The sequence below is a fragment of the Aquarana catesbeiana genome, linkage group LG13 (genome assembly GCF_042186555.1).
Source record: "Aquarana catesbeiana isolate 2022-GZ linkage group LG13, ASM4218655v1, whole genome shotgun sequence".
Taxonomy (NCBI): domain Eukaryota; kingdom Metazoa; phylum Chordata; class Amphibia; order Anura; family Ranidae; genus Aquarana; species Aquarana catesbeiana.
In genome coordinates, this window is record NC_133336.1 from 172,640,621 (window position 1) to 172,928,978 (window position 288,358).

General features: G+C 43.8%; 1 long non-coding RNA gene across 1 annotated transcript; it reads left to right on the plus strand.

Moving 5' to 3' along the window:
* The first annotated feature begins 46,936 nt into the window (after nt 1–46,936).
* Nucleotides 46,937–231,481, plus strand: LOC141117638 (uncharacterized). The gene is made up of 3 exons (XR_012237189.1): nt 46,937–47,196; nt 210,645–210,845; nt 231,103–231,481. It is a non-coding gene; the product is annotated as an uncharacterized lncRNA (long non-coding RNA).
* The last annotated feature ends 56,877 nt before the right edge of the window (nt 231,482–288,358 follow it).

Here is a 288,358-nt window from a genome sequence, read left to right on the forward strand (position 1 = left end):
GCGTTACATGCAGGTAGGCTGTGTTCTTGCTAGACAGTACCTTCGGTGTCCTTCCTGTCCTAACTCCTTGTGTACCTCACTGTATCCTGTGTACCTGCATTCCCTGGGACCCCTGTGCACTTCACCGTTCCTCATACAAATTGTTACAGCTGTGTTCCTTCCTGTAAGTTCACCATCCCACTGCTGGATACTCATGTTTCCTTGTGAGTCCTTCACCTAGGGTTGCCACCTTATCCCTTTAAAACAGAACACATATGAATTACACAGGTTTAAGGTGGTAATTAAACTCACTTGGTGCATTAAATTAGCCTCAGAACCTGTTTGATTCATATGTGTTCAGGTTTAAAGGGATGAGGTGGCAACTCTACCTTTACCCCAGTGCAGTAAACATTTTGCATTAGTATCCTGACTGCCTGTAAGACCAGCACCAAGTGCTGCATTATAGTCCTGCCATTCCTGTGAATCCTGTATTCTGTGTTTTCCAAGATCCTTGTCTCTGTGCTTTCGATGTACCAGATCAGCTGTAACCTGCATGAGTGCCGGTGCACCATCCAGCACGCAGACTACACGGAGCACCCATGATCCCAACCATACATGACAGTTTCCGGTCATGACACATGAAGTCAATATTTTAAGGGGAAAATGAGCATACAGAAATGGGAGAGGGGTTTTGGGTAATGTGGGCTTGTGGTTTAGAAGTGCTTTGTTGCACTTTTGGGGATTTTGTTAAATGCAGGGTGCTACTGCAATAAAGTATACCAACTATACTAGCAAACTTGTACTACTGGCCAGTTTGTACAATGTTGAGGGCTTAAGCTTTATTTTTATTTTTTTAAATAATAATTTCCTACAGCTTTTAGATCTGTTGTTGCTCCCTGCTAATCCCACTGGTCAGTTCATGTCTGATACAGAGTGGATAGAGAAATCAGGTGTCACATGCATGTGATGCCAACTCTGTGTCACTAACCAATTTAATGAGAACTGTACTGTTCCATAACAACACATACAGGTCAAAGGACTCTCCCGATATGTAACTGAAAGAATTGGTGTTCTCCCAATGTTCTTGAAGTCGCATAAAAAGGAGAGCCCTTCCCTGCTGAACTTGTTGCCTATTAGCTATGAAAATGGCCAAAATATTTTTGTGAGATTTGACTTCAATTGGGTTTTTTTTTTTTCACCAATGAGACTTCGATGGGGTTTTAGTTAAGTGTTGCAATCTTTGAAATTACGATGAGTTTGACACACAGCCCCCAAATCAAACCCAAGCACATTCACTCGAGATTCAGGCCCTCCCCCATTGACTTCAAGAGAGTTTGAGTTAAGATCTACATATTCCATAATTTATGATGAGTTTGACAAACATCCCTCAAATCAAACCCAAGCACATTTGCTCGAGATTGCCCCCCCATTTACTTCAATGGGGTTTGAGTTAAGGTTTGCACTTTCCGAAACTTAGGATGAGTTTGACAAACAGCCCCCAAATCAAACTCCATTGACGTAAATAGGGGAGGAGGCAGAATCGCGAGCGAATGTGCTTGGGTTTGATTTGGGGGCTGTTTGTTAAACTCATCATAAGTTTCAGAAAGTGCAAACCTTAACTCAAACCCCATTGAAGTAAATGAGGGGAAGGGGGGGGGCAATCTCAAGCAAATTTGCATGGATTTGATTTGAGGGCTGTTTGTCAAACTCATCATAAATGGAATATGCAAATTTTAACTCAAACTCCATTGACGTCAATAGGGGAGGAGGCCGAATTTTGATCGAATGTGCTTGGGTTTGAGTTAAGATTTGCATACTCCATAATTTATGGTGAGTTTGACAAACAGCCCTCAAATCAAACTCAAGCAAATTTGCTCGAGATTGCCCCCCTTCCCCAATGACTTCAATTGGGTTTGCGTTAAGGTTTCACACTTTCTGAAATTTACAATAAGTTTGACAAACAGCCCCTAGATCAAACCCAAGCACATTCGCTCATCATTAATGTTTTTCATCCTGCGGTTCCTAGTATATTCTACTGCTATACCTACAGAACCACCTGACCTTTTACTGCCCTGGCTTTGTCTCTCAGTGTGTAAAATCATCCCTTTGGTATTGACTGACAAGGTGGCTCTATTGAGCCCTGAAAACCTCAGAACCACTCACTTAAGAAAGGACGTTGCTATTAACAAGTCAGATCGTTTTACATCGCTTGACAGCATTTTGATATTTCACGACACTTTTTAGCAAGGAATGAAAATTGCTTATTTTTTTACCTGTTCACTTGTCTGACAGAGGAAATGGAGTCTTTATTTGATGGATTTTCATTATGGCTTAGCAGGCCTGGTCTGGGGGGGTTCCCTACCGAGACTAAACAAGCTATTTGTTTATATGGAATCTTTTCCTTGCTAGGTAAACTCCCTGTCTGCCACTAGATGGCAGTATTGCCTCCAATAATCCAGAGATTGACATTATCTGTATACAATGGAGAAATACAATGAATTTATTAAATATAATTTATTTGGGTGACACATTATCAATTACAGTAAAGGCTGGTCAACCAATCATTTGCAGATCTGATTATCCTCGCTTTAGAAAGGATACATTAAAACAGGTCAGTTTGATGTATTTGTATAGCAACATTTAAAGCAAACATACGCCTAGCTACTCCCTAACTAAAATAAGCCAAGAATGCTTTTCTTTTATTATCGAAACTGACAACCTACCTTTTTATTGTCTTATAATCTTCTTCCCAGAGCCATCTGGCAGAAATAATGGATGCTGCTGCCTTTGTTCATTTGGGCCAGTGGAGTGAGTGGGACAAGATGTCAATCACAGCCACAGCGCTCTTAGCTCACACGCCTGGGCTCCATCCTATCAGACTGAGCAGCAGTCATCCATACCAAAATTAATTATTTTTTTTTCAACTAGTAATTAATTAAAGAACCTAAGAAATTGTTCTGCTCAATATCAATACTTGTTTTCATAGATCCTCATTTGCAAGGGAAGATCAGTCAAGTGTCCATTAGTATGCTGTCAGTGGTTGTGGGTATTTCCAAGATGACAACAACACACACAGCGCGTTTAATTGGAGGAAATCGGGTGTCCAAAATTGACGGCCATCTTTGAAGGTCAAGAGTTGCATATCCTTAAAGTAGTGCTATGTGTGAACACATAACGCTGACATGATAACAGAATAGGTAATCGGCCGAATGATCAGATAGAGTAATTGTAATCTGCAGTTTACTATCCAAAGTTGCAAAGTTAGGATCAATAATGCAAAAGAGGCTGGGAATGGCAAAGAGCATGCATGTAGGCAGGTGCAGTTAGCCACTTTGCAACTAGGTGGCTCTGTACCAGAATAGTTATTGGTACAACAGGTGGTGACACCAGGTGTTAGGCTGCTTTTAGGAAGAGCCCTCCCTCGAGTGATGTCAGAGGAGAGTCAGCACCCACATAAAAGGGGGGGGGGGTACAGAGAGACTTGGGGCATGGGAGCTAAACACCCCCTACCTGTGAGCATGTAGCCAACACACGTAAGCCTTGGGCAGGGCAGGAGATCGGGTGCAGTGGACCTGTATGCAGGATTAACCGGCTGTAGTCATTCTGTCTTTTATGAAGGTGGGAACTAGGGTGGATTGCAAACGACCTTTTAGGCCAGCCTGGAAAACCCTGTGTAAAGGTAAAGGGTTGCTTCCCTGGAAGGTTCACGGAAAGAGATTTACCCAGCTGGGAGGTGTCCACAGAGCGGACAATCCTGTGAGTACTGATGACCCTGGGCAGAGAAGGGTAGGGAGATGCCCATTAAAATTCTCTGTGTGCTTTCACTTGTGACTACTGCGGACTGTCCATTTTATGTGATTGACCGTGTATGTCAAGTGATTCACGAATTGCCATTACCTGAACAACACCTGTAAAGTGCACTAAACCTATTTATAGTGTGGACCTTCTTTCTTTGGGATATAAAGGTCTATGGCTGGGAATGTCATGAGGAGGCCTATGGCAGAGAGCAGGGCACAAGATGGCAGAGGGTTTGGCCTCAGCAGGAGGGATCGTGTTCTAGCAGGGCTGGACTGGTGGTTGGGACAAAATTAGCCAACCACGAAGCCCCTCTTACATGCATACACTGCAGACAAATGCAAACTAGATTAAGAAAGCTGCACAGACATCCCTCACTATCCTCATAAACTGGATCCCTCTGAAGTCCAGGGTAGCTCTTATAACACAAGCAAGCAGCTGGAGGGATCTGTTAGTGCTGGGCTTAGCGCTTCCTTCTCAGACCTGGCCGCTCAGCTGTCGGCTAATTGCCAGCTCCTATCTCTCCACAGTTACTCAACTGTTGATGATATCCTGCTCGTCAGTCCTGCCTACATAAGCCGTTCAGCCCAGTGAATCTCTGCCTTCGCCTTGGTCAACATCACAAGAGACAATCTCCTGCGTTCCCATTTAAAGACTTGCTTTGCTGACATCCCTTCTGGCTCCAGATCATGCTTGCTGTTCCACTACATTGGAATAAACAAAATAAGTGTAGCGCTAAAACAACCCCAAATATCTAATATGAAAATGGTACATTCCAGGGACCAATAAATGTCTAGATATAAATTAGACAAAAGTCCTTCATATTTATATAGTTCATATAGAGTAATGGTCCATAAATATTGCGTGACTTTGTGTGTAGAATATATCAATAAATGCGTGACATCTGACGTGAGGAGAACACCACCACCAGCAATAAGGAGGCTTACCAGATCAATTGAACCCAAAAAGACGTACGCCTAGTTGGGTCAAATAGGCTTGGGTGGTGAACCACTTCAGGAGATCCGGAAGAGATAAAAGGGTGGGGGTCTTGAGATGAACCATGGACCGGTGTATCCCTCAAGACGATGTCAACAAGCGGGTGGTGATAACAATAGGTAGAAAGGGAAAAGGAAAGGCCACATAGTGTAAATCCATAAAATTATGTAACAAATTTATTAAAAACCAGGAAATACACTCACATGTAAATCTTTAAGAACAGCGCTGTAAAATGTACAAATGGCGGCAGTGGGGTCCTTCCTGACGCGTATCGTCCTCTTAGACGTCGTCTGGACGTTTCCCCCCCGACGACATCTAAGAGGACAAAACGCGTTGGGAAGGACCCCACTGCCGCCATTTGTACATTTTACAGTGCTGTTCTTAAAGATTTACACGTGAGTGTATTTCCTGGTTTTTAATAAATTTGTTACATAATTTTATGGATTTACACTTTCCTTTTCCCTTTCTACCTATTGGTGGTGGTGTTCTCCTCACATCAGATGTTGCGCATTTATTGATATATTCTACACACGAAGTCACGCAATATTTATGGACCATTACTCTATATGAACTATATGAATATGAAGGACCTTTGTTTAATTTATATCTAGAGATTTATTGGTTCCTGGACTGTACCATTTTCATATTAGATATTTGGGGTTGTTTTAGCGCTACACTTATTTTGTTTATTCCTTTATATGTACATATCCTACTGGCTGTGTTAGCTGCTTACTCCCCCCTTTTCAGGGCAGTGCAGAATTATTTGTTATATTTGTTCCACTACATTGATCCCTGACTTCTGGCTTGGCTGACTATCCGTTCCGGTTCCTAAACTTTGGCTATGTTTTGACTACGTTTGTTCTTTTTACTTTTATTATTAAACAAGTGTGATTTAATTGTACATCTGTCTCGGTCTGATTTCATGGTCTCTGACAGGATCCAATGCTCGAGAACACAGGACCACCTCGTTGTAAATGCAATACTCTGGTAGCACAGTAGCAGGGTCTTCCAAAGAATCTGCATGCTATTAGGCCTCTGCATGCATGCTGGTCCTGGCAGTGGAGGGCCTCTCACTTGGCTGTAGATAACTTGCTCAGCTACCTCTGCCCCATTACTGTAGGTGTGGCCTCTCTGAGCTGCTAAGGGAGGGAAGCCGAGGAATTTCTCTTCCCTGGCCATGTCCAGGAACCCAGGGAGTTGTGGGAAATTGAGCTAGAGGGGCTGGCCCCTGCATCTGAGAGTAACGAGTAAATGGGCACTCTGCCACAGTTTATGTTGGTTGACTAGGCCAAGGGTTTCCCTTTCGCTGCCATCAACATATACCATATGTCAGCTGCTGTAAATCTGATAAGCTAACCATTAGATGGAAGCAATCAGACAGCTGTACAGCCACCCAATTTCTTCCACTACTCCTGGTAACAGTCAGACCCCCCCCCCACTCCCTCCATGCTCGCCCCTGCCATGTTTCCCAGGCTCTGTGCTTCCATCGGCAGACTCTGAAATGGCATGGCTGGTACCACCAGGTAGAGGAGAAGATCATCAGCAAAAGTCTGTTTGCTGAACTCCCCTTGCTACTAAAAACCTGGGAGCAATGTGTAAAATGCCACTTCCAGCTGTCATTTCCCTGGCTGCTCTGGCTGGGGAAGAAGCTAATAGAGCACAGTCTACATTCCATTAGCTTCATTAGAGGGCAGGTGAGACATCAGGGGTCTAAAAGAAAAGAGAACCTGTCACCAAACCATCACATTGGGGAACGTTGTCCCCTTTGGGATGAAGAATAAAATTGAATGAAAAGTGTAAAAAATAAAGGTAAACCAAGGCACTTAAATCCTCACCCCCACATGTGCACACATATGAAAACATTATTTGTGCTACACCTTACATATCACTACACATGCCAGAGTGAGAGCAAAAAAATTCTAGGGCCATTTTTCACGGTTAACTCTAAACTCATGGCCTATGGGGGCTTTTAAAGTGTCGCCTATGGAAAATATAGGGTACCAAAGTAGGTCTCCATTTCACGCAATTTTAAGGCTTGACATGTTGGAAATCTATTTACTTTGTGCAACCTCATCTTTTATATTTGACCAAAAATTGGATAATATATTGTTTGTGTGCCCTAAAATTGTCTTTAGTGTATTTTTTTACTGAACTTTAGCGCTTAATAAACTGCTGTGTAACATAAAAAATTGGAACTACCTTTATTTTATTCTCCAGGGTGTGTGCTTTCAGAAAATACATTTTCAGGGTTTTAAGTAATCTTTGGGCCTAAAAAAAAGGGCTCTGGTGGCAAAAAGGTTAAAGCAAACCTTAGCTTCCAACTCCTCAGCAGCCTATAACCACCTTTCTCTTGGTGCTCTGTTCAGCTGTCAAAACCAAAGAACAGACCTGATACTATTGGGTATGGAGGAGAATGGGATTTGTTCCACCCAGTTCTCACCCTATATAAGCTCCAAATGGAGTGACTTGGAGCTTACAGTTAGCTGCTTTATTAGCTCCTGGTGTAAATGGTATAGTGGGGAAGTGAAGGAAGGTACGTATGTGTAGATTAGAAGCTGGGCATTATAGTGAAAACATTGCTTTGCCCTATATACTGAACATAAATACCCCACCATTAGGCATTTTTAGACCACTCTATAATTTGAAGATCTACACCAGGGGTAGGCAACCTGTGGCCGATCCAGCTGTTGTCGAACTACATTTCCCATGAGGCATTGCAAGGCTGGAAGTTACAATTACTCCCAGAGGCATCATGGGACTGCAGCAGCTGGAGGGCCACAGTAGGGATCGACTGATATCGTTTTTCGGTGCCGATACGATACCGATATTTCGGTAACCTCTCAGGCCAATAGCCGATATTGTCTGCCGATATTCTGTACATTTAAAAAAAAAAAAAATTTACACTTTTTTTTGTTATCACTGTTATTGCTGTCACAAGGAATGTAAACATCCCTTGTGACAGTAATAGGCAGGTACTCTTTATGGAGGGATCAGGGGTCTTTAAGACCCCAAACCCCTCTTCTGCACTTGAAAGTATTTAAACGTCAAGATCTGCGTTTTTGAATACTTTCTATTTTTTTAAAACTTGAGCCTTTAAAGTGGTTGTAAACCCTAGAAACCCCCCCTAAAAAAAAAAAAACCTGCAAGACAAAGGCATAATGAGCTAGTATGCATAGCATACTAGCGTAGGAGGGGATATCTCCTAAACCGTGCAGGTTTAGGAGATAGCCAGGGTAGCTACAGGTAAGCCTTATTATAGGCTTACCTGTAGCAAAAAGTGGTTGTAAAGGGTTTACAACCACTTTAAGATGCCAGTAATCCAGGAAGTGATGTCATGATGTCGCTTCTGGGTTACTAGATCCGAGACACGAACTAAAGATCGGCTTTGTTCGGGTCTTCTGCCAGCCGGTGGACGTACCGGCTGGTTGCTCGGGCCTCCCAATGGGATGGGAGATCCCGGGCAATCGGCGGGGGGGTGGGGGGGAAATGTCCCCTCCCGCTGTTAGTAATAACAGCTGAGTGACTGCTGAGCCGCATCGGTTGTTATTACAATAAAGGCGACTGTCCGCTCTAAGAAACGGTACCGGGGTGATTCCTGCAGCATCACCCTGGTAAAACCCCTTGAAGCAATATCAGTAATATCGGTCTAGTTTACGACCGATACTGATTTTTCCGAAAAATTCTGATATCGGCCTGCAATAATCGGCCTTACAGATAATCGGTCGATCCCTAGGCCACAGGTTGCCTAGCCCTGATCTACGCCATCTGGTAAGCAGATTGGATTTATCACTGTGGTGCCAAGTGTAACTTTTTTTGCACTGAAGCTGGTGTTGGGATCCCTCTCTGCAGCTCCATCATTCTAGATATACTTTTATGGTCGCTATCATTCCACTGCTGGTTACAATTGTATTTTTAAGCGCTGCATATTTTTTTTATATGTTTTTATTTTGCGATCGACAAATTTATGCTAGCTGCTTAGTTTAATGTAGAATCTGAGTGCAGATAGCACACCTATTCATTATGAGATTACCCCTGAAGGACTTCAGGACCCTGTGATAAATCCTTGAGGACCCTTTGAGGTCTTCAGTTGCAGCCAATGAACTGCGTACATGTTAACAGGTGCTGCAGGTAGGATTTTCCCAAGCTACAGTACAGAAGAAAGAAGAGTTGGAACCAGGCCTGTCACAATACTACAATTTAGGTACATAACTGGGGATGTAAGTAAGATTTTTTTTTTTTTAAATAAAAAGTAATGATTAACAAGGGCTGAGTGCAGAGGCTGGGGAAACTAGTCTGGAGAGAAGCTTTAAAAATATGTCTTACTTGCATATGCTTGCAATATTAGTGGAGTCGCATTACCATGACAAGGTACCGCTGTAAAGTCGGGTCTATGAGTGTATCCATCCATATAGGAAAAAATAAATAGCAATAGATACATTTAGAACAGCTTTCCTTCAGTAAGCCCCTGTGCTCCTGGTGCTTAGCTCTGCACACAAGGTCTGATCTGATTTGCTCAAGACCGTTGATGGCCTCCAGTGTATGGCATGCACCATATACCCCACAGGATGCACCCTACGCAGTCCCCAAGAATAGGAGTTTCATGTGAAGCAGGTTCATTCAGAAACTAAGAACAGAGGCTTAATGATATACCTTTTTATTAGACTCGTCACCACTCTAAACACTGTCCTTCAAAATCTCTTTAAAATTGCCTGTCCACCTCCATCTCAAATCCCATCAATCATTTCTAATTAAAATAACTCCCATCATCACCTAGCTTTCTATTTTTACCGAAACCGTGAAATGTAACTTCATCTTTGTATAGAGGAAACTGCAGGGCATATTGCTTTGTTGAGGAGTCATATAACACAACATATTTCAGGAAACCTTTAGATTGTTTGTGCCTTGATTTGACTTAGAGCAAGTCTCTCATTGCTTTCGTGGTGGTGATTTTAATCTCTTTGGCTTGACTCTTTGTAAAAGCTACATAGTCCCTGGAAAATCTGACGTGGTGTTCACAAATTGACATGATACTCCAAAAGTGACTGCAACCATAATCTTCTTCCACAGCCCCATGCATTGCCAATCAGAGCCAGGGGCATACCTACAGGGGTTGCAATTGCAACCTGACCCCATGCTCCAGGGGGCCCGTGCAGCTCCCCTGTACACCTGGAAAGGAGGGGCAGCGGCATATAGAGGAACTGATGCCCTGCAGGAGGAAAATTGAAGGGATTGGTTCTTCTATATCAGTGGTCTTATCCGTGGTCTCCTAGCTGTGGCCCGTGGGCTGAATGTGGCTCTTTGCTTGCCTTTATCTGGGCCCTTAGGGCACTGTTTGGCCCACTGATACAAGGACCATTCCTTTCACTGACAACAACAGTGGGGCACTATTCAGCCCACTGACACCACCATTGTGGGCACTATTCTGCCCACTGACACTAAAGATGGGGGCATAATTCTACCAATGGCTTCACTAGGGTTGGTGTCACCTGGTGCGATAAAACATGATGTCACCCCAACGCCCCCCCCCCCGGGCACGGGGGATGGATGGAGCTGGGATGGGATTGGGGTGGTGGATGGAGCTGGGATGGGATCGGGGGGATAGTTGGAGCCGGGATGGGATCAGGGGGATGGATGGAGCTGGGATGGGATCGGGTGGATGGATGGAGCCGGGATGGGATAGGGGTGGCAGATGGAGCTGGGATGGAATTGGGGGGATGGATGGAGCCGGGATGGGATAGGGGTGGTGGATGGAGTCGAGATGGGATCAGGGGGATGGATGGAGCTGGGATGGGATTGGGGTGGTGGATGGAGCTGGGATGGGATCGGGGGGATGGATGGAGCCGGGATGGGATAGGGGTGGTGGATGGAGCCGAGATGGGATCAGGGGGATGGATGGAGCTGGGATGGGATCAGGGGGATGGATGGAGCTGGGATGGGATCAGGGTGGTAGAGCTGGGATGGGATTAAGGGGATGGATGGAGCTGGAATGGGATCTTTGATTTGGGGGGGGTGGGGGTTAGAGGATATGCGCTAGGGAGTGCTTTGGAAGGGGAGAGAAATTGTGCTGGGGGTGTCAAACTTCAAATCTGCGCCCCTCCTTCTAGCACAAGTTCCTCTCTAACCCAAAACAAGCACCCTTCTACCACATATCCTCTAACCACCACCCCCTCCCTAAAATGTACTCCTGGCAGCATAAGGCCTCATGCACACAGGATGTAAAAATAACGTTATGAAAACGCCAGTATCATTGCAGTGATTTTTTTAAAACTTTTTTCAGCTTTTTTCAACGTTTTTGCAATAGTGTTTTTTAGCGTTTATTAGCTTTTTTTAGCCTTTTGCCACGTTAGCGTTTTTTACGTTTTTAACGTTTTTTTTTTTCAACATTTTTTTTTTTTTTTTCAATGGATCAAAAACGTTAAAAAATGTTGGTGAATGACATTTTTGAGCGTTTTTGAGCGTTTATCAGCGTTAGAGCCTTTTTACAGCTGAAAAACTTCTCTCTGAACCCACTGGTCCTGGGTTTTTTTTACAGCTTAAAAACGCCTATGCCATTTGCAGCTCAAAAATGCCTAGGTGGGCATGAAGCCATAGACTAACATAGACAGGCCTTTTTTAAGCTGCAAAAAATGCTCAAAAAAGCAGCTGTAAAAACGTCCCTGTGCATGAGGCCTAATTGTTACCTACCCAGTCCCAGGCACCCCCAAGAACCCCCCTCCCCTATCACAATGAGAAATGGAAATTTGATCTTCTTAGGGGACTTTAAAGGGGACACCTACTCATAAGTAATAGAGTATAATAAAGAGTGTAATAGATGTAGGTATGATTGCAAAAGTTTAGGTGTTTATTGGGGTAAGGATACGGGTAAATTGGGGGTACAATAGATGAGGCATAAGGTACAGGATACAAGTTATAAACATGGAAACATGGCAATACAACATGCAAAAGATCCACAATCATGGGACTCCAGGTGTGTATGGAGCACACACCCAGAGAGTACCCGACGCGTTTTGAGATAAACTCTTCCTCAGGGGTGCCTGATAGGGATCAGCAAGCGCAGAGGTATGTCATATTATGTTGCTTGGAGGGCATGTATTACTGCATTGTATCCAATGAAGCACTCAAGAGAAAGGGGGGGTTTGGTTGGTTGGGGGGATAAAAAGACACACCACTGGACTTCCACGGATCGCTCGCCCCCAGTCCACGTCAGGCCCGTGACACCCAAAACCCGGCGGGGCGGCCTGAGAGAGAGCTCCCCAGCAGAGGGCGCCACAGAGCCACCATAGAAAGGAGTACTTCTAAGTATGCTCCAATCTGGAGAGGGCCGAGAGAAGGCCCTTACAGGCAGGAGACTGCAGGTCTCCAGAGGGAGGGGTTTTGTATTTCTTGAGGTCCGGCCTGGTGAGCAGGTGCACTGGTCCTGTATGCTGTCCCAGACTGTGTGCATCCGATTCCCTATGAGGGTAGCGGTGCCCCAGGTGGGTGATGGCAGTGTGGGAGCAGTGGAGATGAGTGCTCCAACAGGGGGTCCAGGCCAGGAGGTCCAACCTGGTGGTTGTAGCAGCGGCGATGTATGGCAGAGAGCCGTAGAGGCCTATGCCATTTGCAGCTCAAAAATGCCTAGGTGGGCATGAAGCCATAGACTAACATAGACAGGCCTTTTTTAAGCTGCAAAAAATGCTCAAAAAAGCATCTGTAAAAACGTCCCTGTGCATGAGGCCTAATTGTTTCCTACCCAGTCCCAGGCCCCCCAAGAACCCCCCTCCCCTATCACAATGTTCCATAAGACTCCTGTTATTACAGACCTCAGCCCCGGCCCCCGAGCAGATGTTGTAGCACGCTGTCCCTCCTCCTCCTCGGCTCTTCCTACCGGTCTATGTACTTGTCATCTCAGAGCCTAGGAGGAGGAGGCTATAGTCCTGTGTGCAGTGAATGCAGCCAAAGGGGAGAGGACTGTGATTGTGGCGTGTGGGACCGTGACGATCAGACCTCAGGCACCTTGCCTGTCCGTCTGTCTCTGCCTCGGTCCCTCCTTGCACATCGGGTGTAGCTAAAGAAATCTTGGAAGGGAAGGAGGAAGAGGAGGGAGCCTCTGTGCTCCTTTCAATGCGGTGCCGGTGGCAGTCTGGGCTTGGTGTCACCCTCTGGTGGGTGTCACCCGGGTGTGGGCCGCACCCCCATAGCGACATCACTGAATTCTACCCCTGATATAAACTAGGCATTAATACTCTCACTAATACCAATTATGGGTATCTATGTGTACGCCCCATTAGATGGACTTGACTAACAAAGCTGAACTCCAGCTAACACTTTTTAAGCAGTTACAGCAATAGATTTTTTTCTTTTAGGATACATTTTCCATAAATGAGTAAAAGCTGATCATTGTAAGCACCCATGTCAGTAAAAAAATGGTTTGCTTTAATCCTCTAACTACCGCTTTTGCTGGACAGCTTGCTCTGGTAAAGGAAGACAAAAAACAACTGGCTTACTGCCCGGATCACCAGGTGAAAATTAGGGGGGGGGGGGGAGTGGCTAAGTGGTTAGCACTTCCCCTTAGTAGCACTAAGGTTGCCAGTTCGCATCCCAACCACAGCACTACCAGCCTGGAGTTTGCATGTTCTCCCTGTTCCTGTGTGGTTTGCTCCGGGTACTCTGATTTCCTCCCACATTCCAAGGACATGCTGGTACTTTAATTGGCTCCTGTCCAAATCGGCCCTACCATATTAATGTATGTTAGGGACCTTAGATTGTAAGCTTCTTGAGGGCAGGGACTGATGTGAATGTATAATATATATATATATATATATATATATATATATATATATAAAGCACTGTGTAAATGGATGGAGCTATATAAGTATTTGGAATAAATTAAAAAAACTCACCACGCACGTTACAATACCGTTTAAATCTACTAAAAACTGTAGTGCAAGGGCCTGCCCGATTGAATACAAATGGATTGATTAGGTAGGTCTTCATATTACATCAATTTGGTAAATCTAAAGTTGATTGTATGAAGATGGTATGGTCAGATTGTAATGTGTATAGTGTCCCTAAAGCCTTGTACACACAATCTGATTTTTTGAAAGACAAAGCATCAGACTTTTGTCCAAAGGGTGTGTGCCTGGATTTTGTCTTGCATACTAACGGCACACAATTGTTGGCCAACAAACACGAACGTAGTGACGTACTATGTGGAATTTCCGCTCTTGATCGCCACCTTTTGGGCACCTTCTGCTAATGTCGTGTTTAGTGAGCATTGATTCTGATAATGCGTGTTTGTACTTTGGACTTTTGTGTGACGGACTTGTGTACACACGATCGGAAAATCTGACAACAGACCGTTGTCAGCTGAAAATTTACTAGCCTGCCATCCAACATTTGTTGGCGGAAAGTTGGCCAACAATTGTCTAATGGAGCATACTAACGGTAGGATTTTAGGCAAACAGTCTGTCATCACACAATTCCCTGCCGAAAATCTGATCGTGTGTACGAGGCTTTAGAATTGGGTCTGTTACATAGTCAGTAAGGCTGAAAAAAGACATCAGTCCATCCAGTTGAACCTGTGTATGTGCTTATGTCAATAGTAAATATCCTTGTATGTTGTGATCATTAAGATACTCATCTAATAGTTTTTTGAAACCATATATTATATACAATATAGTGGTATATATCATTTTAGTTTTTGGGTTTAATATCTCTTTTGGACAAACATAGACATACCTCCCAAACTTTTTGAGAGGGACACCTATTACCAAAGGTATGGAGGCATAGGACACACCCCCTGCCACGCCCATTTAAAGGAGAATTCTACAAAAAAACGATTAGTTAAACCCCCAAGTGCTTTTTTTTACCAATACTATTTCTTTTCTACTGGCTTTTGAAATTTACACATGCAGCACTTTAATAATTGGATGAAAGGTTTAGCACTGGGAAACTTTTTGAAAGATAAAAAGTGCATTTTATATACAACTATATAGATCAGACCAAAATGAGGGACAAATGAGGAGGAAAGAGGGACTGGGGGACATTACTCCAAATCAGGGACAGTCCCTCGAAATCAGGGACAGTTGGGAGCTATGCATAGATCTGTAATCAGAAAAAAAAAAAAAATAAATAACCAAAATTAAACAAAAACAAAAAAAACAAAAAAACAAAAACTTATAATTTAAATAAAAAAGAAAAAAAAAAGGAAGGGCAGACTTGATGGAGCACTTAGCTCTTTTTTCTGCTTTCACTTTTCTGTTTCAACTTTAACATTTAAATCCAAATGCAAAAATGCAACTTGTAGTGAGAACAATAATCAACCCCTTATACTCGTCCCTGGGAACCAGTGTGGCTTCTGTATTGTGTGACCGATGTGATTGGCTCTCAGAGCAGTCACATGATCAGGAACCCATCCCGCTGGCTCCCAATCAGAAGCTTTGGTCACTGTGCTAGGAGTGCGCAGTGAGCGTGCTCTCAGTACATAAACGCGCCATCGTTGGACGCATATATGTGGTGGTGTATATGTGGTGGCTGGGTATTAAAGCACACCTTTCTTCTTGATGCTCATATACTCATATACATTACGTGGTCAGAAAGAGGACATCCTTGCAGCAGAGAACTAGGTATGCGCAAAATTGTGTATTTCCAGTTCTCAGTGCCAAACAGACAAACCTGTCACAGAGTTATTGTTGGGTGACACATACTGACGCTGCTAAATTTGGTCTGGAGATCTAAGAGAAAAAAAGAACTCAGCTCATGAAATTAATCTATCTATAGGCATTGAAAATGTTTTGTGCCTTTCCTGAGTTGAGCCAGCAGGGGGCAGTGTTGTGCTTTCTGTATACACCGGTATCCCCAGACATAGAAGCGCCAATATTAGCCGGAGAAATAGGGCACAGAGCTGCGATCTTTGTAAATAGGCCCCTTAATCATTATACATTTAAGAATCATTTTGGATCTCCTCTGTCGGTGAAAACAACAACTTTCCACCTGTGGGATCATATCAATGAGTCAGAAATCTGGATTCTTTCCCCTCTAGTGCTGGAGAACCATTGCAGAGGAAGACATTTAAAAATGCAATAGAGTTAAACAGTGAGGACATCAGACGACATCAGAACGGTCGTATTCACAGATATTTGATGCAATGATCATGCAGACGTGTCCTTTGGTCCAGTGTTCAGGTCTCACTGCTATTGGTTCATCAGCAATAGGAAATGTCTAATGTGGCCTGAACTTTGCAAGTCATGTTTAGATCAGCTATACCCAACCAATGGGAGTGCTGACGTCTGTGTACATCCCTTTGTTACCCGATATTTAGGGGGCTCCACAGAGATAAGACTGCAGACATACAATAGGAGATGGCCAAACATTGTGGATATACTACAGGAGATGGTCAGAGACTGGGGACATACTACAGGTGATGGTCAGGGACTGGGGACATGCTACAGGAGATGGTCAGAGACTGGGGACATGCTACAGGTAATGGTCAGAGACTGCGGAAATGCTACTTGTGATGGTCAGAGACTGGGGACATGCTACAGGTGATGGTCAGAGACTGGGGACATACTACTGGTGATGGTCAGAGACTCCGGACATGCTACAGGTGATGGTTAGAGACTACAGACATACTACAGGTGATGGTCAGAGACTTCAAACATGCTACAGGTGATAGTCAGAGACTGGGGACATGCTACAGGTGATGGTCAGAGACTGGGGACATGCTACAGGTGATGGTCAGAGACTGCGGACATACTACAGGTGATGGTCAGAGACTGGGGACATGCTACAGGAGATGGTCAGAGACTGGGGACATACTACAGGTGATGGTCAGAGACTCTGGACATGCTACAGGTGATGGTTAGAGACTGGGGACATACTACAGGTGATGGTCAGAGACTCCAGACATACTACAGGTAATGGTCAGAGACTGGGGACATGCTACAGGAGATGGTCAGAGACTGGGGACATACTACAGGTGGTGGTCAGAGACTCTGGACATACTACAGATGATGGTCAGAGACTCTGGACATGCTACAGGTGATGGTCAGAGACTCTGGACATACTACAGGTGATGGTCAGAGACTTCGGACATGCTACAGGTGATGGTTAGAGACTACAGACATACTACAGGTGATGGTCAGAGACTTCAAACATGCTACAGGTGATGGTCAGAGACTGGGGACATGCTACAGGTCATGGTCAGAGACTGCAGAGATACTACAGGAGATGGTCAGAGACTGCAGATATACTACAGGTGATGGTCAGAGACTGCAAACATGCTACAAAAGATGGTCAGAGACTGCAGAGATACTACAGGTTAAAGTCAGAAATTGCAGACATGCTACAGGAGATGGTCAGAGACTATATATATACTAAAGGTGATGGTCAGAGACTGCAGACATGCTACAGGTGATGGTCAGAGTCTGCGGACATGCTACAGGTGATGGTCAGACACTGTGGACATGCTACAAGAGATGGTCAGAGACTGCAGACATACTACAGGTGATGGTCAGAGACTGTAGACATGCTACAGGAGATGGTCAGAGATTGTAGACATTCTGCAGGTGATGGTCAGAGATTGCAGACATGGTACAGGTGATGGTCAGAGAGTGGAGATATAATACAGGAGATGGTCAGAGACTGCAGACATAGTACAGGAGATGATCAGAGACTGCAGACATAGTACATGAGATGATCAGAGACTGCAGACATAGTACAGGAGATGATCAGAGACTGCAGACATAGTACAGGAGATGATCAGAGACTGCAGACATAGTACAGGAGATGGTCAGAGACTGCAGACATGGTACAGGTGATGGTCAGAGACTGCAGACATGGTACAGGTGATGGTCAGAGACTGCAGACATGGTACAGGTGATGGTCAGAGACTGCAGACATGGTACAGGTGATGGTCAGAGACTGCAGACATGGTACAGGTGATGGTCAGAGACTGCAGACATAGTACAGGAGACAGCGGGACTGGAATTATGTTCCATCAGACTGCTGGAGACCACAATCATCTCAAGCCTTTCCTAAACAATGCTCCCATTCACCCTGCTGAGTGCTGGGCTCTGAGGGCCACAAAACAAGCACCACGGGGCCACAATTTGCTCTGTATAAGTTCTCTCTTCTATAAGCCAAAGCCCTGTGATTTCTGTACACATCAGTATGTAATAACCAGGACCGGCACGCTCCCAGGAACATTGACCTATTGCTGGCTCTTCAGAGACTGGGCTCGGGATCATCCAGGAATAAAAGGTCAGCGCCCCCATCTGGTTATAAAAAGGACAACGTTGTAGTGTCATTGTGAGCCATACGGATTGTAACGAGGCTTTTCGTTTTTCCTCCAGCCCCTGTGATTACATTTTTTTTTAGACTAAACCTTTTATATTGTTCTGTGCATTCGTTTGACTTCCTTCCTGAGACAGAAGAACCTATCCGCCCCCCAGACCGATTTCTGATCCTGACGATTTTCTCTGCCAAGGAGGCGAGAGGCTCGGGGTTACTTATAAAAAAGATACAATAGAGGAGCCACAATACTGGCTTAAAGCTGAACATCCCAGGAATGGGTAAATACACAGATACATTACCAAAGAATTTGTGTTTCTGTCCATCCAGTCCTGAGATTTACAAAGCTCAAATGGGCAAAACAGACCTGTCTGTCGGGGCGGGAGACATGGTTTTTCTCTACTCTAGTTAGAGGTCTTGTCCCTCCCCCTGTGACTGGACAAAAAAAAAAAGACTGATGAGGTCGTCTCTCTGTCACTCTGCTCTCTCCTCCTATCAGCATGCTACTTGGTAGCACAGGAGCATAAATGGCTGTTTTCTTTTTTTTGGTGCTACTTTTCCCTCTCCCAGTCTGAGATCTACTGCACAGATGATTGCAAGAGGCTGATACCAGGTGAAATTCAGGTGCTTCGACTACTTGCTTTAAAGCTGAATTGTATTTTATATTTGCCTTCCCTGGTATCCTCCTTATCAAAATGCTAATGACATTTTTAACCACTTAAGGACCGAGCCTCTTTCTGAGATTTGTTGTTTACAAGTGATCAGCCATGTCCAATCATGGCTGATCACGATGTAAACAGGAAAACCCGTTGATCGGCTTTTCCTCACTCGCGTCTGACAGACGCGAGTAGAGGAGAGCCGATTGGCGGCTCTCCTGATAAGAGGGTGTGCGCTGATCGTTTATCAGCACAGCCCTCCCTCGGATGCCTATACTGGACCACCAGGGAAGCCCCCAGCATGTGGATGGCCAGGTATGTACCCCATGGCCATCCACATATAAAAAAAAAATGCCCAATACATGCCAATCAGTGCCCACAAATGGGCACTGACTGGCACCATTACAGAAATAAAAAAAATAAATGATGCCCAGCAATGCCACCCACCAGTGTAATCAGTGCCACCTATCAGTGTCCCTCAGTGCCACCTATCAGTGCCCATCAGTGCCCACCTATCAGTGACCATTAGTGCCCATCCGTGCCACCTATCATTGCCACCATAAGTACCCATCAGTGCCACCCATAAGTGCCCATCAGTGCCGCATACCAGTGCCGCCTATCAGTGCCGCCTATCAGAGCCCATCATCAGTGCCACCTCATCAGTGCCACCTCATTGGTGCCACCTCATGTGTGCCCATCGGTGCCGCCTTATCAGTGCCTGTCATTGAAGAAGAAAACTTTTTTTTTTTTATTTGTTGCGCAAAAAGTAAAAATTGCAGAGGTGATCAAATACCACCAAAAGAAAGCTCTATTTGTGAGAACAAAATGATAAAAAAAATTTGTTTGAGTACAGTGTAGCATGACCGCGTAATTGTCATTCAAATTGCGACAGCGCTGAAAGCTGAAAATTGGCCTGGGCAGGAAGGTGTATAAGTGCCTGGTATTGAAGTGGTTAAAAAAAATGGCCCTTTAAGAGCTATGGGCGGAAGTGACATTTTGACATCGCTTCCGCCCTGCGTTTTTATGGAGACGGGTGGGGGCCATCTTCCCCTCACTCATCTCCATACCCAGCAATGACAAGGATCCAGTCGCCTCCACCGCTGCCGACAGCCCCGATAAGCGGCAGAGGGCACCGGAGCGTGGCGGGAGGGGGGCCCCTCTCCCTCTGCTGATAAAAGCGATCTTGCGGCAACCTGACCACTCTTATCGGAAACCGGACTGCCCGCTGAAGAAGAGGATACTGGGGTTATCACAGCTAGCTGCTGCCATAACAACGATATTCCTCTTCAAAGTAAGGACATATATCGGCGTGCGGCGGTCCGGAAGTGGTTAAAAAAAACGTTTCTATTTTTCATGACTTTCCTTATTTTATACACAGTGACATCATCACTGGGTCTCTGTGTTTTTCTATGCAATGGAGGCAGATCATGGCTAAAAAGAGGAGCTGTACATAGCTTCCTGAAAAACATCACAGCACCCTGCCTCTGTACTCCTCTTGAGGGCCCTCAGCACTGATGCAAGCAGTGGGCTGGCTCTTGGGAGGAGTTATGCAAATATCCAAATTCCTTGATGGATTTGTGTGAGTCTGGAGGGGTTGGCATTCGTAGGCAGGCTGGATTTTGCATGCAGACCACCCTAGATAACGCCTACATGTGATACTGAGTAGACATGTGCAATTCATTTTGATCCGAATAAAAATTCAGACAAATCTTTTGGTTACATTTAATCTCCGACTGAAATAGTAACGAATTTCGTTGAAATTTGTTAAAATTTGTTTTGTTTATTCGTTTTCTAGCAAATTCCAAATTTTAGGAACGATTTGAATTCGGATTGGTCGAAAAATGATCGACTGATTCGAATTCTGTGTGAAGAATAGCTGGTTGTTCAGAAGCCGGGCGGGAAGCTGGCCACCATGTCCTTAACAACTGATGACTCATCAGCTGTCAGTGGGCTTCCCCACTGACAGCTGAAATGTAAACAAAAGAATGCAAAGAATGCAGAAAGCAGTAGAAAATTGAAAAAAAAAATGGCGTGGGGCCCCCTCCCCAATCCATACCAGACCTTTCTGATCTGGTATGGATTTCAAGGAGAGCCCCATGCTAAAATGTAAAAAAAAAAAAAATGGCATGGGGTCCCCCCAATCCATACCAGACCTTTCTGATCTGGTATGGATTTCAAGGAGAGCCCCATGCTAAAATGTAAAAAAAAAATGGCATGGGGTCCCCCCAATCCATACCAGACCTTTCTGATCTGGTATGGATTTCAAGGAGAGCCTTATGCTAAAATGTAAAAAAATAAAAAATGGCGTGGGGTCCCCCCAATCCATACCAGACCTTTCTGATCTGGTATGGATTTCAAGGAGAGCCCCATGCTAAAATATATTTTAAAAAATGGCGTGAGGTCCCCCCCATAATCAATACCAGACCCTTATCCGAGCATACAGCCCAGCAGGCCAGGAAATGGGAGGTGGGGGGAACGAGTGAGCGCTTTCTCTCCTGAATCATACCAGGCCACATGCCCTGTATTCAAATTCAAATTTATTATATTTGAAATTAGAATTTTAGAAGATGGTTATATTCTTTCTATGTTATTCTATTCTATTTGTTTCTACTCTAGTCTATTCTGTTCTTTTATTTTCTATTCTATTTTGTTGTTTTACTCTATTATATTCTATTCTTTTATTTTCTGTTATATTCTTTTCTATTCTATTCTTTTTTTTTGTATCTATTCCTTTATTTTCAATTCTATTTTAATCTTTTTGGAAATTGGAAAATTATTCTAATTCAAAAATTATTCAAAAACGATTCAAATTCAATATTTTTTTTTGTTATTTTGGATTTGTTTGAATTCGGTACTATTGTAATTTGGAAATTCGGATACATGCGAATTTCCGAAAAACTAAAATAGCTGGTTGTTAAGGAGCGGGCCGGGAAGCTGGCTGCCACGTCCTTAACAACTGATGACTCATCAGCTGTCAGTGGCCTTCCCCACTGACAGCTGAAATGTAAACAAAAGAATGCAAAGAATGCAGAAAACAGTAGAAAATTGAATTAAAAAAAAAACGGCGTGGGTCCCCCCCCAGTCCATACCAGACCTTTCGGATCTGCTATGGATTTCAGGAAGAGCCCCGTGCTAACATGTAAAAAAAAAATGGCGTGGGGTTCCCCCCATAATCCACACCAGACCCTTATCCGAGCATACAGCCCAGCAGGGCAGGAAATGGGAGGTGGGGGGAACTGAACCATACCAGGCCACATGCCCTAAACTCATGTAGCGGCTTCCCAGCCCTCTGCTTAACATCCAGCTATTCTTCACACAGAATTCAAATTGGTCGATCATTTTTCAACCGATCCGAATTAATTCTGAAAATTTGGAATCCATTAGAAAATTAATAAACAAACTGAAACGGATTCCAAAACAAATCAACTAAACAAAATTAGTAACATAACAAATCTATCCGAAACAAAAGAAATATTTCCGTTCTACACATGTCTACTAGACATGTTACAAAGTTGATACGGCCTATATTACAATGAGAATTTTAATGGGTACAAGTACCATCATCCCAGAATGTCAGAATCAAAGAAAGTAAGAGGGTGGAGCGGTAGTTGCAGTTGCTACTACTGTCAACTCCCATCTCGACCCCCAAAAAGAGGAAGGAACACTTCAAAACACTTCGTACAGATAAGGTAAAAATTTTTGATATTTTGTGCTAACCGCGAAACCGGTCGAGAATTAAAGCTTTACATACACCTCTCATCTAAAATTGTGCGGAATCCACTGGCTTAGACTATGTGGTATCTCCTTTTTTATGTCTATATGTAGTGTTGTTGTTTGTAACTGCAATTGTAAGTGTAACTGCATTTTTATCAATATTTTTTCTATTAAAAGTGATTTTTTATAAATAAATTTTAATTTATTTTTCCATACCCATCATTGTACACTGATATTGAGTACCGCAATAGTCCCATTCCTTCCTCTTTTTGGGGGGTCGAGACGGGAGTTGACAGTAGCAGCAACTGCAACTACCGCTCCACCCTCTTACTTTCTTTGATTCTACTAGACATGTGCAGAACAAAAAAATTTGTTTCGTTTCGATTCGTTATTTACATATAATTGTTTAGTTAAATTAGTTTAATCTGTTTAATTCGTTTTTAGAATTCGTTTAGTTTTTCCGTATTCGAATCGATTTAAATTCCGATCGGTTCAAAAAGTTTTCCAATCATATTAGAATAGTTTTCGAATTCAAAACGTTTTCCAATAAGAGAATAAAATAGAATAGAAAATAACGAAATAGAATAGAAAAAAAATAAAATAGAAAGGGATATAACAGAAAATAAAAGAATATAATATAATAGAGTAAAACAGAACAAAATAGGATAGAAAATGAAAGAACAGAATAGGATAGAATAGAAAGGTATAGAATAGAATAAATAATAGAATTAAATAGATTATAACCATCTTCCGTGATTCGAAATAGAATAGAAAATAAAAAAAAAAAAATAGAATAGAATAGAAATAATATAACCATTTTCCAAAGTTCAAATAGAATCAATTCTAATTTGAATAGAATAGAAAAGAATAGAATAGAATAGAATAGAATAGAATAGAATAGAATAGAGAATAACACAATAGTGTAGAAAAAAACATTCTATTCAAATTCTAATTGATTCTATTTGAATTTTGGGAAATGGTTATATTCTTTCTATTCTATTGTTTTTTAATTATATTCTTCTTCTATTTGTTTATTCTATTCTATTCTATTATTTTCTATTCTATTCTATTCTTTTCTATTAAAATTCATTCTATTCGAATTCCGGAAGATGGTTCTATTCTATTCTATTCTATTGTTTTTTTCTATACTATTCTGTTATTTTCTATTCTATTCTAATCTTTTTTATTCTATGCAAATTCAAATTGATTCTATTTGAATTTTGGGAAATGGTTCTATTGTATTCTATTCTATTGTATTGTATTTTTAATTCTATTCTTTTCTTTTCTATTCTTCTTCTTTTTTCTATACTATTCTTTTCTTATGTCTTCAAATTCAAATCTATTCTATTTGAAATTAGAATTTAAGAAGACGGTTATTCTATCCTATTTGTTTCTATTCAGGCCTATTCTGTTCTTTTATTTTCTATTCTATTTTGTTCTTTTTTAATCTATTATATCCTATTCTTTTATTTTCTGTTATATTCTTTTCTATTCTATTATTTTTTTGTATTCTATTCCTTTATTTTCAACTCTATTTTATTCTCTTTGGAAATTGGAAAATGATTCTAATTCAAAAAGTATTCGAAAACGATTCAAATTCAAATTTAGTCCGAATTTTTTTTTCATTATGTCGGACTTGTTTGAATTCGGTACTATTGTAATTTGGAAATTCGGATACATCCGAATTTCTGAAAAACTAAAATTTGTCATTTCAATTTGTAACGAAATGAACCGCACATGTCTAATGTCTACTGCTGAGCCTCCATGACTGAAAAAACTGAAATCCAATGAATGAAAGGGACAGGCCAGGAGCAGTTCAGCTGGGAGGAAAGGGCTAGATCCTGCCAGTGAGGTCCACCGAAGGGAGCTTATTGTATGGGGTGGCAACGATGCTGCACTGCTCCTGAGTTCACAGCAGAGTTGCCACTCTCATGTAGGCTGTGCCTGTTTGCACTGCAGAGGGATGAGAAGATGTTGCAGGGGGTGTGGCCATCAGCATTGTCATTATTTATTCACAAGCCTGTAGCTTGTCAATCAGCACCTGGCCACACCTAGTCCTGCCCACTGCTTTCTGGACTGCCAGCACTGCTGAAAAAAAACCCTCCCACTTTGAGCTGCAGTGCCTGGGAGGGGGAGTCTGAGAAAACAAATAAAGGAGGATTTGGCTCAGTTGGGGACAGTAGCTGCATCACATTTATGAAAAAAGATTGCTGTGCGAATGCTTGAGCAACGAATAATATTCCTAATATATCTAATATGTTTATTTTCCTATGATTGTCAGCTCCATCTAGTGGCCACAGAGTGGTATTTTCATAAAATACCTCAACTAGGAAAAAACTGCATTATGGCCACTAGATGGAGCTGACAATTACCAGAAGATAAAACATATTAGACATATGCCATAATTTAAATTTATGTTACGTTATAAATTACGTTCTGTACGGCATCTGTATACAGAACTCCTCCAGGTTGCCATAATACATTGCATTTTACAGAAATTTACAGAGCTGCAGATTGAAAAGGAAAAGTCATTTTTAGGAACATTCAATAACAATATGACTTGGTTAGCAATTGTATACACTATATTATTATCTTTTTTTATTTGCTTTCTTTTTCTCACAACAGTGGAGTTTTGCTTTAACAACGCATTCAGCTGCATCTGGTGTAGATGAGCCCTTCAGGTAGTTTAATTGCTTCCAAAAGACAGCTACAGCTCGGTTGTCTAGATTTGGCAGGGCATCCATGGACATCCTTCCAGAAACACGCCTCTCACGCAATCCATGGGGCGTGCTCTGTGACCTGTGTGTCCTTTGGAAAGAGTCCATGGTAAAGAGCCAATCACAGCTGGTCACATGTAAACTGACTTGCTGGTTATCGGCAATCCTTTCCTCACTCTGCGTGTGAGGAAAAGAGAGCCGATTACTGGCAAGACTGACAGGGCACAGTGAGTACATTGTTTACACTGATAATCAGGGCCCTGATCATCATTACCTCCCCATCAGTGCTGCCTATCATTGCAGCTTATCAGTGTCCATCAGTGCAGCCTCATCAGTGCCTCCTCATCAGTGCCCTTCAGTGCAGCCTCATAAGTACCCATTAGTGCAGCCTCAGCAGTGCACATCAGTGCAGTCTCATCAGTACCCATCAATGCAGCCTCATCAGTGCAGCATCATCAGTACTCATTAGTGCACATCAGTGCAACCTCATCAATGCAGCCTCAGCAGTGCCCATCAGTGCAGCCTCATTAGTGCAGCCTCAGCATTGCACATCAGTGCAGCATCATCAGTACCCATCAGTGCCGCCTCAGCAGTGCACATCAGTGCAGCCTCATCATTGCAGCCTCAGCAGTGCTTTATCAGTGCCCATCAGTACAGCCTCATTAGTGCTCAACAGTGCACATTAGTGCAGCATCATCAGTACCTATCAGTGCAGCCTCAGCAGTGCTCATCAGAGCCCATCAGTGCAGCCTCATAAGTGCTCAGCAGTGCACATCAGTGCAGCATTATCAGTGCCCATCAGTGCAGCCTCATCAGTACCCGTCAGTGCACATCAGTGCAGCCTCAGCGGTGCATGTCAGTGCAGCCTCATCAGTGCACATTAGTGTGGCCTCATCAGTGACAATCAGTGCAACCTCAGCAGTGCACATCAGTGCAGCATCATCATTACCCATCAGTGTAGCTTCATTAGTGCCCATCAGTGTAGCCTCAGCACTGCACATCAGTGCAGCATCATCAGTACCCATCAGTGCAGCCTCAGCAGTGCACATCAGTGCAGCCTCACCAGTGCCGCCTCATCAGTGCACATCAGTGCAGCCTCATCAGTGCCCATCAGTGCAGCCCCATTAGTGCTCAGCAGTGCACATCAGTGCAGCATCATCAGTACCTATCAGTGCAGCCTCAGCAGTGCTCATCAGTGCCCATCAGTGCAGCCTCATTAGTGCTCAGCAGTGCACATCAGTGCAGCATTATCAGTGCCCATCAGTGCAGCCTCATCAGTACCCGTCAGTGCATGTCAGTGCAGCCTCAGCAGTGCACGTCAGTGCAGCCTCATCAGTGCACATCAGTGCAGCCTCATCAGTGACAATCAGTGCAGCCTCAGCAGTGCCCATCAGTGAAGAAGAAAAATTAGTTATTTGCTAAATTTTATAACAGAAACTAAGAAAAAAAATTTTTTTTTTTTTTAGTCTTATTTCATTTGTTTAGCAAAAAATAAAAATCCCAGGGGTGATTCTGTCTTAAACAACTGATAAAATGTCATATGAGTACAGTGTTACATGACCGCACAATTGTCATTCAAAGTACGACAGCGCTGAAAGCTGAAAATTGGCCGGTATTGAAGTGGTTAAAGAAAGATTTGTATTTGGCTAAACCTTCCCTACGATCTGCAGATTCTGTGCTCCTTATAGGTTATAATACAGCAGGTTGCCCCCCGCTGTATAGTGCTGCGCCCCATTGTACACCTAGAAAGTGACAGATCCAGGCAGTCTAAACACAGACGGGCTCCTATACATCACACCACAAGGACGGGCGGCAGAACCGGCGCTTTTCTATACACTCACTACAGATTCTCCTAATTAATTCTGCATCGACAGCACAGATGGCAGGTGGAAATGCGTCGCGGCGCACACGGTTAATAGCGAAGCGTCTAATCAGCAGCTAGCCTTCTAACCCACCCCTAAAAAACCGCAAGGCTTTTCTCCGAGAATCCCCCTCCTAGCCCCCTCCGGGCACACTTTCAAAATGATGTTAATCAGATAAACGCAGAAATACTCATTAGCTTAATTGACGTGATTTGAAATGCAAATGTGTGTAATGATGTAAAAATATTTGGCGACATGTATTTCAGATGCAGGAATGAGGGTAGGAACTGGGGAATAGCCCCATTAGTGGGTAATCACATGTTAACGAGGGGGTTCATTTTACTGAATCCATTTTACCTGGATGCTGGGAAGATATACCGGTATACCGGGAGAAGTATCTAGAGAAGTATCTAGGTGTTGCCGGGTAGGTCTTGCTGTAGGTGCTCATCATCAGAAGTGCTTTATGTATTCATATTATCTGTATATATCACTTACAGCCCCACATGCAATTATCATACCTCCCAACTTTTTGAGATGGGAATGAGGGACACCTATCAGCAAATGTATGCAGGCATAGGACACACCCCCTTGCCACGCCCACTTAAAGGAGAATTGTACAAAAAAACCAAGACTGCTTAAACCCACAAGTGCTTTTTTTACCACTAATATTCCTTTATATTTGCTTGTGGAATTTACAAATGCAGCAATTTAGAAATCAGATTAAAGGTTTAGCACTGGGAAACACTTTTTGATAGATAAAAAGTGCATTTTATATGCATTTATATATAGATCAGACCAAAATGAGGGACAAATGAGGAGGAATGAGGGACAGAGGAACATTGCTCCAAATCATGGACAGTTGGGAGCTATGGCATGGTTATACATAGGTCATTAACCTGCTGCTGCCCATGTAATACAAAGAGGGTGACCATTAATGCCCACCTCTGTGGCAGCTGATTACAGTGGTCACATGACCAGGCAGCCCTTCCTGCCTAGCAGACGTAAAGACCCTGTTAGAGCTGGGCGAGCAGGGGTTAAAACTGACTTATACTATTTCACCCTACGTTTACACCTATGCCCTTTTTTTGTGTGTTTTCCATTTTACAGAAACGCACTACAGTCCATTTAACATGGTTTCCTATGGTACACGTTCACATCTATGCATTTTTCAGCCGGTGCGTTTTTGGAAAGGGTTTGCTTGTCCCCCCCCCTTTCCTAACCTGCCAGCCTGCATGTCCAGATAAGGGTCTGATATGGATTTTAAGGGGAACCCCTGCTTTGGGGCACTGACCGGTGCATGCTGGGTCAGTGACGTCAGAAGGGGGCGGTGCCACAGCTGAATGTAAAAAAAAAAAAGCATTTCCGGCAAAAAAGGCATTGCCGTCGCGGCTCCCCCTCCCCCCCAAATCTATACCAGGCCCTTCGGGTCTGGATTTTGAGGGGAACCCCATGCCAAAATGTATTAAAAAAAATGGCGTGGGATTCCCCCCCAAAATCCATACCGGACGCTTATCGGAGCATGCAGCCCAGCAGGTAAGGAAAGGGAGGAGATGAGCAAGCGTCCCCTTCCCTCCTAAACCATACATGAGGGGGATGCTTTGGGCCCCCCCCACACCCCAAAGCACCTTGTCCCCATGTGGATGGGGACAAGGGCCTCTTCCCCACAACCCTGGGCTGTGGTTTTGGGTAGACATGCGCAATTCGTTTAGTTCCGAATTCGTTTAACGCATTTTGACAAATTCATTAATTTCCGAATTTTCAAATTTTCAAAAATTCGGAAATTCGGAATTCGGAAATTCGAATTCGGAAATTCCGAAATTCGAAATTCAGAAATTGGAAAATTCAGAAATTTGGAAATTCGGAATTCGAAATTTGTAAATTCAGAAATTCAAAATTCAGAAATTGGAAAATTTCGGTAATTTGAAAATTCGGAAATTCGGAATTCGAAAATGCGAAATTTGGAAATTCAGAAATTCGAAAATTCAAATTTTCAGGATTTCCGAACTCCGAATTTTCGAATGTCCGAAAAAAGCAAAAAACAAATGAAACGAAAACAAAAATGAACAAACTTTATGTCAGTGCACATGTCTCGTTGTGGGGTCTCCAAGATCCTGACCCCCAATATTTGAATGGGTATCAGGTACTTAGTACCCCTACCCATTTACTAAAAAAAGTCTACAAACTAAATAAAGACAGTACACAGTTTTTGACAGTTCCTTTATTAAAAAAAAAAAACAATGTCCCCTGATGTAGTTCTGTCGTCCGCTGCCACCGAAAAAAGAAAAAAAAAAAAGGTCCACTCCCAACAACCACTCCTGTGGTCTGCTTGGCCCACCGTGTGACATATCTTAAATAGCTATGGGGCAGGGCCACCCAGTGACGTCACTTGGTGGCCCCACCCCCCTGTGACGTCATAGACCAGTGCATGCTGGACGGCCGATGTCACAAGGGGGCCCGCCCCATAGCTATTTAAGAACAGCTGACAGCTGATGACTCACATGTTAAGGATGTGGTGGCCAACTTCCCGGCCCGCTCCTTAGCAACCAGCTATACACAGTGTATTGAAGTGAAAAAAAATGCACCAAAAACGCATCAAACAAGCATGTTCAAAAACGCAAAATGCACCGCAAAACAAGCCTGAAAAACGCATCAAGCACAGCCCGCATAGACGTGAACCTAGACTCAAAGTGATAGAAACCCTCCGGTTTTTAAGCGCTTTCAGCAGCTGATCAAATTACTTACTGAGCACGCAGCTTCTTTATCTTTTAACCCTTTAGCTGCCAGAGTCATTTTTGCTTTTTTTACACATGTTTAAAAAAAAATCATTTTAGGCCTGAAGATTACATAAACCCCCCAACATTATATATTTTCTGAAAGCAGACACCCTAGAGAATAAAATAGTGGAAGTTCGAGGTATGGACCTTGCCCATGTTCCAGCTTAAGCTGATGCCATGCTCGCTTCCCCAGGTTTCCTATTTCGGGGTGGCTCCTTTCTTTTGCAGCATCCTATGGAGCCACCCTTGCATCCAGGGAATAGAGTTGTGTCTCCCTACACTGTGTGCATCAATAGAAACACACAGTCCTGTAGCCGAGGATGGCAAGGCACTCCCCTGCTCCTTTCTCCTCCATGCTAACAAACTGGCTTGAGACTGCACTGTCCACTGTTAACTCTTTCCTATGAAGACCAGATGTTCAGGGAAGCCGCACTGAGACAGCAGGAGTCAGCGACAGTGAAAGCTGTCAACTGCAAGCGTTGGGGTAGCCAATAGTTTACTGGGGAATGTTTTATTTTTCTATTGTGCTCAATCTGTTAGGCTAATTCCGTGTACACACGGGCAGACTTTCCGACGGACCGAACCCGGAGGACAATCCGACCGTGTGTGGTCTGCATCGGACTTCCGACGGACCGTTTCGGTCAGAAATCCGACGGACTTTAGATTTGAAGCCTGCTTCAAATCTTTACATCGTAACTCCGCCGCTCTCATTTCCTAAGGGAAAGCCGTTCGTTTGTATGCTGGTCCGACGGACCAGATACGACACAAGGTCAGGGTACTACATCTCGCACTCGCTGCAATAGGAAAAACAAATTTTCCTATTGCGGCGAGGGGGAGGCGACGATGTCCCTTAGGTCTGGTCTGGATTTTAAGGGGAACCCCCTACGCCGTAAAAACGACATGGGGTCTCCCCAAAATCCATGCCAGACCCCTATCCGAGCACGCAGGGTGGCCGGTCAGGAAAGGGGGTGGGGACGAGCGAGCGCCCCCCCCCCCCCTGAACCGTACCAGGCTGCATGCCCTCAACATGGGGGGTGGGTGCTTTTTGGTTGATGAGGACAAAGGCCTCTTCCCAACAACCCCGGGCTGTTGTTTGTCGGGGTCTGCAGGCGGGGGGCTTATCGGAATCTGGGAGCCCCCTTTAATAAGGGGGCCCCCAGATCCTGGCCCCCACCCTATGTGAATGAGTATGGGGTACATCGTACCCCTACCCATTCACCTAGGGAAAAAGTGTCAATAAAAAAACACACTAGACAGGTTTTTAAAGTAATTTATTAGACAGCTCCGGGGGTCTTCTTCCGACTTCGGGGTACTCTCTGACCTCTTCTCCCGATGTCCGGTTCTTCTCCGCTCTCTGCGGCGTCTTCTCCCGATGTCCGGTTCTTCTCCGCTGTCTCCGGCATCTTCTCCCGGTGTTCGGCCTCTTCTCCCACTCTCTGGTTCTTCTGCCGGGCCCTCCGCTATCTTCTGCTCTTTTGCCGCTCTTTTGCTAGCGGTGGCCCGGACTTCTGCGTCGTCTTCTTCCCTCTTCTCTTTTTCCGATGTTGACACGACGCTCTCTCCCGCTGTAATGGTGTGTGAGTGGTGCGCGATGACTTATATAGGCGGTGGCCCCGCCCCCTTATAACGTCACAGTCCCTGGGCATGCTGGGACTGTGACGTTATAAGGGGGCGTGGTCACTGCCTATATAAGTAATTGCGGAGCGCTCCACACACCATTACAGCTGGAGAGAGCGTCGTGTCAACATTGGAAGAAGAGAAGAGGGGAGAAGACGACGCAGTAGTCTGGGCCACCGCTAGCAAAAGAGCGGCAAAAGAGCAGAAGATAGCGGAGGAGCCTGGCAGAAGAACCGGAGAGTGGAGAAGAGGCCGAACACGGGGAGAAGAACCGAACATTGGGAGAAGAGGCTGGAGAGAGCGGAGAAGAGCCGGACATGGGGAGAAGACGCCGGAGAGAGCGGAGAAGAACTGGACATCGGGAGAAGAGGCCAGAGAGACCCCCGAAGTCGGAAGAAGAACCCCGGAGCTGTCTAATAAATTACTTTAAAAACCTGTGTAGTGTGTTTTTTTATTGACACTTTTTCCCTAGGTGAATGGGTAGGGGTACGATGTACCCCATACTCATTCACATAGGGTGGGGGCCGGTTCAGGAGGGGGGGGGGGGGCGCTCGCTCGTCCCCTCCCCCTTTCCTGACCGGCCGTGCTGCGTACTCAGATAGGGGTCTGGTATGGATTTTGGGGGGACCCCGCGCCGTTTTTTCGGCGTAGGGGGTTCCCCTTAAAATCCAGATCAGACCTAAGGGCCTGGTATGCCCAGCGACGGGGCTCGCAAGGTGTCAATCTCGCCGATAAAAGTGGCGTGATTGACTTCCTTTTCTAGTCCCGTCGTACCCGAGACATGTTCAAAATGAACGGACTTGTTCGTGTGTGTGCAAGTCCATTCATTTGGAAAGTCCGCCGTAACTCCGTCGGGAAATAGGTCCGCCGGAAAGACCGGTCATGTGTAAGCAAGGCCATCCGTAGTCTGGTCGTGTGTAGGCAAGTCCATTCGTAAAAAAAGTCCGGCAGAAGTCTGTCAAAAGTCCGTCAGAAAGTCCGTCGGGCCAGTCCGGTCGAAAAGTCCGACCGTGTGTACGTTGCATAAAAAACACTGAGGTGTTTAATACTACTTTAACTACTTGATCTCTGGAAGATTCCCCCTCCTTTATGACCAGGCCATTTACCCCCCCCCTTTCATGACCGCACTGCACTGCGTTACTTCAACTGACAATTGCGCGGTCGCACAACACTGTACCTAAATAGAATTTATATCCTTTTTACCCCACAAATAGAGCTTTAGTTTGGTGGTATTTGATCATCTCTGCGGTTTTTATTTTTTGCGCTATAAACAAACAAAAACAACAATTTTGAAAAAACTTTCTGCTATAAAACATATTCAATAAAAAAAATGTAAAAAATATGATTTCTTTATCAATTTAGGCCAAAATGTATTCTTCTACATATTTGGTAAAACAAATCTCAATAAGCGTATATTGATTGGTTTGCGCAAAAGTTATAGCATCTACAAACTATGGGTTATACATACATATTTTTTTTTTCACTGGTAATGGTGGCAATGTTACTTATAGTTGACAGTTTTTGGAGACCAGTGACATTATTACAGTGATCAGTGCTAAAAAAAAAAGCACTGTCACTGTACTAATGACACTGGCAGGGAAATGGTTAACATCAGGGGCGATCAAAGGGTTAAATGTATGCCTAGGTAGTGCTTAGTCACTGTGGGGGAGGTGCTTTGACTAGGGGGAGGCAAACATCTGTGTTCCTGCTTAGCAAAAAACACAGGACAAATACCTTCCCTCCTGTCAGAACAGCAGTCCGCCTGTGTCCTGTGTAATCGGCAGGTGCCGGCGGACATCGACTCTGCGGTACCCGCCACTGGGCTCTAGCTGTGTGTGATCACAGCGGGAGCGGGTCGCCGGTGGCGCGCATGCGTACCCCAGACCTGGAAGTGTCAGATCACTTACTAGGTATGCGATCTGGTGCAGAGCGGCTGACCTGCCACAATATATCTATGGTGGGCAGTCCGCAAGTGGTTAAAAGAGAAGTTGAGAATTTTTTTTTTCAAATCATACTTACCTAGGTGGATGCAGTATCGGTCCGATGCTGAATCTGTCCCCTGCCAGCTCTAAGCCTGAGAACAGAGTGATCAAAGACTGACGATTGCTCAGTTCCCAGTGCTCCGTGAGTGGAGAGCTGGTGACTGTCAGTCACCAGCTCTCTGTCCACCCCCTCGCTGGAGCGCTGAGCTGTGGAGGGGGTGGGAGCGGCCGGCTCAGGCTCTCAGTGGCTCGCTGAGAGGCTGAGTCAGGTGCCGGTCCAAGCATGTGGATGGATCCTGACCAAATGGTCACAATCTTTCCCAGCCTGGACCACTGTCTGAACCTAAAACACTGTGACTTCAGCCCACTGTCTGCCCTTTAACAGCTTTTTAACCAGTTCAGATCCGCACAATCTACATTGCCGGGACTACGTCTATTGTCGTCCTGCCCTTTTCTCGCTCCCTACGCGCTCTCATGAGCGCACATCGGGGAAAATCTGCGTTGGCCGCGTCCTTTGGACACAGCCAATCACAGATCACTGTAAATGGCCAAACACAGAGGCCGTTTAAAGCGCGATCGGCGTGGCCAATGAGAGATGATCTCAAACACATAAGATTATCTCTCATTGCCGGCTCTCCCTCCTCACACAGAAACTGACAGTGAGGAGGGAGAGCTTCTGTGAAGAATCGTGAGTGCTAATTCAGTAAAAAAAACACACAGTGTGCCCAAACAGTGCCCAATCAGTACCACAGTGACAATTAGCATCTATAGCTAGTGTCATCTGTGCCCACCTGTTCCATCAGTGCCCACCTGTTCCATCAGTGCCCACCTGTGCCCATCTGTGCCCATCTGTGCCACCTCATCAGTGCCCATCTGTGCCACCTCATCAGTGCTCATCTGTGCCACCTAATCAGTGCCAATCAGTGCCCATCTGTACCAATCAGTGCCCATCTGTGCCGCCTCATCAGTGCACATCTGTGCAATCAATCAGTGCACATCTGTGCCGCTTCATCAGTGTCCATCTATGCCGCCTCATCAGTGCCCATTTGTGTCACCTCAACATTGGCCATTTGTGCCACCTCATCAGTGCTCATCTGTGCCACCTAATCAGTGCCAATCAGTGCCCATCTGTACCAATCAGTGCCCATCTGTGCCGCCTCATCAGTGCACATCTGTGCAATCAATCAGTGCACATCTGTGCCGCTTCATCAGGGTCCATCTATGTCGCCTCATCAGTGCCCATTTGTGTCACCTCAACATTTGCCATTTGTGCCACCTCAACAGTGCCCATCTGTGCCACCTCAACAATGCACATCTGTGCAATCAATCAGTGCACATCTGTGCCGACTCATCAGTGCACATCTGTGCCGACTCATCAGTGCCCATCTGTGCCAACTCATTAGTGACCATCTGTGCTACCTCATCAGTGCCCATCTGTGCTACCTCAGTGCCACCTCATCAGTGCATATCTGTGCCCATCTGTGCCGCCTAATTACTGCACATCTGTGCAATCAATCAGTGCACATCTGTGCTGCTTCATCAGTGCCCATCTGTGCTGCCTTATCAGTGCCCATCTGTGCCGCCTCATCGATGCACATCTATGCAATCAATCAGTGCACATCTGTGCTGCCTCATCAGTGCACATCTGTGCCGCCTCATCAGTGCACATCTGTGCAATCACTGCCCATCTGTGCCGCCTCATCAGTGCACATCTGTGCCATCAATCAGTGCACATCAGTGCTCATCAGTGCCACCTCATCAGTGCCCATCAGTGCATGCTTAGCACTCCTCTGTGCAATCTCATCACCACCAGCAACCATGTCCAAAAGATGCTTTTCCGCCGAGGAGCCATACCAAATACTTTCCACGGCCGACGAGAGCAAGGAGGAGCTCTCTTTTTCGGATTCCCTTTCAAATTCGGATTCTGAGTCTGACATAAATTATGAGCCAGTCCTTAGTAGTGAAACACTGACAGACTCCGAGGAGGAAGATATTCAGCCCGCCAAATGAAGGCGTTCTGGTGACGAGGCAGTGGCATCCACCAGCACCGCAGCGGCATCCACCAGCACCGCAGTGCCATCCACCAGCACCGCAGTACCTCAGCAAGAAAGGCCAAGTACCAGTGGGGTGTCACCTCAGCCCCAAAGGGTTAGGACCCATGCCAGCCTTCCCTATGCCCTTCAGAACCCCTTGTGGCTTCCTCCTAATTCAGGAGAAGCTAACGTTCTCCCTTTCACTGCCCAGCCAGGAGTCCAGGTGGACACGGAGAATTTTACCCCAATCAATGTTTTTAATTTAATTTTTACAGAGGACATGTTTGCGTCAATTGTGGCCCAGTGCAACCTGTATGCACAGTAATTTATTTTGAAAAATCCAACATCATATTATGCCTATCCCTACGAGTGGAGAGACCTAACAGTGGAGGAGTTGAAGGTTTTTTTGGGCCTCACATTTAATATGGGACTCACCAAAAAAAAAATCAATTGCGTTCCTATTGGTCAACCCACCCCATCCACCACACTGCTCTTCTCCGTGGTAATGCCCAGAACCAGGTATCTGATGATCATGAGGTTCCTACATTTCAGTGACAATACCCAGTGCCCTCCCCGAAATGACCCAAATTATGACAGGCTTTACAAAATTCGGCCAATACTAAATTATTTTTCAGAAATATTCTCCCAGTTGTTTACCCCGGACCAACACATATGTGTGGATGAGTCCCTTGTTAAATTTAGGGGCAGGCTTAAAATTAAGCAATTTATCCCCAGCAAAAGGGCCCACTATGGGGTGAAGGTGTACAAATGTGGCCGAGCCGCAGGGTACACATATTCCTTCATAGTGTACGAAGTGAAGGACACCCAGCTGCAGCCCCCTAATTGCCCAGACTACGTGGGATCCAGCGGGAAAGTTGTTTGGGACCTCATATACCCCCTACTGGAGAAAAGCTACCATCTATACGTAGACAACTTCTACACATCTCTGCCCCTGTTCCACAACCTTCACCGGAAGAAGACGCCAGCATGTGGCACCATAAAAAAGAACCGGAAGGGCTTTCCTCAAAGTCTTGTCAATAAGAAGTTGAGAAAAGGAGAAAGGGCAAGTCTGCGAAACAAGGAGATTCTGGCAGTGAAGTGGAGGGACAGAAGGGATGTCTACATGTTGTCTTCGATCCACAATAACACTTATGTGGAAATCCCCAGAAGGAATGGCCCCATCCAAAAACCAACATGCATCCATGAATACAATTTGTTTATGGGGGGGAGTCGATTTCAACGACCAAATGCTCAAACCATACCTTGCCACAAGACGGACATACCATTGGTATAAAAAAGTAGCAATTTATTTTTTTCAATTGGTCATATTCAATTCCTATATCATTTACCGCAACTCCACCCAAAACCCCCAACCATTCCTTGGCTACCAGGAGAAAATTTACACTGCCCTTATATTCCCGAACGGCCCACCAGAAAACATCTGATCAGATGTTTTTAGACTTTCCGAACGCCACTTTCCCAATAAAATCCCTCCCAAACCAACAGGCCAAAGATGTCAAAAAAGATGTTGGTTGTGTACCAGTGGAGGAGTCAGAAGAGACACATCTTATTATTGTCCCCATTGTCCTTCCCAACCAGGCCTCTGCATAGGTGAATGTTTTCGCCGTTACCATACTTCAATAAATTATTAGTGAAGTATGGTAAACGTAATCCTCAGTTCCTGCCTTCACACACCTTCACACCCCTTATGCCACTGCCTGCTATGTAACTGACCCTGGCTGTTATTCGATCACGCTTCTGCCTGCCGATTCTGTACATACCGTTGCCTGATCTGGAATTGACCCTGAACTGTTATTCTACCATGTTTTTGCCTACCGATTCTGTACATACCTCTGCCTGATCTGGAACTGACAATGGACTGTTGTTCGACCATGCTTCTGCCTAACGATTCTGTACATACCTCTACCTGATCTGGAACTAACCTTGGACTGTTTGACCATGTTATTTGCCTGCCTCTTGGACTGATCTTGTACCCTGCAACTGCACTAGCGGGATTCAACACAGGGGTCTCACATATGTGAGGGGCTCCAGAATAGTTTTTCTGGATGAAGAAAACAATTTTCTTTGTTTTCTCATTCCTAGATAAGGGTCTGGAGACTCGGAGGCTTCAAAGAGATTTGGGTGGGAAAAGCCTCTACCCCTGTCCCCATTCTGTCCTGAACGAGGCCCCACTTCTGCCTGCTGCCTGTAGGACTTACGGCCGTCATGCCTCTGTCTGTCGCTCTAACCACAGCACATGGACCATGTTCCTGCCTACTACCAGAACCAATATTTTTGGCACTGCTGACAATATCTCTGCCTGCACTGACCCTGGACTGTATATGGACAGTATCCCTGCCTGCTGCCTGAAAAATTGTGTTTGCTGTTGCTGACCAAGTCCCTGCCTGCTGCCTGGACCAGTGATATCCTCCTGTGGACAACTGCACTACTATAACCACAGGTAATCTTTTGTTTACCCGTTGCACAGCATAATGTATTTTGGGGTGTAATTCTTGGTATGTGCATGCTATGTGTCCCTGGAACACCTGACGGTGTTCCTTGCATGTTGGATCTCAGTATGTGGCCAGGCTGTGTAAAAGTCTCATACATGTGGTATCGCCATACTCAGGAGGAGTAGCAGAATGTATTTTGGGGTGTCATTTTTGCTATGTAAATGCTATGTGTTGGAAATATCTTATAAACAGACAACTTTGTGTAAAAAAAATGCGTTTTCATTTTTTCCCACATTTTCCAAAAACATCTGGGAAAAAAATGAACCGTTCAAAAGACTCATTATGCCACATAGATTATACATTGGGGTGTTAGCTTTCCAAAATGGGGTCATTTTCTTGGCGTTTCCATTATCCTGGTGCTCCAGGACCTTCAAAATTGTAATAGGCGGTTGAGAAATGAGATATGTAATTTATGCTCCTAGAACGCCTGAAGGTGCTACTTCAATGTTGGGCCTCTGTATGTGGTCAGGCTGTGTAAAAGTCTCACACATATGGTATCGTAATACTCAGGAGGAGTAGCAGAATGTATTTTGGGGTGTTATTTTTGCTATGTAAATGCTATGTGTTGGAAATATCTTATAAACGGACAACTTTGTGTAAAAAAAAAAAATGCGTTTTCATTTTTTTCCACATTTTCCAAAAACTTCTGGAAAAAAATGAACCTTTCAAAAGACTTATTATGCCACATAGATTATACGTTGGGGTGTTAGCTTTCCAAAATGGGGTCATTTTGTGGGCGTTTCCATTGTCCTGGTGCTCTAAGGCCTTCAAAAGTGTAATAGGTAGTCAACAAGTTAGATGGGTAATTTATGCTGCTTGAACACCTGATAGAGCTCCCTGCATGTTGGGCCTCTGTATGTGGCCAGGTAGTGAAAACGTCCCACACATGTGGTATCGTAATACTCAGTAGGAGTAGCAGAATGTATTTTGGGGTGTCATTTGTGGTGTGCATATTACATGTGGGAGAAATAAGCTATTACAATGACAATTTTGTGAAAAAAAAAAAAAATAAAATCTCAATTTTGCAAAGATATGTGGGAAAAAAATGACAACTTCAAATAACTCACCATGCCTCTTACTAAATACCCTGGAATATCTACTTTCCAAAAAGCGGTCATTTGGGGGGCAATTGTACTTTCCGGGCTTGTTAGGGTCTCAAGAAATGAGATAGGCCTCAGTACATCAGATGTGATGATTTTTTTATGATTTGCACCATAGCTTGTAGACTCTATAAATTTCACACAGACCTCATAATATTCACTAATTTGGGTTATTTTTACCAAAGATATGTAGCAGTATAAAATACTCAGAGGTGATCAAATACCACCAAATGAAAGCTCTATTTGTACGAAAAAAAGGACAAAAAATCATTTGGGTACAGTGTTGCATGACTGAGTATTTGTCATTCAAATTGTGAGAGCTCTGAAAGCTGAAAATTGGTCTGGGAAGGAGGGGGGTTAAGTGCCCAGTAAGCAAGTGGTTAACCATGTGATCGGCTGTGTCCAATCATGTAAATGCAGAAGTGCCGGTAATCAGCTCTCCTCGCCTCATACTGACAGAGTGTGTGGTGAGGAGAGCCGATCAGTGGCATCTCCTCACAGGGGACACCCGGACAGGTAATCAGTGCTCTGATAACAGTAAAGCCCCAGCAGAGCCCATCGGTGCCACCAATTAGTACCCATCAGGGAAACCAATCAGTGGCCATTAGTGATGCCAGTCAGTACTGCCTTTCAGTGCCCATCAGTGCCTTCCATCAGTGCCGCCTATCAGTGCCCGTCAGTGCCCCCCACCAGTGCCACCTATCAGTGCCCACCAGTGCCGCCTATCAGTGCCCACTAGTGCCGCCCATCAGTGCCACCTATCAGTGCCCTCCAGTGCCACCAATCAGTGCCCAACAGTGCCACCTATCAGTGCCCACCAGTGCTGCCTATCAGTGCCCAATGCCACCTATCAGTGCCCACCGGTGCCTCCTCAGTGCCACCTAATCAGTGCCCATCAATGTCGCCTCATCAGTGCACATCAGTAAAGGAGAAAAATTACTTATTTACAAAATTTACTGACAGAAACTAAGAAAAACTTTTCTTTTTTTTTCTCAAAATTTTCGGTCTTTTTTATTTATTTTTTTGTAAAAAAAAAAAAAAAAAACCCAGCAGTGTTTGTCTTCAGAAAATGATAAAAAAATTCATATTGGTACAGTGTTGCATGACTGCGCAATTGTCATTCAGCCCAGGTTCACACTAGTGTGATCTTAGACATTGCATGTGATTCACACTGCAGGTGCCAATTGCATGCGATGTCTGTGCCATGCAAATTCAGCAATACAGTTGTATGGCTGAACTCGCATTAAATTCGTAGGAACAAAAGTGCAGGGACATTTTTCCCCCGCACTGAAATCGGATCACATCTCCCCCATGTGATCCGATTCTTGTGCAAGTTCACAGTTCGCACTGCCATCTGTGAACCGATCTGGGGGTGTCATTCATATAGTATTGACACCCGCAGTGGTTCGCAGAAGGCAGCGTGAACTGCCTGCGGGAGAGGAGCGATGCGGGAACTGACGCTGGAATTGGACTGGAATCGCACTGCGGCGCATTGGACTAGTCTGAACCTAGGCTCAAAGTGCAACAGCGCTGAAAGCTGAAAAATGGCAGGAAGGGGTTGTAAGTGTCCGGTATTGAGAAGGTTAAGGTTTCCCATTTAACCTAAAAACTCCTTCCCAGTAAATAAATAAATAATAGAAGAGGCACAGAAATACTTACACCGATTTAGAAAAAAAAAGTATGTTTTTTTTTTTCCTGGTCATGTGACCATATGGCAAGGCATCCCAAGGTGATCTGACCAATAATACATCTGTATTAGAGGGCCTCCCCTCTGGATGAAGGAGAACAGGGGGGCTCCTTTGTACAGCAGCATTGTCATTGTGGGAGGAGGGGAGTGTTAGTAAATTAGTGTATGTAAATCTGCTAGTTCATCTAACAAATTGAAGCTACACGCAGTTAGAGTAACAGTTTTTTCCTTTTGGGATAAAAGATTTTATATAAATAAAAGCTGATCAGTGTAAACACCTTTGACAGTGGTAAAGGGTTTATCTTAACCGTCTAACTGATACATCTGCAGAAGAGCTTGTTCTGTTAAAAGACAACAAACTCACTAGCTGTATCACCAGGTAAAAATAAAGGAAAACTAATGCATCCATCACATCTAAGAATTGGTAAGCTGCTACATAATAAATATTTGACTCTGGGTTTAACCACTTCAATACAGGGCACTTATACACCTTCCTGCCCAGACCAATTTTCAGCTTTCAGCGCTGTCGCAGTTTGAATGACAATTGCGCGGTCATCCATCACTGTACCCAAACTAAATTTTTATAATTTTGTTCCCACAAATAGAGCTTTCTTTTGGTGGTATTTGATCACCTCTGCGGTTTTTATTTTTTGCTAAACAAATAAAAAAAGACCAAAAATTTTGAAAAAAATAAAAGTTTTGCTTTTGTTTCTGTTAAAAAATTTTATAAATAAGTACGTTTTTTCTTTCACTGATGGGCACTGATAAGGCGGCACTGACAGGCACTGATACGGCGGCACCGATGAGGTGGCACCAATGAGCGGGCACTGACAGGCACTGACGATGGGCACTGGTAGGCGGCACTGATGGGTGGCACTGATATGCAGCACTGATGGGCATTGATAAGCGGCACTGATGGGCACTCATGGGTGGCACTGGGTGGCACTGGTTCGCACTGATGGGCACTGATGGGCGACACTGATGGGCACTGAAAGGCGGCACTGCTGGGCACTGATGGGCACTGATAGGGTGGCACTGATAGGCGGCACTGCTGGGCACTGATAGGCGGCACTGCTGGGCACTGATACGTGGCATTGATGGGCACTGATACGCAGCACTGATATGAGGCACTGATAGGCATCCCTGGTGGCACTGGCAGTGGTAGGCATTGGAGTGGGCACTGATTGACAGCTGCCTGGGCACATATTGGTATTTCCCTGGGGTCTAGGGGGCATACATGGTGGTCCATTGTGGTGGCCATCCTGGTGGTCCTGGGCGGCTCCCTGGTGGTCCTGGGCGGGATCCGAGGGGGGGCTGTGCTGATAAACAACCAGCACAGACCCCCCTGTCAGGAGAGCAGGTGATCATCGGATCATCTTCTGTCAGACGCGAGTGAGGAATAGCCAATCACCGGTTCCTCCTATTTACATCGTGATCAGCCGTGATTGGACACAGCTGATCACGTGGTAAAGAGTCTCCGTCAGAGACTCTTTACTTAGATTGGAGTTGCGGTGTGTCAGACTGACACACCGCAACAATGATCGCGGCTCAATATCCTGATCACGTCATATGATGTCCGGTCAGGATATTGAAACCACTTTGCCGCCGTCATTTTGCTATATTGCGGGCGGCATGTGGTTAATACCACTTTAAATGGGTATAAGGGTAACATATATCTATCTATATATCTAGATATATAGATAGATACAGTATCTCACAAAAGTGAGTACACCCCTCACATTTTTGTAAATATTTTATTATATCTTTTCACATGACAACACTGAAGAAATTACACTTTGCTACAATGTAAAGTAGTGAGTGTACAGCTTGTATAACAGTGTAAATTTGCTGTCCCCTCAAAATAACTCAACACACAGCCATTAATGTCTAAACCACTGGCAACAAAAGTGAGTACATAAATGTGAGGGGTGTACTCACTTTTGTGAGATACTGTATATCTATATATAGATATATATATCTATATATCTATATATAGATATATAGATATATAGATATATATATCTATATATCTATATATCTATATATCTATATATATATCTATATATAGATATATCTATATATCCATATAGATATATCTATATAGATATATATATAATTGCCTAATATGTTTATATCCTATGATCTGTAGCTCCCTCCAGTGGCCATAATGTGGCATTTTCCTGATTGAGGTATTTTAGGAAAAGACTGCATTATGGCCACTAGACGGAGCTGATACTCTTAAGAAATAAGCATTTTACACACATTATGGCGATAGTTTGTGATGGCTCTGCAAATGCTTCAGACATTTTCACAGTAAATTATTTTTATAAACCCCAAAGTGTTAGTAAAAAAAAAATACACTAATGAAACAAATTAATTAATGCATATTAATATAAACTGTAAAAATTGCTAATCCAGTATACCAGGGTGTCATATAGAAAAGAGGAGTTATGTGACAAATATTTCAGGGCTTCTGGTGGATTAGTCACGGTGTTCCTATTTGTTGTTTGCCATGTACAGGCTAATGCACTTTTTCATAGAAATGACAAGATTTTCTAGGCTTTTGCTGAGTTTGCACAAAATATCCTGTAAGTGCTCTGTGCATGCTATTAGCATGATCTATTTTCACATCAGTACTAAAATAAATTGCACTGACTTGCATGCACTCTCTTATTATAGCACATAGCTTCCTACTTTATTTCTATAGCTGTACATGTACCATGATGTACATGTGGGATATAATAATGTTTTCTTCTTAGATTAATCACATCAAATAAGTGAAAAGGAAAGTGTAGACTTTACTTTTCAAAGTTTATTTACATAAACATTGATCAGCTTTCTGTAAATTAATATAGCAATGTGCCTCAATGTTTTAAAAGCGTTGTTTCATAGAATAACACAAAAAAAAAAAAAAAAAATTAAAAATATAAATTTGCACAATAATAATAATAGTAAAAAAAAAAATTACACACACACACACACACTCTGGCCACTTTATTAGGTACAGCTGATCAATTGCTTGGTAACACAAATTGCTAATCTAGACATGGTGAAGACAACTTGCTGATGTTTAAACTGAGCATCAGAAGGGGGAAGGAGATTTAACCACTTGCTTACTGGGCCCTCCCTCTCCTGCCCAGACCAATTTTCAGCTTTCAGCGCTGACGCATTTTAATGACAATTGCGCGGTCATACAACACTGTACGCAAATGAAATTACAGTTAGTTCCCAAAGCAGATGCTTAGGGATCCCTGTGTTAACTAATGGTCCTGGCTTCCTGATAATATTTTTTGTGACCTCGGAAATCTTTGTGATCCCCGGTGAGTTTCAGCCTGCCTTTCATTAAGGCCTCAGGTCTCATGCACACTGGACATTATAATAACGTTATAAAAACGCCAGTAGCTTTGCAGTGAGTTTTTGCAATAGTGTTTTTAACATTAGCGTTTTATAGTGTGTTTTTTTTTCCAATGGATGAAAAAACATTAAAACGCTGGTGAGCCACGTTTTTGAGCAATTATCTGCATTTATAGACTTTTTTTTTTTTTTTTACGTTTGAGCTTTTTACAGCTGAAAAACGCCTCTCAGAACCCACTAGTTTTGGGTTTTTTTTTACAGCCAAAAACAGTTCATAACAGCCTATGTGTGCATGGACACATAGGATAACATGCTAGAGAGTTTATTGACTGTAGAAAAAAAACTTCTGAAGCCAAAAACGGCAGCTGTAAAAACGTCCAGTGTGCATGAGGTCTAATGTTGACCTCCAGAGTCAGGGAGAGCTGACATCCTTCCTCGTAGTGTGGGTTATTAGGCATGGTGGGTGTATTGCAAGTTGAAACATGGGCGCCAGTCACTTTTTGGAATGCAAGAAAAGAGATTTATTGGGGGTTATTTATTAAAGGCACTTTTAAAAAACAGCATTTTAGCTTGCACATGATTGGATGATAAAATCAGCAGAGCTTCCCCTCATTTCAGACCTTCCCCTCAGATATACAGCGACTGCACTTTGAAGTGCACTTGTAGTGCAAAGATGATTTGCCTTTAGTAAATCAACCCCTTTGTCTCTTAAAAAGAACAGAGAGGCCAGGACACCCTAAGGCAGATGCAATAGGAATTAGTAGACTCTGAAACAAAAGAATAGGCAAATAGCTATACAGGTAGAGGGACTTTAAGCTAGATGCAGCAACTGTATTTATAGAACTGTTGTCTCCTGTGGCAACTGAACTTTGAACAATCAATAGAGATCCATACACGTAACTCACAGTAACCCGTTATAGATCTTCTCTCACATCTCACAGTATCCTACAGTAAATCTTCCCTCACTGAGCTCCCTCTCACTAGACTTCAAGATCCCAAACGTCACTGGATCCCTGAGCTCTTCCACAGCTAACCCACTGTAAACTCCTCAAGCTTCACCCACACTAACCGCTGGTTCCCTGGCTTGGCACTCTGCTGAAGCTTTCCCACTTCTTCACTGTCCCCGGCTGGTGAAAAGTCTGCTCTCGTACTTCTTCAGACTTCCATACACTGGCCTCTGATAATATGAATGGTTGTCCCTTGCTGGCGACTATTCCTCCCTTTACCTCTGGCCTTGACCATTACTTGCCCCTGGCTACAGGAGTGGCAACTGCTTCTCCCTCCTCCCCCCATTGGTGGCATCACAGCAGCCCCCCCTGCACTTACCCCAGCAGGCTTCTCACTCCGACAGGCAGGCTTCTATAGATGGTGAGCGGGCTCCTGTGTCTTCTGTGTGGCTCCTCTCATTTTCTCCTAGGCGTCCAATAGGATCGCCTGTCTTTTCAGCCAATCGGGTGACGGGCATCAGATCCACTTCCCGATTGACCAAGAGGATGATCAGTGTTGCAACAGTGAATATCCATTCGCTGTTGCAACACACCTGGGTGGGCTACGGACACAATGCTCTGCGCCCTGAGCCCATCCTATTTTGAAGCCTATTAGAGCCTCTGGCTCTAATCAGTGCTTCAAAAAACCTCCCCCCGCCCGCCACCACCATAGGAATTAATGGGCTCCACGTCCTGAAAGGATAGGAAGGGCGGCGGCTTGGATAGGGAGGCGGTGCCAATGCGCCCACAATGGATGGGCTGCCCCTGCTATATTAGCCATATCTGAGAGACTCTCGTGAAAGCTGGAAATCACTGTAATAAGCACTGTTACTTCAGTGATCTCCACTCACTTCTGGGTCCCGTGCTAAGCAGCTTCCCTGCTGCGTTGTGAACATAGTAGGCCTCTTGCTTAGCCCAGGCACCATTCAGGGAACACTTTACATTTTCTCATTGAATGCAAAGCATTCTCTGATTGGATAAGGTGGAGAGATGTTGTGATGGCTCCACAATTTCCACCTCGTCCAAATCAGATAACATTTTGGATTTGTTGAGAAAATGGAAAGTGTTCCCTGAATTGCTCCCATACTGAGCATCCAACCTCCTGTGTTCTATATATAGCATTGACGCCCTTTGGTGTGGGACGCAGGAGCCAGTGGTAATGACTATAAGGAGCGGTGTCTACTACAGTGGTTTCCAGCATCCAGGGGATCCTACAAGTTTGATACATGAATACTTACTCAAGCTGGACTAATGTAACTGTAAAAACTGGAATTCATCTTTAAGTGAATGCAGATATCAGAGATCTAACTAGACCCCAAGTCCGCTCTGTTTGCTGCAGATAGAGATCGGGGCAGAGTCCCTAACCTTTTTCACCATGTGCCAAAACATTTGTAATACTATCAGTGACTCTAACATAGCCAGGTGACCTAACCTTTCTCTGTAGCGCACCCCCAAAGGAGCCACAAAATCTATAAGCCCTCTGAGGTTTATTTCCCAGGTTATTTGATATACCGCCTCTACCGCTCTGACACACCCATATTAAATAAGATATACAAAAAAAAAAACAAGTGAGTAGGACACTGTATATATAATAGAACCAAAGTGATCAAACAAACTGTGAACAAAGATGCACTAACTAGGGTAACCACGTGTCCCGGATTGCCCGGGATTGTCCCTGAATTCATATTTGTGTCCCGTGTCCCGGGCACCTTCATTCCGGGACAATACAGTGTCCCATAATGAAATAAGGACACACAGCTACACTAATAAACGGCACGGACGGGGGCGAATCTGCTTGGCTCGGGCCGGGGCCAGGTCGGCTCAGCTTGGGCTGGTCCACTCTGCTCCGACAGGGAGCATGTCCGCTCCGCTCAGACAAGCTACACAAGCCACCTCCCCCACCTCAGTCATCTCTATGGAGGGCTCCGTGTGCCGCGCTGCATGCTGGGAAGTGTAGTTTACAGCACAGCACAGCCCCGCGCTGATTCACTTCTCAGTCACATGGCAGACAGGAGGCCTGGAGGGGACGCTCGCCTTGTCCCAGGACAGCGAGGAGGAAGAAGAGTCTGACAGGGAGAGCGCAGGCTTCAGGGAACAGCCTACTAGGAACAAGTGAGAACCAAGAGGTCCGGGAGACAGTCAGAGGCAAGTCCTTATGTGTAAGTGTCCCCCTGCCCATCCCTCTGTCCCCCTGTCCATCCCTCTGTCCCCCTGTCCATCCCTCTGTCCCCCTGTCCATCCCTCTGTCCATCCCACAGTCCCCCTGTCCATCCCTCTGTCCCCCTGTCCATCCCTTTGTCCCCCTGTCCATCCCTTTGTCCCCCTGTCCATCCCTCTGTCCCCCTGTCCATCCCTCTGTCCATCCCACAGTCCCCCTGTCCATCCCTCTGTCCCCCTGTCCATCCCTCTGTCCCCCTGTCCATCCCTCTGTCCCCCTGTTCATCCCACAGTCCCCCTGTCCATCCCTCTGTCCCCCTGTCCATTCCACTGTCCCCCTGTCCATCCCACAGTCCCCCTGTCCATCCCTCTGTCCCCCTGTCCATTCCACAGTCCCCCCGTCCATCCCACAGTCCCCCCGTCCATCCCACAGTCCCCCCGTCCATCCCACAGTCCCCCCGTCCATCCCACAGTCCCCCCGTCCATCCCTCTGTCCCCCTGTCCATCCCTCTGTCCCCCTGTCCATCCCTCTGTCCCCCTGTCCATCCCTCTGTCCCCCTGTCCATCCCACTGTCCATCCCTCTGTCCCCCTGTCCATCCCTCTGTCCCCCTGTCCATTCCACTGTCCCCCTGTCCATTCCACTGTCCCCCTGTCCATTCCACTGTCCCACTGTCCATCCCACTGTCCCCCTGTCCATTCCACAGTCCCCCTGTCCATCCCTCTGTCCCCCTGTCCATCCCTCTGTCCCCCTGTCCATCCCTCTGTCCCCCTGTCCATCCCACAGCCCCCCTCTCCATCCCACAGTCCCCCTGTCTATCCCTCTGTCCATCCCCCTGTCCCCCTGTCCATCCCACTGTCCCCCTGTCCATCCCTCTGTCCCCCTGTCCATCCCACAGTCCCCCTGTCCATCCCTCTGTCCCCCTGTCCATCCCTCTGTCCCCCTGTCCATCCCTCTGTCCCCCTGTCCATCCCTCTGTCCCCCTGTCCATTCCACAGTCCCCCCGTCCATCCCACAGTCCCCCCGTCCATCCCACAGTCCCCCCGTCCATCCCACAGTCCCCCCGTCCATCCCTCTGTCCCCCTGTCCATCCCTCTGTCCCCCTGTCCATCCCTCTGTCCCCCTGTCCATCCCTCTGTCCCCCTGTCCATCCCACTGTCCATCCCTCTGTCCCCCTGTCCATTCCACTGTCCCCCTGTCCATTCCACTGTCCCCCTGTCCATTCCACTGTCCCCCTGTCCATTCCACTGTCCCACTGTCCATCCCACTGTCCCCCTGTCCATTCCACAGTCCCCCTGTCCATCCCTCTGTCCCCCTGTCCATCCCTCTGTCCCCCTGTCCATCCCTCTGTCCCCCTGTCCATCCCTCTGTCCCCCTGTCCATCCCACAGCCCCCCTCTCCATCCCACAGTCCCCCTGTCTATCCCTCTGTCCATCCCCCTGTCCCCCTGTCCATCCCACTGTCCCCCTGTCCATCCCACAGTCCCCCTGTCCATCCCACAGTCCCCCTGTCCATCCCTCTGTCCCCCTGTCCATCCCTCTGTCCCCCTGTCCATCCCTCTGTCCCCCTGTCCATCCCTCTGTCCCCCTGTCCATCCCTCTGTCCCCCTGTCCATCCCTCTGTCCCCCTGTCCATCCCTCTGTCCCCCTGTCCATCCCTCTGTCCCCCTGTCCATCCCTCAGTCCCCCTGTCCATCCTCCTGTCCATCCCATTGTTCTCCTGTGTATCCCACTGTCCTTCTGACTACTCTGCGCCCCCCCTGACCACTCTGTAGCCCCCCCCCTCCACCCCACTGCCTCCCCCTGTGCATCCCGCTGGTGTGGGGTTCTTTGGGGTGCTGTGGTTAGGGTGGTCCACTTTGGGGTGCCTTAGATATGATGGACTGATTTGGAGTGTTGCGATAGAATGGGCCACTTTGGTGTGGTGTTGATAGTGTGGGTTGCTATAGGTAGGATGGGCTACACCCTCTGTTCGCTACACCCCCTTTAAGCCAATATTTAGCGCAATTTAAGACATGTCCACTGTTCACCACAATCTTTTTTCATACGCCCCTGCCCCAAAAATCTGCAAAAAAAATGTCAAAAATCATCTTTTTTTTGTGGGGGGGGGGGGGGGGGGGGGTGGGTTCCCTGAATGGCAGTTTAGAAATGTGGTCACCCCAGCACTAACCCCTGTTTCTATACAGCAGGGATATGCAATTAGCAGACCTCCAGCTGTTGCAAAACTACAAGTCCCATCATGCCTCTGCCTCTGGGTGTCATGCTTGTGGCTGTCAGAGTCTTGCTATGCCTCATGGGACTTGTAGTTCCGCAACAGCTGGAGGTCGACTAATTGCATATCCCTGCTATACAGAGACCTTCTATACTAAAGCTGCGTGCCAAGAAAAACAAATAAAAAGGGTACCTGGGTCCAGGTTTTACCATACACCCCGATCTGCTTAAACTGTAACAGGATCACAAGGAGTGCAGTAAGGGCAGCTTGACAAAGGATAGTATAAACCCCTGGAAGCTGCGCTGAAGTGACCCGGCTAGGTTCAAGTCTGCCTGCAGGACTTTACTGTGTAATAAATGAAGAAATCCTCAAGAGGAAGGGTATGGATTTGGATGTTAAGGTCTATGCAAACTTTTGTGAGACAGAATAGGGTAGTCCCAAAAGGATTATTTTTTTTGGGGCCCTTAAGGTGGTGCGCTATTGGTGAAACTTGGTGATTTCTGCCTGCTTTCAGTTAGGAGAACAACTAGAGAGGAGGTGTCTGGTGGAGTTAACTTGCAAAAGAACTCAAACAGTAGTAAAGATACAACAAGTTCAGGGGGAGGGTAAAGGCTAACTCCGGATTAATGGTGCAGTTCTGTATGAGTAATATAGTAGTGCTGGGGGTAGACTGAATAGGCTAGGTGATTCAGAAAGGAGCAGGAGTTTCAGTTTCTGCTGTACAGTGCTTGCAATAAATTGACAACCATATCACCAATCCTGCGCCTCAGCCATAGGTGTCTGTGATGGAGGGGCCCCTTGTGGAATAATGCCTTGAGCTTTGGCAAACCCACCCTGTATTACTGTAGATGCAGAATGGAGACCAGTGAATCCACTTTGTGCTGCTGGAACGCTGTTTATTAGGGAGCGTTGGTAGGCAAGTGCTCTGAGAGTCCAGCACTCTACCCTGTATATCTACGTCCTCCTCAGATCTGGTGCCAAGTGCCTCAAATCTCCCCAAGCAGTTTGCAAAGACTTCCTCTTTTCCTCTCAGGCTACCCAGACACCTAGGAACTGTAGTTTCATCCTAGCTGTGGAGTGGTTCCACCTATACATGATGAAAGTACACCTCCCATAATCCTCCCCTCAACAGCATCTCTTCCTCAGTTGAGGAAAGAGAAGATATGGCCGCACACTGCCACTGGACTTGATCCAATAAATCTTTTTTTCCAATGTCAGAGTATACAGCACACAGAAAAGATAAGCTGTTGACTCGTTTCAAACAATTATGTGCTTAATCATAAGAGGTTGTCGGGAGCTCCTGACTTTATATCCACTGCCACAAACGGCATCATCTGTGCCAATTAGTGCTTCTGACTACCTCTGGACAAACACCTTAGCAAGACTCATTTAAAAGCAATGAGTGACAAATACAAATATAGGTAAACCAAAAAAAGAATTGACAAAAGACAACATGGAAATACTCAAAAGGAAAAAAATATATATTAAAACCACCCTAGCAGAGAACTGAACTTGCTGGAAGCCCAGCCAGCAAAACCCAACCAAAAAATGTTTTTAAAAAGAGGGGAGAGGGATGAGGGAAGACGCAGGGTTAAAGGGGAATCCCTGTACCAGAGACACGCATATTAAAAAACAGGGAACTATAATATAACATTATATAAAATAAAAGGAACCGAAGCGCAAACTATGCAGGAGAGCAGCATCCACGAATGTCCCCACTGATCACTCATAAAAGTGTGTGATATTCCATTCATGGTTTGAACCATGTGGTATACAAGTTTTCAGGTGAAAAATCCAGAAAACTTCTCTCCTGCATAGATGGTGATATACATCACCACCCCTTTATCTCTTCCTCAGTTTCCAATGTTGACCAATCCAATAAGGACCTAGAAAGTCAATGCTGTTGTTGTTCAGTTATTTAATCGTGTCCACTGTTTGTGACCTCATGGACCATAACATGCCAGGCTTTTATGTCCTCCACTGCCTCCGGAGCTTTTCTGTCCTCCACTGCCTCCCTTTGTTTCGATGATGCTATCTATCCATCTTGTTTTCTGTCATCCTCTTCCCTTCTATGGTTCCCAGCATTAGGGTCTTTTCCAATGAGTCCTCTCTTCACATTAGGTGGCCAAAGTATTCGATTTTCAGTTTCAGGATCTGGCCTTCCAATGAATGTTCATGGTTGATCCCCTTTAAGATCGACTGGTTTAATCTTCTTGCCGTCCAAGGGACTTTCAAGAGTCTTCTCCAACACCATAGTTCAAAAGCATCAATTCTTCGGCGTTCAGCCTTCCTTATGGTCCAACTTTCGCAGCCATAGGTTACTACTGGAAATACCATAGCTTTGACTATACAGCACTTTGTCGGTAGGTTTATGTCTTTGCTTCTTATAATGTTATCTAGGTTTGCCATTGCTTTCCTCACAAGAAGCAAGCATCTGTTTCATGGCTACAGTCACTGTCTGCCGTGATCTTGGAGCCTAGGAATATAAAATCTTTCATTCTGTCCAGCAAGTCAATAGGGACATAGCAAATGAACATGCTGGGACTTGGTGTCCCACAATAACAGTCTTCTGAAGTTCATCTTGGCTCTTTTTTTTAAAGAAGCCTGTATGCCAGCGCCTGGCTGACCATATTAAACTTGCAGCCCTGAACAACACATTAGAGCCTGAGCCCTGCACTTCAGGAGCTTCCAGAAAGACAAGATAAAGACAGATTCAGATAATTATGCTAGCTGTGTTTAAAATGCATTTACTGTGTGTTTTTTTTGAGGAATACATAACTGGATTAAATTATGGTCTGTTCTATCTGCCTGAGGTTTGGTGATAGATGAGCATCAATGACAGCCGAACAGTTGACTTTATTTTGTACTGTCAGTAAATGTACTGACAGCTAGCAATTATGGTGTCTAGACAACCAAATCAGTAAATGCCGGTCTATAGCTAGTTCACCTTGTGTGCATCAGTAGTACACCAAGACTTCAACTGGTTTTGTCTTTGAAAAACTCATAGTGATCATTTAAAATCCTTAAAAATGATCCTCAAGGCCATAAAAGGATACTTGAAAATGCAGTATTAATTGTTGTCAGCTATTTCACTTTTAAGCCTTCAGTGTCCAGCAAGGTGACCTTACCCTATGGCCACTTTTCAGGTTTTAAATTTGTGACAGTTTAAATTGCTCTTTTTTTAATCTCTCCAACTGAACATAAAGATGATCTCTGGGCCACACTAAAGCTGGCCATACATTGATAGATTTTTGTACAAATGCTCATACAAAAAAACTCATCAGTGCATGGTCTACAGAGACATGACAAATGTTGGTTGAAAGTTCTTCAAAATTTTGCTTGCTTTTAGCATTCGATTTTGGAATTAATGTAATTCCCTTAACAAAAAAACACATACTAATTTATTCATTCAAGAAAATTTTTCCATCCTTCCTTCCAATTCTTACTAGTCGAAAACAAATGCCGATTTGACTTCACTAGAAAAACAATGAATGTTCCAAGAACAAAAAAACGATACTAGTGTTTGGCCAATTCAACACCTCCTACCACCTATAAAAAAACAAAAACAAAAAGCCTAAGTCAGTGGTCACATGGCCCATCAGACCTTTTTTTCTGGACTGCATTCAGTTGCCCACATCAATGCCTGGGTGACGTGAACACTTCTCTTTGGCTGTCTAATGGTGGGGTCTTCTCAGACACTTGAAGTTCCGTGGCATGATGATGTCACAGTCGAGGGGCAGCAACAAGGCAGGGCAGTCAGTGTTGGGGCACAACTCTAGAGCTGTATCATCAGTTTCCAATCCTACAAGAAGCAACGGTCACGGACGGCAGACTCGGGTTCAGTAAAAAAATCATGAAAAAAAAAGAATATGATAAGAGTGGGTGAATGGGCTTTGGAGGCCATATTTGCCCTGAGGTTTAGGTTGATGGGATACACTTGAGGGAAAATGTTTGGAGTACTTTGATCTGTTGATTATTAGACCATTTGGATTACATTGCCTCTTGGGCTAGGGATTTGGGTGTGCTGATGCATCCCCCTTATGGATGGTTGGATCAACTCTAGACCAGACTTAACCACTTCAATATCAGGCATTTTAACCCCCTTCCTGCCCAGGCCAACTTTCACCTTTCAGCGCTGTCACACTTTGACAATTGTGCGGCCACAAATTGTTCACACAAATAGAGCTTTCTTTTGGTTGTATTTAAATATAAACCCCCCCCTTTTTTTTTTGTTTTTTTTGTTTCTGTTATAACATTTTGCAAATAGATACGGTAATTGTTCTTCATAAATTTAGCCCAAAATGTATTCTGCTACATTTCTTTGGTGAAAATAACCCAAATCAGTGTATATCAGTGGCATAACTAGAACCTTCAGGGCCCCGATGCAAGAACCCATGAAGGGCCCCCCCTGACCCCCGGACAGGGCCCTTTCCCCCGAGCCCGGTGGCGGAACAGGGCCGGTCGTAAGTGGGTGGCTGCATATAAAAGAACCGATTTCTCCCTTTCCCCCGCCTCTCCTCCTCTCCCTCCCGCAGGCATTCAGCGGCTGCAGGAGGAAAATGGAGAGATCGGTTCCTCTATGCGAGTGTTTCTCAATCTTTTTGCAGTCAGGGCACCCTTAAGTATACCCCTAGGTGAATGGGGCTGCACTGCAACCACCCCGCAACTGTGTGCATTGCATGCAGTTGCAGCATAGTGATGATGCATTTAAGGGGGTTAAAACAGGCGGTCAGGAGGCAACATGTTGCCTCTTTACCGGCTGTCAAATGCCTCTGAAAAGCGATCTGAGCATGGATCGCTTTTCAGAGGAACAGCATTTTTTTTGCTGTTAATATGAACAAGCAAGAAAAAAAATCAGTTCTGATTGTACACATATAGGGGGTCAGGAATGTAAACACGAGCTTCCTGCACAGTGCCGATTACAGTTCGGCTGAGGATCGGGGAGCTCGGTCTCAGCTGCCCTTGCCACTCCTCCTATCGAGGTATACAGGGGGCCCTCAAGGGCCCCCTGCATCATGGGGCCCAGTCACCATGGCGACCTCAGCGACCCCTATCATACCTCCCAACTTTTTGAGATGGGAATGAGGGACACCTATTAGAAAAAGTATCTAGGTATAGGACACAGCCCTAGCCACGCCCCCTTAAAGTAGAATTATACAAAAAAAATGATTAATTAAACCCACAAGTGCTTATTTTTACCACTACTATTCCTTTATATTGGCTTATGGAATTTACAAATGCAGCAATTTAGAAATTGAATGAAAGATTTGGCACTGGGAAACACTTTTTGAAAGATAAAAAGTGCATTTTTTATACATCTATATAGATCAGACCAAAATGAGGGACAAATGAGGAGGGAGGAGGGACAGAGGGACATTGTTCCAAATCAGGTACAGTCCCTCGAAATCAAGGACAGTTGGGAGCTATGCCCTATACTTCCACCACTGGTGTATATTATTTAGTCTGTGTGAAAGGTATTGAGTCCGCAAACTATGGTATATATCTGAAAATTGATCAGTCCTGATATACTGGTGGCCTATCTCTTTTTCTTGAGGACCTAAAATGCCAGGACAGTAGAAATACCCCCCAAATTACCCCTTTTTGAAAGTAGACATTCCTTCCAAGGTATTTAGTAAGTTGGTTTAATAAGGCAGGGATTGGCAGTGTGTGTATAAACTCCTGGTCTGTCTAATCCAATACAAGACAAAAAAGGAAAACCTACTGCTGTAAAGCACAGTAATACCCCTCTGGATTTTATAGGCAGACCAGATAATGTAATAAAAAACAGTATTTTATTATAAACATACAATAAAGGTGCAAATAGCAAGAGAAAAATATATACAATTACATAAAAAAGTGTGTAACAAATTTACTCAGGTAAACATTAGTATGAAACTCAACTGTCCTGTAGACAAAGTTGGGCTAGCAAGAGCACATACTGCAAATGACGCCTGATATGTTTCGGACCTTGTAGTCCTTCTTCGGAGGCTTATGTCATTTTTATATAGAGAATCATGAGTATTCTAGAATATAGATACAATAATGCATTGGTAGTGCAATAAATTGATATAACAGTTGAATCTATGATAGTTGAACAGGAAAAGAGAGAGCTTTTTAGTCAAACAGACATGCACCTCCAATCATATTCAATATCAGCATAACAGCTAAAGAGACTATACTTACAGAGATGGACAAATCGCTGATAAAAGCAACCAGGGGGCCCAGGCTGGATTCCCACAGAACAAATGCAAAACCAAGGCCTCAAAAATATGCCGGAAGACAAAGGGAGGGTACTTATAGGATGCTCAAAGAAGGGAGGGTACTTATAAGATGTTCAAAGAATGAAAAATGGTAGGGATAAAGACAGTAGTGGGACAATTGTGGGTAAAGATAATAGTAAAAAATGTTATAGTTTCCAGATAAAAGGTTTTTTTTAATTTTTATATATGTGTACTACTCACATGCTTCTGCCTGATATCCCATACACTGTGTTGCCTTGTTACCTCCACGGCATCGCCGTAGAAGTCTGGGGTGTGTGTTACTATACCCCAGGTATAGCCAGCTGAAATCGATTACACTTAGTGCAAGCGAGATTAGCTGGTGGTCAGTGGACAGGTCGAGGCGCCTGACCAATAGCAGCCTCGATCCGTTAGGAAGTCCCTTGTGCGATGACGCGCAGCGCAAGCCTGCCCCAAGGGGCGGAATCGCATCCCGCATCATCGTGCCACCGACACAGTAACCCTACCTTCTGCGCTTCACAATGAAGCGCAAGCCAGAAGGAACCCGTCAGACAGGCTCCAATAGGCAGGGATGTCCCAAGCACGGACATAGGCAATGTCCGGACATGGGACCCCACACGCACCGGGCAGTGGGGCACGGCCCCCAATCTGCATGTCCAGCCCTAGAATTGAAATCTGTAGCCAACAAGTCCATCCCACAGACTCTTGTTAGGCAACTAGGAGAAAAAGGGATACATATAAAACACTAGACATAACAGTAAAAGACAGATTATATGTAATACTACATTTAGAAAACGGTTCCATTTTTCTATGTCAAAGAAACACAATACATCAGGTATAGCAAATGCCAATTAGGGTAGTTTACATACATAGATAGATAAGATGGAATATAGAATGGACATGTATCCCTGGGCACTACACATGCATCACGTGTGCATATCAATAAACATGCAGACACGTCTTTACAATGGACATAAAAACCACATCTATAGATGCAGTACGCAGACATCTGACTGGAATCCCTCTAAATATGGTTTAAAATTAAAGGCCTCATTGAGGCCAGGTGGTGAAGTGGCCTTGAGGTGGAAAATCCACCTCAATTCACTTTATAGAAGTAATTTATTTGAATCCCCACCCCTTGGGTTATCAGGGATGTGATCCAATGCAAGAAAAAGCACTTTAGGAGTGCAATCTTCATGTATCGCATGACTATGTCTTCCAAGGGGTAGACCCAGATCTTTTTTGTTTATACTAATAATATGTCTATATATTCTTCGCCATAATGCAAGCTTGGTTTTCCCCACATAGTAACAGCCCCATTCGCAAAGCAGTAGGTACACTACACCTGAAGTGCTGCAGTTTACAAAATGTCTAGATTTGAACTTTTCTCTGTTAGGTAAATCGACATTTTTCCTAGTATCCATATACTGACAGTAGTTGCAATTTCCACATATAAACTTCCCTGTTAGTTTTATGTGATCGGGTTTCTTTGTTTTATATTCAGTGTGAACAAGTTTGTCCCGCAAGGAGGGAGCTCTTCTGAATGTAATTTGTGGTTGGTTAGAAATTAAGGATGCTGGTGTGGTATTCATACTCAGTAAGTGCCAGTATTTATGTAAAATTTGGTTGATTTGTCTGTGTTGTTGACAGAACCCGATGATCACTCGTGTGGTCATGGGTTCTTTGTCTTGTTTCTGTGAGAAAAGTAAGTTTTTCCTTGTTTTAATCTTAGCTTTCTTATAGGCTTTCTTGAGGATACCATTCGAGTATCCCCTGGCCGGAGTCTGGTCCTTTAATATTGAAGCTTCTTTATCAAAAAGTGCATTGCTGAAACAATTACATATCGATCTAATATATTGTCCAAAGGGAATGGATGCCAGTAGTGGTTCAGGGTGGAAGCTAGACGCCTCCAAGTTGGTGTTACCCATTGTAGGCTTCCTAAAGAGCTTAGTCCGAAGAGAGCCATCAGCGTGTTTCTTAATTGTCAGATCCAAAAATGTAATTGCAGATATATTATAGGTCATGGTAAATTTAAGATTATATGTATTTCCCAAATTGATGTATTCCAAAAACTCCTGAAGGAGTGTAGTGGAACCATTCCATAATATCATGATATCATCAATGTAGTGATACCAGGCTGTCGCATGGCTGATATATCTACATGCTGTGCCATCAGAAAACATGAATCTTTCCCACTCCCCCAGGTACAGATTGGCGTAGGCTAGGGCACAACATGTGCCCATGGCCTCACCCTGTACCTGGAGGTAGTGGGAACCATTGAAAGAAAAATAGTTGTGCTTTAACCACTTGACGACCGCTTCACGCCGATGTACGTCGGCAAGGTGGCACGGACAGGCAAAATCACATACATATACGTGATTTGCCTTCCACGGGTGGGGGGTCCGATCGGACCCCCCCCCCCGGTGCCCGAGGCGGTCGTCTTTTGTCCCACGGCGATCGGAGGTGAGGGGGAGGCCATCCGTTCGTGGCCCCCCCCTCGCGATCGCCGCCGGCCAATCGAATCATTCCTTTGCTGCTGTATGCTAAACAGCAGCAAAGGAAATGATGTCATCTCTCCTCGGCTCGGTAATTTCCGTTCCGGCCCAAGGAGAGAAGACAGGTATGTGAGTGCACCAACACTACACACACACAGTAGAACATGCCAGGCACACAAAACACTCCGATCCCCCCCCCGATCGCCCCCCGATCCCCCCCCAATCACCCCCCCCCTGTCACAAACTGACACCAGCAGTTTTTTTTTTTTTTTCTGATTACTGCATTGGTGTCAGTTTGTGACAGTTACAGTGTTGGGACAGTGAGTATTATCCCCCTGTAGGTCTAGGATACCCCCCTAACCCCCCCTAATAAAGTTTTAACCCCTTGATCACCCCCTGTCACCAGTGTCGCTAAGCGATCATTTTTCTGATCGCTGTATTAGTGTCGCTGGTGACGCTAGTTAGGGACGTAAATATTTAGGTTCGCCGTCAGCGTTTTATAGCGACAGGGACCCTCATATACTACCTAATAAATGTTTTAACCCCTTGATGGCCCCCTAGTTAACCCTTTCACCACTAATCACCGTATAACTGTTACGGGTGACGCTGGTTAGTTTGTTTATTTTTTATAGTGTCAGGGCACCCGCCGTTTATTACCGAATAAAGGTTTAGCCCCCTGATCGCCCGGCGGTGATATGCGTCGCCCCAGGCAGCGTCAGATTAGCGCCAGTACCGCTAACACCCACGCATGCAGCATACGCCTCCCTTAGTGGTATAGTATCTGATCGGATCAATATCTGATCCGATCAGATCTATACTAGCGTCTCCAGCAGTTTAGGGTTCCTAAAAACGCAGTGTTAGCGGGATCAGCCCAGATACCTGCTAGCACCTGCGTTTTGCCCCTCCGCCCAGCCCACCCAAGTGCAGTATCGATCGATCACTGTCACTTACAAAACACTAAACGCATAACTGCAGCGTTCGCAGAGTCAGGCCTGATCCCTGCGATCGCGAACAGTTTTTTTGGTAGCATTTTGGTGAACTGGCAAGCACCAGCCCCAGGCAGCATCAGGTTAGCGCCAGTAGCGTTAACACCCACGCACGCACCGTACAGCTCCCTTAGTGGTATAGTATCTGAACGGATCAATATCTGGTCCGATCAGATCTATACTAGCGTCCCCAGCAGTTTAGGGTTCCCAAAAACGCAGTGTTAGCGGGATCAGCCCAGATACCTGCTAGCACCTGCATTTTGCCCCTCCGCCCGGCCCAGCCCACCCAAGTGCAGTATCGATCGATCACTGACACTTACAAAACACAAAATGCATAACTGCAGCGTTCGCAGAGTCAGGCCTGATCCCTGCGATCGCTAACAGTTTTTTTGGTAGTATTTTGGTGAACTGGCAAGCACCAGCCCCAAGCAGCGTCAGATTAGCACCAGTACCGCTAACACCCACGCACGCAGCATACGCCTCCCTTAGTGGTATAGTATCTGAACGGATCAATATCTGATCCGATCAGATCTATACTGGCGTCCCCAGCAGTTTAGGGTTCCCAAAAACGCAGTGTTAGCGGGATCAGCCCAGATACCTGCTAGCACCTGCATTTTGCCCCTCCGCCCGGCCCAGCCCACCCAAGTGCAGTATCGATCGATCACTGTCACTTACAAAACACTTAACGCATAACTGCAGCGTTGTGAGGTATCACCGCGAAGGTCAGATCGAGGGCAGTAATTTTAGCAGTAGACCTCCTCTGTAAATCTAAAGTGGTAACCTGTAAAGGCTTTTAAAGGCTTTTAAAAATGTATTTATTTTGTTGCCACTGCACGTTTGTGCGCAATTGTAAAGCATGTCATGTTTGGTATCCATGTACTCGGCCTAAGATCATCTTTTTTATTTCATCAAACATTTGGGCAATATAGTGTGTTTTAGTGCATTAAAGTGTAAAAAAGTGTGTTTTTTCCCCAAAAAATGCGTTTGAAAAATCGCTGCGCAAATACTGTGTGAAAAAAAATAATGAAACATCCACCATTTTAATCTGTAGGGCATTTGCTTTAAAAAAATATATAATGTTTGGGGGTTCAAAGTAATTTTCTTGCAAAAAAAAATAACTTTTTCATGTAATCAAAAAGTGTCAGAAAGGGCTTTGTCTTCAAGTGGTTAGAATAGTGGGTGATGTGTGACATAAGCTTCTAAATGTTGTGCATAAAATGCCAGGACAGTTCAAACCCCCCCAAATGACCCCATTTTGGAAAGTAGACACCCCAAGCTATTTGCTGAGAGGCATGTCGAGTCCATGGAATATTTTATATTGCGACACAAGTTGCGGGAAAGAGACAAATTATTTTTTTTTTTTTTGCACAAAGTTGTCACTAAATGATATATTGCTCAAACATGCCATGGGAATATGTGAAATTACACCACAAAATACATTTAGCTGCTTCTCCTGAGTATGGGGATACCACATGTGTGAGACTTTTTGGGAGCCTAGCCGCGCACGGGACCCCGAAAACCAATCACCGCCTTCAGGCTTTCTAAGGGCGTGAATTTTTGATTTCACTCTTCACTGCCTATCACAGTTTCGGAGGCCATGGAATGCCCAGGTGGCACAAAACCCCCCCAAATGACCCCATTTTGGAAAGTAGACACCCAAAGCTATTTGCTGAGAGGTATAGTGAGTATTTTGCAGACCTCACTTTTTGTCACAAAGTTTTGAAAATTGAAAAAAGAAAAAAAAAAATGTTTTTTCTTGTCTTTCTTCATTTTCAAAAACAAATGAGAGCTGCAAAATACTCACCATGCCTCTCAGCAAATAGCTTGGGGTGTCTACTTTCCAAAATGGGGTCATTTGGGGGGTTTTGTGCCACCTGGGCATTCCATGGCCTCCGAAACTGTGATAGGCAGTGAAGAGTGAAATCAAAAATTTTCACCCTTAGAAATCCTGAAGGCGGTGCTTGGTTTTCGGGGCCCCGTACGCGGCTAGGCTCCCAAAAAGTCCCACACATGTGGTATCCCCATACTCAGGAGAAGCAGCTAAATGTATTTTGGGGTGCAATTCCACATATGCCCATGGCCTGTGTGAGCAATATATCATTTAGTGACAACTTTGTGCAAAAAAAAAGTGTCACTTTCCCGCAACTTGTGTCAAAATATAAAATATTCCATGGACTCAATATGCCTCTCAGCAAATATCTTGGGGTGTCTACTTTCCAAAATGGGGTCATTTGGGGGGGGGGTTGTGCCACCTGGGCATTCCATGGCCTCCAAAACTGTGATAGGCAGTGAAGAGTGAAATCAAAAATTTACACCCTTAGAAATCCTGAAGGCGGTGCTTGGTTTTCGGGGCCCCGTACGCGGCTAAGCTCCCAAAAAGTCCCACACATGTGGTATCCCCATACTCAGGAGAAGCAGCTGAATGTATTTTGGGGTGTAATTCCACATAGGCCCATGGCCTGTGTGAGCAATATATCATTTAGTGACAACTTTTTGTAAATATTTTTTTTTTTTTTTTTGTCATTATTCAATCACTTGGGACAAAAAAAATAAATATTCAATGGGTTCAACATGCCTCTCAGCAATTTCCTTGGGGTGTCTACTTTCCAAAATGGGGTCATTTGGGGGGGGGTTTGTACTGCCCTGCCATTTTAGCACCTCAAGAAATGACATAGGCAGTCATAAACTAAAAGCTGTGTAAATTACAGAAAATGTACCCTAGTTTGTAGACGCTATAACTTTTGCGCAAACCAATAAATATACGCTTATTGACATTTTTTTTACCAAAGACATGTGGCCGAATACATTTTGGCCTAAATGTATGACTAAAATTTAGTTTATTGGATTTTTTTTATAACAAAAAGTAGAAAATATCATTTTTTTTCAAAATTTTCGGTCTTTTTCCGTTTATAGCGCAAAAAATAAAAACTGCAGAGGTGATCAAATACCATCAAAAAAAAGCTCTATTTGTGGGAAGAAAAGGACGCAAATTTCATTTGGGTATAGCATTGCATGACCACGCAATTAGCAGTTAAAGCGACGCAGTGCCAAATTGGAAAAAGACCTCTGGTCCTTAGGCAGCATAATGGTCCGGGGCTCAAGTGGTTAAAATAAATTCAAGGGATGCTGCAAGAAATTCCACCAAGGGAAGGGCATCACTGTTTTGTCGTAGTAATGCATGTCGTATGGCAGACAGTTCATTTGGAATAGAATTATACAGAGCCTCCATGTCGATTGCGACCAAGATTAGTGTCGCTGCCAACGTGGAGGCCATCCAAGATATGCAAAAGATGGATAGTATCCTTGGTATATGATGGAAGCACCTCCACTATAGGCTGAAGTTGTCTGTCAATAAATTTACTGAGACTGTCTGTCAGACTTCCCCTACCAGACATAATTGGTCTTACTGGTGGTTTTGTTATGTTCTTGTGTATTTTTGGGAGCGCATAGAAAGTGGCCTCATGGGGGAAGCCAGTTCTAACGTACTCCCAAGTATTTTTTATCAATGATGTTATGGTAATAGGCCTGATCGACAAGTATGTAGAATTCCTTCACATAGCCGTCAATCAGGGATCTCGGTATACGCCTATACCACTCAGGATTGTCCAAAATATCATTGCACATATCGACATAATCTGTATTCTGTATCACAATATTACCACCTTTGTCGGCTGGTTTAATTGTGATAGATTGGTTTTGTGATAGTAACTGTAGTGCCCTATATTCCCTGTTTGTAAGGTTCCACTGTCCAGAGGGGGAATATTTAAGATTTTGTATGTCTTTGGAAAGTAGTTTTAAAAATGCTGCGGCATTGGGATTAGAACTGGGTGCTGGATAAAGGCTGGATTTCTTTTTTAGAACACCCTTATTTGATTTAGGTAGTAAGAGTGCAGAAGTCATGCCGTCAAATTCGGCTAAAATGGCTTCAGGATCAAGAGAGTCAATCAAATCTTCTGGTTCGTTTTCTTTTAATAGTGTGGTAAGATTGTCAATGGCCTCTAACTCTGTTTGTGTATGGGTAGGGCCTGCAACATCTTCCTTTTTGATGTATAAACTTTTTAGTAGAAATTCCGCACTAATAAATGTACGTCTTTTATAACTTCAAACTTGTCAATTTGTGTGACTAGGCAAAAAGTGAGTCCCTTTTCAAGGATTCTGATCTCATCTTTTGATAAAGAGTGGCTCGACAAATTAATAATATTCAATGGTTCTTGGGTAAGTGACTTTTGTTGGGTTTTTGAGTATGATTGTTGATACTTTCCTGGTGCTTTTTGGTTTGTGCCCGCATGCGGTCTAAACAATTGTCCTGACGGGATTTGCCTGTTTGTGAACTAGGTGTAGGAGTGCTAGGTTGCTGTGATGCTCTAGTGTTGGCATGGGATGATTGGTGTTTCTGTGAGTTATTAGAATAATATCTAATGTGTGAAGATGTTGAGCCTTCTATATCAGAAACATCAAAAACGCTGTTTTGACATCTTCGTCCATTCAACTGTGTCGGCACGATTGAAGGACGGTAGACGACATTGAGGAGGATGTCGACCTGTTAGATTTAGTGTATACATGATAAGGTGCAGTGATATAAGTATTGTTTTTATTATATCATTTTTGACCATCGGTCCATCTATATGCACACTCTTCCTGAAATGTTTTTTTGTCCCTAAATAATTTTTTATCTTTCTTGATTAGTATTTCCTTGTTATAATTTTCAAAATGTTCTTTGAGTTGTTTCTCGAATTGATCATATAAAGTGTGTTTTAAATTTTATCAGCTGAGTATTCAGGGCATCAATTTTGACGTTGAGCTCTGAAATTCTCTTCTGATATTCTTGAATTAATATCATCAGGCCAAGAGAACTTTTTTTAAGAACTTTTTCCCAGGCAGTTTTGAAGTCCGGTTCAATCTTCTCAAAAGATGGGAAGATTTGGACACGGAGTCCAAAAGGGTTGATGTTTTCCCTTTTGTAATCTTCAAAAGATTTGATATGCCAAAATAGGGCTGCCTTTTTCTCAACTAAGTGGGTAAGGTTGAGAAAGGCAAATTTAATCTCAGATTCTAAAAGCTCATTGGTGTCAAATTCTTTGATGGTTTTAGACTTTAAAGTATCCCAGTCTTCACCCAAGTATTCTGCCATGATGCAAGTTTGATACAACTAGAATCCAAAGGGCAGGGTCACTGTATAGGGAAGATTTATATGTCCCAAAGATTACCCTAGGTCTGTGCATGATGCAAATCTCTAACGCTGAATACAATAAGATATACAAACATATAAAAACGAATTGTTTAATGGATACTGTAAACACACATCGCCAATAACTCATTTGAGGGGGTTTGTGGGCGGTAAACCCAATGGAAAATTAAATTAATAAGGCAGGGATTGGCAGTGTGTGTATTTAGTGTAAGGTATTTATTAAGAGGCATGGTGGTTTTTTGAAATTGTAATTTTTGTCATATTTTTTGGAAAATGAAGAAATAAAAAAAACAAAAATGTGTTACGTCCAGAGGGCCTAGATGAAGGAGTGCTGGTTTTCCTAGATATGGATAAAGCATTTGATTCAGTTGATTGAAAATATATGCAGGCAGTTTTACAATGCATGGGCTTTGGTAAGGTATTTTTAAAATTGCTGTGGCCCTGTGTCCCTCCTCCTTAGTGAAGGGTGCAAGAGTGGGTATCTTGGTAGAGAAGACGGCTCTATATGCCGATGATGTGGTGTTATTTTTGGATGACCCTGCCACGTCTTTGCCTCAGGCCTTGTCCATTTTAGACCATATTGCCACTTTTTCTGGGCTGCGTGTCAACTGGCATAATTCTTCCCCTGGGTAAGGATGTCTGCCAATTGGCTATTGTATCCACACCTCTCCAGTGGGTATCTAAGGTCACATATCTGGGGCTTACCATTACTAATTCGGTTTCAGATTTTATCCGGTTGAATGTAACACCTCTTATAATTTTTAAGAAAAAGATTGGTATACTCGCTATACTTCCTATATTGCACGCCCATCCACCGCGCAGCTCCACCCTACACGTTTCGTCAACAAAAGGATGTTGTCTGGGGATTGGCCAATCCCCAGACGACGTCATATTGCTGACAAAACACGTAGGGTGGAACCTCTGACGGTGACGTCATCAAGTTTGTTCGTTCCGAGATGGTGGATGGGCACGCAATATAGGAAGTATAGCGAGACTAATGGCGATACCGCAACTCTGGCAAATCGAATCTGTACAGTTTCTTTGCTGATAGATGACAGTAAGTGCAAACTTATTTTTCTATTAAACCTTATTTTACCAACATACTACACCATGGAAGTCTTTTTCGCTTTATGTTTTTGAGTACCATTAGCAACAGCGGGAGTTCTGGACATTCCTTAAAGGTTGAGGGAGACCTTACTTCCCTAGGCTGGGCGAGACTGCTGCGGCGGTCATTGCTTTCTGGGAAGCAGGTTATTCTTATTGGGTGGCGATCTGGATGCACTTTGTTTGCTTTGAAGACTCTGTCACGATTTTCTTATTGCAATTTATTTCTGTTTATATGCATGGACACTGTTATATAAGGATTTATGGATTTTTTCTGTGATGGAACTTTATTTTAGTTTTCTTTTTTTCTTTTTTTCACTTTTTTCTTTTTTTTTCTTGGTATTTTTTTCATGTATACTTATATTTACACATTTATTTAAATATGATTTATGAGTTTAGTTAGCGCTGCATCTTTTTTGATATTGCACTTTATTTGGAGCTTCTTTACTGGACTTTTTGATGCCAGCAGCTTATTTATTATTTTGTAATATAACAATTTTTCTCACTTATTAGTTATAGTGCAGCGTTAGCCTTAGGGCTTCATATTTTTACTATCGTCTATATGCCTAGAAAAAATCCATTACTGCATGGATTCTTTTGTTTCATATGCATTTTAGGATGTGGGCATATAGGACAGAGAACCCCTATCCCTTGTGGATTTGCTCTTAGGTGGTCTTTAAAGTCAGCATGTTGCTTTGCCCTCGTTCCCAGCTTCAAACCTGCACCTTTCTTTTGCTCCCCAGCACCGGAAACAAGAAAAGACAGCCCTTGTAAAAGCTTTGAGAGCCCATGGTGGTCCATGTCATCTTGATAAAGAGGATTTGACAAATATTGGTTGCTAACATATACATTTATTCTCCTTTTAGTTAAAGCGGAGTTCCACCCATTTTTTAAAAGTCCAATTATTGTCATGCCCATCCTGAATGCTATAATAGATGGCAACAATTTATTTTTTTTCTTTGTAAATACCTTTTTTTTTCACTTATTTGCTACAGCAATTCTAACCGATTTGCATGGACTCCTGGGATATCGCCGTCATCTATCCCAGGAGTCCATGGGAATCGCCTAGCAATGAAATCTTGCGTTATTTATTTCCGGGGTGTCCTCTTCTAGACAGGTTGATATAGCAAAAGGGGTGGAACTTCAGTGGAGTGGGTGGAGCTACAGATGCCCACAGCAAAGATTAGCCCTGTCTGTTTCCAAAATCTGGTCAGTTTTAAATGATTTAAACATAAACTAAAACAAGTACAATAATGACAGTATCTATAGTAAATGTTGCACTGGAACTGAGCACAATTAAAGCGGTGTATTTAAAAAAAATTATATATAATTGGGGGACTGGAACTATGCTTTAACTAAAAGGGTTGGATTGGATCTATGATGTATGGCCTTTATTTCTTTTCTTACCCCAACAGCAACTCTCACATTGATCACCACCACCACCACTACCATCCTGCATGTTCTTCTGCTGCACCATTAAGAGCCCTACTCGGCTCCTGAGTTCAATGGAGTCTCGACCCCCCCCCCCCCCCCCTTTATGGCCATACACACCTGTACGGAGAATACTGTTGGCCCTCTGGTATATTTATATTCTTTATATGTAGACATAAGTGTTTTTTTCTTAATGTGGCTTTACTCTGGGCAGTTATGGAGAAGCTAAAGATTTAGTGAAGCATCATACTGCAGTAGAGACATTCTTCATACTAATGTGATCGGTTCAATGCTCCCTGTAAAGTGCTGCAGAAAAGTGTCAGTACTAAATAAATGAGTCAAATAAAATACATCTATTCTCCAAAATTTCAGTAAGCAGAAAAAGAAGTGTAAAATACATTAAAAATCAGCACTGTTTTCAGGGAGATAATTCTAAAAAGTAATAGATTGAGGATCACCATATACTGCCCAAATGTCCCAATAATTGCAGTCCATCACTGATGGTGAAAAGAAGCCAGTGAAAATGTCCTATACACTTAACATTGAAAGCTCTGTCACTTTTCCCTGAATGAGTCTCTTGTTAGCCCCCCTCCAGACCCACTTTCCCCATGTCCTCTGTTGGGACCATTGCAAATACCAGGTGTGACCTAGAATTCCTCTATAATGTAGTGCGCTCGCATGAACAGCCAATTACAAGGCTAGAACTCCATCACATAAAGAGAAGGAAGCTTAAACCCAATTTAAGCTAAGACATTATCTGACATGGAACCTTTACAGGGCTCGACCCCCGCCTCTGGCAGAGGAACAGAGCGGTGGTTGTGATTTTAAAGAGCCAGATAAAGATGAGTATATTTGGGTTGGGGGAGACTATCAAGAGACTCTGTCACGTGACCTGAACGAGTGAACCCATTCAGAGACTCTGTCGCCAGTCCAATTATATTAACAAAAAACGTGCATTTAAAGTAAAACTATGGCCTCCCTTTAAAAAACTAAAACTTTGGCCCCCCATTAAGAAATGTACAGTTTGTGCTGGAGCAATTTATTATAGGTGCATCTATAGTTATGATTTTTCCTAGTAGTTGTAAACCCTTACATATACCCAGTGAAGTGACTGGCCTCAGGTAATACACAGAGATGAAACAAATCCTTGTACATAAGCTGTACCTGTTTATCTACAGAAGTATTTCCCCTACATCTATTTAAAGTGCAGAATTTACACAGGATCTCTCAGCTGTGAAAAGCAAGGGGTGGGGAGCTGAAGTTACATCACTGAGGAGAGCTCCAAGAGCTGATTGGAGAGAAAGGACACCCCCCTCTCACACAGCACACAGGAACAGAGCTGAGGCTGTCAATCACAGAGTATGCCCTCCCCTGTCACCGTTTTTCTCTTGGTGTCAGGAAAACTTGTCAGAAGTGACTCGTGGTGATAACAAAGGAATGAGGCAGCTGACAGAAATGACATTTAGTACTCTGGATTGAGACAAGCACACAGTATAGAAGGATATGCTGAGATTCCATGACTGAGGTTTACAACAACTTTAAATCTGCTCAAACCAATATTCTAATCCTATTCTAATTACCCTGTGAAAGTAAATATATCTATACTTGCCTATGCTGAGGGCACTCCAGTCCGGTCACATGATCAGCTTCCAGTGCCAGATCAATGTAGAGGGACAGCCAACAATGAATGCCCCACAGTAAGCCAATGGGTGATATCACTGCATAGGCTCTGTAGCCATTGTTGGTAGGGTTGCCACCTGTCCAGGATTCACCCGGACAGTCAGGGTTTGGAATCACTTGTCCAGGTTTCAGGCAGACTGAAACCCGACACATTATTCAAACCGGGCAATAGCTCCCCAAGTAACCAAGATAGTCATACAAATCTGTTGCCATCTGAGAGCTGCAGGCGGCTGTCTTGGGGCAAGTTTGGCATCACTGGGTGGCAGGGTGATGATGTCAGAAAGAGCAATTTGACCATACCCACTGTTCGCTGCTACACACTATGCACATCACATTACTACTCTCCTTGGGGCACCCAAAGGTGTCCCAGGCCGCTAAAGTGTTTGGGTTTGGCTTGAATAAAAGGTGGCAACCCTAATTGTTGGCGATCTCTCTTCCTCACTGAAGATGGCTGGGACTCTGAGTGCAGACAGGCCTCGGTTTAGTAGTATGTTATGTGTGAAAATTGTTTACTATATCCCCCAAATTTTGCTATAAAGCCTTTTCTATCTTCTTATAAGGGGTAGAATTGGGAGATAAAAGGGGACAGAGTGAACCATCCCGACCTTATGTTGTTGACCACACATTCTACATCTATACATTGGTTGTGCCAAAAAGAAAAAGCTACAGAAGGTCTTGGCTACATGTGGTTTATACAAGGACCATCCTTTGTTTGATATTAGAGATTTGCCTGTGTATGGCAGCCAAATCACTGCTTGTTATCTAAATTACCTTGAGCTGCCATACCGGCTCTGATCTTCTTACAGGACTTGAGGGAATCTTCTGCTGGATGCTCATCAGTTGGGAAGAGGGGAATAGTCCATAATGGGTGAAGATGTTCAAGCGTGTTCCTTGTGGCTGATGCCAAATTCTTTCATTGCTCACGTACACTTGTTTATTAATATCTACGCTATTGAACATCAGACCTTGAAGGACGAGTCTAGGGCTAGAGGGATTAAATAGAAATGTGTTTGTTCAGATTTAAAAAAAAAAAAATAATAAGGTAACCGAAATCAAAAGGCCTGACTGTGGCTCAGGAGACTATTGAAGGCAAACAATATTGTATTTTAAATAATTGAAGTTTGTTTTGTAATGCTTACTTTATTTTTGATGTGACGTCTATGGTTTTACATGCATGCTGAGCAATATTTCTAGCATTGTATTACATACCATAATTTATGGATAATACTTTTAATGGTTATCTGTATTCAGATTCTCCCAATTACCCTGCTGAACAACTGGCTAGTTAAAGTGTATCTAAACCCACAAACAAAAATGTAATATATTGCAGCTTACCACTGGCTGTGCTAGCTGTATTCGTTTTTTTGCAGATTAAATACATTTTCCTGCAAGCACAGTAAATATCTGTTGATCCTAATAGAAATTTAGTGTGCTTGCAATTTCTGTGTACATCACTGATATCTCCTACAATGCTATCATTTTTTTAAGCTATCTTTGCTGAACTTCACAAACCAACCTCCCTATGTAGTAGAGAGGAGCAGTCCAGATCAGGAGAGCCATCTATGAGGACAGCGCTGCTCCTCCATAGATACAGTACGGTGAGTGTTGTTGGCATAGCACAGGATATATGTTGCTGGCAGGATCAACAGGTGAAAATTAAGGAAAAAGCCTAAACTGAATGCAGACAACACATCGAGGGATTATTGTAATATACAAATATTTTGTTTTTAACCGCTTCAGCCCTGGAAGATTTTACCCCCTTCCTGACCAGAGCACTTTTTGCCATTCGGCACTGCGTCAATTTAACTAACAATTGAGCGGTCGTTCAACGTTACACCCAAACAAAATTGGCATCCTTTTTTCCCCACAAATAGAGCTTTCTTTTGGTGGTATTGGATCACCTCTGCGGTTTTTATTTTTGGCACTATAAACAAAAAAAGAGCGACACTTTTGAAAAAAGCAATGCTTTGCTATAATAAATATCCCCCAAAAATATATAAAAAACATTTTTTTTCCTCAGTTTAGGCCAATATGTATTCTTCTACATATTTTTGGTAAAAAAAAAAAAATCGCAATAAGCGTATATTGATTGGTTTGCACATAAGTTATAGCGTCTACAAAATAGGGGATAGTTTTATGGCGTTTTTATTATTAAATTTTTTTTTTCTAGTAATGGCAGCGATCTGTGATTTTTATTGGGATTGCGACATTATGGTGGACACGTCGGACAATTTTGATACATTTTTAGGACCATTGTCATTTATACAGCGATCAGTGCTATAAAAATGCATTGATTACTGTAAAAATGTCACTGGCAGGGAAGGGGTTAACACTAGGGGTTAATTGTGTTCCCTGACTGTGTGTTCTAACTGAAGAGGGGAGGGGACTGTGTAGGGGAGGTGACAGATCGCTGTTCATACTCTGTATGAACAGACGATTTGTCTGTTCTCCCCTCAGAGAACCAGAAACTGTGTGTTTACACACACACAGATCCCGGTTCTCCGTGTGTCAGCAGCGATCGCGGGAGCCCGGCAGTGATCGTGACCGCCGGGCACTCGCATCGGCTCCGGGGGCGAGCAGCGGGCGTGCGCCCCTAGTGGACATAGAACAAAATATTACAGCGCACTCATGCAAAAAAGACATTTACCTCCAGCAAGGCTTATTTAAAACACCTAGGCATTTACAAAAAACATTATCAAAAATATGGAGATTTGGTCACACCATATTGCTATATGGTGCTTAAGCCCACTTACTGCGACAAAGTACCACATGATTAGTGGGTCCTACACTATCCATAGATTGGGAGATCCTGCTTCTCTGAACCATGAGAGCAATACACTCCTCTATATGGGAGAACCCATGACACAGGTGGACACTAATGAGAGGTACTTAATGAAGGAGTGGGGTGCTCCTCACCCAAAAGGATTTGGTCAGAATCCATACAATAGACAAACAAGATATTTGGGGGGCACACCCTAAAAGATGCATTAAAGCTGGTGCAGCCATAAGACCATACAACAGAACAAAATATTACAGCGCACACATGCAAAAAAGACATTTACCTCCAGCAAGGCTTATTTAAAACCACTTAAGGACTAGCATCGTTTTGAGATTTTGGTGTTTACATGTTTAAAACAGTTTTTTTTTGCTAGAAAATTACTTAGGACCCCCAAACATTATATATTGTTTTTTTTTCTAACACCCTAGAGAATAAAATGGCGGTCATTGCAATACTTTTTTTCACACCGTATTTGCACAGCGGTCTTACAAGAGCACTTTGTTTGAAAAAAATTCACTTTTTTGAATAAAAAAATAAGACAACAGTAAACTTAGTCCATTTTTTTTTTATATTGTGAAAGATAATGTTACGCCGAGTAAATTGGTACCCAACATGTCACGCTTCAAAATTGCGCCCGCTTGTGGAATGGCGTCAAACTTTTACCCTTAAAAATCTCCATAGGCGATGTTTAAAAAATTCTACAGGTTCCATGTTTTTGCATTACAGAGGAGGTCTAGGGCTAGAATTCTTGCTCTCACTCTACCGATCGTGGCGATACCTTACATGTGTAGTTTGACCACCGTTTTCATATGCGGGCGCTACTCACGTATGCGTTCGCTTCTGCACGCGAGGTCGTCGGGATGGGGCGCTTTAAAAAATAGTTTTTTTTCTTATTTATTTTACTTGATTTTCTTTATTTTTTCACTGTGTAAAAAGAAAAAAAAAAAAAAGGGTCACTTTTATTCCCTTGTAATAGAAAAAAAGCATGACAGGGCCTCTTAAATATGAGATCTGGGGTCAAAAAGTCCTCAGATCTCATATTTGGACTAGAATGCAGAAAAAAAAAAAAGTGTCATTTGAAAAAAAAAAAAAAAAAGTGCCTTTAAGAGGTATGGGCGGAAGTGACGTTTTGACGTTGCTTCCACCCTCCTATGGTATGGAGAGGGGTGGGGGCCATCTTCCCCCTCACTTATCTCCATATCACAGATGTGAAAGGACCCGATCGCCTCCGCCACTACAAACGGCTCCGGTAAGCGGCGGAGGGCGCGGGAGAGCGGAGGGAGGGGGCAGCACCTCTCTCACCGCCGATAACGGTGATCTCACGGTGAATGCGCAGCAGAGACCACCATTATCGTAAACAGAACCGCCGGCTCTAAAGATAGATACCTTGGTTGTGGCAGCAGCTGCTGCCGTTACCGAGATATCCATCTTTAAACTGCCGACATATATGTATGTAGCACTGACTCTCGGTGGAGCTGCTGGTTTAAAGCGGGCTGTTACCTTCAGTCTCGATACCTCTGTTTCACCGACACCGGGTCTGGGGTCCCGTTGAGTTTACCTCTGGACGATGTAGACACCAAACACTTGAGTATATTTTCCAATGCTTTAATGAACAAGTAATAATGGAAGTAGCAGGAAAGAGGCGGAAGGAAAGTTGCAGGGAAGCTCAAATACCCTTCTTTAGTATTCTTTAGAACAATCTTTGGAATTGAACACTTGTAGTTGAATGCACTCCCCTTGTGGGATTCAATCTTTGCCCGCCTGGATAGGCCCCTCTCACTTGCCTAGCAGCCAGTACGTAACACGAACAAAAGTCTCTGCCACAGACTTGTTTGAAATAAAACCCGTACGATTCTCTGCCACAGGATGTATTGGTTTGCGATGGATGTCAGACACAGTACTTGAACCTTTAAGCCAACCCGGCAGTACCATGCAGTAAGATTACTTTAGGATACGTCCTCCAACCGAGTCACCAGGCCCCTCTCCAGACCCACACTCTGCATGATCCTTCCATGACGGGTCCTCCCCTGGGATCTTCTCAGTTGTACAGCTTCTTCACTCAGGATAGACAGCTCAGGACCGTTCCTTTGCTGCTGTGGTAGGCCCCAGACAGGCTTCTGGGCCCACCCACATGCGCAGCGACGTGGGCCTCCGGAACGGAGGACCACGAGGTGGTACTCTTAACAAATACCTGTCTGCCAGGAGGGCCAGCAGGTGGCTGAAAACGAACCCCTGAACATGGCGTCCCATAAATACCCTCTCCCAGAATGCAACTCAGAGGACCACCTCCACTGAGTTGTCTCCGGGACAGAGGAGCACTCATAAGCTTCAACACGTTGCCTTTCCAACACCAGCCAATGGTGACAACGACACCCCCCGGCACAGTGTGGAACTACACGCAACTCAGCCAAGCTGGAACAGAGGCAAATCTAACTTCACCTAACAAGTAACCCACAAGATGTACCTATCAGCGGTAGATTAAAAATCTACCAGTGCTACATATACATGAGCCGGTCGGTAAGTGATTAAAACACCTAGACATTTTCAAAAAACATTATCAATATGGTGTGACCAAATCCCCATATTTTTGATAATGTTTTTTGAAAATGTCTAGGTGTTTTAAATAAGCCTTGCTGGAGGTAAATGTCTTTTTTGCATGTGTGCGCTGTAATATTTTGTTGTATGATCTTATGGCTGCGCCATCTTTAATGCATCTTTTAGGGTGTGCCCCCCAAATATCTTGTTTGTCTATTGAATGGATTCTGACCAAATCCTTTTGGGTGAGGAGCACCCCACTCCCTCATTAAGTACCTCTCATTAGTGTCCACTTGTGTCATGGGTGGAGACCTCAAGATTCTCTCATATAGAGGAGTGTATGGTCCCCATGGTTCAGAGAAGCAGGATCTCCCAATCTATTTATAGTGTAGGACCGACTAATAATGTTGTACTTAGTCGCAGTAAGTGGGCTTAAGCACCATATAGCAATATGGTGTGACCAAATCCCCATCATTTTTGATAATGTTTTTCGAAAATATCAAGGTGTTTGAAATAAGCCTTGCTGGAGGTAAATGTGTTTTTTTGCATGTGTGCGCTGTAATATTTTGTTCTGTTGTATGGTCTTATGGCTGCACCATCTTTAATGAATCTTTTAGGGTGTGCCTCCAAAATATCTTGTTTGCCTAGTGGACATAAGGTGAAGCGACGTAACATAACGTTGTTTCGCCCAGCCGTGGCATTCTGGCGCAGTACAACTGCGGCAGCTGGTCGGCAATCGGTTAAAGGGTTAGTTCAGGGATGAATCGGCACCAGCACAGAGAATCATTCCGTCCTGGAAGCCCTGAAGAAAGAAAGGGGAGAAGAGCAGGGATTTTAACCTCCCAGATTGCTGCACAAGCTGTATGTGCACTGACAGCTCATCACTCATGGAGGTAGGCACAACAGAGACCAGGGGGAAGCTGTGGTGGTGAGGGAGTACAGTGTTCACCTTTTTATTTTTACTGAAAAGGTAAACTTACACTTTAACCACTTCCTCCAAAAGGTCCTCTAGTTAAAGTTGTTATACCGGGGCCATGACTGCAGATGCATCATTTTTTCTCCTGGCTACGCTCTTTCATGTAAAAAGTAATCCTAAAGGCTAAAAGCCAATGGATTGCTTTTACATGCAGTGAAAAGGGGTCCACTCCCTTTTGCCGCCTTCCTGGGCTCTCCAGTCCCACCAGGGAGCCTGGGACTGAAGCCGGCGGTTCTGCTGGCTTACCGTAGAGATGACCGAGGACTGGAGCATCCTCGATCATCTCTATGGTCTAAGAAACCGTAGGCAATGGGTATTTACTCAGTTCTAGTTTTTGTCTAATGTAAACAGGCCGTTACCAGCCTGTGAAAGCATCTGATCAAACCAATCTCAGTTTGACCAGATGCTTTTAAGGGCAAATGAGAGATCTGGGGTCTAATAGATCCCAGATGTCTTCATAAAGTATCCTTTCAATGCCCATGTTATCACAAGAGATGTTGTTCATCCCTTGTGATAGAAATAAAGTTGATCAAAAAAAAAGAATTTAAAGAGACAGTGTAAAAAAAAAAAAAAAAAAATTATATACATACTGTAGGTCACGCACACCAGGGACGTGCAGTGAGGTCAGTGACTGGTGAGGCACTGGCTAGTATCAGAGGCAGTTACACACAGGTTACATACGCCACAAATGTTAGAGTGAGAACAATAATTCTAGCACTAGACCTCCTCTGTAACTCTAAACATGTAACTTGTAAGAAATGTTAAAGCGTCGCCTATGGAGATTTTTAAGTACTGAAGCTTGGCACCATTCCACAAGTGTGCGCAATTTTAAAGCGCGACATGTTGAGTATCTATTTACTCGGTGTATTATCATCTTTCATAGTATACAAAAAAAGCGGGTTAACTTTAGTGTTTTTTTTTTCATTTTTTTAATTCATGAAACAGTTATTTTCCCAAAAAAATACGTTTGAAAAATTGCTGCGCAAATACCGTGTAACACAAAAAGTTGCAATGACCATCATTTTATTCCCTAGGGTGTCTGCTAAAACAATATATATCATGTTTGTGGGTTCTGAGCCATTTTCTAGCAAAAAATGATTTTTACATGTAGGAGAGAAGTGTCAGAATTGGCCTGGGTGGCAAGGGGTTAATTACCATAAGTAATAGCCAAATAATTATTATATATTATTTTTAAGGTAATTTACTATATTTTCAAAAACTGTACTCAAGCAGGTGGCTTAATGGACAAATTACTGAAGTTTGAAGTTATAACTTCCAACCAGTAATTTTACAGTAAATGGATAAATAATAAATTATCTTGTAACATATAGCATAATAATATATGATTTAGCTTGATTATAACAGTACTTTTTCAGCAGCAGCAGATTCTCATTCTCCCTCTTAACTGTGTGAGAAAAACATGGGATTATGGGTAAATCTTATACCCAAAAACCCATGCTTTTTTATTGTAGTTAGGAGTGCTGGGCTGGAAGGGAGCATGTGTCTTTTAGACATGATGCCCCCTTCTGTGACACTGCAGCATTTTTATTGGACAGCTTGGGCCAATGGTGCTTTACTATTGGCCCAAGACTCCAAGCTGTCTATCGAGCTCAGTGCCTCTGACAAGAAGTGAGAGGCACTGTGAGCTCATCCTCTCAGTCTGCTGCAAACAGAGTGTGCCAGCTTGTATTTAAACTGGCAGCTCTGTATTTAGCTTCTGACAGGCTGCACAAGGAGCCCCGTATCTCTGTAACCATAAATGATAGGAGCCCCAAATTTTGACCAGTGCTATACCTAACCCCCAAATTTGGGGTCTTTGTGACTCCAGGTCACCGAGCTACGACCCTAGAAGTCGATCCTTTTTTTTTATGTTCATGGCTCTGCCTCACCTGCCTCCCTTGACTGCACATCCCTAGCGCACACATATATAAAAGGTGTTCGCACCACACATGTAGGGTACTGCCGGGAATATTGTAGTGAGAGCAATAATTGTAGCACCCGAACTCCTGTGCAACTCTTAACTGGTAACCTGAGAGAAAAGGGGTTTATTTATAGGGAGGGTGGGACTTTATGTGAAGCATGTGGCAGCAAAAAGATAATTGGATGAATGTAAAGGAATTTTATTTGAAAACTAATTTGTAAACATACAATTGTCAGTAACATTGGTACAAGGTAACATACATATAATAATTAGGCCATTAAACACAGTCCATGTAAACATGTAATGATATCAATGGTATGCAATGAACAAAATAATAACAATAAAATTGATGGTAATCTCTTGTGGTATGAACACTTAAAATTCCCTCATTCACCTCAAGGAAAATGATATATAGTCTATTTAGGAGCGTTCCCCGGGTGGTCCTGGCAAGGCTTTCCTTACCCTGACTGTCACATTGGCTGTGCCTGACTCTTCTGGTTCCCTCCCATTGGGTTCCTCACCTTCACAAGGTAAATTTGCTACACTCATTACCACTACTTTGGCTTTATCACCTTCACAACTCATGGCCTCCTTCCTTCCGATCACTCCCTTCCAACTCACACCTCAGCCACCTCCACCTTCATTCCCAACACCACCCCTTCAATTAACCCCCCCTTCTTTCTTTCCCTATTTTCTCTTCCCCCCTTTTTTTCCATTTTTTCTTCCTCCCCCTCCCCCCTTCCCCTCCCTTCCCTCTTTCCCCTCCCTCTTCCCTCCCCTTTCCCCTCTCTTTCTCCCCCCCCTTTTCATTCCCCTTGCTCACAATTCGTTCCTCCCTCCCCAGAATGTCCTTGCATTCCGTGCCTATCCTGGGTGTCACCCCTTCCAGACCCGCGGGGCTGTCCACCTCAGCTCCCGGTTGGAGCCATTTCCCGGACCGCTTGCAGGGTCCCGCCACCATGCCATCAATACAATCAACCAATACAATCAACCTAAGTAAGTAAGCCCTGGTTATGGTGGTTTTTACTCTACTCCTAACCTTGTCTTTCCATTCATATATTTTATTTCTCCTCTTAATTTACAATATGTTTTTATAGATCTCACATGCGCTTGCACCTGACGAGTGGCATTAAAGCCACGAAACACGCAGAGCCGTGTCTTTACCAATCCCCTCAAGACTTTTCGAGTTATTGTGTAATTTTTACCCCCCTCCCCAGGTCCAGTGAAAGCCATAGGTCCTGCAAGCATTACTCTCCGAATTATTGCTATATATCATTTTCCTTGAGGTGAATGAGGGAATTTTAAGTGTTCATACCACAAGAGATTACCATCAATTTTATTGTTATTATTTTGTTCATTGCGTACCATTGATATCAGCACATGTTTATACGGACTGTGTTTAATGGTCTAATTATTATATGTATGTTACCCTGTACCAATGTTACTGACAATTATAGGTTTACAAATTAGTTTTCAAATAAAATTCCTTTACATTCATCCAATTATCTTTTTACTGCCACGTGCTTCACATAAAGTCCCACCCTCCCTACAAATAAACCCCTTTTCTCTCTTTATGCAAATGAAATGGATACTCACGACCTTACCAGGTCTTGATATCATACAAAGTCCCTAGGGATGGAAATATATGACCTTACCAGGCCATGGCTTCCTGAAAGTCCTTATTCCCCCAGAAAACTTCCTCCAATGTATTGATTAACTGGTAACCTGCAAAGACTTATATAGTGTAGCCTATGAAGATTTTTTAAGTAATGTAGTTTGACGCCATTCCCTTGGCATGTGCAATTTTAAAGCATAACATCCTCATTGGGATTATATTGTGTTTTTGTGCATTCAAATTCATTAAAGTCTATTTTTTCCAAAAAATTGTGTTTAAAAAAACCACTGCGCAAATGCTGTGTGACATAAAAAATGTCAACACCCATCATTTTATTTTCTACGGCCTTTGCTTAAAAAAAATATAATGTAAAGTAATATTCTACTAAAAAAAAAAAAGCAGATTTTTACACTTATGTAAGAACTGTCCAAATAGGTTTGGGAAGCATGTGGTTAAGTTTAGATTGTTGTTTTCAGCCAGTCCTAACTGGAAGGTTTACACTTAGCCTAACCATTCGATCTATCTGTGTCCTTTCCAGCTTATCATAAGTTGATCTAATGATCTGTCGAACTAGAATGTTGGAAAAATTTCATTTGATCAGCAGCTGCTACATAGTTACATAGTAGGTGAGGTTGAAAAAAGACACAAGTCCATCAAATCCAACCTATGTGTGTGACAGTGGCGGCTGGTGAAGTTTTAGGATAGGGGTGCCAGACCCCATCCTTCTTCCTTTTTTTGACCCCTCTCACTTGGTTAAAATGGGAGTGGTTTCAGCAAAATAGTGGCGTGGCTCTAAGGTGGTATGGTTAGCGTCTGAGATGAACGAGGGATGGAGGGAGAGAGAGAGAGAGAGAGGGATGGAGGGACAGCAGGCCCAGATTCTACACAACAATAGAAATATGTGTAATCTAGAAAGTTTAACAATCAGCAGATAACAGTACTCCAAACACCTGATGTTATCACTTCAATCATCCCGGCACCATGGTTGTTATGGTGTCAGGATGATTGAAGCGCATTATTTCTATTATTACATTGTAATATAAAATGAAATCATTCAGTTCACCATAATGCAGAATCAGTGGGAGCCCTGAGCGTGTCACTAGCCATGTCGCCTACAACCAGATGCCATCAGGTGTCCCCAGCGGAGTCCGCCCTTACATCAGGTGCCCCCAGGGGAGTCCCTCCTTACATGTAGCCTGTGTCCCATCAAATGCAGCCTGTGTCACATCAAATGCAGCCTATGTCACATAAAGTGCAGCCTGTGCCCCGTCAAATGCAGCCTGTGCCCCGTCAAATGCAGCCTGTGCCCCGTCAAATGCAGCCTGTGTCCCGTCAAATGCAGCCTGTGTCCCATTAAATGCAGTTGTGTGTCCCATTAAATGCAGCCGTGTGTCCCATTAAATGCAGCCGTGTGTCCCATTAAATGCATTCTGTGTCCCATTAAATGCAGCGATGTGCCCCATTAAATGCATTCTGTGTCCCATTAAATGCATTCTGTGTCCCATTAAATGCATCCTGTGTCCCATTAAATGCAGCCTGCCTGTGTCCCATCAAACTCCACTCCCCCCCTTCTCTGTGGGAGCACAGCGGTACTTACCTTGCTGTGTTGTCCTCTCCTGCAGTGTCTCCTTCCACTGGCAGCGGCGATGGAGTCCGCTCCTCATACTTCCAGTTTTCTCTCTCGGGAGCAATGGGAGAGAGAAAACAGGAAGTGACATCTAACTTAGATGTCAATCAAACCGCCTGGCCGTAGTAATAGATACTACGAGCGACAGGCAGAAGCTACTTGGTGCTTCAGAAAGCGCCGCAAGGCGGGAAAAAAGCCTACAAATGAAGTGCCATGTATGCAATCTCATGATTGCATAGATGTGGCGCTTCCCATAGTGCACTGTGCCCAGCGTCCGAACACAGTGCACTTAAGGACCTTTTTTTTGTAGTTTTTTTTTAAAGGGCCAGTTTTAAAAATGTTTTATATTTTTTTATTTTTTTGTGACTGCTTGGAGGGGGGGGGGGAGGTGGCGCCCGTGCACCCCTATGGACGGGCTGCCACTGGTGTGTGATTATAGGTCAGTATAACTTTGTATATTCCTGTATGTTATGGTCGTTTAGGTGCTTATCTCAAAATTTCTTGAAACTATCGATGCTCCCCTCTGAGACCACCGCCTGTGGAAGGGAGTTCCACATCCTTACTGTAAAGAACCCTCTACGTAGTTTAGGGTTAAACTTCTTTTCTTCTCATTTTAATGAGTGGCCACGTGTCTTGTTAAACTCCCTTCCGCAAAAACATTTTATCCCTATTGTGGGGTCACCAATGCAGTATTTATATATTGAAATCATATCTCCTCTCAAGCGTCTCTTCTCCAGAGAGAATAAGTTCAGTGCTCGCAAACTTTCTTCATAACTAATATCCTCCAGATCCTTTATTAGCTTTGTTGCCCTTCTTTGTACTCGCTCCATTTCCAGTGCAGCCGGCCAACACACAACACAGTAGGACATGTGCCTTGATGTTGCAGAAATGCGCAATTAAAACACTTGTGTCACAAGAGTAGATCTAAACATTTACTCTTATTTCTAGAAAATACTAAAAAGCCTATAGTTTGCTCTTAAATTATTTAGTCACTTAATTAGCAATAAAGGATCATGAAAATGCAGGGAAAAAACTGTGTTGTTTATTACATATAGGAGACCAGATTCGTAAAAATATCATTAAAGCTGAAATCACAAATGTTAAGTGGTGGGCCTATGTGTGTAGTATGTAACAAGATTAATAAATAGGACTTACTGTAAGCTATAATTGCAGCCAGCCTACGCTCTGCATTGACTGTGCCCAGTACAGATATACTCTACCCTAATCAAAGGAACATGATAAATTGAAGGTGAAATACATTATTATCATAGTTGCCATCTATTAGGTTACTCAGATGCTGTGCATCAAATTAGTGTTTGCTGTTAAGATAACAGTACAAATCCTCATGCTTACTGCAGTAAAGTCCCAGCTCCAGTCAAAGCATTTTACATCTTGGCTTGAATAGAGTGTTGGAGGATTAGAGAAGAGGGGAAGGACAGAGAGGCACCAGGCAGGTATGGTATAGCACAGTTTATTCAAATATAATTGTATAAACAACTATTGCACTCACATAATAGAGGAGGAGACAGACTTGGACCAGGGATATATGTTCCTGGACAGTCCAAGAGAGCTACGGTCAGATATCCGGAGATGTGTTGTCCGGTAACCCAGAGAGAGCCTGCAGTGAGGAATCTGGGGTGAGCTAATGCCGGAGAGACCAGGGACCGCCGTAGTGGTGTGTGCAGAGCAGGGATGGATGTCCAGGGAGAGTATCTTCAGCCGTCATAGATGTGCTGTCAGCCCAACAAACGCAGTAGGCAATAGGGGCGCGTTTCGGAGGCAAGCCTCCTTCATCAACCTAGAGGCTGAGGCATGCCTGCCTGGCACTTTTCTGTCCTTCCCCTCTTCTCTTGTAGTGGATTCCCAGTCCATTGTAAGAAGGCAGACTCGCACATACTCTAATGCCGCGTACACACGAGCGGACATTACGGCGGACTTTGCCCGGCGGACTGGATTTCGTCGGACAATTCGATGTGTGTGGGCTCCAGCGGACTTTGTTTTCTCAAAAGTTGGACGGACTTAGATTTGAAACTTGTTTAAAATGTATCCGTTGAAATCGAGTCCGGTCGAAAAGTCCGCCGTCTGTATGCTAGTTCGACGGACAAAAAGCCATGCTAGGGCAGCTATTGGCTACTGGTTATGAACTTCCTTGTTTTAGTCCGGTCGTACGTCATCACGTACGAATTCGACGGACTTTGGTGGATTGTGTGTAGGCAAGTCCGTTCATTCAGAAAGTCCGTCGGAAAGTACATCGAAAAGTCCGCCGGGCAAAGTCCGCCGTAATGTCCGCTCGTGTGTACGCGGCATAAGTGCTAGCCAGAGACTTTTTCTATATATACAACTGATTTTCCTAACCTCCGGGAATATACTTGTTTTTAGAATATACTTTCTTTGAATATATATTTATTGGGTATTTAGCCCATGTTTTACATTATATAAAATTTAGGGCAGGGGTAGGCAACCTCGGCACTCCAGCTGTGGTGAAACTACAAATCCCATCATGCCTCTGCCTCTAGGAGTCATGCCTGAGATTGTCAGGGATTTCCAATGTCTCTTGGGACTTGTAGTTTCAAAACAGCTGGAGGGCCAAGGTTGCCTACCCCTGATTTAGGATATCGGCACAAGGTTTTAGTAAACCTTCTAGTAGAGTGGGCTACATTCATAAAACCATCTTAGTGCCAAGATGTACCTTACTTCTCAATAAAAGGTTTAGAAATGTGGAAGAGGGGAGCTTTACTATCTATTTTTAAAATTCTGGCGCCAGAGGGGAACCCACTGGAGGACACTACTTGAACCTAAAGGTGCGCTTTAGTAAAATTAGCAACATTAATTATATACGGTACCGTAAATACTCAAGTATAGGTCGATCCGAGTATAAGTCGAGGGCCCTAATTTACCACAAAAAAATGGGAAAAACTTATTGACCCGAGTATAAGATGAGGGTGAGAAATGCAGCAGCTACTGTAAGTGGAAAAAGAGGGTCAACAATGCCCACCTGCAGGTGTATACCTCCCTGTGTCCTGTGCATGTGTCCCTGTGTATGTGTGCATGTGTCCCTGTGTATGTGTGTGTATATATATATATATATATATATATGTATACGGCATACAGTATATACTGTATATACTCGAGTATAAGTCGAGATTTTCAGCCCTTTTTCTTTGGGCTGAAAGTGGCCCCTCGATTTATACTCGAGTTACCACCATCTGCCTACATGATCAGCGTGTCACGCAGACAGACGACGGCCAGCATGTGATACATACCATTCGGCGGCCATTCACTGTTCAAAAGCCGCGCCTCCTCCTCGTCTGTGATGGGCAGAACACTCCATTTCCCAGCAGTCAGCGGTCAGCCTATCACGGACATTCTCTCATCCTCATACCACGGACGAGGATGAGAGAATGTCCGTGATAGGCTGTACACTGACTTCTGAGAAATTGAGTTTTCTGCCTATCACAGACGAGGAGGAGGCGCGGCTTTTGAACAGTGAATGGCCGCCGAATGGTATGTATCACACGCTGGCCGCCATCTGTCTGCGTGACGCGCTGATCATGTAGGCAGATGGCGGTTACTCGAGTATAAGTTGAGGGGCCACTTTCAGCCCAATAAAAAGGGCTGAAAATCTCGACTTATAATCGAGTATATATGGTATATATTTTTTAATTTAATGCTGATCTAAATTAGCAGTTACCAAGTTAGGGGTTCAAACAAACCTTAAGACTAGTTTATTGAGAAGTGGGTAACTAAAACTAGTCCTCTAAAGGAGAACAGGTAGGTAACACATAACACCCTGCCTGCCAGCACTTTTTCTTGGCCACTGGCAGCGCTGAAACTACTGGTGCTGATCAGCAATGGGCATCAATTCATTGGGAGGAGTAGCCATTTCTTTGGGGAACCCCTCTCAAAGCAGCCCCCAATGCTAAGGGGTCAGCAATGCCCTGTACACACGATAGGATTTTCCGACAACAAAACCGTAGATTTCTTTCCGAAGGATGTTGGCTCAAACTTGTCTTGCATACGCACGGTCACACAAATGTTGTCGGAAATTCCGAACGTCAAGAACGTGGTGACGTACAACACGTATGATGAGCCGAAAAAAATGAAGTTCAATAACCAGTGCGGCTCTTCTGCTTGATTCCGAGCATGCGTGGACTTTTGTGCGTCGGAATTGTGTACACACATTCGGGATTTTCCGACAAGTTTTGTTGTCGGAAAATTTGAGAACCTGCTTTCAAACACTTGTTGCGGAAATGTTCTATGGAGCATACACACGGTCGGACTTTCCGACAACAAGCTGACATCCAACATTTGTTGTCGGAAAATCCTATTGTGTGTACAGCATTATGCCGCGTACACACGGTCGGACATTCTGACAACAAAATCCATGGAACGAATGTTGGCTCAAACTTGTCTTGCATACACACGGTCACACAAATCTTGTCGTGCTTCAGGATTGTGTACACAGGATCAGAATTTACGACAACGGATTTTGTTTTCGGAAAATTTGAGATCCAGATCTCAAATTTTGTGTGACAAAAATTCCGATGGAAAATGTCCGATGGAGCCTACACATGGTCGGAATTTCCAAAAACAAGCTCCCATCGAACATTTTCCGGCGGAAAATCCGACCGTGTGTACGAGGTATTACAATATGGCAGCATACTTGTATTTGAAATTTAGGTAATTTTTTAGGTTGTCCTTATCATTTTTCCAGCCATCCTTGGCTGGCTACACCTTCTGAACTGTTGGGTTGATATTTAAAGGGGGCCAGGGTTGACTGGGGAGAGAGTTAACAGCTTTCTCCAGCAGGACTAAGAGGTTGTAAGGAGCAGGGAAGAAATGTTTTTTATTGAGTGGGCACCCCTTTGTATGGGCCTAGCAATTCATCTGACTCTAGGACATTGGTCCACCTGACCAGTGGTAAGCAGTTTATCCCATAACTGATGTCTTTTCACATCTTTGGAATTACGTATAAGAAATGGTGTGCTCCTCTTTTGAAGAAAATGCCTTGATTAATATCCATAATTTGGACTTAGCAAAAATTATTTTATGCAAGTAAAGTGAAGAAAATACAAGTTGATCTGACTAGGCATTCCATCATTATGTAATGAGCTGGAATGTGAAATTAGTGTACTGTTCAGTGTTAAGGGTGTATGTACCATATTCAGAGTCTTCTGCTGGTGAGGGATGGAGTAGCCTGTTGATCCTGTGACCCTCCGTGGCAAGTCAGAGTGCAGAGAATCCCACTCTTGTCCTGGTCTATAAGCAGAGTGAGGCACTATACTTCTGCTGACATATACCCCACTAATGCTGCGTACACACGATCGGAATTTTCGTCAGAAAAACCTTGGATGGTTTTTCTGACAGAATTCCGCTCAAGCTTGGCTTGCATACACATGGTCACACAAGTTTTATGAACTTTCGACCATCAAGAACGCAGTGACGTACAACACGTACGACGGCACTAGAAAAGGGACGTTCCATACGAAGCGCGCCACCCTTTGGGCTCCTTCTGCTAATCTAGTGTTTATCTTGTTTTACCAGACCGAGCGCTTCCGTCTCGTACTTGATTCTGAGCATGCCTGTTTTTTTGCGCGTCGGAATTGCATACAGACAAACAGAATTTCCGATAGGAACTTTTTCCGACAGAAAAATAGAGAACCTGCTCTCAATCTTTTGCTGGCGGAAATTCCGCCAGCAGAAGTCCAATGGAGCATACACATGGTTAGAATTTCCGACCAAAAGCTCACATCGGACTTTTGCTGGCGGAATTTCCGATCGTGTGTACGTGGCATAAATCTCTGTATAGGGGAACTGTGTGAAACATCATATGGGCTGTTCCAGGTTGTTGTGAGGGAAGGTGGCTATATTCTCCAAAACCAGTACCTGAAATTATGGCTGCTATGCCTATGAAAGTGGGTTAAAGTATAACTAAAGGCAAAACTTTTTTTTTTTTTTAGTTTTGGATAGAGGGGAGAGGAATTGGAACACTTGTCAGTTTTATTGCTGTCTGTGCCCCTGTTAAGGAGATTCACCCTCTCTATTTGTCTTGTTTACCGTTATCACTGAAAGTGAATTTAAATTAGTCTCTTATACCATAAAACTTTTAAAGTTTTTAGCTATTGAGCTACATTTACTATGTTATAAATAATATAATATATTATTATATTTTTATTGTATGTGTTTACAGGTGTATATATACAATATGTTAAAATAATGTTCTATTTATCATATTATTGTATATGAAATAATATTTTTTTAATCCGGTAAACATATCTTCATGCTAAGCCACCATTCTAATTTACTCTTATTCACAGGTCGACAGGCTTTCACGTTTATGCTCATTAGCCATGTCCTTGATGTTTAACTGTGTCTGTAAAGCATATGACATTTTAAGCAACCTCCTTGTCTAGTTGTGAATTAGGATGACTTTACAAATAGTTTTAGTCGTTTAAAATTGGTATCAGAAACCTGATGTCAACATTTACAAGTTATTTATTACACAGAAAAAGACAACTTAGACCATGGAGTCTGCCACCAATGTTTTTCTTTATACACACACACACACACACACACACACACACACGCAGTATCTCACAAAAGTGAGTACACCCCCTAAGTGAAAATGTCAAAATTGAGCCCAATGTGTCAATATTTTGTGTGGTCACCATTATTTTCCAGCACTGCCTTAACCCTCCTGGGCATGGAGTTAACCAGAGCTTCACAGGTTGCCACTGGAGTCCTCTTCCACTCCTTCATGACGACATCACAGAGCTGGTGGATGTTAGAGACCTTCCGCTCCTCCATCTTCTGTTTGAGGATGCCACACAGATGCTCAATAGGGTTTAGGTCTGGAGACATGCTTGGCCAGTCCATCACCTTTACCCTCAGCTTCTTTAGCAAGGCAGTGGTCGTCTTGGAGGTGTGTTTGGGGTCATTATCATGTTGGAATACTGCCCTGCTTCCCAGTCTTTGAAGGGAGAGGGTCATGCTCTGCTTCAGTATGTCACAGTACATGTTGGCATTCATGGTTCCCTCAATGAACTGTAGCTCCCCAGTGCCGGCAGCACTCATGCAGCCCCAGACCATAACACTCCCATCACCATGCTTGACTGTAGGCAAGACACACTGGTCTTTGTACTCCTCACCTGGTTGCCGCCACACAAGCTTGACACCATCTGAGCCAAATTAGTTTATTTTGGTCACATCAGACCACAGGACATTCCAGTAATCCATGTCCTTAGTCTGCTTGTCTTCAGCAAACTGTTTGCGGGCTTTCTTGTGCATCATCTTTAGAAGAGGCTTCCTTCTGGGACAACAGTCATGCAGACCAATTTGATCCATTGTGCGGCGTATGGTCTGAGCACTGACAGGCTAACCCCCCACCCCTTCAACCTCTGCAGCAATGCTGGCAGGACTCATTTCCAAAAGACAACCTCGGGATATGATGCTGATCACGTGCACTCAACTTCTTTGGTCGACCATGGCGAGGCCTGTTCTGAGTGGAACCTGTGCTGTTAAACTGCTGTGTGGTCTTGGCCACCGTGCTGCAGCTCAGTTTCAGGGTCTTGACAATCTTCTTATAGCCTAGGCCATCTTTATGTAGAGCAACAATTTTTTTTTTCTGATCCTCAGACAGTTCTTTGCCATGAGGTGCCATGTTGTGCCATGTTGAACTTCCAGTGACTAGTATGAGAGAGAGAGAGAGAGTGATAACACCAAATTTACCACACACTTGCTCCCCATTCAAATCTGAGACCTTGTAACACTAACGAGTCACATGACACCAGGGAGGGAAAATGACTAATTGGGCCAAATTTGGACATTTTCACTTAGGGGTGTACTCACTTTTGTTGCCTGCGGTTTAGACATTAATGGCTGTGTGTTGAGTTATTTTGAGGGGGCAGCAAATTTACACTGTTATACAAGCTGTACACTCAATTACTTTACATTGTAGCAAAGTGTCATTTCTTCAGTGTTGTCACATGAAAAGGTATAATAAAATATTTACAATATCGTGAGGGGTGTACTCACTTTTGTAAGATACTGTATATGTATATTTTTTTATTTAGCATTTTTTAATTTAAATTCTTTTATTTTTCCAATATATATATATATACATACTGTATATGTATTTTTTTCTTTTTTATTTGGAGTCACGCAGCTGCAATAACCTGTGGTTATTGCAGTTGTGCGCTGCCGGTAACGTCAAGCAACCAACCATGGATAAGCTTTCTCTATCTGAAAACCGATATCGGATTGGTTATTATGGTTTAGTTAGCTAGAGGAAATTTACACCCAATGCAGCACGTCTTAATCTTTTCTCCTCCACAAAACTGTGAATTGATAGCGACAACTGGTCTAGATCAGTGGTTCTCAACCCTGTCCTCAATTACCCCCAACAGGCAGGTAAATCAGAGTCAATGGCTTGGTATTTTGGAAAGCTATTCTTTGCTACAGAAATACCCAAAACATGGCCTGTTGGGGGTACTTGAGGACAGGGTTGAGAACCACTGGTCTAGATAACAGTCAAGAACCAGAGCTGTAAAGAGAAGTTGTGTCCATCGCTTACATTACAGGTGTAGTGCACAGACTGGATTGGTCTGGCAGGTTGATCCCGGGTTCCATTTCCTGATAGTCTCACAGCAGCCAGGCACACACCATTTTCCAATCACTCGAGTCAGAGAACTGGCTGTGCATGTCTTTTTGTGGTTTTTATTTTTGGGTAGAACTTGGATAGGGTGAGGATGAGCCTAGGGATACTCCAATGACAATAAACTTGAGAATGAGGACACTAACTCAAACAACAATCAGATTTTTATTGCTTTCTGTGTCCCCTACTTTAGGTAGACTCACTACTCTTCCTGAGACTGAAAAAAACTACATTTTGAGCTGAAAGTTTTCAGTGGAGACACTTGTTCTGGTCTAAGATGTCTTAGAGGGCATTTTCTTCACTTCTATAGGACAGGAAGTGAAGGGAAATCTCCTACAGTAGGTGGGATACCAATGGCAAACTTGTAGGGGTTATAACTCTTTCATACACAATCCAAAATAAGAAAAAAAGTTTTGGTTTTTCAAATTCCCATCGCTGGAAAATAACTGCCCTATCTAGGTATACACTCACCAGCCACTTTATTAGGTACACCTTGCTAGTACCGGGTTGGACCCCCTTTTGCCTTCAGAACTGCCTTAATTCTTCATGGCATAGATTCAGCAAGATGTTGGAAACATTCCTCAGAGCTTTTTTTAAATACTCTGGGTGGGTAGAACAGAGGTCCCCCAGCCAAGCAGCAGCTGGGATCCAACAAAAGGTGCTGGCTATTCTGGGCAGATTTCCCCCGTCAGGCTGGGTCTTACTCCCCCAGGAACAAGAAACCTTTGCTCTGGACTCTAGCCCATTTAAACCCCCTTGGCCCCCCTGCTGGTCACCTGTCAAATTGACCAGGGATTCACTGGGGAGATGTTAACATGCAGGCCGAGATCATATTCTCAAGACAGGGGGGCTATTTGAGCCAATACTTATAGAGCCCAGAGCAGACCTAACTAGTCAAATACTGCTTTCCCTGATTACAGGGAGGCCAAAAATGAAATGTAACCAACCATAGCTATATAGGATGCTACATAGCCTTGCTCACACTTCATATAGGATGAATTAGTGGACTGCACCACCATACAATAATAGAAAAAAAGACATATTACTATATGTTTCAAGACCTATGAGTTCCCTTTCTCAAGGCAGAGTCATTCTTATTTTTTAAAGCTATAAAGAGATCAGAACCTTTGTCCATCTACTTCTCCAATCTCCAATATCTAAAATGCACTAACATTACAAAATTCTGTACTTTTATAGACCCTGATTGGTTCATGGTACTGGCACTCCTATTCTTTGCCTGATTCCTGGTGGACATACTGTAATCAGTGTATTATAGGTAGTCATTATAAGTATGGACTGAGATAATAATATTAGCAGCATTTAAAATTAAATTAATGTAATGATTTTTGTATGACTACCTGATGGTTTTTAAAGTTTGCCTTGAGTTTTAATTTTAAAAAGATATTTTTTTTTAATTTTGGGTACAGTGGTGAAGGGTTCAAACAACAATCAGATTTGTATTGCTTTCTGTGTCCCCTACCTTAGGTAGACTCACTACTCTTCCTGAGACTGAAAAAAACTACATTTTGAGCTGAAAGTTTTCAGTGGAGACACTTGTTCTGGTCTAAGATGTCTTAGAGGGCATTTTCTTCACTTCTATAGGACAGGAAGTGAAGAGAAATCTCCTACAGTAGGTGGGATACCAATGGCAAACTTGTAGGGGTTATAACTCTTTCATAAAAAAGGAAAAGAAAGGCGCCTCTAAGTGCAGTATGTAAAATTTAATAGAGTGCATACTGCACTTAGAGGCGCCTTTCTTTTCCTTTTTTATATCTTCAGAGTTGCTTCTCCTCTAACCAAAGTGCTGCCAGAAGTGCCATCTCATCACTATCATCCCTCTGACCAGCTACCCACCTCCACCAGAGCGCCCTTATCACCTCTCTGTTTTATAACTCTTTCATACACAATCCAAAATAAGAAAAAAAGTTTTGGTTTTTCAAATGCCCATCGCTGGAAAATAACTGCCCTATCTAGGTATAAACTCACCGGCCACTTTATTAGGTACACCTTGCTAGTACCGGTTGGACCCCCTTTTGCCTTCAGAACTGCCTTAATTCTTCATGGCATAGATTCAGCAAGGTGTTGGAAACATTCTTCAGAGATTTTGGTCCATAGTGACATGATAGTATCATGCAGTTGCAGATTTGTCGGCTCCACACCCATGATGTGAATCTCCAGTTCCACCACATTCCAAAGGTACTCTATTGGATTGAGATCTGGTGACTGTGGAGGGCATTGGAGTACAGTAAACATTGTCATGCTCCAGAAACCAGTGGTGAGATGATTTGAGCTTTGTGACATGGTGCATTATCCTGTTGGAAGTAGCCAACAGAAGATGGGTACACTGTAGTCATAAAAGGGTGGACATGGTCAGCAACAATATTCAGTTAGGCCATGGCTTTTAAACGATGCTTAATTGGTACTAAGGGGCCCAAAGTGTGCCAAGAAAATATCCCCCACACCATTACACAACCACACCACAAGCCTGAACTGTTGATACGTAGCAAGATGGATCCATGATTTCATGTTGTTTACGCCAAATTCTGACCCTACCATTTAAATTTTGCAGCTGAAATCGAGACTCATCAGACCAGGCATTGGAGGGCCGGTGCACATTCCTAATGACCGGATCTCATTGGGGTGTTGTAGTCACTAAGCAAACTTAGCAATGTAAGTTCCCATTCAAAAAAATTGAGCTGATGTGTTGGGGTTGTGTGTGTGCACCACACTGTTCTTGCATAGACAGGCAATGGGGCAGTGTTGAACTTGTCACCATAAAAAATAAAGTTACAGAGAAGGTTCAGTAAAAGTAGACAGGCCATAACTATCAGAATGTAAGTTACAAGACAACCAATTTTCGTTTTTAAAGTTCACATACAAATAAAACCCAACTGCAGGATTTTTTTTCCCTTTTACCACTGAGGAGGTTTTAAAACAGCATGGTCTGCAATACTCATCTCCTGCCTTTCTAAACACGAATCCCCATAGGAGGTGTGTTCAACTTCAGAAGGAGAAGCCAGCATTCAGTAATGATGTGCAGAGTCATTACTGAGTCCATTACTCACAAACTACAGTCATTGCTGTCTTTGATGTTTTACTAAATCCCCGTTTTTAGAAAGACATGGTCACCTACGTTAAAAAAAAGTGTTTAAAATGCTTAATTGCAGTGCTTTTCTATGTTATAAATTATTTTTATTCACTTGCAATGTGTCAATTCCAAAAAAAGTCAATTTCCATAGAACAGCAGCCTCCTTCCTTGTACGTCATAGCCCTCTTCTCTTCTGAAAGTGTATATTTAACCCTAACGAAAAAAGGGGAATGTTGGAGCGGACTTTATAGGTACCAGAAAAGGAATACAAAATATTATTAGAAAAATAATTAATTTATTATACAAAGATATAAACAATTGACAATATAACATTAAAAACAAATAGCGTTGGCTTCCAATAAAATAAGCCACACATAGTATGTATATTGCTCCCTATTGCTGCTTGAATATGGCAGGTCGACATTTTGCTTTCGCTTCCTCGGGACCTATATGCCTGACACCAAGCAAGCACATTCAAGCAGGCAACATTTGTTTTTAATGTTATATTGTCAATTGTTTATATCTTTGTATAATAAATTAATTATTTTTCTAATAATATTTTGTATTCCTTTACTGGTACCTATAAAGTCCGCTCCAACGTTCCCCTTTTTTCATTAGCAATTTCATATGGATGTGGTACCCCCTCGGCCCTTTCTTTATCTATATGTTTATTTAACCCGTTTGCCTAGTTCCCCCACTCCTCCCTTCACCTCCCTTGATAACTTTTATGAGTCTGCTGGGGGGGGGGGGGTCAGACTTTAGGGGGGGCAAACTTAGCCCAGTAGGAGTACAAAATGGCCCAATGTCAATGGATATAACGAATGCTTTATTGTTGGTGTCAGTCGGGGGAATAGTGAGTTGTATCAGTGGGAGAATTAGTGCCCCATCGCTGGTGTCAGTGGGAGGAAGAATGCCCCATTGTTGGTGTCAGTGGGAGTAAGAATGCCCCATTATTGGTATCAGTGGTAGGAAGAATACCCCATTGTTGGTGTCAGTAGGAGTAAGAATGCCCCATTGTTGGTGTCAGTGGGAGTAAGAATGCCCCATTGTTGGTGTCAGTGGGAGGAAGAATGCCCCATTGTTGGTGTCAGTGGGAGGAAGAATGCCCCATTGTTGGTGTCAGTGGGAGGAAGAATACCCCATTGTTGGTGTCAGTGGGAGGAAGAATGCCCTTATTGTTGTCAGTGGAAGGAAGAATGCTTCATCGTTGGTGTCAATGGAAGACAGTGTGTCCCATCGTCGGTGTCATTGGGAGGAATAGTGACTTGTATCAGTGGAAGAAATAGTGCCCCAAGGGCTGCATGTTGGCAAACTAAGGACCACAGTTTGGAGACCACTGTTATAGAGTGTTACTTGAGTGACAGCTTTGAATCGACCGGGCTGCTGACATCACATCTAAGATGTGCAGCAGCAATCACAGGTAGATATGGTAAATGGGTATACAGTATATACTTATGGGAAGATTTTTGTGAAAATGAAAGTCTGGCGACAGGGTCTCTTTAACCACTTCAGTACCAACAGGGTTTACCAGGCTATTTGGTTCAGTTTTAAGCACTGTTTTTACTTTGACTGAGAATTGCCTGGTCATGCAACATTGCAGTTTTATCTTTTTATTTTATTTTTATTTTTTTATAGACAGATAAAGCTTTCTTTTGGTGGTATGTATTCCTCACTGGGTTTTTTAAAAAGACCGAAAACCGAAAAAAACAATATAAGTGTACTGTATATTAATTAGTTTGTGTGAAAGTTATAGTGTATATTAACGTCATATACATTTGAAATTTATCAGCCCTGATTTCTGACTGCCGATCACAATTCTTGAGGACTTAAAATGCCAGGACAGTACAAATACCCCCATAATGAAACCCTTTTTGGAAGGTTAACGGCCCAAAGTAAAAGGCATTTGAATATTTTACAGATCTCATTTTTTTCCACAAATTTTTTTCATAAATAAAATGTATTTTTTGTACACAAGCTTATTATACAGCATTGGCATTCTTTGAATCACACTTCGAAAACACATTCTGCTACTCCTATTGAGACTTTTTTGCAGCCTAGTCACATAGAGAGGTCCCAAATCCAAAGAGTACCTTCAGGCTGAGACACTGTAGCTGGATGACACTGATATAGAACACTATACTGTTGCTGGCTGTTGCAGGACACTGCTTGCACCTGACAGTGGTATTAGAACACTTTATTGATGCTTGCTGGCAATAAGGGCACTGGATGGCACTGGTATTAGAATACTATACTGGTGATTACTGGTGATCAGGGTACTTATGTGGTGCAGGCTTGCACCAGAACACTGTAGGGATGTGGCTGGCAATCACTGTATAACATTAATTTCCTCTTATGGCTGATAACTGTGTGAGAGGAAGGGGGGAATGGCTGCCAGTCACAGCCATTTTTTAAATATATATGTGATTGGTCACAGCGATCACGTGGCACAGAGCCACTCTTGTTGGCTCTATGCCCTTTACCTGTAATTCGCTGTGACCAATCACTGGACTGTATGTGCACAGGAGCATAGTTCCTGGAAAATTAAGGGAGAAGACCATTCATTTACATGCAGTGGCTGGTCTGCAAGTGGTTAAATGAGACTATTTGAACCAGTTTTCTCATTCTAGCAGAAGGCCTCCACGGCTTCTCTTCTATGACCACCACACTTATGATGTAAAACAGTGGTGCAATCCATAAGCGATTGCCATGGCAACTGCAGGTCACAGTGCAAATATCATGTCAAATTTTTCACCCTCATACATGTATATCTGCAGAAATTTGCATGCAATTTACTAAGCCACATTGAACTAATAGCAATTGTATTGATAGTGAAATTTAAATCCATCAGCAGGGAAAAAAAACGTGGGTCACAGCATGTCAGGTGCCTTCCCGACAGACTGCAAAATTAAACAGTTTCAAAGAATTAACTCTCGGCAAATGAGTTGAAATTAATAAAAAATGCTCTCAAAATAGAATAAAGTAAAAACAATTTTTTAAAGGATCTGTTCAGATCAGCAACACACATTGCCAGTGTAGAATTATAATTTAAGTTTAATTTATTTATATTTTGCTTTTCCTGGTTCCTCCCTTCTACGCCCCCCTTAACTTATAATAAATAATAAATAATACATTAAATAAACATTTTTCCATTTCAGAATAATACCTTTTTTTTTTATAACCAGTGGCAGTGGCGGCCCATCCATCAGGGGTGCAGGGACGCCGCCCCCCCTATCCATGTGCCTGGCTCCCTAATCTACATTCGGGGGGCGCCAGATGCATGGATTCCAATGGGGAGTGGGGGGTGTTTTTTTTTTTTAAGCATGTGATTAGAGCCAGAGGCTCTAATAGGCTTCAAAAAAGGGTGGGCTCAGGGAGCATAGCATTGCTCTCCGAGCCCACCCAGTTATGTGATAATAGTGAATATTTTCTATTGTCACACTGAATCTCCTTTCCGCCAATCATGAAGCGGGTCGTAAAACTTGTTTCCCAATTGGCCAAAATGACAAGCGATCCTATTGGACCATGATGAGGAGAGGGGAGGAGGGGGGAGACGTGGAGGCCGCTGGAGGAGACGCAGGGGATGAAGCCACCGCCCGAAGGGAAGCACTGCTTGTGGGTAAGTGCGGGGCGGTTTATCGACCGACTCGTGGTTGTGTGCGGACCTGATGGACAGATCCAAGGGGGTCGGGGGTGTGGGGTAACCCAACCAAGGCAGAGGGGGAGCAGTTTATGTGGGTGCATTGTTTGCTGCCCCCCCCCCCAAATATACCACCAGCCGCCACTGACCAGTGGCATCATTACTATGTCTCTGTGCTTCTCTATGTGTTCTACCCCACTTTCGTGTACTCTTTATGTCTTGTATTGACCTGCATAAGGTTATCATTTTTCCACAGTATCCCGACATCTACTGGAGGTTTTGGGCCACTACAACTTGCTTACTAATATGATTTTGGTATCTTTCTTTGCCATCCCCTCCTGTTTAGTGATAGTTGGTCTAGTCCTAGCTACAACATAGACCCTCCCCACTTCTTCCATATTCCCTCAGTCCGTGTTAGTTGTTCGTAGAGATGGATCTTAGGATATTCTGTGGGGTTGATTAACTAAAACCGGAGAATGCAAAATCTGGTGCAGCTGTGCATGGTAGCCAATCACCTTCTAACTTCAGTTTGCTCAATTAGACTGGGTTCACATATATGCAAATTGGAGCTGCTCCAGATTTTGCACTCTCCGGTTTTAGTAAATCCACCCCATTGTCTTCATAAATTTCAAAAGACTGGAAAAGCATCCTCTGTACTGCAATTAGTTGCAGTAAAATTGCAATGCATTCAACTTATGTTTCTTATTAAGAGTTAAAGGGGTTGTAAAGGTTCGTGTTTCTTCACCTTAATGCATCCTATGCATTAAGGTGAAAAAACACCTGTCAGTGACCGGCCCCCCAGCCCCCCCCCGTTTTACTTACCTGAACCCTCGAACTTGTCCCATGGGGACACGCTCTCTCTCTGCCCGGGGGTCTCGGCTCTTGATTGGATAGATTGATAGTAGCACAGCCATTGGCTCCCGCTGCTGTCAATCAAATCCAATGACCCGGGGGGCGGGGGCCAAGTCCTGCATTCGATCTCTATGGACACCGAAAGCTGGACTTGGGAGCGCGCCCGCAAGGTAACCCCCCAGGAGAGCGCTTCTCCTAGGGGGTTATCTGATGTGGGGAGGAGCTGAGAGAGCCGCCAAGGGACCCCAGAAAAGCAGGATCGGGGCCACTCTGTGCAAAACGAGCTGCACAGTGGAGGTAAGTATGATATGCTTGTTATTTAAAAAAACAAAAACAAACCTTTAGTGTCACTTTAAGCTGCCTGTGGATGGTGTCAAGTCAGCAAGTGATCATACTGTCAGGGTAAATGTAAAGGGTATATACGCGCTAGGAACTAAAATTTAATAAGCAGCTGTGCACTATAACCCAGGCACAGATAATATATGTAAAAAGAGTGCAGCGCTTAAAAAAAAAAAAAAAAAAAAAAGTGCATTTGTGCGACCACAAACAAATATACGAATATGCAGACAATCAACTGTATACAAACAATAATAACTGTGAATAAAGTCTGAAGACATATCCAAAATGACATCACATGTAAATAAAGTGTAATAGTGCAAACAAAAAGTTCATATAAAGCTGGATTCCATCAAGGAAAGTCCCATGGGAGAAAAGAGGGTTTGGAAATGACGATAATGCACCTGACGGCGTGACACTCATCACCATAATCAAAAATGGAGGCGTACCGGAAAGCCAGCGACACCTCTTACTCAGAGAGGTCACACAGTGCTTGGTTGGATCTCTGATCCACTGAGAAAGAAATGCAGATGTTCCTCTCCTATGGCCATGGATGGAATACACCGGGAGGTTCACAGCAACTCAGGATACAGGATGCAGTATTGAGAAGCCTCGATTGGTTTCGGCACTGGAAATATTCCGCTTTCCGTTACTGCCTCTCCAATGGGGAACATATTTTTCAAGGGCAATGAAAGTGGTGCCCTTGGGATCCCTGTTGTGTTTTAAATCATAATGTTTAGAAATCAAAATCCTTTCAAATATTGACTATATGTTCTGCCAATCTAATATGTAGCATTCGTACAGTACGCCCTACATATTCCAAGCCACAGGGGCATCTATGGAGATGTACGACACATTTAGTCTTACAAAAATTGAAAGACTTAATGGGATTAGTTACTCCTGTGCCTACTGATGTGAATTCAGTTATTTGCCAGGAGGGGTGATTTTTTTTTTTGGGGGGGGGGGGGGGGGGGGGCATTTGTGCTGGGGGGATGTAGAAGGCAGAGATTTGTACTGGGAGGACTGGGAATTTATGTTTAGGGGGTAATCATGCAGATTAGTGCCACATTTTTTGGGTGGAGGATGATTTTTGCTGACACATAATGCTCATACATCTTAGTGGGGTGGCAAAGTTTGGCATGTTCTCCCTGGGATCTAGGTGACCTTGTCCCAGCACTGTGGGTATGTACCATTTTTTTTCATCTGATTTGACAGCACACAAATGCAGGAGACCGCAAGATATGTGTATTATCAGGCTTTATATGGTATGTTTGATTCTGTTTTTTTTTTTTTTTGTCAGGGCAGGCCTAAAGCATAAGTAGCATAAGTAAGGGCAAAAAAAACATAGGCAGTACATGTCTGCAATACACTTTTTTGTGTTTTATTGCTTGAACCCTTTCGCTGTCAGAGCCATTTTTGCTTTTTTTTGCACACATGTTTAAAAAAATCAATTTAGGCCTGAAGATTACATAAAACCCCCAAACATGATATATTATCTGAAAGCAGACACCCTTATGCCGCGTACACACGGTTGGACTTTTCAGCTACAAAAGTCCAACAGGCTTTCGACAGACTTTCGAAGGACTTTTGGCGGACTTTCAACGGACTTTCTAACGACCAGACTTGCCTACACACGATCACACCAAAGTCCGACGGAGTCGTACGTGATGACGTACACCGGACTAAAATAAGGAAGTTGATAGCTGTGACAGACCTAGCCGGGAGAGAGACTTTTGGAGGGGACTGTATGCTAGCCTCTTGCCGATCGATCGTGGGCCCTTGCATTTGGGGGAACGGTGCTCTTTGTGAGCTGTATGCCTGGGGACCCTTGAGGTGGTATTACTGTGGATTCGGGTCCTGGTCCCCCAGGACACACAGACTCTGGGGACCCTGGATTTGCCATATTGGAATAGTGGCTGATTCATAATGCTGGGACAGATACTGTTAGGAGATGCTGATGTAAATTCCAGCACCTGTCTGTCTGTTGTCTGCTAAAATGTGTATTGTAAATAAGTCTCTAGTATGGGATCTAAGAGTGATTAGATCCTCATTGTTGTTTGTGTTAATTAACTCTGCTATTGTGTGAAGAAGAGTCTATGTTGATTGTGATAATGTTGCTTGGATTTTCTGAACTACAAGACGGCCAGTCTGGCCTAAAGGTCATGTCTGAGTCATCTAGGCTGTCTAAAGGGATTAGTTAATTAGCTCATGTTAATTAGGTTAAAGCTGTATTGTTAGAGTAATATGAGCAGGAGGTCTGCACCTCCTCTTTTATTGTATAAATAAGACTGTATTCCTGTCAATAAAGTGAGATTCCTGTTTGAACTTACATACAGCCTGCCTGGTGTTTGTTCTGAGCTATCACAACTGGGTTAGAACGGCACAGAGCTGTAGTTCTAATCCCGGAGCATTGGATGACCGAACCATCAGACGTTGCAATCTGATTCAATAGCTGCAGAGGAGTGTCGGGAGAGTGGAATCGAGCGAGCAAGGGGCTCGTTACAATAGCCAGTAGCCAATAGCTGCCCTAGCGTAGTTTTTTGTCCGTCGGACTAGCATACAGACGAGCGGATTTCTGGGTCCGGCGGAGTTACGACGTAAAGATTTGAAGCATGTTCCAAATCTAAAGTCCGTCAGATTTGTGACTGGAAAAGTCCGCTGAAGGTTCGGTGAAGTCCACACACGATTGTATTGTTCGCCGGATTTGGTCCGTCGGTGTCCGTCAGACCAGTCCTTTCGAAAAGTCCGACCGTGTGTACGCGGCATTAGAGAATAAAATAGTGGTGTTACAATTTTTTTATGTCCCTTGATATTACCGCAAAGGTCTAGGAAAAAATTTCAGTAAAAAACACACTAAAGTGAATTTTAGGGCAAAAAAAAAACCCCACAATAAACTACTCAAGTTTTAGTGAAATATAGAAGATGAGGTTGCACTAAGTAAATAGATACCCAACATGTCAAACGTTAAATTTGTCTGGTCCTGTGAAATGGCGATAAACTTCAGTACCCTATATTTTCTATAGGCGACGCTTCAAAATCCCCCTATAGGTCATCAGTTTAGTGTTACAGAGCAGGTGCTAGAATCATTGCTCTCACTCTGGCGCGCATGGCGATATGTAACGTGTATTGTAATTGACGTTTCCACGTGTAGACGCCCCAACGCGTGAGTTTATTTTTATACATAGATATATGTGGGGGTGGGGGGGGTTAACATTTTTTGGGGGGGGATTTTATATGCTTGGGTGTAACTTTTTTTTTTTTTGCTTAACTTTGTTTTTATTACATAGGGGACAAAAAGTCCCCATGTGATAATTTGGACATGCAGGGTCTAAAAGAAGGTTAAAGAGCCTACAAGTACAGAAAATTACCTGCTTATAGTCTAGAAATTTACTCCGTTTCTAATTTCTTTTTGTTGACTGAAAAAGCACATTTTTTTTTATAGGCTGGATGGTGTCAGCCCCGCCCTGTTGTATTTTGCTATACTACTGAATCCCTCCCACTCTCCTCCTCTCCATAATGTAGGGGACTTTTAAATGTTAACATATCAATTACCATCCCTCTGTTATAATTATTTCCTTTATAAACAAAGAAAAAAAAATACTTTCTGGTTCTCCTGGTCCAAACCTGGTTTATAATATTGTAACAATATGTAAATAACCTCATATAAGTGAACTATTCCAGCTGACAATGGTTATGGAAAGAAAATGTTTAGCCAATAAATATAGAAGGAAAAGTCACCTCTGTAGGACGCCTTAGGCCCTATTAGGCCCAATTCCACCAAACGTGAAAGTTTTGTCTTCCAGGTCTGGCTTTACCCTGAAGGTTCAACAGACCTTGGGAAAGGGGGTCCTCCTCTGAAATGTGTTGCCCAGACAAAGCCCCGGGCTTCAACTCTTAGTGGACCACACTGTAGGCATGGGTATGCAGGGCCGGGACAAAGGGTGGGCAGGAGGGACGGCTGCCCTGGGCACCGTGGTATCATGTGAGGTCGGGGGGGGGGGGGGCACCGCACGGAGATTGAGGTGGGAAGGGATTTGTGTTGGTAGGAGGAATTTGGGGGGCAAGAATTGTTCTATGATAGGGAATTTGTGTGCTGGGAGAGGTGATTCAGGGAGATTAGTGTTGGGAGGGGGGATGGGGGAAGAGGATTTGTGCTAGGAGGGGGGATTTGGGAGGGTTTGTGCTAGAGGAGATGATATGGTAGAGGGGGAGGGGGGTTTGTTCTAGTAGGGATAATTGGGGGGTGTTTGTGCTAGAAGGGGGATGGGGGCGGTATTTGTGCCAGGACAGGGATTTGGAGTAGAGGGGGAGAGGATGTGTACTGTGAGGGGAAATTTGAGGCGTGGAGGATTTGTGCCTGGAGGGGTGATTTTTTTTTGGGGGGGGGGGCATTTGTGCTGGGGGGATGTAGGGGGCAGAGATTTGTGCTGGGAGGGTGCATTTGTACTGGGAGGATGGAGAATTTATATTTAGGGGATAATTATGCAGATTAGTGCCCAATTTTTTGGGGTGGAGGATGATTTTTGCTAACACATAATGCTCATACATCTTAGTGGGGTGGCAAAGTTTGGCCTGTTCTCCCTGGGATCTAGGTGACCTTGTCCCAGCATCTTGTCCCAAGATCATTTTTATTGGGAGCGAGGGAGGCTCCTCTTCCTGCCACACTCTGGTGGTCTCCGCCGCTTACCGGATCCGTCGGTAGTGGTGGAGACGATCGGGTCCTCTCCCCTCAACAGCCTGGAGCCAAGTGAGGGAAAGATGGTCCCCGCTCGGCTCCATATCACTGGATGACAGAAGCGATGTCAAACATCACTTCCGTCCAATGGTCTTAAAGGAGACTTTTACTTTTTTATTTTTTTATTGCATTTAAGTGTAAATATGAGATGAGGTCTTTTTGACCCCAGATCTCACATTAAAGCGGTCCTGTCAAGCTTTTTTTCTATCACAAGGGATGTTTAATAGGAATGAAAGTGACCCAAAATTAATTTTTTTCTTAAAAGGACTGTGTAAAAAAAAAAAAAAAATTAAATCGCCCGCCCTGCATACGTAAGTCACGCCCGCTTATGAAAACGGTGTTTAAACCACACCTGAGGTATCGCTGCGAAAGTTGGTCGCCATTCCACGAGCAGGCGAAGCACGACATGTTGGGTATCAATTTAGTCGGCATAACTCTATCTTTCACAAATAAAAAAAAAATGGGCTAACTTTACTGTTGTCTTATTTGTAATTCAAAAAAGTGTATTTTTTCCCCCAAAAAATGCGCTTGTAAGACCGCTGCGCAAATATGGTGTGACATAAAGTATTGCAGCAACCGCCATTTTATTCTCTAGGGTGTCAGAACCCCCAAATGACTTTTAATAATCGGACACTTACCTGTTCCAGGGTCCAGCGATGCAGGGGATCGAAGCCCCGCTCGTCTCCCCCTCCGCTCGGCGGCACCGGCATTGTAACTGTGAGTGCCCGGCTGTGGCTTCACAGCCCGGCACCCACTGCGCATGCGCGACCCACGCCGTGCACTGTGACTGGCCACGCAATCATCTGGGACCTGTGACGTGTCCCAGATGATTTCCTATAGGGAGGGGAGAGAGCCGATCTCCCCTCTTGCGCTGAGGGAAGTGACGTCAGGAGCCCAGGCGCTGAAGGAGGCAGATTACGAGGGACCTCCTAGCAACAGGTATTAAGAGGTGAGTTAAAAAAAAAAAATCTCCAAATGTTTTTTTTAACTTTTTTTATGATTTTTTTTTTTTTGGGTGGAACTCCACTTTAAGTAGTTTATGTGTTCTTGTCTCAATGCAGAGCACTAAGTGTCATACCTGTCTGCTGCCTCCTTCCTCTGCTATCTGCATGAGTCAATTCTGACAAGTTTTCCTGACACCAAGAGGTAGAAAGGTGACAGGGAGGGATCTCCAGGACACAGCCTGTGATTGACAGCCTCAGCTCTGTTCCTGTGTAAAAGGGGGGGGGGGGCGCGTGAGCTCTTCTCACTTAGCTGTGCAGCATGTAGTTTCAGCTCTCCACCCACTTTGTTCTGACAGCTCTGGCAAACTTTATAAATTCTGGACTTCTCGGTTGTAGAGAAGACTGCAGATAAACAGGTACAACTTATGTAAGGAGGGTTTGTTTCATCTCTGTGTATCTCTGTACAACCACTTTAAAAATGTTCTGCCTGCAAGAGAACTTGCTAATGCAGTAAGATCATCCTGTATTTTGTTGCTGCGCTTAGTATTGCCATGGTGTAAGATTATTTCACATTGAACTGTCTTCAGTGACCTCAGATTGTTAGCAGAGCATGGTTTATCTTCATCCAGCTTTTTTCCTCCTACACAGCTCATTCCATTTACTTTAATGATTGTATTTTAAACTACATGTTATCTTGATGATCATTAGTGTCTCTATAGTAAAGTTGTTTAATGCACTGGACCATACTGTATGCCTGCAAAATCCTCAACTGTGTGACTTTGTGTAAGTGTACTTGGATGTACATTAGTATATATATATATATATATATATATATATATATATATATATATATATATAAATATTATTTTTTTATTATTTTTTGGTATATATTATTATTATTTTTTATCATTGTTATACCTGTCTACCAGTGGAAGAAAAGAGGAATAGCACCTAGGGTATGAAAGGAGAGTTCAGTGTCTCAAACCGAAACTTGTCCTGATGTTCATTGGTAGGGCATAGAGGAGAATGTGTTACCATCAAAGTGGGGATGCATTTTACATTTTTTACATTTTACTTGTGTAATGCTTAATAAAGCGATGGATTAAAAAAATACTCTTAAAGAGAATGACTGACTACATTTTTAAAAAATATTTTCTTCATGTTTATGGTCAGGGCCGAAAACAAAATGTTTAAAAATATATATTTTTTTTAAAATAAGGTAAATACAGTGGAACCTTGGATTACGAGCATAATCCGTTCCAGGAGAATGCTTGTAATCCAAAGCACTTGCATATAAAAGCGAGTTTCTCCATAGAAGTCAATGGAAACAAAGTTAATTCGTTCTGCATTGACTTCTTTTACATGCAATACTGCATGTGGCCAGAGGTGGTGGTGGTGGGGGGGGGGGGGGCGCTGGAGATCCTAAGAAACACTCGGGAATGGAGTATTTCCAAGTCATTCCGAGTGTCCCTGGCGCCCCCGCACCTCTGGCCAAATGAGGTACTGCACCGCCCATTAGCTTGAATTCTGCTCGTTTTGTGGGACAACACTCGCAAACCGAGTCAGAATTAAAAAAAAAAAAAGTTGCTCATCTTTCAAAACGCTTGTTAACCGCATTACTCGTAAACCAAGGTTCCACTGTATGACATAATTCACATGAATGCTTTACATTTTCATGTGTAGCCAGCAGATGGAGCTCTCTGCATCTTTTTACATGTTTTTTTAGAGTCCTAATTTGATCTTTTTGGAAAAAGCTTGTATTATACAGAGATCAATAGTGTTGCAGATCAAACTTTCAACTAAATTCAAAATCCAACTTAAAGCGTAACTCCAATTTTGTTGAGAAAAAAAAATTTCTGTGATCTATGTACATTGCAAGGATTATAACAACCTTTGTTGCAGATCCCTACCTTTTGTTATTCTGAAGAAATCACTGTTTGTTCCTCTGTGCCTCTGTTCTGAGTAGGTCTAATGGGAGTGGTTTCATAAGTATCCATAAACTGTGTAGCTGCAGGGCTCTAATGAGGGGCCTGCATCCCTTTAGACGTGTTCCTATTGGGAGTATCTCAGCAAAAATAAAATTTTTGTTGCAAGGGATGCCTGAAATCTGACTTGTATCTTAGGCAGACTTCTGGGAAAAATGGTGAGCCAATCATAAAAGCAGGAAATTATGTTTCTGGGGAGTGGCCAGTACACACTCTGTGTACAGGTAGTCATATTGCATTACATTATTAGATGATTAATACTGCAGATTGAAAAGGAAAGGTAACTTTTATTAACCTCTCAATTACAATATGACTTGTATCGCAATTGTATACGCTATATTATTTTTTTCTTTATTTGCTATTTTTTTCCCCCCACAAAAGTGGAGTTACCCTTTAATGATTAGTCCTTTACCTGTCTCATTGTTCTATCAACATGTTTCGCGCTATGCAGACTTCGTCAGTAAAGCTGGCCATACATGGATTCAAATTTGACCAGTAAAGCAAATTTCAATCCATGTACAGTATGGGCAGGCTTGTTGTACAGTAGTTGATCGCAGTGGCGGTGCGTCCATAAGGGCGCAGGAGCGCCGCCCCCCCCACTCCTGTCACTCTCTAATCACCATAGATAGATTCATGCATTGCATGAATCTATTTATGGTCACTGCTGACACCTCCTGTTCAGGTGCCCAGCTCGTTTTCGGACACCGGGCACCTGAATTACAGCGGTGGAGGTGTTTTTTAGAAGCACCTGATTAAAAAAGTGAGAAGCGGGCGCCACGCTGTGTGTTCCATGTCACTCAACTCAATGTTAGCAAAGCCAAAGGAATTTGCTTTGCTAACATTGACCCGCCTCTCAGCCAATCAGGTTGCTGGGTCTGGCACTATGATTGGACGCCTATCAGACGTCCAATCATAGGAGAGGACGGGAGAAGACACATGGAGGGGAGAAGACGCATGGAAGACACCGCTCGCTGTCACCCGCTGCCCCAGCGAGACAGGGTAAGTACCGGGCAGATGGCGAGGGGGGGATCACAGTGGCAGCATTGGATGGCACAGTGGCAGCATTGGATGGCATAGTAGGAGCATTGGATGGCACAGTGACCGCATTGGGAGCATTTGATGGCACAGTAGCAGCATTGGATGGCATAGTAGGAGCATTGGATGGCACAGTGACCGCATTGGGAGCATTTGATGGCACAGTGGCAGCATTGGATTGCACAGTGGCAGCATTGGATGGCACAGTGACAGCATTGGGAGCATTTGATGGCACAGTGGCTGCAATTAATGAGCACAGTGGCTGCATTTGATGGCACAGTAGCTGCATTTGATGGCACAGTGGCACCGTTTGATGGGTACAGTTACAGTGGCTGCAATTGATGGGCACAGTGGCTGCATTTGATGGCACAGTGGCAGTATTTGATGGCGCAGCGGCGGAATTTGATAGCACAGTGGCTGCGTTTGATGGCACAGTGAGGCTACAATTGATTTTTTTTTTTAGAATTTTTAAATTTGCTTGCGCCCCCCCAAAACATTTTGGACACTAGTCGCCACTGGTTGATCGACTTATCGACTTCTGTACAAACACTCTGTCGAATTTTCCCCACTTGATAAGCACCGCAGGCTATGGCTGGCAGCACTGATCAGTGTATAGTGGGGAAGCCTCCCCGCCGTCAGATTACAAAGGCTCAGTGGAGAGGATTCTCTCATCTCTCAAGCTTCTCAAGCTTGAGAAAGGAGCGCGCACCTCGTGGATCACCTTGGTGCGCACGCTCAGAAACGCGTCGCTTTACGGCAGTACAGTCACTTCATTGAACTCTGCACTTCAGCCCTCTCTGTGATTGTCCGGCCGCGCTCCAAGGCTCGCTTTGGATCCCGCCAGAATACCGGAAGTATCCTGTGGAACAGAACGCCGGCTGCATGGACAAAGATAACACAGCACCATCCCGATTGCAGAAACCGAATGTGACTACACTGGACTCCCCTGTGCTTTTCAACAGATATTTACATGTGAGTGTTTTAATGCATTTGGCTATTAAATTTAAACAGTCTTACTAAGAGGCACCTGTTGCTTTGTTTTTCTCTTTACATATTTGGAGTGGCTTCAACTCCATTCACGAGGCTGCCCTATCAATATAGACTTTACATCTTCACACAGAGCTGCTTATGCTCAAAGGGCTACAGCATGAACTTACATTGAGTATTATTATACTATAACCTGCGCTGCTATCCATTGTTGTTCATGTGGATGTGATGTTCGGGGGACTGTATGCAACGGTGTCATTCCTTCGTTTTTTAATCAATGTGGATGTTCTGATATATATGCAAATGAGCAGGATATATTATATTTCCTGTGAAAAACCCTGATGAAGGAGATGGCATTCATCTCCGAAACGCGTTGGGTTCAGGAAGCTATATCTTTTCTTTGCATTTTTTGTATTCATACATCCACACTTATGTGCAATATTCTATATGTGTTTTTCAATAAATACTTATGGCAATAAATATGGCACAAATAACCATATGTGGATTATTTGCTGCATTGGGTGTAGCCAATGGGGTTGATTTACTAAAGGCAAATAGATGGTTCACTTGCAAGGGAATCTTCCCTAGGGCTTAGTGAAAGAGGTGAAGCTCTGTTGACTCTAGAGCTGCACGACTCTGGCCAAAATCAGAATCATGATTTTTTTTGCTTAGAATAAAGATCACGATTCTTTCAGCATAACATCATCTTTCACATTATACAAAAAAAATGGACTAACTTCACTGTTTAGTTTTTTAAAATTCATTAAAGAGTATTTTTTTTCCCAAAAAATTGCATTTGAAAGACCGCTGCGTAAATACAATGTGACATAAAATATTGCAACAACCGCCATTTTATTCTCTAGGGTCTCTGCTAAAAAAAAAAAATATAAATAAAGTTTGGGGGTTCTAAGTAATTTTCTCGCAAAAAATAATGATTTTAACTTGAAACCAACAAGTATAAGAAAAAGGTTTAGTCTTTTAAGTTGTTAAACTGCCCTCATTTACAGACCGAAAACCATTCCTTTGATCTAAAGAACAAAACATTACAATGTTTATAGTTAGCTCCATGGCTGAGGAATATTGTGAAACTTGGTAGACTGCTTGTTTTTTTTTTTTTTTTTTGCAGGTGTCGGCTTGAGCAGAGAACTGTCTGCATAGTAATGCTTTGTTAATGCAATGCTTTGTTAAGAAAGGGGAAAAATCATGATCTTGATTCTTGACGATTAATTGTGTAGCTCTAGTTGACTCCCATCACCCAATCATGTGCAAGCAAAGGTACTTTTTAAAATTTTTTTTTTGCACATAATTGGGCATTTTTTGTAAAGGGAAATTTCACCTTATTCAATAAGCTCCGGGGAAAGTTCCCTTGCGATGTGAACAGTCTATTTGCCTTTAGTAACTCAATCCCAATTCTGAAACTCTGTAAAAACACGTTATCAGGAGGCAGCCCAAGATTTTGTTTCCAAGAAAAGTGATAGTGACAGCTGAATGGTGGTATGCAATGTTGAGAGGTGGGTTAAAGTGGTATTATACTCCAAACCAAAAACGTAATATACAGCAGCTTTTCAATCATTAGATATGGTTGTTGCATTCATTTTCCTATTGTAAGCTTTTTTTCCCCCTCTGTTTTTCACCTGGTGATCTGGCCAATAACACACCTCCTGTGTTAGAGTGCCCCCACTCTGGATGAAGGAGCACAGATCCACCTTTGGCATTTTCAGTCTGGGGGAAGGGGAGTGTTTGATGTACTAGCAGATTTCAATACACTAACCAATTAAAGTTCAACTCCAGCTAATGCTTTATAATCAGTTACAGCAAACAGGTTTTTTTTCCTGTCGGGATACATTCATTGTAAGCACCCCTATCAGTATTAAATTAAATTCATCCCTGTAACTGCAAGACAGTTTGTTCTGTTGAACAACACCAGACTTACTAGCTGGATCACCAGATGAAAATAGAAGAAAGCAAGCCTAAAAAAGCAACCTAATGCAGACATCATATGTAAGAATTGGTAAGCTGCAATAAAATGTTTGCTTTTGGGATTAATTCTACTTTAAAGTTGTTGTAAACCCACTAACTCAAAAAAAAAAAAAACCCTGCAAGAGCATAGCATACTAGCTCATTATGAATTCCTTACCTTAGTATGAAGCCAGTGGCGGCCCATGCATTGTAGGCGCATGGGCGCCGTCCCCCCCTGACACCTCCGCCGCCCTCCCTATTCATGTGCCTTGCCCCTTTCTGGACACCGGACACATGAAATACTATGGCGGATGTTTATTTTGAAACATGTGATTAGAACCAGAGGCTCTAATAGGCTTCAAAATAGGGTGGGCTCAGGGCTTAGTAAAGTGACAGCTGAGGCAGGGGACGCGCATGGCTGCATTTGGCAGGCACAAGTGGCTACATATGATGGGCACAAGTGGCTACATATGATGGGCACAAGTGGCTACATATGATGGGCACAAGTGGCTGCATTTGATTGGCACAAGTGGCTGCACATACTGGGCACAAGAGGCTGCATTTGACGGGCACAAGTGGCTGCATTTGACGGGCACAGGTGGCTGCATTTGACGGGCACAGGTGGCTGCATATGATGGGCACAAGTGGCTGCATTTGACGGGCACAGGTGGCTGCATATGATGGGCACAAGTGGCTGCATATGATGGGCACAATGGCTGCATTTGATGGGCACAGTGAGGCTGCATTTGATGGGGGGGTTCAGTATTTTTCAGTTTGTTTGAGCCCCAGCTGCCACTGATCGAAGCCCCCGCAGCGGTCCTCGTACACTGCTCCAGCCGGAGACCTCACTCCCGGAGTTACTTCCAGGTATCACGGGCTCCGGTGCTGTGATTGGCCGGAGCCATGATGACCTCACTCCCGCGGATGCTTCAGTGCACATGTGCCGATGACGTTGGCACATGCTGATACAGGGGATATCTCCTGAACCATGCAGATTTAGGAGATATCCAGGGTAGCTACAGGTAAGCCTTATTATAGGCTTACCTGTAGTAAAAAGGTTGTAAAGGGTTTACAACCACTTTAAGTTTTAACCCAAAACCATTGCGACCATCAAGGAAATTCTGCCTTTTATCATACATTTTCTTTTTTTTCTTTATAAACTTTTCTTTTTTGAAATGTAAAAATGTTTGTGCACAGAGCACTCTGGGCGTTTCATTGAGCACCGTGTTCCAGAATGCTGAGCCACAAAGGAATGCCCAAAGACCGCTTTCACACTGAGGCAGTTTTCAGGTGTTTTAGTGCTAAAAATTGCGCCTGAAAACTGCCTCCCATTCATTTGAATGAGTGCTTTCACACTCGGGCATGCGCTTGCAGGGCGGTGGAAAAAGTCCTGGAAGCAGCATCTATGGGGCATGTTTGGAGCGCTGTAAAAAGCGCTCCAAAAAAACACCCCCGCCCAATTGAAATGAATAGGCAGCACTTTCCAAGCGCCACAAAACTGGTCCTTTTTGGAGGTTTTTAAGGTCACGTTGTCACGTGACCTTAACCACTTCAATACCAGGCACTTACCCCCTTCCTGCCCAAGCCAGTTTTCAGCTTTCAGCGCTGCTGCTTTTTAAATGACAATTGCGCGGTCATCCATCACTGTACCTGAACAAAATTGTTATCATTTTGTTCTCACAAATAGAACTTTCTTTTGGTGGTATTTGATCACCTCTGCGTTTTTTTTTCTAAAGAAATAAAAAAAGACTGAAAATTTTGAGAAATAAAATGTTTTTCTTTGTCTCCGTTATAAAATTTTGTAAATAAGTATGTTTTCTCCTTCACTGATGGGCACTGATAAGACAGCACTAATGGGCATTAATATGCAGCACTGATGGGCACTGAAAGGCTGCACTGATGGGTACTTATAGGTGGCACTAATGAACACTGATGGATGACACTGATGGGCATCACCGATAAGGAGGCACTTGTAGGCATTACTGATGGCAACTGATTGGCATCATTTATTGGCACTTACCTGGTGGTCCTGGGGCATCCCTGGTGGTCCTGGGTGGACATCCTTGCGGGGGGGCTGCACTGAATCAGCGCAGACCCCCCCTGTCAGGAGAGCAGCTGATTGGCTCTCCTCTACGCACGTCTGTCAGATGCGATAGAGGAAACGTTTTCCTGTTTACCATGTGATCAGTTGTGATTGGACACAGCTGATCACGTGGTAAAGAGCCTCCATCAGAGACTCTTTACCTAGATCGGAGTTGCGGAGTGTCAGACTGAGACTCCGCACCAACAATCGCCACGCTGTGCGCCACCATGGGCGCGCGCCGGCTCGTTATCCTGAAAGACGCTATATGATGTCCAGTCAGGATAATGGAACCTCCGCCTGGCCGTCATTGTGCTATAGGCTGGGCGGGAAGTGGTTAAAAAAAGCAACCCGTTAGGGCCTGAAAAGCACTGCTAAAACGCAGCTAAAGCAAAAATGACCGGCGCTTTAGCAGCTGTTTTAGCAGCGCTTCAGTGTGAAAGGGGTCTAACAAAAGACATGTGTAGGCAGGTGCAGTCTACTTTTTGCACTGCATGTGGCGCTCAACCACAACACATGGCAGAGGTAAAGGAAGTCAAAGGGAACATAGTTCCTCTATGGTTTCCTGGGTCACCGGATAAGCTATCCAGTTGAATGCTGCCGCCCCATATGACTCTGGCAGCCATCTTGTGTCTGGCAGAGTCTATTTAAGATCCTGGCTCTCAGGCTTGGTTCAAATTTTTGCGTGTGGGTAGTGTAGGGGCAGGTCACCCGTCTGACAGGGACCGTATTAGTGGTAGAGAGAGGTTCCAGTTGCGTAGGGAACTCATTGGTTGTTGAAGGTATGAGTGTAGTTGCAACATCATTTGTATTTGATACCCCGTATGAAATATATGTTGTATAACCAAAAAAAGTTTGCTTGTCTACTAAACATTGGTAACAAACTTACACATTTAAAATGAGAAATTAAAATAAAACCGCGCCTAATAAAAAGAAATCTGCACCAAAAACCATTCTAGTGTCCCTTTTAAGCCGTAGATGACAAAAGTCAGTTAGTTTCTGAATAATGAGATTTAAATCCGAGAGTTGAATCCAATATTCCCCCTAAGCAAGAAGTTTAGGAAGCAACAAGCTGAAAGTATTGGGGTGTTATCAACAGTAAGTGCTATTTCAGGCAGGGGAGCAGATGGCGGAAAGCCTACAAGATCTGTTTTCTCCATAAGTTTAAGGAAACAAGAGGACAGGAAAGATGAGACAGCTGTTAGGCAGTGAGAACACACAATTTAATAGGGAATCTAGACCGGGTCTGGAGAGATAAATTTAAGTATCATCTGCATATAACTGATAATAACAATCACTTCCTGCTCTCCAATAAAAAAAATATTTAGAATCGTCTATAAAATCAGCCACACAGGACGGCGGAAGTCTTGCCTGTAGCATTTCGATTTCGGTGTTCTCATTGTTAATGACGGGAGAAGATAAGAATACACATTTGGGTGATTTCTTCGGTCTCCAGGATTTCTGTTCTCTGTGTGCAAATGTTTAGAAATGAGCACCGTTTATTATTTTATTTTCCATCTTCAAGTGGTAGGTGGGCCAATAGCTGCAGTAGAACTGACGGTCTGCCCTAGAACGGTAAATTCAAGGAAAATTCCTCTTCTGATTAAGAAATGATATAACATGTATAATTGCTACAGAAGTCATAATTTAAAGCATAATTAAACCTCAACCGCTTAACCACTTGCCTACCGGGCACTTACACCCCCTTCCTACCCAGGCCATTTTTCAGCTCTCAACACTGTCGCACTTTGAATGACAATTGCGCGGTCGTGCTACACTGTACCCAAATCAAATTTTTTATAATTTTCTTCACACAAATAGAGCTTTCTTTTGGTGGTATTTAACCACTTCAGCCCCGGAAGGATTTACCCCCTTCCTGACCAGAGCACTTTTTACAATTTGGCACTGCGTCGCTTTAACTGCTAATTGCGCGGTCATGCAATGCTGTAACCAAACGAAATTTGCGTCCTTTTCTTCCCACAAATAGAGCTTTCTTTTGATGGTATTTGATCACCTCTGCCGTTTTTATTTTTTGCGCTATACACGGAAAAAGACCGAAAATTTTGAAAAAAAATGATATTTTCTACTTTTTGTTCTAAAAAAAATCCAATAAACTCAATTTTAGTCATACATTTAGGCCAAAATGTATTTGGCCACATGTCTTTGGTAAAAAAAATGTCAATAAGTGTATATTTATTGGTTTGCGCAAAAGTTATAGCGCCTACAAACTAGGGTACATTTTCTGGAATTTACACAGTCTTTAATTTATGACTGCCTATGTCATTTCTTGAGGTGCTAAAATGACAGGGCAGTACAAAACCCCCACAAATGACCCCATTTTGGAAAGTAGACACCCCAAGGAAATTGCTGAGAGGCATGTTGAGCCCATTGAATATTCATTTTTTTTGTCCCAAGTGATTGAATAATGAAAAAAAAAAAAAAAAAAAAACAAAATTACAAAAAGTTGTCACTAAATGATATATTGCTCACACAGGCCATGGGCCTATGTGGAATTGCACCCCAAAATACATTTAGCTGCTTCTCCTGAGTATGGGGATACCACATGTGTGGGACTTTTTGGGAGCCTAGCCGCATACGGGGCCCCGAAAACCAATCACTGCCTTCAGGATTTCTAAGGGCGTACATTTTTGATTTTACTCCTCACTACCTATCACAGTTTTGAAGGCCATAAAATGCCCAGATGGCACAAACCCCCCCCAAATGACCCCATTTTGGAAAGTAGACACCCCAAGCTATTTGCTGAGAGGCATGTTGAGTCCATGGAATATTTTATATTTTGACACAAGTTGCGGGAAAGTGACAATTTATTTTTTTTTTTTTTTTTTTTTGCACAAAGTTGTCACTAAATGATATATTGCTCACACAGGTCATGGGCATATGTGGAATTGGACCCCAAAATACATTTAGCTGCTTCTCCTGAGTATGGGGATACCACATGTGTGGGACTTTTTGGGAGCCTAGCCGCGTACGGGACCCCGAAAACCAATCACCGCCTTCAGGATTTCTAAGGGTGTACATTTTTGATTTCACTCTTCACTGCCTATCACAGTTTCGGAGGCCATGGAATGCCCAGGTGGCACAAAACCCCCCCAAATGACCCCATTTTGGAAAGTAGACACCCCAAGCTATTTGCTGAGAGGCATGGTGAGTATTTTGCAGCTCTCATTTGTTTTTGAAAATGAAGAAAGACAAAAAAAAAAATTTTTTTTTCTTTTTTTAATTTTCAAAACTTTGTGACAAAAAGTGAGGTCTGCAAAATACTCACTATACCTCTCAGCAAATAGCTTGGGGTGTCTACTTTCCAAAATGGGGTCATTTGGGGGGGGGTTTGTGCCACCTGGGCATTCCATGGCCTCCGAGACTGTGATAGGCAGTGAAGAGTGAAATCAAAAATTTACGCCCTTAGAAAGCCTGAAGGCGGTGCTTGGTTTTCGGGGTCCCATACGTGGCTAGGCTCCCAAAAAGTCTCACACATGTGGTATCCCCGTACTCAGGAGAAGCAACAGAATGTATTTTGGGGTGTAATTTCACATATTCCCATGGCATGTTTGAGCAATATATCATTTAGTGACAACTTTGTGCAAAAAAAAAAAAAAATAATAATAATTTGTCTCTTTCCCGCAACTTGTGTCACAATATAAAATATTCCATGGACTCGACATGCCTCTCAGCAAATAGCTTGGGGTGTCTACTTTCCAAAATGGGGTCATTTGGGGGGGTTTGAACTGTCCTGGCATTTTATGCACAACATTTAGAAGCTTATGTCACACATCACCCACTCTTCTAACCACTTGAAGACAAAGCCCTTTCTGACACTTTTTGATTACATGAAAAAATTATTTTTTTTTGCAAGAAAATTACTTTGAACCCCCACACATTATATATTTTTTTAAAGCAAATGCCCTACAGATTAAAATGGTGGGTGTTTAATTTTTTTTTTTCACACAGTATTTGCGCAGCGATTTTTCAAACGCATTTTTTGGGGAAAAAACACACTTTTTTACATTTTAATGCACTAAAACACACTATATTGCCCAAATGTTTGATGAAATAAAAAAGATGATCTTAGGCCGAGTACATGGATACCAAACATGACATGCTTTACAACTGTGCACAAACGTGCAGTGACAACAAAATAAATACATTTTTAAAAGCCTTTAAAAGCCTTTACAGGTTACCACTTTAGATTTACAGAGGAGGTCTACTGCTAAAATTACTGCCCTCGATCTGACCGTCGCGGTGATACCTCACATGCATGGTGCAATTGCTGTTTACATTTGACGCCAGACCGACGCTTGCGTTCGCCTTAGCGCGAGAGCAGGGGGGACAGGGGTGCTTTTTTTTTTTTTTTTTTTTTTTTTTCTTTATTATTTTTTTGCTTTTTTATCTTATTTTAAAACTGTTCCTTTCATTTTTTTTTTTTTTAATCATTTTTATTGTTATCTCAGGGAATGTAAATATCCCCTATGATAGCAATAGGTAGTGACAGGTACTCTTTTTTGAAAAAATTGGGGTCTATTAGACCCTAGATTTCTCCTCTGCCCTCAAAGCATCTGACCACACCAAGATCGGTGTGATAAAATGCTTCCCCAATTTCCCAATGGCGCTATTTACATCCGGCGAAATCTAAGTCATAAAATGCTCGTAGCTTCCGGTTTCTTAGGCCATAGAGATGTTTGGAGCCACTCTGGTCTCTGATCAGGTCTATGGTCAGCTGGCTGAATCACCGGCTGCATTCTCAGGTTCCCTGTTGAGACAGGAGAGCCAGAGAAAAACACGGAAGACGGTGGGGGGGGGGGGCATTCTCTCCCACTGCTTGTAAAAGCAGTCTAGAGGCTAATTAGCCGCTAGGATTGCTTCTACATGAAAGCCGACCGCTGGCTGAAAAGAATGATACCAAGATGATACCTAAACCTGCAAGCATCATTCTGGTATAACCACTCAAAGTCGTGAATGCTGTACTCAGACAAAAATATGGTTAACAATAAAGCACAGTAAACGGTAAAGTATAAAAAATTGCAGACCTGAAAAGCAAACATGATAAAACATAATAACAATAAAACATTGCAGAATAGAATACAGTAAAAAAGAGCAGAACAATAGAGAGAATAGAGAGAGAGAGAATAGAGAGAGAACAATAAAACGACAACTATTATTTTTTATTTTATATTTTTGTTTGTGTTTTTTTTTTTTTTTTTTTCACTTTTTTTGTAACTGTAACTTTTATAACTGTAACCGGTTCCAGGTTCGGGTCTCTCAAAATGCGATGGCATCTTGGGAGACCCTGTGAAAGTGTGTCCTAGTCTGTGCAATGCTGTACCCTACGCTAATACTCAGCTAGTGAATGGTAGCGTTCAAAACATTCACCAATGCAAAGACCAGGATTGTCAGGACAGGAGGGACAATAATAGCGGGTGTCACGCTTATATCCGCGCTTGCTGCAGACACAACATCTTTTTTGGGGGGGTTCGCTGGGTAGGGGTACTCGGGAGGACATAAAAATGCCTCTCATGCAGCCGACTGCATTTGGTTGGGGATGTGAATGGGGGAAGTACGGGCGCTGCAGAAGTGGTGGGTTCCCAATTAGGATTGGCGAATGCAGCAGGAAGGGCATTATGGGCACGACGGGCCTGTGTTTGTCTTTTTGGTGGCAGCGGGACACTACTTGTGCTTGCCACCTCACCAGCTTGAACTGCACTTATGGGACTCGCCACGTCACCAAGTGTTACTGCAGTGCTGGTTTGACTACGACCGGGGTGTACTAGGCCGCTGGCGCTTGCCAGTTCACCAAAACGCTACCAAAAAAACTGTTAACGATCGCAGGGATCAGGCCTGACTCTGCGAACGCTGCAGTTATGCATTTAGTGTTTTGTAAGTGACAGTGATCGATCGATACTGCACTTGGGTGGGCTGGGCTGGGCCGGGCGGAGGGGCAAAACACAGGTGCTAGCAGGTATCTGGGCTGATCCCGCTAACACTGCGTTTTTGGGAACCCTAAACTGCTGGGGACGCCAGTATAGATCTGATCGGATCAGATATTGATCAGTTCAGATACTATACCACTAAGGGAGGTGTACAGTGCGTGCGTGGGTGTTAGCGCTACTGGCACTAACCTGATGCTGCCTGGGGCTGGTGCTTGCCAGTTCACCAAAACGCTACAAAAAAAACTGTTAGCGATCGCAGGGATCAGGCCTGACTCTGCGAACGCTGCAGTTATGCGTTTAGTGTTTTGTAAGTGACAGTGATCGATCGATACTGCACTTGGGTGGGCTGGGCTGGGCCGGGCGGAGGGGTAAAACGCAGTTGCTAGCAGGTATCTGGGCTGATCCCGCTAACACTGCGTTTGTGGGAACCCTAAACTGCTGGGGACGCTAGTATAGATCTGATCGGATCAGATATTGATGCGTTCAGATACTATACCACTAAGGGAGGTGTACGGTGCGTGGGTGTTAGCGGTACTGGCACTAACCTGACGCTGCCTGGGGCTGGTGCTTGCCATTTCACCAAAATGCTACCAAAAAAACTGTTAGCGATCGCAGGGATCAGGCCTGACTCAGCGAACGCTGCAGTTATGCGTTTAGTGTTTTGTAAGTGACAGTGATCGATCGATACTGCACTTGGGTGGGCTGGGCCGAGCTGGGCAAAACGCAGGTGCTAGCAGGTATCTGGGCTGATCCCGCTAACACTGTGTTTTTGGGAACCCTAAACTGCTGGGGACGCCAGTATAGATCTGATCGGATCAGATATTGATGCGATCAGATACTATACCACTAAGGGAGGCGTATGCTGCGTGCGTGGGTGTTAGCGGTACTGGCGCTAATCTGACCCTGCCTGGGGCGACGCATATCACCGCCGGGCGATCAGGGGGCTAAATCTTTATTCGGTAATAAACGGCGGGTTCCCTGACACTATAAAAAATAAACAAACTAACCAGCGTCACCCGTAACGGTTATACAGTGATCAGTGGTGAAAGGGTTAACTAGGGGGCAATCAAGGGGTTAAAACATTTATTAGATAGTATATGGGGGTCCCTGTCGCTATAAAACTCTGACGGCGAACCTAAATATTTACGTCCCTAACTAGCATCACCAGCGACACTAATACAGCGATCAGAAAAATGATCGCTTAGCGACACTGGTGACAGGGGGTGATCAAGGGGTTAAAACTTTATTAGGGGGGGTTAGGGGGGTACCCTAGACCTACAGGGGGCCTAACACTCACTGCCCTGACACTGTAACTGTCACAAACTGACACCAATACAGTAATCAGAAAAAAAAAAAAAAAAAAAAAAACCTGCTGGTGTCAGTTTGTGACAGGGGGGGGGGGGGGTGATTGGGGGGCGATCGGGGGGGGGGATCGGGGTGTTTAGTGTGCCTGGCATGTTCTACTGTGTGTGGTGTGTTGGTGCACTTACATTGCAGTCTTCTCTCCTCGGCCCGGAACGGAAAATACCGAGCCGAGGAGAGATGACATCATTTCCTCTGCCTCTGTGTACAATACAGAGGCAGGGAAATGATCCCATTGGCTGAGAGCGATCGCGAGGGGGGGGCCACGAATGGATGGCCTCCCCCTCACCTCCGATCGCCGGGGGAGATTTGCCGACCGCCGCAGGCACCGGGGGGGGGGTCCGATCGGACCCCCCACCCGCGGGCAGGCAAGGACGTACATATACGTCCTTTTGCCTGCCCGTGCCGCTCTGTCGACGTATATAGTCGTGCGGCGGTCGGCAAGTGGTTAATCACTGCTGGGTTTTTTATTTTTTACAAAAATAAAAAAAAAGATCAAAAATTTTGAAAAAAAATGTTTTTTACTTTTTTCTGTCAGTAAATTTTGTAGCTAAGTATTTTTTTGCCTTCACTGATGTGCGCTGATGAGGCGGCACTGATGGGCACTGATAGGCTGAACTGGTGGGCATTGATGAGGTGGCACTTATGGGCACTGATGAGGTGGCACTGATGAGGAGGTACTAATATGCTGCACTTATGGGCACTGAGCACTGTTAGGCGGCACTGATGGGCACTGTTAGGCAGCACTGGTGGGGCACTGATAGGCAGCACTGGTGGGCACTGATAGGCAGCACGGATAGGCAGTACTGATGGGCACTGATGGGTGTTGATGGGTGGCACTGATGGGCGACACTGGGCATTACTGATGGGCATTGATTGACAGCAGTGGTGGGCATTGATGGGCAGCACTGATAGGCGGCACTGATTGCCAGCACTGACTGACATCGCTAACGGGCACTGATTGGTAGCACTTTTGGGCAGTGGTGGGCACTGATTGCTGCCACTGGTGGGCACTGATAGCTGGCATTGGTGGGCAAAGATTTGTGACACTATTTTGCAATATTGTAATCAGGGCACTGATGATCAGTGCCCTGATTTCATTCCTAGATGTCCCCCTACGTAGAGATGCCACTGATCGGCTCTCCTAGCCACACACTCTGTCAGTATGAGGTGAGGAGCGCTGATTACCGCCACTTCCTTGCTTACGTGTGACCGGCTGTAAATGAAAACTCCATTCATGAAATCTGACCTAAGCACATATATCTGTAGTGTTTAATTATCTCTCTCCAAAGCTCTAAGTGCCTCTGCTTTCTACTGCTCACATGAGATAACAGCAGCTGAAAATTTGTGTCGGGGAGGGAGCTTAGCGGAAGATAAGCAGAGAGCTTGTCTATTCACAGTACAGCTCTGCATGTTCCTTCGTTCCTGCCTATGGGGAGTGGGGGTGTGTCCCTTTCCTCCAATCAGCTCTCACACAGTGTACGCCCAGACTCCACACTCACTACTGAAACAGGAAGCAAGATTTGTAACATGATCTGAACTTTCTAAAGAGTGTAGAAAGGGAAAGACAGCAGATATACAAGTAAAAGGTATGTAGGGAGATTTGTTTCATTTCTGTATATCATCTGAGGCTAGACATGTGCAATTCGTTTTGTTACAAATTCGTTTTTAATGAATTTTCGACAAATTCATTGATTCGGAAACATCCGAATTAACGAAAACCCTTTTAACTAATTTTTCCGAATATTCAAAAAATTGTAAATTCAAAAACCTAAAAATTCGAAAATCTGAAATAATAACTAACTATTAAATTATAGGTATTGAAATTTCCTTTCAATTTTGGCAGTTAGTGAATGTAACGAATACAAATTTATCCGAAGTTACGATTTATCCGAAATAACGGAATGCCGCATCTAAACGAATGGAAGGTAACTAATTAATAATAATAAACAATAAAAATAATAATAATACAAAGTTTTTATTATTATTATTTATTAATAAGTCTAGCCGTTCCATTTGTTTAGATGCGGCATTCATTATTTCGGATAATTCGTAATAAATTCGTATTCTTCAGGTTCACTAACAGCCAAATTTGAAAGGAAATTCCAATACCTAGAATTTAATAGTTAGTCATTGTTAGTTAGTTACTTCTTTAGAATTTTCGGATTTTAGTTCTTTCGGATTTTCTTTATTATTTTCGTATTTTTGAATTTACAAATTTTTGAATTTACAAAATTGCGATCATAACGAATGACCTGAGAAACGAAAAAAAAAAAGAAAATGAATGAAACGAAAACAAACGATTTTTTTATCCAGTGCACATGTCTATCTGAGGCTGTTTTCGTCACTGGGCATAGGAGAGGGTTTACATCCACTTTAACCCAAACATTTCCTATCCTCTTACAGATTGGCCTTAGCTGGTGTGTGTGTGTTAGTTTTATCTTTTTTTTTTCTTGTTGCTTGCTTTTTAACTTTAAAGGTCCAGTGCTGTGCTTGTTCAATGCTTTCCCATAAGCTGGCTACAGTTGACCTTCACATCTAATGATGTCTTGTGCTCTGTGCGGCTGTAAGTGCTGGTACAATGTGCCTCATTACATCAGAGAAGAAATACACAACTGTAATAAGTGGAGGATAATCTACTTTTATTATTTTTCATCGTTGGGTTTACTTATAATATTGAAAAAACTCTCTACTGCGCTCTGGTATCTAGACCCTCAATGTGTGGTAAGGCCAGAATGCTTCAGTGGTATCTGCCGTCTTGCAGCCCTCTTCAGAATATTGGGTATTCATGGGCTACAAAAAGAAAAGAAGGAAAAAAAGGGCGAATTTCACTCTTCATTGAGGACATACACAGCTGTGGAGGTTGCCTGCTGTGTCTCATTACTCTTATATTCAAGATATTCACCACACTCAGCCTACGCTCTTTATGAACTAACGAGGTCTCTAGGGTTACATCACTACACCTATGCCATGTCTGCTCGCCGTTTGACCCCTGGTGGGGTCCCATCTGACTTCGCCCCCTCAGCTCCCTGGTGAGGCACCTGCTGCCACTATCTTGGAGCCGCACACCTGTAGCCATGGTCAAGCTCAGTGTGATTATTCTTGTTGGTGCCACCCGCTTAGGCTCTGAAGAAAGGGGTTCTCCCCCCGAAACACGTCAGCCATAGCCTTATCCATCTGATGTCCGGTCCCGGTTTCTTTCTGATGTCTGTTACTGCGCACCTGCAGCTAATGTTAATGCTTGTCATTCATGCTCGTTTGTGAGTATTCATTTGCTGTTTTACCTTTTTTTTAATAAACGCTATCAGTGGTAATGCACTAGGTCGGTGCGCCCTCTTTTTCTTCTTTTCTTTACTTATAATATTGCCATTAAAGACAATGTATAGTGGTTTGCATATACAGTGTCTATTGGGATTTTATGTGATAGACCAACACGAAGTGGCACATAATTGTGAAGTGGAAGGAAAATGATAAATGGTTTTTACATTTTTTTTACAAATAAATATCTGTAAAGTGTGGCATGCATTTGTATTCAGCCCCCTGAGTCAATACTTTGTAGGAACCACCTGCAATTTCAGCTATGAGTCTCTTGGAGATGTCTCTACCAGCTTTGCACATCTAGAGTGAATTTTTTGCCCATTTTTCTTTGCAAAATAGCACAAGCTCTGTCAGATTGGATGGAGAGCATCTTCGAACAGCAATTTTCAAGTCTTGCCACAGATTCTCAATTGGATTTAGGTCTGGACTTTGACTGGGACATTCTAATGCATGAATATGCTTTGATATAAACCATTCCATTGTAGCTCTGGCTGTATGGTTAGGGTCGTTGATACTGGGGCAGAGGTTCACCTTCCAGCAAGACTTTTTTTGCAGGCTCTAACAGGTTTTCTTCTAAGATTGCTCTGTATTTGGCTCCATTCATCTTCCCATCAATTCTGACCGGCTTCCCTGTCCCTGTTGAAGAAAAGCATCCCCACAACATGAGGCTGCCACCACCATGTTTCATGGTGGGGATGGTGTGTTCAGGGTGATGTGCAGTGTTAGTTTTCCACCACACATAGCATTTTGCTTTTAGGCCAAAAAGTTAAATTTTGGTCTCATCTGACCAGAGCACCTTCTTCCACATGTTTGCTGTGTTCCCACAGCAAACTGCAAACTGGCTTCTCGCAAACTGCAAACGGTACTTCTCATGGCTTTCTTTCAACAATGGTTTTCTTCTTGCCACTCTTCCATGTCCTGTGGACAGATTCTCCCACCTGAGCTGTGGATCTCTGCAGCTCCTCCAGAGTACTCTCCTTGCCCGGCCTGTCAGTTTAGGTGGACGGCCATGTCTTGGTAGGTTTGCAGTTGTGCCATACTCTTTCCATTTTTGGATGATGGATTGAACAGTGCTCCATGAGCTGTTCAAAGCTTGGGATATTTTTTATAACCTAACCCTGCTTTAAACTTCTCCACAACTTTATCCTTGGACTGTCTGGTGTGTTCTTGGCCTTCATGATGCTGTTTGTTTACTAAGGTTCTCTAACAAACCTCCGAGGGCTTCACAGAACAGCTGTATTTATTCTGAGATTAAATTACACACAGGTGGACTCTATTTTCTAATTAGATGACTTCTGAAGGCAATTGGTTCCACTAGATTTTAGTTAGGGGTATCAGAGTAAAGGGAGCTGAAAACAAATGCATGCCACACTTTTCAGATATTTATTTGTAAAAAAAATTGAAAACCATTTATAATTTTCCTTCCACTTCATCTGAATCTGAACTCAAAGATCCTAGGACTTTCTCTAAATACTCAAAAGGCCTATTTCTCTCTAATATTGTCACAAATCTGTCTAAATCTGTGTTAGGCCGGGTTCACACTGGTACGACACGACAGTCATACGACTGTGGATCTGACATGGCCCTGCAACTTAAGTCTGACATCCGTCCGGATGTCTGGTATCTGGTATGTTTCTGGTATGAATCTTTAGGGGAAACTCCATGCCAAATTAAAAAAAAAAATGGAATGGGTCCCCCCTCCAAAACCATACCAGACCCTTATCCGAGCTCGCAGCCCGGCAGGACAGGATAAGGGAGGGGATGAGCGAGCGCTCCCCCCTTCCTGGACCATACCAGGCCACATGCCCTCAACATGGTGACATCTGTGGCATTGTGCTATGTGATAAAACTGCACATTTTACTGTAGAGTGGCCTTTTATTGTGGCAAGCCTTAGGCACAACTGTGCAATAATCATGCTGTCCAATCAGCATCTTGATATGTCACACCTGTAAGATGGATGGATTATCTCGGCAAAGGAGAAGTGCTCACTAACACAGATTTATACAGATTTGTGAAGAATATTTGAGAGAAATAGGCCTTTTGTGCACATAGAAAAAGTCATAGAGCTTTGAGTTCAGCTCATGATAAATAGGGGCAAACACAAAAGTGTTGCGTTTATAATTTTGCTCAGTATATATATATATATACACACTAATGCCGCGTACACACGGTCGGACTTTTCGTCTACAAAAGTCCAACGGACGCTGACGGACTAAAGCTGGCTGGTAATCCGATCGTGTGTGGGCTTCTCCGGACTTTCAACGGACTTTTTTAGCCTCAAATCCGACGGACTTTAGATTTGAAGCATGCTTCAAATCTTTACGTCGTAAGTACGACGGACCCCGAAGTCCGCTCGTCTGTATGCTTGTCCGACGGACAAAAAAACGACGCATGCTCATAAGCAAAAACTAAACGGAAGCACTCGGTCTAGTAAAACTAGTGTTCGTATTGTAGGTAGCACATTCATCACGCTGCAAAATCTGTGATCGTTGAATGCAGCGCATTTTATTTCTTCTTTACGAAGGCTCTATAAAGAACGAAGGTGTTTTGCTGTTCATAATCAGAGTTCTCCCAAACTGATTTCTGGATTCTTTTTCTCTTTGATCTCATGAATGATATAGTATGCATTTTAAAAACAATGTTTCCATACTAATAATACTTTTTCCCCTTTTTTTTTTTTAGGTTTGTAAAGTTACCACAAAGAACCCATTATTCTGTTTTTTTTTTTTTATAGTGATTATTTTTTAGTTTTTAGATAAAGTTAACCCAAAGCACCGTTTTTGGTTACGTAAATTTTTGGATTTTCAAGACTTACCACTTGAACATTATTAACATTAGTAATGTATTTTTGGTGTGTTTTTTTTTCTAACTCAATGAGATTGTTGTCCCTTGTTAATTTAACATTGTGTGTAAAATCAATGATTTCAAAGAAAAAACATAAAAAGTCTTTTGCTAAACTCAAAAAATGATCCATTTATTCATGGTCAAAATAAAATAAAGAGGAAGTCAACGCTGGAAAAAGTCGGTGTACCAGAAAATTGGGATCTTGCGGAGTCCATATAGGAGGGAGCACAATCTGGTCCAAGAATCCCAGAGATCAACAGCACCAGCAGATGATCTAGATGTCCCCAGACTGTGGTCCTACAACAGCCTGCGTCTTCTGTCAGACCAGACTGAACCCAGGTCATCATTTTCTTCTCTTCCCTGCAGCCTTTCCTCCACGCTGCCCTGCAGCCTTCCCTGTAGCCTTCTTTTGAGGCTGTGGCTCTGGTGTTTCAGTTGTGGCAGGAGGAGGAGGAGGAGGAGGAGGAGGAGGAGGAGGGGGGGCTGCCTCATGTAGTTGGGTGTTTTGTGTTAGCGTGCCCTGCAGCCCCTTATGGATTGTTTCCCCAAATAGGCGCTCACAAATGAGGCGCTGCTCCCTATTCATCTGAAGAAGCCTGCTGGCTAAGTAGCAGCCATAGGATTCTTCCGCTTCGGGGGGGCTCCTTAAAAAACGGGTGGCCTCTTGCATGAGGCGCAGGGATGCGTCCTGTGTGACCATCCCCTTCCTGGCCCTTTTTTTGGGAAGGTGGAGGGGAGGCACTTGGGATTCGGTCAGGCTCCTACTGGGCCCAGCCACCTCACTTGGCCCAGCCACCTCACTTGGCCCAGCCACCTCACTGGGAGCAGCCACCTCACTGGGAGCAGCCACCTCCTGCCTGACACTGGGCCCAGCCTCCTCCAGGATGATGGTGAATCCGGCCTCCTCCAGGCTGTCCATGGGCCTGGTCTCCTCCTGCCTGCCACTTTCCCCACATTCCTCCTGGATGGACTCATCCTGTGTATAAAAAAAGGACAATAGTTTGAGTATATTTTTTTGGGTTCATCAATGACACACAGTTTGCTTCTCATGAATAGCAAATTCAATGTGAATACTTCTCTTTAATAAAAGAGTCTAATCAGACACCCTAATTATTTCAAGCAGGTGCCAAACATATTTAGCCACTACTGTCAATTGATATGTATACCCAATTTTGAGTGCCAAATTATTTTAGACAATTATAACATTCAGTTAACATCATTAATATTAGTACAGTAAATATTTGTTAAAATAATTTACCTGACTCCAGATGGTCATATCTGGTTCATCCAGGATGGAAGACCCAGCTTGCTCCTCATCAGCCTCTGCTGGGGTGGAGGGAAGGGTGGAGGGAAGGGTTGAAAGTGATGGCCTGGCTTCATTCTGGTCATCCAGAAAACGGAGTTGATTATAGTACCACAGCCTGGGTACATAAACATCATCTGCTGATGCTCCTGATCTCCTTGATTCCTGGATCTTCTTATGCTCCCTCTTATACATGTTCCTCAAGACCCCAATTTTCTTGAGCAATGTCTCCATTGTTGCTTCCGGGATGGTCGCCTGGACAAAGGCCAGAAGTCTCTCCAGCGTTGACTTCCTCACATGCTTAGCATAATACTGAGGGTGTTTCACCTCCCACAAATTCCTCATCTCTCGATATTTGGAAATAAAAGATGTAAGGAACTCTGGATCCTTAAATAGGGGATTCATTATATCTGGAAAAGATGAAGTCACAAGACAAAAAACACTTTTATTATAGGTTTCGGCTAACCCCTCATCATCTTCTCCCTATGTAGGCCTCATCAATCTATCAAGCCATATAGGCCGCTTGCTACAAAGTCATGACCATAAAACCCAAAAAAAATATATTTAAAATTACCTTCGTTTTGTAACGTCCTGGTCCACTATCACCTACGCACAGAACGTTCGTACGACACGTGCGCAAGGGCCCTCTTCATACACTACGCATGTGTGAAACTCCGCCTGCGTCGCCCGCCCCTGACGTTCGAAATTAACTCATGTTCTCCGCCCCCTAATTCGACGCACAGAACGTACGTACGACACGTGCGCAAGGGCCCTCTTTATACACTACGCATGTGTGAAACTCCGCCTGCGTCGCCCGCCCCTGACGTTCGAAATTAACTCATGTTCTCCGCCCCCTAATTCGACGCACAGAACGTACGTACGACACGTGCGCAAGGCCCCTCTTTATACACTACGCATGTGTGAAACTCCGCCTGCGTCGCCCGCCCCTGACGTTCGATTTTAACTCATGTTCTCCGCCCATTTTTTGTTACGGCGCGTAGTGGAGTTAAAGAATGGCGGAGACACCTGAAATGTTGACGACCTCAGGTAGTGGAGACAGCCCGGAGGCTGGAACGTCTGCGAAATCTATGAGGCCTAGATTTAAGGCCTCTAATATGAGTTTTAAAGAGATGGTGGAGATGGTGGCCATTCTTCACAAAGACGACTATGATGGCAATTATGGGCCGTACGCACGGCCAAATTTGCGCAAGGCCAAAATAATGGCGAAGGTCGTGGAGACTTTGCAGGCATCTTTTGGGGTCCAGCGCTCCAAAGATCAACTGCGAAAAAGATGGTCTGACCTGAAACTCAGGGAGCCGGATCAATACCGACGTATCCGGAAAGTTCTTAAAAAAAGTAAGTACTTGTCGTGTTTTTCTCTTGTGTTTATTACCTTGTATACTGCTCCATGTGCTTTTCCTTCCTATCCGATTTTTTGTTCATCGTTTTAAACGATCTTTTAAGAAACCTCGTTACATATCTATAGATATATATCTATATATACATATACACATATATATACATATATATATATACATATATATATATACATATACATATATATATATATACACATATATATATATATACATATATATATATATAACTATATATATATATAACTATATATATATATATATATATATATATATATATATATATATATATATATATATATATATATATATATATATATATATATATATATATATATATATAACTATAGAGAGAGAGAGAGATATATATATATATATATATATATATATATATATATTGAGAGATAGATATAGATATAGATATAGAGATATATAGAGAGAGAGAGAGAGAAATATATAGAGAGAGAGAAATATAGAGATAGGTAGATAGATAGATATAGAAATGTAAAACATTCTTTTTGAAGATTTGAAGTTATCTTAATTTTTTGGCTTTACATTTAGTTAGATATTTAGAGATTTTGTTCCAGATATAGAGAGAGATCAAAAGATTATTAACTATATTTTGAGATATTGATATCTATCTATCCGATATGTCTTTCTAATTTTAAATATTGAGGTAAAATAGGAACTCTACACAAACCACTTCATTACAAATGTTGGAAAATTACTATGTACTAAAATATCTGTGTGCTAATTAGATTATTAATTTTTTGTTTCACATAGGGGAAAAAATCACTCAGCCAACAACCAGAAGACAGTCCACCCCAAGCAAAACATGATTGGGAAATAAGCCCAAGTCCCATTGAGGATGTGGAGGAAGGAGAGGTGGGCGACATGGGCACCCCACCAGGTGAGTGTCTGACACACCAGCTTACGGTAATCTATGCATGGCTGCCTTTTATTTTATGTAATTTTTCTACTCTATTTTAGGTGATCTGGTTGTGCTTGAGTCAAGCAACAGCGCCACCCCCGAGGATGTTCATGAAGTATGCGACATGGGCACCCCACCAGGTCAGTGTTTGAGACACCAGCTTTATAGTAAGGTAAACTTATGTGTGCATATTTCTAAACATATTTTTTTTTTCATTCCACTTTAGGTCCAAGTGACTATTTCACCACAGACAGTGCCCAACGGCTAATTGCTCAAATCATGGCCTGGAATGGGGAGATCGATCAAATGCGGAATCGGCTGGATCGTATGCAGCAGGAAATGAAGGACATGATTGATGTTTTGGGTCGAATCTAAATGCCCTTTTTTAAACCCCAAAACATCAATCATGTCCTTCATTTCCTGTTTTGCTGACCCCATTCTGGGCCTTCTCTTTTTTTTTTTTGGCAGAACATAAATGGCTGTTTAACCTAATGTAAAAAAGGAGGGCTGTTTCTCGTAAATACCTCAAAAATCCACAAAAAAATAAAAATTGATTTTCAAAAAAACACAAAAAAAAAAAAAATAAAAAACTTGATTTTAAAAAACCAAAAAAAATAAAAAACTTGATTTTAAAAAACCAAAAAAAATAAAAAACTTGATTTAAAAAAACCAAAAAAATTAAAAAACTTGATTTTAAAAAAACAAAAAAATAAAAAACTTGATTTTAAAAAACAAAAAAAAATAAAAAACTTGATTTTAAAAAACCAAAAAAAATAAAAAACTTGATTTTAAAAAACCAAAAAAAATTAATATACAAACTTTATTAAAAAAAAATAATAAAAACAAAAATAACTTGATTAAAAAAAAAAACATAAACAAAAAAATTGCTTTAAAAAAAAAAAAAAAAAAACAAAACTTGATTTTCCCAAAACAAAAAAAAAAGCCTGTTTGTGAAAATCAAAAAGCCAAAAATATTTTTTTGTGGATTAGGTATAAATATTTAGATATAATTATATTTTGCTACATTATTAAGATATCATTCTATTTTTGTCTATGAACATTTTATACTAAATGCAGAACGGAATGCATAACAACCATTAATAAAAACATCTCCTTATAGGAATTAAATAAATGTGTGGTTTGTTATTTCAAGGCTCAGTATCATTTTAGTTATAATTGTAAAAAAGTTGTTTACAGTGGCAATGGAGCTTATTTAGACATTTAAAATTACAATACAGTTGGCACTACAACTGCTCGACCATAACCTAGGAGACAGCCCAAAAGAAAGGCAAGCAATAAATATAATGCAAGATTTCATCAATAATTTTTTTATTGTCAAAAATTATATATCCTGGCCCATTGCAATGGCCCCCCTACCCATAAAATAATTAACATATTGCTGTCTAACTTGACGGGCACTTTGGGGGGCCAAGCCAGTACGGACAGTATCCAGGCTTGTAAGGTTGGCTTCTATTTGTCCGGCCTCAGGCCCAACTGTGCCTATATAATTTGGCGAATGCTTATTTAAAAAGTTGTGCAGAATGCAGCACGATAAAACGATAAAATTAAGTTTGTATTCCGCCAAATTAATGGCTGTTTGAAACAGGCGGAACCGGCTGGCCAGAATTCCAAACGCATTCTCAACCACTCTTCTAGCTCTGGCCAGCCGGTAATTAAAAACCCTCCTCTCCGGGGTGAGGGTTCTTTGGGGGAATGGCCTCATGAGGTGCTTGCTGAGAGCGAAGGCTTCATCGGCAATGAAGACAAAGGGGAGTCCTTCCACGTTATCCTCATCAGGTGGCAATCCCAGGCCACCACTCTGGAGACGCTGGCAGAACTCCGTCTGGGCAAATACTCCTCCATCCGACATCCGGCCATTCTTCCCCACGTCCACATATAAAAAATCATAGTGTGCCGACACCACCGCCATTAAAACAATACTGTGGAACCCCTTATAATTAAAATAATATGACCCCGAATGGGGTGGTGGCACAATGTGGACATGTTTCCCATCTATAGCCCCTCCACAATTGGGAAAGTCCCAACGGCTGGCAAAATGGGATGCCACAGTCTGCCATTCCTGTGGCGTTGAAGGAAACTGGGAAATCAAACAAGAAAACCAAAATCAATTAATTTGGAAGCTAACATTGCAAGAAAATTAGACAATTAAAAACATTATTCCCCAGCATCAGTATAACATTCAATAATTTAATTGTTCTGGAATAACTAATATGGAAAGGCACACTTATCAGATTGCTCACCCCCTCTGATGGAACATTGATTACATTTTAGGGGGTTGTGAAATCCCTAAAAAAAATTACTTTTAGGACACGCAGGAATTTAGGGACTAAAAAGGCTACAAGACTGCAGTTGTCGCACTCTGCAGGTGCAGTTGCTAACCAGCTTACAGTAAATGAGGTAATGTAAAAAGGCATTCATGTTGCAAGGAGTACACAATCACATGCAAGGGCAATTAATGAAAACACTTTGAGGCTTGCATATGATTTGATGATGGAAATCAGCAGAGCTTCTGCTCATTTACTAAAGCACTGGAACAAATGCACTTGTAGAGTGCACATGCATTTTGCAAAGTGCAACATATATTTGCTTTAGACAAATCAACACCACAGAACATTCCAGCAAATTTTAACGAGGGGGGGGGGTGGGGGGGTTGTGAAATCTAGATAATTGCTCATTAGCAGCACACTATTTGGAGTGAGTTTAGGTGGGGGGGGGGGGGTTGTGAAATCTAGATAATTGCTCATTAGCAGCACACTATTTGGAGTGAGTTTAGGTGGTGGGGGGGGGGGTGGGGGGGTTGTGAAATCTAGATAATTGCTCATTAGCAGCACACTATTTGGAGTGAGTTTAGGTGGTGGGGGGGGGTGGGGGGGTTGTGAAATCTAGATAATTGCTCATTAGCAGCACACTATTTGGAGTGAGTTTAGTGGTGGGGGGGGGGGGGGTGGGGGGGGGGTTGTGAAATCTAGATAATTGCTCATTAGCAGCACACTATTTGGAGTGAGTTTAGGTGGTGGTGGGGGGGGGGGGGGTGGGGGGGTTGTGAAATCTAGATAATTGCTCATTAGCAGTACACTATTTGGAGTGAGTTTAGGTGGTGGGGGGGTTGTGAAATCTAGATAATTGCTCATTAGCAGCACACTAAATACACTCAAACAAAATACATTCCAAATGAGTAGACTAGGTGGATATGTTCCCATCACTTCATGCTGGGAAGGTTATTGAAGGAAAATATACATGCATGACAAAAAATAACAGTAAAAAATTCCAGCATGTGTGAGGATAAAAAGGGGACATTCACACTATATTGCAATGATGTAAGTAGTGTTTGAAGCAAGAAATACATCACATTATCAAAGATTACATAAAAGAACATGTGATGCTAATAAAAGAAAAATATCTTACCTTAATATAGTCCTTCTGCAGGACCTGTATGATGGCAGAACAGGTCTCTGGGATAATGATCCCCAGAGCCTGGGAGGAGATGCCTGTCGAGAACTTAAGGTCCTGCAGGCTTCTCCCTGTGGCCAAATACCGCAAGGTAGCGACCAGCCTCTGCTCCGGAGTGATGGCTTGCCTCATGCAGGTATCCTGCCTGCTGATATAGGGGGTCAGCAAAGCCAACAAACGGTCAAAAACGGGGTCCGTCATCCGGAGAAAGTTCCTGAAATCCTCAGGATTATTCTCACGGATCTCACGGAGCAAAGGCATGTGACAGAACTGGTCACGCTGAAGCAACCAATTCTTGGTCCATGAACTCCTCCTCGCCCTGTTCATGGACTGGTCTTGGGCTGAAGAATAAACTACAGCACCAAGCACATACAATGCACGAGCTCTACGACGAGTACGTACAGGTAACATGGCTTCAAAACGGTCGGCTGGTCAGAACGCACTAAACAGAACGCACTGAAGAACAGCAAGGCCTGTGAAGAACGACCTGAAAATCAGGAACGAGCGGCCAATAAAACAAAGATTTCTCAATGCCAACTGACCAAACGCACTGAAAAGCAGATACAAACCTCACAAGCACAGACTGAACAACAGTTAAAACGAACTGAAAAATACGAGTCTCACAAGCGCGAATCGTCTCTCACCAAACTTCTACTAACACGAGATAAACACGAGATTAGCAGAAGGAGCCCAAAGGGTGTCGTACGGGCTATTGAACTTCCGTTTTATAGTCTCGTCGGACTTGGTGTACGTCACCGCGTACTAGGCTGTCGTACTTTTGTGTGGTCGTGTGTGTGCAAGTCCGTTCGTAAGAAAGTCTGCCGCAAGTCCGCCGAAGGTACGTCGGAAGTCTGTCGGACAGGCTGTCGGACTTTTGTAGACGAAAAGTCCGACCGTGTGTACGCGGCATAACATTTTTATGCATTTTTTTGTCCTGAAATACAATATACACTGCTCGAAAAAAGGAACACTTTGAAAACACATCAAATCTAAATGGGGACATGGATGGTGTCCTGGGGTTATCACTGAGCTCCTGAACGAACTGAGGTGCAACCTGGTGGTATTGGATGGACCGAAACATAATGTCCCAGAGGTGTTCTATTGGATTTACGTCAGGCGAGCATGGAGGCCATTCAATGGTATCAATTCCTTAATTCTCCAAGAACTGGCTGCATACTCTTGCCACATGAGGCCGGGCATTGTCATGCACCAGGAGGAACCCAGGACTCAGTACACCAGTGTAGGGTCTGACAATGGGTCCAAGGATTTTATACCGATACCTAATGGTAGTCAGGTTGCCATTGTGTAGCCTGTAGAGGTCTTTGCATCCCTCCATGGAGATGCCTCCCCAGACCATCACTGACCCACACCAAGCTGGTCATACTGAACGATGTTACAGGCAGCATGATGTTCTCCATGGCTTCTCCAGACCCTTTCACTTCGGTCACATGTGCTCAGGGTGAACCTGCTCTCATCTGTGAAAAGCACAGGGCGGACCTGCCAATTCTTGTGCTCAATGACAAATGCCAATCGAGCTCCACAGTGCCAGGCAGTGAGCACAGGGCCCACTAGAGGATGTCAGGCCCTCAGGCCACCATCACGAAGTCTGTTTCTGATTGTTTGGTCAGAGACATTCACACTAGTTGTCAGCTGGAGGTTATTTTGTAGGGCTCTGGCAGTTCTCATCCTGTTCCTCCTTGCACAAAGGAGCAGATACCAGACCCGCTGATGGGTTAAGGACCTTCTTCGGCCCTGTCCAGCTCTCCTCGAGTAACTGCCTGTCTCCTGGAATCTTCTCCATGCTCTTGAGACTGTGCTTGGAGACGCAGCAAACCTCCTGGCAATGGCATATATTGATGTGCCATCCTGGAGGAGTTGGACTGCCTGTGCAACCTCTATATGGTCCAAGTATCGCCTTGTGCTACCAGTAGTGAAAATTTGTGAAAAACAGTCAGATAAGATGAGTAGGGAAAAAATTTTCAGGGGCCTCCACCTGTAAAACTATTCCTGTTTTGGAGGCCGTCTCTTTGTTGGCCATCTAGTGCACCTGAACACCAAAGCAGCTGAAACAGAAACAACCCCCTCTGCTACTTAACTGACCATATGAATATCTCAGGAGTTTAATTGACTTGATGCCATACTCTGCTTAACAAGTGTTCCTTTAATTTTTTGAGCAGCGTATATGTATTGTATTTCATGACAAAAGAAATGCATAAAAATGATATTTTTTTTTCGTTAAGTAAATATATAGTATTTCTTACCATCATACAGTCTCATATGCAGCCAGCAGAAGGAGCTCTAGTCTCTTTTTAAGTCATCAGTATAAATGCTTTTTAGCTGTGCTAAAAAAGGATGGTTGTTTACAGAGCTCCGATAAGTCATCACATCCCCTATTAAAAGACTGAGTTGTTGGTTACTGTCAGACAAATGGCACTGCAAAGCATGCTCTTGTCTCTTTAGATATAGAGAATACTTTGTCATGTATTCAGCATGTATTTGTAAAACCAAGCCGTATATAACACAGACCCCAAATAAACTTCATTGACTGCTTCATTGCAACACTGCTTTTACCAGTCTGCACAGAGTTTGGTGTAACATTTCATGCATATGGACTGGTGCATGGGTCACGTTTGGAGTTAGGTTTTAAATATTTGTAACAATGTTCTTTGGTGCTACCTGTAACATAATATTCTTGTACTTTGTATTATATTATATTTTAATAAAGTTTATATTTTTATTACATCATTTACGTGTTTATATTTAGCGGTGAAGAACAAATGTTATGTGTTTGACCTAAAATGCTTGTGATGAAAATATACAGAAATTATATCTCACGGGAAGATATCTTCTCAATAATCCACAAGTATTGTTTTGACTGTGATGGAAGGGAACAGGGAAAGGATCTCAGAGGAAGATATTCTCTCAAAAATTCCAGAGTGTTGTAAAGCTGTGATGGAAAAGGTTGAGCCACTATCCAGGAGCAAGAGTTCCACTCTAGGAGATGAGGCTGTGATGGAAGAGATTAGAGCTGAGATCTCAGGGGAACATATTTTCAGAATCCCAGCATATTTTAAGAATCCAGTTTCTCACTAGGATATCATTATCAGTCAGAGTTGTTGGTTAATTATGTGAAAGGTGCGATAAGCACAGCTCATGGACATGCAACTCTTCCTGTTATATACCAGAGATGTGTCCTTGGTCTTAAAGCTAGGCTTTCTAATTATTGGTCCTTCAAATACTGTATTAAGCTAAAAAAACAAAATTTGGCTACTATTTGCAGCAGTGTAGCCTGTGAGATTGTATCCAATGCCTATTACCTACTATTGTATCTGTTACTTGACAGAAAAAAAACATTCCACTCTCTCCTAAATTATATCCACCTTAAAGTATGGCACAAGTGTAGACAGACTACAGTGTGGATCAGGATTTCTCAACCAGGGTTCCATGGAAGTAGATAAAAACAGAGGGTGCACTGGCCTATAACCTATGTTATCCAACATAGGTTTATTGAAGACAAATAAAATAAAATATAACTACTCGCAAGTGTAGGTAGTAAACTGGCTCATCAAGCCACTGCAAGTGGCTACAATCTCCTAAATTTGCCACAGCCTCTAGCTCAAGGAGGACTTCACCAGGGTCCCTGCTGGCTGACGAATTTTGAAGGTTGCCCTTCATCAGGCAAAGATGAAGAAGGGTAACCTTCGAAACGTGTAATCTGGCAGGGGCCCTGGTGAGGTCCTCCTTGAGCTAGAGGCTGTGGCAATGTTGGGAGATTGTAGCCACTTGCAGTGGCTTGATGAGTGAGTTTACTAAATACACTTGTGAGTAGTTGTATTTTATTTGTCTTCAATAAATCTGTGTTGGATAATGCACTAGGCCAGTGCGCCTTTTGTTTTTATCTATTTTCTACAGTGTTCTGAGGACAACCCCAGTTCTAGAGGGCCGCAAGGCTGTGCAATAATATCCACCTGTGACCGCTGAGTCCTCTTCTGATTTGTACCATCACATCCAATGCACAGGAGAATATCATTGCTGTTGTTCATGTTCAGGGTTCCTCCAAAGGTTGTTAGGGGTTCCTTGAGCAATGAGCAATTTCTGCCTCTCAGATAAGTTCCCACTGACACCATTGATCTATTAGCTATTAGTAAGAGGGTAATTATTTCCAATGACCACACATATGTAAGGAGCATTCTTCCCATTGACCATGATACTAATGTATAATGAGTTGTACATATAGTCATTTTTAGCAGAGGTTGCCTGAGACCAGAAGGGTATTTCAAGGGTTCCTCTGTGTTGAAAGGTTGAGAAAGGCTGGTCTAGGTTAACAAGTTACATAGTTAGTCTGATGGAAAAAAGACACATCTAGTTCAACCAATAAAAGGGGGGAAAAAAATCATACAATCCTATATACACAATCCTAAACCCGCAGTTGATCCAGAGGAAGGCAAAAACCCCAGCAAATCATGATCCAATTTGCTCCAGCAGTGGAAAAAATTCCTTCCTGATCCCCCAAGGGGCAATCAGAAATTCCCTGGATCAAGTTCACTTATAAATGTTAGTATCAAGTTATATTATGTACATTTAGGAAATAATCCAGTTGAAAAGGTAATAAGGACATGCTACAAGTTCTGCTTCTCAAATACAAAATGGCTTCTCATATCTATTACCATAAAATAATATAACAAAACATTGCATCCTGTCTAAAAATATTCTCTTTCAAAGACACAGTACTCACTTTACTCAATGAGCATGCAAAATATGTATGAAATATACAATAAATATAAAGAAATATGTATAATATTAAGAAGAGGTAGAGCTAGGATGTCATGGGACCATTTCCTGACCATAATCCATGGGTGTTTTGGGGGAGCTCACTGTCCTTTTTTTAAACTTTAATCTGCTGGTGTCTGCCGAAAAGTGGGTAATCACTTTGGTTGGACTTATGCCGTAATGTTGGCCATAGATGTGCCAGATGTCTCTCTTACAGGTAAAGCAAGATATGTCCATCAATTCATGTCACCAGCACCCAGCATTACACTTGTGGGCCTTGAAGCAGTATAGATGCAGGTGGATAGGTCAGACATTGTTCTATTCAAAAAAATCTCTGATTTGAAGAAAACAATCACTTCCATCTTTGGAAGAAAGCTTTTTTTTTTTTTTTTTCAATATGCAAGGTTTACTTGTAAAGATTGGAAGGATCATGAGACTTAAGCCTTGTACAGACGGTTGGATTTTCCAATGGGAAATGTGTGATGACAGGCTGTTGGTGGAAAATCTGACCGTGTGTATGCTCCATCGGACAATTGTCGGATTTTCCATGGGCAAATGTTGGATGGCAGATTTTAAAATTTTCCGCGGACAAATGTCTGTTGTCGGATTTCCCAAGCGTGTGTACACAAGTCCGTTGGACAAAAGTCCAAAGTACAAACACGCATGCTCGGAAGCAAGGACGAGCCAGAAGCGGTCGGTCTTGTAAACTAGCGTTCGTAATGGAGAATTAACATTCGTGACGTGGCAAATTATGAAATCTCGAAATGCAGCACACAATTCTCTTCTTCTTTAATGGGATAATAATGAAGCTGCTTTGCTGGTGATACTGATGGAGTTATTGCAAACAAATTTTCAAAGGCTTTTTTTTTCCTAGTGATAAAGAATAATATTATTTATTTATTTTTTATTTTTTGGCAAGTTACCACAACGTCATTATCCCGTAGTTTTTAAGATCAAAGATACAACTATGTTGATGTCCCTTGTCAATTTTACATATTTTAAATGTAACTGCCTACTCCCAAACTGTCATTTGAAGTAAAACACATTAGCCAAGAATTATTTTCCACAATTTTTTTATTGTGCGTTAAAAAAAGAAAACAAATAAATATAGACATGCTATCTGCTAATAGATATCAAATTAGTAATCAATCCAAAAATTAAACGTACAAAAGTGATAATTAAAAGTCCATGCATAAAAATAAATCACCCAAGTGATATAAAAGTATCTTAAAAAAGTTCCAAAAAACATAGGTTCTTGCTGTGAGAAAAAAAAAAGAAGCGTGCTTGTTCCACAACCATGAAATCAGACTGGCCCCTTACCAGAAACTCATGATCCCCCGTTACAGAGGATCAGAGAAAGCTGTTTGTTAATACTGCTTCGGACCACGACCAATGGAAAAGAGACCTTATATCAAGATGGGACATCAAAGACTGCAGGGTCAGATCCTAACCAAAAAGTGCATTCTATGCACCCAAAAATATAGAAAATATACCAAATCAAATCATTATTCAACCAAAAAAATAATGTCAAAGTAATAACTCCAGGGCCAATAATAAAAAACATGTTATCTCCTCCGATTCCGCAACATGTCTGGTTGACGTATGACCGTTCAGAAACGAACTGAAAAACACGAAATGAAAAGCGCAAATCAACAGACTACACTACATGCCTACTATTGTCTACTAATATGTGAGTTTAACTTTTTATTTATCCAATAAAGTCAATGATTTTACACTATATGGAGCCCTTTTTTTCCTTCTATGATTCCATCTGCAATGCTGTGGGCTGATGTCTGAGTACCTGTCAGTGTGATCATCTTTAGCCTGACCCTGCAGTCTTTGATGTCCCATCTCGGTATAAGGTCTCTGATCCATTGGTCGTGGTCCGAAGCAGTATTAACAAACAGCTTTCTCTGATCCTCTGTAACGGGGGATCATGAGTTTCTGGTAAGCGGCCAGTCTGATTTCACGGTGGTGGAACAAGCACGCTTCTTTTTTTTTCTCACAGCAAGAACCTATGTTTTTTGGAACTTTTTTAAGATACTTTTATATCACTTGGGTGATTTATTTTTATACATGGACTTTTAATTATCACTTTTGTACTTTTAATTTTTGGATTGATTACTAATTTAATATGTGTTATGTATACCCTAAAGGGGAACTTTTCACTTAGTTCTAAATATGTGGTTTAGTGATGATGTATATGATCACCAATCTTTTCTAGCGCGATTCACCCTCCTTTTTTTCTTATTTAATTTCACTGTGTCTGTGTTGCATAGATGAATTGCAGCTATAATTGTTATTGTTTATGTATTTCACTGTAGCACAGTTATCTCCCCATTTTTCTTATCTGCTAATAGAACCTAACCAAAAAGTGCATTCAATGCACCCAAAAATATAGAAAATATACCAAATCAAATAATTATTCAACCAAAAAAATAATGTCAATGTAATAACTCCAAGGCCAATAATAAAAAACATGTTATCTCCTCCGATTCCGCAACATGTCTGGTTGACGTATGACCGTTCAGAAACGAACTGAAAAACACGAAATGAAAAGCGCAAATCAACACTCACCAAACTTCTACTAACACGAAATTAGTAGAAGGAGCCCAAAGGGTGGGGCTAAAGAGCTGAAGAACAATGTAGTATGTCAATACGTTCGTGATTGTTGGCCAACAATTGTGTGTCATGAGTATGCAAGACAAGTTTGGGCCAACGCTCTTCGGACAAAAGTCCACGGTTTTGTTGGCGAACAATCCGATCGTGTGTACGAGGCTTAAGGCTAGTCATGAATGCCCCAAACATCATTTTTTTTATGTTAGGGCAAGCTGCTCTCTTTCAAACATTTATTTTTTATGGGTCCAAGATTAACAATTGTCACCAAAATGAGAACAATTGGAAAGTATTTTAGCCCTTTCGATAGTGCCAGCATGTGTAACAGAACCTTAGGGTGAATGTTTCATGGATCTGTGCAACCAAGATTGCAATCAGTTGCACATTTCATGGATATAACTAAGCATACACATGCACCAGCAACCAGAGGCGTAACTAGAAACCTCAGGGCCCCGGTGCAAGAAATCATGAAGGCCCCCCCCGAAAAGCATGATTTTGATACCATATTTTTTCCACTGTACAACAAAGTAAAACATTTGTTTCTGATTTTTAACTTACCGTAACTGTCCCCAGTGCAGCCAGTGTCACCAATGCAGAAAGTGTCACCAATGTAGCCTGCCCGTGTCCACCTGTGTCCCCAGTGCAGCCGGTGTCCCCAGTGCAGCCTGTGTCCCCAGTGCAGCCTGTGTCCCCAATGCAGTCTGTGTCCCCAATGCAGCCGGTGTCCCCAATGCAGTCTGTGTCCCCAATGCAGTCTGTGTCCCCAATGCAGTCTGTGTCCCCAATGCAGCCTGCCCGTGTCCACCTGTGTCCCCAGTGCAGTCTGTGTCACCAATGCAGCCTGCCCATGTCCACCTGTGTCCCCAGTGCAGTCTGTGTCACCAATGCAGCCTGCCCGTGTCCACCTGTGTCCCCAGTGCAGTCTGTGTTCCCAGTGCAGTCGGTGTCACCAATGCAGTCTGTGTTCCCAGTGCAGTCGGTGTCACCAATGCAGTCTGTGTCCCCAATGCAGTCTGTGTCCCCAGTGCAGCCAGTGTCCCCAATGCAGTCTGTGTCCCCAGTGCAGCCTGCCCGTGTCCACCTGTGTCACCAGTGCAGCCTGCCCGTGTCCACCTGTGTCCCCAGTGCAGCCAGTGTCCCCAGTGTAGCCAGTGTCCCCAGTGCAGCCAGTGTCCCCAGTGCAGCCTGCCTGTGTCCACCAGTGTCCCCAGTGCAGCCAGTGTCCCCAGTGCAGCCAGTGTCCCCAGTGCAGCCAGTCCATGTCCACCTGTGTCCCCAGTGCAGCCAGTGTCCCCAGTGCAGCCGGTGTCCCCAGTGCAGCCGGTGTCCCCAGTGCAGCCGGTGTCACCAATGCAGCCTGCCCGTGTCCACCTGTGTCCCCAGTGCAGTCTGTGTTCCCAGTGCAGTCGGTGTCACCAATGCAGCCTGCCCGTGTCCACCTGTGTCCCCAGTGCAGCCAGTGTCCCCCAGTGCAGCCAGTGTCCCCAGTGCAGCCAGTGTCCCCAGTGCAGCCAGTGTCCCCAGTGCAGCCTGTCCATGTCCACCTGTGTCCCCAGTGCAGCCTGTCCATGTCCGCCGGTGTCCCCAGTGCAGCCGGTGTCCCCAGTGCAGCCGGTGTCCCCAGTGCAGCCAGTGTCCCCAGTGCAGCCAGTGTCCCCAGTGCAGCCAGTGTCCCCAGTGCAGCCTGTCCATGTCCGCCTGTGTCCCCAGTGCAGCCTGTCCATGTCCGCCGGTGTCCCCAGTGCAGCCGGTGTCCCCAGTGCAGCCTGCCCGTGTCCACCTGTGTCCCCAGTGCAGTCTGTGTTCCCAGTGCAGTCGGTGTCACCAATGCAGCCTGCCCGTGTCCACCTGTGTCCCCAGTGCAGCCAGTGTCCCCAGTGCAGCCAGTGTCCCCAGTGCAGCCAGTCCATGTCCACCTGTGTCACCAGTGCAGCCGGTGTCCCCAGTGCAGCCGGTGTCACCAATGCAGCCTGCCAGTGTCCATCGGTGTCCCCAGTGCAGCCGGTGTCCCCAGTGCAGCCGATGTCCCCAGTGCAGCCGATGTCCCCAGTGCAGCCGGTGTCCCCAGTGCAGCCGGTGTCTCCAGTGCAGCCGGTGTCTCCAGTGCAGCCGGTGTCCCCAGTGCAGCCTGCCCGTGTCCACCTGTGCCACCTATGTCCCCAGTGCAGCCTGTGTCATCGGTGCAGCCTCAAGGAGGTGGTGGTGGTACTGGAGGGGGGTGGTGGTGGCACTGGAGGGGGTGGTGGTGGCACTGGAGGGGGGTGGTGGTGGCACTGGAGGGGGGTGGTGGTGGCACTGGAGGGGGACCTCTTACTGATCCCATCCCCCCACCACCACGATCTCATCCCTATCCCCCCACCCCCCATCTCCTCTGTTGTAGAGGTGATGGGGGGTGGGAGGGATAGGGATGAGATCAGTGGTGGTGGAGGGGGGATGGGATCAGTAAGAGGCAGAGCCGCAGAGGTGGTGAAGGTTGGGATAGATCGATTGGAGTGCAAAATGGGGACTTACCGCCAATCAATCGATCGATTCCCCCTCCTCAGAAGTCAGAAACAATCCTTCGGAATCGGCGCTCCTCCAGCCCAGGATGCTGTGCTTGCCTCAGGACAGGTCACACGCCGCCGTAGGTACTGCACACTGCGCAGAGCTCCTCCCCCGCCTTCAGTGAATTGGTGTGCTTCATTGTCCGCCCCGCCTCCCTTCCAGTCTCTCTTTCTGGATAGGTGGGGGCGGAGCCCACACAGTCCCTCAGGCCTCAGCTCAGCGCTTCTCGTGCAGCCGGCGTAGCGGGTGAAAGCCCCCCTCCCTCCCGACACAGTGAAACATGATGGAGACACACACACACCTCCGGACAGTCAGGTGGGCCCCTCACACGGCGGGAGGGTGGGCCCCTCACACGGCGGGCGGGCGGGCGGGCGGACCCCTCACATGGCCGGCGGGCAGGCGGCTGATGGGCCCCCTGAAGTGGGGGAGAACTACAGGACCCAGTCGCACTTCCGACTGTTGCGACCCCTATAATTCCGCCACTGCCAGCAACGCATAAATTGACAAAAAAATTCACCTTGTGAGAAGGAATAAGAACACAAATGTGGGGAGACTATGAGGCCATTGAGGACACCAGTTTTTGCAAGGTATCAATGAAACCGACAGGTCATAATACAGCTATATAAGTGACTTAGTCTGCAGAAATTCAGAAAATGTGTAAGGGTTGGCATTTAAGATCTAGCCTACTGAAGCTGGCAATAGAGACACGGAAGGCATTCAAATTCTGCACTGGTGTTGATAATCTCACTACAGGGAGCATTCATAAAGCATGGATGATGTGAAAAATCTTGCTCGCTATAAAATGTAGATTCCTAAGGTAGAAATGTGCAGGGACAAAAAGTCCCTTAGAATGTAGTAGTTCAAGGAAAAAAACAGTCAATCAGAACATTTAAGGTAAGGGCTACAATTATGGAGATTTTTTTTTTCAAAAGTAGAGAGTATAAGCATTAAAGGAGATCTCCAGAATGAATGAAAACTTTTCTATAGTTTTTAATGAAAGCTGTTTAGACCTCTAAAAATAACACACTAACTTTGGTGATAAAAATCCATTTTGATCCATCCAGCTGCTGATGTAAAATAATAGGACTTGTTTACATGTGAGATAGAGAGATACATTTACCTTTGCATTGACCTAGTTTTCTTGACTGGTGTATAGCTGATTTTCGTGTGCTCCCCTTAACCAAAACCCATGCCACTACTTGCCTTACCTTACTTATTAAAATGATCACCACACACCTTCTGGATTAAATGGCCATCCGGCCCCTTTATTAACAAATAACAATTTTTATAAAAATAAAATAAACTCAATTTAAATATATTTAACCATATATATAAATATATATATAAAACAGAACTATATATATATATATATATATATATATATATATATATATAAATAAAACACTTATAATAAACTCCAACATTTTTAAACTCCTGCTCTGTCTGAGGTTCGTGAAGGAAGGTATACTGCATCGGCTGCACCACCACCACCACCACCACCACAGTATCCTTGACCCCTAGCCGTGATCCCACTAGCACAGGGACAAACCATTGCCACCTTCATACCACTGCAGCCCGATGACCGGTAGCCCATTATTTCCAGCTAGGGAGGGTACCATACTAAGATAGATCCAACCCTCCCCACACCATATCCTGTTTACCTTCCACCATTCCAATCTACAAGAACCAGAGACTCATGCCCAATGACCCAAATACAAACATCTTACATTTCATGCAACCAAACAACAGGGAGGGTGGGTGGGAAGAAACCTTACCTATACCCCTCACTGCCTCTGCTGCCCCACGAATGACTAACCCCTCCCCTCTGCAGGGTCAAAATTAACTTTACACTCCTCCCCCTGACCAATCCAAAAACTCCTATTCCCCTTTCTCCTGAACACTACCCATGTCAACATCCTGTGCACCCACTACAGCTATCCCCAGTCATGTTCGCCCCCCACCTAAGGTTCCCTTTTCATTCCGGGCTTGTTCTTTAGGTTTAGGGGAAAAAAATCTAAACACTTTCAATTTTATGCAATCAGGCTTACCCTTGCACTACATAGTTGAAGGTAAATCTAAAGGAAATCGAACAAAAGTTGTATAGTGTGTAGCCAGCTTTAGTTCCAGCTATCTGCAGATCAAAGGGATGAGCGTTGGTCTGTATATGTTAGTTAAAACAAGCTAAGTGAAAAAAAAAAAATAAAAAAAAAGTTCTTTCAAAATTATTATTATTATTATTATTATACAGGATTTATATAGCGCCAACAGTTTGTGCATCGTTTTACAACACAAGGGCAGACATTACACTTACAATACAATTCAATACAGGAGGAATCAGAGGGCCCTGCTCGTTAGAGCTTATAATCTAGGAGGGAAAAATTGTCCTTATTTAACTCGTTATTAACTCTTAATTTAACCAAATCAGCTCAAATAAATCCTCGTTTTCCTTTTCTCCCCTGCTGTGTTTTATTTTTTATTTTTAACCCATTCATTTATTTTTTTGTTGTTTTTTATTTATTTTGCTCATTCATTTTTTTTATGTTGCATTAACCACTTGACCTCCAGAAGATTTACCTTCCTTCATGGCCAGGCTATTTTTTGCAATATGGCACTACGTTGTTTTAACTGACAACTGTGCGGTCGTGCCTCGCTATCCTCAAACAAAATGTATGTCCCATGTCCCATAGAGCTTTCTTTCGGTGGTATTTGATCACCTATGCGGTTTTTATTTTTTGCACTATAAACAAAAAAAGAACCACAATTTTAAAACAATTTTTTTATTTTTTTGCGCTATAAACAAAAAAAGCCTGACAATTTTGAACAAAAAACTAATTTTTTAACTTTCGGCTGTAAAACATATCCAATAAAATTAAAAAAAAAATCGCATTTCTTTTAGGCCAGTATGTATTCTGCTACAGATTTTTGGTAACAAAATCCCAATAAGCATAATTTGATTGGTTTTCACAAAAGTTATAGCCTCTACAAACTATGGGATATATTTATGGAATTTTTATGTATTTATTTATTTTTTTACTAGTAATGGCAGTGATCAGCGACTTATAGCGAGACTGCGATATTGCGGCAGACAAATTGGACACCTAACAGACACTTTTTGGGGACCAATGACACTAATACAGTGATCATTGCTAAAAATATGCACTGTCACTGTACTAATGACATTGGCTGGGAAGTGGTTAAGCATCAGGGGTGATTAAAGGTTTAACTGTGTGCCTAGCCAGAGCTTGTGTACTGTGTAGAGGGTGCTTTTGCTAGGGGAAGGCATGGATCCATGTCCCTGCTTTGCTGGAGCAGAGGATCAATGCCTTCCCTACTGACAGAATGGTGATCTGCCTTGTCTGCTTGCCAGTCTGGGTCTCCGCCTACTGATTGGCGGGTGCTGGCGGACATCGAGTCCGCAGTACCCACAGATCAGCTCCTGCTGTGCACAATCACAGTGGGAGTGGGCCAGCGGCGGCGCACCCCAAACCCAGGGGTGCAGAATCACATAATAGGTATGTGATCCTTGTCACTGTATATGTAAGTAATATGGTCGGCAAGTGGTTAAAAAAAACACACAAATAAATGCAAATTTTGCACAGTACCAGAATCATAATTTTTGTGTTATTTTAACCGCTTGCTGACCAGCTGCTGTCATTATACTACGACAGGTCGGCACGATCCCGCAAACCGTTGTAGCTGTATGTCGGTCCCTTTAAGCGAAATAGCAGGCGCGCGTGTACACCCGCTGCACTGCGGGGCTGCTGATGCGCATGGCCGGTGGTCGCGATGACTGCCGGCCAAGTGCGATCGTGGGCATGAGAGGCAGAACAGGGACGTGTGTGTGTAAACACTCAAATCCCTGTTCTGTGAGGAGAAGAGAGGCAGATCTTGAGTTCCTACTAGCTAGGAACCACGATCTGTCATTTCCCCCAGTCACTCTCATACCCCTAAAGTTAGAACACGCCTAGGGAACACAGTTAACCCCTTGATCGCCCTCTAGTGTTAACCCCTTCCCTGCCAGTGACATTTACACAATAATCAGTGCATATTTTATAGCACTGATTGCTGTATAAATGCCAATGGTTCCAAAAATGTGTCAAACGTGTCCGATCTGTCCACCATAATATCTTAGTCCCGATAAAAATCGCTGATCACCGCCATTACTAGTAAAAAAAAAATTTTAAAATAAAAATGCCTTAAATCTTTCCCCTATTTTGTAGACGCTATAACTTTTGCGCAAACCAATCAATATATGCTTATTGCGATTTTTATTACCAAAAATATGTAGAATACACATCGGCCTAAACTGAGAAATAAATTTACTTTTTAAAAAAAAATTGGGGATATTTATTATAGCAAAAAGTACAAAATATTGTGTTTTCTTTTCAAAATTGTCGCTCTTTTTTTGTTTATAGAGCAAAAAAACCCCCACAGAGTTGATCAAATACCACCAAAAGAAAGCTCTATTTGTGGGAAAAAAAAGGACGTCGATTTTGTTTGTGTACAATGTCGCACGACCACACAATTGTCAGTTAAAGCGACACAGTGCCGTATCGCAAAAAATGGCCTGGTCATTGAGCAGCCAAATCTTCCGGGGCTGAAGTGATTAAACAGGACAAATCCTTAATACAGATTTTTAAATCTGTAGTAGCGCTTCTTTTTAATAACTAATACTTATCAATATAGAAAAATTTGCAATCCATAGAAAAAAAAAGAATACAAATAAGGTATTTTTTTTTTTCATAGCAATATCGCCAAAAGAAAACCTTGCTTGTCCTAAAACAAAAAACGATATGTATTGATTTGTAATCTTAAGTAATGACATAGTTATGCCCCGTACACACGGTCGGACTTTGTTCGGACATTCCGACAACAAAATCCTAGGATTTTTTCCGACGGATGTTGGCTCAAACTTGTCTTGCATACACACGGTCACACAAAGTTGTCGGAAAATCCGATCTTTCTGAACTCGGTGACGTAAAACACGTACGTCGGGACTATAAACGGGGCAGTGGCCAATAGCTTTCATCACTTTATTTATTCTGAGCATGCGTGGCACTTTGTCCGTCGGATTTGTGTACACACGATCGGAATTTCCGACAATGGATTTTGTTGTCGGAAAATTTTATCTCCTGCTCTCCAACTTTGTGTGTCGGAAAATCCGATGGAAAATGTCCGATGGAGCCCACACACGGTCGGAATTTCCAACAACACGCTCCGATCGAACATTTTCCATCGGAAAATCCGACCGTGTGTACGGGGCATTATTCAGAATAAACAGGCCCATAGCAGCAAATTAAAGCATGCCCTGATCATAGGAGTCATACAGGTGTGAGCTGAAGTGGGTAAAGTCATTGGATTATGGCAGGGTAAAAAGAAGGCGTGGACAAATATAGACTCTCTTTTAAATTCTCTTACATGTAGATGCAGAACTCTATTTGCCCACAAGATGGCAGTGTCCACTACTTTGCCTAACCATAATTTGAACACAAGTGCCCAGGGCAGTCTGGGAGTTGTAGTCTCGAAGGAAGACTGTACACAATTGAACTGGGGCCACAACTACAAGGCCCACAAGCACCAGGAAGGGGAGCAATATATAAACAAAAGCCTGGAAAGAGCCATGCAGTTGGAAGAAGGTGTGTGTTAGCTGTGCTGTGCTGAACTAAATGGGCGAAAAATGGGCGTGATTTACGCAAAATAGTGGGTGTGTCTTAAATCGGCGTGGCTCAAAGGGGGTGTGGTTAGAGTCTGAGATGAATGAGGGATGGAGAGGGAAAGGGGAGGGGAGGGATGGAGAGGGAAAGGGGGGGGAGGGATGGAGAGGGAAAGGGGGGGGGATGGAGAGGGAAAGGGGGGGAGAGGGATGGAGGGACAGCAGCCCCAGATCCTACACAACAATAGAGATATGTGTATTCTAGAAAGTTTAACAATCAGCAGATAAAGATACTCCAAACACCTGGTGTTAGCACTTCAATCATCCCGGCACCATGGTTGTTATGGTGTCAGGATGATTGAAGTGCATTATTTCTATTATTACATTGTAATATAAAATGAAATCATTCAACTCACCATAATGCTGAATCAGTGGGATCCCTGAGCGTGTCACCTGCCACGTCACCTGCCACCAGCCGTCCGTCCTTGCATCAGGTGTCCCAGTAGAGTCCGTCCTTGCATCAGGTGCCCCCAGCGGAGCCCCCCTTACATCAGATGTCCCCAGTGGAGCCCCCCTCACCTCAGATGTACCCAGCGGAGCCCCCCTCACATGAGGAGTCTCCAGCGGAGCCCCCCTCACACCAGGAGTCCCCAGTGGAGCTCCCCTCACACCAGGAGTCCCCAGCGGAGCCTCCCTCACATCAGGAGTCCCCAGCGGAGCCCCCCTCACATCAGGAGTCCCCAGCGGAGCCCCCTTCACATCAGGTGTCCCCAGCGGAGCCCCCCCTCGCATCAGGTGTCCCCAGTGGAGCCCCCTCTCACATCAGGAGTCCCCAGCGGAGCCCCCTTTCACATCAGGAGTCCCCAGCTGAGCCCTCTCTCACATCAGGAGTCCCCAGCGGAGCCCCCCCCCACATCAGGAGTCCCCAGCGGAGCCCCCTCTCACATCAGGAGTCTCCAGCGGAGCCCCCCTCACATCAGGAGTCCCCAGGGAAGCCCCCCTCACATCAGGAGTCCTCAGCGGAGCCCCCCTCACATCAGGAGTCCCCAGCGGAGCCCCCTCTCACATCAGGAGTCTCTAGCGGAGCCCCCCTCACATCAGGAGTCCTCAGCAGAGCCCCCCTTCACATCAGGAGTCCTCAGCGCAGCCCCCTTCACATCAGGAGTCCCCAGCGGAGCCCCCCTTACATCAGGAGTCCCCAGCGCAGCCCCCGCTCACATCAGGAGTCCCCAGCGCAGCCCCCGCTCACATCAGGAGTCCTCAGCGGAGCCCCCCTCACATCAAGAGTCCCCAGCGGAGCCCCCTCTCACATCAGGAGTCCCCAGGGTAGCCCCCCTCACATCAGGAGTCCCCAGCGGAGCCCCCTCACATCAGGAGTCCCCAGGGGAGCCCCCCTCACATCAGGAGTCCCCAGGGGAGCCCCCCTCACATCAGGAGTCCTCAGCGGAGCCCCCCCTCACATCAGGAGTCCCCAGCGGTGAATCCGCCACCATCACAGAAGGCCAAGGGAGACGGCTGCGTGGTTACACTAGAACCACCGCCCACCCCCGCCCCTTTCCAAAACAGGCTGGCAGCAAGGAGGAGTGGGGCGGAGCGGGGGTGGGCAGAGCGGGGCGGAGCGCAGGGGGGTGGGCGGAGTGCGGGGGTGGGCGGCGCTGCAGCAGCTCGGCTTCTATTGAAGCCACCCAGCTCCACTCCACTTCTGGTTTTCTCAAAAATGGCGGCCGGTGGAGACATTGTCTCCGCCGGCCGCGGACCTCTAGCGGCAGCAGCGAAAAATTCGTGAAAAAGTGAGTTTATCGGGACATTCCCCGGGAATTAATAAAATCGGGAAAAGAGTCTAAATCCGGGGAATGTCCCGGGAAATTTGGGACTGTTGGTAAGTATGCACATGAGGAGTACCACAGAGGGATCTGGTGAGTGGGTCCCTGACCCGCACAACAATCATAACTAACAGTTAACCCCTGTTTTCAACTCAAGCTTGAGGAAGGGCCATTATCTTCCAATAACATTTCTCCCATTAGGGGCTAAACATAACATCAGAGCCAAAGTCAGCAGTCTGGGGTAATGGCAGCTTTATTGCTTTGATTACTCCTTGTGCATCTCTACTTGCTGCATAATACTATAGTAGTGCTATATCCTCTCAATCCTCCCTCTGCATTGCTCTTCCCTTTCCTTTGAACATGTTTATCGTCACCTAGCCACTGAAGCAAACGTTACCCTGCCAGGGTCCAGGTCTAGTGAACAGCCAGCACACTGGTCAGCTTTGTGCTGGCCTTTAAGTAATGACCTAACTAGGGTTCTGTGTCCCCCCCCGGCAGACAGGAGGTCTGGCCCAGGAGTCAGGAGGGCTCCACCTAGGAGAGAGGTGGGATCCAGGGCGGCACAAGGCTGCTTGCTGTATGTACCGAGTTGCTAAGTGTCCAGTCTGTGGGAGACAGACCAAGGTCTAAAGGGTAAGGCCAGAGCAGGAATGCTGCGTTTACAAGCCAGAAGGACTGAATGTCATTTATTCTGAAGCAATATTGAAATGCTGAATACCCCTACGAGAGAAACTCCTGTGTTTGCTGAAGTTTCTTTTAAATATAAATGGACAAGACAAGCCCTTAAATGGAGAAAGAGGTGGTGTCCTTAAAGCTCCACACTTGAAGCTAGTCCCTACACCACATTAAAGGGGCATATACACCTACTGAGTCACTCAGTCGCATTCAACTGCTTTGAACTTCACCCTTAGAAACATTGCACTGCTTTTAGGCGCCAGCGTTAAAGGGCCCCAACTGTGCCAGCAGAAGCTAACTTCAAAGGACCGTTCAGGTCTTATAACATACCTGGGGGCAGAACTGGGTTGCTGGTAGTGTATTAAACTCACAGGGCTTGTCTGAGAGCCCCCAAGTGAACTAGCCTATTGTACATGTTGTTACTCCTATACAGTCACTTGGGGCTATTGTTTATGCTCTTGGTACTGCAGTACACACTGAACCTAGTCTTAAAGGTACCTGGGTTTATTGTATTGTAATTGTGCTGCACTGATTTCCATCTGTTGAAACTGAACTACTGATTTGCTGTGTTACCTTTTTTTGTTTGGTTTGCCAAGTTTCCTGGTATCCCACAAAACTTCTGTGCAAGACTGGTTGACTTACCAGCCGTTGATTCAATTAGCTACGCACCAAGTCCAGCCAGATCCTATTCCTTTCTATTTAAAGTGATACTAAACACACACTGTTGAATTTACATTTTCCATTCTCTTTCTGTATGTGGATGATGGCACTGTAGTTATTTTAATTTTAAAAAATCCAGGTACCTTTTTTCTCCTGACCAATATACAGCTGTCACATGACCCAATTCTTTCCCAGCCTGTCTGTCAGGGGGAGTGTCTAGTCCTCTGCTACTGGTCACATGTTAAAAATAAATACAGAGTAAAAATAAATAAAATTTAAATAACATAATTAAACTGTTTTAGCCACTTACCGCCCACCCGCCGTTATTATACGTTGTTATTTGATGTTAAATACCGGGGTTATGGCTGCAGATAGCTGCTATAACCCTGTTATTTTCTGAAACGGCGGGAGGTGGCTTTAAGATAAAATTGGTCTCAATGGCTAGTTCACCGCAAGATCACTTTTATCTGTGGCGGGAAAGGTGCCCCTGCTGCTTACCGGAGCCGTTGGAAACGGCGGAGATGATCCGGTTCCATGGAAGAATGGGCAGGAAGTTGAATGAGGTCATAATGAGCCCCCACTCGACTCTATGCCCTTGGGAGACTGGAGTGACGTAAAACTTTACTTACGCCCAACAGATTTAAAAGGACGTTTTTTGGGGTTTTTTTTGCGAAAAAGACTTTTTTTTTTTTAGATTTATTTAATTTTTTTTATTGCTTTTTAGTGTAAATGTGAGATCTGAGGTATTTTTGCCCCCAGATCTCACATTAAAGAGGTCCTGTCATGCTTTTTTTCTATTACGAGGGATGTTTACATTCCTTGTAATAGGAATAAAAGTGATCCAAAAATGTTTTTTAAAGGGACAGTGTAAAATGAAAAAATAAAAAGTAAAATGAATAAGAAAAATAAAAAATTTAAAGCGTCGCACTCGCGTGCAGAAGCGAACACATACGTAAACGATATTCAAACCACACATGTGACTTATCGCCGCGATCATTAGAGTGAGAGCAATAATTCTAGCACCAGACCTCCTCTGTAACTGTTACCTTGTAGAATTTTTTTAAACAAGTCCTATGGAGATTTTTAAGTGTCAAAGTTTGTCGCCATTCCACGAGTGGGCGCAATTTTGAAGCGTGTCATGTTGGCTATCAATTTACTCGGCGTAACATTATATTTCACAATATTAAGAAAAAATTGGCTAACTTTACTGTTTTCTTATTTTTTAATACAAAAAGGTGTATTTTTCCCTGAAAAAATATATATAAATAATGTTTGTGGGCTCCATGTAATTTTCTAGCAAAAAAAAACAGATTTTAACTTGTAAACAACTAGTTTGATAAATAGGCCTGGTCCTTAAGTGGTTAAATTGTCATACAAATATATATATATATATATATATATATATATATATATATATATATATATATATATATATATATATATATATATGTTTATCATTATTTTACAAAAAATGTTTACATTTTAAACAACATTCATAATCCATATTTTCCTCTTAATATATTTAGATTACATTTTATTTTCACAATATAATCAAATTTAATAACCTTCCCTAATCTCCATTTCATCATGTTACAACTCAAACAATCTCCTCTGACACACATACCACCCACCTAACCCAAGAGAAAGAAAAAAAAAAATCCCCCCCCCCCATTTTCCCCCTCTACTCTCCCTCTTCTCTCATTGGGCGCACCCTCTAGCTCATATTAGGTTTATTAAAAATGTTGAGGTTCTAAACTCATCCCACATTTACCAAACTGTTACTATCTGCTCCTTTAACCCTTTTTCCATCATCATCCTCTACTCTAGGGATTGCATCTCGCTCATCTCACACACCCACTCCTCTACAGAGGGCTCCATATTCTTTCTCCACTTTCTGGCTATAATAGTCCGTGCTGCAGTTAGAAAATATTTTCCTTGTCAAAAGAAGTTTATTGAGTATACAATGTTATAAAGATACATAACGTAAGTTTACAAGGATCTATAAAGTAAGCTCATTGTTTTACAGTAGGGTTTATATAGGTAAATATCATGAAATTTCAAATATTAAACATTGGGTTCACGTAAACCTAAATTAAAGATATATATATCATTTCCTTAGTTACTTTTGTAGGTATTTAAATGATTTATACCTACTATACATATTGTTTACAAGTAGAGTGTATATAGGTCAAATAAATTCTGATAATGAGCTTTAATCGTAAGGTGGAGAAAAGGAAAGAGAAAGAAGAAAAAGGGTTGAAAGGTAGAGGTATGGTCCACAAGGTTGTCCCGCTCGTCAGTTTATTATTCTTTTTAGTTCTCTTTGAAGCCTTAGAATGGGTGTCTCTGTAAGTCATTTAATCTGTTACCATGGCAACAGGACAGAGTCATTGAAGTTTGACAGAAACTGTTGTTTTATCCAAGGATGCCAAAGTTTTTCAAATTTTGGAATTTGATTTTGATCGATGGCTACCATCTTAGCATGGGACATTGTATTATTCATTCTGTGAATTGTTTCTGCTAGTACCAATGTAGGAGATTTCCATGCCTTGGCCACTGTTTGTTTTGCAGCCGTTATTAGTTGGATCATAAGTTTGAATTGAGAGAGTGTTAACCATTCCGGTTTTAGATTAAGTAAAGTTAAATATGGATCTGGTTGTATTATTTTTTTAAATATTTTAGATGCAATCACGAAGACTTCCTTCCAGAAGGTTTGGATTACTGGGCACGTCCACCATATGTGTAAATGTGTGCCTATTTCTGGGCATCCTCGAAAACAAAGAGCTGAGGTATTAGGTGAATATTTTGCCACTCTAGCGGGTACAAGGTACCAGCGAGTTAGGACTTTATAATTTGTCTCCAGTGCTAAGATGTTGGGTGAGGATGACTTAGATGTGAGCCATATGTTAGACCAGTCCGTGTCTTCTAAAGTTCGTCCCAGGTCCTCCTCCCACCTCTGAACGTAAGAGGGTCTATTAAGATTTGCTACTCCATATAATTGATTATAAAGTGATGAAATTGTACCTTTAGCAAATGGATCTTTTGTACAGATTGATTCAAAAATGGATAATTGGGATAATGGTGTATCCCCCTTTAGGAATGGTGTATAGAAATTTTTGATTTGGAGATATCTGAATATCTCAGAGTTTGGTAGATCATATTTTTCTCTAAGCGATGGGAATGAAAGGAATGATTTAGATGCTATGAAGTCATTTAGTGTCTGAATGCCTGATGTTGTCCAAGCTTTAAAAGAATTTGGGTAGATCCATGCCGGATAAAAGGCCGGATTTCTGATAAAAGAAAGGAGAGGATTGTGTGGAGATTGTAACTGATATTTGGTTTTTAGTTTATCCCAGAGAGATAAGAAGTGTTTAGTTATGGGATTATGAATTTTAAAGCGGTCTTTAGGATCAAGCCATAATAAATTTGATATTAATAGAGGGTCATTTTCTGAAGCCTCTATAAATACCCATAATGGGATTTCCTGTTTTGCATGGTATTTGGACAGACTGGCCAAATGTGCTGCTCTGTAGTAGTTAGTAAAATTAGGGTATCCCAGGCCTCCTTTATTTTTGGGAAGATGTAGTGTGTGTATAGGTATACGTGGTTTAGAAGAGCCCCATATAAACGAAGTTGCTCTTTTTTGTACTATTCTCAAAAAATAGGAAGGAATTGGAATAGGGAGGACTCTGAATAGATAAAGCAATTTGGGTAGAATAGTCATTTTGATTGCATTAATCTTCCCTATCCAGGATAAAGGAAGTTGCGACCATTGTTTTATTAGATTTGTGATCTGTCTTAATACAGGAGGATAATTGGTTGAGAATAAGTCAGAATGAGATGCTGTTAAATGAATTCCAAGATATGGGATTGATTTTTCTGCCCATGTGAATGGGAGTGCAGCCCTAGCCGGGATCAATTCCATGTTTGTGAGTGAAATATTAAGCACTAGGCATTTCTTAGGATTAATCATAAGGCCGGATAGGGCTGCAAATCCATCAAGAGCTGGTATTAAGTTAGGACCAGAGACCTGTGGTGATGATAGAAAAAGTAATATATCGTCTGCAAATATACATAATTTGTGTGTAATACCTCCTATTTCAATGCCAGTTATAGTTTGGTTTGTTCTGATGTATTGGGCCATGGGTTCGAGTATAAGGGCAAATAATAAGGGAGATAATGGGCAACCCTGTCGGGTACCTCTTTCGATATTAAAGGCTTCAGATTTGTATCCAGCATATTTTATATAGGCTTTGGGTTTATTATATAATGCTTTGATCCATGTTAAAAAGTGGGGTCCAAAACCCCATTTTTGTAATGAATATTGCATATATTGCCAGGATACTGTGTCAAATGCCCTCTTAATATCGAGAGATAGAAAACATAAAGGGATTTTCCGTTTTTTAGCAATATGTGCCAATAACACTGCCCTGCGTATATTATCGCCTGCCTGTCTATTTGGCATGAAGCCTACTTGATCTCTATGTATTAATTTTCCTATAATGCTATTGAGGCGTTTTGCTATTATTTTTGCTAATAATTTAATATCGAGGTTTAACAGAGAGATAGGCCGATAATTCACACAGGAAGTATCATCAGAAAGGGGTTTTGGGATCATACAAACAATTGCCCTTAGTGTTTCTTGCCGAAAAGAATGTCCATCTAGAAGTTTGTTAAAAGTTTCAGTGAGAATGGGAGAGAGTATTTCTGAGAATGTTTTATAGTATAAAGCCGAGTAGCCGTCTGGGCCTGGTCTTTTGTTAAGTTTTAGGTCTTTTATGGCGTTAGCAACTTCATCTATAGTTATAGGCTCATCCAAACTGCTTTTTTGATTCTGAGATAACTCAGGTAAGGTTATTTTTGAGAAGAAGGATTCAGCCTCTGTAGGATTAAATTCATTGTTCGTCTTGTACAAAGTTGCGAGATGTGAGTGAAATTTATGGACTATTTTAACTGGATTACAAGTGTAAACATTTTTTGATAATTTCAAACGTATTGGTTTGAAAGATTTGTTAGTTGAATTTAATGCCCGAGCCAAATATGTACCTGGTTTGTTTGTATTCATGTAGAAATTGTGTTTGGAGCGTTTGAGGGATTTATCAACTGACTCAGTGAGAAATAGATCGTATTCCAATCTAGATTTTTCCAGATGAGATTTTGTACTCTGAGATGGATTATCTTGAAATGATATGTAGGCTGCATTAAAATTGAGTTCTAGTTTTTTTGCTAGATTTTTGCGTTCCCGTTTAAATAGTGCCATTTGTCTTTGTATTGTACCACGCAAGACAGGCTTATGAGCTTCCCACAGTGTTATTGGGGAAATGTCTGTTGTATTATTAATTGATATGTATTCCTTTAAAGCTTGTTCAATGGCCATCTGATGTAGTGGGTGTTTGAGCATTATGTCCGGTAAGTACCACGTTGGGTCATGCGCTTTTGGTATGGCTGAGGCTATAGTAGTGTATACTGCATTATGGTCAGACCACGGAATCGGAATTATATCTGATGCAATAATTTCTGGTATCATTCCTATTGTTAGAAAAATATGATCTATTCTGGTGAAGGTTTGATGAGGGTGCGAGAAATAAGTGAATTTCTTTTTCATTGGGTTACTTTCTCTCCATGAATCTACCAGATTGTATTTGGAAAGAAGTTGAGAAAAAGGTAATCTAGAGGTTATTTTGGATGGTGTAAAAGGTGATTTATCTAGAAATGGGAGGAGGACCTGGTTCGAATCCCCACACATTATCACTGTTCCTATTTTGTGTGTATTAATCACTTGTAATATATGTGAGAGGAATGGTGTAGATTGTTTGTTAGGAGCGTAGTAGGAAATCACCGTGATTGCTGTATCCATTATATAACCCATGAGTATCAGGTATCTACCTTCTGGGTCTTTAATTTCTGATGATAAGGTGAATGGTGTGGATCGGTGAAATGCAATTAGAGTTCCCCTTTGCTTGGTACAGGCAGAAGCCGTGTAAATTTGTTGATAAAAAGGAGAAATATATTTTGGAGTAGAATCTTTGGTGAAGTGTGTTTCTTGGAGGCATACTATGTGAGCCTTCTTGTTATGGAAAGTACGGAAGGCTTTGGTCCTTTTTTGAGGGACATTTATTCCCTGAACATTCAGGGAAAGTATATTCAGTGGTGCCATGGCAATAGATCAAACAGTTTTGACTTACTTTTTGTTATGCAGAGCTGACGGCGCAGATCAACCTGTGTGGACTGAAGAGATGAATAGATAGAAAAGAAACCAGTGAATTCTGGAGTAAAGAGTAAACAAAAAACATATGAGATTAGATGATACATTGTGTAAATTATTTTTTGCAAGTAATCACAATTTACCCGTGAAAGAGAATAAATATCTCTCTCAGGGGAATAAGTGCCTTCGTCACACTCCCACATAATATGGTTGGGAGAATGAGGAGGGCTAATGGGGGTACACGGATCTTCCGCTTACAGGAGAGAAGTGCTATGTCAAAAGACATCAAAATGATGTTTCATTAATTGGAGTGCAGAATATAGTTTTTGTTGAAATTATTTATTCCAGGGTGGTTGTATATGGTTAGTCTTGCCCTAGGCTAAATAATTCAGTTAGAAAGGTACTGTTAATAACTTTGGTATTGATGAAGATAGTTTGAATTATTTTGGGATTTTAACCCTTTTAGAGTAAACAATTACATATTTTATTCATATGTAACTGTTTAGATATGTTAACTCATAAAATTGAGGTTGTATTGCTTCAGATTAGAATAAACAAAAACATAATTCTAGGAACTAGTTAAGTAATAATATATTTGTTTTAAGAAAAGAAAGAAAAAGCTTCCATTACTTCTGGATTATTGAATATATTTGTCCTAAAAAGTAATAAATCTATTGTTATTACTTGATAATATATAACTGAACAAGAATTTCCTTATTTCACTTATATATTCTAAGGCTATATGAATCAGAAGTAATAAGAAATATAACTGGAATGTAACATGATACCACACAGTGTGTGACTATCAGAATGCAGTTACATTCAGTTATAAATATAGGTTTTTTATAGAGAACCATCTCTTAGTATAATAAATGAAGAGATATCAGGAATTAGGATGTCAGTCCATTGAATCTTCTTGGTCCATGGATGATGTGGCATAACGGCCTCTTTTGTGAGAATGATGATTCCCATTTTGTTCTGAAATTTTCTGGGTGCTGCCTGAAGGTGAAGATGATGCCATTCTTCTGCGTGTGGGAGTGTTGCTGCTTGTGGGTTCTGTCAGATTTAATTTTAAAAGGGTTTGTTGTAGTTCATCTGCTGATCTGCTTCTGTAAATTGTACCTTGGTAGTTAAATCTGACTGAAAAGGGGAAGCCCCATTGATACATAATGTTGTGGCGTTGCAGTTCCATTAGTTGGGGTTTCATGGATCGTCTTTTAGTAATAGTAAGTTGGGATAGGTCAGCAAAAATTTGATAATTGTGTCCTTGAAAATTAAGTTCCTTTTTTTCTCTTGCAGCAATTAGTATTTGTTCTTTTGTTCTGTAATAATGAAATTTTGTGATTATATCACGTGGGGGTCCATCTTTCTTTTTGGCTGTGAGGGCTCTGTGTACTCTGTCCAGTTCTAAACGTTCAATAGGGATATCTGGCTTTAGTTCTTGTAATAGAGCAGTAATAGTAGATTGAAGGTCTGTCACAGTTTCAGGTATTCCCCTTATGCGCAAGTTTGAACGTCTGGCTCTATTTTCGTAATCTTCGAGCTTAGTTTGAAATATTAAATTCTCTTTTTTTAATTGTTCCAATTCTGTTATATTTTCTTGGGTTGTAATTTCAATTTCATCCATTTTTATTTCTAAGGCTGCGGTGCGGTTTCCCAGCTCTCTTATTTCTTTGGTTAGGCTTTTTGTTATTTGGTCTGAGGTTTGTTTTAAAGCCTTATGAAGCATCTTTTCAAATTGTAATAATATTACTGGGGATACTGAGGAGGCTTGTGGAGAAGTTTGTGAGAGGATTTGTTCTGTATCTGACTCAAATGGAGAGTCTTACTGTGACATTTTCTGTCTGTGAGAACGCCCTGATGCTGTATCTTGTGAGGTGACTGGAGCTGCTTCAGCTGCAGTGAGTGCCTGTGAGCTCTTTGTGAGGTGATTTTTATTTCTGCCACGGTTTCCTCCCAGTACCATATTTCCTGCCTAAACTTTCACAGTTTGTTCCCTGGGGCAAAAAGGTTCAAATGGATACCTTTTGAGCCTGCAGGCTCCGCTTTGTCCTTCTCTTCTCTCCTCAGCGGTGTGGAGCTCTAACAATGCATGTCTGCTCTGCTAGGCTCCGCCTCCTGCCCCTCTCCGTTAGAAAATATTTTAAGATACCTTTTTTTTTTCAGTGATCCTGGGATCATTGACAAGACTGATATAAATATATCTGGTTGAAGATCCACTACTGTTATGGCTTGATATATTTTATAAATTTCTATCCAAAATGTCTGGACTCCTGGGCAGAAATACAAAATGTGTGACATTTTCCCTTTTGCCCCCTGACATCTCCAGCATAGCTCTTCATTGTCTGCATTTGTTCTATGCATGTCCACTGGGCATCTGTACCATCTAGCTAGTATTTTGTAGTTTCTTTCTTGATGTCTGTTAGAAACCGAAAGTTTGTGCATTAATGTAATTGCTTTTTCTCATTTTACTCTAGGGATAGTAATCCCCAGCTCCCCTTCCCATTTCTTTATATATAATACCTCCTGTTCTTTATTGTTTGAGATCAGGTGTCTATAAATGTTAGATAGGGCGTGAGTTGGTCTCTGCTCCTTTAACAGCAATTTTCCATTCCCCTCCATTGTCTGTACCAGCCTTGTGTCCTCATTTCTCTGCCATTTTAGGAAGGTCATAGCCTCTGTTGCTGGTGGAAACTCTGGATTACTAAAGAGAGGAGTCATTGGACCTATATATGTAGACCCTATCCCTCTCTTCCTCAATCCAACCCAGACTTTCAGTGTTGAACCAACCAGAAAAAGCATATCCCCTCTAGGAGTCTGTTTTTCCCTACTTATCCATGGCAGTGATTTCAGTTTTATGGCTGTGACCTCCTCCTCCAACTTCACCCACTGTTTACAATCTGCATTATGGAACCAGTCCACAATCCTGGATATAAAAACTGCTCTAAGGTACATTGAAAAATCTGGGAGAGTTAATCCCCCATCTTTTTTTAACCTACATTATACATTTCTGCTAATTCTGGCAGGTTTTCCCTCCGATATAAAACTCCCTATAGCCTTATGAAGTTAATTCAAAATATTTGTTGAAGGAAACAGTGGAATGGTCTGAAATACATACAATATCTTTGGCAGTATATACATTTTTACGATGTTTATCCTTCCCATCCAAGAGAATATCCCCCTATCATATTGTTGAAGTGTCTTTATTTTTTTTTTGCATTATCAGAAGATATATATATATTCTTGAAGTTTCCCCAGTTCTCTAAGAATAAATATTCCTAGGTCTTTTTTTTTTTCCAAAGAGATTTTATTAATTTGTCCATAGTGCATACATGTTATAATATACTGTTCAGAGTACAAAACGTGTCATGTAGATATATATATAACAATTAAAAGCTTAATCTATAGTTATGTTTACATGTTCTGTTGGGGTACAAGATAAAGAATTGTTCCATAGTGCAGCCATGCGTTTCATTCATAGTTCCTCTAGGATTAGTAATCTATACCTTAATATCTTTCCGTTGTGCGATGTTCAGGTTATGAACAAGTATCTGATTCTTGTAACCATCTATCCCAGATTTTTTGTGGTATTTCGTGGGACACCCTCTATTAGTGTATATGAATTTTTTGTATGGTAAGGAATTGTTTATTTCCGCCTTCCATTCCGAAAACCTTGGGGATAAGGGTCTCATCCACTTTCTGGCTATCGTTTTCCGTGCTAGAAATAGCGTCTCGTGCATAAACGTCTTAGTGTATTTGTCAATAGAGTCAGATAATATCCCGAGAAGGCATGTTTTGGGGTCTAGTGTTACTGGAGAGCCCATATTGTCATGTAGGAATGTTACCACTTGTGTCCATAGACCTTGTATTTTCGGGCACGACCACAGTAAGTGAATGAATGTGCCTGTCTCTTTCCCGCACATCTGACACATAGTGGTCTGGGAGCTCTTATATCTAGCCACTCTAAGTGGGGTGAGGTATGCTTGATGGAGTATGTAGATTTGGGTCAATCTATCAGAAAGTTTGGGTGAAACCACCTTACAAGATTCCATGGCCTCCTCCCATTCCTCATCCTATCGCTCTTTCCCAGCGGGGTTTGAGTCCGTAAGCCAGTTTAGTGGCCATTGGGGTAATAAGTATGTTGTGGAATGCCAATATTAGTTTTTGAGGGTCCGTGTTTTTAACTATCGCCATAATAACATTTGGAGTGGGTTGGGGAGGGGATATTGGAAATTGCGTTTGAACCGCATGTTTGACTTGTAAAAATCTGAACATCATGTAATTGGGGAGTGTGAATTCTTCTTTAAGCATATTAAAGGATTTGAGGGTTCCATTTATGGTGAGTTCATGCAGGTAAAGGATGCCACGAGTGGTCCAAAGGTCTACATCTGGCAGTTGCAATAGTTTGGACATGTTTTTATTGTGCCATAATGGGGTGTAATCGTTATATTGGGGAATCCCCAATTTGGTAGATGCAAGATCCCATATTCTTCTATAATGATATAATAAAGTTTTGTTATTGCTCCGTGGTTCTATACTACTGGGATCTAGCACTATAGCATAGATTGGGTCTCTGGTTCATCTAGCCCATTTGGGACAAATAAGTTGAAGGAACCTGTCACTGTCTGTCTTATCTACATGATAAAATTGGGACAATTGGGACGCAATATAGTATAGTTAAAATCTGGTAATGCGGTGCCGCCAAGATCGGTTGGGTTTTTGAGCACCTGCCATGTCAGTTTATGTCTGTTAGATCCCCAGACAAAGGGTTTAAGGAGGGCCTCAATAGATTTGAAGTATTTCAGAGGTAAATATACAGGGGTGTGCCAAATTAAGTATAATATTTTAGGTAAGAGAATCATTTTGATTAGATTAATACGGCCCCATACCCCTAGTGGCAAGTGAGCCCAAATCCTAAGTTTGGATTTCACATGGGATATTAGTGGTTCTATATTTAGATTAATATAGTCTGCTGGTGTTTTGGACACACTTATCCCCAGGTATTTTATGGTGCTGACCCGTTGGAGCGGTAAGTTGTCCTGTGACTTTGTCGGTGGAAAGCTGTCTATCTGCAATATCTGGGACTTTTCCCAGTTGATTTTCAGGCCGGAAAAGGTCCCAAATTGCTCGATTGTCTGTAATGCCCTTCTCAGGGAGGGGCCAGGGTCCTCTAAATATAACAGTGTATCGTCCGCGTACATACTAATTTTTTCCGTCAAGGTGCCCGATCCCAGTCCCCTTATTTCTGGATTAGCCCGGATGGAGATGGCCAAGGGTTCTGCAGCCAGGGCATAAAGAAATGGCGATAGGGGGCAACCCTGCCTTGTGCCTCTGCTGAGGTCATACTGCTCAGAGGGCCAACCGTTAGCTACCGCTTTGGCCGTGGACGACTGATATAGCAGTTGTACCCATTTGATAAACTTAGGCCCAACGCCATATCCCTCCAGGCAGCTCCACAGATACTCCCACTCTACAGAATCAAATGCCTTTGCCGTATCGAGAGTTACTACCACCCGGGATCCAACTTCTACATGTGTGGCTTGTAAATTGATATATAATCTACGTAGGTTAAAAGATGTGTTGCGGCCTGGCATAAATCCCGCCTGATCTGCATGTATCAATGAAAGGATGACTTGATTTAGTCTCAGAGATAGTACTTTGGGTAGGATTTTTATATCTACTTGGAGCAGGGAGATCGGGCGATAAGACTCTGGGTAGCCTGGGTCTTTACCCAGTTTGGGGAAGAGAACTATTGTGGCCTCTCTCATTGAGGGTGAAAGAGTGAAAGTCTCAAATAAGTGATTATACAGTGCGAGCAATTTGGGGGTGATTAGTTCACTGAACTGGGAATAAAATTCGATTGGAAGCCCATCCGAGCCTGGGGATTTGGATCTAGCAAAGCTCGCCATAGCGGTAGCTATTTCATCAGTAGTCAAGGGTGCCTCAAGGAGATCAATTTGTTCGCTTGTCAATTGGGGGAGAGTGATGTCACGGAAAAACTGCTTTTTCAATTCTGTGGTGTCTGCAGTTGTGGTTTTGTATAGATCGGCGAAGAATTCTCTGAACTAAGTTGTTACGCTATGTGGATCAGTAATCTGTTGGCCCTCTGGCCCATGTAAGGTGATAACCACTGGGGGTCTGTCCTCGCTGTGTACTAGATACGCCAGAAGCCTACCCGCTTTTTCCCCATGCTCGAATAGCCTTTGTTTAGTGAAAAAGAGTTTTTGTCTGGCTTTTGTGTATTGAAGTTGAGTCACTACTCTGGATTGCATTTTAAGGCAGGCTGCTATTTCTGGAGTGGGATTGGTGGCATATTCCTGTTCTGTGGAGGTTAATTCCATTACCGCCCTATCAAAGACACCAGCGGAGTCCGCCTTGATTTTATTTATAAATGAAGACAGGGTTGTGCGGGCATATGCTATAAAGGAGTCCCAAATTGCTGAAATAGAGGCCTTTTGGTCATTTTCTAAAAAGTATTGTTCCCAAAGATTTTGGAGTTCATTATCTTCTGGCATTAGGGACAGCCAGAACGGGTTTAGTCGCCAGGGCCTCATAGGCTTGTCTATAGGAATACTTAGGGAGGCCCAATATGGACTGTGGTCGGACAATAATCTTGGGCAGAAAGCGGTATCTAGGAGTCGTGGCGTTAAGATATTTGATATAAAGATAAAGTCTATTTGAGACATGGAGTTGTGAGTGGAGGAGAAGCATGAATATGCCTTTGCCTGTGGAAATTTGTGATGCCATGTATCTACTAATTGGAAAGTGGAAATTAGTTTTGAGAATTTTGTCTCTTCAGTGCCTGTTCCTGTTTTCTGTGCAGTTTGTAGTCTGTCAAGGGCGGGTCGTAGGGTGGTATTGAAGTCTCCCATCCATACCACTGGTATATTGGGGTGACGAGTCATGAAGGTGAGTCCCTCCATTACTACAGTTATGCAAAACGCGGGAGGTATGTAACAAGCTATGAGAAGAAATGGTTCACCGTACAGCTTGACATGTATGAATACATACTGTCCCTGCGGGTCTGTAAGTACTTCACACATTTGGAAATGCACTGCTTTGGCTATTAAAATTGAGACTCCTCTAGCATGGGTTGTGTGGGTGGAATGATACGCCCATCCCACCCATTGTCTGTGGAGAGCCATCTGAAGCCGCCCCTCTATGTGTGTCTCCACCAAAGCAATGATATCTGCCCTTTGCTTTTTAAGGAATGAAAGGGCTGTTGAACGCTTAATTTTCTTGTGTAAACCCCTTACATTCCAGGTAAGGAATTTTATAGATGCCATATCAGTGCATTAAGAAGATAACCCCTCGCAATGATAACTATTATTACTCAGTCCATCAGGAAATCATGTAAAGCCCAGAACATGGATGACATTAGAATCACAAATGAGACTAACCATGTATAAGATAACCATTCAACATATTCGCATAATCGCTTTATCTCTTGCTGTAGCATCAACATTGCACTTTGGACTTGCAAAAATAACAGTGTAATATCCCCCTCCCCCTCCCCGCCCTGCACCCGCCCCAACATGTGCGGGCATCATCCCTAAACTTTGGTAAACTACCAACTGGGAACAACAACGCTTTTAGACATATCAGCAAAGGAAAGAAAAAAAAGGGACAAAATAATCTCAGCCTCTGGGTGTGGTATGAGCGTCTGATCTTGTATTGTTGTTTGGAATGTGGCTGAGTCTCATGTCTCTGGATGGTGTTACAGAGTGTAGAAGTCAAATCACAATGCTTTCTGATGTCGGCGTAACAATAATAAGTCCCAGTGGTTAATGGAGCAAAACTTCGCTGCACTATGCATGCAATTCGCAGGACAAACATATCCCCCCATCCCCGGCATACAAGTGGGGGAGAAAAAACCCCCAAAAACATTAGGAGTATGAAAAGAGGAATTCCCCCGTGGGGGGAGGGGCAGCAAAGCAAAATGGGTCGACGCTTATTTTGTGGTATAACACAGTTGCTGGACCTCACTCTCCCTGCTCCGTGACAACACTACAGGCCGCGTGGCCACCAATTTGGATGGGCTTCTCAGGCCGTTATGTTCGATGTAATAAGTTCTAAGTTGGATGTCAGCTTAGGATGGGCTTTTGGTGGCCATGGGAAAGGCAAAAAATATAATGTCATAGGGAGGCAGTGCAATGAGGGTCGTCGAAAAAGAGGACTCGATCGCCACTTTCAACTCTTAGGCGGGCTGGAAACAGCATGGAATATTTCAGTTGGTGAGTTCGCAGCATCCGCTTCGCTTCCGTGAATCCTTGGCGGCATTTCTGTATTTCAGCAGAAAAATCGGGGAAGATCGCCACTTTATTATTGCCAATGGGGATATTACCCTTCTCTCTGGCCATCCTTAGAGCGGCATCCCGATCCTTATAATTTAAAAGTTTTGCAATAAAGGTGCGTGGGGGAGCCCCCCGGGGGGGGGGGGGTCTCGCAGGCATGCGGTGTGCCCTCTCAACCGCCAGCAATGGGGAGAAAGCATCGCGGCCATATGTATTCACAAGCAGCTGCTCTAGGTAAGTTGTTGGATCCTTACCTTCCACCCCCTCAGGGAGTCAGACGAGGCGGATGTTACACCTCCGCAGCCGGTTCTCCATCTCATCTTGTTTAGCCATGAGCTGGGTAATTTGTCTCTGCATTCGTTCTGATCCTGCTTGTAACGACGGGATGGCGTCTTCAGCTGCACTGATGCGAGTCTCCGTTTCTCTGACCCTTTCCCTCAGCTTTTGGAAATCCTGCCTGATTAAAGATATGTCAGTTTTAACTCCCTCTATTTGTGCAGTGAGGGAGGTACGGCATAGTGTGATAGCTTTGAGCAGTCTATCTGTGTCCCTCGCTCCTCCTGCTTCTCTCTCAGCGTCGCCATCTTCCTCCCCTTCTTCTCCATCCTGCCTGCGGTATTGTGCAAGCTTAGCCGCCGCTGCTTTTTGGGGTTTCGGTGGAGACATGTAGCCACGGAGCAGGGGTACCCTCCCCCACCAATCTGGCGGTGTAATCTCGTCGTGGAGTCGCAGGATGCTAGATTGTCAGGAGTATTTGCCGGAGCTCAGGGAAGATGCGTCCTACGCCATGCAGAGTCAGGCCATGCCCCCAAATATTCCTAGATCTTTAATTAAATTTTTCTGCCACTTAAAATAATTTTTTTTTGAGAAGTTCAACGATATTATTCGAAAAAGAGAGTGTAGCGCTTAAAATAAACAATAACAATTCATCAGAGACAATAAACGTTTGATCAATCAGCACGAAGTCCACTTAAGGTGTCTTCATATATGGAGGGAAAGTAAGACCATTACCATCACCCAATAAAACTGACCCTTACCATCAGTGTATAGGGTATACACCTTTAAATGTACTAGATAGCGGTACCATCAATCCTTCCTACAAATGCTGTTCCACTTCACATGCGGTCGAAGCTGATCCTCCTCATGAAAGACCATTAAGTGTAAGGAAATCACTCCACTTCCAGAAAAGATCTGCAGGCAAGCTCCAGCATCCACATAAGCAAAAATATAGAAAGGAACGCTCATTGTGCAATGGTCGATAAAAAACGATTTATTGAAGATAAAAATGAATCCACTCACATAAAACGCAGGTTAAACAGACATGTAGAAACGTCCAGCGTTTCAAACCAGTCAGATGGCCGCCACATCACTGCCCACAATCTGCATCACACGTTCCTAGCTCCACCCAACGTTTCGTCACCAAAAGTGCATCATCAGGGCTTGCCATATATGAAGACACCTTCAATGGACTTTGTGCTGATTGCTCAAACGTTTATTGTCTCTGATGAATTTTTATTGTTTATTTTAAACGCTACACTCTCTTTTTCATTTGTTTCAATTGTACCCAGCAATTTAGTGTCAGCAGCTTTTTATTTTATTTCATTTTATTATTTTTTATTCTTTGTATTTAGCACAACAAAGTCTTTTATCACGGTATTATTTGTTAATGTGATGTTTAAAGCTTCTGATTTATTATAGTTTACTTTAAAATTACTAATTTCAGCGAAGCGTTTGAATTCCTTGATTAAATTTGGTATTGTCACCACTGGATTTGTTATATATATTAGCAGATCATCTGCGTATACCGACATTTTATATTCCTTGTCCCCAACTTTTATTCTGTGTATATCTACATTTTTTCGAATAGCTGTTGTCCTATGTTCCATAACTAATACGTATAACAGTGGGGACAAAGGACATCCCTGTTGGGTTCCGTTAGATATTGAAATTATATCAGATACATCTCCGTTGGCGCGTATCTTGGCTGTTATCTTGGCCATTATCTTTTCCATAAGCACTGAGCCTATCCCCCATTGTCTTAGTGTCTCTTAAAAAAACACCATCCCACCCTGTCAAATGCTTTCTCGGCATCAATTGCCAATAGACAGGATGGGATGGTGTGTTTCCGGACATATTCCACAAATGTCAGAGTCTTCAAGGTGTTATCTCTCGCTTCTTGCCCCTTTATAAAACCCACTTTATCTGAGTGAATATGTGCTGGTAATATTGGTGTAAGTCTATTTGCGATAATCTTCGAATATAGTCGAAGGTCAATATACAAATATATATTTGAAATCCAATCTGTATTATTTTTGCCAATAACATGGTGTGCGCGGATTTCTGACAGTCGCAGGCTGTGTTACGCCCCCCCTGTCTATGTCTTAAAATAACAGGGAGATGAAGCCTCCATCAATCAAGATGTAATATCCCACCCCCATTGTGTTTAGTTGGTTAGTGGCCATGGAGGAGGAGGGAGGGGGTGGGCTGTCACTTATTCTCTGCATTAAGGTGAAAAACCTTTTAAAATTTACTCCCCTCAGACCCCCTTAAATGCTTATCTCTAGGGCTGTCCTGTCTACAGCAGCTCTTTTCCCCTCTCCCTCTCTTCTCAAAGGAGACTCGGCAGCAGCGGTACCCATTGGTACCCATTGGTACCCATTTGCTGTCAGTTAAATTCTGTAAGTAGGGAGCGGCGGCAGGGCCAAGCAGCACAATGTGTGTCTATAGATCCATACAGCCTGGCTTGGGATCGAGCCCGCATGAATGCCCCTACAGTAAGCAGATGCTATGGGGGCATTTGGAGAACAGAAGGTGCCAAAATCGCTGGCAGGGGAGGTTCAGGAGGTCCTTTCTGAACAATTCTATTGCAAAGAGCAGGTAAGTGTAACATTATAGACATGTGCACTGACAAAAAATGTGTTTGTTTTCGTTTCATTTGTTTTTTTGCTTTTTTCGGAAATCCTAAAATTTGGATTTTCAAATTTCCGAATTTTCGAATTTTCAGATTTCAAAATTTCCAATTTTTGGATCTCCGAATTTCCGAATTTTCGGAATTCAAAAATTCAAAAATTGGGCTGTTTGTGAACGTAACGAATACAAATTTATCTGAAGTTACGAATTATCCGAAATAACGAATGCCGCATCTAAACAAATGGAATGGAACAAATTAATAATAAATAATAATAATAAAAAAATGTTATTATTATTATTATTGTTATTTATTATTATTAGATCGTTACGTTCCATTTGTTTGTATTTGTTTATTCGTTATTTCAGATCATTCATAACTTCTGATAAATTTGTACTCGTTACGTTCACTAACAGTCAAATTTTGAAAGGAAATTCCAATACCTATAATTTAATAGTTAGTTATTATTTTAAATTTTACTGATTTTCTTTTTTTTTCAGATTTTAGAATTTTTGTATTTTAGAATTTTTTAATTTCTGAATTTTCGAATTCCAAAAATCCGAAAATTCGGAAATTCATATTTTGGAAATTCGGCAATTTGAAATTCAGAAATTCATAATTTCGGAAATTAAAAAATTTGGAAATTTCAGAATTAACGAATTTGTCAAAATTCGTTAAACGAATTTGGAACTAAACGAATGGTCTATCGTTCAATCGAGCATCTAGCGGCAGTAAGAACCTGAAGTGTGAGTTTCTATATTTCACTGCATCTTTCCCCCCACAATGTGCACAAAATAAAAAAAAAATCTAGAGATTAAAGTGGTGTTCCACCCAAAAAAAAATGCATGAATGTGCCTAAAAAAAAAAAAAAAAATTTGTAAAAAAATAACTCACCTCTAAATGCCTGTTGCTAGGGGGTCCCTCGTAGTCTGCCTCCTTCAGTGCCTGGGCTGGTGACATCACTTCCCCTCGGTGCAGGAAGGGCTCAGCTCTGCCCCCTCCTTCTTGTCAATCATCTGGGACACATTACAGGTCCCAGATGACTGAGCAGCCAATCACGCAGTGGGTGCCTGGCTGTGAAGCCACAGCCGGGTGCCCACAGTTGTAATGCCGGCGCCGCAGGAATGGAGGGGGGAGACGAGCGGGGCTTCTATCCCCCCACATCGCTGGACCGTGGGACAGGTAAGTGTCTGATTATTAAAAGTCAGCAGCTGAAGTATTTGTAGCTGCTGACTTTTATTTTTTTTTTTAAATGGGAACTCCTCTCTAATATGGTTGTCTGTTCCCTCTCATTAAAAAAGTATCGAGGTGAAATGAGAATGATAATGAAAGGCCCAAAGGGGCATGGAGAAAAGAGAAAAGGAGAAAAAGTAAGTAACAATAATACAAACAAGAAATGTTAAGTGGTAGTAAGCCCTTAGTAATTCTCTTAATTGAGACAAGTACACACTATAGAGGGGTATGTTTTGTTCATATTTCATGTCGAAAGCATACAATGCCTTTAAGAAAAGAAATAAAAAATAAAATAAAACCCATTACAACCACTTTAAGTGTCATGTATCATTTTGATCCAATGAAATCTAACAAAGTTCATTTTAAAAGTGAGAATGCCTCTTTTTCCCCTGAAAAGTAATAACACAATATTTAACTTTATCCAAATCACCTAAAATGTGTAATTCTTTATTCTGTGTTTGCCTATATATACTGCTTTCAGACAATCTGTTATAAAATAACAACATTATTTTTACTGACAGGCATGAAATAGAACAAAGGATAGCGGAAAATCAGCTGGACATGTCCCTTGTTAGCTTTGAAGTACTCAAAACCAATGTGCAGCAAATATTTAAGTGAGTGATTACAAAACAGCATAAAATAAAATGACATGCAGCAAAACAAACCAAGATAGCATAAAATAGGAACATGTACCATAAAATAACAATGTAATATAAGATATATATTGTAACATTGGTGCCTATTAAAAATTTGCTATGCAGATGTCTTTGAGTACAACAAATTATCACCATATTGTTTGTACAGTGCCTTGAAAAAGTATTCATACCTCTTTTGTCATATTACAACCAAAAACGTAAATGTATTTTTTGGGTATTTTATGTTACATATAGTTACATAGTTGGTGAGGTCGAAAAAAGACACAAGTCCATCAAGTCCAACCTATGTGTGTGATTATATGGCAGTATTGTGATAGACACAAACTGGCTCAAGGAAAATGATAAATGGTTTTCAATATTTTTTACAAATAAATATGTGAAAAGTGAGGTGTACATTTGTATTCAGCCCCCCTGAGTCAATACTTTGTAGAACCGCCTTTCTCTACAATTACAACTGCAAGTCTTTTTGGGGATGTCTCTACCAGCTTTGCACATCTATAGAGTGACGTTTTTGCCCATTCTTCTTTGCAAAATATCCCAAGCTCTATCGGATGGGATGGAGAGTGTCTGTGAACAGCAATTTTCAAGTCTTGCCACAGATTCTCAATTGGATTTAGGTCTGGACTTTAACTGGGCCATTCTAATGCCACGTACACACGGTCAGACTTTTCAGCTACAAAAGTCCTACAGCCCGTCCGACAGACTTTTGACAGACTTTCAACGGACTTTTGGCGTACTTTCAACAGACTTTCTAACGACCGGACTTGCCTACACACGATCACACAAAAATCCGACGGATTCGTATCCGTCAGACTAGCATACAGACGAGCGGATTTCTGGGTCCGGCGGAGTTACGATGTAAAGATTTGAAGCATGTTCCAAATCTAAAGTCCGTCAGATTTGCGGCTGGAAAAGTCCGCTGAAAGTCCGGGGAAGCCCACACACGATCGGATTGTCCGCCAGACTTGGTCTGTCGGCGTCCGTCAGACTTTTGTAGCCGAAAAGTCCGACCGTGTGTACGTGGCATAACACATAAATAATGTTTAATCTAAACCATTCCATTGTAGCTCTGGCTGTATGTTTAGGGTCGTTATCCTGCTGGGAGGTGAACCTCTGCCCCAGTCTCAAGTCTTTTGCAGCCTCTAACAGGTTTTCTTCTAAGATTACCCCGTATTTGGCTCCATCCATCTTCCCATCAACTCTGACCAGCTTCCCTGTCCCTGCTGAAGAGAAGCATTCCCACAACATGATGCTGCTACCACCATGTTTCACGGTGGGGATCGCGTGTTCAGGGTGATATGCAATGTTAGTTTTCACCCACACATAGTGTTTTGCTTTTAGGACAACATGTTACATTTTGGTCTCATCTGACCAGAACACCCTCTTCCACATGTTTGCTGTGTCCCCCACATGGTTTCTCGCAAACTGCAAATAAGATTTCTTATGACTTTCTTCTAGCCACTCTTCCATAAAGGCCAGATTTGTTGAGTGGACGACTAATAGTTGTCCTGTGGACAGATTCTCCCACCTGAGCTGTGGATCTCTTCAGCTCCTCCAGAGTTACCATGGGCCTCTTGGTTGCTTCTCTGATTAATGCTCTCCTTGCCCAGCTTCTCAGTTTAGGTGGACGGCCATGTCTTGGTAGGTTTGCAGTTCTGCCATACTCTTTCTATTTTCAGATGATCGATTGACCAGTGCTCTGTGAGATGTTCAAAGCTTGGGATATTTTTTTATAACATAACCCTAATTTAAACTTCTCCACAACTTTATCCCTGACTTGTCTGGTGTGTTCCTTGGCCTTTATGATGCTGTTTGTTCACTAAAGTTCTCTAACAAACCTCTGGAGGGCTTCACAGAACAACTGTATTAATACTGAGATTAAATTACACACAAGTGGACTAATTAGGTGACTTCTGAATGCAATTGGTTCCAAGCCAGGAGCACCAGCAGGCAACCCAAGAAAAGGAGGATTAGGGCTGCTCCGTTACACAGAACAGGTGATTCACTGTCTGGATGGATGCGAATGAGTTTTCCCTCTGATGTCCATGTCTAAAGTCGGAAGAATATTCATATGCAGTGAATGCTGGATATACCCCTGGAACAGAGGAGGGACAGAAAGTAATGAACGAGTTTTACTATTCCGTATGTTAGACAGTAATTGGTTTCTGTGGCTATCCATTGATGCTCAGTTTCTGTCTCATCGGTCACCCATCGGTGTGCTCTTGCCCCTTTGGTCTTCCATTGGTGCGCAGCACTTATTTCCTGGAAGTGAGCTATGGAAGTTACTCCTGACTGATGCCAACTGGTCACCTGGGAATCCTTAACAGTGTTCCTGCTGTTTCTACTAAGCCTGTTTTGACCCCCCTGAGAAGGGCGGTCGCAGGCTTTCTGGTAAGCCTCCATTGTTTATTGTAAGGTGATGGGCAGCACAAGCGGTGGAGAACATAAACCCTGGTTCCTGTATTGAAATTTTTCCATTGGGATACCTTCACTTATGAACATTTTTTGTCCACTAAAGCTCTTTATTGGCAGTGGTTCGGGGTCTCTTTGCCCTTAGGAGCCCAGCCTTCGGGCTGCGCTCTTTCCTGTTTGCGTTCCACTGTGGAGCACAGAGGTGCGGGCTACACGTGCACTGGTGACGTGGCAACGCGGTACGCAGCCCTGCCCCTCCCTTGCGGGCAGGCCTGCGCCGCACCCCACTCTACCAGAGAACTCTGAGGCAGACCGTTGCAGCCAGCTGGCGCAACGCTCTGCCTCATCGGCCACAGCTGATTTGGCTGCTTAAGTGCAACCTGCATTCAGCTGTTTGCAATAGCCTTATTGGCTATTTAAACATTCGATCACTAGCAGTACTCACACTGCTGGTGCTTGCTGCTGGGACCCACTGACCTACACATACTCTCAGATGTGGTGAGTTTTAAGTGTAACTACTTTTGCAAATTTGTTTATACTACTAATCTGTAACTCAGATCATTACACTCACTACCATGACTGCTGAGGTGCAATAAGCCCAGGTCCCATACCATAAATTACCATAGCAACTTATAACACCTTACCCCTTCTTCCCATCCAATAAAGACCACATACAACCATTAATGTTGGAAAGGGCAAGGCCACAGCTTTTATTAACTCAAACATAACATTTACATTTTAACAGTGCCAGTCACAGTTGCACTGTGAGCACACAATTCCAAATGGGAAAGGGAGATGAAGGAGGGGCCTGTCCTTACCATAAGTGCCGGAATGGCCGTCTATCTCCCAATTACCATCAAGGGCATAACTATTAATCCATGTTTGCTGGCAAGGTCACCAAAACCGCAGCAAGCTGTGACATACCAACCAGAAATAGGGCGGGAGGGTGGGCAGCTCTTCCATGCTTCCATCCGAAAAGGCCCAGAATCCCCTGGTGTGCCAAACTATTGAGCTCAGGCCCAACCCCTATCCCGTCCTGCACCAATCCCGAGTGACCCCAACAGTCACCTTTTCTCCGCCCTGGCCATGCCCCATCAGTCAGGGCTCTCTTTCCCGAAGGGTTCAAGAGGCCTTCACCATCTGTCTCTCTGTCTTTATGCAGACAGGAAGTTACAAGTTTTACCTTGTTTTTGCTGGCCGACCATATACTGAGTGGAGTAGTTACTCTTGTCAGTGGGAGTTCTTGCAACCATTGTGGGTCTGTCCAACCCTTGTCTTTCCTCACCTTGGCTTACCATCTCAGCCACATATCCTTAGTTTTGCACCGCAAGCCAACACCTGTACAGGCATTTTCCACACTACCGTCCCCCTCTATCCTGGGTAGTGAACAGCTCAGCCATGTGAGTATACTGTCTTCCTTTTGGTCATGTTTATCATGTTCAATGATCATCCTATTTCTGTTTAAAAACGATTTCCAATGCGATTATACTATTGTATTAATGCTTAAATATTTTTACATCACAGAACATGTATGCTCTTGATGACATAAAGCCTATGAAGAAGGACACATGAGTCTGAAACATATCAGGCGTCATCCATAACAGCTGCGTGTATCAGCTTCTCAGAAATTAAGAGGGCAATTACTACTATGTATATAATTTTGTACTGACACTGATTTTAATGTTTTTATTGTTAATTACTTTTTCAATAAAAGGTTTTAATTCCGAGGGGTTACGCTGTGCCTTGCGCACTAGGCCCTTTTCTTGTTTTACAAACAATACGGTGATCATTTGTTGTGCTTGTGTAGTGTAACATATAAAATGTAATGTGCATACATCATCTGTTATATGCATATTGTTATCTTTCACTAATATAGCACAACATGTCTACTATTTCACAGTATTAGACCATGGTAAAATAAATAAACTGTGCAAAGTGGTTGTGCCATTGTCTATACTATGCTCATTTTTCAGTTTATTTTACGCCCTGAATAAATGGATGTATTTTTTTCAGTCTTGCAACATTTCCATCACAATTAGTCAGGGACATTTCAAGGTTTAATACGAAAAAAAAAAACATGCACATGGCCTTTTATTATTAGAGTTTGAAAATACATTTAGACATTTTTATAAGACAAATAAAAGCCCAATTCTTGGAAATCATTCATATATTCTGCTTCTGTTGTCAGGCCTTATGGAAATTAATTTTTGATGACATCCTGGAGGGTGGGAATAAAAATGAAAATGATCATATCATGGTAGCCAGCTACTAAATTTTCACTTTTAAAGTGCTTGGCCCCTAGACTGCATCATGTGTGACCCAGCTGGAAGAGAGATGAGAGTAACAAAACCCAGTCAGTAGAGGGCAGTGGTTGTATTATCTCTTGCTGTGGCTTGTGCAGGAGCAGAGTCAGAATGGCTACACAAAGAAATAAAAGCTGAGTTCCTGTCTGTGGTATGATATACAGTAGAATAGGTGCTGTTTTGAGCGACACGCTTTGAAATGGGAATATAGTTAACATTTACTTAAAAAGGCCACTGGGAGGCAGTGGAAAGGGGTTAACCCCAGAAGGCAGAGGTGAATTCCCAAGTATTTGATTGGCTGTCACAAGAGCCACATGGTTGGGAGCTCTCCAATCGCAAACAGTGATGTGGAGCTATTGGTGACTGAGGTTTTGGGCTCTCAGAACTGAACTTTGAAGCCCCATAGAGCTTGGCACTAAAGTCCACCCGCCCTGGTGCCACACATATACGCTACATGCAGGGGCGGATGGTGCTCAATATTTGGGGGGGCAAAAAAACCTGCCCCCCCTTACTCACACAACCGGCGGGAGATGGACGGGAAGGCGGTGATCGGACAGGAAGGCGGTGACCAGTCCGGCCTTACCTTAGGAGGCTGCTCCTTGCTCCTGGCCGAACAGGCATTGTTTCTGCTCCTATCTGAACAGGAAGTGTGTCCTGAGACCCGATTGGCCGGGAGTCCTAAGACCCGTTTCCTGATTGGCCGGGAGGAGAAGCAGGAAGACATTAGCGAATATTAATTTGCAGTGCTCTGCACCCCGAGCCCACCCTTTTTGGAGGTTAATTAGAGCCTGGGGCTCTAATCACGTGCTTAAAAAAAAAAAAAAACACATTGAAATCCATGCGTCGAGGCATGTAGATTAGGGTCCAGGCACATGGATTAGGGGTTCTGCACCTCTAAGGGAGCAGCCGCCACTGGCTACATGGTCAGCAAGAGGATAAGTGCTTTAGCAGTTACAAGCCCTTGGTGAACAGCAAGTGTACCCACATACTAACATTGTTGATTTTACTTAACATTTTTTTTTTTAAGAACACTTGTGCTACTACCTTTATTTGTGAGTGATAATATGCTTTTTGTACATATTATAAAGTCTATCATTTTTACCTTGGGGGATGGGGGGTGGGTTGTATGAATGCTGAGAGAGTAACATGTACAGGCTAGAGCCCTGTTCCACTCAGTTGTATAAAGCTACACACAGGTCGTCAAAAATGGACGAGCTAAAAGCCCTTTAAGGGTCCAGGGGCTCGCTACATCCAAGGCTAAAGCCTGTCAACCCCTTGTTGAAAGTGTTTTTCCAGAATAAAGGGGACATGCAGAGGCTTCAAGGTGGCACCGGCAAAGGAGCTCTGAAGTGGCTAGCATATTTCCATGCATAGCATGCACTAGGATCCACCTCCAGAACAGCAACATCTCTGATCAACATAAAGCCACAGAGCAGCAGCCATCACATGTGTACCAAAACCACTTGTAAGGAAAGTTCCATGCACACAGACAAACACAGGATGAGGACCTCCTGGACACTCACTCCATGCCTCAGGCCACAGGTGATCAACACCTGACAACCAAGCTGCATTTTTACAAACAGCATCCCCACAACATCTGGCTCCTTTAGAGGAATACCCTGGCTCATCTACTTTGTCTATGACACCATTGTGCTGCCATACAGATCAAAGGGTTTTGTCTATGCTTCTTAAACTATGAAAAGTTCAACTGTCCTCATCACAAACATGCACGCAGCCATGGACTGCTGCAACCTTACCCCATCAGGAAGACAGAACCAACTTCACAGTTGAAAACAGGGAGGACTATGCTTCCTGGAGAGACTTTATTGAACAAATCCCAAATAGAAAGGACTTTCGGTTACTGAACCATGAGGTTAGAGAAATATGTCCCTCAGAGATAGTGTCAGGGCTGAGCTCAGCCCTTCCTTCTCTGAGCTGGCCGCTCAGCTGTCGGCTAATTGCCAGCTCCTTTCTCTCCACAGTGACTCAGCTGTTGATGATCTGCTCGTCAGTCCTGGCTACTTAAAGTCGTCCAGCTCACTTCATCTCTGCCTTTGCCTTTGGTCACATCTCAGAGACTTTCTCCTGCGTTCCTGTTGAAGACTTGCTCGGCTGATGTCCCTTCTGGCTCCTGATCCTGCTTGCTGTACTACTACGTTGATCTCTGGCTCTCTGACATTGGCATTGGCTGACTACCCGATCTAGTTACTGAACTCTGGCTATGTATTGACTACGCTTACTCTGTTTACCTTTTTATTATTATTAAACAAGTGTGATTAACTGTGCTTCTGTCTTGGTCTGATCCATGGTTTCTGACAGTAGGTGAAGGCCATGAATTCAGAAAATGCAGTCAGTCCACTTGTTGGTAATATTTTTTCCAGATTGGATGACCAGGATCACCTCATGGATCAGTTTGCCTTGGCATTACAAACGCTCCTGAGTCGCACGGCTCACTTGGAATCTTCCACTATGGCTGCTCCGGTACAACCTGTGTTGCAGGTCGTCTCTGCTGCTGCTCTAGTCTCTGTGCAGGCACCTGCCTCGAGTATTACCTCTATAAGAGGCATGTCTGGTTCTGCTCTGCTTCCCCAGCGATTTGGGGGCGATCCAGTCCAATGCAGAGGGTTTCTCAACCAGGTTAAGATATACTTTGAGATGCTGCCCCAGGCGTTTCCCATGGACAGAAGCAAAGTAGGTTTTGTGATATCTTTGCTTTCTAAGAGAGAACAATCACTATTGTAAATTGGAAAAGTGCGAATTCCATTGTGAACAGGTTAAATTCTTGGGCTATGTAATTTCCACTGCTGGTTTTTCGATGGACCCAGAGAAACTTTCAGCGGTCCTACAGTGGCCTTCGACCCGTGGGTTTACGTCCTCTGCAGCATTTTCTTGGCTTTGCCTACTATTATCGGAAATTTATTCGTAACTTCTCATCTCTGGTCAAGCCCCTGACTGATATGACCAGGAAAGACTGCAACCCACAGAGTTGGTCTCCGGAGTCCATTAAGGCCTTTGAGAGTCTCAAGGCTGCCCTTGTTTCTGCTCCTGTGTTGGCACACCCTGATCCTATGTTTCCTTTTATTCCAGAAATTGATGCTTCTGAGACTGGAGTTGGCGCCCTTCTGTCTCAACCTCCTAACTCTGAGTGCGCTATGCATCTGTGTGGCTACTTTTCCAAGAAATTGTCACTGGCAGAGTGCAATTATGAGATTGGTGACAGAGAGCTGTTGGCGATCATTTTAGCCCTGAATGGAGAATGGAGAATGGAGACATCTCATTGAAGGTACCACTGTGCCGGTTCTCATTCTTACTGACCATAAGAATCTCACATTCTTGTCTGAGGCTAAGCGCCTCTCTCCCAGAAGGGCGCGATGGGCTCTTTTCTTGTCGAGTTTTAATTACATTGTCTCATTCTTACCCGGTACTAAGAATGTAAGGGCCGACTCCTTGTCACAACACTTTTCCTCCACTTCCAAGATGGAGTCGATTCCGGTTCCTGTGATTCCTCCTGATCGTATTCTGGCTACGGTTCGCACCAGTCTTACTTCTCCTTTGGGTGACAAAATTCTTGCTGCTCAGGTCGATGCTCCTCCTGAGAAACCTTGTGACCACTGCTTTGTTCCCGAGAGTCTTCGTACTGCTGTGCTCCAGACTTACCATTCTCCCAAGGCTGCTGGCCACCCTGGGAAGAATCAACTCTTTTGGGCCATTTCCCAACAATTCTGGTGGCCTAGTCTACGTGCTGATGTAACCGCCTTCGTAGCTGCCTGTTCCGTGTGTGCTCAGAGTAAGACTCCACGACACCTTCCAGTGGGCCTCCTACAACCTATACCCAATGGAGAGAGGCCCTGGACCCACCTGTCTATGGATTTCATTGTGGAGTTACGTAACTCCCAGGGAAACACAGTTATCCTTATGGTGGTTGACCGGTTCTCGAAAATGTTGCATTGTATTCCACTCAAGAAGTTGCCTACTTTTAAGGAACTGGCTTCTATTTTTGCTCGGGAGATCTTCCGCTTACATGGCCTACCCAAGGGGATTGTCTCAGTAAGGGGTAGTCAGTTTGTGTCCCGGTTCTGGCGAGCCTTTTGTGCACAGTTGGGTATTCAGCTTGCTTTCTCCTCTGCGTATCACCCGCAGTCTAATGGGGCCGCAGAACGAACCAATCAGTCCTTGGAGCAATTCCTATGTTGCTATATTTCTGACCATCATAACAACTGGTCAGACCTCTTACCGTGGGCGGAGTTTGCTCACAATAGTGCCTTGAATTCAGCTTCCCATTTGTCCCCGTTTATGGTGAACTATGGTTTACAACCTTCTGTGTTGCCTGCCTCGTTTGTTAGAGGAGCATCTCTGTGACCTTCGTTCCACTTGGGCACAAGTCCAGGAGGCTTTGCGACATGCTAACGATAGGTACAGACTCTCTGCTGACCGCAGACGCCTGCATGCGCCTTCCTGCCAGGTTGGGGACAGAGTCTGGCTGTCGTCTCGCAACCTCCGACTTCGTGTTCCTTCTTTGAAGTTCACACCTCAGTTTATTGGGCCTTTCCATATCCTTCGCAGGATTAACCCAGTGGCTTACGCGTTGGACCTTCCTCCTAGTATGCGCATCTCTAATGTGTTTCATGTCTCCTTATTGAAACCTTTGGTCTGCAACTGCTTTACCACCTCTGTGCCACGTCCTCACCCTATACAGGTTGAGAACCATGAGGAGTATGAAGTACAATCCAGTGTTGACTCCCGTAGGTTCCGTGGACGCATACAGTACCTGGTGCATTGGAAGGGGTATGGTCCAGAGGAACGTTCTTGGGTCTCATCCTCGGATATAAATTCCCCTGTCCTCCTCCGTGATTTCCATAGACGTTTTCCCCTCAAGCCTGGTGGTCCTCCGAGGGGGAGGGGTCATTGAGAAGGGGGTACTGTCAGGGCTGGGCTCAGCCCTTCCTTCTGTGAGCTGGCCGCTCGGCTGTCGGCTAATTGCCAGCTCCTTTCTCTCCACAGTGACTCAGCTGTTGATGATCTGCTCGTCAGTCCTGGCTACTTAAAGCCGTCCAGCTCACTTCATCTCTGCCTTCACCTTTGGTCACATCTCAGAGACTTTCTCCTGCTTTCCTGTTGAAGACTTGCTCGGCTGATGTCCCTTCTGGCTTCTGATCCTGCTTGCTGTACTACTACGTTGATCTCTGGCTCTCTGACATTGGCATTGGCTGACTACCCGATCTGGTTACTGAACTCTGGCTATGTATTGACTACGCTTACTCTGTTTTTTTTTATTACTATTAAACAAGTGTGATTAACTGTACTTCTGTCTTGGTCTGATTAATGGTTTCTGACAGATAGCCACCCTGTGTACCAATTTCAAACATCTGTCTCAAAGGGTGGAAACCATTAAGGAAGAACTCCAGAATTTGGACAACCTTCAAATACAGATGATCACCTGTATAGAGAACAACAGCACCATTTGGAGGACCTTAACAATCTGAGCTGGCGCATTAACATTCTGGGGAAACCCCCCTCATATTGCATAAAATTTGATCAAGCGCACTGAGCTCTCAGATCTCCAGGCCCTCCCTCTCGACCTTGTCTGGAAGACCTTCCACCCTTTTGCAAAACTCAGGACCTTGCATGTCCCAAATTACAATGTTAGGATTATCTCCCTGATCTTCCCTCTTTACCTACAATATGTCAGACAGTTCTATCTCGGAAGCACTCCAGAAGCCAGTGATCTGCAATTGATAGCAGCACTTTTTTTCAAAGCTACCCCTCATTCTTCAAATCACAGGCACTGGCCTTCAGATAAAGTTGGTGTAGCCACAAACATGGACTTTAACATCTAAGTATGAAAATGCCTTTGGTTTGGAAGATGACACCACTTTCTCTCCAACTGCCTTGGCCTTCCATCTGAATGCAAGTTTGCACCTAAAAATGGAAGATGGGATATGTACAGATTGATGTAAAAATGTAATTAAAAAACCTAATTACCACACAATCTGTTCTCAAGCCTTAAAGACTTCAAGGCTCACTGCTTATTTCTCATGCGTTGTTACCCTTCCAAGCTAGGATCCTGTACTTGCCTATTCCATTAGGTAGAGTGGTAAGCACACAATTACAATTTTATACAATGCATCCCACCACTCAGCTCCCATCACACGTTTTTGTATATGCTGCAGAGATTTATATATGCTGCAGAGTGGAGTCCTCTTCCACTCCTCCATGATGACACCACAGAGCTGGTGGATGTTAGAGACCTTGCGCTCCTCCACCTTCCATTTGAAAATAACCCACAGATGCTCAATAGGGTTTAGGTCGGGAGACACGCTTGGCCAGTCCATCACCTTTACCCTCAGATTCTTTAGCAAGACAGTGACCATCTTGGAGGTGTGTTTGGGGTCATTATGTTGGAATACTGCCCTCTTGCCCAGTCTCTGAAGGGAGGCGATCATGCTCTGCTTCAGTATGTCACAGTACAGGTTGGCATTCATGGTTCCCTCAATGAACTGTAGCTCCCCAGTGCCGGCAGCACTCATGCAGCCCCAGACCATGACACTCCCACCACCATGCTTGACTGTGGTCAAGACACACTTGTCTTTGTACTCCTCACCTGGTTGCCCCACACGTGCTTGACACCATCTGAACCAAATAAGTTTATCTTGGTCTCATCAGACCACGGGACTTGGTTCAAGTAATCCATGTCCTTAGCCTGCTTGTCTTCAGCAAACTGTTTGTGGTCTTGCTTGTGCATCATCTTTAGAAGAAGCTTCCTTCTGGACGACAGCCATGCAGACCAATTTGATGCAGTGGGTGGCGTATGGTCTGAGCACTGACAGGCTGACCCCCCACCCCTTCAACCTCTGCAGCAATGCTGGCAGCACTCATACCTCTATTTCCCAAAGACAACCTCTGGATATGAAGCTGAGCACGTGCACTCAACTTCTTTTGTCGACCATAGCGAGGCCTGTTCTGAGTGGAACCTGTCCTGTATGGTTGTATGGGCTTGGTCACCGTGCTACAGCTCAGTTTCAGGGTCTTGGCAATCTTCTTATAGCCTAGGCCATCTTTATGTAGATCAACAATTATTTTTTTCAGATCCTCAGAGAGTTCTTTGCAATGAGGTTCCATGTTGAACTACCAGTGACCAGTATGAAAAAGAGAGAGAGAGAGCGATAACACCAAATTTAACACACCTGCTCCCCATTCACATCTGAGACCTTTTAACATTAACTAGTTACATGACACTGGGGAGGGAAAATGGCTAATTGGGCCCAATTTGGTCATTTTCACTTAGGGGTGTACTCACTTTTGTTGCCAGCGGTTTAGACATTAATGGCTGTGTGTTGAGTTATTATTTTTTTTTTTTTTTAATCAAGAAATCGTTTATTGAGCATAAAAGAAAAAGGATACATGATCAAGTACCAAGTGCAACAGGCACTAAACAAAAGGATGACACATTTGACATTACTTTCATATAAGTGATACACATAACTGATCTCAGCAATTAGAGCATGTCCAGGAGCCTGGATGAGGGGAACAGTAGGTCTACCCAAGAGGGTGACCCGCAGCTCTCACCCATGGAGACATATAGAATGCAGAAGGCACATAACATTGTACTTAGTAACAAATAAATCATGGGGTTAGGGGGGCATCAAGCAAGTGCTTAGGTCACATTGAAGGCAACGCCACAGCTGGGGGTTGGTCCTACTCAGTACATGTGGACGTGTCTTCCAGCCATCTTTCTCAAATTTTGTTGTACTTGGCTGGACAGCCTCTATGCAAGTATGCCACCTTTTTGTAATGAAGGGTGACGTTAACCGCCCCCATCCCTTGCTGGATGGTGGGGGGAGCTGCCTTGATCCAGGTGCGGGCGATTTGCATTCTGACGAGGAATAGAGATTCCTGTAGGAATATGTTGAGGTACTTCTCCTCTTTGGGAAGAGAGAGGATGCCGAGTAGACATTAGCGGGGGCACAAAGATAGGGGAGAGCCCATACGGTCATGGAGGAACTTAACCACCTGGGACCAGTATTCCTGAAGTCTTGGGCAAGACCATAGCAGATGGTAAAATGTGCCTTGGGGGCCTCCCCACTTGGGGCATGCCGAGCTGTAACCTGTCTTGAACTTGGATAGGCGAGTCGGGGTGAGGTAGGATCTATGCAAATGTATAAGTGTGTGAGTCTGTCTGATAGTTTAGGAGAAACTGTCTTAGAGGTGGCCAATGTATCCTCCCAATTCTCATCCTCTACGGCCCCCAGGTCCGTCTCCCATATGGACCTCAGCCGGAATGGCCGTTGGTAACATAAGGTGGTTGTAAAAAAAGGATATCAGTCCTTTGGGGTCCTGACCTTGGACCACACACACAAGAGGCAGCGACTCAAGTCTGGGGACAGACTCTCCAAATTGGGAGTTGAGGGCGTGTCGAAGCTGGAGGTAGCGAAAGAGCATTTGGTTGGATAGGTCGAATTCGTCTTTAATGGCTTGGAATGATCTGATTGTCCCATTATCTAGAACATGGGAGAAGAACAGAATTCCTTTGGCTATCCAGAGATTTTGGTCAGGGACTGTGCGTAATTCAGGGAGTTGGGAATTGTCCCACAAAGGCGTGTGGGTGTGAAATGTAGGGGCCTTGGTTGTGGTCATGGCATGTTGCCAGATTTTACAGTGATGAGACAACATGTTATTTCTGATGTCCGAGGGCCCGTGGGTGCCACGCAGGAGAACTTGGAATGGGTGGGCGACCTGGCCAATACAGGGGGAGCACACTAGGGATAAGTAGTGGTCCCTATCTATTTGGTTGTAGTAGTAGAAATGCGACAATTGGGAAGCAATATAATATAGGGCAAGGTCGGGAAGGGCAGTGCCCCCAGGTGAACAGGAACTTCAGTGGGCCAGGAGAGCTTGTGCCGGGATGAGCCCCATACAAATGTGTTGAGGATAGCTTCCATGGACTTAAAAATTTGGGGGGAATGTAGAAGGGAGTGTGCCAGAACAAATAAAGCAGCTTGAGGAGGAGAATCATCTTAACTAAGTTTATGCGTCCCATAACTCCAAGAGGGAGTCGGGACCAAACTTGGGTCTTTGTTTTAAGGAGGGCAAATAGAGGTTCTAGGTTCAGGCTTATATAGTCTGCTAGGGTTCTTGAACATTGCACACCTAGATACTTAATTTGACTTGCTCTGACGAGGGGGAGTGCTGCCTGGGCTGCAGATGGGGCATCCAGGTCCAGCGGGAGGATTTGGGATTTGGACCAGTTGATTTGCAGGCCGGAATATTGCCCAAATTGCCGCAGGGCTGCCTCAAGGGAGGGACCCGAGTCTTCTAAATAAAGGAGCATATCGCCCGTGTATAGGCTAAGGGTCTCAGTCACCTGGCCCATGCGGGGAGACCTTTGATATGGGGGTGTGCCCTGATGGCAATAGCCAAAGATTCCACGGCCAGGGTATACAGTAGTGGAGATATGGGGCACCCTTGGCGAGTGCCTCTGGACAGAGAGAATGGATCGGAAATCCTGCCATGGACCTGGATCCCGGCAGTGGGGGCCTGGTAAACAAGCTGTAGCCATTTGACAAATTTAGGGCCGAATCCAAATCTGCAGAGACATTCCCAAGGGTGGATCAAACTAAGTATTACTTTGTTGAGTCGTAGGCCAAGAATTTTGGCTAGGATTTTTACGTCTAGTTGCAGGAGCGATATGGGGCGATAGGACTCTGGAAAGAGGGGGTCTTTGCCAGATTTAGAGATGAGGACAATGAGAGCCTCTCTCATGGATGATGGGAGAGTCGCGGAGTCAAAGATGTGGGCATATAGAGCTTGTAGTTTGGGAGTGAGGACTTCTTGGAATTGTGTGTAGAATTCTAGGGGGAGGCCATCAGAGCCTGGCGCCTTAGAAGACAGGAGATGTGCCAGCGCCTCAGCGACACAATCCGAGGTGATGGGCATTTCTAATTGGGACCTTTGGGAGTGGGTGAGGTTGGGGAAATCAATGTTTTGGAGGAACCGGCATAATTTGGTTTGTGTGTGGCACGCTGTGGACGTATAGGGATTGGAGTAAAATCGCTTGAACTCCTCTGCCACCAAGTTGGGGTCCGAAATCACAGCTCCATTAGCTGTCTGGAGCTGGACCACGACTGGGGGGCTGTGGTCAAGATGAGCCATGTAGGCTAGCAGTTTACCCACATGTTTGCCATGTTAAAATATACGCTGCTTGCTGAAGAAAATACCCTGCTTCGCCTTTTCAAAATGTAGTTGATTAGTTAATCTAGACTGTAAGCGGACAAGGGAAGGGTTGGCTGCCGAGGGGTCTGCAAGAAATAACTATTTGAGGGAGCTCAGCCGCTCTTCAGATTGTTGTAGCATGAGTTTGGATGTGGCTTTGTGTCTATTTATGCATGTAGACAGGACTAGTCGGGCATGAAGTCTGAAAGCCTCCCAGACCAACCCAATAGGCGCCGAGCCCAGGTTAGTGCGAAAGAAGTGTATCTACTCTCTCTGGACGGCTTCCAGGTCTGGCAGAACTGTGAGCCAGAATGGGTTCATATATGGGGGGAAGCTGAGGGAAGTCTCATTGTCTGAGAGCACCCTGGTGCCGAACCCCACGTCTATGAGGTTGGGCAACAGGGCGGAGATCAGAATTAGGTCTATACAGGACATGGCTAGTTGTGAGGTGGTGAAGCAGGAGAAACCTATTTTGGTTGGGTATTTATGCCTCCAAGAGTCTATCATAGCAAACTCTGATATGAACCTGACAAACCTGGTGATAGATGGGGGGGGGGGGGGTGGCATCTGGGCAGTAGTGTTAAGTCTATCCAAGCTGGGATTACTCATCATCTTGAAGTCGCCCAACCACATTGGAGGTACTGTGGGGTATTTGGCCATGAAAGCAAGTCCCTCCTGTAGGGCATGGAACTAGAATGGTGGTGGGATGTAAAATGCCATAAGAAGCACCTCCAGGCCACCCATGGTAGCATGAAGGAACAGGAACCGACCCTGAGGATCCGACTGCAAATTGTGAAGTTGGAATTGCACTGTTTTGGCAATGAGGATGGCTATTCCACGGGAGTTAGAGGTGTATGGGGCATGATATAGCCAGCCAACCCAGGGTTTCTTGAGTGCCATTTGGGTTTGGCCCATAATGTGGGTTTCAACTAGGACAGAAACATCTGCTCATATATGTTTAAGGTGAGAAAGGACAGCTACTCGCTTAGGCTTAGCGCATAGCCCTTGAACATTCCAGGTAATTAGCTTAAGCGAGGCCATGAGGTGTCTTGGGGGGGTTTGGGCATGCAGTCGGATACTTCAATGGAGGCACTCAGCAGAGGGGTTAGACATGTAACATGCAACATAAAACAATGCAAAATATATAGAGAAAAAGGCATTACACGTGGGAGTGCAGCGAATCTGTGCAAGCAGATGGCTGAGGTCAAAGGATCGTCATGACTAGTTGCACAGAGTGTCACTCTTGGCATTGCAAAACAAACGAAACACAGTATGAAGTATATACTGTTAAATTGAAGCATACAGTAAGTCAAATGTGAGCAATATGTTAGGTAAAACTTTGCCATCTCTGGACCAGCGTGGCATGATGCATAAACAGCCACCCGCCATGGCCGTGGGGGTGGCAGCTGACCAGGGAAACAAAACTTGTGGAAATGTTAATAACTGCCAGATCAAAACAGCAGTGGGGGGATGCACAATTCCGTGTGCGACCATGGCGGGTTTATGGGGGCGACAACAAATAAAAACTGCAGAGCACACAACTGAGTGGAGTGGAAAGTGTGCTATTAGTCCAAGTGAGTGCCCATGGAGTGTCTGAGAACAGAGCGAAAAACAGTGGAAGGGGGGGAAATCCAATGACCAGGGATGGAGTGGGAAAGGCAGGGTGCCTAGTATGTTGGCACATCTATGGAGGCTGACTGAGGGAGCCAAACTGTTCATATTAAGACTCTGGGAATGGGAGAAAGGGGGGTGGTAAAAGAGGGGGGAACAGGCATCAGTAAACTCACGGTTCGTGTGGGAGTTGGCAGTCCAGATCCGGAGCAATCAGTACACATCCAGGGGGTCACAGGCAGCAGGTGGGGGAGAACGTGTGAGGAGGTTCAGCTGTTAGCAGGGCCCGCTGCCTCTTGTTGTTCCAGCCATGTTAGGACAGCGGCAGGATCTTCAAAAAACTGTGCCTTTCCGTCGCGAACCACCCAGAGCATCGCCGGGAACAGCATTGCATAAGGGAGATGGTGGATGCGGAGCTGACGCTTGGCCTCAGTGAATTGCGCCCTTTTCTTCTGCACCTTGGCGGAGAAATCCAGGAACACCGCAATGGTGACATTTCCTACCAGAATTTTCCCCCGTTCCCGGGTGAGGCGCAGAACAGTGTCCCGGTCCCTATAATTGAGTAGTTTTGCGATGAAGGTTTGCAGGGGGTTCACCGGCCGGTGGAGAGCGAGCAGCCGAGCGGTGAGCATGTTCGACCACAAATGTGGTAGAGAAGGCCTCCCTGCCATAGGTCTTGATGGGGAGGTTTTCTAGGTACGTGGGGGGGTCAGAGCCCTCAGATCTCTCAGGGAGGCCCACGAACCGGAGGTTACATCTTCGGAGTCTATTTTCCATGTCGTTTTGTTTGTGTAGGATGACGCTGAGCTGGTGCTGGAGCTGCTCCGTGGACACCTGCAGGGGTGTGATGTCTGACTCCATGCGGCTCACCCTGCGCTCAGTTTCGGTGGCTCTGTCCCTCAATTTCTGGATGTCCTGTCGGATGACCTCCTCAATCTTTGAGGTGAGGGTAGTCTGGCAGACAGAAACAGCCTTGAGGATTTGGGCGGAATCGTTGGAGGGAGACTCCTCTGCGGCCTGAACAAGGTTGACGCCATCTTCCTCCTCATTATCCTGACCCTCGTGGCGGTACTTGGCCAGCTTGGCTATGGCCTCAGATGTCCGTTTCAGTGGGGACATGAGGGCTGGGACGTATGCAGACACAGTGAGCAATCAATCTGTGTGCTTGTAGCAGGATTTCCTCGAAGGATAGGTATAAAGGATATTGTCTCAGACAGAGCTCTTACTCTGCACACCCTAAGCCATGTAACTCCAGGCCACGCCCCGTGTTGAGGGAACAGCAAATTTACACTGTTATACGAGCTGTACACTCACTACTTTACATTGTAGCAAAGTGTAATTTCTTCAGTGTTGCCACATGAAAAGATATAATAAAATATTTACAAAAATGTGAAGGGTGTACTCACTTTTGTGAGATACTGTGTGTGTGTATCTATCGATCGATCGATCGATCTATCTATATATATATATATATATATATATATATATACATATATATATATATATATATATATATATATATATAAATATATATATATAAATATATATATATATATATGTATATCTATCTATCTATATCTATAGATAGATAGATAGATAGATATACATATATATATATATATATATATATATATATATATATATATATATATATATATATGTGTGTGTGTGTGTGTGTGTATATGTAGTGCTAAGCCATATTTAGTGAAAGCGTTCTAGAAATACATTTAAACTAAAAATGTTACAGATAAAACGAAGAATTAAATCCAGCTCGGTATATACTCGAGTATAAGCTAAGTTTTTTAGCACATTTTTTTGTGCTGAAAGTGCCCCCCTCAGCTTATACTCGAGTCACTGCCATCTTGACATACCTGATCAGCCCGTGTCATGCTCAGACGACCAGTGTACAAAAGCCGCGCTCGTCCGTGATAGGGGGAACACTCAGTTTCCCAGCAGTGAGTCAGTGTTCAGTGTTCCGCCTATTACAGACGTCCTCTCGTCCTCATCCCACGGACAAGGACGAGGAGGAGGAGCGGCTTTTGGACACCATCTGACTGCATGACACAGGCTGCTCAGGCAGGCAGATCGGCACAGGGAGGCAATGGACACAGGGAAGGCATGGACACAGGGCAATGGACACACAGAAGGCATGGACACCGGGCAATGGACACAGGGAGGGCATGGACACAGGGCAATGGACATAGGGAAGGCATGCAATGCACACAGGGAGGCATGCAATGGACACAGGGAGGCTGCAATGGACACAGGGAGGCATACAATGCACACAGGGAGGCTGCAATGGACACAGGGAAGTATACAATGGACACAGGGAAGGGATGCAATGGACACAGTGATGCATGCAGCTGCAGATGGGCATTGTTGACCCTCTTTTTCCACTGCTGCATTTCTCACCCTCGGCCTATACTCGAGTCAATAGGTTTTCCCAGTTTTTTTGTGGTAAAAGTAGGTGCCTCGGCTTATATTCAGATCGACTTATGCTCGAGTATATACGGTAATACGTAATTAAATGTATTTTTTTAACTGCAAACTGTATGAATACCTACATTTTACTTGGTATCAGCCTCTTGCAGTCTACTGTACAGCAGAGTTCAGACTAGTGTAGCGATGGTCAGTGGTGCATTTAGGTTTTGTTCTGCTCTAGGCCTGACTAAACTCGTGAACCCCCTAATTTAAATATGGTACACCCCTTCCTGTCAAGGCCACAGCCCTTCCTGCTTAAGACCCACCCTGTCATCTGTAAACCACACCTCTTAATCTTTAGGCCCCACCTTTTCCTCCTAAAGCTCACCCTCCAGTCTATTGGAAGGCAAACTCTGCATGAAGCACAGGTAAATGCAGGTCAGATGGAGGTCAAGTGCGCCTGTCAGTGGATTCTGAATGATCACTGAAACAACTCAAACTGATGTCAGAACAAATGCCAGTGCTAAGTGATAACAAAGGCACTTTGTTGTGTTGGAAGTGCTCATATTCACCTGTTAAAATACCCCTAAATTACATCACATTGGGTCAGCAGATAGGGTTGGTCTAAATCCATATTTGTGGCTTAATGGACATACAATGGTGATCTGACCACACAGGTACCTCTCTTGGCTGTCGGTGCCACTTATCCCAGGAGGAACACTAGGGATGGGGACCTGCCCAACTAATGTTTTTCATAGTCAAAGAATTAGGACTCAATCAGGCCAAAAATAACCCCAAAATATGTCAACACACAGACTGAAAGATCTTTAACCTGTGTATGTTTAATTGCAATACATTTTGCTAAATAAAACAGGAATAACTGGCATAAAGAGGTTCCTATAGAAAAAAACCTAAGACAAATCAGCAGGTTACAAAAACCATGGGCGAAAAAAGTACACTAAAAGTGTAGGGTAAGCCAGTGGGGACTCTTTTCATGTGGGAGCCAGGAGGAGACTGTTTTTTTCGTACGAGGGGGGGGGAGCTATTTTGCTGCCCCCCTGCAAAGTGCTGCCCTAGGCCTGGGCCTTGTTGGCCTAGGCCAGGATACACCATTGACGATAGTGGGCTACAGTTTTAATATTATGCAACTTACCCGTCATTCTTCAGTTTATAGTTATATCCCTCTTGTGCTGGGTGCCAGTGATTGTCATCATATCTGTGAGCCCGACCAAAAGGATTCTGGGACTAGTAGTCTTTCAGACTGGCGATTCCGTTGCGTGACATTACATCTGGAGTACACATGCCAGGGATCCTTGCTGCAACCCGAGGAGACTTCTGGGAGGAACCTTAAAAGAGTCAGGAGATCTGCCCCGCGCTCTCTTCTTCCTGGGTTTTGCCGAGTGCACATCTCTCTGTGGCGGGGAGAGAGGCTGCGGCCTACCACGTGGTGCTCGAGTGATTCTAATCCTGCCCCAGGGGGCTTAACTCTGTCTGCTGTTCATCAGACATCTACACGGCACCAACCCAGCAGATAAAGACCGGTAAAGACCATCAGGCCTGCATCTTGGACATTGCTGTTGTTAGCATTTAAAGGGCCCTATTCTATCCCTATTCTGTCTGATCTCTCATTAGGATATAAAGGTTAAATAGGCCGGCCTGGGGTTCCCCTTTAGTGTGTGACTACCTGCATTAGATAGCTAACCCTTTACTGTCCTTACAGGTCATGCTCCAGGTGGTACTTCATTGTACATTTATGTATATTATGCTCTTATGCCGTTGAACTTTTACCCTCCAATTACCCTTTTTTGTATATAAATACCACATTGCTAACTCCAGTAAAAGCTGAGATAATATAAACCTATTTGACTTGTGTGACGTGTCATTTCAAGGTGCTGTAAAACATGTTCGAACCCAGAGTGTAAGGTGGGTTGGAATGTTCACAGGGTCATGGCGATGCAGGTGAACAGGTAAATCCAAGCAGTTCATAAGGAGGCCATGCTACACTAGGATAGCAGTGTGGTGCTTCTCCTTTCACTGTTCAGCCACAGGCTGGGGAAGGGACACCATGAAGCAATGCATCAGTGGCATAGAAAGTGTACAGCGTTAAGCAGCGGCATGCCTTTGTTTAGGTGGGCGGTCAGGGCTGTAAAACCCTGGCTCAACTGCTTGCCTTTACTGCTACTTGGCTGCCTTGTGAACAAGTCCTTTGTGTTTTTTTTTTTTTACACAAGGACAGATCTAGGATAGTTGAAAGGAGCTTCTGTAACACTAAAGAGCCACGTGTAGCTCATTAAACCATTAATCACCACCAACAATGACCTTAAAAGAGAAGCTTTTTTTTTATTTATTTAATAATCATACTTATCTAGGTGGATGCAGCATTGGTCCAATGCTGCATCTGTCACCTGGTGCCTCTAAGACTGAGAACCGAGTGATCTAACACCGCTGACCGCACCCCCCCAGGGGCGGGAGCGGCCAGCTCAGGCTCTAAGCGGCTCACTGAGAGGCTGAGCCGGGTGCTGGTCCAGGCATATGGGTGGATACTGACTCCATTATCGTGATTTTCAATACCATAAGTTGCTTTTCTGCCCATTCACTCCAAGAAAATGAGCAGCTTAGCTTTTACAAAATAGGAGAACCATCACATGCATGAATTAAAATTCAGATCCAGATAAAAAAATAAAAATAAAAAAATAGTCAAAAGGCAGGCATGACTGGGCTAGCAGAGTAGTCCAGGAGTCAGAGGTTTAAATTAATAGCATGGTCAAGAGTTAGTAGAAGGGGCACATAAATAGATTGGTAGAATTAATGGCTAGGGAGGTGCAACAACAATGTTGAGGTGGGGTCTTAAAGTCCAAGGGCACTTTGAGGCAATGGACGATGAGGAAACTTCCCACCCTACCATCTTGTGGATGGTGGACTTGTTGGTGGTTGTTGTGGTATGGCGGTTGGGGTCCTTGGAGGTGTCCAAATTTTACTGTGTAGCATCAGAGTAAGGACCCGTCTATGGTACAGCATGCTCTGTTCAATCCCAGTTAACAGTGGGTTAACGGGAATTTGTGGAAATGGGGTGTCAGCGGGAAATTTGGTATTTTCCTCGAACCAGTGTTCTGCAGCTGAGGACTTTTAAGTGGTTCCGCAGATACAAATTTTGTTGTTGATTCAGTAGTGCCTCCAAGGATCAGCAAACTTGGTCATTATCGTTATTGTTATTATATTTCTGTTCAGAGGAATGTTTGTTTGTTGTTGATTGTTAATAAATGGCCGTTATGGCCAATTTTCACTCCAAAAGTGTGTCAGTCTCATCATTTCAGTTATAAGTGGCAGGTGGGGTTCACGGGACCATAGCAGTCTACGGTGGTACATTATGCACTACCTCTGGTATGTCTTAGTTATGACATGTGTGAATGGCCGTTGGATGTAGAGATACATCATAACTATTTGTTCCTAGAAATGTTAGTAATTTTTAAAATTTTTTTATTATAACCTGGATCATCTAGGCGGATATTTTAAAGACAAATAACATTTAGTAAAGAGTCCCTCTAAAATAAAGGACAAATGAAACTGGAAAACTCTAAAAAAATTTTTCAATAGTCTGTAGAAAGATTACTTAATTGCCTCTCTCTCGGTCTAAATGTAAATTTGTAGATAAAGTCTCCCTTGATTGAAATTAGTAGTCACAGTGCAGTATCTAATCAGATAGAATAGGTAAAGTGCAAATATGTCTACCCCCATCTACATAAACAATATGACCAACAGAATGTGGGCCTGTTAGCAATTGTAAGACTGAATTGTAGCACCTCTGACCTTGATTCATAAAGGTACCGTTGTAACCTTTCTACATGCATTTAAAGGACAAGGCTTTAGGTGCACATCTATATTTAGTCTTTATACCATAAAGAGAGGAGTTTCTGATCTGATTAAGATCATTGTTTACCATAGAAAGAACTCTGTTCGTCATGGATTTTGTGTAAATGTGTTTTTGTTTTGGAGCAAATTCCATCCATACAGCTTCTCTCCTGTTCCATATGCTAAGAATAAATCAAGCCTGCTGATGCTATCACTCTAGTCTGAGTTAATTTCTCAAGTGTCTTCATGTTATCGTTAAGTGACATCTAACAGACCCTTCAATTTATTGAGTTGAGTTGTTTCTAGTGAAGGGTAGCATTCATGCTACAGCATACAAAGACATTTTAGACAATTTTGTGTTTACAACCTTGTGACAGTAGTTTGAAGAAAGTCCTTTTCTGGTCCAGCATGATGCACCCCAATGCCCAAAGCCAGTTATGAGGTTTAGTATGAAGGAACTCAAGTGGCTACACAGAGCTCTGACATGAATCCTAATAAACAGGTTTATAATGAATTTAAAAGCATTATTTATTATTATTATTATTATTATACAGGATTTATATAGCGCCAACAGTTTACGTAGCGCTTTACAACTTGAGGGTAGACAGTACAAATACAATACACTTTGATACAGTAGGAATCAGAGGGCCCTGCTCCTTAGAGCTTACAATCTAAGAGGGAAGGTCAAGAGATACAAGAGGTAATAACTATGGGTGATGTGCTGATTGAGAAGATAAATGTACAGTTGTTAGGTGGGGGCCAGATAGGCTTCTCTGAAGAGATGAGTTTTCAGGGATTGTCTGAAAGTGGATAAAGTAGGAGAAAATCGGACGGATTGGGGTAGAGCATTCCAGAGGATGGGAGAGGCTCTGGAGAAGTCCTGAAGGCGAGCATGGGATGAGGTGACAAGGGAGTTTGAGAGCAGGAGGTCTTGGGAGGAGCGAAGAGAACGATTAGGTTGGTATTTTGTGACTAGGTTAGAGATGTAGCTGGGGGCCAGGTTGTGGATGGCTTTGTAAGTTATAGTTAGTATCTTGAATTTAATTCAGTGACTGAGTGGCAGCCAATGGAGGGATTGGCAGAGGGGTGTGGCATACGCTGAGCGGTTTGTGAGGTGGATGAGCCTGGCAGCAGCGTTCATGATGGACTGAAGTAGGGATAGCCTATTTAGAGGTAAACCAATGAGGAGGGAGTTGCAGTAGTCGAGGCGGGAGATGACCAGGGAGTGGATTAGAAGCTTTGTGGTGACATTGGTTAGGAAGGGGCGTATCTTGGAGATGTTGCGAAGATTGAGGCGGCAAGCTTTGGATAGTGATAGAATGTGGGGTCGAAAGGTTAGTTCAGAGTCCAGGATTACACCTAGGACCTTGGCATGGGGAGATGGGTTGATAGTTGAGCCGTTGATATTGACAGGGAAATCAGGGGAAGTGGCACCCGAGGGAGGAAATATCATGAGCTTGGTTTTGGATAGGTTGAGTTTGAAGAAGTGATGTGACATCCAGGCTGATATGTCTGCTAGTAAGTTGGTAATGCGTGAGGAGAAAGATGGAGAGAGCTGGGGGGTGGAGAGATAGATTTGGGTGTCATCAGCGTAGAGATGATATTTAAAGCCGTGGGAGGCAATCAACTGACCCAAGGAGGTGGTGTAGATTGAGAAAAGGAGAGGTCCAAGAACAGAACCTTGGGGGACCCCAACGGAAAAAGGAAGAGGAGAGGAGGAAGTAGAGTTGTAAGTGACACTGAAGGAGCGGTGGGATAGGTAGGATGAGAACCAGCGAAGAGTACAGTCACGGAGACCAAAGGAGTGGAGTTTTTTGAGGAGGAGGGGGTGGTCCACTGTGTCAAAGGCAGCAGAGAGATCCAGGAGAAGTAGTACAGAATAGTGTCCATTGGCTTTAGCCATTAGTCACAAAGGCATTGTAAACATTCCTACCTGCATCTTGCATTTTTCACCCGCATAAAATCTGCATTGATTAATAGATTCATGATGTCGTGTGTTGCTCTGTACAATGGATGACCTCTTCCTGCAGTGTGAGAATTGGCATTTCCTATGAATAAACTACATATCCTACAATCCATGTCTATCAGTCTAGTGCTGGTACAAGTGAGAGCTACACTGTAATTAGATCAGACATGGACACAAGCAGGGAGAGCATTCAGACACACAGAGAGCTCACCACACATCTAGAAGATTTTTTTTATTACATTAGCACTTGGTTGGCGATTTATGTATTGGATGCTGTGTAACCCAGAACCGAAAGTCCTCTTATCCCTTTGGTCCTTTGGCCATGAAGCAATACATTGATCGGCCATGATACTACAACATGTGAGTCCATCAGTACAAGGTAAGACAAACAACACTGGGAATATAAATACATGAATACCTAGTTAAAAAATTGGAAACACTCAAAAGTGTACAACGCCTTTAAAGTTGGCCATGTCTACTTGTTCAACATCAGACCTGGCTTCATAAATGCTCTTCTGGCTGACTGGACACAAATTACAACAGACACACAGCCTTCCCAGAACAAAGGAGAGTGGTATAGCCAATAAAGAGGTAAGGGGGCAGCTCCATATCAAAGGCCATAATTTTGGTATGGAATATACAATATGCTCATGTAGGTGTGATTGTCAGGTATCTACAATTCCCATTTTTGTGCATAGTACAGGGTGGCAGAGATGGATCCTGGATAGGAGTTATACTTCTCCACTATTTATGTTGTGGTCCCCTTAAGAGAGAGTTCAAGAGTTTTTTTTGTATTTTTGTATTTTTTGGGGTTCTCACCTAACGTGAGGGGTTCGGGGTAGTCTGGTTAGAGGAAAGCACGGATTTACACTATTCTCTACATTAGTAAGTCCTCTATTGAGACCTGAAATTCAGAGGCTCCGAAAGACTCTAGTTGGGAAAGAGCCTTCAAACCCTGATTATAGGGACTTTGGTTTTCTTGTATCCCGAAGCAGACAGGAACCCTAAACCCAAGTGTGGAGCTGATTATTTTGGTGGTGAGCCATTTTGTGGTCTTAATTATACTAGGACTGTGGACTGTTACTGGCTTTTACCTTTGCTGCAGAACAGTATTTGTGTTTGCTTGTTTGAGAGGCCATGTCAGGGGATGAACTGAAGAAAACTCAGCATGGTCACGCAAATTCACACGGAAATGCACACAGATGTTGTGTTCTGGTGCTTGGGAGCGTGCTCGTGTGCGTACACATGCAAGTGCGCACATCTGTGTACCACGGCGCACGCAAAGTGTTCTGGTGTCAAGTGGCCTTTTTAAGAATAGCAATCTGGACCACAAGTTGCTGGATGATCATCAGCCCCTATAGCCTGTGCTCCTGTGTTTGCTGCATTCTTTGATTACCTGTTGCTGACCCAGCTTTCCCTTGGACCTATCTTGGATTCTCTCCTAGCTCTGACCCTGGCTTGCTCTCACAGACTTTGCTACTGCCTGCTTCCCTGTGCATGACCCTGGTTTAATCTTGACTAAGCTGCCCTTGTTTCTGACTGATCTCCTGTGTATGATACTGACTGGCTTCTGACTCGGCTTCCTGTTGTACTCATCTGTCAAGATTCACCTGCACACCTTGACTAAAGGATTCGTCAACCTTGGGTCTTACCATTAAATTAAAGACACAGACTGCGTGACATGGGTTTTATAAGGCCACAGCAGCCAATTTATTAACCAAATAATAAATAACAAAAAGAACATGAAAACAAATAACAAAATAATGTCCAACAGCAAGAGGTCTTTGGGTATCTTAAAAAAGGCACACTTTATAACTGTAAACGGTCTACATCCTCAGCTGTGCCCCAACAGGCTCGAGGACACTCGGACATCACAACTAACTCCATATTCCCCTCCCCCAGGGGATTTATCTCCTGGGAGAACCACCGCTAACAAATGTAAGCGCCATCCTTAGATGGGCCCCACTACTCCTGTGACCATGTCAAATTTGTATTGACACCCAAAGACCCCTTGAACCGCCAACTGCTGTGACAAGTTTAAAATACACCACAACATTACATTTTACCGTAGACAACGTGAATTATATATATATTTTTTTTTTTTTTATTTATTTTTATTTATTTCTTTTATTTTACTTATTATTATTATTATTTATTTATTTATTTCTTTATTTTTTTAAATTATTCTTTGTTTTCCTTATTATATTTTTTTTTTTTTTTTTTGAAAATAAAGTTGAATGACACAAACCCTTCAACCGTATTCATAAAATACCAATACACCCCATACCTATCCAACCTGCTGACTCCTAACACCAGGGCGGGAGGGTGGGAAGATGTCTCCTCTCCAAACTTCTCCGAATGATGCAGAATCCACCCCCTACACCGGACTCCAACCTCTGAATCCAGCCCCCACCAACTTCTACCTCCAATCAGGTAAGAGCTGAACCTGTGCCCCACCACTGACCTGGCTGACCGTTCCCTGACCCCTGTTCCTCCCATAGTCATGCATCCCCTCCGTCTATTCTCTCCTACGGGTCTCACTTGACTAAAGGATTCGTCAACCTTGGGTCTTACCATTAAATTAAAGACACAGACTGCGTGACATGGGTTTTATAAGGCCACAGCAGCCAATTTATTAACCAAATAATAAATAACAAAAAGAACATGAAAACAAATAACAAAATAATGTCCAACAGCAAGAGGTCTTTGGGTATCTTGAAAAAGGCACACTTTATAACTGTAAACGGTCTACATCCTCAGCTGTACCCCAACAGGCTCGAGGACACTCGGACATCACAACTAACTCCATATTCCCCTCCCCCAGGGGATTTATCTCCTGGGAGAACCACCGCTAACAAATGTAAGCGCCATCCTTAGATGGGCCCCACTACTCCTGTGACCATGTAAAATTTGTATTGACACCCAAAGACCCCTTGAACCGCCACGTGAGCTTGATTGACAACCTCATTCAAGCGAATCCCTCCACACCTGCAACGCTCTTGCCACACCCTCCTGAAGGTCCAAGGACCATATGTCTATGCCCACTGCATTTAAGTGAACACCGTCGTCTCGCCAATAGCGAACAGACTGATCCTCCAGCTCCCTGTGTCGAATTACTATGCCCCCAAGCCGGGCCACAAACCTCCCAACCTCCCTATTCAACTTAATTCTGGCTTTGTTAACCCTGCTTACGGAGCGGGCGAACCGCCACCCTTTTCTTGCCACAATATCTGACCACACAATAATGCAGCCAGGAAAATCACGTAGCAGACGCAAAATATCAAATTTGATATCCCTCACCAGATCCCTGGCAGCCCGCACCCCTAAATCATTGCCCCCTGCCTGTAAAACTAGAACATCTGGGGGCCTGTCAATTCTGGAAAAATAGTGAAATTCAGGAAGGACTTGGCCCCACATCATTCCACGGATACCCAACCATTTTAAGACAGCCTCACTCCGAGAAATGCCCAGTTGCCTCCCTTCAGGACGTACATCAGCCCTAACAGCCCCCCAGAACACGTATGAATCCCCCAGAATCCAGACCAGGCCAGGAGGAAGATCTGAAAGAAACATAAAAAGGAACATAAAACCACACCCGCATACTCAATGCAACTTCAAAGCAAATGAGGGCGAACATAAATCTTAAAACGATCAGACTCCCACCTCCCTATGCGTCTCACTACCTGCGAACCCAAACCCCACCTAGCCGCTTCTGTGGCTGCCCCCACACGAAAGGAGTGAGTATTAAACTGGGAAACCTCCCTGCTCGCCTTTTCCAAACAACGTCGAAAAACTGACAAAAATTGAAAACGCGACAAGGATGAGCCATCCTTGTGCATCAAAAAGGTTCCCGGCCTCCACCCCCTAACCCCAAGATATCGTTGCACCGAAGAAACCGGGCAAACCGATTCCGGAAGCACCCGAAACAACGACACGGAAACCCCTTTACCCAATTGATCAGTTTTAGACTTGCCAATATGAATCCGAACACAATCCCCAGACAGGGTCACGTCCTTCAAACTTAACCCCCCTACTCCACACCTGTTCTTGCTAACTAGTTCCCCAATGCGCAATGCTCCAAAAAATGCTAACGCAAAAGCCACATTGAAAAGCCTCACCTCATAAACAGACGTACAAACCCCGGGCAACAGCTCCACCAACTCTTGAAGCAACTCAAACGAGACCGGGCGCCTCGTATCTGGCAGTACTCTCCCCCGCCGAAACCCCTTCATGGCCTGACGCACCCTAAAATCCTTTGTCATGTCCTGCAGGCCCTGCATCCTAAATAGAAAAGCTAGGGCAGCTAAACTCTTGTTCATTTTGGACACTGACTTGCCTTGTGTAAATCCCGTCCCAATAAAATACAGCAACAAAGCCACGTGATCATGTGATGAAAAATCCCCCCCAACCGAACTTACCAGGGTAGACCACTCACCCCATACCGACGAGTACGCCGCCCACGTACCCCCAGTCACCGATCGACGTAACAGCTCCTCAGCTACTCCAATGCCAGTCTCCACAGCCTGTCGGGACAAGGAACCCCCAGTTGCTCCGACTCCGGCGCCAACCTCCGGAACCTCTCCCACTGGAAACGAGACAAAGAATCGGCAATGGAATTCAACACCCCCGGGACATGAACAGCTTGTACAAAACAATTCAAGCTTAAGCACTTTAAAACCAAGTGCTGCAACAAGCGCACCACTGGCGGAGAAGAAGCGGACAAGCGCGTTATAACCTCCACCACCCCCAAATTGTCACAGTGAAAACAGATCCGCCTATCCCGAAATTTGTAGCCCCAGATTTCAACCGCCACTACAATCGGAAATAGTTCCAGTAACACTAAATTACGTAAGAACCCCGCCGAACTCCATTCTTCTGGCCACACCGCCGTGCACCAAGCCCCTTGGCAGAAAGCCCCAAAACCAGAACTACCAGCTGCATCAGTGAAAATATCCAGGTCAGAGGCTGCCACAACCGGCGCCATCCATAAAGACCTGCCATTGTATGTGGACAAAAACTCACCCCAAACCCTCAAATCGGCCTTCAGCTCACGCGAAAGCCTGATGAAGTGATGCGGCTTCAGTACTCCCGCAGTGGCAGCACATAAACGACGACTAAAGATGCGTCCCATAGGCATGATGCGGCAGGCGAAATTAAGCTTACCCAATAACGACTGCAACTGCCTAAGCCTGACCTTCCTCGCCACCTCAGCCTCCGCCACCCCTTGACGCAAGTCCTCCAGTTTGTCGTTCGGGAGACGACATTCCATCAGACGCGTGTCAATGACAATGCCCAAAAACTGCATGACTGTAGAAGGACCTTCCGTCTTACCCGGCGCTAAAGGAATTCCAAAACGTGACGCAATAGATTCCAAAGTGTGTAACAGCACTGAACAAACTGAGGAATCCGGTGGGCCGATGCAAAGAAAATCGTCGAGATAGTGCAGCACCGACCTCAACTGAGTCTCTTCCCTAACTACCCATTCCACAAAAGTGCTAAACACCTCAAAATATGCGCAAGAGATGGAACAGCCCATCGGCAAACAACGGTCCATATAAAACTGCCCTTCCCAACAGCAGCCAAGCAAATGTTGACTGTCCGGATGCACCGGCAGCAGACGAAAAGCGGATTCTATATCCGTCTTCGCCATCAATGAACCTTGGCCAAACCGTTGAACCCAACCAACCGCGGCATCAAAGGAGGTGTAAGACACCGAAGACAGCTCCGGAGAAATGGCATCATTCACTGAAGTCCCCTTCGGATACGACAAATGATGAATTAACCGGAATTTGTTGGGTTCCTTTTTGGGTACCACCCCAAGGGGAGAAACGTGTAAAAACAAAACGGGGGGTTGAGCGAATGGTCCGGCCATTCTCCCGAGTTCCACCTCTTTTGCCAGTTTGTCCGAAACAACCTGGGAAAATTGGCGCACTGATTTCAAATTTTGAGCCCGCGGAGACGGGGCCACAGGTCCCGAACACGGGATCCGAAAACCATGGGCAAAACCATCAGCCAAAAAACTTGCCGCCTCCCGTCGCGGATATCTATCTAGATACGGTACCATCTCGGGAAGGTTTACTGGCGTCCTCCCTTTTTGAGGCAGACTCAACGGGTTGGGACTTTCCTTTTTTGAAACACTTGGCATAACTGTGGGAGCCCCCGCAACCAGAGCACTCGTGACGGAAACGACAGTTTGCGCCAAAACGGCACGACCCCTCGTTAAACTGCCAGCAAATTCCCTTTCGCTGTGTGGCCGACTGTCCAGCGGCACCTGAACCGCCGGCCCCTCCGAGAAAGGGCTGTCCCGAAACCCTCGCCTGTGACATAAGCTTCATCCAAAGCCCAATGTCCTTATGGTCCCAGCGCAAGCCCGGACGCAAAGCCTTGCGCTGGCGGAACTGCTCGTCATAGCGCAGCCAAGCAATTCCCCCATAAGTTCGATAAGCCTCCCCAATGGCATCCAGATAACAAAAAAGCGGAGAACAATTCTCTGGTGCTTTTTCGCCAATTACGCTAGCCAAAATGGCAAACGTCTGAAGCCAATTCCCAAAAGTGCGAGGAATAAGCCTCCAGCGTCGCTTCTCCTCCTCCTCCTTCTTGCTTTCGTCCGCCTTACCCTTGTCGATATTAAATTTCTCTAACGGCAAAAGAGAGAATATTTCAACATATTCCCCTTTCCAGATCTTTTCTCGTACATCTTGCTTTAGATGCACTCCCAGTGGGCCCTCAAAGCACACATAAATCTCGCACTTCGCCGCATCCGCCAACCGCACCTTATCCTCAGAGGACTCCTTCCCTTTATTCGCGTCCACCCCAGTCACCTCCGTCGGCGACGCCGACGTCACGCTAACCCCGGAGGACCCCCCCGCCCCGGATACCGCTACTGCAAGCGGCTCTGCTGGGGGGGGTGTGCGAGGAACAACAGAGTCCACGCCGGCGGCAGCGGGAGCCCATGCCCCAACGGGCCCCTGAGATGCTAAAGAAGACCCCGCCGGATCAAAACGGGCCAATAACTCCCGAAAGCCTGCAAAAAATGCGGACAAAACCGGCGCAGCACCCGCATCTCCACCCACCACTCCTGGCACTGAACTAACCTCTGAGGAAACCCCCAAATTAACCCCCCCCATCTGACTAGTATGTAAAGGTAAAATTGGCGACTTACCAGGCTGCAGCCGAACCGCCACACGACTAGCCGTTTGTCCGGATCCCAGCTGGCTCCGCAAAGCAGGACGCCTCCCGACCGATCGATCGTCTTCATCCGCGCTGGTGAGCTCACCGGACTCAGCCGAAGAATCTTGCCGCGGCGACGTCCCCTGCCTCATTTGCACAAGCGGCTCCTCCTCAGGGCTCCTGGAAGCCTCCTCTTCAGCCCCGGGCTCTGTTCTCTCCATTGAAGAGCTGCTGGGCACAGTAGTACCCCCAGCTGCAGCAGGGACGCGCTGTCTCTTTAAGGGGGCGTGTCCCCCAGCCTGGGCCTTCACACTCATCCTGCTGTGACGTCCCGCCTGTGATGTGGATGGTGAACCAGCAGAGGGCGCTCCCACCCCACCGCTGTTCGTGACTACAATCTCATCCAGCTGAGCTCCGCTCTGCGCAGCAGTGGCAGAGGGAGCCGAACGCTCCGGAGCCCTGTGTCGGCGGCTGGCGGGGGACGATGACGGCACCCCCCCAGTGAGTATCCCTGAAGCCTGGGCATCCTTCTCTCTCTGGACAGCTGAGGGGCAGGGACGCCCCCCACTGCGCATCCCGCTGCGTCTCCCCCGCTGAGCAGCCCTCCCACACAGGACATCTACACGGGGGGGGGAGGGGGAGGGCTGCCACATGCTCCGGCCTGAGCTGTGAGCAGTAGAAGAGCGCCGTGGGGTAGGATTCCTCCCAGGGCCCACACCGGAGGCATGAGCAGGCAGCCCCACAGTAAGCCCTGGAGGGTCCCTGGGACAGGGGCTCCTTCTCGCTCGATGAGCCTTAGGGACAGGAGATGGGCTCAGACGCTCCGGCGGGTGCACCTTTCTAGCTCGTTTCCTCCCCGGGGAAGAAGGGACAGGTGAAGTAGAAGATCCCGACCCCCCAAGTACGTCAGCCAGCTGCTGCTGCAGCCACTGAGGGCCCCGTTTGACTGCTGCGGCCCTGACCTGAGCTAACAAGGCCTCTAGCTCACTCATCTCCCTGTCTGTCTACCTGCAGGTGACCAGCACGTATGTCCCAAGAAGATGTCTCCTCTCCAAACTTCTCCGAATGATGCAGAATCCACCCCCTACACCGGACCCCAACCTCTGAATCCAGCCCCCACCAACTTCTACCTCCAATCAGGTAAGAGCTGAACCTGTGCCCCACCACTGACCTGGCTGACCGTTCCCTGACCCCTGTTCCTCCCATAGTCATGCATCCCCTCCGTCTATTCTCTCCTACTGGTCTCACTAGAATGTCATCTGCCTTGCTAGCATTCCTGCATGGTGCAGTCTCCATCAGGTGTCTCATCAACTTGATCATCAGGCAACTACACCGATGGCAACCGGTGCTTCTTTGGGCACAGCACTCTATGCCACCCCCTTCAGAGGTGCTCTGCACCCATCCGCAAGGGGAGCCCTCTCATCACTTGGGCCTCTGACCAGGTATGTGACAAGCCATTAAAGACTATTTACATATACAAGTGGCTGGCTGGTGATCTTGGGATCACCATATGACAAGGTATATATTTGCAAACTTTACATAATCTGGTCACATTCATGTACTGTATACATCTAAAAATCATTTAAAAAACTATAGCTTCACTTTAAAGACAACAGAGGAGAAAAAAGGAATGAAAAAAAAACAACCTCCACCCCCCCAAAAAAAAGAAACGCTTCAGCTATAATCTAACCAAGTTTGTTTCAGAGACCATTTTTGATTTTCTACTAGTGTCTTGCCTTCAATTCTTACTCCCTGTTAATAAGATACAACTCATTTCACTTCCAGTGTGAATTAGTCCCAGGAGAATCACAGCTAATAGAGCCTTTGAAGGTGCAAGAAACAAAAAGTAAAAAAAGTTAATTGGGACTCTTGGGAAATCGATACTATAACAATTTGTCAAACTGAAACGTTGTTAATGATGGGAATTAGTGTTAATATATGCAGCGGGTGATAGAATAGGAAGAATTTAAACTTGATGCACACTCAGTGGCACATTTATTAGGTGCGCCTACTTGTTGACACAAATAGTTCAACAGTGAATATGACTGCAATTCAGCTTTAAAAGAAAAAAAAAGTCAAGAAATGTAATTGATGTGCAACAAAACATTAGATTGCGATAGTATTACCAATACGAGAGGTCTAAATTACTTTGGAATTATTTTTTTATGCCAAATGTGGTGGTTGCAGTATCCCAGTAATGATTGACCTTCTGTGATCTTGATGTACTTTCGTCTCTAGGGTTTTGAGAGACTGGTGCAAAAAACATACAGACATCTTATTAGCTGCAGTTTTGAAGAAAAAACCTCTTGGCAATGAAAAACTTCAGAGAAGAATAGCCATGCGTATTCAAGCCCACATCTGTCTAAATAATATATTTTTACAACAATGATCTTCAGAAGCGTTACTGAGCATACAATCTTGAGAGGAAGGATCTGACACATCAGAAGACCATACAAGGTTCCTGTCAGCTAAGACCAATCTACAGTGGACATCCGATCACCAAAACTGTATGATGGAGGCTGGAAAGACTGATGGATCTTAATTAATGCGGTGGCATGCTGATGGTGGGAGGAGAATTTCTTCACTTCTTGTTTTAGTTCACTATCTTTTAGTTCACTATTTGGTCCAGCTTTTCTCAATCAGGATGAGCTGCCACATCTGAAAACCATACAGGGTTCAGCGAAAAATAGGAAAAAAAGGCTACAGTGGACAGCAGATAACCAAAACTGTATGATGGAGGCTGGGAAGACTGATGGATCCTAATTACTGCTGCATGCTGATGCCATGCTAGGAAACAGCTTCACTTCTTGTTTTAGATCACCATCATCACTCTGTGATCCATCCTTTCTCAACCAGCAGGGCTGGGACAAGGGGTGGGCTGGAAGGGCAGGTGCCTTAACGGTGTACACTGTGCTGTTTTGGAGTCTGAAGAGTTAAATAAACACATGGAGAAGCCTCGCTTTTAAGATGGAGTGCTGCCTTAACAATGATTTCATGTGAGGGCAACCTCAGCTCGCCATTGGGGGCACTAGTGAGTGTCCACTCCAGGTTCCCCAACTGGGTGCGTTAAGAGGCATCATCCAATGAATTCAATATGCGAGCAGGCAGATAAGCATTTGTTATTGCAGAAGGGACATTGCATGTCCGGTTTGCAATAAACAGCTGCCTGCTTGCAGTTTTTTATTGGTTACCTTTAATTCTGCTTTATTTTATTTTTTGTTGCGGCAAATTCAGAAATGGGGTGTGAAACCTTTAGGAGATCACAAACACTCCTCTACTTTTGAAATGATTAAGCAACACCAATAAGGTATGTCGCTGACTATTTTAAACATTTTCCAGATAATGATTTCCATAAAAAAGGTTCAATACTGCATATAAAATGTTGCTTTCGCATATTTTAGATAATTCTGGTTTACAAACAACACAACAATAACTCGGTTCTGTATTTTAAAGTATGACTGCTTATATTTGCACAAATGTTTACCACATTTTCTTTTATGGGAGATCAATGCGCATTATTGCTTTTCCTTTAAAGTGTCTTGCGGAATCTAAAGCCTACATTTTCTGGGAATAAATGCAGGATAATCAAAAAGCATTATTCCATTTTTATGCAGAACAGTGTACTTTTTTTCAGAGTATGTCCTATATGTCCCATTCTGCCTTCTTCTGTCTGCAAAAATATTCACGGTCAAGGTAAACACTTTCTCTATAAACCATCCGTTTTTTCCCCTGGTTCCTGTCTTCCGTTACAGCATTTCTTTGTGGCTCAGCATTCACAAATGTCATAAGTTCTGAAGCTCAGTGCTCAGTGGAACTTCCAGTAGTGCTCTGTGCACCAGATATTTACTTTTCAAAAAGAAGGGACGTAAAAAACGTAAAAACGTAAAATAAAAGGGCAAAGACTCCCAGTAATGTTTTTGAGTTAACACTGAAGGTTCCTTCGAAAAATTATCTGACAATAAAAACTGGAAAAAAAAAAACTCCCCAAGTTAATTCCTCAACATAGTAAATTAATGAACCTGTTGCTCTGCCAATTTATAAGCAAATTTGATAAATCAGATTAGCAATATCAAAACAGTAAAGCACTAGTACCCCCACTTTACCTACACATTGTTAATTTATCTTAAATGATAGTGTTACCAAACATATAAAAACATAATTAAAAATGTGCAAAAAAAAAAGACGTTGAACAACTGAAACTGATTATCCCACATTCCACATACAAATATCAAATAATTAGTGCAAAAATGTATTATCTAAGATAATAATATAAATATTGTGTCAATATATATATATGATATCTTTTAATATATTCCCAAATAAATCAATAAATAATGTATTCTTGAACATTTCCCCAATACCTGTGGAATACTTATGTGGGGTTAAGAAGGGAGTACCAGTGCTTTGCTTTTTTTGATATTTTTTTAACCACTTGCCTACTGGGCACTTTTACCCCCTTCCTGCCCAGGCCAATTTTCAGCGCTTTCACACTTTGAATGTGCTGTACGCAAACTCATTTTTTTTTATGCTTTTCACAAAAATAGAGCTTTCTTTTGGTGGTATTTAATCACCACTGGGTTTTTTTATTTTTTGCTAAATAAACGAAAAAAGATGAAAATTTTGAAAAAACAACTTTTTAATAGTTTCTTATAAAATTTTGCAAACAGGTAATTTTTCTCCTGACACTGATTGGTACTGATGAGGTGGCGCTGATGAGGCGGCACTGGTGGGCACTGATAGGTGGAACTGATCGGTGACACTGCTGGGCACTGATTGGCAGCACTAATGGGCACAGATTGGCAGCACTGCTGGGCACTGATTGACAGCACTGCTGGGCACAGATTGGCAGCACTACTGGGCACAGATTGGCAGCACTAATGGGCACTGATTGGCAGCACTAATGGGCACTGATTTACAGCACTGGGCACAGATTGGCAGCACTGGGCACAGATTGGCAGCACTGCTGGGCACAGATTGGCAGCACTGCTGGGCACAGATTGGCAGCACTGTTGGGCACAGATTTGCAGCACTGCTGCACACTGATTGGCAGCACTGCTGGGCACAGATTGGCAGCACTGCTGGGCACTGTTGGGACTGCACTGATAATCGGGACAGTTATAATAAGTGCCCTGATTATCAGGGTACATGTTCTTTTTACAGAAGCCGGTTATCGGCTCTCTTCTCCCTTCCCCATCCTGTCAGTGCGAGGAAAAGAAAGTCGATAACCGGCTTCTGTTTACATCGTGATCAGCTGTGATTGGCCACAGCTGATCACATGCTAAAGAGCTGCTGATTGGCTCTTTACCTCAATCTGTGATCAGCAGCGTCCAGAGGACCCTGTGATCACATAGCGTGCTGCCCATGCGTTTCAGTGTGCACGTTCTCGGGAACTGACCAGAACTGTCCGTCCACACTGTAGCTATCATTTGGCTATAGTGCAGTCGACAAGTGGTTAAAATGGGCCTATATCTGAAAGAATCCATCATGCACTTGCCAACAACCTGCTACTGACTTCACTGCGAGTAGACAGTATTGCACATTCCAATGTCCTCAAGCTTTCCAGCTCCCTAAGGCTGAAACATCAGAGAACATTGTAATTGTGCTTGACGATTTAGATTCATGTTTAAGTGTAGACATAAATGCTTGGGTTGCCAAAGTGTTCATGTATATGCTATGGAGGCGGGAGGCAAAAGGGAATTCATCCAGATTTGGAAATGTACTAAATAAACAGGACTTCCTAGTTTAATATCTAATATTTAATATCTAATGAGTGGCTGCCAGCATTAACATGTGTACTACTCACATAAAATGTAATCACAGAAAATAGTAAAAGACAATGACGGAGCCAATGACGTCATCACGTCACCGGAAGTGCCAGATTCCAGGACAGTGTGTGCCAATGTTTTATGCTTCTTAAGGAGCCAGAGCCCACCTGCACATGCTTTTATCTCTATGCACCAATATGTGCACACTCAAACGTGAGTGCATTTTAAGAAGCTTTTAATGAGTCTTTTGCAAGTTTTTATGGTTTTCTCGTGCGATGATGGTTCCTATTTTGTTCCTTTGAGCACATGCACCTAACCTATAAGGAGTGGAGTTTAACACACCAGCTGACCTTCTGAGCCTTACCCTAGAGAAGTATCCAGTGGAGGATTATCAGGATATGAGTTGGTCCCACTCAAAAAGGGTGATGCGCATTAGACCTATATCTATTAGGTCCAATCTTTGAGCTGAGCTGCCACCCACACTGGTGAAGGAGTCACATGGTGTTATAAACAGCATCCAGTCACTGCATGTGGCTTACAGGAGAAGTGCATTTTATCAAGCACACACTTAATATATATGTGAACGGTTGCTCAGATTTATAGGGTATAGGTATGGACACTGATTATATTTATTTTAGTAGGGTGACACCATTACTGTTATATTATCTTTTTTGTGCACATTGTTGTTTTTTAACCACATCCTGCCCGCGCTATAGCCGAAAGACAGCTACAGCCCTGGCTTACTTTTCCGGGAGGGCATACATGGACGTCTTCCCCTGATTGGGCTGATCACAGATCAGGGTAAAGGGCCAATCACAGCTGCCCTTTACATCCTGTGATCAGCTGTCATTGGACACAGCTGAGCACGTGGTAAACACAAGCCGTTATCAGCTTTTCTTTCCTCGAGCTGACAGCATGAGGAGTAAAGAAGAGAGCCGCTAACTGCCTTGTGTTAAAGGTACATCGGCACTGATTATCAGTGTAGTCCCAACAATGCCCACCAGTACTGCCAATCAGTGCCTCCTCATCAGTTGCACCTATCAGTGCTGCCTATCAGTGCACATCAGTTGCACCTATCAGTGCTGCCTATCAGTGCCCACCAGTACTGCCAAATCAGTGCCCATCAGTGCAGCCTCATCAGCGCACATCAGTGAAGAAGAAAAATTACCTGTTTGCAAAATTTCAAAACTATGAAAAAATTTTTTATTTTTACTTTTTATTTCAGCCTTTCGTTTGTTTAGTAAAAAATAAAAAAAAAACTCTATTTGTATAAAAACTATAAAAATGTCATATGGGTACAGTGTTTCATGGCCACGCAATTGTCATTCAAAATGTGACAGCGATTAAAGTCGAAAATTGGCCTGGGCAGAAAGAGGGTTGAGGCTTTTCTCACAATTCCTCTGTATCTTTATAGTATTCATAGAGGGGGACTACATTATTAGTGCACATACACATGTTTACAGTGTATTTCTAAGCCCTAGGGGGTGCATTTTTTTTTTTATTATTTTCACCTGGCAGGTTTTTTTGTTTGTGTGTTTTTTGCACAGTTTATTCACATGGATACTATTTCGAGCCTCTTTGCCCACTTTATGTATAATCGGGTGTCTTGCACTAACACTTTACGGTCACTTTATTGATTTGGAGTAGCACCGCATTGTCTATTACTATTTTTGTAGGTTTGGAAATGGTTTGGCTTGCAATATGGCAACATTTTATAACTTGTTGGCAGCCCCCGAATTGGTCACCAGCAATGGCCATGGTGGCCCAGGGCCCCTCCCATTGTCCTCCTGCTAGGGATGAGATAGGATACACACAGACCTGTTACAGGGAGAAATTCCTCCATCTTAGGCCACTCACATTCTCCTTTCCTGAGGCCCTTCTTCAGAATAAGGATTGACCACATGTTCAGTCTTTTATCCTAGGTTCACATTATACCGTTTCTGCGGGCCGCGTTTGTGCAGGCACGGCAGCCTATTCAATTTAATGGGCTCCCGTGTCTGCATTTCCCGCAGAAGAAGGTGCATGCACTTTTTTCAAAACGTACCCAACATGGTCATTTTGACTGTGTGATTTCCCTGCGGTTCCTGCACTGCGATTTTACATGCGTGGGGAGAGGGTGATATTCAGAATGAATGGCAGCCCCATGCAATTTCAACACAGCAACCTGCGTGTGTTTGTGGGAGTCACTGCGATTCTGCACCCACAGCCAAAGGCATTGGTGTGAAACAAAAAGTCTTAACGATTTTACTGTGACAGAAACACAATGTACAGTCCTTTACATCACCACCTTCATCTCCACACTTCCAGACCCGACATATAAACTATATTACCAAAAGTATTGGTATGTCTGCCTTTACGCGCACATGAACTTTAATGGCATCCCAGTCTTAGTCCGTGGAGTTCAATATTGAGTTGGCCCACCCTTTGCAGCTATCAGCTTCAGCTCTTCTGGGAAGGCTGTCCACAAGGTTTAGGAGTGTGTCTATGGGAATGTTTGACCATTCTTCCAGAAGCACGTCTGTGAGGTCAAGTACTGATGTTGGACGAGAAGGCATGGCTCACAGTCTTCACTCTAATTCATCACAAAGGTGTTCTGTCTGGTTGAGTTCAGGACTCTGTGCAGGCCAGTCAAGTTCCTCCAACTCGCTCATCCATGTCTTTATGGACCTTGCTTTGTTCACTGGTGCGCAGTCATGTTGGAACAGGAAGGAGACATCCTCAAACTGTTCCCACAAAGTTGGGAGCATGAAATTGTCCAAAATGTCTTGGTATGCTGACACCTTAAGAGTTTCCTTCACTGGAACTAAGGGGCCAAGCCCAACCCCCAAAAAACAACCCCACACCATAATTCCCCCTATACAAAATGATTTGGACCAGTGCACAAAGCAAAGTCCATAAAGACATGGATGAGCGAGTTTGGGTGGAGGAACTTGACTGGCCTGCACAGAGTCCTGACCTCAACCTGAAAGAACACCTTTGGGGTGAATTAGAGTGGAGACTGCGAGCCAGGTCTTCTCATCCACATCAGTGCCTGACCTCACAACTGTGCTTCTGGAAGAATGGTCAAACATTCCCACAGAAACACTCCTATACCTTATGGACAGCCTTCCCAGAAGAGTTGAAGCTGTTATAGCTGCAAAGGGTGGGCCAACTCAATATTGAATCCTATGGACTAATACTGGGATACCATTAAAGTTCATGTGCGTGTAAAGGCAGGCATCCCAATACTTTTGACAATATAGTGTAGATTTTCTATGTTTAATTTTATTCCCTAATGGGCCTTCCCCACCTTCAGGCCCCTTTTGCAACCTCATCAGCTGCTATGGCTTTTGTTATGGGAATGGTGATAAGCCTTTCTAGTCAATAGGGAAGCTCACCCTGCAGGCAAATATCCAAAATTTCACAGCTGAAAGTTGAAATTTTTAAACTAAACACCAGACCAGGAGTGTTCTGGTCTCCAAGGGAGCGCTGATGTTTTCATTTCATTCACAGGGTTATTTTTTTTTTTTTTAATTGGATTTTATGCAGCATATTGTTTCTATATTAATAACTAAAGAGACGTGTAAATGAAGAGTCTTCTGGCAAACACGTCCACATTACAAAGCAGCATTATAATTCCTAACAATGAAAAATAGAAAATCACAAGTGTTTCAAACAATCAAGAAACTCTAGAAAACTGTAAACCTTGTGGACAGCCTTCCCAGAAGAGTTGAAGCTGTTATAGCTTCAAAGGGTGGGCCAACTCAATATTGAACCCTATGGACTAAGACTGGGATGCCATTAAAGTTCATGTGTGTGCAAAGACAGTGATTATCGCTAGCGACTATAGCAGCTGCTTGCGATAATAGCAACCGCATTCGGCAGGCTTGTCGATCGATCAACTTGGTACATTCAGCCTGCCCATCAACGGTTCGAATCCCAGCTGGTTCCTGTTGAACTGGCCGAGATTCTAAACGTGTATGGCCGGCCTTATATAGGACATACTAGCTTCACCCTCTATACCCACCTAGGGGAGGGATCTCACACAAAGGAACACTAACTCCTGCTTGCAAACTTATCCTATTTTTATTCCTATGCAGGCCACTAGACAAAGCCAAATTTGATCAGATCAGCAGACCATCATCTCATGTCAATGGACAGCATATTACCTTTACTTGCAATGCACCACAACCATGCAGACACCCCAGATGATGTCTATTCAGGCGAAACGCGTCAGTTCGAGTACTGCCATCACTACTGCGCCTTTGTATGTCCATTCAGCTTTTGACTGCTTCTGAAATGTGAGTGTTCAATTTACCTTTCTTTTATTAAAACATTCACAAAACGATATTGCACTATGTGGAACTTTGTTTCATTTCTTGGTTTTAACGTGTGGGTTTGTGAATCTCCTCTGGCCGTCCCTCTCTCCATCTGAACCATTTTTGCCCGCTCATGAGAACATTCTGCTGACCAGTACTGTTCATAGTCCCTATTGTGATCGTGGTTATCTGGATCGTTGACGGTTCCATATCGCACATAGTGTTTATCACTACAAGCCTGGTTGACTTAAGAGGTATATGCACCTTTAAGTCCACCATCTCTGGTAAGCCTTCATGCAATTGGTGGCGGTCTCCTCACAAGATTTTTCTCCTTTTCAACATTCCTTCTCACCATGTCTCCATTGGTGTTATTTGCCCTTAGAAATGTTGTTCCATTGACTTTTGATGCCATAATTCACGTGGTGGACTTTATTATATCAATTTTTTAGTATTGTTGATACACAATATTTCACAGTTTTATACTTTTTCACAGCTCAATATATTTAAGCGCTGCATTTTTTCCATTTAATGCACCACAACCAGACTGAGACCCTACTGGATTCAATGGGGTTGGATATTTAAATCAACCCCAATATATCTTCTCATGTTGATCAGTGCATATGGTTAAAGTCAACTACTCAATTTCCTTGGGATAACTGAGGAGTAGAAGTTGTCCAGTTATCAAAGAGAATATTTACTTTGCAAAATGAATGTTCCCTTGTCTTAGTAAGCAGGAGAAGCTTCACCTAAGTAAGCAGCCTCTACTTCTATTGTAAATAAGCTTAATTGCATTAAATTATATTTTATTGACTGATAAGAACTCATGACTCCACTGTTATTTAACAACGCTAATTAATGTCGAGTTTTTTTTTTTTACATAATGCTGAAAGCATAAGTAATGAATTCTGACTGGCTGCACTTTGTGTTGTGCTGTGATTTAACCATTCACCTTTTTTTTTTTTTTTTTACGCAAAAGGTCCTCTCACTCCTCTGCCTGATGACACAGTGAGCTGTGGGTTTGGGATACATGTTTTATTCACCAGAGAGTGATATCATTTCTGACAAAAAATTATCTAAGTGTGAGAGGAAGGAAGCTTAAAAAGAACATTGATTTCTCAGCCCCTAGCTGGGGCCGTGAACCTAATAGAAGAAAGGACAGTCCAAGCCTCCATTATGTATATATGAATAAGTCATTCTGTGCATTATACAATGGACCAGGGGGAAAACCAGCATGTAGATGAATGCATCTGCTGTAAATAGCAACACAAAAAATGCATTTATATACACATAGACACAAAAAAATTATATAAATTATATATATATATATATATATATATATATATATATATACACACAGTATTTCACAAAAGTGAGTACACCCCTCACATTTTTGTAAACATTTTATTATATCTTTTCATGTGACAACACCCAAGAAATGACACTTTGCTACAATGTAAAGTAGTGTGTGTACCGCTTGTATAACAGTGTAAATTTGCTGTCCCCTCAAAATAACTCAACACAGCCATTAATGTCTAAACTGCTGGCAACAAAAGTGAGTACACCCCTAAGTGAAAATGTCCAAATTGGGCCCAAAGTGTCAATATTTTGTGTGGCCACCATTATTTTCCAGCACTGCCTTAACCCTCTTGGGCATGGAGTTCACCAGAGCTTCACCGGTTACCACTGGAGTCCTCTTCCACTCCTCCATGATGACATCACGGAGCTGGTGGATGTTAGAGACCTTGCACTCCTCCACCTTCTGTTTGAGGATGCCCCACAGATGCTCAATAGGGTTTAGGTCTGGAGACATGCTTGGCCAGTCCATCACCTTTACCCTCAGCTTCTTTAGTAAGGCAGTGGTCGTCTTGGAGGTGTGTTTGGGGTCGTTATGTTGGAATACTGCCCTGCGGCCCAGTCTCCAAGGGGAGGGGATCATGCTCTGCTTTAGTATGTCACAGTACATGTTGGCATTCATGGTTCCCTCAATGAACTGTAGCTCCCCAGTGCCGGCAGCCCCAGACCATCTGAACCAAATAAGTTTATCTTGGTCTCATCAGACCACAGGACATAGTTCCAGTAATCCATGTCCTGTCCTTAGTCTGCTTGTCTTCTGTTTGCGGGCTTTCTTGTGCATCATCTTTAGAAGAGGCTTCCTTCTGGGACAACAGCCATGCAGAAGAATTTGATGCAGTGTGAGGTGTATGGTCTGAGCACTGACAGGCTGACCCCCCACCCCTTTAACCTCTGCAGCAATGCTGGCAGCACTCATACATTTATTTCCCAAAGACAACCTCTGGATATGACGCTGAGCACGTGCACTCAACTTCTTTTGTCGACCATGGCAAGGCCTGTTCTGAGTGGAACCTGTCCTGTTAAACCACTGTATGGTCTTGGCCACCTTGCTGCAGCTCAGTTTCAGGGTCTTGGCAATCTTCTTATAGCCTAGGCCATCTTTATGTAGAGCAACAATTCTTTTTTTCAGATCCTCAGAGAGTTCTTTGCCATGAGGTGCCATGTTGGACTTCCAATGACCAGTATGAGAGAGTGAGAGCGATAACACCAAATTTAACACACCTTAGACCTTGTAACACTAACGAGTCACATGACTCCAGGGAGGGAAAATGGCTAATTGGTCCAATTTGGACATTTTCACTTAGGGGTGTACTCACTTTTGTTGCCAGCGGTTTAGACATTAATGGCTGTGTTTTGAGTTATTTTGAGGGGGTAGCAAGTTTACGCTGTTATACAAGCTGTACACTCACTACTTTACATTGTAGCAAAGTGTCATTTCTTCAGTGTTGTCACATGAAAAAATGTAATAATATATTTACAAAAATGTGAGGGGTGTACTCACTTTTGTGAGATACTGTGTATATATATATATATATATATATATATATATATATATATACACACACAGTGCCTTGAAAAAGTATTCATACTGTTATGGAAATGATTAAGAGCTCCAATCGAGCCCAAGGTTATCTGCTGCTGTCTCTAATTTGAAAAGTGTTGATATGCATGCATATAAAAGTAAACACTCTGAGACACGCTCAGCGCTATTACTTGTTTCACTTCTAATTTATTCAAGGCGGTGTTAATGTTTTATACACACAAATACGTCATTGCTATGTTAGTCTAATAGGTACATCTCATTGGTTAAGAAGATAAAGAAGATGGAGAATTTTCATAACGAGGTCTGGCTGATCTTTGGTTTTATCTTGTTCCGCGTTCTTCTGATGTGTGGGATGTAGGGGGTACCCGCCATCTTGAGAAAATATAGGAACAGAGCAAACCTGTATACTTATATAATGAGTAAGGAGAAAAATATGTATGCACATAAGAAAATAGACATTTTCAGATTACTATTATTATTATCTACATCACATTCCTTCACAATCCCCCCTAAAATGACTATTTTCTCTTTTCTGTCCCTAATACTAAAGGTCCCATTTTGGCCTGGCCCTTCTCCTCAGCAACTCTTTTAGGCTGTATATAGAATTGGGCAGCAACTGTTCACTTCCCTCCTCAATACAGCTGGAGAGGTGCAGTCAGGCGCTATCTATCCCTAAAACCCTAAAGGATTGTGAGATTATGGACAGGGAGTGACTGTAAGGGAGTGAAGGGTTTGTCATCTTCCATCATAAGGAGGTCCTCTTCTTCTTGGTGGAGAAATGTAGGTGTGCTATTGTCTACAGCTTTGTTCATTAACTTTTTACAAAAGGTAGAATACAGCATACAATCAGGGCTAAAAGAACCAGGATTATTAATACCGTTATCCGTATCTGGGTGAGCACCTTCTGCCACCCACTCATCCAGCTAAAATATTGGTCCCATGGGTCTGTGATACCTGAGTTCTTCTTCAACTCCAGTGACAGATCTTCTAATTTCTTTATAGCTAGAGTAACCTTACCATTTGGCCCAGTATCATCAGGAATGTATGTACAACAGGTTCCCGTTTTTTTTTTGCTATGATTTTACAAAACACCTCCTTTCCCAGCTAGCACCATGTCTAAGGCCATCCGGTCCTGGAATGTCATGTAGGAAGTGGGGGCTAACTGGTCAGCAATTCCCTGGAGGGCATCTTTAGTGTAATTTACAAATCTCTGTTGGTTATAATATGTGTAGTGTCAGGTCACCTAGAGGCTGGGTGACAGATGCACACCGTTGGGATCAGGAGTGCACCGCAAGGTAGTGGACCCTACGGCTGACTGCTGCGGATTGAACCCTGGGAGGTTCAGGGATCAGGTCTACTGGATCACTGACACAGATCCCACTGGGAGCTAGAGCATAGATTCCCCAGGGCGCGGAGTCTAAGAGCCAGCAGGTGTTCACCAGAGCCTCTAGTGGTGAGGATGGACTGCGCTGCAGTCTGGCTCCAGGTCGCAGCCCCCGGGGTCTCACAGCTCACGCTCACACTACAGGAGAAGAGGAAGGAGGCAGCAGACTGGAACAACAAGGAAAGTAAGGTACAAGCCAAGGTCGGTAACCGGAATCAGATGTAGGAAACACAGCAAGTACACACAGAGGCTAACACACAATGGTTGATCAGCACTGCTGGCTTGCATTGCACAGGTTAATATAGGGTTCCCTGATAGGGCCTGGGGTGGGGCCATGCTTAGAGGAGAGGTTACAAAAGCAGTCTGGTGAGGGTCAGCTGGTCTCTAGAGATGAACACATGGAGACAGGTATGCTGATCGACAAACTCTATTGCATAACCATGACATGTAGTTAATCCAATCTACATTCTTGCTGACAGTTGTTATGGGGATCAAAGACTCAAAACCAGCTTTTACCTGATCCCTGGCTTTAAACTCATCAGGGACCCCCCTTGTAACCCCTATGACATGTATGTATACATGAGGATCAAAGCTTCCGGAGAGAGCTGTTCGCTTCCTCCTCTGACTGTGTGGCATACATATATGTCCTTACCGTCAGGGATATCACTGTACCAATGGCATCACCATGAAGGGTCAAACGGACAAGGTACTATGTCACAGTAATCTAAGGTAAAGGTGGTCACATGTGTACCTGAAGAGTTACACTAAAACGTAATTATGTTATCATTTTTGTGATGGCCACTTCCTGGGCCCCTCCCCCCTAGATCAAACAGAAAAAGGATATGCAGCACCCGAAAACACGCTCTCCTGCAGTGATAAGCGTGCATTCAGGTGTTCTTCCTGGCCAACTTGACTGAGGTAGCTGTGGTCAGCAAAACTTGGAATGGACCATCATAACTTGGCTCAAGGATCTCCAGACAGTAGTTAGTGTGTTCCTGTATCTAATTCAGGATCTGGAATGGAAGAAAACACCTGGACATGCATTCAGGTTAATTCTCGTGATAATGTGGTTACATAATTAGTCAACACATCAGACTGTAACTGTAACTGTTGTGGAAAGTAACAACCAAGTCTGGGAGCTGAACCAAACAAAATTTCATAAGGGTATAGGGCATGTTTCCCGCGGGGGTGTGTCTGACACTGAACAGGGCAATGGGCTAACTGTCTGGCCAACTCATGTTAGTCTCTTGGGCCATCTTTAACATCCTGTTTTTAGTGTCCCATTCATCCTTTCTACCTTCCCGCTACTTTGAGGGTGGTATGGGATGTGTAGTGCCAACTGAACCCCCAGTGCTGCCCAAATCTCTTTAGTAAGGGTTGTTGTTAGGGCTGGTCCCTGATCTCTCAATATCAACTCTGGGACCCCAAATCTACATACTATCTCACTCAGTAGTTTCTTAGCTGTGGTCCTGGCAGTCATGACCACTTCCACTAGGGCGTATTCGAATCTGCCACTTCTTGGCACTTGAGAATGATCAATTTGCATCCTCTGGAATGGGGTATAGGGCTTTTGCCAGGTGCTTCTTCTGTGCTTCTTCTGTGCTTCTTCTGTGCATCCTGGATTACATTTGGTGCAGATAATGCATGATCTGCAGAAGCTGTCGGTCAGTGGAGTAACTCTTGGTGCAACACTTGTTGATAAGAGAGTTCATAAAAGTGGAGTAACTCTTGGTGCAACACTTGTTGATAAGAGAGTTCATAGAAGTCTTTGTCAAGTGGGCAGCTCCATGTGCCCATTGCACCACGGCTGGGTACATACTCCTGGGTAGACAAGGCTTCTTGTTGCACTCGAATAGTCCATTTCTGAGAGTTGTTCCTCTCCGTTTCCAGCTTTCCTTCTTATCCGCACTTGTTGTTTCCTGTAGTTCTTTTAGATAAACTCTGTCCACTGGGAAAGTCTGTAAGGTAAGCACGGGGTGGTCTTCTTCTACCACCCTGCTGTCCACTTCCCGTGGACCACCAGCTGTCTGTTTGGCAGCTGTATTGGCTCGATGATTGCCTTAAGCTTCCTTTGAGTTCATTTTGTCGTGTGCTTTACTCAGAATAGTCACTTGGGTTGTGAGAAGCAAGGCATCAATCAAGTTTTCACAGGTGTTCCTGCAGCCATCAGGAATCCTCTGTTCTAGATAACACCATAATCATGGGCAATGTTGAAAGCATATCTTGAGTCCATATGAATGTTGGCTCTTTTTCCCTCTGCCCATTTACATGCTGTAGTAAGTGCTTACAGCTCTGCCTCCTGTGCAGACATCACCAGTGGTAAGGCTTCAGCTTGTAGAACAGTGTTTTTAGTGGTGACCGCGTGTCCTGTGTGGTCATGGGGTAACAAGTCAAGACTCTACTCCTCCTCCTTTCCTTCCTCGAGAAGTGGAAGAAGGGTGGTAGGGTTCAGTGTTTGACAACTTAATAGAGTAATGCTGTCCAGTAGGAGGGAACACAGGAGTCTCAAGTGTCTGGTAGTGGACAAGTGTTTTGGCTGGATCTTGGTTGAATATGGCAACAACGTCATGGGGAGCAAGCAGAACGAGGCAGTGTCCGAGGACCAAGTTCAAAGTTTTGTCAAGCAAGGCTTGTGTAGCAAATCCAGCTCGCAGACACAATAGGCCTCCTCTTGCTACCGCATCCAGCCGACAGGAATAATATCCTATGGGGCGTAGGCTGATGCCGTGTGATTGGGTGAGTACACCTGCAGCATGTCCCAGACGTTCGGATACAAAGAGCTTGAGCGTTTTGTCATAGTCTGGGAGCCCTAGCGCCTGAGATGGCACACTTGAGGGCCTCAAACTTAGATATTTCTTCAGGAGACATCTGGAAGGGGTCTGATTGCAGAGCATCAGTAGGAAGGCTTCTGGAATCCATGCTCTGCACTAGGAAATTAGTCCAAGGAAAATGACAGGTGTTGAGCACCACTGCATTTTGGGCTTTGTGGTTCTGCAGCCCTGGTTGGCAAGATAGCACAACAGGCTTTCTGAGGTGACTTCAACAGGGGGTAAGTCAGCTGCACAAAAGAGAAGGTCATCAACATGTTGGAAGAGAATCACTTCCGGGTGTTCCTCTTGTGATGTGTCAAGGATGATAGCCATAGCTTTTGCAAACTGGCTTGGAAAGTTCTGTGCCCCTTGTGGCACAACTGTGTAGGTATGTTGCCGTTTCTTTCCGTGGATGAATGCAAAAAGGTACCAGCAGGAGGGGTGAGGGTGGACACTGAAGAAAACGTTTGTAAGGTCCACCTCTGTGAGGTATTTTGCAGTCAAAGGCATCCACAGTAGGTACCTGGTTCTCTTTTTAGGATTCTGTTCTTGGGGTTATTGTGGTTTCCGGGGCAATGATGCGCCCTCTTTTAGCTTGACTGAAACTGGTGGCACCTTTAAGTGACCGTTGTCTTCCGGTCCTGTGGACCATAGGCACGCAGGGATTCTGTCAAGTACTTCCTGCAGTATTGAACTTGAAGTTTTTTTTTTCTTCATTAAGTGCCATCAGGAAAGGCTGAGAACACAAAGCAGATGAGTCTTCTAAAGATAGGGGAGTATGTAACTTCACCCCCCCTTCAGGCGTGTCCTGATTGAGGCCTGTAGTCCGGGCAACACATCAGCTCCTAGTAGATTCAAGGGACATGTAGAGGACACCATAAATCTGGCAAGCAAATCAGGAAGTGGACTGGAGCGGGGCACCCCATCCATTCCTACGCAGGAAACATCAATAGTGGAAAGGAAAGAACTATTAGGCAGGTTCACCGCCCTCAAAACACTTTTGGCTGCACCCCTGTCAATGAGGAAAGTGGTAGGTTTTTCGTCTGGGACATCTTGGGGCTCTGCATTATTTTCTGAAGTGACCCCGTTTCCCACAGTTGTAACAGGTGATCCTTTCCCTGGTATTGAGCAGTGGTGGTGGACTAGTGTAGGCGGGATCTTCGTCATGGGTTACCATGAGGGGAGTTGTTTTTTTTTACCTTTTTGATTTTCTATACCTCTGGTCACCAACAATAAATCAGACATTTTCATTGAATGGTATTCAGGGCGGGCCACCATCAGGCCTTTTCTGATATCCTCTCTGAGCCCTGAAACAAAAGCAGTTGATAACATGTGTGTGTGTGCCTTTATGAGTCTAGCATGATACTTCTTCACAGACTCCTCTTTATCTTGTGTAATATCTTGGATTTATAGGATAAATAAGTGTGGCGCTAAATAGTTATGTGCGTTATTGGGCAAAGCCTGACAGAATGGAAATCCGTGAGGACAACAGCTCAATAAAGTGTATTTAATGAAACACCAAATAACTTGTGTATAATACTAGTGAAAGTAATGTATAAATGAATAGGGGAATGTGTGAATAGATTAATCAAAAACTCTAGTGTGCGTTGGGGATCAACAATGGTAAGATCAACTCACTATAAATAGTGAGAAGAAGTAAGTGGAGAAATTCTTCCCCAAAATCTCAAATCAAAAAATGATAAATTAAACAAAACTTGTGAGTAGTGTAGTGACACACATGAGAAATATAAAAACATGAAGCACCATAGCAACATACATTGCTGTCACGACCAAAAGTCCAGCAAATAATTATAGATAACTGGTATAACTGCAGTCCAATGATAAATAAAAAGATCTGTAGCTGTCAAGATGAATGGTAGAAAGGCCTCAAATCCGGGGATGGCGTCCACAGGATAAGGAGCCCTGCATATATATGGACGGGATAGGCAAAAATACCCTTACCGGCAATGGTGGACCCCTCGGCCAGCGGCCTGGGGGTCGAACAGGCTTAGGATAAGGAAGAGGGTTCCACAGCAGCTGGAGATGTTGGGGGGAATCCACGACACTCACCAACCGACCTCTCTGATTGTAACAACTCCCGGTCTCCGAGGGGTCAATCAAGAACTGCTTACAGGAAAAACCGCTTCCATAAACCGGATCTGGATCCTCAGAAAATGGGGTTCAAAAAGAAGACCTCCCCATAGTGTGAATCCGCTTATTAAAAAGTATTTATTTGAAAATCAAGAGCTATACAGCACACCATGACCTAAACATCACAGTCAGGTATAAAACAATAAAAAGCGCTATAAAATGAAAGTGGCAAGACAGGCATAACCACCCGACGCGTTTCGTCCTACGGGACTTCAACTGGGGTACCTCGGTTGAAGTCCCGTAGGACGAAACGCGACGGGTGGTTATGCCTGTCTTGCCACTTTCATTTTATAGCGCTTTTTATTGTTTTATACCTGACTGTGATGTTTAGGTCATGGTGTGCTGTATAGCTCTTGATTTTCAAATAAATACTTTTTAATAAGCGGATTCACACTATGGGGAGGTCTTTTTGAACCCCATTTTCTGAGGATCCAGATCCGGTTTATGGAAGCGGTTTTTCCTGTAAGCAGTTCTTGATTGACCCCTCGGAGACCGGGAGTTGTTACAATCAGAGAGGTCGGTTGGTGAGTGTCGTGGATTCCCCCCAACATCTCCAGCTGCTGTGGAACCCTCTTCCTTATCCTAAGCCTGTTCGACCCCCAGGCCGCTGGCCGAGGGGTCCACCATTGCCGGTAAGGGTATTTTTGCCTATCCCGTCCATATATATGCAGGGCTCCTTATCCTGTGGACGCCATCCCCGGATTTGAGGCCTTTCTACCATTCATCTTGACAGCTACAGATCTTTTTATTTATCATTGGACTGCAGTTATACCAGTTATCTATAATTATTTGCTGGACTTTTGGTCGTGACAGCAATGTATGTTGCTATGGTGCTTCATGTTTTTATATTTCTCATGTGTGTCACTACACTACTCACAAGTTTTGTTTAATTTACCATTTTTTGATTTGAGATTTTGGGGAAGAATTTCTCCACTTACTTCTTCACACTATTTATAGTGAGTTGATCTTACCATTGTTGATCCCCAACGCACACTAGAGTTTTTGATTAATCTATTCACACATTCCCCTATTCATTTATACATTACTTTCACTAGTATTATACACAAGTTATTTGGTGTTTCATTAAATACACTTTATTGAGCTGTTGTCCTCACGGATTTCCATTCTGTCAGGCTTTGCCCAATAACGCACATAACTATTTAGCGCCACACTTATTTATCCTATAGTTCCATTACAATTAGTCTGATTGTTGTGTCGGCAGCTTTTTTTCTGTTTTAGTTGGCGCATTATTATTTTTAGCTTTCTAATATCTTGAATTGTGGTCTTCTGATCCGTCAACTTCTCCTTTGCCCAGTCGTGGAGTTGTGCACAGAACTCCACGCTTGAGGTGTAGGAAGTGGCACTTGCCAGGCAGGCATCATTGAAGGCCATCTGCATGACTGGCCAAAAGACATATCCTGCTTTGATTTGGCATAGGCTGATCAAGTCTCTCCAGGCAGCTGAGTAAGTTTCTTGTATCTGCACTATCCTGTGGTAGAAGGGAATTGGCTGCTTCTCTGGGTCAGGCAGACTTGTCACTAAGGCCGCTGCTTGTGATAGAGTAAAAGCGACATACATCACTGGTGCCCCTTCTGGTAACCGAAGCTGTTGTTGGGGCAGGGTCTGGCAAGGGGCACTGTTCTTTACGGTTGCCAGCATGTGTTTGAGATCCTCTCGGAACTGAGAGTCTGGAGCCGGATTGGGGGTTAAATCAGTGGGTGGCCTTGCTGCCTGCTGTTGGGCTTCCCACTCAGATGCTTCTTCATCATTAACATATCCGGCCTGGGAATGTGATGCTCCCGTATTGGGGAAGACAGGTGTGTGGTATGAACCATCTTGGTTTAAAACAGGGAGGGCTGGGTACAGGCTGTTTAAGCTTACTGGGTGTACCAAGATGGCCGCCGGCAGGAAGTGCACTGGACTGGGTAGAAAGTGAAGGCATGGGTGCACTAAGATGGCCGCCGGGCTGAGTTGTCACAGTGGGTTGTGCTTGGGTGGTGAGAAAGGAGTGGTTGTTAGACGGAGGGCAGTGCTGACCCTCCCCTCCTTTGTTTCAAGTTCCAACATATCATCAGCTCTGTGATACACATACATAATACAATCGCCATCTTTCTTAACTCCCTTTATCCAATTTTCTTTATCACACAGGATTTTTCTCCCTGTTTCTTCAGCAACATAACTTTTGTTAACTATTTCAACATCTTCTTCTTTCCTTCTTTACAATATCACTTTCTGTTTCTCGACTAACGGCTTGAGAGGGGAATACATACAACCAAGGAGTTAATATTTTTCTCAGCGTTCTTATCAGCAAATTCCTTTCTCCGGTTTAGAATTGTTCTGACCCATCTCCCCCTCCTCTGACTTTCACCAGTCCCCACCCCCTCTCATGTATAGCAAACAATAAACCACAAATACAATCACGACAGGACATTACACCTGCCACTCTTCGAACTGCAAAATTTCAGCAGGCTAAAATAACCACAAGGGCAGACCACCTTGCAAAATAAACACGTTTATAGACGTTTTGCTACAAGGGAAACAATCTCATCTCAGAGGCCGAAAGCTCATCTGGAGATGAGACTACCCATTCTCACATGTAGCACTCCAGGCTGCAAAGCCAGCAGCTGAAATTCCCCTCAAAGGTTCGTCGAACCTAGAGTAACCCGTCTATAACGTTTGCCACACGGGAAACAATCTCATGCCAGAGGCCGAAAGCTCATCTGGCGATGAGACTACCCATTCACACATGTAGCACCCTTAGACTGCTGAGCTTCGTAGCCCAAAGAATGGCAGACAGTGAACAAAAAATACAGTCAGCAGAAACCCATTGGCAGGTTCGTTAAAACAACCTCAGGCGAGGAAATACCTGCCTCTAAGACAGTCTCAGCATACCGACAGAATCCAGCCGTCAACCGAAAGATAAGAGAGTCGTACAGTGGTAAGAATATTAATCAAACTCACCGGTACTGTTAGGGCTGCGCAAACCCCGTCTCATCAATCAGTTAACGCCCGAATGCTTATCGCGGTATAGCTCCGACTGTAGCCTGAGGTCCCGGGTTTCGGCACCATCTGTTATGGAAATGATTAAGAGCTCCAATCGAGCCCAAGGTTATCTGCTGCTGTCTCTAATTTGAAAAGTGTTGATATGCATGCATATAAAAGTAAACACTCTGAGACACGCTCAGCGCTATTACTTGTTTCACTTCTAATTTATTCAAGGCGGTGTTAATGTTTTATACACACAAATACGTCATTGCTATGTTAGTCTAATAGGTACATCTCATTGGTTAAGAAGATAAAGAAGATGGAGAATTTTCATAACGAGGTCTGGCTGATCTTTGGTTTTATCTTGTTCCGCGTTCTTCTGATGTGTGGGATGTAGGGGGTACCCGCCATCTTGAGAAAATATAGGAACAGAGCAAACCTGTATACTTATATAATGAGTAAGGAGAAAAATATGTATGCACATAAGAAAATAGACATTTTCAGATTACTATTATTATTATCTACATCACATTCCTTCACAATACACCTTGAAATTTTCCACATTTTGTCATGTTACAACCAAAACCTTAAATGTATTTTATTGGGATTTTTTATGATGAACCAACACAAAGTGGAACATATCTGTGAAGTGGAAGGAAAATTATAAATGGCTTTTATTTTTATTTTCTACAAATAAATATGTGAAAAGTGTGGTGTGCATTTGTATTCAGGCCTCCTAGGTCAATACTTTTGTAGAACCACCTTTCACTCAGCTGCAAGTCTTTTTAGGGATGTCGCTACCAGCTTTGCACATCTAGAGAGTGACATCTTTGCCCATTCTTCTTTGCAAAATAGCTCAAGCTCTGTCAGATTGGATGGAGAGCCTCTGTAAACAGCAATTTTCAAGTCTTGCCACAGATTCTCAATTGGATTTAGGTCTGGACTTTGACTGGGCCATTCTAACACATGAAAATGCTTTGATCTAAACCATTCCATTGTAGCTCTGGCTGAATGTTTAGGGCCCTTGTCCTGCTGGAACCTGAACCTCCGCCCCAGTCTCAAGTCTTTTGCAAACTTTAACAGGTTCTCTTCTAAGTCTGCCCTGTATTTGGCTCCATCCATCTTCCCATCAACTCTGATCAGCTTCCCTGCTGAAGCATCCCCACAACATGATGCTGCCACCACCATGTTTCACAGTGAGGATGGTGTGTTCAGGGTGACGTGCTGTGTTAGTTTTCCACCACACATAGTATTTTGCTTTAAGCCACCTTCTTCCACATGTTTTCTGTGTCCCCCACATGGCTTCTCGCTAACTGCAAACAGGACTTCTTATGGCTTTCTTTTAACAGTGGCTTTCTTCTTGCCACTCTCCCATAAAGGCCATATTTGTGAAGTGCACGACTAATAGTTGTCCTGTGGACAGATTCTCCCACCTGAGCTATCTCTGCAGCACCCCTAAAGTTACCACGGCCTTTTGGCTGCTTCTCTGATTAATGCTCCCCTTGCTTCCCTTTAGGTAGACTGCCATGTCTTGGTAGATTTGAAGTTATGCCATACTCTTTCCATTTGTTCAAAGCTTGGGATATTTTTTTTATGACCTAACCCTGCTTTAAACTTCTCCAAAACTTTATCTCTGACTTGTCTGGTGTGTTCCTTGGCCTTCATGATGCTGTTTGTTCACAAAGGTTCTCTAACAAACCTCTGAGGACTTCACAGAGCAGCTGTATTTATACTGAGATTAAATTACACACAGGTGGACTCTATTCACTAATTAGGTGACTTATAAAGGCAATTGGTTCCACTAGATTTAAGTTAGGGGTATCAGAGTAAAGGGGGCTGAATACAAATGCACGCCACACTTTTCACGTATTTATTTGTAAAAAAAATTGAAAACCATTTATCATTTTCCTTCCACTTCACAATTATGTGCCACTTTGTGTTGGTCTATCAAATAAAATACATTAAGGTTTTGGTTGTAACAGGACAAAATGTGGAATATTTCAATGGGTATGAATACTTTTTCAAGGTACTGTATGTGTTTAATAAAATATATATATAATTTAAATGGTGTCCTTAACCACTTCCCGCAAATTGACGTACCTGTACATCACTTTGAGGAAGTGGTTGTACTGCTGCAGACTTCACCCCGATACCGTTCTATAGAGCTGGTGGTCGGCTTCCTGATGCTTCCTGATAACAACCGATGTGGCTCAGCAGCCACTCAGCTGTTATCACAAGGAGCGTCCCCTCACCACCTTCGGCTGCTCCGCCCGGGTCTCACGTCCCACTGGAAGACCTGAGCGACCAGCCAGCACATCCCCGCCGGCTGGCCGGAGTCCTGCACAGAGCTGGGATTGGCTTTGATTGGGTCTCCAATGAAGTAACCCGGAAGCAACGTCACTTCCGGTTTACTTGGCTGCCAATGGCATTGATTTTAAAAAATCAATAGTATTCAAAAATGCTGATTTTGTTGTTTTGAATAGTTTTAAGTGCAAATGAGGGATTTGGGATTTTTTTTATAAAAGGGACAGTGTAAAAAAAATTAAAAAATAAAATAAATAGGAGAATTTTATTTATTTTTTTTAAATGCCCCCGTCCCCACGAGCTCGCACACCAAAGAAAACATATACATATGTCGCTCCTGTAAATGTAAACAGTGTTCAAATCACACATGTGAGGTATTGCCGCGATCGGCAGAGCAAGAACAATTATAGTAAAAGACCTCCTCTGTAACTTTAAACTAGTAACCCTTAAATATTTTTAAAGCGTCGCCTATGGAGATTTTTAAGTACCGTAGTTTGTCGCCATTCCACGAGTGTGCGCAATTTTAAAGCGTAACATCTATTTACTCGGCATAACATCAACTTTCACATTATACAAAAAAATTGGGCTAACTTTACTGTTTAGTTTTTAATTTTTTAATTCAGTGAAGTGTTTTTTTCCAAAAAAAAATGCGTTTGAAAGATTGCTGTGCAAATACCGTGTGACATAAAATACTGTAATGACCGCCATTTTATTCTCCAGAGTCTATGCTTAAAATATATCTATAATATTTGGGGGTTCTAAGTAATTTTCTAGCAAAAAATACTGATTTTAACTTGTAAGCAACAAGTGTCAGAAATAGGCTTAATTCTTAAATGGTTAAATGACTTTACTCACAGACAACTGTGCACACATGTTTAAATCTGATTCTACATTTACAAAGCATTATAAAAAAATCTTTTGCTCAAGCAAGATCCAACTCATTATTAAAATGTGGATGAGGTTGTATCAAACATTGATTAGACAAGACGGAACATGGATGGATTGTAGAACTAGCCACGTGTATTACAATATGATTGCATGCTCTCCTTTACATTAACCAACGACTACTGTATATATAAATTGAATGGATTGTTTTGCCAGACCCTTAGGCTTCGTACACAAGGTTCGATTGTTGTACGACCGGTCGTCTGATTTTTGTCAAAAGCGCGTGTGCAGGATTTTGTCTAGCATACTAACTATCCACAAATTGTCGTTTGACAAACACGAACATAGTGACGTACTATGAGAGTATATAGAGGAAGCTCATTTCTCAAGCGCCACCCTTTGGGCCCCTTCTGCTAATTTCATGTTAGTAGAAGTTTGGTGAGCGTTGATTCGCGATTTTCAGATCGTACAAAACAAATGCCTTTTAAAATACCTTTGGCATAACTACATCAGTATCACCAGCAAAGCAGCTTCATTATTATCCCATTAAAGAAGATGAGAATGTGCGCTGCATTTCGACATTTCATCAATTGCCGCGTCACGAATATTAATTCTAGATTTCGAACAGTAGTTTACAAGACCCAACTCTTCCGGCTCGTTCCTTGATTCCGATGCGTGTTTGTACTTTCGACTTTAGTGTGACAATTTCTGTACTGACCATCCAAAAATCAGATGTTGAGTTCACATCCGACAAAAATTTTATAGCCTGCACATCCAAAGACAAAAACAGAACATTCATAGCTCAACTCACCAACCAGTCTGGTTGGTGAGTTGAGCTATGGAATGTTCTGTTTTTGTCTTTCATGTGATAGCCCTTCCATGTGCTTCTTGCTGTGAAGGCCAGTTATAGATGGGGGCAGGGGCCATTTGTTTGAGCCTGCACATCCAGCTTTTGTCTGACGAAAAAGTCAAATCGGCTGTCGAAAGCACCATACTAACGATCCGAAAATCCACAGACAGCTTGTCTCATGAATTTTCCCTTCTGATTTTCTTATCGTTTGCACGATGCCTTACACTGCATAGCTGATGGTAAACCCAATGGATCTGTACAGAGATTGAGCAACAATTGTAGTAGAATGCATACAACTGTTGAGTGTGTAATAAAGGGATATGGGTACGTCAACATATAGTGGGTGCAAGGTACTATAGGTTCGGTTCACGAAGCGTTAGCACAAGGATAAGGATCTTGATTTTATTCAGGTAACTGTAAGTGTCAAATCAAAGCTTCATTGGGCATAACTGAAAATAACTATAATCACGAAAAATTATTGCTCTATCTTGTAAAAATCTAAGGACGAAGCAGAAATGAGTAGAAATGCAGTGCTAATGAAAACAGTGCAAAAAACTGTGTAAAAGTGTGAAAAACATATGGAAAAACATATGAATTAAAAATGCAATCAACAAGTAAATAAGTACCAATACAATATATACAGTAGTGAGTGATAAATCTCAAGTGGGTCAGTCCCAAAGGGTGGTGAATAAACCACAAGTGAAGAATAATTCATATAGGGGCCAAGAGCACATCAGACTGAGAATGTCTTCATACAGGGAGTCAGGAACACCAGGTATACTGTTGACAGCAGATATCACAGAAGAAAGTAAATGGGTACCCTTACCAAATCCGGTGGACCTGTATGTCAGCGACACCAGATCAAATGAGCATGAATAGCGGAAAATGTAACAGGAATGGTTCAAAGTGTCCTGGAGTAGTCAGCAAAAAGACTGGAACAGACACCAGTGTCCTCGGGGGTCAGTACTTCTCCAATACGGTTACCACAGGAGAGCCGGCCCTTGGGCCAATGATGGCCAGATGGATGGATCCAGCAGGCTCATGATGAAAATATGTAAAAAAGAAGAAGGCTCCGGATGGTGCAGATCAAAAACAAATCGGGTGTTTATTTTCATAAAAACCAGCATACAATAAAATTGTGATCACAGATAAAAAGCAATGTGGAGAGCAAGAAAGCAAAGCATAACAGGACATGCTGTATTTACAAAAACACGACGCATGTCACACTACAGAATCCAAATCAGAACTGAAACACTTCATGCCAAACCAGTGGCAGCCCATCCATATGGGGCGCAGAGGTGCTGCCCCCTCTATTATTATTATTATTATTATACAGGATTTATATAGCGCCAACAGTTTGCGCAGCACTTTACAACATGAGGGCAGACAGTACACTTACAATACAAATCAATACAGGAGGGATCAGAGGGCCCTGCTCATTAGAGCTTACAATCTAGAAGGGAGGGTCAAGTGGAAACAAAAGGTAATAAGTGTGGGGGATGAGCTGATGGAAAAAATGAAAATACAGTTGTTAGGTGTGGGTAGGGTAGGCTTCTCTGAAGAGAAGAGTTTTCAGGGATTGTCTAAAAGCTAGAAAAGTAGGAGATAAGCGGACAGATTGGGGTAGGGCATTCCATAGGATTGGAGAGGCATTTTACTAGACACTCTCCATATTGTGATACTGAGCTGCCTAGATATTATGTGTAGCAATACCTTCGTAAGGGCTGCGGGCAGGGGTGTTGCTAGGTGCCACGCATCTGGCCCTCTAATTTACATGCGGGGCGCCGGTGCATTGGATTCCAATGGGTTTTTTTTTTTTTTAAGCACGTGATTAGAGCCAGAGGCAGCTCTCCTGACAGGAGGGTCTGCGCTGATTGTTTATCAGCGCAGCCCCCCCTCGGATGCCCGCACTAGATCACCAGGGAAGCCGCCAGGACCACCAGGGAAGCGGGCAACATGTGGATGGCCAGGTATGTAACCCATGGCCATCCACATGTGCCCAGTCTGTGCCCACCAGTGCCCACACATGGGCACTGATTGGCACCATTATAAAGCAGTGATGCCCAGCAATGCCACCCATCAATGTCATCAGTGCCACCAATCAGTGTCAACAGTGCCACCCATCATTGTCCATCTGTGCCACCTATCAGTGCCCATCAGTGCCCATCCATGCCACCTATCAGTGCCACCCATAAGTACCCATCAGTGCCGCCTATGAGTCCCCATTAGTGCCGCCTATGAGTGCCCATCAGTGCCGCATACCAGTACCACCTATCAGTGCCCATTAGTGCCACCTATCAGTGTCCATCAGTGCCGCCTATCAGTGCCCATCAGTGCCACCTTATCAGTGCCCGTCAGTGCAGCCATATCAGTGCCGTCATTGAAGAAGTAAACATACTTATTTACAAAAATTTTTAACAGAAAGAAAGAAAAACTTGTTTTTTTTTCAAAATTTTCGGTCTATTTTTATTTGTTGCGCAAAAAATAAAAACCGCAGAGGTGATCAAATACCACCAAAATAAAGCTCTATTTGTGGGAACAAAATTATAAAAATTTGTTTGGGTACAGTGTAGCATGGCCGCGCAATTGTATTTCAATTTGCGACAGCGCTGAAAGCTGAAAATTGGCCTGGGCAGGAAGGTGTCTAAGTGCCTGGTATTGAAGTGGTTAATAGACTTCAAAAAAGGGTGGGCTCGGGGCGCAGTGCACACCCACTTGTGTGACAATAGCGAATAAGTATTCGCTAATATCATACTGATTCTCCTCCTGGCCAATCAGGAAGCGGGTCATCCGACTGGCCAAAGGAAGAGGCGATCCGATTGGCCACCTAGGAGGAGGAGGAAGGAGACGCATGGAGGAGAGGAATGAGGAGACGCACGGCCAGGGGAAGCCCGGAGCCACTGGGATGGGGGGGGGTGGCTTTGGGTGCATCAATTGCTGCCCCCCCCCAAAAAAAAAAAAATATATATATATATATATATATATATATATATATATATATATATATACCACCTGCTGCCACTGTTTCAAATCATTCAAACATGCTTCTCAAACACATGGCAAATACAAAACACACCACATATGCAAACCCTAAGGGCCTACTGACATCAGTTAACTGCAGTGCATGGCAACACACTATAAATGCATTCATGCACTGTGGTGCCATTCATTTTCAATGAGACACCAATGCACTAAGGCACCTCTAACGCTTGTGCACTGTGGCGCACTGCAGATGTGTCAAAAAAGGTGCTTGCTCAATTATTAGTCCATTTTGATGCATTGAGTTGGTTTGCCTTAACACAATGCACATTGCAAAGCATGACCCTAGCAACTATGTTTCTCTGGGGAATGAATGGATCCAGGGACAGAATAAATACATATATCACAGATTCACATAGACTTAATTGATAGCTTAGATATACTCCTCTATATTGGTAGATGATCTCCTTTAAACTAATTTTCAGCTGATTCGTTCCCTTTAACGTTACAGGGTTTGAAAAGCAGCTGTCAAGAGTGAAGGCTGAATAATGACACAAAGCTCTGACCTTCTGCAGATCTCTTTTGTGTTTATCCAGAGGAAGGCAAACAAACAGCCTTTACTATGCCACTCTTTCTTAGCAGAATAAATCCTTGGGTACATAGACAAGTACACAGTTAAAGCAAGATATATAGACAAACAGACTGGCAGAGAGATACATTACAAATACTGACAGGTACAGTAGAGATGTAGAGGAAACGACATAGACAAATATACAGACAAATGCCAACATGCGGCTTTTCCTTGGGCTGGAGAATTAGAAATGCCAACATGCGGCTATTGCTTGAGCCAGAGAATTAAAAATTAAGTAGAACCACGTTTTAGAAATCTTGAAACTTTTAAAGGAAATGTGTTGTGATTCTGTAAGTATTTTATTTATAATAGTCAGGACAAAAAAAAAAAGTTAAACACAGTTGTATTTTTTTTTTCAATTCAGGTAAACATGAAATTGTCAGGGCTGAGCTCAGCCCTTCCTTCTCTGAGCTGGCCGCTCAGCTGTTGGCAGCTCCCATCTCTCCCCACAGTTACCCAGCTGTTGATGGTCCTGCTCGTCAGTCCTGCCTGCTTAAGCCATCCAGTTCAGAGGAGCTCTGCCTTTGCCTTGGTCACATCACAAGAAACTATCTCCTTTGTTCCTGTTTAAAGACTGGCTTTGCTGACATCACTTCTGGCTCCAGATCCTGTTTGCTGTTCCACTACTTAGATCCCTGACTTCTGCTTGGCTGACTATCCGTTCCGGTTACTGAACTTTGGCTATGTTTTGACTACGTTTGTTCTTTTCACTTTTATTATTAAACAAGTGTGATTTAACTGTACTTCTGTCTCGGTCTGATTTCATGGTTTCTGACAGAAATATTGTATGTGAGTATTAAATAGTCTTCCATTAAGTCAGAATATGGATCTTTAGGCTGCTTTTCAGAGACATTGCAGTTTCTCATAACCATGGTATTGAAAAAAGCCTGTTTACAAAGGTCAATAGCTCAAGCTGAATAAGTCATCAAATGGCTTAGCCTATAGTGTGAATCAGACAGAGCCAGCCTTAAAGGCGATGACTACCTTTGTGTTGTATCTTTAGCTAACCCAGAGTGCTTTGGAAATTCTCTGTTCTGTATTGAAGCCCCTCTCTGAGAAACAAACATCCCTCCTCTCTAACTGATTGCTTTAGTAAAAAAAAAAAAAAAAAAAAAAGCTTTTTTACTTACCTGAAGAAGCAGTCACCTGATGCTACAGGCCTAAGTCTTTGCCCAGAGTGGGGCTTTTTTGTATAATATATATTATAAAACTGGAAAAAAAACGCCAAAAATTCCTTCTCATCTTAACCCCACACAAAAAAGCTGCACTTTACGTCCTCTTCTAGTTTTAGCCACTGTTACTCTTCTGGGTTGAATGACTCCTGGCACCATTCAGATCACTTTCAGTGAGGTCAAGGCATCAAGGACACCCCCCCTGTTGGTGCTTTATTTAACCACCCTGGACTCCCAGGAGAATGATGCGGAGAATGACACCCATGTCACTTAGTGGTGTCTTCCTCTGCATCAGTGATGACCGACACCCCAGGAAAAAGAGGAAGAGGACCCTGGTCACATGACTAGCCTTGGAGTTGGTTGGCCTCAAAACAATATGGTTTGCTCTTCAACAAAAACTGCCAAAAAACAATTGGAAGTGGTCAAATAAAATCTGTACAATATGTGGTCTGACCCTGTGTATAGTATGTGGGTGGGATCTGGGGCTCTTCATTAATTAGAGGATTATCAAAAGTACTTGCAGCACCACAATCTGCTTTACCTTAAGCAGTGTTGTTAGTTTGGACATGTTGATGTGACTGACAGGTACCCTTTATAGTGCCCACGTGATGCAATCCAGTTCTTTAATCCATTTATTTGTTCAGTATTCTAATCAAATCTATAAACTTGACCCCAGAGTTTCTTTCAATCACTTTCAATTGATTTTTCAGGTCGCAATAGAAAGTAATGCATTCAAAAAGTCAATAACATATTTAATCAAAGATTTTAAAATATGATGCATATTAAACAATATTTCAGTTCAGTCATTTTATTCTGATTGAATCTAAAGTTGACTAAATAGGAATTGATTAAGATTTTCATAACCAATAACTTATATTTTACCTTTATTTTTCTACTAAACATTCAATGAACTTGGTACAACACACAAAAAAGAATATTTTGTATTGGGGTTGTTTTAAGAATACAGGCGCACAAGTAGAACTGTTGAAGGCCCCTTGAACCACCTTTAGGGAAAGGGAGCCTTGACTGCTGGAAGCATGGCATCACTGTGGGTGTGAACCTAAAACATTCACTGCAGGTGAATCCACCACTATCATTTATAATAGGAAAAAGGTTGTGATGTGTCATATCATTGCTTACCCAGAACAGCCTCCCAGTACCTCCGGACAGGAGCAGATGAGGCAGTGCGGAATACACCAGGAGTGCCATGCAACCACAGAGGGCACACAAAGACCACGCTATAACATAATGATAATCCGTGAATTACTCAACAGACCACTAAATGCACAACAGGTGGGCACAATGAATAAAAAATACACATGTACAAATACATATCTTTGAAAAACTATACTCACGGCACAAGTTGTTGATTTGAGAATGGCTGAGGGTGCCAATTTAAAGCACTGATTGTCAAAAAATAAACCAGCACACGCTGGAAGAAACAATAAAATAAACAATAAAAATAAAGATAAATATAAGGCAAAATGTTTGCTGTGTACAAAACACAGAACATGCTAAAGAATGATTATAATTAGGATACATAGCACACATACTGTATATGCAACGGTACTATATGGGAACCGTGCATACACTTGGTCTGGGTATCAACGGCTGAAAAGCAAAAAATACATCAGTGATTAAATAAATCACTGACCAAGCTGCTACAAATCGACTTTATCCTCCAATCGAGGATTTTTAGGCGGCAGCAGTCAACATCAAGGGATATGTGGGTACATAATAGCAATGTTCTGATAAGTTAATCAGCTGCAATTACTACAGACAGCACTAAAGATTAGTTAAGAAAAATGGATTCATCACTGAATTTAAATTGTTTATCGTAGTATGTGGCCACCCTCCAGTAAACAGCAAGGTGTATGCTGGATATGCTGGCTTTATGTATCCTCCACTCGAGCAGCGTCTGACGTCATCGGCCAAGTGCAGACGTGCAGGCGCCACTGCGCATGCGCCAAGGTCCAGGATCGTAATACTACAATGACCAGGGTACACTGCGGCCCAGGGAGGGAGGAGAGAGCCAAATGCAGATGACATGCCCCATCAATGACCGAAGGCCAGAGGGAAGGAAAACACTGACCACAGACAGGGAGGCAAAGGGCTGAAAGAAAACAAATGCCTATATGGATGTTTTTACATAGGCAAAACGAAACGCCCCTTTTTTATACAAATAAAGGGCAATGGGGTTTATTTACTAAAGGCTAATCTACTTTGCACTACAAGTGCACTTGGAATTGCAGTCGCTGTAGATCTGAGGGGGCATGCAAGGAAAATAAAAAAACAGTATTTTTGCTTGTACATGATTGGATGATAGAAATCAGCAGAGCCTCCCCTCATTTCAGATCTTGCAGTGCACTTGTAGTGCAAAGTGGATTTGCCTTTAGTAAATAAACTCCCATGCATCTCCCATTCAAAAAAGTGATGGAAGCAGCTGTAAGTCGACATGTTGGTCTTTATCACAACTTTGACCTACGCATGAATACATTTACAGCTCTTGAACACATCCTTGCACATACCAGAGGTGGCAGTGTTAATCGAATGCTGCTACAGCTGGAGACTCATTGGATACATAACCTCAAAGCTACTGTATACCCTGGCTTGAACAAAACTGTTAGTTTTAAGCCATTCCTTGATTACCAACTGTTGTCACAATCATGGGTCGTCTCCTTGTTTCATCTGGCCCTTCCCTAACATTCCCTTCCCGTTCTGCCCCTTCCCCTTTTTTTCCTTTTGTTTTCTGCCTCTATGCATCTATATGTATTGTATATTTTTTCTGATTAATATAAATCAGTTAAGAATGGTGTAATGGAAATTTGTAAGTTCTGTATATAATTGTATTGTATTTTGTATGTATTGCACACTGCCCTCACTGTGCACACGGCACTAATAATGTTTTCAGTAAATGTTTACATTCTTTCGAGTCCTGATTAGAATTAGCCTGCCTATGTAACGCCCCTTGTTACCATAAATGTACAATTGTAATATTAATGTGATACCTACGTAATCATGTGCATAAAAACCTTCAATTGCGTCATAATAAGGCAGAACAGTAATTTGGAAAGATGCTGAGCGTATCTTTTGTGTCTGTTCCCTACTGCAGTAGTTATTATTAATTTGGAACCACTAATCAATATGAGGATAGGAGTTGCCTATCATCAATTCAACCGAGTCATGCATGGCGAGCTTTGCCTTAGGAGGGGATTCCAGGTGACCCTGAGTATCCGAAACGAGGAGCTTGAGACGATCCGGGAATTTCTGATAATCAGCCGGCTGAGGTAAGCCTTTTGCTTACATTTGAGTTATCAGACTTCCTTGATCGGTAAGGCATTTTCGGGACAAAGGGTACCTATTTTACTCCCCTTAATCGAACTGTATTGATTGGTGGTTATATGTTATGTTGTCCCTGTCTATTGTCCATCGGAGTGTTATAAATAAGAAAGGGAAGAATAGTACTGTTCACAGGTATATGTAGTACATCTGCTAGATAAAGTAGTTTAGAGGCAAGAGGGTATAGGCACAAGTAGAGAAGAGAGAAGACTGGCCAGTCATTATGGGCATTAAATTAAGTAAGGGAATGAAGGGTAAGAGACCCTCAAAAATGCCCAGCGCAAGAGAAGCGCTATATATGAACTGAAGGTGTGGTTCCGCCTATACTGAGCCCCTATATTAATGGTTAAAGTGGACAGAGATCCACAATAGGTAATTGGGTTACCAAGGTCCACAGGGACTAAGAATAATGCAGAGTAAACAGCTAGAGAAACAAGTTATCTATGTGAGCAGGATGGATCAAGGGTGACATTAACACTAGACAGAAAGGGACATTTTCATGTTAAGTTGTGGGATGAATTTGGGGTCAGGCACTACTAGTAAAAGTCAGAAACAGAGAAATGAGAGTTAAAACAGAATACTTTATATGTTGTCAGAGAGGGAAGATGGGATGAGCACTGTGGCTCCCCATCTGATCATAGAATCATAGAATCATAGAAGCTAGATATAAAAGTTATTTAAACAAAATAAGGAAAGCAAAATTTAGGCAGGGAAATATTAAAGAGTTAAAAGAAAGTGAGAGAATGATATGCATGTGTTGTTTACAAATGGGAAAAATGTAAGCGATTTTAGAGAGATATATTGGTGTGTGTGCGAATGCTGGGACCTTTAGTTCTATTGCTTGTGTGTGTCATGTACGCAGATGTGACCCCCTCCTTTGTGCTCTCCTGAAAGAATGTGGTTAGTGATAAGCTGGAAGGACACATTGCCAATTTCTGTTTTTTAGACAAAACATTTATAACAAAATGTGCCGGGTTAACGAATCTAATGGTAAACAATGTGATCACAATTATTTTGAATCTGTTTTCCAAACACGGTAAAATGAAGGTTACATTTAACCGTGTATTACACAAATTGAATATCCTTTGATAGTGGAAACAGTGCATTTAAAAAAGGGAAATTAAGTAAAATTAAGTAATAATGAGTATTAATTTCTAATATGAGTTTAACAATTATATAGATATATTGAAACTGGTTTAGACAACCTTTGGTTGGAAATGAAATCCAGGTTAATGGGGAAATTTGTAATGAATGAGATTAGTTTAGATTAAGATAACAATTTTGTAATTTTACATTTATTCAATAAGCCCTTATTGAGAGAAAAAAAAGATTAAGATGAGGTTGTTATTTGGAATAAAGCTGCCATAATATTTAACAAAGCCAAGATGGATGGGATACATAAGAAGTTCTTCTACAAAAATAATATTGTAAGGTTTTTGATAATAACTTGATGTGCGGTCCATGATGTAAGAGTAATAATAAATAAAATTTAAATATAACAGTCCCATCACATCAAGTCCACACACCCTGTTAGGATAGATGCCACCTGCAGCCAGTTGTGTTATAGTTTTTGATGCTTTCTGGTCCATCATACAGATTATTGGTCTTTTTGTTTTTATTTATTTTTATTTTTGAAATCCAAAGCAGAATGTGTGGATTGTGAAATGATGTGCCCCTTTTCCTTGTAAGTGCAGTGGTATAAGCAGAAGAATATTTTGGATTTATGGGCATCTCTCCATGACCGCAGGGTATTGTTATCATTTGTTATAATATTGCCAGGAAAAAGTTGTCTTTTGAAACATGAAACTGGAGTTCTTACACAAATAGCATGATAGAAAACAAGCCATTGTAATATATTTATGCAAGCTGGACCCAGTAATGAATGGTTCATCCCGATATATCAGAGCTGCAGCTTTTATGCAAAGGTGCTATTAGACAAAGTTAGATATTGTTTTGGTCAAACATTTAATTTTTAATGGTCCGAAATTCTGTGCAGCAAATATACAGCTAACTAAATGTTTGTCTAATGAAAGGTTTAAAATATGAGTTTATTTATGTACAAATCTAACAATGAAAAATGTGGACATTTATTCAAAAGAAAGGAAAAACCACATGTGTTAAATTGATGGTGTAGGAATCAGCTGCTGTGAGCCCAGTGCGGGACACACTCCCTGAAGACCCAGATATTACATTTTTTGTAGATTTGAGTATGCAGTTTATCACACAGAAAGATACTCTGTATTCAAAGTCATTGGATCCTTTTTGCCCAGCTCAAGAAGCAGAGCTCCATGTTTTAGCAAAGCCTGTGAGCTATAAAAAGAGTGTATATTTATATAGATAGTCGAGATATAGAGAGCTTTTGGTTCCATTTGAAGGGCCAGAAGTTTGTTTTTACTTCGGCAGGTAAACCAACCAAGCATGCCAAGTTAATTTGATTGGCTGTTTTCAGCCTTCCAGCTTCTTGCTGAGGTAGCCATATTAACTTTCACACATGGAAGCAGACCAGGTGACTAAGGATGCTGCATTTACAGCCCCGGACACTTGATGGGTCTGTGCAACTCACAGATTCCACCCTAGTTCTGGCCCAGTATAGCTGGGATTAATAATTCAACTTTAAGGACCCCAGAACGAGAAGAACAAGTGGTCCACAGGGGGCAACTTCTTATGAAACAGGACTTTGGAAAAAGTGATCATTTATGTCTGCCAGCCACTCTTTTCCCTTCAGCTTGACACATGGACCGTGTCATGAGTCACAAGCAGTTATGGCTGCCTTAGTAAATGAGCGTGGGATAGAGCCAGGGTTCTCCACAGTTGTTTTTATAACATACCACTTCTTGTTTTACCTGTTACCAAAGGTGTTACCAAAAGCTGAACATCCCTCCCAGAGATTACATAAAAGATATATCCAGATGCCCAAGTCAGGATCTTACGAGTATGCATTTTGTCTGTATGGACATGTTTTTTGGATGTCCAGTGGCAAATGCTACTGCAAAGGCCACAGTAAAAAGTGTTATCAGAAGTAGTTTGTAAGTACAGAGTGCCAGAAAGTACAGAGAGTAACAGAGGAAATCATTTTTTATAGGAGAGTCCTTACTAGAAGTTTTGCGGTTTTATTTTTACACCCCCACTGTCTACAATGTAGCGGACAAAGTAGAGTAAGAAACTAGAAAACTTTTGCCTGAATGTTTTCTTATATTTTATGAAGCCCCTAAGGGGGATGTTGGACTCTCTCCCTATGGGATTTGGTTTGGGAGTGTGTTACTCACTTGCTAATATTTTGTCTCAGCAGCTGAAGTCCTCCATTCGGATCTCACGGAGAATGTTGCTGATCTTTTAAGGTTTTTTGACAAACTCATTTATGTGTTTTCTCCCCAATTCCAGATCCTAAAAGTTTGGAAGGATCTAAAACTAAAGCCAGGTGACTTTTGGATTGTTAAGAGACATTTATATATAAGGAAAAGTTTGGAGACTCAATACTGCATCTATTTCATGTACAGTTTTTGCAAAACTTGAAGGAAAAGTCACCTGGATCCACACCAGACACTGCAAAAATGACTAAATTAAAGAAATCTCTGTGTTTGATTTGTTTCCCTCTTGTGATCACAGTCTAGGGTACTTTTTGATTCAATTACTTTAATTGTAAGGGATATATATATTTGAAAAGTAGTTGAAGTCATATTTAGCCATGTTGAAGTCATATTTGTCTTTTGTATGTCTTCCATTATATGTAGAATTGTCTGTGTTTACATATGCTGATAAGTCAGCATGCCAACAATTAAGCTAGAAGGCCATTCTGGCCACAGGAGTGTACAGCCAGTACTCTGTAAATATGTCTTATCAATCATTTGTTTTTCACAATGAAAAGTCATTTTGTAATGAAAAAGTTGCTCAGCTATTATTTTCTCCACAATGGAGTTTTTTGCCTCTTTGGCCAGGACTACCTCCACCTAAGCGTGTGGAGGTTCCAGGTTAAAGGTGATAGCAGGTATGGTTAGTGATCAAAATATTGATCAAAAGAGGGGAGACTGTAATGGAAATTTGTAAGTTCTGTATATAATTGTATTGTATTTTGTATGTATTGCACACTGCCCTCACTGTGCACACGGCACTAATAATGTTTTCAGTAAATGTTTACATTCTTTCGAGTCCTGATTAGAATTAGCCTGCCTATGTAACGCCCCTTGTTACCATAAATGTACAATTGTAATATTAATGTGATACCTACGTAATCATGTGCATAAAAACCTTCAATTGCGTCATAATAAGGCAGAACAGTAATTTGGAAAGATGCTGAGCGTATCTTTTGTGTCTGTTCCCTACTGCAGTAGTTATTATTAATTTGGAACCACTAATCAATATGAGGATAGGAGTTGCCTATCATCAATTCAACCGAGTCAATGGTATAATTTATCTCTAGATAAGGGGCTTTTCTGGTGGTTATCTGGGGTGCACCATTCTGTGTGCACTATTATACTGTTTTCTGTGTATGTTTAATTAAAATAACTTCGTATGTATTTAGTGTAATAAATTCTGTCATATACAGTGAGACCCGGAACGGAAAGAGAAGAAGAAAGTAGTGCAGGGCCGGGCATGTGTGTGGATGGGAGACAACAAATGGTTAATCAGGAAAGTGTGAAAGGAAGGGGATGGTAAAGCTTGGAGAAGGCAGAGTGGGAGGAGTGGTATTTATTAAGGGGGAAGCAGGACTTCCAGGCAGCAGAGGAAGGGGCAGAAAGGAGGAAGCAGTTTGGACATACGCTGCTGTCCTCCACCAACATGGCCGACATAGACCTCATCTTAGCCCGGTTGTGGGCGGCTGCAGCGACCAGGGGACCGGAGTGGCTGCACAGCCAAGTGTCCACCCTCATTGAGGCTCAGGCCTCGGGGTCGGCAGCAGGAGGTGAGGTATCCCCACATGCTCGGAGGTCTAGGCCTCTGGAGCATTTTTAGCCAGGGCTTTCCCCCAGAGCTTTGCGCCACACTAGGAGCCCTCCATGGGACCCGTTGGGCCCCTCGGCGAAGCGACCATTGGCTTCCGCCGGTGCAGGGCCTAGTCGGAATCCTTGCCACTGATGGAGCTCGGTGGGCAAGGCTACAGACTGCCATCGAGCCTCTTCCCCACCCGCCCATAGCATGTGTCAATAGCAAGCAGTCTCCCCCCCTCAGTGGTTCCCACATGGGGGGAGGCTCGGCGAGGGAGGAGTGCAGGCTGATGCGGGCTGTGGCTTCAGAGCTCTGAGGGGTCCACAAGCTGTGCCGGAAGGGGAGCAGAGTGGAGGCAGACATCAGGGAAGGACTGGCCAGGGCTCCACACGAGTGTGCACGCGCAGTGGCGCAGCTGTAAGCGGATCCAGTGCTCATGGGCGGTCCCAGCTGTGGCAGAGATCCACGGCCTCCAGGCCCTCCTCGCCTGGGAGGCTGCAGAGGCCAAAGCAACAGAAGTATGGTCTGAAGGGGAGCTGTCCTGCTCAAAGGAAGAGGAGTCGCACGGCACCGATGAAGGCGGGAGCGGCGGCTGTTGGGGGTACGGCGGCTATGGGATCCAGTCCTGGTCGGTCTGGTAAGTCCACATCTACTACTGTCCCTTCTTTGCAGCTTTCAGTGTCCCCTGTGTAGGGTTAGATAGGGTCCCATGGCGGGTTTGGGTATCACTACCTCTCCAGTGGGCAGGGCCCCCCCCATGGCCAGCGGGCCCTGGGCTCGTTGGGACGGGCGATTCCGCAGCCGTCCACAACCTTTTGGTTGGACTGTATTCCTTGGTGCAACGTTTCAATGCAGGTTTGTCGGCGGCTTGGGTTCTGGACTGACTGGGGGCGGGTTGGGTGGTTACCCAGGTTCCGGCAGTTTCTGTGCCTGCGCCCGGTCAGGGACAAGTGGCTGGAGTGACTTCAGGGGATACAACCACTGTGGGGACGGTGTGGAGATTTTCACGTTGTGGCCTCTTGAGAAGTTTAACTTGGACCGGATAAAACCAGAAGAGTCCAAGAAGGAGGATGAGGAAAAGCGTCATTACCGTCTGACTCCGCGGACATTTAGCAACTGGCTCCAGGCCTTCGCCATCTTTGCGAGCGTTATCGGGGAAAAATTCCCTGAGAATTGTTCCCCCCCTCTGTTGTTATCTGGATGCGATTAGCAAGGCCCAGAGGGTTTACAGGGGAGTGACTTGGCTTAGGTACGACGAACAGTTTCGTCAACGAAAGGCTGTACGGTCCTCACTACGCTGGGATCATAAGGACATCAGTTTATGGATGAAACTTATGTCCTCGCCATGGGCCCCTGCATTGTTTTTTCCAGCGATGGCTGGGAGTTCGACCTCCCCTGGACAACCGGGCGCAAAACGGCGGGGCCGGTGTTGGCAGTACAATGAGGGTTCGTGTAAATTTGGCACCGGCTGGCGATACAAATATGAATGTTCTCACTGCGGGGGGGCTCACCCTCTGTCTCGCTGTTTCACGGCCGGCAGGGCACGTCCCGGCGATACTATGGGAAAAAGGCAGGACACCAGTGAAGGTGGACAGGAAGGCCCCCTTTCTAAGTAGATATCCGGATCAGCCTGCAGCTCGGTTGTTTCGCCGAGGGCTTCTTGAGCCCTTGTTCCTTTTCGCAGATCCCTCCCATGACTGACAATTTGCGGTTGGCTCTGTTACACTCTGAAGTGGTTTCCGAAAAACTCGCTAAGGAGGTATTACTGGGCCTTTTACTCATCCCCCCTTGGATAATGTGGTGGTTTCACCTTTGGGAGTCATTCCAAAGAAGGAGCCAAATACATTTTGCCTGATCCACCATCTTTCCTTTCCAAAAGGCGGGTCAGTTAATGATGCCATTGACCCTGAGGGGTGTGCGGTGTCTTACACCTCGTTTGACGCCGCCATTTTTTGGTTTCAGCACTACGGTCAGGGTGCCCTTATGGCTAAGACCGACATCGAGGCTGCCTTTCAGTTGCTGCCAGTCCACCTGAGCAGTTTTCATCTTTTGGGCTGCAGATGGTTGGGCACCTTTTATGTTGATTGCTGCCTGCCTATGGGATGCTCCATCTCTTGTGCCTTGTTTGAGACATTTAGCTCTTTTCTTGAATGAGTGGTTTGGGAGGTGGCTGGGGTCAATTTGGTGATTACTTAGATGACTTTCTGTGTGTTGGCCCTCCCTCTTCAAATGTATGTGGTATTTTGCTGGCTATGGTTAAGCACCTCGCTGAGCACTTTGACATTCCTCTTGCGGTGGACACAACCGAGGGCCAAGCGTCGACAATCAAGTTCCTGGGGATAGTGATTGATTCCCAAGCGATGGAGTGTTGTCTGCCAGACGACAAGTTGCTTGCTCTTAAGGAGGAGGCTAGTTTGGCCTTTGGCAAACGCAAGATCCAGCTCCGGGAACTACAGTCTTTCCTCTGCAAGCTTAATTTTTTCGTGTCGTACTACGCCGATTGGCAGGGTCTTTTGTCGGCGGCTCTCGGCGCCACTGCTTGGTTCAGTTCGCACAGACATTTTGTTCGACTGAATAGGGAGCACAGGGCTGACCTGCTGGTGTGGCACGAATTTTTGGGCACTTTCAATGGTCGGTCGATCTGGATGGAGGGGCCAGTCAGCAACTATGATCTTGAGCATTGCACAGATGCGGCCGGCTCTACGGGCTATGGTGCGTTCTTATGGGGTCGGTGGAGCACAGAGCGCTGGCCTGCCGAATGGCGGGAGGCGAGCTTCCTAAAGAATCTAGTGCTTCTGGAACTTTTTTGGCCGTGGTTGCCATAACGCTCTGGGGGGAGTCGTTTCGGAACAAAAAAGGTTCCTCTTCACTGTGACAACCTGGGGGTGGTTCAGGTTATCAACTCTCTGTCAGGGTCCTCCCCCCTGTAATCTGTTTTTTGCAATATCTAGTTTTGCTATGTCTCCAGCAAAATGTGTTTCTGTACGCTGTGCATATTCCAGGGGTGGAGAATACAGTGGCTGATGCTCTCTCGCTTTCGGTTGGACAGGTTTCAGGAGTTGGCACCGGGCGCGGAGCAACGGGAAACCCCTTGTCCTCTTCGGCTGTGGCAGATTGTGTTGGACTCACCTCTGGTTTGATTAGCAGCTCCTTGAGTGAGTCGACGTGGTCTTCCTACACCAAGGTCTGGTGGGATTGGGGGGAGCTGCTACAGCGGGCGGGGGTTGTAATTGTCAGTTCTGAGGTCAGACATCTTGTGATTTATTTCATTTGTCTGTTTCTCTGCTGGCGTGTCCATTTCCGCTATGAACTGGAAGTTGTCCTGTTCGGCGTTCCTTTATAATTTGCGGGGCATCCCAGACTTTACCGGGGACTTTTTGGTAAAACAGGCCCTGAGAGGTTATCGAAAGGGTGCTCGTTGGCCGGACGGCCGCCGGCCTATTACTTTTGACATCCTACAGTCCTTGTTCATGCAGATACCCGTGGTGTTTTTGAAGTTTTGAAGTTTTGTTTTTCCGGGCAGCCTTTGCTTTAGCTTTTTATGGAGCTCTTAGGGTGGGTGAGTTGGTCAGTCCGTCCAAGGCCACACGGGGGGGCTTGTCAGCAGCAGACGTCCGCTGCGATGGCTCTTCTGTAGTACTGTTCATCTGTCGATCCAAGATGGATCAAGCAGGAAGGGGGGCTCACTTTAGGTTGCTATGGATTCCTGGTCGCCCGGTTTCAGCAGTGGAGGAGTATTTACGGCTTCGACCCGGGGTGTCTGGTTCCTTTCTTATTCACTTCTTCGGTGCTGTCTCATGGCTGCCGGTTTAGAGCCACGCAGCTACTTCTCATTCTTTCTGTATAGGGGCTGCCACTGAGGCTGCCCGGTGGGGATTGGATAATGCGGTGGTGAAATGCATTGGCAGGTGGGAGTCAGATAGGTTTAAACTTTATGTGCATCCTCACTTGATTTAATATCCCCGGGTTCTCTGGGGCATCTGTTATAGTATTCCTGTTACGTGTGCTGTTATGTGTTTGGTACGTTCCCTGTTCTGTATTATGTTTTTTCTGTATTTCTTTTCAGATCATGCTTGCCTCCTGTGGATTTTGGGACACTCCTTTGTTCACTGGGGGGGCCAAGAGGGCTGATGTCAGGCCTAATGGCCGTCAGCTGGGATTTTCCAAGTCTGAGGCCAGCATCAGGTGGATAGGGGTCCTGGGATTGTTATGGAGTATGGTGCTCCCGGAGGTACATAGGGTTTCTAGGTGGATAGGCCCCCTGGCATCCTGGTCTTGCACGCTAGTGGCAATGATCTAGGGGTTCGGTCCAGCCGACACCTCATTCGAGGCGTCAAGTTTGACTTACTCCACCTGCAGGTGGCCTTTCCTCATCCTGTGGTGGTTTGGTCTGACATTGTAGGTCACACTACTTGGCGTTTTGCCAGGTCTGTGGATAAGTTGAACAGGGCCAGAGTAAAGATTAACAAGGAGATTGGGAAATTCATAGCCTGAAATGGCGGCTTTGTAGTGTGGCATCGGGAACTGGTGGTGGATTTGTGGCGGTATCTCCGCAGTGACGGGGTTCATCTGAACGCGGTGGGCACGGATCTGTGGTCCCTGGGTTTACAAGACAGGGTACAGAGGGCATAGCGTTATTGGCAGGGCACAAAGGTGTGAGGCTTTCACACTTTGCGCTGTGGCGGTTGGGTCTTTGGAGGCATTTTAAAACAACCTGCTGTTATTATATTATTAGGGACCCATCTAAGGTATCTGAAATGCCAGTTATGGTGGATTAACTGGTAGTTACAATGGTGGTATCTGCAGATTGTGGTTCGTCTCCAAGCCGGTGCAGTGCAGCAGGGACCGTGAAAGTAATTACACAGATACAAGGAAAATTTGATACATTGTGCCTCCAAGGATCTGCAACCTAAAAAAATGTTATGTTTTTTGTTTTGGTAATATTGGTTTACATAACTTGTTATTTGTTTAATAAAGGGGCCAAAACGGCCAATTTACTCCAACGGTTGTCTCTGGGTATTTTTTGGTAAAGTCTAGTTGGGGTAACAGGGTGATGGGTGCAGCATGTAATTATACAAAAGGGTTGGATACATCTGGGGTACCTTGGTCATGTCTCTGTGCACCTGTTCCTAATGTCTGTGTTGCCATGCACAACTTCCAGCTTGGGTTGTACTTCCTACTGTCTTGTAAATGATCCCTGTGCCTCAGTGTTGTAAGAGGTTTGTATCTGTTATCAGCCCATAGGTCCCAGTAGCTGCCTGCTGAGATGAGTTTGAGAACCACAACCTAGGGATCTGCAGCACAACCCATCTCCAATATCAGGAGCACTGGAGAAGACCAGGTGTTTCTGTGGACAGGTGTTTCTCAACTCCAGTCCTCATGGCACCCCAACAGGTCATGTTTTCAGGATCTCCCTCAGATGAAACTGCGATGGTAATTACTAAGGCAGTGAAACTGATCAAATCTGTACAAAATAATGGTAAGCCTGAAAACATGACCTGTTGGGGCGCCTTGTGGACTGGAGTTGAGAAACACTGCTGTAGACTCACCTTTGCTGTACATGCAGTGTTCTCCTTAAACAGTTCCTTCCTGACCTACACTCCTCATGTACCCTTCTGTATCCTGTGTACCTGCATTACCTGGGACCCCTGTACATCTCAGTGTTCCTCATACATATTGTTCCTCTGTGCTCCTGTAAGCTCAGCATCCCATGGCTGCTAGATACTTCTGAACCCCTGTTTTCCTGTGAGCCCTGCACCCCAGTGTAGTAAGTGTCTCTTACGAGTATTTGTGTCCTGCCTGCCTATCAGACCTGTAGGCAGGTGCAGTCTGCTTTCTCCATTGCCGATGGCGCTCTTTTATAGCAACACTGTAGATGGAGAGGAAGTCAAGAGGAACAGGGTTCCTCTATGGCAGTGATGGCGAACCTTGGAATTACATTTTCCATGATGTTCATGCACTCTGCAGTGTAGTTAAGCATCATGGGAAATGTCGTTCCAAAACATCTGGGGTGTCAAGTTTCACCATCACTGCTCTATTGTCTGAGGCACTGGGGCAGTGATTCGGTTGGATGCTAGCCACCCATGTGACTCTGGTAGCCATCTTGAGCACGGTGGAGTCTATATAAGACCCTTGCCCCTGGGTTTGGTGTGCTTTATGCAAGTGGATAGAGTAGGAACAGGTACCCCACCTGTTAGGGACAGTACTAGTTGGAGGGGGGGAGGCATAGAGTTTGCAACCTCTCTGGACATTTGCCTTCTTGGGCTTAAGATGGCCAGGCCTAGGTCTCTCTACAGATACCGTCAATTCGGCTGAAACCTGCTGTCAGAACTGTGTGTTCCTGGCTGGGCTACCTTCCCACCGGGTGTTTGTGAACTATGTTTGCCTTATTAAAATACAAGTTGCTTAATCACACTGGGAATGTGTGTGTAATTGCTGCTGCACCCCACTTATAGACCAGCACCCCACTGCTGCATTATACTTCTGCCATTCCAGTAGTCTGTGGTTTCCAAAATCCTAGTCTCTGTTCTTCCATGTACCAGGTCAGCTGTAGCCTGCATAGGTTTGCTCTATACACGACGGACATTGTTAATGAGAAAAATACAACATTGCCCAGTAAACTATTGGGTAAAATTCTTATCCTAGCACCTGCAGTTTACAATGTTGCTGGCTCCTGCTTTCTCAGTGCTGCTTCTCTGAACTTCTGATCTTCACAAAAGAAGAGTTAATGGTGGACAGCGCAGTCTTGAGTCAGTTTGTTAGCTTGGAGGGGGAGTAGAAGGAATGGGGGGTGAGGGTTGCCATGCCATCCTAGGCTATGGCTCTATGTGTTTTCATTGATGCACACCGTGTTGGGAGACACAGCTTTAGTCCCTGCATACAAGGGTGGCTCCATAGGATGCAGCAAAAGATAGGAGCCACTCTGTAACAGGAAACCTGGGGGAGCAGTTGTGGTACCAGTTTAAACTGAAACATAGGAAAGGAATACAAGGTAAAGAAGATGCATACTTGGCAAAGGATTAAATCAGTTGCTGAATATGCTTAAAAACTGAGCGTTCAATATCATTTTAAAGCAGGGTGAGGACTTTTCAACATTTGTGACCATACAATACATTTTTTCTATATTTTCAATAGTAATCTGATATCCTGTTTTTTTTGTTTTTTTTTTTCAATCACGATGACCACACTTTTCCTGCTTACAGAGTACTGAAGCAAATGCAGCCAGGTAACTTGGCATTTGGATCTAGAATTGGAGTGCCACAGTAAAATATTAGAGTCTAATATTAAAATTGTCCCAAACATTAATTGGGAACACAATCCAATGTGTTCTGGGGGCAGACACTGCCTCCCTAATCTGGAGTTAAAGCGGTAGTAAACCGCAGCTGGCAAACAAAAAAAAATCCCCTGCAAAGGCAACAGCATAATGTGTTAGTATGCATTGCATACTAGCACATTATGAAATACTTACCTAAGAACGAAGCCCTCCAGCGGCACGCTGTCACCGCTTTCAGGGCTTCCATCTTGACCCGGTCTTCCTTCCGGGTTTGTGGGATATGGCTGTATGAGTGACCGGAGCCGTCACTCTCACGCATGTGCTCAGGAGCCATCAGCTGTGGCACAAAGCTATGAAGGTCTGGAGCGCATGCACTGGTAATGTCACTGGCTGCATCCATTGGGAATATCTCCTAAACACAGAACGTTAAGGCTTACCTGTAGGTACAAGTCCAAAAAAAGACTTTACTTCCACTTTAAAAAAATATAGGCTCAGAATACGAGGACGCAAGACGTACCTGGCATATTGAGAGTAGGGTGTTAACACAGTAACATTCATTGTATATCTTCTAGCTTTTTTTTTTTTTAGGTAATATAAAACCACCATATCATTAATAATCTGTACAAAATAATTATAACCTCCAAGAAGAACTCGTAGTTACAAAAAAAAAAAAATACAGTAAACCCATCAAATTATATGAAATAACACAAAATTACTTTACAGTTATCCAGTTTAGCCTGCGGTTATCAAAAAGTTATTAAATTAATTTTGATTTCTCCAAATTTAATATGAACACCTCCTTCCTCATTAATTAACATCTACCTTTCCTGTAGGATTCTTGATGATTGTTGAGGTTTTGTGGATGGATTAGAGCGATGCAGTGAATTGGATATCAGGTTTGTAAAATCCGGAAAATGCAGCTTTCATTTTCTAACCAGAAAGAGGAAAGCTTTAATCCGGTTGGTAGCTATTAACTACATACCTGCAAAGATTTAGTAGAAGAACGAGGTGCAGGAAAAGGAATGATTCCACAAATTGCTTGTCAATTGCATAACGCAAGTCCAATTTGGGTTTTAAATGACGAAACCCTTTTGCCAGACTAATTATTTTAACAAAAGTTATATGCATGTACTGTACTTTATACATTTTATTTTCCTGTGAAAAGCTCTTTTGTGCAGACATCTAAATGTGCTAAGACTGCTGTTGAGCTCTACCACCTTGAAAGTGATGTCAGTAGCCCCAGTAGATTTCGGGCGATTCTTCAAACGACACTATATATGGTCTTTTACAACCCGGGTTGCTCTAAAGCAGGGATTTCCAAACTGCATCCAGATGTGGCTCTTTGCTTGCCTTTATCCAGACCTTGGGGCACTATTTCTTCCACTGATTCGAGACACTATTCCAACTGCTGACATCAAAGACTGGGCACTATTCCTCCCACGGACATCAGCAATGGGGCAATATTCCTCCCATGGACACCAACAATGAGGCACTATTCCTCACACTGATACCAATGATGGGTCAATATCAGTGACAGCTGGTGCTCAATTTTTTTGGGAGGGGGCAGCAAACAAACCTAGCCCCCCCCGTTGCTCGCTCGCCCATCCGCATGCCAGGTTGCCAGGCAGCCCACCCCTTTTGAAGCCAATTACAGCCTCAGGCTTTAATCATGTGCTTAAAAAAAAAACCCCATTGAAATCCATGCATCCAGCGCCCTGCATTGAGATTAGGGGCCTGATGCATGGATTAGGGGGGCAGCGCCCCTCAGCCCCTTATGAGCAGTCGCCACTGGTCACTATTCCTCTCACTGACATCAACTTTTCCAACCAATGACACCAGAGATAGGGAACTAATTTTCCCACTGACACCAATAATTAATGTTTTTTAACTCCCACTCACCGCCAAGCCTATGAAATTGTTTACTCACACAGATGCCTGGCCATTTTACTTCCACTGGCCACAGTCTGGCCCCTCTAATATTTGAATGGCAGTAAACTGGCCCTTTATTTCGAAAGTTTGGAGACCCCTGCTCTAGACGTTCCTAGGGGTTACTTAAGCAACCAGTAACCACTTACCCCAATAATCTTTGTAGCTATCTGTAAGAAGGGGATTATTCCCAATGACTACAAATGTAAGAAACATTTTTCTCAGTGACCATCACCCTAATGTACTCTGAACTGTAGCTATAATAATTATTAGAAGGGGTTCCCTGAGACTGGAAAGAAATTTCAAGGGTTCCTCCAAAAAAGAATGCTCTATAACATTCCACTTCGTTCCTTCTCCAGCATCTACATAAAAGGTTATTTAGGGAGGTGATGGGAAGGGTAGAGGAGCTGGGTTAGCACAGACAGTAATTAAACACTTCTAGCAAGTTCAAAGGCACATTGCAAGTGAATAAAAAATAGTTTATGGAAAGAAAAAAACACTGCAAGTATGCATGTAAATACTTGTTATTCTGAGTTTTTAACTCTTTAATTTGTTGACAGGGTCTTTTTAAGACTGGAAAGACTAAGGGGAAAGTAATATTGGGAGTATGCTATAGGCCCCCTAACTAGAGGGAGGAGGGGGAGACGGACCTCCTATTACAATTTGGATTAGCGGCAAGAATGGAAAGTGTCATTATAATGGTGACCCTGCACTACTAAAACCGCAGGTAATCTTTTCTTTACCCTTTGCTCAGCAGAATGTATTTTGGTTTGTAATTGGTATGTACAGTACATGCTATGTGTTAGAAATATGAAGGGCCTTCAACAATGTGATAGGTTGGCAGGAATTTGTGTCTGTAATTTATGCTCCTAGAACACCTGACAGTGCTACTTGGATGTTGGGCCTCTGTATGTGGCTAGGCTGTGTAAAAGTCTCACACATGTGGTATCACCATACTCAGGAGGAGTAGCAGAATGTATTTTGGGGTGTCCTTTTTGCTATGCACATGCTTCCATTGTCCTGGTGCTCTAGGGCCTTCAAAAGTGTAATAGGTGGTTGAGAAATGTGTAATTTATGCTCCTAGAATGCCTGAAGGTGCTATTTCAATGTTGGGCCTCTGTATGTGGCCAGGCTGTATAAAAGTCTCACACATTTGGTAATGCCATACTCAGGAGGAGTAGCAGAATGTATCTTGGGGTGTCAGTTTTGCTATGTACATGCTATGTGTTGGAAATATCTTATAAATGCACAACTTTGTGGAAAAAAAATGTGTTTTCATTTTTTTCCCCACATATTCCAAGAACTTCTGGAAAAAAAAAAAAAAAGAACCGTTCAAAAGACTCATTATGCCTCATAGATTATATGTTTGGGAGTTACCTTTCCAAAATGGGGTAATTTTGTGGGCGTTTCCATTGACCTGGTGCTTCAGGGCCTTCAAAATTGTGATAGGTTGTCATCAAATGAGATGTGCAATTTATGCTCGTAGAACGCCTGACAGTGCTTCTTGGATGTTAGACCTCTGTATGTGGCCAGGCTGTGTAAAAGTCTCACACATGTGGTATCACTATACTCAGGAGGAGTAGCAGAATGTATTTTGGGGTGTCATTGCAAGCATGCATGTGCTGTGTGAGAGAAATAAGTTGTTATTATGACAATTTTGTGCAAAAAAAACAAAACTATTTTCCCAAGAATTGTGGGAAAAATTACAACTTCAAAAATCTCACCATGCCTCTTACTAAATACCTTGGAATGTCCAATGTTTCCAAAAAGGGGTAATTTGGGGGGTATTTGTACTTTCCTGGCTTGTTAGGGTCTCAAGAAATGAGATAGGCCTTCAGTACATCAGGTGTGATCAGATGTCATAATTTTTCAATGATTTGCACCATAGCTTGTAGACTCTATAACTTTCACAGAGTCCAAATAACACACACTTATTTGGGTTATTTTTACTAAAGATTTGTAGCAGTATACATTTTGGCCCAAATTTATGAAGAAAAATGACTTATTTGCAAAAATTTACAATAGAAACTAAAAAAAAGTGTTTTTTTTTTTTCAAAAATGTCTCTCTTTTTTCACTTATATTGCAAAAAATAAAAAACCCAGCGGTGATTAAATACCACCAAAAGAAAGCTCTGTTTGTGAGAAAAACATGATAACATTTTGGTTTGTGTACAGTGTAGCATGACTAAGTAATTGTCATTCAAGGTGTGAGAGCGCTGAAAGCTAGAAATTGGTCTGGGAAGGAAGGGTGTATAAAAGCCCTGTAATGAAGTGGTTAAGGAACTCAGTCAAGAAATTGCCAGACCATTGTTGCTAATTTTTACAAACAGTCTACTGACTGGAATGGTAGCAGCTGATTGGAGAAAAGCCAATGTAGCACTGATATTTAAAAAAGGGCCTAAGATACATCCCTGGGAATTACAGACCAGTTAGCCTAACATCAGTTGTATGTAAGCTCTTGGAGGGGATGATAAGTGACTATATACAAGATTTTAGTAATGACAACAGTATCATTAGCAGTAATCAGCATGGATTCATGAAGAACCATTCTTGCCAAACCGATTTATTAACCTTCTATGAGGAGGTGATCTCCCATCTAGATAAAGGAAGACCCGTAGACGTGGTGTATCTGGATTTTGCAAAAGCATTTGTTACAGTTCCCCATAAACGTTTACTGTACGAAGTAAGGTCCGTTGGCATGGACCATAGGGTGAGTACATGGATTGAAAAGTGGCTACAGGGGTGACTTCAGCGGGTAGTGATAAATGGGGAGTACTCGGAATGGTCCGGGTGGAAAGTGGGGTCCCCCCGGGTTCTGTCCTGGGACCAATCCTATTTAATTTATTAATAAACAACCTGGAGGATGGGATAAACAGCTCAATCTCTGTATTTGCGGAAGATACTAAGCTAAGCAGGGCAATAACTTCTCTGCAGAATGTGGAAACCTTGCAAGAAGATTTAAACAAATTAATGGGGTGGGCAACTGCATGGCAAATGAGGTTTAATGTAGAAAAATGTAAAATAATGCACTTGGGTGGCAAAAATATGAATGCAAACTACTCACTAGGGGGAGAACCTCTTGGAGAATCTAGGATGGAAAAGGACCTGGGGGTCCTAGTAGATGCCAAGCTGCTGCAAGCAAAGCAAACAGAATATTGGCATGCATTAAAAAGGGGATTAACTCCAGAGATAAAACTATAATTCTCCCACTCCCAAGACTCTGGTCCAGCCGCACTTGGAGTATGCTGTCCAGTTCTGGGCACCAGTCCTCACGCAGGATGTGTTGGAACTGGTGAGAGTCCAGAGAAGGGCAACAAAACTAATAAAGGGACTGGAGGACCTTAGTTATGAGGAAAGGTTGCGAGCACTGAACTTGTTCTCTCTGGAGAGGAAACGCTTGAGAGGAGATATGATTTCAATGTACAAATACCGTACTGATGACCCCACAATAGGGATAAAACTTTTCAGTGAAAGGGAATTTTAACAAGACAATTCTTAAAATTGTTGGTTGAAATTTTACCGATGTATGGCCAGTATTTAAGGTGTATGTAAGTCTTGTATTTTTCCTGGCCCATGTAGTCCTAAAAACATTACTGGTGTGGTTTTTCTATTTACAGGAAATTGTGTATTGTAACTGGGAAAGAAACAGGCTGACCTGCAGAGAGCCTGTGATGGCCGTTCTGCGAGTAGAAAGATTTTGTTCTATGGACCTGGACACAAGGTCTACTTCCCAGTCAGAGAGGGAGTTTAATTATGAAGTGCTGGAGAGGCTAGGATTTGTTTGTGGCTTTTTGTGAAAATGCTGCCTAGGTTTGTTTGATGCCCCAAATGTAATAAAGCTGGTTACACGGCCACTTTTAAACCCAAACTGCCATTTAGACAGGGACATGCAGTCAGGGGAGGCAGGTGAGGCAGAGCCATGAACATAAAAAAAAAGCTTGGCGACCTGGGGTCACAGAGACCCCAAATTGAGAGGTAGGTAGCTGAAGTCCTACCCAACCATTGGCCAAAATTTGGGGCTCCTGCCATCTATAGTTCCGAAGATATGGGGCTTCTTGTGCAGCCTGTCAGAAGCTGCATACAGAGCAGCCAGTTTAAATACAAGCTGGCACACTTTGTTTGCAGGAGACGGAAAGGATGAGCTCACAGTGCCTCTCACTTCTTGTCAGAAGCACTGAGCTTAAAGCGGGAGTCTGGCGACCAATCTTTTTTTTTTTTAGGTCATTGAGACACTTTGCTAATCCCAAAATAATACTCACAGTTTGGGTGTAATATTTCCGCCTCTGTCTGTTTTCGTACTGAAGAATAACTTAAAAAATGTGATGCTGGCTGGCATGTGAAGCCCACAAGCATTCATTTCCGGGATGCGGTGAATGCTGTTCATTCACAGCTTGTTCACACGTATGATCATTGTTTTCGCACTGAATCTTGGGAAGCCTGACACTGAGCCCCCAGGAGACAGTACGGCGCCGGGGAAAGGCAATAAACATGCCTACTCCCATGGGAGGAGAGACAGGAAGTGCCACAATAAAGTACAATATAAAGGTAATTACAGCGACAAAAAATTTTTTCGTGCGGCATTTGAACATCTACGCAATTAACTGAAGGGGGTAAGATTAAGTTAAAAATTTGAGTGGAACCCCGCTTTAATGGATAGCTTGGAGCCTTGGACCAATGGTAAAGCACCATTGGAACAAGCTGTCCAAAAAAAAATGCACGCCTCTCACTGCAATGTCATAGAAGGGGGCATGTGTCTAAAAGACATATGCTCCCTTCCAGCCCAGCCCTCTTAAAGCGGAGTTACGCCAAAATTTTTTTTTAAAAGTCAGCAGCTACAAATACTGCAGCTGCTGACTTTTAAAATATGGACACTTACCTGTCCAGGGCGCCCGCGATGTCCTCACCCGAAGCCGATCTATCCCTCGGCTCTCGGGTGGAGGCGCCGCCATCTTCAGTAAGGGAATCAGGAAGTGAAGCCTTGCGGTTTCACAGCCTGGTTCCCTACCTCGCATGCGTGAGTTGCTCTGCGTGTCCTCACTGGTCCCAGCTGGTCCCAGCTGTCTTCTGGGACCTGTGTGTCTCCCAGAAGATAGCGGATTGGGCGGAGGAGGGCCGAGTTCTCCCTGCTGACAGCCAGGAGAAGATATCGGCATTGTACCGAAGGTATTTGCTACAGTTCTGTTGCAGAAAAAAAAATCTTTAACATTGTATACTATTGCAGGAGAGTGGATTCTAGCATTTACAACCACTTTAAGCTAGGGCTTATTTTCGGGGTAGGGCTTATATTGCAGCCCTCCCCAAAAATCACAGTAGGTCCTATTTTCAGGGTAGGTCTTATTTTCGGGGAAACACGGTATTACATCTTATGCCGCGTACACATGATCAAACTTTTCGACCGGACTGGTCCGACGGTCTATCCGACAGACTTTCGGTGGACTTCCGATGGACTTTCCCAACGAATGGACTTGCCTACACACGATCACACCAATGTCCGACGGATTCGTACGTGATGACGTACAACTGGACTAAAATAAGAAAGTTGATAGCTGCCCTAGTGTCGGTTTTCGTTTGTTGGACTAGCATACAGACGAGCGGACTTTTCGACCGGACTCGAGTCCATCGGAAAGATTTGAAACATGTTCCAAATCGAAAGTCTGTCAGATTTTTGACCGAAAAGGTCCGCTGCAGGTCCAATTAAGCCCACACACGGTTGAATTGTCCGCCGGACTCGGTCCGTCAGACCAGTCAGTTCGAAAAGTCCGCTCGTGTGTACGCGGCATAACACTACCCTACACCCAGATTGTCAATGCTGATGTCCAAAGATGTCTCTGTTGTTCCTTCATCTTAAAGCGGGGTTCCCATTTAAAAAAAAAAAGTCAGCAGCTACAAATACTGTCAGCTTCTGACTTTTAATTGGACACTTACCTGTCCCAGGGTCCAGTGATGTGGGGGATCGAAGCCCCGCTCGTCCCCCCCCGCTAGGTGGCGCCGGCATTTCAACTGTGTGCCTTCACAGCCGGGCACCCACTGCGCATGCGCGAGCCACGCCACGCGCTGTCACTGGCCCAGCAATCATCTGGGACCTGTCACGTGTCCCAGATGATTGACAAGAGGGAGGGTGGAGAGGCGATCTCCCTTCCTGCGCCGAGGGAAGTGACGTCAGGAGCCCAGGCACCGAAGGAGGCAGACTACGAGGGACCCCCTAGCAACAGGCATTTAGAGGTGAGTAAAAAAAAAAAATTTCTCCAAATGTTTTTTTTTTTAAATTTTTTAAGAACATTACAATTTTTTTTTTTTTTTTGGGGGGGTGGAACTCCACTTTCAGGTGACATCGTAAGACAGGAAGTGTGTTATTGGCTGGATCACAGGTAAAGAAAATAAAGGAATAAAGGCTAAATAAGAAATTGACCACAGCCATCACGTTTAGGGATTGGTCAGCTGCATTATATAAAATGTTGGTTATTTTTGGTTTAATACCGTTTTTACCACTTGACCCCTGGAAAGTTTACCCCCCTTCATGATCAGGCCGCTTTTTCGATACGGCACTGCGTTACATTAACCACTTCAGCTCTGGAAGATTTTACCCCCTTCCTGACCTGGCTATTTTTTTGCGATACGGCACTGTGTTACTTTAAGTGACAATTGCGCGGTCGTGCGACACTGTACCCAAATAAAATCGATGTCCTTTTTTTTCCCACAAATAGAGCTTTCTTTTGGTGGTATTTGATCACCTTTGCGGTTTTTATTTTTTGGGCTATAAATAAAAAAAGAGCGACAATTTTGAAAAAGAAACAATATTTTTTACTTTCTGCTATAAAACACATTTAATGAAAATAATGTAAAAAATCTAATTTCTTCATCAGTTTAGGCCAATTTGTATTCTACATAATGTTGGTAAAAAAAAAATCCCAAAAAGCGTATATTTATTGTAGGCGCTATAACTTTTGCGCAAACCAAACTATGGGATAGATTTATGGACTTTATTTTTTTTATTATTTTTACTAGTAATGGCGGTGAAAAGCGAACAGGCATAAAAATAATAAACATTAGGCATATGTAGGCACAAAAAATACTAAATACAGGTGGGATACAGACATAAAAAGCACTAGTACCAGAGTGAGTGAGACGCTAGAGAGTACACCAACATGTCAGTTACAAGCCAGTGAGATTGGAAGGTTCTCTTGCCAGCTGAGAGCTAACAGGAACATAAACCACATCATAATGTTAGCACCCCCAGGAGAGAAAACACAAATCCAACACATTTCAGCTGCAGTAAATTACATCAGGGGACAAAGTGAAGACTCCTGTTGAATAGCCAAGTGTTTTTGCTGAACATGCATGTGGGTTTTGTATGTCATTTTTTTATCCTATATTTTGGTACATAATACTGTGGTGAGCTGTGTTGTACCATTTTGTATTATATGAGGTTGTCAAGTTGTTATTGGCAAAGTGTGTTATATGGTAGTAACAAATTGTAAATATACTGTTGTCAAGCCGTGCTTGATTTATAGATTATTTTGCTTTAGTAGAGTGTATAGCTCACAGCATACTACCTAAAACAAACTCTGTGGTTTTCTACTTTTTCAGATTAAATAGAATTTTCTAAAAAGGGTTTCACAGGTTAACAAAAACTTGGACCATACAAGGTTGTCCAAAGGCAGATACATCAAACAAGCTTTGCATAATTATTACATACAAATTACTTAGGAACCTTCAGCATAATACAGGAGAGACAGCCCGTCTATTATCAAAGCAAAGTTTTTGGATCTTGTTCCAACCATCCTTCAAACAAAAACGTCAGCAAAAGAAGACAGAGAAATAGAGATGGAATCCGGGGAGATTAGATCATTGGCAGGTGAGGATGTGGGTAGAGCCCTCGGATACTGGACCAGCATGTGGCAGGATCACCATCAATAGGTTAGGGTTGTAACATATCCCAAGGGTTACATATGATTTGAAATTTATCAAAGATGTTGTGTAAATTGGCTGTAAGCTTCTCTATTGTTCTCAATTCCTTGACACGGTTATGTAGTTCATGAGTAGTTGGGGGAAAAGTTTCCGTCATAAAGACAGCAGGTAGCGTGCCACTTTGTGAATGTGAGCACAAAGCCTGTTAAGAGTTTTATGGATATGAAAAAGCTAAAAAACATAGCTAGAAGGGTAATTTCTTGTCAGAACAGGGGGTTGCGAGGGAGGCATACCTTGTATTAGACCATAATATATCTTCTTATAGCCTAGGCCATCTTTATGCAGCACAACAATTCTTTTTTTCAGATCCTCAGAGAGTTCTTTACCATGAGCTTCCATGTTGAACTTCCAGTGACCAGTATGAGAGAGTGAAAGCGATAACACCAAATTTAACACACCTGCTCCCCATTCACACCTGAGACATTGTAACACTAACGAGTCACATGACACCGGGGAGGGAAAATGGCTAATTGGGCCCAATTTGGTCATTTTCACTTAGGGGTGTACTCACTTTTGTTGCCAGTGGCTTAGACAGTAATGGCTGTGTGTTGAGTTATTTTTAGGGGACAGCAAATTTACACTGTTATACAAGCTGTACACTCACTACTTTACATTGTAGCAAAGTGTCATTTCTTCAGTGTTGTCACATGAAAAGATATACCAGTAATTAAATATTTACAAAAATGTGAGGGGTGTACTCACTTTTGTGAGATACTGTATGTATATCTCTGGGGGTGAGGTTCTGGTTTGCCACTACCATGGGTTCACAGCCATAACCTGGGATTCCCAAATAGCAAACTTTTGGAAGAAAACTTTACAAGCATGCCACCAGAAATAAGGAGCAATCTATAATGCAGTAGATTGTCATTATTCATCGTGAGACCAAAACCAAACCAAAAACTTTAGGAAATTGATAATCCAGCCTCTTTCTTTACCGAGGTGGGCACACAGCAGACATATTGTCAGTGTGTGCTGGACCTGGTGGGGAGAGCTGACATATCTGTGTAGAGAGAGATACATTTTTTTTCCTACCTTGGTTTTCCAGCATTCGAACATGTTCCCCCATGGCAGTGATGGAATTTATATGCCTTCTGTTTGGCAATAGCTTGCTTTTTAGCACTACGAATGGTTAGAATTGAATAACAAGAATATCCCAATTAACTTCATCTGGGTTCACTGCAAAGTTTGCAAACTTTCAGCCCGGGTTCACACCTATCCAAATTAGATGTGCGTTTCCGCACATCTAATTCGCATAGCAGGAGAATGTGACCGGCTCCCTATGGAGCCGGTTCACATATCTCCGGGGCGGCTGCGGAGCGCACTGCACAAAAACGATGTGCGTCTTTGGCTCCGTTTCAGGGCCGAATTCAGGCATAGAATCGGGGAACAGGGACGCACAGCGCTCCTGTGCGATCCGCAGCCCACTGTAGTGTGAACCCGGGCTTAGCAAAGTTTGAGTAAATGTTTGGGAACAGCCCCAGTTGAAGGTCATTGGACCGAAACGCGTAGGGTGGCTTTTATATACCCTGTACACTGCCTTTTATTCGTGATCACTTTTTTATGTATTGCAGGTTTTTTTAGTAATAAAATACCCTGAGTTACACTATGCGGAAGCATTCCTCTTTCTTTCCACATATTTCGGGGAACTGAGAAACCACTTTTACTTTGGAACCCATCTTGCCTTGCTTCCACGGATCAAGAGGAGACATCTCGGCCTTGCAGAGGCTCTACCCTGCCTCCAACACTCTACACCTTTGCCCTGGGTGGCATAAAGCTCAATTGATTCTATGCTTATGGCAGTAGAATCCAACATTTCCAGTAAGCGTATCCCATCTATTCGTCAAGTTTGATGACATCTGAGCTGACAGTTGAGAAGCAGATAGAACTGACACACGGATTATTCACATTTATTGTGGACTATCTTTACTTTGACAACACGTCATTTTGGGACACTATGTTCACATGCACAGAGAGTTTTCATTTAGATTTATCCACATTGCGCATGTGTGTTTTAGCGCTACAATTTATTTAATATTCGTTTACATTTTTGTCACATGGTTTGTAGCAGCTTGTTTATAGTTTTTTTTTTTTCTTTTTTTTTTTTCTGGGTAGTGCATTAATCATCCCCTTTCCATAACAGAACTCAGGCAGATTCATTCATTCCTAGTGATCTCCTTAAAGGGGTTGTAAAGGTAAATTTTTTTTTTTTTTAAATAACAAACATGTTATACTTACCTTCACTGTGCAGCTCGTTCTGCACAGAGTGGCCCCGAACCTGCTCTTCTGGGGTCCCTCGGCGGCTGTCTCAGCTCCTCCCCGCAATAACTAACCACCTTAATGCGAGTTCTGTCGCATGGTGGTTAGTTATTGCGGGCGCGCTCCCGTGATACAGTCGGCGGCTATAGCCGCTCGCTGTATCACTCGGCCCCACTCCCGGCGCGCCGCGTCATTGGCTGTGATTGACAGCAGCGCGAGCCAATGGCTGCGCTGCTTTCAATCCATCCACTATAGCCAATCAGCGACCAGGCTGATCGGCTGAATGGAGGTCGGGAGCGAGCGGCCGAGTTTCGAGGTGTCAGGTAAGTAAAACGGGGGGGCTGGGGGCGGCGGTATTTTCAAAAGTTTTTTCACCTTAATGCATAGAATGTATTAAGGTGAAAAAATGTATACCTTTACAACCCCTTTAAAAGACTAAGGACCAGTTCACGCCAGATTCAGTTCAGTTTAGTTCTGTGTGCTTTTTTTTCTGCACTAAAAATGCACGCAGTTTTTCCATGTATTCCAATGGCTCTAGTTCACACCATGCAGTCAGTTTCCAGTCAGTTTCCGGTGCAGAAACTGACCGGAAACTGACTGCATGGTGTGAACTAGAGCCATTGAAATAGATTGAAAACACTGTGCATGCATTTTGTGCAGAAAAAAAGCGCACGGAACTGAATGGAACTGCATCTGGTGTGAACTAGCACTTAGGCATGCAATGCTCATCAAGTGCAAAATGTTCCTGTTGATCCTGTCAGAAATTCACAGCTGTCCTGTTCTCTCTGCCTGTGTTATGTCAAAGAGACTAATAGCACTACCTGTTCTTATCTTGGATTCCATCTGAGTTCATTAGTCAGGGGTCTCAAACTGGCGGCCCTCCAGCTGTTGCAAAACTACAAGTCCCATGAGGCATTGCCAGGCTGACAGTTACAAGCATGACTCCCGCAGGCTGAGGCATGATGGGACTTGTAGTTCCACAACAGCTGGAGGGCCACCAGTTTGAGACTCCTGGTATATGCTGTGGATAAGAGGACAGTGGGAGTGGTTGAGAAGTTTAGCAAAAAACAATGGGATGGGCTGACACCACTCAGTCCAAAAAATGCTGTGTGTTGTCAGCCTGTATTAGTAGCTTAGGAGCTCAATGCATTTCTGGCAGGTCAACAAGTATTTTTCTGCATTTGCAGGATCTTTAAAGGCATAAATATGCATGTATATTGTGTTTTTATCATTTTGCCTTGACATATGCTTTAACCACTTCCCGCCCGGCCTATAGCAAAATGATGTTTGGGAACAGTGGTTCTGTTATTCTGACTGGACATCATATAATGTCTTTCAGGATAACAGCCAGTCTGACACACCGCAACACTGATCTCGGTAAAGAATCTCTGACGGAGACTCTTTAAAACGTGATCAGCTGTGTCTAATCACAGCCGATCACGATGTAAACAGGAAGAGCCGTTGATTGGCTTTTCCTCACTAGCGTCTGACAGACGCGAGTAGAGGAGAGCTGATCAGCTGCTCTCCTGACAGGGGGGGTCCCCCTGAGGATGCCCACCCAGGACGACCAGGGATGGCCACCACTGATGACCACCAGGTATGCCACCCATGGCCACCAGGGATGCCAATCTTTGCCCTATGAGTATGCCAATCAGTTCCCATATATAATGCTGCACGGTGTCCATCAGTAATGCCTGCCAGTGATGCCTTTATAGTGATGTCCATCAGTGCCACCTATGAGTGCTCATCAGTGCCACCTATCAGTGCCCATCAGTGCTTCATATTAGTGCCCATCATCAGTGCCCATCAGTGCCATCTCATCAGTGCCACCACATTGGTGGCACCTCATTAGTGCCCATCAGTACCACCTTATCAGTGCCAGCCTCATCAGTGCCCATCAGTGAAGGAGAAAACTTATTTACAACATTTTATAACAGAAACTAAGAAAAATTTATTTTTTCCCCCAATTTTCTGTCTTTAGCAGTGTGTTTAGCAAAAAATAAAAACCCCAGAGGGGATCAAATACCACCAAAAGAAAGCTCTATTTGTGGGAACAAAATTATAAAAATGTAGTTTAGGTACAGTGTAGCATGACCGCGAAATTGTCATTTAAAAAGCGACAGCGCTGAAAGCTGAAAATTGGCCTGGGCAGGAAGGGAGGAAGGTACATGATATTGCAGTGCTAAATATGCCTATATAAACTACACTCATGAATGCACAATGCACAAGACAAAATGCAAAGAAGTTTTGCGTTTTCTTTTTTCAAGCAGTGTAGAGTGTTTCATTATTATTGTACTTAAAATCTAACATATCTATTAATAGAACAAGAGACATTTTGTTCATCTCAAGAACCTCATCCTTTACAATTCCCTTTATAGCATATACAAACCAACTAAACAAAATTAGGACCTACAAACCCTCTACTAGATATATCCAGAGTCTGCAGTAGATTAATAGTCACAACAAATCGACCAAAACTGTTTTGAAGACTCTGGCAAAATGAAGTACACAACAAAATACTATTCCAAAATTAAAAATTCATTACGGGAACCATCTTCCCATAAAATACACTTTAATGAAAGAAGTGAGCATTTAATGGGGTTTTAGAGGTTTTTCATTAAAGCGTATGGGAAGATGGTTCCCGTAATGAAGTTTTAATTTTGGATTAGTATATTGTTAAGAATGTTGTGTACTTCATTTTGTCTATTAGAGTCTTTGAAACAGTTTTTGGTTGTTTTTTTTCTGGGAGCCTATATGGTGTATAAAGGCAACAAAAGTGGTCATGGTAAACCAGACTCCAGTAAGACCACATCTGCTTTTTAATCATGCCCACATATTGGCCCAACTACAGTTTTTCCTACCACTCAAAAACAATCCTTCCAATGAAGGCCTCTTGAGCCCCCTCCCTAGGGAAAGAGAGTCTTGACTGATGGGGGCATGGCTAGGTGCCGAACAAGGGGAACGATTGGTTGAAACATGGGGGTTGGGATGGGCCTGAGCTCAGGAAACGTGTGCCCTAGGGAATTCTGGGTCTTTCAGAGGAGTCGGTTGAAAGAGCTGCCCACCCTCCCGCCCCCTTTTTCCTCTGTTATGGTATGCCACAGCTTGCTGCGGTTATCTTGACCTTGCCAGCAGTTAAAGTTGCTGTAATGGGCTATGCCCTTGATGGAAATTTGGAAGTAGGCTGTCTGTCCAGCACTTATGGTAAGGACAGGCCCCACTTCCCTCTTTTGGTTGAGTGCTCACAGTACGACTGTGACTGGCACTGGTTAAATATCTTCACATGTCATGTGTTGGAATTTAATAAAGCTTTGGCCTCGCCCTTTCCAACCTAATGGTTGTAAGTGTCTCTTTTAATGGGATAACGGGCAAGGGTGGTGGGGGATTTGACCCCATTGTGTTACGTTAATTGGGACCTAGGCCCATTGCGCCTCAGCAGTCATGTGTTTGAAGCAGAGCATTAGGACTCATTTAATGGGGTAACGGGCAAGGGTGGTGGGGGATTTGACCCCATTGTGTTACGTTAATTGGGACCTAGGCCCATTGCGCCTCAGCAGTCATGTGTTTGAAGCAGAGCATTAGGACTCTTTTTTTTCCAGCGCTGCTTGGGTCTCCCTTGAGGTATCTCCACTTGCCGATAGTGAAGATTAGGTACAACCTCCTGTTCATATGCCATAACTCCTGGTGCTAACCTATCACCAGCCCCTTGAGGGAGATGTTTATGGCAATAGTAGTTTTTACTATAGTATTTGTATAATAGGTTCCCAGAGCAGGGCTAGAAGGCTAATCAGTGTAGTAAAGACACACGTTAAGAATGTATAGCTGTTTTCTACTGCTGCCAGTTTTAGGTGGATGTCAAGTCAAAGATAAAGACATAATTTAGTAAAGAAACCCATATTACATACATGGAAAACCTTCACTTATAATAATAATCCCTGCTATCCTGTTCCTTGTTTTAAAAATGCAGCCTGGGAGGAGGCATTGCTGTAGAGGCTTTAGTCGATAACACTGAAAAGAGATATGCTCTGCAAACACTCAATAGGCATGCCACAGGGAAGTATTATGCTGTCAATCAGCCTCTATGGATGCAAGAAGAGGTACTAATGTCACTAAGCACAAACTGTGCAAAGCAGGGGAGGCTTGCTGCTGACTCTTTTAGCGCTGGCTTTTCAGGGAATAACAGGGACCAGAAATGTTTAATCTGTCTAAACACTTATTTTCCCAAGAAGCTTTGGGCAGTATCTGTGGTTGGCCACAAATTGTAGGCTTTCCTGGACTTCGCAGGATTCCTTTTAGCATATTAATGAATCAGGAAACAAAGACTTTGAGATACAAAATTGATATAATTCTTTGTTTTTTTGATTATTTGCTATGTATTTCAAATACCCTTGAAAGTATTTGTATATCATTAAAATAAAGGCTAATAAGCATTACTGTATGTCGCCAGGTACAGAAACAATACTTCCGTCATCCCACACACATCAACATAAGTAACAAAGTACATGCAAATGATGCCCAGGGGACATTATCAAGAAATACCTACACCATGGAAACTCATGAGGCTCAGCCAAGACAAACTGGCACCACAGAGGAACCTAAACAGTACCTCAGCTGAGAAACATTGGTTTAGAACAGTGATTCTCAACCTGGGGGTCAGGACCCTCTTGGGGGTCCAATGATGCTTTGCCAGGGGTCACCGAATCCTGGGCTGTTCTTGAAGCCTGCACTGCTCTCCCAGCCTTTTTGTGGCCACCCAGCAGGGCTGTCCCTGGAGCCCGCAGCCGCCCACTCAGGCTCTTCACAGCCGCACATTCAGTTCACGGCATGGCTGGGGGGCAGAGACTAGAGATCAGCTGACTGGTGAAGAATGTGAAGGAAGGAGCTGGAGTAGACCCTATTTCCTGATTTTGGCATAGGTGTCACTGCTACGTGACACCGCAAAGTCAGAGACACAGTGAGTAACACTACCTGTGATTATAGTTGCCATTAAAAGTCCCCACTACAGTTTTCAGATCAACAGATGACCTTGATCAAGAGCGGCTGATCAGAACTCCCACCAGCACTGCCACTCATCCCATTCCCCCCACCAAGGAATAAAAATAGAGAATACATGAAAGGGAGAGGAAAAGATGGGGAGGAACAAAGAAATAAGAGAGAAAGAATAAGAGAACAAGAAAGATGGCTAGAGAGAGGGATGGGGGGAAAAAAAACAAGAAATAGGATAGAGAGAGATAAAGGGGGAAAGAAAGGAGAACAAAGAGAGTGTTGCATCCTAAAATGTACCATAATGGGTTTTAATACTGTACGAGTGGGAGGGACTCAGGGAGTGCTAAATGTCTGTGGGCTAGGGGTGCAAATTACTTGTCTTGCCCTGGGTGCTGACAACCCACGCTACGAAAATAATTTTACTGTTAGTGGTCCCCACAACTTGGGAAATTTTATCAAGGGGTCACGGCACTAGAAGGTTGAGAACCACTGGTTTAAACAATATCTGCCCAAAGTGTTTAAGGGTAATAGAGGGCTTAGCTATATTGACAGGTGATAGAGGTGGTTAACAATGTTCAGGGGTGGTAGCCGCTCTTTCCTTAGCCTGTGGCAGTTGTCACAGACAGGAAACATTACTGACAAGGCATGACGTTATACAGCTATTGGCATCAGACCATTCTGTCACCTTCTTGTCCTCCGGGGAGTTACAAATTGGCTTTGATGTATCTCACATATTTTGTTTCGGTTGCTGTTGTGACCTGTTTATTTTTTCATATGAATAATAAATGTGATTTTTCTTATTGAAGCCAGTGATCTCTGACTTGTAGACCTTCGATTTGTAAGCTGTGTACATAGGAAATGCTTTCTGTTTAATAGATTTCCGTATACTCTTGTATATCTTAATTACCAACATGGATCCTTTGCCCTTTTAGCCTGTGCATACAAATACAGAAGTAGCACAATTTACATTTTAACAAAATACAATGATGAAAACATGAAAATACCATGCACAAAATCTAATAGAAACATAGAGAGGGCCCTAGACTTCATGTCAGTGTGTATTTTTTGTGTTTTCCTAAATATTTTCATGTAATAAAGAAACTTTATTTCTGAAACCTGGAAATATATTAAAAGATACATTTACCAAGTAGAAGGATATTTTCATATCATCTCCTTTAAAAAAAAAAATTAAAAAATCTGTACTTACTGTATATATATATTTATCATGCATACGTAGACATAAGTTGCCTATCTCGCTTTTCTGAAGCACAATCTGTTCTATAGTCCAACTGAGTTCTAGACTCAGTCCCTCAGTGGCCTCCCCTCTCCCAGCCTATATTTTCTGACAGTGGTCATTCTTCAATTTGCAGAAAGTGGTGCTGATGTGATAATGTTATTACCATGTGATTTTATGGTGTTGTAGTTCATGAAGTCCTATACTCACTATGGCCACGGACTTCTAGGTTAAACAATACTAGGGGTAATTTTACCTAAATGACTGAGGACATCTTGTGGAGGAAAGGAGATACAGGACATCAAGCAGGAGGACAGGTAACTATTGACATAAGAATAAAGTCCCTGAACCTCTTGGATGCTTTTTATTCATTGTAATCCAGTGTTCCTTTTGGCACGCTTCCCTGAAGACGTTCACTACGAAACGTACGTTGGAGCGGTACGTGGTCACATGTCCTATCATCCAACAACATCCGGATCCTTTGGCTGCCCCCCTGTGTAAGCTGGAACGCACGCCAGCGTGGAGGAGACATGAAAGGCTTTTTCTGACTGCGAAGTCACCCTGACATGCAAGCAGCCCCAGTGCCGGGTAGGCACCCACCAATCACGTTTGTCATGGACTTTTATCAATAAAATTCATATAATTTTTGTGGAGTTACGCTATGAAGTTTCCTTCTTCCTCACTTTACATGGATGTTCGTTACTGGGGATATTACTAAGGACATAACACCCTTCAACGGAGGAAACACCCCCCCCCCCCCTGGATTCGCCATCGTGGGATTTTTCCACATATGCCTTTACCCCTGCAGGGGTGAGGTAGTCCGGTGAGTGCAAGCACGAGTGGGTGTGCGGTGGAGGACGGGGACTACATCAGTTAAAGCTGAGATCACTGTTTTTTCACTATAAGGACACATTTTTTGGGATTTTGAACTTTGGACATTTATATACCTTTCTATATATTTTTATGCACACTTGTTGGGGATATCTTCTAAATTATTATTTTTTCCATTTTTATGCCACAAATTGTGTGCTTGATTTGCAAAATTTCTGTTTTGATTGCCACTATTGTTTATTCACCTGCGGGTACATTTTTTATTTTTTATTTTTATTTATTTTTATGGTATTTGATGCATTGAGGTTAAGACACATTTGTTCAGGAGCACTTTGCACTTTACTGCATTTTTATGCCAGGGAGACTGGTTGTATTTTACACACTTTGCATTAGTGGTATATTCTTTTACACACATATGGACATTTGATTAATTGGAACTAAGGCACATTTTTCACTTTCAGGAGCACGCAGCACTTTATTAGTATTATTATCTGCCTAGGGTATTGTTTGCATTTAATACACCCTAGCCCTGTTACGTATTGTTTACACGCATCACCTCTTTCACAAGTACTTCTGCTTTATTTATCTGAGTAGTTTTTTATATACCTTTATGTGCATATAGCCGGACAGCGCCAACACCCCTGTCTAGATCATTACCCTTTGGCAGACAGTCACAGGATCAATTGGCATGTAAAAATTTAGGAGAGAGACAGTGGCTAGGATGGCAGGATTGGGGGGGTGGTGTTGTTAATAAAATGGGCCCAAACCAACGAATATCTTGTGAACCTGCATTGGAGGTCCTTGTTTAAGCACTTTCTTAAAGAGTGATAGCCGTCTCCAAAGTGTATACTCCCAAGTTGTCACCCTGTCAGATAAGCTGGTTGAGGCTTCAGGTGGCTGTACTGGCACACATTGGTGTAGTGCTTACCCCCAAAGGAGGCGCTGTTTTCTCCGGTCCCCTATTCCAAGAGCCCACAACTCTGTATGTAGCACCATGCTCTCTGACACACCTGGCTGAAGAAGGGATATTTATTGCAACCATATATTGTATATAATACTACAATAACCAAATAAATGGAAATGGCAACAACCCTTTAAGCAAATAAGTAGTATCAAATAAAGTATACAGTTGGCAATAGGAAGATAATAGTTTGGCAGTTTTTATCAAAAACTCTCAATAATGGCCAGTACACTTGGGCCCAAAGCTTGTGTTGGAGTGCTCAGATAAATTTCCTCAGCATAAATGCCTGCAATGTGTCCCAAACAAACAATCTTGTTTCTTTGTAATAGGGTGCAGTAGGGTTTGGCCAGCACCCTCTAGTCAGCTCCTGAGGCGACAGCTGGTCTCCCTCAGTTCTCCTGTGGTGGCTCAGTGAAGTCAATAACAGTGCATTCTCCCCAATTATCAGGCGGCAGCACCACTCAGTAGCATTCTCATATACCCGGAGATACTCGCTACTCCGCCACTTCTGCCCTGAGCTGGGAACAGTCCTTCCTTTTCCTTACCACAGAGCCCTGGTCATGCTGGGATGTGTAGTTCCATTGCCAGTCTTATACACAGGCACATTCTATCTAGGAACTACACCCCCCACAAGTCTCAGTTCCTCCCAGCAGGCTCTTGTTGGCCCAGGATGCACAGCAGCCCATATCCCTTTCCTCTGTGCTTCGGCTGATCACGATCCATCCAAGCCTACATAACAGCTCACCCAAAATGGCCACCCCCAGGGTAAAAGCATGGTTGAGCATCGTCCATCATCTTCCCCAAAATGGTCACTGCAGCTCAAGTTTTCAGGCAATTAATTTAACCCTCCTAGGGTCACAGCCATGAGAAAAGCCTCCAAACACTGAAACATTTGTTACTAATAGCAAACCTGGCTACACTGTCCTGGAATTATCAGGAAGACGACCTTAAATGTTGACGTACAGCCAATGCTGAAACCGTTGCTTGGCTGAAAAAAAACTGGTAGAGATCAGCAGCACTGAAGTACAGAAAGGAGCAAACTAAATGTCATCTGGTTAGGATTTAGATCTACTTTAAGCTGTAGTATCCGTTCAATCTCCCCAGGACAGTGATTGTTTAACCCTTATGGACCTGGACCCCATTTGACATTTAACTGTTTTTTAGGAGAGCTTTCTCTTTTAGTGGTAGTGTCTTTCAAATATTATTCTCTTTCACATTTCTGATGATTGTACAGTTATGCCCCGTACACACGGTCGGACATTGATCGGACATTCCGATCACACATTTTCCATCGGAAAATCCGACCGTGTGTACAGGGCATAAGTGTTCTTGGTCTCCATTAATCACAACACTAAAAGTATGCTACTGCTACAACACATGGTGAACTAACAAATTTTGTGGGGTTTTTTTTGTATTCTTTGTATGTTTTTTTAAAATCTCCCTATAATAAAGCCTCTACTGTATTGCTGGTTATAAAACATAAAAAAGGATTAAAAATAAAAATAGTTAAGGCAAGAATGGGGAAGAGAGTTTAAAGCAGAACTTCACCCTAAGGAGTTCAGCTCTGTCCAGCCCCCCCCCCCCCCCCCCCCCAATACTTTTGGACATTTTTTTTTTTTTTTTTTCTTTGAGGGAGAGTGGGTAGCCTCGTCAGTGCAGCCTAATCAGAGCAGTCTCATCCATACAACCTCTTCAGAGCAGACTCGTCAGTGCAATCTCATCAGAGCAGTCTCATCGGTGCAATCTCATCAGAGCAGTCTGGTCAGTGCAATCTCATCAATTCAGTCTTATCAGTGCAATATCATCAGAGCAGTCTCGTCAGTGCAATCTCATCAGAGCAGTCTCGTCAGTGCAATGTCATCAGAGCAGTCTCGTCAGTGCAATTGCATCAGAGCAGGCTCATCAGTGCAATGTCATCAGAGCAGTCTCATCAGTGCAATGTCATCAGAGCAGTCTCGTCAGTGCAATGTCATTAGAGCAGTCTCGTCAGTGCAATTGCATCAGAGCAGGTTTATCAGTGCAATGTCATCAGAGCAGTCTCATCAGTGCAATGTCATCAGAGCAGTCTTGTCAGAGCAGTCTTGTCAATGCAGACCTAGTAGTGAGAAGGACTTACCTGGTCCTAGCCACGCCAGCCGAGCTCTCCATCCGTAGGCTCAGCAAGCAGTGCTGCTGGCTCCAGTGATCGGCTGGGGCTGCCTCTCCACACACTCCTGCATCCGCCACGTCCCCACCGCACCCGCCACTCACTCTGTCATGTCTTGATATCTGTGACAGAGGCGGATTTTTGGGATTTTGCCCAGGACATTCTCAGACCAGGACACTGGTCTGATTTCTCTGAATATACTGGGGAAATAGGGACTATTGGCAACAATGTGTATGTTGCATTGTTTTTGCCAGCTTTGTTCCTTTTGCAACCTTACATCTGTGACCTTTTCTCAGTACAAATATATGAGGTATTGTTTGTACCTTTTCTATGACTTGAGATGTAGGTCTTCTGTCTAGCCTGCAAATATACCCTCTTCTTTTGTAATTTGCTATAATACCCTAATCCCTTCTATTGCTCTTAGCCACTTCCAAATGTCCAAGTTCATTTTTTAGCTGCTTTAAACTACCTTCTTGCTTGAGGGTGGCTATGTTCATTTTCCATGAGCCCACTGTATGCAGGAATGTAGCTATCTTCTTTTGCTTACTCTTGAGATGGACTATGGGATTTGTAGTGTGCATAGAGCAGTGCACATGACCACAACTAACATGCACTGCTTGTTCCAAACAAAGGGAAGTGAGGAGGGAAAAGGCAAGATTCAGGAGCGCACAAAGGTTGTTACAAGTAGGCAGAAAAACACAGTAAGAAACTATTTCATAAAAAACACTGTAGATTACAGCGCCATTAAGTATGGTGTATGTATTATTTTTGGAGCACAAAGATATCATTTAGTGTCACTTTAAAGCATTATTAAACCCAACACCAGAAATGTTATAAATTGCAGCTTACTAATCATTATATTAGATTACTTGGCTTCTTGATTCAATGCCTTCTCTTGTGCAGTTTGGACCCATATACTTCTATAGGACTTGTAGATGATTTAGATCATAATTTAGTTAAGTATAGAGGTTGACTGGGTGAGGGGGAGGAGGGTGGGCTATGCTTGCTTAATGGGGTGGGGGCAAAAGAGTAAGGACGCTTTGTGGGAACGTTTCCTTGCCATTTAAAGCGTGTGTATAGCCAAAACTATAGGTGCTAATCAGAGGAATAAAGCTGTCAAGAGAGCCAGGAGGCTGAGTGTTATGTTTTGTTTGTATTGATGTTGAGAACCCCTGCGTGGGAAGACATACCTGTATGAAGTTTTGACATTCTTTTAGGTAAAAGTGGGCCGAAAAGCCCTGAAAACTATTTCTGGCATGGAGTAAACTCACAGTTTTGGATATATATATATATATACATATATATGTATATATATATATATATATATATATATATATATATATATATACACACACACACACACACAGTATCTCACAAAAGTGAGTACACCCCTCACATTTTTGTAAATATTTTATTATATCTTTTCATGTGACAACACTGAAGAAATTACACTTTGCTACAATGTAAAGTAGTGAGTGTACAGCTTGTATAACAGTGTAAATTTGCTGTCCCATCAAAATAACTCAACAGACAGCCATTAATGTCTAAACCGCTGGCAACAAAAGTGAGTACACCTCTAAGTGAAAATTTCCAAATTGGGCCCAAAGCGTCAATATTTTGTGTGGCCACCATTATTTTCCAGCACTGCCTTAAACCCTCTTGGGCATGGAGTTCACCAGAACTTCACAGATTGCCACTGGAGTCCTCTTCTACTCCTCCATGATGACATCACAGAGCTGGTGGATGTTAGAGACCTTGCGCTCCTCCACCTTCCATTTGAGGATACCCCACAGATGCTCAATAGGGTGTAGGTCTGGAGACATGCCAGCTACTGTACAGCTTTTATAACCGTGTAAATTTGCTGTCCCCTCTAAATAACTCAACACACAGCCATTAATGTCTAAACCGCTGGCAACAAAAGTGAGTACACCCCTAAGTAAAAATGTCCAAATTGGGCTCAATTAGCAATTTCCCTCCCCGGTGTTATGTGACTCGTTAGTGTTACAAGGTATCAGGTGTGAATGGGGAGCAGGTGTGTTAAATTTGGTGTTATCGCTCTCAATCTCTCAAACCTGTCACTGGAAGTTCAACATGGCACCTCATAGCAAAGAACTCTCTGAGGATCTGAAAAAAAGAATTGTTGCTCTTCATAAAGATGGCCTAGGCTATAAGAAGATTGCCAAAACCCTGAAACTGAGCTGCAGCACGGTGGCCAAGACCATACAGCGGTATAACAGGACAGACTCCACTCAGAACAGGCCTCGCCATGGTCGACCAAAGAAATTGAGTGCACGTGGTCAGCATCATATCCAGAGGTTGTCTTTGGGAAATAGGCATATGAGTGCTGCCAGGATTGATGAAGAGGTTGAAGGGGTGGGGGGGTCAGCCTGTCAGTGCTCAGACCATATGCCGCACACTGTATCAAATTGATCTGCATGGCTGTCATCCCAGAAGGAAGCCTCTTCTAAAGATGATGCACAAGAAAGCCCGCAAACAGTTTGCTGAAGACAAGCAGACTAAGTACATGGATTACTGGAACCATGTCCTGTGATCTGATGAGACCAAGATAAACTTATTTGGTTCAGATGGTGTCAAGCGTGTGTGGCGGCAACCAGGTGAGGAGTACAAAGACAAGTGTGTCTTGCCTACAGTCAAGCATGGTGGTGGGAGTGTTCCATTGTCGTTACGTAGACGATCTGCTTTTCATTGTGTCCAATCACCAAATAGATATTGATGAATGGCTTAACTACTTGAATGACAATGAACTCAATTTAAAATTTATGGGCCATTCCCATGCCAGATCCATCGAGTTCCTTGATGTACAGTTGTCTGGTGAGGGCAACACCATTGTCACCGGTTTATATAGGAAACCATCCGTTGGTAATGCTCTATTGCGGGCAGATTCTAGCCATCCAAGGCACACTATCAGGGCATACCGGTCGGACAGTTCCTGAGCCTGTTTTCACTCAGATTCTTTCTAGAGGCATCAAAACCGTTTCTCGCAGGGCTCCGATGCTAGGTAGATTTTTATCACCCAGTCTGTTCACCAGCGAGAGCTCTGGCTCTCACTGTTTGAAGTTTAAAGGTAATTTCAAATGTGGAATTCGAGGATGTGCTTATTGTTGCCATATCAAGAGGGGTCCTTCAGTCTGTTCTACTACTACTGGTAGAAGTATTGTTGTGTCTTCATTTATTAACTGCAACACCAGGTTTCTGGTATATGTAGTTACATGCGATTTATGCAACATCCAGTATGTGGGTCGCACAACGTGCAGACTGAAGGATTGTCTCTATGATCATTTTAAGAGACATTGAGAAAAAACACTCCACGAATGTAGCCAAATATTGGAACATAGTCCATAACAAGGATGTTTCCAGTTTATTTATTCAGGGGATTGAAGCTATAGTGACACCCCCTAGGGGAGGCGATAGATTTAGAGCGCTTTGCAAGAGGGAAGTTTATTTATTTTTTCCCACCATACCAGGAAACCAGCAGGATTAAATTTTGAGTGGGATGTCTCATTATTACAATTATCTCTCAATTGAGGTTGATTTTTTTCATATATAAATTTTTTATGTTTAAATGGATGTTGTATGGGGTTTTTCCTGCGTTTTTTTTTTCTTTTTTTTTTGTGCGTTTTTTCTGATCTTTTTTCAGTGTTTTTTCCTGCGTCTTTTTTTTTTTTTTGCTGGTTTCTGATAGTCTTCCTGCTGTTTTCCTGCTTTTTTTCTGTCGCTTTTCCACCATATTTCATTCGTTTGTGTTTTCTGGTGATTATATATTCCGATTAGTCTTCGGGTCTCCCGAGATTTAGATATCTGTAGGGGTTCTACTAAATATTATTTTTGCATGTTCATGTGGTTAACTAGCGGTGTTCTTTGATGTAGTCATCACTAATTAATAGAGTTTTTCTAACTATTTACTAGACATCATCACACCGCCACTTTGCATTTGTATTTGTGCCCTTATTCTTTAGTGGCACCCCGTGAACTAAAGTTCCTACATATGTACATGGTACGTTCCAACATGTTTTGGTAGATTTTTAGACATTATTTATAAACATGGTTTTAATATTAAAGGTTGCTTTGCAACAATTTGCACATGTACTTTTGTTTATAAATGTATCTAGTTTTTATTGTTACGATTTCATGTTTTCATGCGTTTCTCCCGTTTTATACATTGTGATGATTTACTATGTCTTTATTATTATGTTTTTATTTTTTTGACTATTTTGAGATATTGGATTTTCTTATATATGCGTCTCTTTGATATGTACATGTATATATAGCAATCCCTTTTTCTTTTTTTGTTTATGTTAACCATCTCGTTTTGTGGTCTATTTTCATGTTTTCCATTTTTTTCAGGTATTCTCAGGGGCCTCGCATGTATGTATGTATCTCTTCCCCCCCCCCCCCCTTTTTTTTGCCACACGTGTTTGCAATTTAAAAATCATTGAATGCATCATGTGACATGTTTGAATCTGGTATATTTGTCAAACAATATGTGGTCATTTAGCTATGACTAAGCAACAATGATGTTGTGAAACGTGTCAGTTGTTTGTCCTGCTTCTGTTGTCTCATGAACGTTGACTATTCACTATAAAAAAGGCTTTTATCGGAGTGCGGCTGTCCAGAAACTATTTCTTCAACATGGTGGTGGGAGTGTCATGGTCTGGGGCTGCATGAATACTGCCGGCACTGGGGAGCTACAGTTCATTGAGGGAACCAAGAATGCCAACATGTACTGTGACATACTGAAGCAGAGTATGATCCCCTCCCTTTGGTGACTGGGCAAGAGGGCAGTATTCCAACATGATAACGACCCCAGACACACCTCCAAGTCGACCACTGCCTTTCTAAAGAAGCTGAGGGTAAAGGTGATGGACTGGCCAAGCATGTCTGCAGATCTAAACCCTATTGAGCATCTGCGGGGAATCCTCAAATGGAAGGTGGAGGAGCGCAAGTTCTCTAACATACACCAGCTCCATGAAAATATTGACACATTGGGCCCAATTTGGACATTTTCACTTAGGGGTGTACTCACTTTTGTTGCCAGCGGTTTAGACATTAATCCGCTGTTGAGTGTGTTGAGTTATTTTGAGGGGACAGCAAAATTACACTTTTATACAAGCTGTACACTCACTACTTTACATTATAGCAAAGTGTCATTTCTTCAGTGTTGTCACATGAAAAGATATAATAAAATATTTAGAAAAATGTGAGGGGTGTACTCACTTTTGTGAGATACTGTGTGTGTGTGTGTATATATATATATATATATATATATATATATATATATACAGAGGCATAAGTTAAAGCTTGTAGGCCTCGATGCAAAAGTTGACCTGGGGCCCCCCACTACCACCCGTCGCTTCCACTGCCCACCAAGACATTCCCATTATGCGCCAAGATAATAATAATAATGCCGCGTACACACGCTTGGAGATTCCGTCAACAAAATCCTGAATTTTTTTTTCCGGCGGATGTTGGCTCAAACTTGTCTTGCATACACACGGTCACACAAATGTCGGTAATTCGGGACGTCAAGAATGCGGTGACGGGGGGGCGTGGCCGAGCGATGGCAGAGTGAGGACGCACACCTCGGAGCTCTGTGTGGGGAAGCCCTGAGAACGGACAGTAATCTTGTTCAGTGAGAGACGGAATTCATGCCAGGGGACCGCAAACACCCGCTGGACTTGGGGGTACAGAAGGTTTCGGAAATAACCCATTATTTCCTTAGGCAACACGCTGCCTCTTCCCCCGCCACTTCGGCCAAGATGGCGCCGCCTCGAGTGCCTCCGACGAGCGCTGCCGCCTCAGCTAAGAAAAGCACTCAGCCGGGAACGAATGCAGGAGGAGACCGTCCAGTTCCAGATGACAGGTCAGCATCTCCTATTTTATCCCCTGTGATCCCAATCACTGACACCCAACCTAGCAGCGGCCATACAAGGGAGACAGGCGGTAACCTGGAGGGATCTCTCAGAGACATTGTGTCCGGTCTGCCCACAAGACAGGATCTGCAGGAAATGGCGGCATCCATAGTTAATGCACTCTCCAGGGAACTACATGACTTGCGCCAGCAGGTAGATACGGTGGATGAAAGGGTCACTGTGCTAGAGTCCTCTGCATCCACCTCTGATGCCCGTATTGCCGCCATGGAGCAGGAACAGCGTGGCTTTCGCCGCCATCTTGTGGACATACAACTCAAGCTGGATGATGGTGAGAACAGGAGTAGACGCAATAAATTGCGCCTCCGCGGTATTCCTGAAGCTACCATGGGTTCAGATCTCCGCGCAACGGTGGTGGCTATTCTGAACCAGGTTCTTGGAAAACCACCGGCTGCGGAGCTAGAGCTGGACAGGGTCCACCGTATCCCAGGACCCAGGACTCCCCCCGCAGCATCCCAGGATCCTGATGCCACAGACCTCCCACGAGATGTTTTGTGTAGAGTACACTTTTTCACCATAAAGGAGGAAATCATGCGGTTGGCATGGGAGCGCGGCCCCATAGACTTTGATGGCGCATTGATCCGGATCTACCCGGATATCTCCAGGCAAACAAGAGCAATGCGAGGCCTTATGAGACCACTGTTGGAGGTCGTCCGGGCGTCAGAGGCGACGTATCGCTGGGGTCAACCTTTCCATCTAATCGTGCGAAGGCAGGGAGCAGAATTCTACCTATGCTCTCCAGACCAACTTCCAGACCTATTCAGCTTCCTAGCCAAACCTCCGGTGAGTGTCCCCAACTGGTTTGACTACCTGTTGTCCCTGGAGGCCCTGGGCCCACCTCTGCCCAGGCCGCAACGTGTCCGTAGACCGCGCTCACGAGCCACTAGTCGAGAGACTGTTAGACCTCACCCGAGATCCCCCGAAGCGTGACTTCCCATCTTCTCCCAAGACCCGGTAAGACCAGATGAACGCTTATGTTACATTACCTCACTGGGTTTCCAAGAACATTAGATCTTTCTTCCCAAGAGGCATGTGGAACTGGGTTACTGGGTGATTTCTTGGGCCTGTTTTGACTGCCCTTCCTAGTGCAACCTAAGGAATAATGACCCCTGGATTTACATACAACCCCCACCCAGGAATTACGGGATGTCAGCTATCACCCACCAGCTAAATCGATGAGGGGCCGGACTGTTCCGGATTCGTACTAAGCCCTGTCCTGCACGCCGCTTCCCTCGTACGGGCTCACCATTGGTGGCTGATGGGGGAGACAGATGCAATAGGGAAACCAGTGACTTGGAGCTAAGCCCCGACACCTCAAGATGGTTATGCAGAACTTTGTCACCGTCTGGAAAAATTGGCCCTTCACTCCCAGATAAGTGTCATGGGGGCCCGGTCTGTTTATCTGTTTTCCCTCTATTTGCCCTTTTGTTTTGTTTTGTTCCCCCTATTTGCTGGGCACCTTACTAGTCACGCGGGGCACCTCCAGGACCCTTTACTCCCCTTAGCTTCTTTCTGATGGAAGTGCAAGTTGTCATGCGTTAGGAAGGGGAGGGAGGCGTAGGGCCATAGCGGGTAACAATCCCAGGGATGTGGCAATAGTTGGTGACGTGCTTTATATGTTATGTTATGTTTTGTTGTGCTATTTCATACCGCTTTACTACATTATTTTATTACTTCATTGTTTTATATTTGCTCTGTTGGTATCGACCTCGCCCCTCATGATTCGCCCTGGTACTCCCTGGTGATAAGGTGAAAGACCCTTGGTGCTGGTGTTGTGGGCCTTGCCGTGAGGCGTCAGAATGGATCCCGCTGGTAATATCCATTGATTGCATTGGCAATGGGGATCGTTCTGACGTCCATGAGCCTCTTGGGGACACCTTCACCTAATGGTCATGACAGAGGGTGTTTGTCAGATATGATGCAGGTACCAATCATCAAAGGTTATTTTCAGCTGTTTTGGTTCTCATATTGGACACTCCATAATTCTCAGAGGCACTACTCCCCCACATCTCCACATATTTTGTCTACTCAAATCACTGCCTAAACTCTATTTACCTTAGAGTAGATTTCAACGCTCTTTCCACCCCCACATTAGGGCGGACTCCAGTGTGTGCATCAGGGGCCCATAGTTAGTCTACGACAGAAACCGTTCACTCCCCTTACCCCATCCTTCCTCCCCTTCTCTCTCTCCCTCTCACTATTCTTTCCCCTCTGGTCTATTTTTTCATATTCTTGCCCTCTGCCTGTGGGGGTTTCTGCTTTTGGGACCTTCCCACACGCATATCGACTCCCATTTCCCTGCCAGAAGGCATAATGGGTCACCTAAAGATCACCTCTCTAAACGTACGTGGCCTTAATGTACCGGAGAAGCGCTCGCAGCTTTTGGCCGACCTGCGCAGGGGCAAAACACATGTCGCTTTTCTGCAGGAGACGCACTTCCGTGCAGACTCTATACCGAGGCTGACTAATGGGGCCTTTCCTGTGGCATACCATAGTGTCTCTCCGATCTCCAAATCGAAGGGGGTCAGCATTATTCTGGCCGGGTCGGTTCCATGGGTGTTTGAGGCACAGCGAGCAGACGAGCAGGGTCGCTTTCTTCTCCTAAAGGGAGGGGTGTCTGATCTGCGGGTTACCTTCGCAAATGTTTACTTCCCCAATGTGAATCATCCCCAGTTCTTACGTAAGCTTCTTTCTGAGCTCCTGGAGTTCTCGGAGGGGATGCTTAATTTTGGCGGAGACCTTAACTTCGCCATGGATCCAACCATGGACGTCTCACGGGGAGCCTCACATCTGTCCTACTCTCGCCTGAGGCGTCTTAAGGCAGACCTACAGACCCTACACCTTGTAGACCCTTGGCGGTTGCTCCACAATCAAGACAGAGATTATACATTTTACTCCCAAGTGCACCACACCTACTCGCGGTTAGATTACCTACTGCTGTCACACAAAGATCTAGACAAGGTAGTCTCTACGTCCATTGATGTCATATCTTTCTCCGACCATGCACCAATCCACTTGACCCTTCAGTTGGGGTCAATGACTCGGTCTCCTCCATCTTGGCGACTGAATGAAGCATTGCTTCAATCGGAGGAAACTCGTGCAGAGCTGCTGAATGCGTTGCGGGAGTACTTTTCCGTCAATGAGGGATCAGTTCCCAACCCCCTTGTGGTTTGGGAAGCCCACAAGACGGTTGTGAAAGGGATATTGATCAAAATAGGGGCCCGACTCAAACGGGACAGACTGAAACGCACGGAGGAACTACTTGCACTGATCCGTAAGCTAGAGAGTGTACATAAGGCTAGCCTTGCCCGTACAACCTTTCGGGATCTACAGAAGGCCCATGAGGAACTTTGCACTCTCCTTTTCCAGAAGACCAAACAGAAGCTAGCATGGGCACGTCGTACTATGTTTGAGTACTCAAACAAACTGGGATCACTCCTGGCCAGAGCCCTGCAGGGCCCTCGTACGAAAACATATATCCCACACATACAATCATCTACGGGACAGAAACTAAATACCTCCTCGAACATGGCGGAGGAGTTCCGCTCCTTCTATACAGGCCTCTATAATTTAGACAGATCACAATCCACAGGCTCCCCTATGGAGGGCAGGCATACCCCTCAATCTTACGTAGCTGCCTCAGGCATGCCATCACTACCTGACGAGGTGAGGGAAGAATTGGATGAACCCTTGACTGTTGAAGAACTGGGAGCGGCTCTGGCCTCTTTAAAACCAAAAAAGGCCCCTGGCCCTGACGGTCTAACCCCAGTGTACTACAAAACCTTCTTTGACTTACTGGCGAAGCCCTTAGTTTCTGCCCTCAACACCCTTACGGAGGGGAACTTATTCCCCATAGACACCCTTAGGGCCTATATTTCTCTTATCCCGAAAGAGGGTAAAGACCCACAACTTTGTGGGAGCTATCGCCCAATTGCTCTTCTGAATTCGGATCTCAAGCTTTTTGCAAAAATTTTAGCCAATAGACTGCTCCCTCATGTACCGAGTCTGATTCATAGAGACCAGGCTGGTTTTGTACCGTTACGAGAACCAAGGGACAACACTATACGAGTCATTAACCTGATACATTCGGCAAGGACCACCAAACGGGCCCTTCTCCTGCTGTCAACCGACGTGGAGAAGGCCTTTGATCGTGTCGATTGGTCCTTCATTTGGGCAACTCTGGAGCACATAGGCCTTCGTTCCTCCATGCTACAGTGGATTCTTTCCCTGTATACGCACCCCACCTCTTCGGTTAGGGTAAACGAGACGAGATCGGATTTTTTCGACATCCGAAATGGCACGCGTCAGGGATGCCCCCTCTCCCCTCTGATCTTTATCCTGTCCCTAGAACCTCTTTTGTGCACGATAAGGGCGAATTCAGACATTCTGGGCTACCCGAAGCCCTCGGGATCCCACAAGGTGGCTGCTTTTGCAGATGACCTTATCTTCTTTCTAACAGAACCTCTTACCTCTCTCCCTAACCTGCTACGATCCCTTCAAGAATATGGCAATCTCTCATCGTTCTAGATCAATCTAACCAAATCCCCCATTCTTAACATAACGGTAGATAAGGGAAATGTCCATCGTGTACGCTCGTCCTTTCCATTGAGATGGGCAACCAAGCATATACGTTATCTAGGAGTCAACATCACCTCAGATCCTGCTGAATTGTACTCGGCTAATTTTGCATCATTACTCCTACGCCTTAAAACTGACCTCTTACACTGGCACTCTTTGACGCTGACGTGGTTCGGCAGATGTAGTGCCCTCAAGATGACTCTGATACCTAGGGTGTTATACCTGCTACAGGCACTACCCATCCGATTACCTCCAGCGTTCTTTAAAGGAATTGACTCCATGTTTTGTCTGGTCCCACCGTAAACCTCGAGTTAGACTCCAACTCCTTTACCTAGCAAAAAGTAGGGGTGGGGTTGGCCTGCCGGACATTAAGGCCTATTACAGAGCAGTCCACCTAACTAGGTTGGTGGACTGGCACTGTCACGCAAAGGCGAAGCACTGGGTCGCCATGGAGGAAGAGGACTCCGGGGGGTCGGCCAAGAGTTGGCCTTGGATTACTACACCACTGCCGAAGGACCTTATAGAACACCCTACCTTGGGCAATACCCTAACAGTGGTTAGAGATGCTTTCAGGCGCTCTTCATTGTCCCCCCAGCCATCCCCCATGGTTCTGATTTTAGGGAATCCGGAATTCCCTCCTGGAGTTCAGAGTCCACAACTTAAGCGACTGGCCATGGGCACTAAACTTCGCCTACACGATTTTCTGGTACCCAATGGTCAACTTTCCTTAGAAGCTGGAGCATTGGTGACAGACCCCCCCCCCCCCTAGATTTTTGGAGTGGCTTGCAGCTGCGAAACTTCTTACGCAGCTGTCTGAGGAAATCAGGCATTACCCGTAATCTTACAGAACTGGAACTCATTTGCCATCGTGGGGAACCGATTCGACATTGTCTCTCACTGATGTACTCATGCTTAACCCAACCAGAGGAAGGGTACATTCCCCTGTTCCTCTCCAAATGGGAGGCGGAACTTGGAGTCCAATTCACCGAGGTACAGAGACAAAAAATTCTTTACTTTGCTCAGAAATCCTCAATTGCCACTAGGGTTCAGGAAACCTGTTACAAAATTATGACACGTTGGTACAGAGTCCCTGCCATCCTGCATCGTTTCTTTCCTCGGGTGTCCGGCCTCTGTTGGCGCTGTGGCTCTGAGGAAGGGACAATGTTACACATCTTCTGGTCTTGTTCCAAGCTTGCCCCATTCTGGCTCGGGGTTGCACGCATGGTCGGACATCTTACCGGTGTTTCCCTGGAAGGGAATCCTGCAGCCTGCCTGCTCCATCTATCAGAGCGACCCATTAAGAAATATAAGACCTCTCTCACCATCCAACTTCTGAATGCCGCAAAGGCTTGCATCCCTCTTTGCTGGAGATCGGAGAGACCACCGGCGATGTCCATGTGGTTTGCTAAAGTAAACAAATTAAGGGATATGGAGGATCTCACTGCTACCCTGTACAATAGAGAGGAGACCTTTCGAGAGACCTGGAGACCCTGGCAGAACTTTATATACACGGAAGCCTATCTTCAGGAAATGGCACAATCTAGCTAATTTAACGGGCTAGCACCATACCTCAGGCAGATCACCCTTTACCTTGTCATATTGTATTTTTGCATTCTTTCTTTACCCTTCCTCTATACTACTTCCCCCCTACCGCTTCTGCTTCTCCTCCTGTTCCCTCTTTCTTCTATACTTCTCCGCCACCTCCTATCCCGGTCATATCCCTCTCATACCCCCGGGGACACCAGTTTCTATATCACGCATCCTCATACTTGGGTTTCTCCATGGTCCAGATATAAAGAAAATCTTATAATCCATTACCTGTTTTATTGATCCCATGTATGGGCCTTACAGTTTTTCGGATCCCCACTTTACCAATCATATGGAAAACATTGCATTCCACTGAGTGACGATGTCTAACAGACAAGGAAGTCAGTAATAAACCAAACAACTCAGATCCCAGAGCACCTCCCAGGTCTCATACACTGGCAGTATTGATAAATCGGGGATCCATCCCCACAAACCCTGATTATGGTGCTTGTTTAAATAACCAGAACTGTCGACCTTGTTGCTTTTTGACATTACTGTTTGCAACTATTCATCTATATCTCACTTGTTTGTCTATTACACTGTTTTACAACAGAATATGTAACTGTCTGCACATGCTCAGTGTCAAAATAAAGGAAATAAAAAAAAAAAAAAAAAAAAAAAAGAATGCGGTGACGTACAACACGTACGACGAGCCGAGAAAAATGAAATTCAATAGCCAGTGTGGCTCTTCTGCTTGATTCCGAGCATGCGTGGAATTTTGTGCGGCAGAATTGTCGGAAAATTTGAGATCCAGCTCTCAAATTTTTGTTGTCGGAAATTCTGACAACAAATGTCCGATGGAGCCTACACACGGTCGGAATTTTCAAAAACAAGCTCCCATCAAACATTTGTTGTCAGAAATTCCGAGCATGTGTATGCGGCATTAGTGTTGGCAGGTGTGGTGGGGAGTAGGGTGTTTTTTCTAAGCTGTAAGTGTTCCCACATGAGCGGACATCCCAGAGTTAGGGGGTACAGAGTATCCTTGTTAGGTGACAGACTGAGCTGAGCAGAGAGGTGTCTTAGCTCAGTTGCAGTGATCCCATCCTGACTATCAGGCAGCACTCTTCTCCTCCTCTTCCTCTTGGCTCGCTCAGTGTGAAAGGGAGCTGAGCTTACTGACCCTGCTGATGTCAGCTACCCAACAGCACAGTGCCACACTTCACCTTCCTGGGCTGCTGTCAGTCCTCCCCTCCGCTCAGTGCACACGTCTCACAGCACAGCAGCCTTCTCCCCAGCCAATAAGAGCGGAGGAGGGGTGTGAAGTGGGGAGAAGTCAAAGCGGAAGCTGAGCACTGGAGTACATAGCTTGGCTGTGGGACACAAGGGGAATCGGAGCTGGACTCTGTCTCTGGGATTTTGTGGGGGAAATGCAACATGCTAATATGACAGCAGGGAGCTGCACAGGATGCCCATAGTTAGGAGCCGGGTCGCAATGGGGACCCCTGCGACCCCTGATGCTACGCCCATGTATATTTAATCTACAGTACATTTGTATACAATATGTTCATTTTTCTATTTTAGTTTTATTTAGTTTATCCCCCAAAAAATTAATTTCATTGTTCAATATAATATTTAATTTTGTATAGAGCAGAGAATGTTTGATTGAAAAATTATCGGAAATACCTATAAGCCGCGCACACTGAACCAATAAAACTAGAAATTGTGCTGTGAACCTCTGAGGAGCAGCTGGTAGTGAGACCAAAAGTCTAATAATGTGTTAAGGAAATCAAAATAAATTTCATACCGCGCTCCAATAACCATAAATATGTAAATACATGAAATGGTAAACGTGCTAAAAAAACTGAATTATATATCCATATGTTAATACCTAGAGTAATCAAATTGAATTATACGTGCTGAAAAACTATAACAATTAATATTAAGTTTCCATATAGAAACAATTTTAATTCCATGTCCCTGAACCACCACCAGAATCTTCAATCCAAGTGAGTGATGAGAATCTTTATTAGCTGGGTGAGATAGTCAACATCTTCCACCACCACCAGGCAAACAATCTACTCACCAGACCAATTTGACACCCAATACAGGTAGTCAAAACAACCATAGATACCGATGGAGATATGTATTCTGATGAAAGACTGGTCCTGGGCACGATGAACTCCAATGATCGATCATGTATCAAAAAACAAGAAGGGGCTCCTCATGGTGTAGTATATAAAAAAGCCTTATTCCATACGTGGCATTGACATAAAAACGATTAAAACGATTTGCCCAATTCAAATCACGCAGGTACGCCATTTGCGTTCCACCCGCGCTCCAACTAGCAGAAGTGACGTGTCACGTACTGTACGAACTGATGCATTTCGTCAATGTCTGATGTCATCAGGAGTCATGGGTCACTGGTCCCTGGTCATGCCGGGGACCAGTCTTGCATTAGAATACATATCTCCATCGGTATCTACGCTTGTTTTGACTACCTGTAATGGGTGCCAAATTGGTCTGGTGAGTAGACTGTTTGCCTGGTGGTGGTGGAAGACATTACCTATCTCACCCAGCTAATAAGGCTTCTCATCACTCCCTTGGATTGAAGATTCTGGTGGTGGTTCACGGACATTGAATTAAAATTGTCTCTATATGGGCATTTAATATTAATTGTTATAGTTTTTCAGCACGTATAATTCAATTTGATAACTTTAGGTATTCACATATGGATATTTAATTCAGTTTTTTTAGCACGTTTACCATTTCATGTATTTACATATTTATGGTTATTGGAGCGCGGTATGAAATTTATTTTGATTTCTTTAACAGAGAATGTTTAATACAGATCCTCCCTTCCTCCTTGTTCCACTGACAATAATGTCCTCTGGAGAGGGAGTAAGGGGAAATACCTTGTAAATGGACACAATGGCAACAAACACACTTTTTATTATTCGGATTGGGGTAGGCTGGAGCCTCCATTAGCTTTTTTTTTTTTTTTTTTTAATTGCTGTCTTTTTTTTTTAACTGTTGTGTGTGTACCTATTAATGATTTCCACTTTACTTTCTACCACATTGTCATTGGAACGAAAAAAGAAAAAAAATCCCATAACAAAATTAGCAGCATGGTCTATGTGTCGATTAATGTGACAATAATTCTATAACTACAGTATGTTGCCTGGCTAGTTACATTTTTAATGACATATACTGTATATTACTGTATATTGGTACATTTTGCTAAATTCCCAGCTCTTCGTTTTTAGGCTTACCTGAATGTTAAACAATTTTTTTCTGTATCTTTTGAATACTGTAACTGTATCTTACAATTACAGTTTCAGGCTGGAGTGGCCACTGCAATCTAGAGGATTTTTTTTGTAAACAAAACTGGCAGCTTCACTGGGATCCCTATACCAAAGCTCTCACGGTGACCACATGATTGGGAACCATTCTCCCAATTGTTAGTAGAGATTGAAGATGCCGGTGTTAGCCTGCCACACTACATAGGGGGTGTGCTTTACTTGATTAATAAGGGCAATATGGGGGATGCCAATGAAGACCCTGTATTTCTCTCATGAAAGGTTTACATTAGGAAAATGGCACAGGATATGGCCAGGCTACTGAGTATCCACCTGTGCCAAGATGCTTTACCATACTTGTGCTGATGTAGAGAAGTACTGCTGCGAAGAACAGCTTGCAACTGATGTGAGAAATAAGAAACTCCATGGAAACAGTTACTGCCAGCAAAAGTTCTGTTAGTAAAGTGCTTACAAAAGCAACCTGCTGTGCCTGTGCACTGTAATTTTGTATACCTAAATATGTGATTTTCTATTATTTGTATGACACCCTGCCTAAAGAAAAGTACTGGGTATTCTCCAAAGCATGCATGACAAAATATTGGTAATAACTTGGATTGGCTTACTGAAAATGTTTTAATTTTCTGGCTAACATTTTCAGAGTTTGTTAGATGCTTGAAAATTAAAGGAGAAGTATAGCCAAAGATTTTTTTGGCTGTATTTCTCCTATGGATCACAAGAGTGCAGTCCATTCTGCACTCCTGCGATCTGTTTTTAGCCATTTTAAAGCTCGCTGTCAGCTGACATCACAGAGCCGGTCCAGGCTTCAGAAAGATTCCAACTTTACAGTTTCAGATCCACCCAGATGCCTGGACAGGCATTTGGATCAGCTTCTTAGCAAGCTACTGAGAGCCCGAGCCAGCTGCTCCTCTCCTCTGCACAGTTCAGCACTCCAGTGAGTGGTGGAGGGGCAGAACAGAGAGCCAGTAACTGACAGTCACCGGCTCCCTGTAGCTTGAAGACTGAGAGCTGAGCAATCAGCGGTGTTTGATTGCTCAGTTCTCGGTCTGCAACCAGCGGGGGACAGATGCATCATCAGACCGATGCGGCTAGCAGATAATACTTTTGTTTTTTTAAGGAATGCCATACTTCTCTTTTAAAACACCTGATAACTTCTCTATCTTTTTGGGAAATGTATTGCTGGGGTGTCATCACGCCATTTTGCACTGATGCATGGATCAGTGTCCAGTCTGATGCTGCCACTTTACATATTTCTGTGAGAATAATTGGTCGCAGGACAGTGATGCATGCAGCTTTTGATACATCTAACCATTTATACCCCGCTTGTCAGCATCTTTCCGAACACAGTTCATCAACACACCATTATCTGGGGAAGGACTCTCAGTGGGTACTGTCGCGCCCCCCATACCTAGCAAGTGTGACCTCCTGTAGGCCGTTTCGGGGTTCCCGAACCCCGCTCCCTCTTGGAGGGGCGACCCTCTGGAAATTACCCAGTTTTGGTGTTTTTATCCTGCTCTGGCCACATACCTTCATTTACAAACCTATAGAGATTTGGTAGCAGTTTAAAGTCTGGTGGTTTGGAGACAGGATGCTGGTTTACTCTGTGGGTTTCAGGAAGGTGTGAATATACCAGTAAAAGGGTCCTGGAGTGATACATTTGAAGGCTGGATATTCCTTTGTAATTTGAGGCTGGATATTCACTGTTTTAAGGTGAGAGTTCTGTGAGAACATAACAGGTGTGTGAAGGCATGAAATTAGTGTAAGGCTGGCCAGAGGCTAGCCTGTATTTGTGGGAGGAGTTTGAGATGGCTATTTAACTCTCCTCCTCTGTCAGGGCCGGGTTGTCGGAGGTTCTGGGTTGACGCACGTTACTTCCGGCCTCTTTACAGAGCGGCGGTTAGCCGCAGCTATGGTGTCAGTTCCTATCCCGGGCACCATTGGGGACCACCCGGTCCCCCCACTGTCATCCCTGGGTTCCACCAGCATCGTGGGGGCCGCCCAGTCTGTCCTCCCTTACAGCCCCATGCTCCATCCAGTATCGTGGGGGGTCGCCCGCCCGCTTCTCCCGGCGCTCCTGGGGGGGGTCAGTCCATCCATCCTCCACCCACCCACTTTCCCCACGGCTCCATGTGGCCAGCATGCCTCCCGCACGCCTGTTTCTCCTGGCGGGGGGGCCGTCCATCCTTCCATCCTCCCCACAGCCCCATGTGGCCAGCGTGCAGCCCGCCTGCTTCTCCCAGCGCTCATGCCAGGGGGAGGGGGGCCATCCTTCCCCCCACAGCTCCATGTGGCCAGCGTGCAGCCCGCCCACTTTACCCGGTGCTCATGCAGGGGGGGAGTGGGAGGGGCCATCCTTCCCCCCACAGCTGTATGTGGCCAGCATGCAGCCCACCCGCTTCTCCCGGCGCTCATGGGGGGGGCGTCCGTTCATCCATCCTCCACTCACCCACTTCCCCCAGGGCTCCGTTTGGCCAGGGTGCCGCCCGCCCGGTTCCCATGGTGTTTGGGGGGTGTCGTCTGTCCATCCTCCACCTTCGCTGGGCTCAATCCCGCATGGTCAGGGGGGGCGCCGCTCGCTTCTCCCTCATCCCTGTGTTTCCTGCCAGCGTGGGGGGCCACCCGCACGCTTCTCCTGGGGGGGGGGGGGGGCATCTGTTCATTCATCTTCCACCCACTCACCCGCCAGTTCACCTCCCTGGAACTCTGTGCATCATGGAGGAATCGCCCGCACGCTTCCCGGTTCTCATGGGGGGGCACTCACCCGCCTGCTCACCTCCTGGTACTCACGTGGGGCATCATGGTGGGGGGGAGATCCCTGCACGCCTCCCGGGCATCCACCGCTTCAGTCACAAGTGTTTCATCATGGCGTTTCGGCCCCAGGATTCTGTCAAAGCGTTACGGCCCCAAGATTTCTGTCATAGCGTTTTGGCCCCAGGTTTCTGTCACAGCATTTCTATCTAGGCGTTTAGTGTCAACGTTTTTCTATCATAGTGCTCCTGTCGTAGCGTTCCTGTCGTAGCGTTTTCTGCCTCAGCAGTTCTGTCGCAGCATTCTCCCCCAGCATTTCTGTCAGGGTGTTCTGCCCCAATATTTCTGTCATGGCGTTTCTGCCCCAGCTTTTCTGTCGTCACATTCGGCCCTGCATTTCTGTCATGGCGTTTCTGCCCCAGCGTTTCTCTCGTCATGTTCGGCCCTACATTTCTGTCAGCGTTTATGCCTCAGCATTTCTGTCATAACG